Here is a 288,358-nt window from a genome sequence, read left to right as displayed (position 1 = left end):
TGCCAGGCATGCGGGGGAGAGAGAGAAATGTCTTCAAAGAGTCTGTGGTTGTATGGGGGAGGGAGCTGTGGAAATCTGTCATTTAGAAACAGCATGGAAGTGCTAGGGAAAAATTGTTTTGTTCATTTATCCCTCACTCATCCGTTCACCCATAGCCACTACGAAGGGTTTCACGCGGAGGAACTGGATGCCCTGAACTTGACATTCTGGTGGGGGAAACAACAGTGTAAAGCACCAGCAGTGGTAAGTCACCAGTAGTGATTTCAAGCCAGAAGGAACCACTCACCAATGGAGAGAGGCACAGGGTGAGCAGTGACTTGCAGAAAGGAGGGGTTATTCATTCCAACTGCTGAGTTCAAGTTCATCTGGGTGGTTGTGTGGTTCGTGCTTACTGCATCTGTTTTTGGAACGTGGCTCCACCCTCCAAGAAGGGTGAGGATGATCACCCTTCTTTCCTCCTGCTGTGCCCCGGGGTCACCCAGCGAGTGTCTGCAGGGATGATCTGCTCTGTACTGGCTTTTCGGTCCCACTCCCGGGAGAAGAGAGACGAAGCTGTGTCTCCACCGCAGCTTGGCCTGATTCAGTCACTGGGTGAAAAGGTGGGAAGAAGGTCAAGTTCATGAGAACTGATACACTGCAGAGTCATTTAGTCCTGAAGTACCAGTTCTGGTTGCTGGTGAGTTGCTAAATCCAGGGACCTGAATGTAATTCCTCCAGAGCCACTGAGACATCACTTCCAGGCCCATGGCGGGCTGTAGGGGTGCTGACTTTTCTCAGTGCCAAGGAGCAGCCATCTTCCACTGAGAGAGGACTCTGTGTCAGCAGGAGCAGAACCACACCAGGCACCGAAGGAGGTTCTGCATCCCAGCATCTCCCAACACAGTGATAGATCCACGGGCAGAAGATGCCACAGGGCATTCACAATACAACAGAAGCTTATCCCCAATAAATATGGAAAGATGTTCAACTTCACTACCTAACAAAGAAACGCAAGTTATAAATCTATTTCTTCTTTGCTCATCTAATTGGTAGAAAGTTTTAAGAATGCACAAAATTTGCTGCTAAGGATGTAAGGAAAAGGCCGTTTTCGTCTGTTGCTGCTGATGGGGATGGAAATTGGTGCGAACCTTCTGGAGGGTAATTTGGCAATTTGTGTATCAACAGCCTTAAAATGTTCATACACTTTGAGCCAGTAGTTTTGCTTTTAGCATCTTATCCTAAGGTGAAAGTCAAATTTATGTACAAGACTTATGTTCAAGAATATTCATCTCAGCCAGTAGTGTAATAGAAAAAATATTAGAAGCTACCTAAAAATCCCACAATAGGGGGTTGCTTAAATAACGGATGGCCCAACTTAAGAATGGAAAATAAAGACGCAGACGTAGAAAATGGACTTGAGGACACGGGGATGGGGAAGGGGAAGCTGGGACGAAGTGAGAGAGTGGCATGGACTTACACATACTACCAAATGTAAAATAGCAAGCTAGTGGGAAGCAGCCGCGTAGCACAGGGAGATCAGCTCGGTGCTTTGTGACCACCTAGAGGGGTGGGATAGGGAGGGTGGGAGGGAGACGCAAGAGGGAGGAGATATGGGGATATTTGTGTATGTAGAGCTGATTCACTTTGTTATAAAGCAGAAACTAACACACCATTGTAAAGCAATTATACTCCAATAAAGATGGTTTTTTTTTTAAAAAAGGATGGAAAACAGTTCATTCATTAAAAATGATTTTCTCCAAGAATATTTAATGGTGGGAAGATGTAGTGTAAAAGCAGGGTACAAAATACTAGATGGAGTATTTCATTTTGTTAAAATGTTATAATACAAGTGCAGAAAAAGTGATTAAAATAACAGTACTGATTTGACTACGGGACATTTTTTTCTTTAAATTTTTCTGTATTTGGTGTTATAAAGCATCATATATCCTCTCTGAGTCTCAGTTTATGTTCTGTGAAGTGGGACGCATCACATCTACACTGCAGTGCGCTCGGGCAGAGCAGCACAATATTTGAAAGTGCCCTTGACAATGACCAGCCCATTGTAATACTCCAGGAATGGTTATAATATCATTGCCAATGACACACCCATAGTCCGGATATTATCCGTAACGATTACTAAGGTTGTTTTTCTCCCTCCACTTTTACTAAGACAAAAAAAGGATTAATTGAAGACTCTTAAGTCATTTTTACTGAGGTTCTTTGTTTCTTTGTTTTTTTCAAAATACTAATTGTAGGGCTTCCCTGGTGGCACAGTGGTTGAGAATCTGCCTGCTAATGCACGGGACACGGGTTCGAGCCCTGCTCTGGGAAGATCCCACATGCCGTGGAGCAACTGGGCCCGTGAGCCACAACTACTGAGCCTGCGCGTCTGGAGCCTGTGCTCCGCAACAAGAGAGGCCGCGATGGTGAGCAGCCTGCGCACCGCAATGAAGAGTGGCCCCCGCTCCCCACAACTAGAGAAACGCCTCACACAGAAACGAAGACCCAACACAGCTAAAAATAAATAAATAAATAAATAAATAAATAAATAAATTTATATATATAAAAAGAAACTAATTGTAAGTCTGCAGTGGGTATATACGTGTTCAAGTTTTTTCCAGATTTTACGTTTTTGGTTTTGTTTTTAAATTTTTTATTTATGATTGATTTATTATTTTTACTTTTGGCTGTGTTGGGTCTTCGTTTCTGCGCGAGGGCTTTCTCCAGTTGCGGCAAGTGGGGGCCACTCTTCATCGCTGCGTGCGTGCCTCTCACTATCGCGGCCTTTCTTGTTGCGGAGCAGAGGCTCCAGACGCTCAGGCTCAGTAGTTGTGGCTCACGGGTCCAGTTGCTCCGCGGCATGTGGGATCTTCCCAGACCAGGGCTCAAACCCGTGTCCCCTGCATTGGCAGGCGGATTCTCAACCACTGCACCACCAGGGAAGCCCCCCCACCCCGATAGTTTTAAAACCAGCCTCAGTCATGCTTGCCTCAAGACTTATCCTGGCATCATGGACAACTGGATACTTTGGCTAGGTGTTAAACTCTCTTGTCCTTTGCCCGAGTCCCATCGTGGTGACTTAGTTGCCATCTAGGGCACTCTTGGCATGAGTCCTAGACATGAATCCAGCTCAATGGCTTGGGCCCTTCTCCCTGCTGGCTGACTGTCCTAAGGCCCAGTGCCTCCTTTCTGCTTGGACTTCTGAGGGCCGCATCCCCAGGACCCTCACTCTGTGTTTCCAGCTCTATTCAATGCCAACTGTATGTCTTTTGCTTGCTGTATGTCCCCTGCCCCAGTACCTCCTACTGGCTTTGACCTTCCTGTTTCAGGTCCTCTTATTGCGAACCTTTGTGGATAAGCCAGATCTGTTTGCCCTTCCTTCAAGGGGAGCTATTTCCCTGGTGTTTCCCTAGATGCTTATGATGAGACCCCTGCCAGAACTACACCAATCAGACCCTCCATGTACACACTTGGGTCTGAACCCTTTCAGCGAGAGCAGGTTGGAAACCCATATATACATAAATCTACAATGTGTACAAATCAAGTATTTTAAAGATTGTAAAGAATTCTTGTGAACGTATTAGGTTAGGGAAGTCAAGCAGGATCATCATATGATGGCATAATCATGCACATGTATATACAATTTTCTATCTTTATATGATGCCATTTTAATAGATGTGCCCATCTTTTCAAAGTTCTAATCTGTGGCAGTGGGCAGTAGGGGGACGGGGTGGGTCACAGCAGGAAGAGGCATTCGCTGCCTTAGGCAGTTAAACCATTGCCCTCTCTTGAGAATGGCTCACCCAGCAGGATTCTGTGGGGTCTACCTCCTGGCACCGTGCTCCAATCGCCGGATTTTGGGTCTGGGGCAACCCAGAACTTTGTGCGACTTTTCCGGAGAGTGCTTTCTCTTGGGAGCACGTCTGGGGACTGGCTTCTCTGCTTCCACCTTTGCTGGAGTGGCCAAAGGAACTGCTGCTGCAGAGAAAATCAGAACTGATCAGTCACTTCTGCTGTACACAGCCTCCTGCCAGAATTTCCCCCTCTCATGTCTCTCCCAGTTTCTGGCTGAAGACCTTTAATCTACTTGACATCCAGAACACAGCCTTGGCCCATCACCTCTATGAGTCCCTAGAGAAGGGACACTGGCTGCAAAAGCAATTCCTAGAGCCTACGGCTGTAGCACATGAGGAAGTCTCTTCACCGTTTCCAGGGAAAACAGTAGAACCCGGAAGTCATTGCAATCATGAGCCTCTCCATCTCTCCCTTCCACAACTGAGAAAACATTTCTTACAGTCTGTCACTTCTGAGGCTTTAATGGACATGTCTTTCAAGTTTTGGAAAAAACTAATCTAATATAAATTGGTTAAGGACCCCTCCCACCTTGGCAACCCCTCTTGGGCCCCATTTATACTGCCTGTTTCAACCACACTGAACTCTAACTCTCTGATACTTTCATCTAGATTAGAACAAGGCCAAATACTGAGGCAGAGTGATCAGGAGACTGAGAACAGCGTTCTGGGTACCAAGTCTAGGCTCACATCAACCCAGCCTCCTGGGACACCATCTCCTCAGCCCTCCAGTCTCATGAGTACTTCAACACCCCTCTTGGTTCTTCTGGTCTTCCCATCAGTATGGCACCACCCTCTCCCCTACAAGTAAAAATCATTATAATCCTCTCTCTCTCCACCATGAAAGGATGAGATAAAGGCTCAGCAGCAGCCCCCGTGAAACACACGGTCAACACTGTGAAGAGGTGTTACTAAGACGATTTGGTCCGACTCAGAGAAGGAAAGAGACAACTCTGCCCTTCGCCTGATCAGGCCCACAGGAAGGAAGCACACTGGGGGCAGCCTTTGAGAGTGTGGCAATGCGAGAGAACCTTCTTTAGGAGGGGACTCCCTGTTGCCGACCTTGAAAAAGCAAGGATGGGACATTCGTTTACTGGGGCTGTTACAGAGGGGATGTGCCCAGAGGTTGGGCCACCCTGCTTGAGAATCAAAGCACCTTCTAGTCCGAAATGGCTTGAATGCTCCAATCGCCGGATTTTGGGTCTGGGGCAACCCAGATCTTTGTGCGACTTTTCCGGAGAGTGCTTTCTCTTGGGAGCACGTCTGGGGACTGGCTTCTCTGCTTCCACCTTTGCTGGCGTGGCCAAAGGAACTGCTGCTGCAGAGAAAATCAGAACTGATCAGTCACTTCTGCTGTACACAGCCTCCTGCCAGAATTTCCCCCTCTCATGTCTCTCCCAGTTTCTGGCTGAAGACCTTTAATCTACTTGACATCCAGAACACAGCCTTGGCCCATCACCTCTATGAGTCCCTAGAGAAGGGACACTGGCTGCAAAAGCAATTCCTAGAGCCTACGGCTGTAGCACATGAGGAAGTCTCTTCACCGTTTCCAGGGAAAACAGTAGAACCCGGAAGTCATTGCAATCATGAGCCTCTCCATCTCTCCCTTCCACAACAGAGAAAACATTTCTTGCAGTCTGTCACTTCTGAGGCTTTAATGGAAATGTCTTTCAAGTTTTGGAAAAAACTAATCTAATATAAATTGGTTAAGGACCCCTCCCACCTTGGCAACCCCTCTTGGGCCCCATTTATACTGCCTGTTTCAACCACACTGAACTCTAACTCTCTGATACTTTTATCTAGATTAGAACAAGGCCAAATACTGAGGCAGAGTGATCAGGAGACTGAGAACCGCGTTCTGGGTACCAAGTCTAGGCTCACATCAACCCAGCCTCCTGGGACACCATCTCCTCAGCCCTCCAGTCTCATGAGCACTTCAACAGCCCTCTTGGTTCTTCCGGTCTTCCCATCAATATGGCACCACCCTCTCCCCTAGTACTCAGCCGCTCAGGATGGGATGTGTCTGAGGGCACCGATGTAGATGTCTACATGACAGCATAGAGGTGCCTGGGTTTGAAGGTGTGTTTCAAGAGTGGCCCTCTTCCTCAAACTGCTCCATTTACCATTTGCCAACAAAAATGCTCTTGTCTTCTGCTAAGAGGCCAATCAGGAAAGGGTCTGAATGGAAGCATCCTGTAGCCCAAAGGGGAAGCTACATTTATAAAGATCAGGACCATCCTGCACACTTGTCCAGGGATGACCTTTCACTTGTCCTCAGCAGTGAGCACTGTGGGTCCCTGAAGGTGTCCCAGGTCACTGGTATTACTTACAGCTGGGAACGCGCCCAGGTATACGTAGTGGGCAAACCGCACAGGAACATGAGGCAGCCAGGTGAGGTTGTGCGTACACCATGCCTCCTGTAGAGATGCCCGGTCTCGGTGGACCTGCCGCACTGCCCACCCACGGAACAGAGCACAGGTTCGAGTAAAGATAGAGGATCCGGTCACACATTCTCCCTCAGACAACCAAAGAGGTTGGAGAACTTCTGGTGGAGAACTGTCAGGGAAGTTTCTCTGAGGGCAGCACGTTGGCAGTTACGCTGCCATGGAAACTGTGAGAAGGCCGGTGAGGTCATCACTACCCAGTGTGGTCATAATACGGAACCTGTGACTTGGGGGTCAGGCTTCAGGAGGAGGGGCAGTTTTGTGGAGGAGAGCAGGGGGAGGGCAGAGGTACTCTGCCTGGCCCCTCACACCTGGGCCTCCCCACCCATGCCCTAGTCTAGCAGACATCCCACGTGGGGCGTGCCGGTGGGCTGGCACAGCCCCAGGGGCCCCAGGAGGGCAAGAGAGACCCACATTCTGAGATTGGCTTGAGAGGCAAGATTAACGTAAGAGAGAGCTAGGTTGTATGGCACTGACCCTAAGAGGCAGAGATTTGTGTGGACTGGGGAATCAGGGAAGGCTCCTGGGCAGTGGGCCTGAAGGACAAGTGAGATTTGGTCCCAAGGGGGAGAGAGGGAAGACATTCCAGTTTGGAAGAATAAAAGCAAAGACACACTCTCCTCGCCCTTGTCCTGCCCCAAATATAAATTCATAGAACCCTCACATTTTCACAACTGAGGACTGAAGAAAAGCAAGAGGTGAAGGGGCCTAGCCAGTGTTACACAGGTAGTGGAGGGGTGTTCTGCTCAATGGTTAGGTTCATGTTGGGGCTCCGGATTTACAGCTGATAGGAATGTGAGGACAAGCTCATGCCATTTCAAACATTTCCAAGTGATACTGAGAGAGATGTTAAAGGTGCAAAATGAGGGTGCTGAATGACCTCACAAAGTGGGAATGGTGGGCCCATTTTCATATGAAATTCAAAACAAGTTCATGACCAAAGGACATAATACAAAATGACAACATAATCATTACACTCCCCGCTCCCCTAGAAGTAAAAATCATTATAATCCTCCCTCTCTCCACCATAAAAGGATGAGATAAAGGCTCAGCAGCAGCCCCCGTGAAACACACGGTCAACACTGTGAAGAGGTGTTACTAAGGCGATTTGGTCCGACTCAGAGAAGGAAAGAGACAACTCTGCCCTTCGCCTGATCAGGCCCACAGGAAGGAAGCACACTGCGGGCAGCCTTTGAGAGTGTGGCAATGCGAGAGAACCTTCTTTAGGAGGGGACTCCCTGTTGCCGACCTTGAAAAAGCAAGGATGGGACATTCGTTTACTGGGGCTGTTGCAGAGGGGATGTGCCCAGGAGGTAGAGACTGCTTGGACTACTATTTTAGAGGTTGGGCCCCCCTGGTTGAGAACCACAGCACCTTGTATTCCTAAACTGCTTGAATGAGCGGGTGCACGTTAGGACAGACGAAGTCAGGCCCCATTGGAGCAGACTGCCTTTGGGAGTGGTAGAAGGTAAAATGGGAAGGGGAATGCTCTGGAGGAGGTTTGTCATGGCAGGTGGGCCAGCACGAGACCACCCAGATTCTCCAAGGCTCCAGAGGTGACTTGGCTGGGAGCATCCCTCTGATGTGGTGCGGGGACTCCTACCTTAACAGGACCTGGCTGGGCATCTGCGGGAGGCAGAATAAATGGTTTATTAACTTAAGAGAGCGAGAGACTCACCTGGGGGGTTCCACAAAACCTCTTCTAAAGACTTGTACCTGGATTCTTGAGCCAACCCTCAGAAAACTTATCTAGATCTGGAGTAGGGCTCTGGAAGCTGCACTTTTAATAAGCTTCCTGGGCCATCCCACCACAGTGGTCCATGGAGAGAGTGACCAAATTATTGTGTATTCTCGGTTGCTTTGGGGAGTCAAAGTGGGCAATGTGAAAAACTGCAGCAGGCATACGTATAAACAGGGAATATTCAAGGCAAACAGAGGGGTAGAGTTATTCTATGCATGAATCAGATTTGAGGAAAGCTAGCCTGGTGGTTAAGGAACACAACCCTTCGGAGAGACAGACAGACCAGATTCTGTCCTACTTACCTGTGTGATTTTGACCAAGTTCTTTTATCCTTCTGACTGTTTCTTCATATGGAAAAGAGCTATGGCTGTACATTTAGCACAATATTCTCTTTTGGCAAAGGTTGCTCTGGGTCCATTTGTGTTCTCTGCCACTTAATCCTTTCCGGTGTGCAAGCATTTTTAAGTTGTTTGGTGAAGTATTACATTTGACTTTCAACTGTTCATTACTTTGGGCAAAGCTTATATAATGCTGCAGAGACTAGAACCTATGCAGAGATAGTGAGAGGATGTGATAAGCTTATTCTGCCGGTTTATCAAAAAGTTTAACCTTTTCTCCTCTTCCTCCGCCTGCCACCAAGAGATGAGAAAGAAGGCCGAGCCTGGAAATGCACACCAAGCAATACTTCTGTGTCAGTTTGCCTTTTATTCCTCTGCCAGTACTTCCCAGAGAGATTTCACCATAAGTGCCTAAGCTTGCCATGGCCATTGTTGTGAAGAACATTTCTCTCTATTGCTAGTCACATCCCCTTTTCCTTCTCCTGGGCGCTTAATGGAGGTTTGGGGGCAGGAAATAAAATTTAAACTAAAACATCAAAAAAAAAAAAACAACAAAGATGAGCTCAAGTAGGCGTTATTGTGGTCCAGATAAGGTTTGGTTCATTCATTCCCTCGATTAGCATTTATCCCCCTTTGTGCCAGGCATGCGGGGGAGAGAGAGAAATGTCTTCAAAGAGTCTGTGGTTGTATGGGGGAGGGAGCTGTGGAAATCTGTCATTTAGAAACAGCATGGAAGTGCTAGGGAAAAATTGTTTTGTTCATTTATCCCTCACTCATCCGTTCACCCATAGCCACTACGAAGGGTTTCACGCGGAGGAACTGGATGCCCTGAACTTGACATTCTGGTGGGGGAAACAACAGTGTAAAGCACCAGCAGTGGTAAGTCACCAGTAGTGATTTCAAGCCAGAAGGAACCACTCACCAATGGAGAGAGGCACAGGGTGAGCAGTGACTTGCAGAAAGGAGGGGTTATTCATTCCAACTGCTGAGTTCAAGTTCATCTGGGTGGTTGTGTGGTTCGTGCTTACTGCATCTGTTTTTGGAACGTGGCTCCACCCTCCAAGAAGGGTGAGGATGATCACCCTTCTTTCCTCCTGCTGTGCCCCGGGGTCACCCAGCGAGTGTCTGCAGGGATGATCTGCTCTGTACTGGCTTTTCGGTCCCACTCCCGGGAGAAGAGAGACGAAGCTGTGTCTCCACCGCAGCTTGGCCTGATTCAGTCACTGGGTGAAAAGGTGGGAAGAAGGTCAAGTTCATGAGAACTGATACACTGCAGAGTCATTTAGTCCTGAAGTACCAGTTCTGGTTGCTGGTGAGTTGCTAAATCCAGGGACCTGAATGTAATTCCTCCAGAGCCACTGAGACATCACTTCCAGGCCCATGGCGGGCTGTAGGGGTGCTGACTTTTCTCAGTGCCAAGGAGCAGCCATCTTCCACTGAGAGAGGACTCTGTGTCAGCAGGAGCAGAACCACACCAGGCACCGAAGGAGGTTCTGCATCCCAGCATCTCCCAACACAGTGATAGATCCACGGGCAGAAGATGCCACAGGGCATTCACAATACAACAGAAGCTTATCCCCAATAAATATGGAAAGATGTTCAACTTCACTACCTAACAAAGAAACGCAAGTTATAAATCTATTTCTTCTTTGCTCATCTAATTGGTAGAAAGTTTTAAGAATGCACAAAATTTGCTGCTAAGGATGTAAGGAAAAGGCCGTTTTCGTCTGTTGCTGCTGATGGGGATGGAAATTGGTGCGAACCTTCTGGAGGGTAATTTGGCAATTTGTGTATCAACAGCCTTAAAATGTTCATACACTTTGAGCCAGTAGTTTTGCTTTTAGCATCTTATCCTAAGGTGAAAGTCAAATTTATGTACAAGACTTATGTTCAAGAATATTCATCTCAGCCAGTAGTGTAATAGAAAAAATATTAGAAGCTACCTAAAAATCCCACAATAGGGGGTTGCTTAAATAACGGATGGCCCAACTTAAGAATGGAAAATAAAGACGCAGACGTAGAAAATGGACTTGAGGACACGGGGATGGGGAAGGGGAAGCTGGGACGAAGTGAGAGAGTGGCATGGACTTACACATACTACCAAATGTAAAATAGCAAGCTAGTGGGAAGCAGCCGCGTAGCACAGGGAGATCAGCTCGGTGCTTTGTGACCACCTAGAGGGGTGGGATAGGGAGGGTGGGAGGGAGACGCAAGAGGGAGGAGATATGGGGATATTTGTGTATGTAGAGCTGATTCACTTTGTTATAAAGCAGAAACTAACACACCATTGTAAAGCAATTATACTCCAATAAAGATGGTTTTTTTTTTTAAAAAAGGATGGAAAACAGTTCATTCATTAAAAATGATTTTCTCCAAGAATATTTAATGGTGGGAAGATGTAGTGTAAAAGCAGGGTACAAAATACTAGATGGAGTATTTCATTTTGTTAAAATGTTATAATACAAGTGCAGAAAAAGTGATTAAAATAACAGTACTGATTTGACTACGGGACATTTTTTTCTTTAAATTTTTCTGTATTTGGTGTTATAAAGCATCATATATCCTCTCTGAGTCTCAGTTTATGTTCTGTGAAGTGGGACGCATCACATCTACACTGCAGTGCGCTCGGGCAGAGCAGCACAATATTTGAAAGTGCCCTTGACAATGACCAGCCCATTGTAATACTCCAGGAATGGTTATAATATCATTGCCAATGACACACCCATAGTCCGGATATTATCCGTAACGATTACTAAGGTTGTTTTTCTCCCTCCACTTTTACTAAGACAAAAAAAGGATTAATTGAAGACTCTTAAGTCATTTTTACTGAGGTTCTTTGTTTCTTTGTTTTTTTCAAAATACTAATTGTAGGGCTTCCCTGGTGGCACAGTGGTTGAGAATCTGCCTGCTAATGCACGGGACACGGGTTCGAGCCCTGCTCTGGGAAGATCCCACATGCCGTGGAGCAACTGGGCCCGTGAGCCACAACTACTGAGCCTGCGCGTCTGGAGCCTGTGCTCCGCAACAAGAGAGGCCGCGAAGGTGAGCAGCCTGCGCACCGCAATGAAGAGTGGCCCCCGCTCCCCACAACTAGAGAAACGCCTCACACAGAAACGAAGACCCAACACAGCTAAAAATAAATAAATAAATAAATAAATAAATAAATAAATAAATTTATATATATAAAAAGAAACTAATTGTAAGTCTGCAGTGGGTATATACGTGTTCAAGTTTTTTCCAGATTTTACGTTTTTGGTTTTGTTTTTAAATTTTTTATTTATGATTGATTTATTATTTTTACTTTTGGCTGTGTTGGGTCTTCGTTTCTGCGCGAGGGCTTTCTCCAGTTGCGGCAAGTGGGGGCCACTCTTCATCGCTGCGTGCGTGCCTCTCACTATCGCGGCCTTTCTTGTTGCGGAGCAGAGGCTCCAGACGCTCAGGCTCAGTAGTTGTGGCTCACGGGTCCAGTTGCTCCGCGGCATGTGGGATCTTCCCAGACCAGGGCTCAAACCCGTGTCCCCTGCATTGGCAGGCGGATTCTCAACCACTGCACCACCAGGGAAGCCCCCCCACCCCGATAGTTTTAAAACCAGCCTCAGTCATGCTTGCCTCAAGACTTATCCTGGCATCATGGACAACTGGATACTTTGGCTAGGTGTTAAACTCTCTTGTCCTTTGCCCGAGTCCCATCGTGGTGACTTAGTTGCCATCTAGGGCACTCTTGGCATGAGTCCTAGACATGAATCCAGCTCAATGGCTTGGGCCCTTCTCCCTGCTGGCTGACTGTCCTAAGGCCCAGTGCCTCCTTTCTGCTTGGACTTCTGAGGGCCGCATCCCCAGGACCCTCACTCTGTGTTTCCAGCTCTATTCAATGCCAACTGTATGTCTTTTGCTTGCTGTATGTCCCCTGCCCCAGTACCTCCTACTGGCTTTGACCTTCCTGTTTCAGGTCCTCTTATTGCGAACCTTTGTGGATAAGCCAGATCTGTTTGCCCTTCCTTCAAGGGGAGCTATTTCCCTGGTGTTTCCCTAGATGCTTATGATGAGACCCCTGCCAGAACTACACCAATCAGACCCTCCATGTACACACTTGGGTCTGAACCCTTTCAGCGAGAGCAGGTTGGAAACCCATATATACATAAATCTACAATGTGTACAAATCAAGTATTTTAAAGATTGTAAAGAATTCTTGTGAACGTATTAGGTTAGGGAAGTCAAGCAGGATCATCATATGATGGCATAATCATGCACATGTATATACAATTTTCTATCTTTATATGATGCCATTTTAATAGATGTGCCCATCTTTTCAAAGTTCTAATCTGTGGCAGGGGGCAGTAGGGGGACGGGGTGGGTCACAGCAGGAAGAGGCATTCGCTGCCTTAGGCAGTTAAACCATTGCCCTCTCTTGAGAATGGCTCAGCCAGCAGGATTCTGTGGGGTCTACCTCCTGGCACCGTGCTCCAATCGCCGGATTTTGGGTCTGGGGCAACCCAGATCTTTGTGCGACTTTTCCGGAGAGTGCTTTCTCTTGGGAGCACGTCTGGGGACTGGCTTCTCTGCTTCCACCTTTGCTGGCGTCGCCAAAGGAACTGCTGCTGCAGAGAAAATCAGAACTGATCAGTCACTTCTGCTGTACACAGCCTCCTGCCAGAATTTCCCTCTCTCACGTCTCTCCCAGTTTCTGGCTGAAGACCTTTAATCTACTTGACATCCAAAACACAGCCTTGGCCCATCACCTCTATGAGTCCCTAGAGAAGGGACACTGGCTGCAAAAGCAATTCCTAGAGCCTACGGCTGCAGCACATGAGGAAATCTCTTCACCGTTTCCAGGGAAAAGAGTAGAACCCGAAAGTCATTGCAATCATGAGCCTCTCCATCTCTCCCTTCCACAACAGAGAAAACATTTCTTGCAGTCTGTCACTTCGGAGGCTTTAATGGAAATGTCTTTCAGGTTTTGGAAAAAACTAATCTAATATAAATTGGTTAAGGACCCCTCCCACCTTGGCAACCCCTCTTGGGCCCCATTTATACTGCCTGTTTCGACCACACTGAACTCTAGCCCTCTGGTACCTTTATCTAGATTAGAACAAGGCCAAATACTGAGGCAGAGTGATCAGGAGACTGAGAACCGCGTTCAGGGTACTAAGTCTAGGCTAACATCAACCCAGCCTCCTGGGACACCATCTCCTCAGCCCTCCAGTCTCATGAGCACTTCAACACCCCTCTTCGTTCTTCCGGTCTTCCCATCAATATGGCACCACCCTCTCCCCTAGAAGTAAAAATCATTATAATCCTCTCTCTCTCCACCATGAAAGGATGAGATAAAGGTTCAGCAGCAGCCCCCGTGAAACACATGGTCAACACTGTGAAGAGGTGTTACTAAGACGATTTGGTCCGACTCAGAGAAGGAAAGAGACAACTCTGCCCTTCGCCTGATCAGCCCCACCGGAAGGAAGCACACTGGGGGCAGCCTTTGAGAATGTGGCAATGCGAGAGAGCCTTCTTTAGGAGGGGACTCCTTGTTGCCGACCTTGAAAAAGCAAGGATGGGACATTGGTTTACTGGGGCTGTTACAGAGGGGATGTGCCCAGAGGTTGGGCCACCCTGCTTGAGAATCAAAGCACCTTCTAGTCCGAAATGGCTTGAATGCTCCAATCGCCGGATTTTGGGTCTGGGGCAACCCAGATCTTTGTGCGACTTTTCCGGAGAGTGCTTTCTCTTGGGAGCACGTCTGGGGACTGGCTTCTCTGCTTCCACCTTTGCTGGAGTGGCCAAAGGAACTGCTGCTGCAGAGAAAATCAGAACTGATCAGTCACTTCTGCTGTACACAGCCTCCTGCCAGAATTTCCCCCTCTCATGTCTCTCCCAGTTTCTGGCTGAAGACCTTTAATCTACTTGACATCCAGAACACAGCCTTGGCCCATCACCTCTATGAGTCCCTAGAGAAGGGACACTGGCTGCAAAAGCAATTCCTAGAGCCTACGGCTGTAGCACATGAGGAAGTCTCTTCACCGTTTCCAGGGAAAACAGTAGAACCCGGAAGTCATTGAAATCATGAGCCTCTCCATCTCTCCCTTCCACAACTGAGAAAACATTTCTTACAGTCTGTCACTTCTGAGGCTTTAATGGACATGTCTTTCAAGTTTTGGAAAAAACTAATCTAATATAAATTGGTTAAGGACCCCTCCCACCTTGGCAACCCCTCTTGGGCCCCATACTGCCTGTTTCAACCACACTGAACTCTAACTCTCTGATACTTTCATCTAGATTAGAACAAGGCCAAATACTGAGGCAGAGTGATCAGGAGACTGAGAACAGCGTTCTGGGTACCAAGTCTAGGCTCACATCAACCCAGCCTCCTGGGACACCATCTCCTCAGCCCTCCAGTCTCATGAGTACTTCAACACCCCTCTTGGTTCTTCTGGTCTTCCCATCAGTATGGCACCACCCTCTCCCCTAGAAGTAAAAATCATTATAATCCTCTCTCTCTCCACCATGAAAGGATGAGATAAAGGCTCAGCAGCAGCCCCCGTGAAACACACGGTCAACACTGTGAAGAGGTGTTACTAAGGCGATTTGGTCCGACTCAGAGAAGGAAAGAGAGAACTCTGCCCTTCGCCTGATCAGGCCCACAGGAAGGAAGCACACTGAGGGCAGCCTTTGAGAGTGTGGCAATGCGAGAGAACCTTCTTTAGGAGGGGACTCCCTGTTGCCGACCTTGAAAAAGCAAGGATGGGACATTCGTTTACTGGGGCTGTTACAGACGGGATGTGCCCAGAGGTTGGGCCACCCTGCTTGAGAATCAAAGCACCTTCTAGTCCGAAATGGCTTGAATGCTCCAATCGCCGGATTTTGGGTCTGGGGCAACCCAGATCTTTGTGCGACTTTTCCGGAGAGTGCTTTCTCTTGGGAGCACGTCTGGGGACTGGCTTCTCTGCTTCCACCTTTGCTGGCGTGGCCAAAGGAACTGCTGCTGCAGAGAAAATCAGAACTGATCAGTCACTTCTGCTGTACACAGCCTCCTGCCAGAAATTCCCCCTCTCATGTCTCTCCCAGTTTCTGGCTGAAGACCTTTAATCTACTTGACATCCAGAACACAGCCTTGGCCCATCACCTCTATGAGTCCCTAGAGAAGGGACACTGGCTGCAAAAGCAATTCCTAGAGCCTACGGCTGTAGCACATGAGGAAGTCTCTTCACCGTTTCCAGGGAAAACAGTAGAACCCGGAAGTCATTGCAATCATGAGCCTCTCCATCTCTCCCTTCCACAACAGAGAAAACATTTCTTGAAGTCTGTCACTTCTGAGGCTTTAATGGAAATGTCTTTCAAGTTTTGGAAAAAACTAATCTAATATAAATTGGTTAAGGACCCCTCCCACCTTGGCAACCCCTCTTGGGCCCCATTTATACTGCCTGTTTCAACCACACTGAACTCTAACTCTCTGATACTTTTATCTAGATTAGAACAAGGCCAAATACTGAGGCAGAGTGATCAGGAGACTGAGAACCGCGTTCTGGGTACCAAGTCTAGGCTCACATCAACCCAGCCTCCTGGGACACCATCTCCTCAGCCCTCCAGTCTCATGAGCACTTCAACAGCCCTCTTGGTTCTTCCGGTCTTCCCATCAATATGGCACCACCCTCTCCCCTAGTACTCAGCCGCTCAGGATGGGATGTGTCTGAGGGCACCGATGTAGATGTCTACATGACACCATAGAGGTGCCTGGGTTTGAAGGTGTGTTTCAAGAGTGGCCCTCTTCCTCAAACTGCTCCATTTACCATTTGCCAACAAAAATGCTCTTGTCTTCTGCTAAGAGGCCAATCAGGAAAGGGTCTGAATGGAAGCATCCTGTAGCCCAAAGGGGAAGCTACATTTATAAAGATCAGGACCATCCTGCACACTTGTCCAGGGATGACCTTTCACTTGTCCTCAGCAGTGAGCACTGTGGGTCCCTGAAGGTGTCCCAGGTCACTGGTATTACTTACAGCTGGGAACGCGCCCAGGTATACGTAGTGGGCAAACCGCACAGGAACATGAGGCAGCCAGGTGAGGTTGTGCGTACACCATGCCTCCTGTAGAGATGCCCGGTCTCGGTGGACCTGCCGCACTGCCCACCCACGGAACAGAGCACAGGTTCGAGTAAAGATAGAGGATCCGGTCACACATTCTCCCTCAGACAACCAAAGAGGTTGGAGAACTTCTGGTGGAGAACTGTCAGGGAAGTTTCTCTGAGGGCAGCACGTTGGCAGTTACGCTGCCATGGAAACTGTGAGAAGGCCGGTGAGGTCATCACTACCCAGTGTGGTCATAATACGGAACCTGTGACTTGGGGGTCAGGCTTCAGGAGGAGGGGCAGTTTTGTGGAGGAGAGCAGGGGGAGGGCAGAGGTACTCTGCCTGGCCCCTCACACCTGGGCCTCCCCACCCATGCCCTAGTCTAGCAGACATCCCACGTGGGGCGTGCCGGTGGGCTGGCACAGCCCCAGGGGCCCCAGGAGGGCAAGAGAGACCCACATTCTGAGATTGGCTTGAGAGGCAAGATTAACGTAAGAGAGAGCTAGGTTGTATGGCACTGACCCTAAGAGGCAGAGATTTGTGTGGACTGGGGAATCAGGGAAGGCTCCTGGGCAGTGGGCCTGAAGGACAAGTGAGATTTGGTCCCAAGGGGGAGAGAGGGAAGACATTCCAGTTTGGAAGAATAAAAGCAAAGACACACTCTCCTCGCCCTTGTCCTGCCCCAAATATAAATTCATAGAACCCTCACATTTTCACAACTGAGGACTGAAGAAAAGCAAGAGGTGAAGGGGCCTAGCCAGTGTTACACAGGTAGTGGAGGGGTGTTCTGCTCAATGGTTAGGTTCATGTTGGGGCTCCGGATTTACAGCTGATAGGAATGTGAGGACAAGCTCATGCCATTTCAAACATTTCCAAGTGATACTGAGAGAGATGTTAAAGGTGCAAAATGAGGGTGCTGAATGACCTCACAAAGTGGGAATGGTGGGCCCATTTTCATATGAAATTCAAAACAAGTTCATGACCAAAGGACATAATACAAAATGACAACATAATCATTACACTCCCCGCTCCCCTAGAAGTAAAAATCATTATAATCCTCCCTCTCTCCACCATAAAAGGATGAGATAAAGGCTCAGCAGCAGCCCCCGTGAAACACACGGTCAACACTGTGAAGAGGTGTTACTAAGGCGATTTGGTCCGACTCAGAGAAGGAAAGAGACAACTCTGCCCTTCGCCTGATCAGGCCCACAGGAAGGAAGCACACTGCGGGCAGCCTTTGAGAGTGTGGCAATGCGAGAGAACCTTCTTTAGGAGGGGACTCCCTGTTGCCGACCTTGAAAAAGCAAGGATGGGACATTCGTTTACTGGGGCTGTTGCAGAGGGGATGTGCCCAGGAGGTAGAGACTGCTTGGACTACTATTTTAGAGGTTGGGCCCCCCTGGTTGAGAACCACAGCACCTTGTATTCCTAAACTGCTTGAATGAGCGGGTGCACGTTAGGACAGACGAAGTCAGGCCCCATTGGAGCAGACTGCCTTTGGGAGTGGTAGAAGGTAAAATGGGAAGGGGAATGCTCTGGAGGAGGTTTGTCATGGCAGGTGGGCCAGCACGAGACCACCCAGATTCTCCAAGGCTCCAGAGGTGACTTGGCTGGGAGCATCCCTCTGATGTGGTGCGGGGACTCCTACCTTAACAGGACCTGGCTGGGCATCTGCGGGAGGCAGAATAAATGGTTTATTAACTTAAGAGAGCGAGAGACTCACCTGGGGGGTTCCACAAAACCTCTTCTAAAGACTTGTACCTGGATTCTTGAGCCAACCCTCAGAAAACTTATCTAGATCTGGAGTAGGGCTCTGGAAGCTGCACTTTTAATAAGCTTCCTGGGCCGTCCCACCACAGTGGTCCATGGAGAGAGTGACCAAATTATTGTGTATTCTCGGTTGCTTTGGGGAGTCAAAGTGGGCAATGTGAAAAACTGCAGCAGGCATACGTATAAACAGGGAATATTCAAGGCAAACAGAGGGGTAGAGTTATTCTATGCATGAATCAGATTTGAGGAAAGCTAGCCTGGTGGTTAAGGAACACAACCCTTCGGAGAGACAGACAGACCAGATTCTGTCCTACTTACCTGTGTGATTTTGACCAAGTTCTTTTATCCTTCTGACTGTTTCTTCATATGGAAAAGAGCTATGGCTGTACATTTAGCACAATATTCTCTTTTGGCAAAGGTTGCTCTGGGTCCATTTGTGTTCTCTGCCACTTAATCCTTTCCGGTGTGCAAGCATTTTTAAGTTGTTTGGTGAAGTATTACATTTGACTTTCAACTGTTCATTACTTTGGGCAAAGCTTATATAATGCTGCAGAGACTAGAACCTATGCAGAGATAGTGAGAGGATGTGATAAGCTTATTCTGCCGGTTTATCAAAAAGTTTAACCTTTTCTCCTCTTCCTCCGCCTGCCACCAAGAGATGAGAAAGAAGGCCGAGCCTGGAAATGCACACCAAGCAATACTTCTGTGTCAGTTTGCCTTTTATTCCTCTGCCAGTACTTCCCAGAGAGATTTCACCAAAAGTGCCTAAGCTTGCCATGGCCATTGTTGTGAAGAACATTTCTCTCTATTGCTAGTCACATCCCCTTTTCCTTCTCCTGGGCGCTTAATGGAGGTTTGGGGGCAGGAAATAAAATTTAAACTAAAACATCAAAAAAAAAAAACACAACAAAGATGAGCTCAAGTAGGCGTTATTGTGGTCCAGATAAGGTTTGGTTCATTCATTCCCTCGATTAGCATTTATCCCCCTTTGTGCCAGGCATGCGGGGGAGAGAGAGAAATGTCTTCAAAGAGTCTGTGGTTGTATGGGGGAGGGAGCTGTGGAAATCTGTCATTTAGAAACAGCATGGAAGTGCTAGGGAAAAATTGTTTTGTTCATTTATCCCTCACTCATCCGTTCACCCATAGCCACTACGAAGGGTTTCACGCGGAGGAACTGGATGCCCTGAACTTGACATTCTGGTGGGGGAAACAACAGTGTAAAGCACCAGCAGTGGTAAGTCACCAGTAGTGATTTCAAGCCAGAAGGAACCACTCACCAATGGAGAGAGGCACAGGGTGAGCAGTGACTTGCAGAAAGGAGGGGTTATTCATTCCAACTGCTGAGTTCAAGTTCATCTGGGTGGTTGTGTGGTTCGTGCTTACTGCATCTGTTTTTGGAACGTGGCTCCACCCTCCAAGAAGGGTGAGGATGATCACCCTTCTTTCCTCCTGCTGTGCCCCGGGGTCACCCAGCGAGTGTCTGCAGGGATGATCTGCTCTGTACTGGCTTTTCGGTCCCACTCCCGGGAGAAGAGAGACGAAGCTGTGTCTCCACCGCAGCTTGGCCTGATTCAGTCACTGGGTGAAAAGGTGGGAAGAAGGTCAAGTTCATGAGAACTGATACACTGCAGAGTCATTTAGTCCTGAAGTACCAGTTCTGGTTGCTGGTGAGTTGCTAAATCCAGGGACCTGAATGTAATTCCTCCAGAGCCACTGAGACATCACTTCCAGGCCCATGGCGGGCTGTAGGGGTGCTGACTTTTCTCAGTGCCAAGGAGCAGCCATCTTCCACTGAGAGAGGACTCTGTGTCAGCAGGAGCAGAACCACACCAGGCACCGAAGGAGGTTCTGCATCCCAGCATCTCCCAACACAGTGATAGATCCACGGGCAGAAGATGCCACAGGGCATTCACAATACAACAGAAGCTTATCCCCAATAAATATGGAAAGATGTTCAACTTCACTACCTAACAAAGAAACGCAAGTTATAAATCTATTTCTTCTTTGCTCATCTAATTGGTAGAAAGTTTTAAGAATGCACAAAATTTGCTGCTAAGGATGTAAGGAAAAGGCCGTTTTCGTCTGTTGCTGCTGATGGGGATGGAAATTGGTGCGAACCTTCTGGAGGGTAATTTGGCAATTTGTGTATCAACAGCCTTAAAATGTTCATACACTTTGAGCCAGTAGTTTTGCTTTTAGCATCTTATCCTAAGGTGAAAGTCAAATTTATGTACAAGACTTACGTTCAAGAATATTCATCTCAGCCAGTAGTGTAATAGAAAAAATATTAGAAGCTACCTAAAAATCCCACAATAGGGGGTTGCTTAAATAACGGATGGCCCAACTTAAGAATGGAAAATAAAGACGCAGACGTAGAAAATGGACTTGAGGACACGGGGAAGGGGAAGGGGAAGCTGGGACGAAGTGAGAGAGTGGCATGGACTTATATATACTACCAAATGTAAAATAGCTAGCTAGTGGGAAGCAGCCGCGTAGCACAGGGAGATCAGCTCGGTGCTTTGTGACCACCTAGAGGGGTGGGATAGGGAGGGTGGGAGGGAGACGCAAGAGGGAGGAGATATGGGGATATATGTGTATGTAGAGCTGATTCACTTTGTTATAAAGCAGAAACTAACACACCATTGTAAAGCAATTATACTCCAATAAAGATGTTTTCTTTTAAAAAATGATGGAAAACAGTTCATTCATTAAAAATGATTTTCTCCAAGAATATTTAATGGTGGGAAGATGTAGTGTAAAAGCAGGGTACAAAATACTAGATGGAGTATTTCATTTTGTTAAAATGTAATAATACAAGGGCAGAAAAAGTGATTAAAATAACAGTACTGATTTGACTACGGGACATTTTTTTCTTTAAATTTTTCTGTATTTGGTGTTATAAGGCATCATATATCCTCTCTGAGTCTCAGTTTATGTTCTGTGAAGTGGGACTCATCACATCTACACTGCAGTGCGCTCGGGCAGAGCAGCACAATATTTGAAAGTGCCCTTGACAATGACCAGCCCATTGTAATACTCCAGGAATGGTTATAATATCATTGCCAGTGACACACCCATAGTCCGGATATTATCCGTAACGATTACTAAGGTTGTTCATCTCCCTCCACTTTTACTAAGACAAAAAAAGGATTAATTGAAGACTCTTAAGTCATTTTTACTGAGGTTCTTTGTTTTTTTTTTTTTTTTCAAAATACTAATTGTAGGGCTTCCCTGGTGGCGCAGTGGTTGAGAATCTGCCTGCCAATGCAGGGGATGCGGGTTCGAGCCCTGGTCTGGGAAGATCCCACATGCCGCGGAACAACTGGGCCCGTGAGCCACAACTACTGAGCCTGCGCGTCTGGAGCCTGTGCTCCGCAACAAGAGAGGCCGCGACAGTGAGAGGCCCGCGTGCCGCGATGAAGAGTGGCCCCCGCTCGCCGCAACTAGAGAAAGCCCTCACACAGAAATGAAGACCCAACAGAGCCAAAAATAAATAAATTAATTAATTAATTAAAAAAAAAAAAGACTAATCCCTGGATTAAGGTGATCTGTCTGCCTTAATCCACTGGTAATTTTACAAGTATAGCCTGTGGCCATAACACACAGCAAAGTTACAGAGACTCTTACCTGTGACCTTGGTCCTTTTAAAAATGGTCTCTAACTAGCTACATTAGAACACTGTAGTTTCCAAAGAGTAATATCTTTACGCTGGGATGGATTTTTTTGGTTGTGTCATAATTCTTCCTTGCAAGCACCTACTACTATTATGTATTAATGTGAATTTGTTTACTTAATAGCCATGGTGACTACCATTTATGTTTAACCTGACATACACTCCTTCTTTGTATTAAGACTTTCTGTTCAGTATGTCAATAAAATAGCAGTGAAAATAAAAGTAACGTTATTTCTCCGGTTCATAGACAATCTTAGTTTCAGGCAAACTAGCCGAGAGCAGCAGTGTATCCGCTGGTGGGCGTTGTCACACCCCTCCGGGCAGGCAGAATAGCGGCGGTAGGGCAGAGCAGCCTGGCCTGCTGCAGGATTAGACGTGCCCCCGAACACTCAGGGGTGATCTCCGCCAGGCCAGAAGAGTGCAGTATCCACAGGGAGGTCAGAAGGAAGAGTACACATCATGAAGATTGACTCAGGCGATCTTCCAAACAGCCCTGTGTGGAAAGCACTATCAACATCCATGTTTACAGATGCAGGTCCTCTCCACCTGCAGAACTCTATCCTCAGGGGAAAACACAGTGGGGAAGGAGCCTTACTGTTTCTCCAGGAGGATGGGTGCTTCTGCACCAAGGACCCAGTGAGGGTGCAATGTGTGGGGTGTGTGGTGGGTGGGATACGTGTGGCGTGGGTGGGGGGCTTGGTGTGTGTGGTGTGTGTGTAATGTGTGTGGTGTATGGTGTGTGTGGTGTGTGTGTAATATGTGTGGTGTGTGGTGTGTGCAGAGGGTGTGGAGTGCGTGCTGGGTGTGGTGTGTGGTTGCCCTCAACCAGCGCACAGAGTGCGGGTCTTCACAGGCCTGTGCTCCAAACTGACCACCCGTGAGAGGCTCAGACGTTCCTTTGCGAGGTATGGGTATCTTGTTTGGGACAATTCTACACTGACCTGCCCCTCACACTGCAGGAGGCTTACATCCCTAGCCCCAGACCCTAAGTGACAAAGCACCCCAGTCATTCATTGTGACAACCCAAAATACCCTTTTAGACGTTTCCAAACACCAGCTGGAAATTGTGTGTTTGTGTGTGTGTGTGTGTGTGTGTGTGTGTGTGTGTGTGTAAGGGGTACAATAGCAGCTCTGGCTGAAAACTGCTGCTGCTGCTAAAGAGTTCAGATGATAGTTCCCAAGTCAAAAGTGGGGATGGGCGAGGGGAGACGCCCCTGTTCTCATCCCGCTGTCCCCTCACTACACCCAAGAGGCACACCCTAGGCCTCGGGGGAAGTTGGGGCCAGTGGGACAGCCCGTGTAGAACTCTCTAGGCCCTCAGATGGAGCTCCGTGGTCCCGGGGTCCACCTCCTCCCCCCCCACCCCGACCCCAGCACTTCCCTGCCCCTGACTCTGCCCCTCCTGCCTGACGTTGCCAGACAGAAGGGATCAAGCCCTGGTTTGTTTAGCCAAAAGCTGCCAATTCACAGCCCTGCAGGCAGGTTTTTTTGTTTAGCTGACACCGAGACTTTATTTTTGCTTCTTAATTTAGTTGCCACGTTTTAAAACTAGGAGATTCTGTATAAAAAGCTGGATTTTCAGTGTATCTTGAAAAATCAGAAGATGAAGCACCCAGGCCCACATTCAGCATGATGGCAAGGGCCCGGGGCCCAGTGGGGGGCAAATCAGCCTCTCTGCAGAAAGCAGACCCTGCATGATGGGCCCCTCTTTGGTCAGTCTCTTTACGCTTCAGCATCTGCTAACGTCCAGCTTTTCTCCTCTGCCCCCGCTCTGCTGCCTCGGCCAAGGGAAGCAGGAACAGATGGGGCAGTGAGGGAGAAAAATGCTTCCACTCTGACCTGGGACTTATATTCCCAAGAATGTCTGCAGTTCAACTCAGCAATGACTGATCTCGTTCTGAAGACTCACATATAGCCCACAAAAGTTATTTGTATCCCCTGCCCCCGCTAAAATAAACTTTGACACTAATAGTCCTGACTTTCCTAAACTAAGACAACATTTGCTGCTTCATCTCTCTAACCTGGTTTACATTTAGAAGCTTTTTTCCTTCTGATTACTGACAGTGAAAGGTGTTTTTCCTGGCCTTTGGGAGGACATGGGGATGGGAAGGGAGGAGATGGGCAAATCAGTTGATTTTCTGTCTTTTTCGATTCCCATCTCATGAGAGAGACTAAATTATCCAGGGGCAGGGAAATGGTTTAAGAGTCAGGAGATGTGGGTTTCAGAGTTGAATTTGTTAGCTACGTGATCACGGGCAAGCCACTCTGCCTCTTGAGATTAAAAAAAGAGTTGCGCTATATAATCTATGAGTTCCGTTCCATCTCTCAAAGTCACTGATTCTACAGACCTGATACACAAAGACATCTCCACGCTGTGATGCCCCTTTTATTCAAATGCTTATTTCTTTAAAATGTATGTTGCTAGTTTGTCACTGTCCCTGAGGATCACCAAGCAACTTCTGGAAAGCTGGGCTGGGAGGGCTGATGTCCGTTCATGCACAGAAGAATATGCTAAGAAGTCAGGATCCTGGCTTCCCGCCCCTGGCTGGGAGCACTTTCCTCTCATCTTCCTGTTTTGCAGTTCTTAAAAGTCTTCTTTTTATATCTGATAAGGGGTTAATATCCAGTATATATAGAACGCCTACAACGCAACAACAAGAAAACAAATAACCCAATCTTAAAAAGGGCAAAGGACTTGAATACACATTTCTCCAAAGAAGATATACAAGTGGCCAATAAGTATATGAAAAGATGCTCACGCTCACTCATCGTTAGGGAAAAGCAAATCAAAACCACAAGATATTACCTTACACCCATTAGGATGGCCACCATCAAAAAGCTAACACGTGTTCATGAGGGTGTGGAGAAGATGAAACCCTGCTCGCTGTCATGAGGATGTAAAATGGTGCAGCTGCGGTGGGGAACAGTGTGACAGTCCCTCAAAAAAATTAAAAAGTTATTGCTTAATGGGTTCAGAGTTTCAGTTTTGCAAGATGAAAAGAGTTCAGGGGATGGATGGTGCTGATGATTGTACAATAATGCGAATGTACTTAATACCACTGAACCGTACACTTAAAAAGGGTTACGATGGTACATTTTGTTATGTTTATTTACCACCATGAAAACTTTTAAACAGTGACTTGAAATAGTGATTTGGCTTAATAGAAAAAAAAAAGTATCAAGAAACAAGCAACCCTCTGTAAAGACAGATAAAATAGAGGTGCTACAATCACATGACATGAAGAGAGTAAAAATACTTTAAAACAGAGTGACTTGTGCCTGGGGTACTACAACCGGCCTTAAGCTCCAGGATGAGGTAGACAAGGAAGAATTAGCACATGGTAATGAGACAGGTTGGGATCTGGGACCTGGGACCCTTTGCTGCAGGGCTTGCACCTGGACAAACGTCTCCTTGAGCAAAAAAATACAAAGAAACTATAAGGGACTAAAAATAACTGTGTATATGTGCAGTTGGGGCAAATTATGGACAACAAGATACAAAAAGACCAAAAAAAACCCAACTGCCACTTCCGATGAGTTGGGAGCAAAAGCAGGGTACTCTGCACGCCCCCTGCACTCAACCCCACCTAAGGGGTGGGCAGACCACCTAAGCCCCGCCTCCGGCCCGACCCCTGGACACACCCCTACCCTCACCCCATGTAAGGAACTCGCCCCCCTTGGTGAGTGAGCAAGGGAAGCTGTTACTTGTTTTCTTTCCTTTCGCTCCTGGCACCTCAGGAGCCCCAATAAAGCCTTGCCTGAGTTTCTTGTCTGGCCTCTTGTCAATTTCTATTGATTAAGGGAAGGTCAAGAACCTTGGTCAGTATCAGTAATAGAAGTTGTAGGGTATCAACACAATGGAGGTTATGCCACCACAAAAATTATACTTCAAGACTGCGTAACATCACGGAGAAATGCTGCTGACATGATATAGAGAAAATAGCAAAATACAAAACCGAAAGGTAAAACTGAGGTGTCAAATTATGTGTGCATTTAGACAAGGACTAGAACGGAAAAGGCAAAATGAAATTAGTTCCTGTGTTAGAGTAGATTTTTTTTTCTACTTTAAGATGCATCTTTAAAACTGCTATAATAAGTGTATACAAAAAATAAGAAGATAATAAACGAGGGTAGAATAAAACAGAATACCCAAGGTTCTCCCTCTCAGAAAGGGAATTGCTCTAAAAGGTACACGATCACCATTTCCTACAGAAGAAACACTTTTCTTTTCAGTCTTAGTTACAAAGAGCAAATGGAAACTGCTGATGAGAAGAGACACCTTTTGGACCCACGGCAAAGGTTGCTTCAGGTCTCTCCGGCCAGACCACGTCATGCTTTATTTTCGTTGCTCTGGTTACATTCCCCACGTGATACCTGGTCCTGGAGATCTCTGTGTTTATGACTTTTCCTACAAAGCTCCAAGTGCATAGACAGAACCTATTTCCGGGACTGTGGCAATGTCACCACTCAAGCCTCTTGCCAGATGAATGATAATTAAATATGGGGGGCGGGGGAGGGAAGGACCGGGAGTTTGGGGTTAGTAGATGCAAACTAGTATATATAGGATGGATAAACAACAAGGTCCTACTGTGTGGCACAGGGAACTATATTCAGTATCCTGCGATAAACCAAAATGGAAAGAATATGAAGAAGAATGCATATATATGTATAACTGAGTCACTTGGCTGTACAGCAGAAATTAACACAACATTGTAAATCAACTACACTTCAATAAGATTTTTTAAAAGGGGAGTAAATACAGCCTGTTGGTTAGACTGACTACCTGCTGATACTTTTTTACCAAATAATGTATCAAACAATGCTGCAGTGTGTGCTCTACATCACAGAGCTGTGCAGGAGAAAGCAAGCACACACAAGTTCACAGGTGCTGCAGAGGTCAGCAAGTCCAAGGTCCAGAGTTTCACGTCTGGCAAGTGTCATTATACTGAGAAGCCCATAAACTGGAGAAGCAAAAGAACCTCTTAGTGTGGCTTGACTTTGATCCCACGGTTTGCTGTTCTGTGGGTCGGTCACGTCCCCAGAAGCCAAACGTGTACAGACAAGAGAAGCCTGCAGGCGCTGCCAGCTCTGGGCTCCAGTGTCAGATCCCAGACACTGGGATCATAAAGTGCTCCTCTGTGCCCCAAGGGAGGGCATCCAGGCTCCTGATTGGCAATAAAGTCCTCTTTTTCCATCTAGATGGGGACTTGGCGCGAAGCTTTCTATACCTTTCCTTGTGGTGGGGGAAACATGGAACAAACACAGTGTCTTGTAAGTTTCTGAAGCTAAAGGGAAAATCCATCTTACGAATGTCCTGTGTTCCGCAGGAGTGGCTGGAGAAACAGCCCCGCAGTTCCAAACACGCAGACGATCATAAACACCCACAGGAACAGCCTGTCCACCACCATGGCCACGTATTTCCAGTCGTCCTGCACCTGAAAGACAAAAGTCAAGCAGCTGTAAAAACAAATCAAAACCATGGGAGATAAGCTTTGTCTCATAAATAAGCTGCTTCCTTTTCACAGAAGATTTCCTGGCGATTTTAAAGCAAATATCCCTGTGATTCTGGTTAACCCGTGTCTCCTCTGTAGCACACAGAGAACTTCCGTTTGTCTGCAGAGGGTGGGTGCGTGCGCCCCATCAGTCCTGGGACAGAGGGCTGCAGGGTGAGCAGGCTTATGTGGGCGCACAGGACCTCCCCTGACTGCAGGCAGCACCCCAGAAGGAGCTGCTCGGAGAGCTCCACTTTTGCGTTGACTGAAAACAAAATGCACAACCTAACAGTTGAGAATTATGTTTTATTGAGTGGATTTTCTGAGGAATTCAAGCCCGGGAGGCAGCCTCTCAGGTCGCTCTGAGGGACTGCGCTGAAGAGGTAAGGGAAAAGTCAGGGCATAGAGGGGGTTTTGCAGCAAAGACCAGGTAGCCGGAACATCGAAAGATTACTGTTGCAGAGCATTTTGTTGCATTTGACGGCAACAGTAATCCTTTGATGTTCCGACCACCTGGTTTTTGTTGCAAAACCTCCTACATATCGTGGTTCCTCCCTATCCAATCTCCTGAGATAAACCATAATGGAAAAGAATACCAAAAAAAAAATGTATATTTGTGTATAACTGAGTCACTTTGCTAGGCAGCAGAAATTAGTACAACACTGTAAATCAACTATACTTCAATTTAAAAAACGTTTAAAAAAATTACTGTTAATTAAAGAAAACTAGACATCTCAAGTTAAGGAATTTAGTGCTTTTCTATGTATGGGAAGATGCAAGAGTCTGGGTTCATGGAAATCATTCCTTTGATATGCAACTTAGCTATCTAAGGCCAGCATCCTTCTTTTCTCCACCCTGAATCCGCTCAGGGTGCACAGTTGGGGGTCACTGCAGTGGTTGATGGCTTGATGGGCGCAACATCCTTCGTTTACTGATAGGGCAGGTGACACTTCTCATCCACCCTTGTCATGGGCACCACGGGACATTCTGACTTCTTGGCAAGTCTGGGAAATGGGTTTGAGGCGGGGGGTGTAGGACGTGCGATGTGATGGGCCCCCCATCAGGCATAGGTGGCCCTCTAGAACTCGGGATCACGCTGGTCAGGGAGAGTTCATTACATCTCTCACGTCCTTCCTGTTCCCGACCTCCAAGAGCCCTACCTGGTGGTGATCAAGTCAGCAGCAACTGTCCCCTAGTTTGACGAAGGTGTCACCACAGAGGGGAGTCCTAGGCTCACCTGCCCCTGATGCACCCCCTCCCCGACCTGTGTGACATGCAGACCATGTCCGCCTCAGCACCAATGGGTGGACTTCAGGTCTGCCATGTCCCTTCATTAGGAGATAAGGATGATGGCTACTGCCATCAGATCAGACCCAGACCCCTGGCGGCAGGAGTTTTCAGAGGCCCCCAGCTAGTCATCCTGGTGGTATGGAAAATTGGCATAAAGTTCTTGAGCTCTCTCTCTCTGGAGGATGGGGAGGTCCGAGCTGCTATAGTTAGGCTCTGGGCCGCAGAAGCAGACTGTGTTGATGCTAAAAATATCCCTGAGGTTCATTCAATCAGCACCTGGATCCCCGTCAAGCGGAGTAAGTGGGATTGGAGCTGCCGGAGGCTCACGCCACCTTCCTCCCAGGCTACCAGACTGTGAGCGGCCCTGCAGGCTTTCCTCCTGCCGCTCAGCCGGCTTCTCCCTCTCCCACCCTTCCTTATGCAGGGGCTCTCAGTTTAATAAACCAAGGTTGCCCTGAGTGTTTATTTTAACCAGATTTTACTTGAGTTGACATTTCTGGAGGCAGAGATTTGCTCTGAGGCTACACCTTACCCCACCCCTCCCCAGGGTAGTTCACCCATAACTGCATCATCACAGGGCTGGATCTTAGGGCACCACCCCCTGACCCTCTTGCAAACAGAACTCACACTGATGATCTGACATGTCTATGCAGGGCCCCCAGGCCTGCTGCGGGTGAACAGGCTAGAAGAGCCATACATTTACCTCCTTTGTTTCATTTTGGTTCCTCATGTTTTCTGCTATGAATTGAACACTATCAATTACATCTTCGACTTCAGGTGAGGGCTCCAAATTTTCAGTCATCCATTGTAAAGGCTGATGACTTAATCGTCTCTTGCTGGTGGCGATCTCACCGGACTTACGACAGTGGCAGCATTCTTTAAGAAGTTTGGGCTCTCTGCGATGATCGAACTTGACTTTGGCAGGCCTACCAGAGAAGCCTTTGGGGTTTTTGTCGTATCTTGTCCCCTTCCTCTTGTCCAGAGGCCTCCTCATCATCAGGATCTGGGGTAACAGCCGGAGGAAGACTGCCTTCACCCACGTGGGCATGGTGTGTGTGGTCGGGGTGCGATAGTGGGTGTTCAACACAAACACCGTCACCACGATGGACAAGGTGACGAAGATCATGGTGAACAGCAGGTACTTGCCCACCAAGGGGATCACGAGAGACGTGGATGGGATGGTTTCTGTGATAACCAGCAAAAACACTGTCAGGGAAAGCAGAACTGAAATGCAGAGTGTCACTTTTTCACCACAGTCAGAAGGAAGGTAGAAAACCAACACAGTTAGAAATGAAATAAAGAGACAGGGGATGATCAGATTAATGGTGTAAAACATCGGCAATCTTCTAATGTAAAAAGAATAGGTTATGTCTGTGTATATCTCTTCACAACAGTTGTATTTTATGTCATGCTTGTAGCCAGAAACATCGACAATTTCCCATTCACTGTTTTCCCAAAAATCATTCATGTCCACTTTAGAGCCAATGATTAGAAGATCAATTTCAGCTTTGTCATAGGTCCAGGAACCAAATTTCAGGGAACAATTTTGATGATCGAAAGGGAAAAAAGTGATATCCATAGGACAGGAACTCTTAAAAATAGCTGGTGGAGTCCAGGTTATCATGCCATCGTATTTAAGAAGAGCTTTTGTCTTGCCTTTGACTTGGAAGTCACCAACAGCACTGCAAAGTAAATCAGACACCATTAGTGACACCCGCTGTGCTTTGGGTCAGCCTGTACCAAAGGCAACTTCGGAAAGAGACTGGCTGTAGATGCCCATACTTGTTGTAGAGAACAATGTCAGGCTTCCAGATCTTCTCCGCAGGAACACGAAGAGTCTCAATGCCATCATATTCCACTGGGTCCCAGCGCAATTTATAATCATTCCAGATCTAAAGGGAATAGAAGTCAGTTTTAAAAAATTCTTGACTTTCTTCCAATGTTAATTCTATGTTGGTTCAACCACTTTTTGAAAAATTTCTTATTTAAAGAGTTGGTTTCCTACCAAAAGTTGGAAGATTAAATCCATGGGGAACAAGGTAGCTGAGCTGATTTTGGGCAAATATAGATATTAGATAAGTATCTGTTGATTATTAATTAGCTAGCCAAGTTTATAGGCTCAGCTTCCATATTCCGTGGACTGTGCTCGATCTCGAGTAGCAACCCATTGCTAATATTAAAAAGAGAATTCAAGTGTATGATGATGGGTTTGTTACAAAATCTGCATAGAAGATTGAGACAGGAAGGAAGAACAAGATGGTCTGACTGATAAAACCAGACGGTGGGATCTAACCCAGAGCAGGATCAAAGAGTGGGCAAGCATCTGGCTCTGGAGCTCGAGACTCAGACAAAAATAGGAGGCTTGAGAGCAGAAACCACCGAAGGACAGTCAGAGAGAACTCTGTCACTCAGTTCTGCACCGTGAAGCTTGCACCCAGCCAGCCGTTATCAGATTGAACTTTGGGCTTTGGAGCTAGTTAATATTTTATGCTCTATCATAAGCTGGAGATGCAAAGAGGGAATGCTAGTGGATTTTATCCATTGGACGTTGTTAAACTGACACACGAGTGTGACACAATTCCAAGAGAAGAACGTGTGATGTAGACACGTACGTGATGTAGCCACAGATTGGTTTCCATGATCTGGTTTACTTCATCCTGGGAAGAAGAAACAATATTTTTTAGCCTCAAATGTACTTGCTAATAGAAGTGAATCTTAGAGCAAAAATTACAACTAAAAATAGCCGATCTGAGTTATTCATGCTAACGGAGGGAAAAAAAGAAGACTGAAAAGGCAACTTATAAAAAGCCAAAAATACAATATTTCCACACTGGTCCCAACCCTGTTGACTTTGAAATGTGGCTTTATGACTGTCTTTCAAATCTGATTGAGGTCCCACTTCTGTGAAGCCTTTCTGACCACTGCAGCCTATAAAGATTTCTGATCCCATAAAAGGAAAGAAGGGAGAGAAGGAGAGTGGGAGGGAGGGAGGGGAAGTCCTGCAGGTGGTGATGGATATCATTGTTTTTGCCATCTTCTTCCTCAGCTGTGCCCCAGCACCCTCTAGGTTCTGAGTCCTGAGCTCCACTGCCCCTCAAGGTGTCAGCCTCAGCTCACCATGGAGTTTGCCAGCTGGAACCTGCCACTCCCCAGAGCACTGCTCCCACCCAAACCACTGCCGATTGCTTCAGTCATTCATTAACAAGTATTTATTGAGTACCTACTGTGCGCTCTATAAATGCTGGGGCTACAGAAGTAATCAGGATGGAAAATATCCCTACCTACACGTGCCTAAGCTATTAGCTGGGGAGACAGAAAATCAACAATAGATACATGGTATAATGTAAGATAGTGATAAGTCCTATGAAAGAAAATAAAGAGGGATTGAGTGGTGTGTGTGTGTGTCTGCACACACACGCACACACGTCTCTTTTAGACAGGATGATCCAGGAAGGCTTGTCTGAGGAGGTGGTTTAAGCAGGTACCTAAATGACCTGCAAAGAGTCATGGGTCTCTTGAATAAAAGCGTTCCAGGATGACATCCCAAATACAATGTGTTCCTAATCAGCTACTACCTCTCAGTGGAGCAGCTACTGAAGACACATCCAGAACCTTCAGCAGTCTCACAGCACAACACTTGGAGGCTATTGATGGTCACCCAGTGGCCGGCAGTGGGTTCCCAGAACTTACCAACCTTGTTTCCCCAGACACATGAGCACCTTCGAGAGTAAACACCTCACACTGGCTGAGGAAGCGGTGGCCAGGGCTGGACACCAGCCCACTCTGGTTTGCTGCTCTGCAGTTCTCCATGCCCCCCAGAAAACGCTACCTGGAGACCTCACCAGCTTCCTCCTTCAAAGGGATTTGTGTCAAGTCATGATAAGCCCCAGGGTTTTAAAAGGTCAACAAAAGGAGTTACATTCATGGTTTTCTGTTGGTCAGGGCCAGCAAAGAAATGGACTATTACTTACTCATGACTTTACAATTACCCAAGTCTAAGGACAGTGTCTTCTGCTCATACCTTGTGCCCAGCAGATTCAAGCAGGGGCCATGTCAGTAAATCCATTGGCTGTCAGTCAGGAATGGACTAGCTCTAGCAGTCCAGCAATGTCTCGGAGGGAACAGTCATAAGCGTCTTCCAGCGACTGCTTCCTCTCTGTCCACTAATACGCTGGTTAGAGAACTAGTGCACACTGTGAACTAGAACGTTGTATTCTGAGAATTAAAATCAGTTGGCAATATCATCCCGACAGTATTCCTGTCTCCCCGTCTATACTTCCGCAGGCTGGTGAAGCTCCATGTGGTGTGGACCTGCTTCATGGTGGATGGACACCCTCAGAGGTGTCAGCCAAGTTTATGGGTCAGGACCGGGTCTGGAAAGTCCCATTCTCCATCCAATGCCAGACCGCACCTATGGCCTTGGGAACTGCTATCAGACAGCCCAGCTGAAGGAGGCCAGAGACCCACAGTACAACCCCACATTCCTGGGACCATCACCCTGCGTCTCCCTCTTGGGAAAATAAATTAGTTGACACGTGGTTCAATGAAAGGATTGGAGTTACAATTTCAAATGGACTAGAGCAGCAGCAACAGACTCAGAGACTGAGACCAGAAAGGCCAGGCGGGCTACATTTTGAGAGCCTTCAGGTTTGTCATGTCAGATATGCCAGGCCATCAAAAACGCTGGGCGGGGGCTTTGTCCTGGCCCCATGAGGGGGACAGTGGAGATACACTTACTCTGAAGATCATCCACTCATTAAACTTTGTGGCCAAGTTCATTCTATGCAGCAGCAAACGCCCTTCCATGTAGAGCTCTCTGGTGCTCTAAGGCCAAGCCTGAGGCTCAAACAGCAGCAGACGGCCTATAGTCTTCTAGAAGGGCGTTGGTAATTGTACATCTGGGCTGTACTGCATCACAGTCACTCCCAGGCCTCACCATGGCTCAGTGACAACAATGAATATGGCCCACAGGGACTTCTGGTGCCCCACATGAGGACAAGTAGACTCTAATACACCAATAAGAATTGCTATATTAATACTGGACAAAGTAGTTGCAGAGGAAAAAAATTACTAAAGACAAAGAGGGACATTACATAATGAAAGAAGGATCAATCCACCAGGAAGACACAATGATCCTGACCATATATGCACCAAACAGCAGAGTCTCAAATTATATGGAACAAAAACTGATAGAACTGAAAGAAGAAACAGACAAATCCCCAATTACAGTTAGAGACTTCAATATCCCTCTCTCAGAAACCAATAGAACTCAGTAAACTCAACAGAAATCAGCAAAAATAGGGAAAATCTGAACAACATAATCAACCAACAGGATTTAATTGACATATATAGATACTCCACTCAAAAACACCAGAATACACATTTTTTCAAGCATGCATATAATATTAACCAACACAGAGCATATCCTTATCATAGGCCATAAAACAAACCTCAACAAATTTAAAAGAATTGGAATCATAGTGTGTTTCTGACCATAATGGAATCAAACTAGAAATCAATAACCAAAAGACAACAGGAAAATCTCTAAACCCATGGAAACTAAACTTCTAAATAATCCATGGGTCAAAGAGAATGTCTCAAGGAAATTCTTTAAAACACATAGAGCTGAATGGGAACAAAAACACAATATATCAAAATATGAGGGACATAGCTAAAAAAAAGTGCTGATAAGAAAATTTATAGCTAAATGCTTATATTAGAAATGAGAAAAAGTCTCAAGTCAATAACACAAGTTTCTACCTCAAGAAATTAGAAAAACAAGCACAAAATAAACCCAAAGCAAGTACAAGGAAGGAAAAATAAAGATAAAACAGAAATCAATAAAGTTGAAAAGGAAAACAATAAAGAATATCAATGAAACAAAAAACTGATTCTTTGGGGGAAAAACAACAAAACTGATAAAACTTTAGCAAGACTGACAAAAATAAAAAGAGAGAAGACACAAATCACCAATATCAGGAATGAAACAGGAGCTATCGCTACAGAACCTATAGCCATTAAAAAGTTAGATAATACCATGAGCAACTTCAATTTTATCATAAATTTGGCAACTTAAAAGAAATGAGCCCATTCCTCAAAAACCACAAACTAACAAGGACCTACTGTATAGCACAGGGAAATATACTTAATATTTTGTAATAAGCAACAAGGGAAAAGAATCTGAAAAGTGATATAAATAGACAGTCTGACTACCCTATAGTCATTTAAGAATTGAGTTTATACTTTAAAAGCTCCTGGAAAAGAAATCTCCAGGCCCAGTAGGTTTCCCTGAAGAATTCTACCAAATATGTAAAGAAAAATCAATACCAACTTTCCACAATCTCTTCCAGAAAATAGAAGAGGAGGAAACAACTCCAAATCCTTTTTGTGAAGCTAATATTATCCTGACACAAACCCAAACAAAGACATTATGAAAAAAGAAAATTACAGATCAATATCTCTCATGAACTTAGATGCAAAAATCATTAACAAAATATTAGCAAACTGAATCCAACAATGTATGAAAAGTTATACACATGACTAAGCGGGATGCAAGGCTGGTTCAACATTCAAAAATTAATCAATGTAATTTACCATATCAACAAACTAAAGAAGAAAAACCATGTGATCATATCAATTGATGGAGAAAAAGCTTTTTTTTTTTTTTTAAATATTTATTTATTTATTTATTCATTCATTCACTTATTTTTGGCTGTGTTGGGTCTTCGTTTCTGTGCGAGGGCTTTCTCTAGTTGCGGCAAGCGGGGGCCACTCTTCATCGCGGTGCGCGGGCCTCTCACTGTCGTGGCCTCTCTTGTTGCGGAGCACAGGCTCCAGACGCACAGGCTCAGCAGTTGTGGCTCACGGGCCCAGCTGCTCCGCGGCATGTGGGATCCTCCCAGACCAGGGCTCGAACCCATGTCCCCTGCATTGGCAGGCAGACTCTCAACCACTGCGCCACCAGGGAAGCCCAGAAAAAGCTTTTGACAAAACTCAACATCAATTCATTATTAAAAACTCTGTGAAACTAGGAATAAAGGGAAATTTCCTCAATTTGATAAGAACATCTACAAAACATCTACACCTAACTTTATACCAAATGGTGAAAGACTGAATGCTTTTTCCTTAAGATTGGGAACAGGTCAAGGATGTCTGTTGTCACCACTCTTATTCAGCATAGTACTGGAAGTTCTAGCCACTGCAATGAAGCAAGAAAAAGGGGGAAAAGGCATAGACTGGAAAGGAAGAAACAAAACTATCTCTATTTGCAGATTATAAGGTTGCCTACGAAGAAAATCCCATGGAATCTATAAAAATGCTGAAACTAAGTGAGTTCAGCAAGATCTCAGGATACAAGATCAATACACAAAAGTCTTAGAATTCTATATACTAACAATGAGCATGGAGAAACTAAAATTAAAAGCATAGTACTATTTTCAGTCACCCTCAGATAAAACAAAATACTTACATATACACATAACAATACAAATGGGATCTGTATACTGAAAATCACAAAATCCTGAAGGAAGAAAAGCTAAATAAATGGAGAAACGCCCCGCATTCATGGGCTGGAAGACTCAACAGAGTAAAGACGTCACTTCTCCCCAAACTGATCTCCAGGTTTAATGCAGTTCCTATCAAAATCAGGGCAAGGCTTTTTGTGGACATAGGCAGCTTATTCTAGGCATAGGCCTCAGATAGCTAAGACGATCTTGACAAAGAAGAACGAAGAGGCAGGAATCACTGTAGCCAATATTAAGTCTTACTCTACAGCTACAGTCATCAAGATAGTGCAGTGTTGGTGGAGGGATAGTCACACTGATCAATGAAACAGCATAGAGGACCTAGAAATAGACCCACACAAATATGTTCAACTGATTTTTCACAAAGGTGCAAAACCAATTCAGTGGGAAAAGGATTGCCTTTTCAACAAATAGTGCTGGAGCAATTGGACACCCACAGGTCTAAAAAACAAAAATCTAGGTCTCATATCTTATATAAAAATTAACTCAAAATGGATCATAGTCTTAAACATAAGACATAAATAAAACTTTTAGAAAAACGTAGGAGAAAACCTCTAGGATCTGGGATAAGGCAAAGAATTACTAGGCTTGATGCCAAAAGCACGACATATAAAAGGAAAAATTGATAAATTGGACCGCATCAAAATTAAAAACTTCATGTGAAAGCCCATGTGAAGAGGAAGAAAAGATAAGCTACAAACTGGGATAAAATACATGCAAACCACAAAACTGGCAAAGCACTTGTATCTAGAATATAGCCAGAACTCTCAACACTAAATAGTAAAAACAAACAATCCAATTAGAAAATGGGCTTAAGGACGTGAGCAAACATTTCACCTTAGAGGATATGCAGATTGCAAATAAGCACATGAAAAGAGGTTTTATATCAATAATCATTAGGGAAATGCAAATTAAAACCACAATGAGATATCGTTTCATACCTAATATAACTCAAATAAAAAACAATGACAATACCAAATACTGGCAAAGCTGTAGATAAACTGGATCACTCACATACTGCTGGTAGGAATGTAAAAGGGTACAGCCATTCTGGAAAGCATTTTGGCAGTTTCTTTTAAAACTAACACACAACTACCACATGACCCAGGAATTGCACCCCTGGGCATTTATCCCAGAGAAATAACGATTAATGTTCACCCAAAAACCTGTACACAAATGTTCATAGCAGCTTTATTTGTAGAAGACTAAAACTGGAATCAGCCCAAATGTTCTTCAACCAGTGGAAGGTCAATCAAAGTGTGCTCCGTCAATACCATGGCATACTACTCACAATAAGAAGAAATGACTCACCAAACTTATTGCGGCAACCACTGCATGATGTATGTAAGTCAAATCACTGTTCTGCACACCTTACTTATACCGTGTTGTATGTCAAATATATCTCAATAAAACTGGAAGAAAAAAAAACAAGAAATGAACTACTGATATGCTGAGTGGAAAAGCCAGTCTACAAGGTTACATACTGTGTGATTCCATTTATGTATAGCTTTCTTGAAACGACAAAATTTTAGAAATGAAAGACACAGTAGTTGTTGCCATTGGTCAAAAAAGTATACAAGGGCTCTATTATTTCTTACTGCAAGTGAATCTATGATTATTTCAATAAATAAAACTTCAATTAAAAAACTACATTTCTCAAGATTCTCTTGCAGCTAGGGGTGGTCAATGAGCTAGGAAGCAGAAGCTGTCAGTAGGACTTCTAATAAAACTCCTTAAGGAAGTCACAGATGTCTGGTATGTGCCCCTTTCTCTCTTCCTCCTGCTTCTTGCCAAGAATGTGAATGTGATGAGTGAAAATCAGCAGTTATCCTGGACCACAAGGCAACACTGAGGGAAGAAATCACATGCTAAGGATGGTGACATAGAAAGATAGAAGGAACCTTGGTCTCTGTCACAGTTTATGCTTTTAGCATCATAGCTCATGTGATTAACATCCTCAGGAGTTGTGCAGTGCACAACCTGGGCAACCAAACACCGTGATGCAACCACTACCACAAAGCCACCTGGTATTAACCTGGGCTGTTAACCTTTAGGTTTCTATTACATAAAAAAGAAATAAACTTGTTTTATATAAGCTGAGAGAGCATGTGTGTGTTTTTCAATCTCTGATAGCAGCCAAATGCAAATACCAAAATCTGTATTCAGCAATCCTCCACCCACCATCTTCAGAACAATGTCCTGAAAGGGTGTATAGATCATGGATTTGAAGTGATGCTGCATCACAAACTTTAGGGGAAACTCAGTCCAGTTCTCCATTCATAACAGCCCAATTCATACCAAGTGTGGCTTCCAGCCTGGTAGGAGACCAGTAACCAGTACCAAGCTATTTGAGGGGAGAGGGGAGGCAGAATTAGAATAGGTACTAAATAAATGTTTATTAAAGGAAGGAGTGGGCCCATCTAAGTGAGATAAAACATCTGGCTTACTTTTTTTAAAAATCAGTATTTATCAGCATATACACACTTCCAGCTTGGGCCAGAAGCTAGAGGACCAGGTCAGGGTCAGCCCAGTCCGCTGGGAATCACGGACCGGAGAAACACGGTGAGCCCGGACTTCATATCCATAACTGAGGTCTTCCCCCAGGTGCACCTGGAGCCACCACTGTTTCTCCAGGCAAAGCTGAGAGGAAGGAGGCTCCACCTGCCCCCGTCCAGGGCCTGGGCTGCTCCCTCTGTCTGTGCACCATTGTCTCAGAGATGCTCCTGACGTCCCTTACCCCTTACGTCCTGAGCCTGCCTATTCCTGGAATTTGGTCCGGGTCCAGTGCCTCAGGCCAGCCTGCGCCCTGCCATGCCTTGGAGCCTGGAACCCTGACCTCTGTTAGGGTATCAGGTCCCACACCTCCTCTCCCAGCATCTAGGGTGTGAAGATTATTCAAAAGAAAGAACTCTAGTCCTCCTTGCCCCTTAAACAGGGTAGCAATAAGTTAAACTAAGACCTCCAAATTCCCATCAGTTTTTCAGGGCTGGATGGAACCCTGTGTGAAACAAGGTGAATTTTCTCTTTCTTCTATAACAAAGGAGACTTAAAGCAATTCTTCTTATATGGAGTCAGAAGAGCATGAGCTTTGGGGTTGAACAGTGCTGATTGAACCCCAGTGCCACCATCTGTAATTGTCTGACGTTGGGAAAGTTTCTTACCTGAGATTTCCTCTCCCCAGCTGTAAAATGCAGATGACAGCCACTAAGTGCAGACACTGGTGCATAATAGGTGCACAATGAAGTTAGCTCCCTTTGTATTCCCCCTTCAAATGCCCCTTCGCCTCTTTGTTTCATAAACTGGTTCTGAGAGCATTTCCAGAAAAACATCGCCTTAAGGGGAATAATGACAGCAACCCTGGGGACAGTGGATCCCTCCCAACGGGCCGGCTTTGAAGGGCAGCACTCTGTAGACTTGTGTCTGTTTGTGTTCAAAAATCCCTTTATTTACCCAGTGCAGTGAGTGGGAATTGCTTGGACCCCTCAGAGTTGGGGCCTCCGAGGCCTCGTGGTGCCCCCCCTGCGCTTACCACGTCGGCCAGCTGCGTGATGGCCACTTCAAAATGCACAGTGACCGGGTCGGAAACGTTTTCCACGGGCCTGATGAACTGGTTATAACAAGCAGTTTGTGAAAGAGCCTCTCCTCGGACTCACAGCCTGCACATCCTGCGGCACCATACAGAGAGAGGGGTTAGAGAAGCAGAAAGGATGCCGGCTGGTGGGGAGGTTCCAGGGGCTTCCATCCCGGGAAGGCGGGTGCGGGACACCAGCTTCCCCCAGCACCACTGCACCTGCCCCTCCTGGCCAGGCTGCTCACCTTCACCACGGAGATGAAAAGAGTAATACCAGCATCTCAGGACTAGTGTGATAGCAAACAAAATGATGTTGGTAAGAGCACTTCTAAAGTCTATGGCACCACAGTGTAAAGTTATGTCGCTGAACAGAACTCACCATCTTACTGATCCGGTAATTAAAGAAAAGTCCCGCCCTTTCTTGTCAAAATACTGATCTGACTGGTCTCTTGTTTCTACAACCAGCAGGGTGTGTAGCTGGGGAACCTTCTTCAATCAAACTTAAATAACTAGTAATTTCATTAAGGTCTTAAGCCCTCCTCCTTTTTAAAATCAACTTTGAATTTCAATTCTTGGAGACGTGTGAGAGTGCAAAGTTTCTAAGGAAAATTTACTTAAAATATTTTTTTATAGAATCCCCAAAGTTCTTAAACAATAGCACTTTCAGTCATTAAATTTTAGACAATAATGTAATGCATGTCTCTTTGTATATTCCCAAGAATGCATTAAATTAGGTTACTTGCCTTCATTTGACATAATTCATCTCATTAAGGCCCCCTCTATATTTTTCCTTATAGAATTCAAATTTGATACCTGAAATACTATTCTATAAATTTCCCAAAGGGATTTATACCCTGAAAGAAAAAAAATTTAAGGGGCTGAACAACTCATTAGGCAAAAACAAAGGAAAGGATAGCTGTTATATTACTAAATAAAAAGTGTTGTTTGACAGATGCATTTGGGAACACTGAGATTTCAGCAGGAAAGAACAATTTTAGATGTAAAACATCATTGTCTGCCATCATAATTAATAAAGATAGAAATATTTCTACATAAAACAGATAATTAAAAATCCTCCTGTTACCCATTTTCCTCCTTTGAGGTTTCTCTTTTCCTTTGAGACATTTCAGATAAACCCTCCTTGAGTCCCTGAAAAGGTGACAGCACGTGGAAATGTGGCTTTGTGGACATGGACAGAGCAGCAGCTGTCTGTTTCTAAGCCTTAACTTTGAAAATGAATGATCTTACTCTTAGGACATATTTCCCAAAATGAAAATGATTACCTACAAAATGGAAGCGTTCATAGACTGAGGAATAGTATCAGCTAATAAACCACAGTTTTGAAAAAATATTAAATACAGATAAAGAAGTTGAATACATCCATAGAGGAGATGGATAGAAAACTGTGCCATTGTTATTTTTGCCTATTTTTCATTGGGAAAATAAAATAAAACATGGTTTACAATGTTTCCTTGTCCTCCCCACCCCATCCCCCCGAAATCTCATTTTACATGTTAAGCCGACCAACTAAAAATGAATAGATTAATTAGCAGCTATAAGAGGAGTAATTCCTGTGCCGACACTCTACATATTTATCCATAGCATATCTCATCTCTGCTCAGCCAAGCACAACTAGAAAAGGAGGAAAATAAAACTAGGAAATACATGTAGCTAAAAAGGGAATATGAGAACAAGCAGAAATAAAACCTACCTCTGAAGCAAAGTGTGAATACATACCACCAGAGACAGAGCCCAAAGCGAAGGAATCCCTGACCCTCGCGGGGCAGCATGTTTAAAACACACTCTGATTTCTTTTTCTAGTCAAAGGATTGTGGGAAACAAAGAGCTATCAGGCAGCCACTCACACCGGACCCTTAATCACCAGAGTCCACTGCAGTCCAAGTGTCCTCTGTGAAATGAAAACCTTCACAAACATAACATGGTAGTTCCCAATATCAGAGACTGAGGCCAACCAAAAGGGCAAATAAAAAGGACTCAATCTGATGTCAGATGAGTCAGCCCATTTCCTGACACCCTACATCTCTTCTCGTGCAGGAACGGGAGGAGAAGCAGGACGGGGGTGTTGGGCAGACGGCACCGAGAGGGGACAGAAAACTGTGATGTGCTTAGTGCATCTTTGTGGTGCATCTTCTCCCAGCCCTGGTCCTGAGGGGAGCAAACACACGTCTCCTGAGCTCCAGCTGTAGGCAAAGCGCCTGCCAGGTCCCGATCAGTGTATTCTGATTCACCGAGATCTCTAGCTCGTCAGGGCTTAACCTTGTTACCAGAAAACATTCTAGAACAGGAGTCCTGGTAAAGTGTGCCTCACAGAGAACAGGATTAATTTGGTTTTGTCTGACTTCTAGTGCCTCGTCCTTCTGAGTTTAGGAATCACCCTCCAGGACTAGAGATTAGCTGTCTGAGAATGAGAAGAACGAATACTGAACACAGGGTGCTGTCTAGACGGTTCTATGTTTATTTATACATCCTTGTCACCAACTGGTTTTCTTATCATTTGCTTCTTTCCTCTATAAGTTTAGTGTCAGTAACATTCTGATGAGTTAGGCCTTCTGGTCAGATTTTGGTGTTGGTTAAAGGGGATTAGCAACAAAATGAAAAGGCAACCTACAGAATGGGGGGAAATATTTGCAAACCATGTATCTGGAAAGGGGTTTATATCCAAAATATGTAAGAAACTCATAAAACTCAATAGCAAATAAATAAATACATCCCAATTGAAAAATAGGACCTGCACAGACATTTTTCCAAAGACACAGATGGCCAATGGGTACATGCAAAGGAGCTCAACACCACTAATCATCAGGGAAATGCAAATCAAACCACAATGAGCTATCGCCTGACACCTGTTAAGATGGTATTATAAGAAGACAAGAGGTAATAAGTGCTGGTGAGGATGTGGAGAAAAGGGAACCCTTGTGCACTGTTTGGAATGTAAATTGGTGCAGCCACTATGGAGAACAGTATAAAGGTTCCTCAAAAAATTAAAAAATAGAACGACCATATGATCTAACAATCCCACTTCTGGGAATATATCCAAAGGAAATGAAATCAATTTCTCAGAGAGATATCTGAATTCCTACGTTCATTGCAGCATTATTCACAAGATATGGAAACAACCAGGTGTCCATCGATGGATGAATGAATAAAGAAGTTGTGATATACATATACATATATGTAATGGGATATTATTCAGCCGTGAGAAAGAAGGAAATCCTGCCGTCTGCGACAACATGGATGAACCTGGAAGACATTATGCTGAGTGAAATAAGCCAGAGAAAGACAAATACTGTATGATCTCATTTTTGTGTGGAATCTAAAAAAGTCAAACTCATAGAAGCAGAGCGCAGAACGGTAGTTGCTAGGAGCTGGGGTGCGGGTAACAGGAAGATGTCGGTTGAAGGGTACAAACTTGCAGTCACCAGATGAACAAGTTCTGGTGATCTAATGTACAGTATGGTGGTGACTACAGTTATCGTATTCTTGACATTTGCTACGAAAAGAGACCTCAAGTGTTCTTACCGCCTCTGCACCACACACACACACTCACACACACGGTAACCGAGTGATGATGTGTTGGGCTGATTGTGGTGATCATTTCGCAATGTAACATATGTTAAATCATCACATTGTACACCTTAAATATACACACTTTTTATTCATCAAGTATACTTCAATAAAGCTGGGGGAAAGGAGTCAGAGCCGAAGACGGTCTCTCAGGACCTCCTATCAAAACATTCCGTGACATCATCACAGAAACTGTACGCTTGGCAGTCGTGCAGACTTCAGACTAACGGTTTCCCTCAAAATTCTATTGGCCTCACATCTCTTGCAGGAACGAAAAAGGAACGATCATTTATTTAGCACCAAACTTAGACCAGGCACTGGGCTGGGTGCCTCAGATATGTCACTTTAAGATGTTACTCAAATTGTCCTCTTAGCAGATGGGCTTTTTGTCCTTTGCTGAAGTGTCCTGTGGAGTTGGCAGACAGAAGGCGTCAGGACAACACTTTATCATGATGGATAAAAAGCCACCTCACACCCCCAAATGGGGCAGTGCCTCCCTAGTTTTTAGGGTAAAACCCAAATCAGGTTGGCTGTTTTCAAAGCGCCAACACTTTCGACCGTTTCTATTGCCCAGACTTTGATCAATTTGTTCTTCACACTTTCTAATGGATACAGCCTTTCAGGAAAACTGTTGTCTCAGGTCTTTTGTTTTATCCAAGCATCCTTCTCTATGGCCATCACCTGTCAGCATAAAGAGCCCCTGTAGAGGAGGGGTTCTCTGGGACGGTCCCCCTTTCCTCCAGGAACCTGCAGGCATCTGTCCTTGTTGCCAAGGTGCAGAGTGGGGAAGGGGGGTCACAGAGGAACCTCACCAGAGGGGAAGAAGGCAGAGGAAAGAATGTGGACTTTGGAGTCAGACCCGGATTTGGATCCTGGCCCTGATCCTCACTTGGCGGTTGCTGAGCAAGTTACTGAAGCTCCCTCAGCCCTTCCTCATCAGAAAAATGTGATTAAACTCGGTAACATAAACCGTTTAATCTCTCCCTACCCAATTTTTCATGGAATTTTCACTCCCTCTCTTACCAGTACAAATAGGTAACACAACTAAGTCACTTTCAGGCCTGAATATACTTTAAATATATATTTTAAAATATTTTAAAAATATATTTTAAATATATTCAGGAAGAATATGTTTTAACAGCTTGTAAAGAAAATACATTCTCCCATTCAAAGAAAACATTTAAACTATCCCCTCATCATCAGAAAAATGCTTACCTCACATACATCCCTCATTTCGTAAGTGTCCAGTGCTTCCAATTCCTGGCCTTTCTGGGACCCTGCAGAGTCCACTGACTAAGGGCTTTCTCCGCTGCAGGCTTAGGTTTCATTAATTCAGTTATCATCCATCTATCTCTCTTCTAGCTTCCAAAGTGTTGTCCTTTTCTCCCATCACCTTCGCCCTTATGAACTTATCCTCTTTTTAATCCCTTTTAGCATTTTCATGGAGTTTCAGTTGGATGAGAGGCATTTTTCCAGCCCACCATATCTGACCAGAAGTCTGTCTCCTGTGACTCTCTAAGGAAAGACCCCCGCCGCCAGCAGACTTCCCCTTCATCTCAACGGTCAGAACAAAGTCACCCACCCAATCCTAAATTAATCACAGGCAAGGAGCATGGAACTGACTAGTGACTTAAAGCCTGACCATCGGGATGGAGTTGGTGTTTGAGATCAACCACAGCATTCACCCTCAGGAACCTTAATTAAGGCATGGAAACGCCAACTCCAAACCACTTACCCGAACCAGAAGACAACCTCTTAAAGGCTATGGTCATGTTTGATAGCTCCATCTTTAGCAGTGAGCGTGGGTGTTTATTTGACTGAGGGAATGATCTAGTACATAAATACAGTGTATGGAGATTATATTTATGCATAAACCAGTGAGATAGTAAAGGCAAGATGATTATAAAGGTGATCCACCCAGACAAGACCTGGAATCACAGAGGGAGGAAAGCTTTAGAGCCTGTGGTTACACTGCCTGAATCCTGCTGGGCTAGCCAGTGACCCTTTCCTTCTGTGTAAAGAGGCATTTTAAATGTCAAGGAGCTACAGGACAGGCTTATGATAGCTCTCAAGCTGAATACTAAATCAAATTACTTCAAGGACTCCAATCCTAAGGTCATATATATATAACAGTGGCCAAAATAGACTAGATCGAAAAGTTTGAGCTATTTTGTTTACCATGGCATTCATACATTCATATATATGTATGGCACTCATTTGAAAACCCCTTGTTCTATTCTTCAAGACATTTAGAGAACCTCTAACAAATTTAATCAAGTGAATTTTTTGTCTGAAATTAAAATTTGTCCTAAACATAAGCTTTTTTAATATGAAATTTTAAGAGAAAGCCAATTTATTAAACAGAGAATAGAAGGCATGGTCATATTGCCTTATAAAATAAACAAGCAAAAAACATGGAAGGGCAGAGTTTCTGAATTGCCTGCTACAAAAACCTTGTAGTTTAGGAAAGAATATAAGAGAATAAAGAGGCTCCTTTTTTTTCATAAGAAAAGTGCACAATGGGTTACATTTAAATTGTACACAAATAAGTAGTGCAAACACTTTAGTACTTTTTTTCACACATGTCCTTTATCTTGATGCTAAGATGTACTTTCTTGCAACATCACAGTTTTTATGTGCAATGCACTTGTGAAAAAAATAATAAATTTCTAAATATGATGCCCATCTCCAGCAAACTCATGAGTTTATGACCTCCTCATGAGGGAATTGACTCAAAGTTTCACAGAAGAAAAGGATGTTGGAAATCTTCTAGGCTTTTGAAGCTAATGGGTGATCTGAGAAAAGAAGAAAACTATATTACTCGTCTCTCTGATTTTAAAAAATATAATAAAGATCTTTTTAAATAAATAAATTTATTTATTTATTTATTTATTTATTTTTGGCTGTGTTGGGTCTTCATTGCTGTGCATGGTCTTTGTCTACCTGTGGTGAGCGGGGCTACTCTTCGTTGCGGTGCGCAGGCTTCTCAATGTGGTGGCTTCTCATGTTGCAGAGCAGGGACTTTAGGTGCGAGGGCTTCAGTAGTTGTGGCACGTGGGCTCAGTAGTTGTGGCGCACGAGCTTAGTTGCTCGCAGCATGTGGGATCTTCCCGGACCAGGGCTCGAACCCGTGTCCCCTGCATTGGCAGGCAGATTCTTAACCACTGTGCCACCAGGGAAGTCCCAAGTCCTTTTTTTTTAAGGCAACAAAACTGGAGACGATTGAAAACCCTGGTCTGATATTCTTCAGCTGTTCCTACTGTTGCTAATAGAGAGGGAGACAGGGCAGCGTGTACAGAACCCAGCTTCCCACCACCTGCCACATCCCACAGGGTTCATGAGGGAAACGTAGGGCAGTGGGGAGAAAATATTTTAAAAAGCAAGCAAATATTTACTATTTTATTTTATTATTTTTTAATTTAATTTTTATTTTATATTGGAGTAGAGTTGATTTACAATGTTGTGTTAGTTTCAGGTGTACAGCAAAGTGGTTCAGTTATACATATACATATATCCATTCTTTTTCAGATTCTTTTCCCATACAGGTTATTACAGAATATTGAGTATAGTTCCCTGTGCTATACAGTAGGTCCTTGTTGATTATCTATTTTATATATAGTAGTGTGTATATGTTAATCCCAAACTCCTAATTTATCACTCCTCACCCCTCTTCCCCTTTGGTTACCATAAATTTGTTTTCTATGTCTGCGAGTCTGTTTCTGTTCTGTAAATAATTTCATTTGTATCATTTTTTTTAGATTCCACATATAAGTGATATCATGTGATATTTGCCTTTCTCTGTCTGACTTACTTCACTTAGCAGGACCATCTCTAGGTCCATCCATGTGCTGCAAATGGCATTATTTCATTCTTGTTACGGCTGATTTAAAATATTTACTATTTTAAAATATTCACTATTTTTTAGGGCTTCCCTGGTGCCGCAGTGGTTGAGAGTCTGCCTGCCAATGCAGGGGACACGGGTTCGAGCCCTAGTCTGGGAGGATCCCACATGCCACGGAGCAACTAGGCCCGTGAGCCACAACTACTGAGCCTGCGCGTCTGGAGCCTGTGCTCCGCAACAAGAGAGGCCACGACAGTGAGAGGCCTGCGCACTGCGATGAAGAGTGGCCCCCACTCGCCACAACTAGAGAAAGCCCATGCACAGAAACGAAGACCTAACGCAGCCAAAAATAAATAAATAAATAATTTTTTAAAAAATTATAAAATATTCACTATTTTTAAAAGCAAGTAAAAATATTCACTTTTTTTTAAGCCTGTGGCTCTAGGCAAGGACTGCCACTCAAACACCTTTAGAGCCAAATAAGTAACAGCCAAGAGCAAAAGGGCGGGGGGACTTGACCTGTACTTGCCCCTCCAGGCTGCCCGATGCCCTGCTCAGCCCCTGCCCCTTGGGCCACATGGAATGATGTCGCCAGAATTTCTGATTTTTTAAGAGAAATGCAAATTTTCAATTCTACGTGATCACTCTCGATTTTTAATTTGGACAAAGCTATTTTGCTGGTGGCCTCACAAAATATACCTGCTGGCCAGAATCAGACCATAACCCTCAATTTTCTAACCATGCTCTGGGGGAAAACTGTCTGCTAAGGAGAGGATTGCTGTGTCACTCAGGAAAACGCAGCTGGATCTTGTTGCTGAGCCAGGCTACACTGCCTAGTTGCTCTACGTAACAAATAAGATAAATGTTTGATTTGTGTGGAATTTCAGGGCCAAAAAAATTTTAAAAGACAGAAGAAAACTCTTGGGAGTGAGTAGGAAAGCAGATTTCAGCAATATGGCTGGTGGTCTGCACCTAAGGAGAGGAAGATGGTGAGAAACTCACAGTGATTTATTCTGTGTGAGTATGTCTGGTGTGTGTATGTGGTGTGTGTATGTGGTGTGTGTCGTGTGTGTGTGTGTGTGGTGTGCAAGTGCTGCAATAACCCTCTGTTATCATGAACTTTCTGTGCAAGTCCATTTCAGCAAAGCATTGCAGTAGTTACACTAGGGAAGTAAAAGCCAGAGTTGCCTCCTCAGAAAGTTAAATAAGTTTTGAAAGAAAGTGTTATTATTAGGGACGATGAATACCAGAATGCAAATGTATACAAAAAGGGAAAATAAAGGTTTCAGTTAATTCACTTTAATGTGGAGAGTGACATGTGATCACAGGCACTTAAAGGAGGCATTATTCTTCTTTCAGACGCTGCAAATGCCAAGCTTTCCCTGCCACCTACTGGCTGTTGGATGCAATTTTTTTAAAAATTTGGGAACTTCCCTAGTGGTCCAGTGGGTAAGACTCCGCACTCCCAATGCAGGGGGCCGGGGTTCGATCCCTGGTCAGGGAACTAGACCCCGCGTGCATGCCACAACTAAGAAGTCTTCATGCCACAACTAAAAAAAGATCCCACATGCTGCAACTAAAGATTCCGCATGCTGCAATGAAAATCCCGAGTGCCGCAACTAAGACCTGGCGCAGCCTAAATAAACAAATAAATACATTTTTTAAAAAATCTGAATAAGGTAAAGTATAAAGAACACCACCACAAACATTAATATGCCAGCTTTAGCAGCAAAGTATTATCAATAAAGCTTGAAATCTCCTGTCTCCCCTTCCCTGACTGCATCTCCCTCCTCTTCAGAAATACCCATGATCTTGAATTATATTTGTATCATCCCAACACACTTCTTTATAATTTTCCTACATATATATGTATCTCTAAGTAATGCTGGTGTTTTGCATATTTTTGAGGTGCACATAAATATCATTCTGTATGGTATCTTGTATGAAATCCTCTGCAGTTTGCTTTTTAAAACTGCGTTACGTTTATGAGATTCTTCCTCGTCAACCAGTGAAGTCATTTTCACAGCTGTGCAGACTTCTATTTAATGGACATGTCATAATTTATTTGCCCATACTCCTTTTGGTGGGTCTTTAGATAGCTTCCAATTTTTTACTACGGCAAACGTTGCTTCTCTGACCATTCTAGGATATGTCGCCGTGTGTAAATGCTGAGTTCTTAGATAAAGGTATTGTCATTGTCTTGCCGTAATCCTTACACATCTTGTCTTTCTTGTCATTGCCAAATTGTTCCTCAAAACGATTCTATCCATGTATGCTCTGACCAGCAGTGTATAATGGTTCCCACTGTTCCCCATCCTCATCCACACTTGATATTGTCAGATTTCTGAATGTTTGCAGTTATGATGGGTGTGCAGTGATACATCTAGAGGGCTTCATTTCATTCCCTTGACGGACTTTTGCACTGAATATATGAATCATCTTGGGGAGAACCCTTGCTATTGAATTTTTCTATTGGCAAATACGTTTTGTTTAGGTCATCTTGAATAGGGGTTTATAATCTTCTCCAGAAAGATCTTGCATTTCTTTTATTAGACTCAAGATATTTCATATTTTTAGAACACTATAAATGTATAGTTTTGAAATGAGACTCCCTAACTCACCTTTTTTGGTATTAGGATGGGTATATTAATGTAACTCATTTTTTATATTGATTTTATGTCCAGAAATTATTTCGTTAACAGCAAAGACTTTATTTGTAGATTCTTTTGAATTTTCTATAAAGGCAATCGTATTTTCTAAGAATTTCGATTATTTTTTTTTTCTCCTCTCAAATTCTTATTCCTCTTAACAATTTTTCTGCTCCTATTACACTGTCCTGGGATGTAGCACAGCATTGAATGGGAATGGTGAAAACCACCACCTTTGTTACAGCCCTTGATCTTACCGGGAAGTACTCTTCAGTCCTCGTTTTCTGAGAGTCTGCTTTTTTTAAAAAAATCATGTATGTTAAAATTTATCTTTTTGGGACTTCCCTGGTGGCACAGTGGTTAAGAATCCGCCTGCCAATGCAGGGGACACGGGTTCGAGCCCTGGTCCAGGAAGATCCCACATGCCGCGGAGCAACTAAGCCCGTGTGCCACAACTACTGAGCCTGTGCTCTAGAGCCTGCAGCCACAACCACTGAAGCCCATGCGCTTAGAGCCCGTGCTCCGCAACAGGAGAAGCCACCGCCATGAGAAGCCCGCGCACCGCAACAAAGAGTAGCCCCCGCTCGCCACAACTAGAGAAAGCCCACGCGCAGCAACGAAGGCCCAACACAGCCAAAAATAAATAAATAAAATAAAATAAATAAATTTATTAAAAAATTTATCTTTTTGGCCCTGCACATATTGATAATTCTATTTGGTTTGTCTCTTGTATTCTGTTAATCTAGTGAATTACATTAATAGATTTTTTTTCCCCAGACTTCAACCATTCTTGCATTTGCGGGATAAACATAACTTGAATTTATTTCAGAGTGAGCTCAGCCTGTAATTTTCCTTCTTACACTCTTTTGTCTGCTTCTGTTATAGTGGTCACATAAAATGAATTGGGGCATATTCTCACTATCGGTTCTCTGCCACAAAAATTAAAGACTTAGTAGAAATATTTGTTCCTGAATTCTGAGGGGCAGTGAGAACATTTAGGTAATACTTCATTTCACTTTACAAATGTATAGTATGTGAAATTATATATTAGAGGAGCCTATGAAAGAAGAGAAAGGTCTTCCTTGTATGCCCATGAGAAAATAGAACATTGGGGAACCAGTCTGATTTGTCCAAGGATTAACACTGATTACACGAACCTGGTTTCTTATAGAAAATTGCTTCTGAGCTAGCAGTTTCTGTGAGAAGGATTTTTCTTAAAAAGCTATTAGGTTTAACATATTAGAAGTTCTGTTTCTTTACTTTCTGGGAATTCTGGAAGCACTAGATTTATGAAAGTGCTTAATTAGTCTCTATAAACCAACCAGAATGGAGCTCCTGTTTTGACACTGTCATCTAATTTCTGAATGCCTTCCAGGGATAAGAAAATATTTCATACACACGAAGAAAAGCAAAACCTTTTCTCAATTACAGCCACACAAACACCCAGAGAACTTACAGCTTCAATTTTACAGCATCAGTCACTCATCACAAGTAAACAAACAAAAAAAAACCCTCACCAGTTCAAATAAGAAGATATCCTCCTAATTAATTTGGACTCACAAATAGATTAAAAAAATAAACAAAAGCAGATTATCTCTTATCTCTCACCCAACAGAGACTAGACCCCCACCATCTCAACAGAGATCACCAAATATGTGGACCGTAAAATCAGGTTCCCAAGCACTGCCAAACACAGTTCCCAAAATTACTGCCACCAATGGGGAGCAATTTGTTGGCCACAAACACACCATAGTCCCATGTATTGGGTTGGCCAAAAAGTTCGTTCAGGTTTTCCATGAGACCGAACCCGAATGAACTTTTTGGCCAACCCAACACATAGGGTGTTCTCTCGCCACTCATCGACGCTGACTTAGCAGTCCATTACATGCCAGTCCTTGGACCCAGTAACGGAAAAAGACAGAGCCCGAGCCAGGAAAGAACTAACAGACGACCAAGAACCAGAAACAAAATCAAAAACATGGAATCAGAAGAAAAAGAAAGAGAAAGAATCAGAAAGTCAATGAAAGGAAAGTTCTGTTTCCACTTGGGATTCATTCTGGTAGCCAAGAAAAGATGTGTCTGGGGTTAAACAGCCCATGAGGCCTATTTCTTGGGCAACACAGTTTAGGCTCAGACAGGTGAGTCCACGTGGACATCCTGGTGGGGCCTCCAAATTGTCAAAGTATAATTTTTTTTAAATTAAAAGCATGACTTATCATACAAATAGAAAGTGAGCATATGTCAAAGATTTATTTAACTCCACGAGGGAGCCAGCAGAGCCTGTGAAAGACTGGTGTATAGGTACTGACTACAGATGCTGGAATACGGAGGCTGGATTGGATGCAAAACAGGCTCACGTTTGTACAGGCAATAAAACTGCAACCTTCGAGGTGACCTCTTCTACCAGACAGAAATCTCATCAGCCCTACAGGTAAGAGTCTTAGTCCTAATTGTTGCCGAGAGTGGGCTCCAGCTGCTCGCTGCACTAAAGCCAACACTCGAGAGGCAAGGTTGGTGGAAAGGAAAGTTTGCTTTTTTCAGGAGGCGGGCAACCAGGGGAGAGGGCGAACTCATGCCCAAAGGCCAACTCCCCTCCTGCCGATCAGAGGGCAAGAGCTTTGAAAGGGGAGTTTCAGGGGTGTACAGGAGGAGGGAAGGGGCTACGTGTAGAAACAGCACAGTCAACTCTGACAGTCGTCTTGAAATTGGTCCTGCACTGGTTTGATCAGCGTCATCTTGATTAAGTACAATTAATCTTCAGTTCCAGGGTCAGTTTATTCCCACTTCTTTGAGACCAGTTCTCGGAATTTTGCAAGATGGAGTAGCTTATGTCATGGCTACAGCCTGGTCATCGTGCCGTTAACTTGTTCCACCTGCTGGGGGTTTCAGTATCTACAGAACAGCTCACAGGATACAGCTCAGAATATTGTGTATAGCTCTTGAAGAGGAACTAAAGGTCCTTAAATTTACTTAATGACTAAACTACTGTTATTTTGTCATGTTTGACCACTTTCCTTTGCTTCTGCATTTTCTCACTTCTCTGATTAAACATATTCCTTTTTTTTTTTGGCCGTGTGGCATGTGGGATCCTAGTTCCCAGATCAGAGACAGAACACTGGCCCCCTGCATTAGAAGCACAGAGTCTTAACAACTGGACCACCAGGGAAGTCCCTAAACTTACTCTTTGACTAAAGTTTTTCTATAGACAAAAGACAGGCGGAGGACATAGGAGGGAAGGACCACAGGGTCCTGCTCCGTTTCACAATCAGTAGTAAATAGTAAATCAAACAAAGTTACAGTTCCTTAGAGAATTATATAGTCTTTGGTGGGCCTATTAGATCACGCTCTGTTAGGACACTGGAGGGACTTGCAGTCACTCTTTGCCTTATTTCCTTGTTTTGGATATTCTTTTTTTTCTTCTAAAATTTTTTTTTCCTTCCAGTTTTATTGACATAATTGACATACTGCACTACGTAAGTTTAAGATGTACAGCACAATGGTTTGACTTACATACGTCGTTAAATGATGACCACAATAAGTTTAGTGAACACCCATCATCTTATATAGATACAAAATAAAAGAAAAAGAAAAAAATATTTCTACCTTGTGGTGAGAACACAACTGAATGCCTATGGTGTGCTGAATACCTACCAGTGGACTGAGGGGAGGGAGTGGACCCTTGCTCTCAAGGACCGTGCAGTCCAGCAGAGAGAGACAGTCATGGTAACAACTAAGTTCACTACTGTATTATAGGTACTATGATAAAAGGTCTCCTGAGTACCAAGGAGGGTGTAGTCAGGTCTACTGGAACCAGAGGCATTTATTTCCCAGGTGCTGGGGAGGAGAGACCATTCCAGGGAGGAGGAGAGTCATCAAAGGCAAGAAGTTGTTAAAAGCCTGTCATTTGACTTGTCATAACCACTGATTATGGCCTTTAATTACATACCGTCCTGAACTGTCACTTAGCTGCTTTGCGCAATAGTGACATTTCGTGCAATAGCCACATTTCATGCAATAGCGACATTTCATGCTTGGAGCGGGTGAATGCCGGGCAGAGAAAGTATAAGACAAAAAAAAAAAAAAAGTAAGAGGCAGTGTGGGCAGTGATGGGATTTATGAAAATCAGGAAAATTGACATTTGGGACCTGGTTTCCAATCCCAGGGCAACCACCTGTTGCTGGGAGACCTTGGGTAAGTTAATAACCCCCCTCTGTGATTCCTTTGTGCAAAAGGGTCCAGAGTCCAGGTGCCCATCACCAGCACCTGGAGGTTGCAGTGTTTCTTTGGAAGCTCACAGGCAGGAAGGCAGCAGAGTCCAAAGTTCCTGCATTTTTGTCATCCTGCAGGTCGGTGGCCGGTTGGGCTGAGACAGCTGGCAGCACTGTGGAAGCACCAACAGGCCTCCAGTCCCATAATTACTCTCCAGCTATGTGTGTGGGAGAAGGGGGTGGGGTCAAAGGGGACACTGAGGTGAAGCCCTAACTGTGGGAACTTCCTAGAGGAGGGAATGGCCTTTTAGAATGAGGGACCTCCAGAGGCCAGCCTGTCAGACCTGTGTTCTAAAATTACCCCTGCGGGATTTTAATTTATGAAGGTGATCAAGTGCCAGGACAGAGGGTCAAAACCACTGAAAGAAGGATTTATTACATTTCCCAAGAGAACGGGACACCATGACATGCAGGGCAACAGGGGGAAACCCGGGTCTGATCAGGTGGCAGCAGACAAGAGGAGGGTTAGGGTTAGGGTCAGGGTTAAGCAGAGGCCACAGCCTTTACTGGGGTGTCCTTGAGAAAGGCAAGACAGGGCAGAGTATTCACTTAGGACTGGCTAGCTTGAATTATTCCAGTGGCGTGGGCTACAGGGGTGGTCTCCAGTCATCCCGTGCCTGGCCCTGGGGTGATTCAGGGCAGGGGAAATGTTCTCAGTGTGTATGAGAGCAGAGAAGGGGATGGGTAGGGTGGGCCTTGGATCTGCCAGTCTGTGCAGGAAAGACGTGCTCCAGGCCAGCTGTCCCCACCCCCAGGAATTAGCGGGCCCTGGTGCTGGGGGGAGGGTGTTCCTGGGCTGTGCTTAGTCCCCTACGATACTGTAGCGTTAATATGAACCCATCTCACAAGGATATGGTGAGACTTAGGTGGAATAGCAGACACTTCATAAAATGACAGCTGTGTGACCTGTTTCACCAGCCTGGGCTTCAATAATCCACATCACTTTCTATGTGATTGTAGTAAAATACACATAACATAAAATGTACCAACTTAACCATTTTTAAGTGTGCGGATCAGTGGTACTAAGTACATTCCCATCCCCATCCATCACCAGAACTCTTTTTATCTTGTAAATCTGAAACTTTATGCCTATTAAACAACCCCCCATGCTCCTGTCCACACCAGCCCCTGCCAACCACCATTCTACTTTCTGTCTCTATGAATCTGACTACTCTAGTGAAATTATACTGTATTTGTCTTTTTGTGACTGGTTTATTTCACTTACATAATGCTGTCAAGATTCATCCATGTTGTAGCATGTGTCAGAATTTCCTTCCTTTTTAAGGCTGAATAATATTCCATGGTATGTAGACACCACATCTTGTTTATCCATTCATCTATTGATGGACACTTGGGTTGCTTCCACCTCTTGGCTATTGTGAACAATGCTGCTATAAACACGGGTGTACAAATATCTCTTCAGGACTCTGTTGTGAATTCTTTTGGTTGTATACCCAGAAGTGGAGTTGCTGGATCTATTGGTAGTTGTATTTGTAATTGTTTGAGGAACCATCATACTGTTTTCCATAGCAGCTGCACCATTTGGCATTCCCAACAGTGCACAAGGGTTGCAATTTCTCCACATCCTTGCCAACACTTGTTGTTTTCTGTTTTTTGATAATAGCCATCCTAATGGGTATCTCGCATTTCCCTAACAATTAGTGATGGTGCCCACCTTCTCATGTGCTTATTGGATCCTTGTATATCATCTTTGGAGAAAGGTCTATACAAGTCCTTTGACCATTTTTAAATCAGGTGGTTTCAGACTAAGACATTTTTTAAAAATATTTATTTATTTATTTGGCTGCACCGAGTCTTAGTTGCTGCCCATGGGGTCATCGTTGTGGCATGCGGGATCTTTAGTTGCGGCATGTGGGATCTAGTTCCCTGTCCAGGGATGGAACCCAGGCCCCCTGCATTGGGAGCGCAGAGTCTTAACCACTGGACCACCAGCGAAGTCCCTTTTTTAAAAAAAAATTATATGGTCACTCCTTGGTATATTTTTTAAAGATTTTTTTTTTTGATGTGGACAATTTTTAAAGTCTTTTATTGAATTTGTTACAATATTGCTTCTGTTTTCACATTCTTTGGCTGCGAGGCATGTGAGATCTTAGCTCCCCGACTAGAGATTGAACCCACACCCCCTGCACTGGAAGGTGAAGTCTTAACCACTGGACCACCAGGGACGTCCCTGAGATATTTTAATTAATAAGCTGAAACATGAAATCTGGTAGGTAAAATTTTGTACTTGTATGTGTGAATGGAAGGAAGATTTTTTTTTTTAATGTTACCTAAGAAGAACAGAGCATGATGGAAGACACAGGCTCAGAAAGTAGAATTGCTAAATATAGGACACATTTCACATAAGACTTCAGAGACTGACACTAGAATCCAGTTTCCTGAGTCTTGATCTAGCACAATGGCCGCTAAACTCGTTCTCAAACCAGTGTTTTCTCATGACGATGCTCTTTCTTTCAGTCATGGTCTGACACACACACAGACTAGTCCATGCTTATGTAAAATTTCCGCATTTTCTAAGAATTTACTTTCATTTATTTTATTTTGGCTGCCCCGCATGGCATGTGAGATCTTATTTCCCCGACCAGGGATTGAACCCGAGCCCCCTGCAGTGGAAGCATGGAGTCTTAACCACTGGACTGTCAGGGAAGTCCTCATTTATTTTATTTTTAAGCAACCACAAACCACTTTTCTTTGGGAATAATGATTATAGAGAAGGAGTTGTGGTACAAAAATGTCTTTTTCTCTGCAAATGAATGAAATTCTTATGGGATATGCAAGAAATTATTTACAGTGATCTCGGGGAGTGTAGAGAGTATGTCAAAAGGTATCATTTGAATTTTGTACCACCTGCACATACTATTTATTCAAAAGATTTTAAATTTTCTTTTCAATTAAGATAAAAAAACAGAGACCAATATTTAAGCAACTTACAACTTAAAACAAAATTTTAAGGTAGTGTAGATGTTAAAATCTGACTTTGTCATCCATATACCTTGTGTTTTAGCCTCTAACGCATATTTATTGGTGAATGAAGATCATTGACATTTTCTAGAAATAATCTAAAAACGTTGACTAAATCTGGGGACATGGAAGATAGGGAAGGGCTATTCTTTGTCCCAGGTTTTGTGAGTGTTCATTTGATTAGGAATGAGGCAAACTCACTCTTCTTTCATAGCTGTCAACCTGTTCTCCAGAGACATTACAAGCAAGTTCAACGGCCTACAACTTGCAGTGCAGACCTTGGGAGACCTCCCTGAGGAAACAGTATAGAAGAAAAAGTCCAGTTCTGTGTCCTCAGATGCATGATTCATTTGCTAGCAGTTTTTAGCTGAAAGGGCCTCGACAGAAGCTTTGGTAGAAAATTACACCAAGAAATAATGAGTGTTTGGAGATGGGGTTCAGAGATGTTACTTAATTTTGCTCAAATACTCATAAGCTTCCCACAGGTCCTGAAATTTGTGCAAATAAGTATGTGAGGTCATCTCCAATGTGCTTCTAATATTTAAAATACTTCCTCATGGGAGGCTGGAATTCAGCATGTTCAAAATGTGTAACCATTTCGTTTTCTTAAGAATCTGGAACCCTAGTCAGGCCCTGATTTTTCAAATTGTTCACTTTTGTAAAGAATATAGTAACTTGTTTAGTAGGCCTTGTTTTCTTCACCATGTTCTTCTATTATCTAGAGTTAGGACTAATTTTTTACTTCTTAGGGAGGCAGTGTAACATGATGATTGAGCGTGCAGGTTTTGGGGTCAGGCTGCCAGAGTTCAAATCCTACGTCAGTGGTCCCAGCTACAACAGGAGGATAATAATAGTACCTCTCTGACTCATTGAGGTGTCCTGAGGATCAAATGGCATGAACTGTTTGGCAAGGTTTTAATGTACATTAACCACTAGTAAATCAGCTATTTGTTGTTATTTTTCTCCTTTTGTTTTTGGAACCTCGGGTGTACAACATTAATCAGAATGCTTGGTTCACAACCCACTATCTTTATTGGCCTGTGTATGGTACTGTTTTCTTCATTTTATTTAATTTGTGTTAATTTTTGTATATTAACTTGATTTAATACGGTAGCAGACACACACTAACCCACTCAGTCTTAGAACTAGAATATAGCTAATAACTTGCATCTAGTTAAAGGCTCTTATCTTGTCCTATTCTTTAGCCTTCTCCCCTCCCAGAGATAACCACAATCTTGAAGCAATATTGTAACAAATTCAATAAAGACTTTTAAAAAAATACATTAAAAAAATACGATTTGCACATTATTTTGCTACAATGATTTATCCATGTTATTTCATGAGCTCTAAATCATTTATTTTCAATGCTGTATAATGGTCTATCATGTGACTAAACCACAATTTATCTATTCTATCAATGGGAATTGGGACTGTTTCCCTTTTTCTTTTTTTCTTTGACACTGTTTCTATGTACATGTCTCTGGTGCATTTGTGCAAGAATTTCTCTTGTGCATATAAATATAATGGATGTGCTAATTTATATACACCTGAATATCAAACTTTACAAGATAATACCAAAGTGTTTCCCAAAATGGGTGTACCAATTTACATTCTCACTAGCAATATATAAAATATCACATTGGTCTATATTGTCTCCAACACTTGGTATTGCCAGACTTCTTCATTTTTAATCATCAAATGGGTATGAAATTATATCATGGTTTCTGTTTCCATTTCTCTAATTATTGATGGCATTGAACATTTCCTTATATGTTTGTTAGCTAAATGTGTTTCCACTTCTGTGAAATTCCTGTTCATAACTTTAGCAGGCAGCCAAACTGGCCTTTAATTGTTGTTGATCAGTCTTCTAAAGTTTGTCCATTGTGTTGATTTTTTCATAGAACCAACTTTTGGCTTCTTTGATTTTCTTTATTGTTTTTCTATTCTCTCATTAATTTCCTCTTTAATGTTTATTATTTTCTTCTTTCTGCATGCTTTAGGTTCATTTTGCTCTTTTGTTTTCCCAGTGTCTTAAAGTTAGGTTACTGATTTGAGCTCTTTCTTCTTTTTTAAAGTACAGACTATATTTCCCTCTAAGCACTGTTTTAACTGCATCCCATAAGTTTTGGTATTTTGTGTGTTCATTTTTATCTATCTCAAAGTATTCTCTAATTTCTCTGGTGATTTCTCCTTTGATCCATTGGTTGTTTAAGAGTGTCTCATACTTTTCACATTCTTGTGAGTTTATCAAATTTATTTCCATTATTGATTTCTGATTTAATTCCACTGTGACCAGAGAATACACACTGTACAATTTCAATACTTTAAAACTTCTTTAGACTTTTTAAAGGCCCAGCATATGATCTATCCTGGAAATGGTCTATGTGATTTTAAAAGAATATGTATTCTACTGTAGTTGGGTACAGTGTTTTATAGATGTCTTCTAGGTCTAGTTAGTTTATATTGTTGTTAAAGTCTTCCATACTCTTGTTGATCTTTCTACTTAGTTCTATTAATTATTGAAGGTAGGATATTAAAGTCTTCAATTATTAGCATTGAATTGATATTTCTCCTTAATTTCTATTACTTTTAACTTCATGTATTTTGGGGCTCTGTTGTTAGATGCATATATGTTTATAATGGTTATATCTTCCTGATGGATTGACCCTTTTATCATTACGAAGTATTCCTCTATATTCAGTAATTTTTTTTTTTCTTTTGAAGTCTATTTTGTCTGATGTCAGCAATGCCACTTCAGCTGTTTTGGTTACTCTTTGCCTGGTATGTCATTTCTATCCTTTTATTTTCAACCTTTTTTATATTTAATGTAAAGTGTGTCTCCTATAGACAACATATAGCTGGAGCTTATTTTTCTTATCCACTCTGACAGTCTCTGCCTTTTGATTGGATCGTTTAATCCATTCACATTAAATGCTATTATTGATATAGTTGGATTTGTGTCTAGCATTTTGCTTTTTTTTCTACATGTCTCATGTCTTATTTCTCTCTTGTCTCCTTCTGGGGCTCCCACCATGCATATGCTGTTCTATTAATTGTTGTTTCAAAGGTCTCTTAGGCCCTGTTCACTTTTCTTTAATCATTTTTCTTTCTCTTCTTCAGATTTGATCATTTCAATTGTCCTAGCTTCATGTTTGCTGAATCTTTCTTTTGCCTGCTTAAATCTGCCTTTGAACCCCTCTAGTGAATTTTTCATTTCTCTTATTGTACTTTTCAGCTACAGAGTTTATTTCTGGTTTCTTTAAAGGTTTTCTACCTATTGATATTTCCATTTTGCTCATACATAGTTTTCTTGACTTTCTCCATATCTTCCTTTCTAGTTCTTGAGGATCTTTAAGACAGTTGTAAAGTCTTTGTCTAGTAGGTTTTCTTTCTTGTCTTTCTCAGGGACAGTTCCGTAGGTTTACTTTTTCCTTTGATTGGGTCATACTTGCCTATTTTTTGGAATGCTTTATGATTTTTTTGTTGAAAACTGGACGTTTGGATCTAATGATGTGGTAACCAGATTCTACCTCTTCCTCAGGGTTTACTGGTTTTTTCTGGGTTTGGGGTTTTTCTGGTTTTGTTTTTTGGTTTGTTTGTTTGTTATATTTTTATTGTTTTAGGCTGTCTCCTAAGGATCTGCCAAGGATCAACATGAAGTGTAAACTTAAGATCATCTCAGGCCTTTCCTGAGCCTGAGCCTTTCCCTGGGTATGCATGGTGACTTTCTGCTTTCCTTGTATGTGCAGTTGCTTTTGAGTGCCCTAGTCTTTAATGGCTGGTTCCGAAAATGGGAGGAAAAAATGAAGTGGGAAGGAGAAGGCGCCAGTTCTTTAAATCCTTTGAAGTCACTCTAGCCAGAGGCGGAGCAGCTTGCAGTAGTGAGGGGCATGCGCCGATGGCTGCCCACCTCTGTGTCTGTACCTTTGTGATCAGAAGGAGCAATCAGCAAACAGAACACAGACTTCTGATATTGGAGGAAAGGACCTGATTGCCCACCATGGCTCTCCCAAGCTGTGTGCAAGGTCTCCTGCAACTCCTCCACTGCCTGCACGGGCTGGAGGTGTGAGATGGGTAGTTGTCACTACGCTAAGAGCTGAAATTGACCAAAATTAACCACTGTTTACCATCCAAGCCTTCGCCTGGAAGTTACAAGCCTTTCATAGATTCCAGAGTTCCAACTACTTATATCAGATAGACTCTGCCAGTACTATTGTTGCTTTGGTTGGGAGAAAGATTCTTGGTGCTTCCTACTCTACCATCTTCCCAGAAACCTCTTTCTTCACTTTCATTTTTGAAAGATAGTTTTGTAACGTTACGTAGTTACATAATTACATTCTTGGTTAACAGGTTTTTTCTTCAGCACTTTGTCATCCCACTGCCTCCTGGCCTTTATTTTTTCTAATGAGAATTTAGCTGTTAAATGTATTGGTGTTCCTTTGTATATAAAGTCACTTTTCTCTTCCTGCTTTCTAATTTTTCTCTTTATCTTTGCTTTTGATCCTTTTTACTATGATGTGTGTGGGTGTGGATCTCTGTGTTTATCCTATTTGGTATTTGTTGAGCTTCCTGTGTGTAGATTAGTGTTTTTCCTCAAATTTGGGAAGTTTTCAGCCATTATTTCTTCAAATATTTTTTTCTGTTCCTCTCTCTGTCTCTTTCTCTCCCTCCCTTCCCCACTCCTTCCCTCCCTCCTCAGCTTCTCTCTCTCCTCTTCTTCTTCTTCTGGGACTCCCATTATGCATATATTGGTGTGTCTAATGGTATACTATGTTTCTCCAATGCTTTATTCATTTTTCTTCATTCTTTTTTCTCATTATTCAGCTTGCATGATCTCTACTTACCTTCAAGTTCACTGAGTTTCTTCTGCCAGTTCAAACCACTATCAAGTTTCTCTAGTGAATTTTTCATTTTAGTTATTGTACTTTACAATTCCAGAATATCCATTTGGTTCCTTTTTATTTGTATCTCCTTATCGATATTTTCTTTTCGATGAGATATTGTCATTATATCTTCCGTTACTTCTTTAAGCATGGCTTCTATTGGTTCCTTGAACAGATTTGCAATGGCTGTTTTGAAGTGTTTGTTAATTCTGACGTCTGGGCTCTCTCACAGACAGTTTCTATTGCCTACTCTGCCTCCTGTGTATGAGTTATGTTTCCCGGTTTCTTTGCATGTCTCATAACATTTTGTTAAAAACTGGGCATTTTATATATTGTGGGATTTGTGAACACTGATTCCAGTTACTCTCCACCCCCACCTCCGGCTTGCTGTGATTGTTTTCTTTTTTATTTAATTACTTGGCTGGACTAATTTAGTGAGGTTTATTTTCCCTTCAGTGTGATGTCTCTGGTTTCATTCCTTAGAAGGTGCAGCCTTGGGCATGCACACAGTCACTTGGGGTGACAGGTTTTAACAGATCTTTCTTTCTTTTCTTACCTGCCTCTTTCCCTGGTTCTCTCTGGTAAGTTAGCTTGTTCTCTCTTGTACCATTAACTTGTTGCTCTTGTGGAGCTACCAGCCTCCTCTTAATTGCTAACCACCGGGTTTTCCATTGTTCTTGAGAGCGCCTTAGGCGTGAACTTCCCCTACACACTTGCAAATAAAATAATTTCCTTTGGGGAGAGCTTCAGAGTTCTCTGTCCTTATAGCCTGCCGCACCCCCGAGAAAAAAACCTCAGACACCTTCTGGAGCTGGCAGTGGGGCCCACGGCCTGCTTCTCTAGCACTGATATGCCTGCATTATGAGCAGAGCTCAGTTTGTACTGTAGCCTCTGGTCCCCTTGACTTGCCTCTGCGGGCATGGAAACTTCACCCTTTGAGCATATTAGGGAGAAGGTGATCAGGGTCCCAGTATTCTTGGCCTGCTGCACCTGAGGTAGAGCCTCCATCCTATAGTGGGAGCTGAGTGGAGGAAGGGAGTCCTGACCTCTTGGCTGCACTTGCCTGGAGTTTAGCCTCTGCAACACAAAGGTGGGGGGCCTGAGAAATATTGGCAGCCTCCCCTCCCTGGGAGATACATACTATAGCCCATGATTGGGAACTGGGAGGAGAAGAAACATATATGCCACACAGTCTTAACTTTCTTATGAGATTTAGATGTTCCTGAATGTTCATCTGCTGTATGCCCTTAGGACAACATGAACAGATTTTAAATGTTTTTCTTTTTTTTTTCCCACCACTTACGGTAGTTACGGTGTGGAGGAGTTCAGAGCTTCTCATGCAGCCATTCCAGAAGTTGTTTACCTACTTATTGTTAATACTGTACAGTTTGTCTCACCAGTTTAAAACAATGAAAGTTTATTCATATCCCTTATGACGTTTAAAAAATGAAACTTTTATAATCTCTAAACCCAAACTATGAATTTAGAAATGAATAAAAATTCTGAAGATTTTGAGAGTTAAAAAAAATATGTATCATTCAGAAAAAAATCTCAGTAAAACCACATCCAAGGTAAAAAAAAAAATGTATCCAGACATGGAATTGTAAGAGAATATTACTTCAAGCAAACTATTGTTATTTTAAGGCCAAACATATAATTGCTTTTTTGCTTGCGTGTAAATCACTGTTTGCTTGGATATTTTTCTTTCACATCAAGGACTGTATTTTAATACACAACTATATAAAACCATAATGTCCAGCAACACCGGTTACCATCAGCCAAGAGCAATGTTCTTCACTCACTGCTTATCCAATTCACAGGGTCCCCAATATCAGGAAGAGTAATAACCAAACAAGCAAATCTGTTCTCTTTTTCCTTTAAATGCTATTCATAGTTGGCTATCTTTTTAAAATTCTGGAACACAGCTGGAGTTTTCTTTTATAGATCACATGGACTTTTAGATATATTATGTCACTTATGACTGATTTTATAAAAGCCATAGGTTGTGGGTATGTGTATGTGTGCATAATTTTTTAAATAACTAAAGATGATCAGAGAATATTACTTCAATCTAAAAAAAAAAAACCCATATCAAGTGAAACTTTCAACTGCCTTCACCATTATGGTTATACTTCTAAGAAAGGGATTACACAAATTACAGTTAAAAGAAAAAATCTCCTCATGTATTTGAATTTCCAAGCAAAAATTTCTGCTAATAACTTTAGACACCAATGTTTCTTTACTGTAATGACAGAATTATTTTTAGTACACATAACAGGTACACAACTAATAAACATTTAGATTATTTTACAAAATTTTGAAACTTCTTTAATTTGGAATTTGATAGTTCAAACTATGCAGTAGTTTAAAGCAAAGTTTATAGTTGCATTATAAACAAGTATTTTAAAAAGTGGCAACAAATTCTACTGTATTCCAGAAACCCATTTTAAAGAATCTGAACAGAATTGCTTAAATGTAAATGGCATACAGAGGACAGATGTCCAGTTGTCAGGAGTATTTCACAAAGGGATTCTGCAGGGTTTGGAGGTTAGGCAAGTGTTCAGTGATTTCTAGGTCCATTCTAATTCTAAAATTCTACAGTTTTCCTAGCAGTTCTATTAAGAAACATTTATTTCTTCTGATATTGCCAAATTATATCATTCATAGATGGAAACTTTAGGATGTCACTATCGGTGCTTAAAATAAATGTCATCTTTCATACTATGGTGAAACTCACAAGGGTCTCCTCCCCACTTGTTCCAGACTGAGACCTTGTCCCTGATGTTTCAGACTAAGTTTCACTATGATTGAAGAGGACCTATTTTAGCCTAAATGTTCTCCTTCTCTTGGCAATGTCGTAAATGATACAATAGACAAAGTGAATTTTAACAAAATGAATTTTTAAAACATTTCAACAAATGTTCCTTTCAAATTCAGAAATAAGCGCCTGTACCTCAAACTCCCTATGTTAAACATAATAAATGACTTAAATGCAAACAGTTGGTATACATGCTGCTTGCTCAGTTCTCTCCAAATAGGGATTTATGTCTCATGAAAAAAAAGTAGCTTCAGGTTAAATCATAATGCTAAGACACTAAGTAATTATGATGATCACTTTTACAATTCAGTGTTGGATTCTTGGTTCTGAGGACATGGACACACACACACACACAGATTTTTTTTACGTAGATGACAATTTAGATTTAAGATATATACTTTGCAAAATATTTACCCACATATTCTCCAGGAATCGCTAGAGATGAAATGTAACAACAAACTACTTACAGATTTTGTGGCTTCTAAAATCAGTGATGAGACTCATGAATAACTAGAAAAAAATCCTGATTCCTTAGAGTTAGTTCTAAGTGTTATCAGATGATATAATTTCAAGTAATCATAATTTTCTATTTTTGAAATACTGGTTCATAAAAAGTCGAATCTCCATGAATCAAAGTACTGGCATGGCAGTGAATTACACTGAAAATCAGGTCTTCAAAAGACACTCTTGGACATCACCGCTGTGTATCTTTAATACAGCCTTCAAAGGTCTGTGCAGCACTTTGAAATATGAAATAATTACAGTTGGAGGAGTTACTCTAAATCTCAGTAGGTAATTCCTACAGCAGTACTTGTTTACTCAGAATGGTTTTCATTTCAAATATATGTAAACTTTCTCACAAAGTCAGAACACAACTCACAGTTTGAACAGAAACCTCAGTATTTGAGTCTCGGCATTAAGTAAAATAAACATTACCTATTAGGATGCTTTTGAATGCAAATCACTCCTTAAGGTAAATGGGATGTAATTTCTAACTTGTGGTAAAAGTGAAGAAATCGTTTTTTATGTGAAGCCTTGACCAAAATCAATTAGTCAAGTGCAAGATTTCCACCTTATGGAACAAGTCAAACTCTACCCACACAACACATCTGGCAGAGATCTGGATGCAGGTATACCTACAGTTGGGGACTGGATGTCCCTTAGCTCGGGGCAGTGATAGAAATAGGCAAGCCATGGATCAGCCCCCATTGGTCACTGGTCATTACCTCACTGATAACAATGCCTACTTTGCTTACTGGAGAGTGTATCTTCCAGTGGAGACACACTTCTAATTCTATAATGCAAGACAGCGGGGGGAAAAGAAGGGTCCACTTTTTAAAAATCCATTCTTTAAAGTCTTTTAACCATTTTGATTAGGTATGGAATGACTCATTTTCTGCTCTAAAGACAACCAACCTTTTTAAAGTATTGACTTGCCAATTTATCTTTGATAAGTGATTAAGAAAGATAAATGAATCTGCTGACTTTACAAATAAGAATATGTGAATAAGAATATATATATATATATATATATATATATATATTCTGAGAAGTTATTGCCCCATGCTTCTGATTTAAAATGTGACTAAGTTCTCTCAATAAACTGTTCATTTAAAATTTTAAACTTTAAACTTAAATCATCCTTACTGCACTGTTATCATTCTCTTTACTTTTTATTTTCATATCATTTCTATAAATACTCAAATTAAGAAACAAAAATCCCCAATCTTGAAACCAACTTACAATGAAGCTAGTTTATAACTTTTAAAATATTTTGTTAAAATGTAAAAACCCTGAAATTACAAACAAAACATTTACAATTTTACAGTATATATCTAATTTATTCTTTTAAAAAAATATTCTGAATTGTTTTTATACAAGTGACCAAGTGTAATTTTTTTCAAATGAAACTCCTCTACAGGCTAGAAGAGGGTAGGTGGTATTGCCCCATTGAACACCAACACAGATTTCACTCTTCATGCCGGAACTTCAACTATTTCAAAATAGTCATTTGGTAGAATCACATAACCCCGCTCGGAGACGTCGTCTTTCTCCTTCTGGAAGTGCACGACCTCCTTCAGCTTCTCCAGCTGCCGCTCCTGTCTTCTGCACCGCTGCTGTGCGGTCTTGAGCTTCTTTCTGAGCTTCTCTACTTGCTGTTCAAGCTGGTGAATCCTCTTCCTCTGGTGCATGGTGTCCTCCACAGTGTAGTTGTGGTCACAGAACACGGAGAGGTTATCAGGGGTCTGAAGAGGAGGCATGAGTAACCCGATAGCAGCATCGACCTGGGAAACGGGGGGTGTTGAAGGAGGTCGGGGAAGCTGTTCTTGGGGCTCCGGAAGATCTTCCTTCTAAAACAAAGATGCAGAGCACATTTCAGTTTCATGACGAAACAGTTCACAAGAACTCGTCTGTGGAATTTAAGAATACTAGACTCATTTCTGTCTCCTCGGTATAGAAACATTCTAAAATGAGAAAACAGTTCAAGTTTTAATTGTACTTTTCTTTCTGAAGTAGAAATGGGGTGCAAGAAACACAGAATGATTATTAAGATTTAATTAAATACTAAGCACTTAAAACTGAGGGGAAAAATACTTTGAACTATCACTGACAAAGAAAAATCAAAACTTATCAACATGTAAGTAGGACTACAGAGTGATCTCAAAGTAAGTTATGAAGCTAGATTGAGTTTCTTAGCGTGAGGATATTTAACTTTAATAAACTGCACTTTGTATTTTTAAAAAGTATTTCACTGTGAACAGTGGTTATTTACAAGTGATGGGTTCCAGGCAACATTTATTTTCTTAACACTACTCTGGATTTTCTACAGTGAACACATTAATTTTATAAACAGAAAACCACCCAATATTTTAAAACACTTATTACCTTGTCATGTGGTTCAGTACAAAGGAATATTGTGGGGACAGCGTCCTCTTTCAGTAACTTGTTGTTGCACTCTCTCTTAAAGCAGTCCGGAGTAAAGTGTTCTGAGCAAATGCTGCTGTACTTGGTGGGCTTAAAGTTTTTCCTTCTGACAGCTGCCTCCCATTTTTTACAAAGACTGGGTCGAGTAAGAGGAAACCTAAGAAGATGACATAATTCAGTTTTCCAACCTTACTCAAAAAAAAGGCACACCCAGATTTTCCCGCTTAGAAAAGAATTAGCTTACATCGGTGTTAACACACCAAGGAGGAATTTGATTGAAACACCAGCCCTGGGCTTCCCTGGTGGCGCAGTGGTTGAGAATCTGCCTGCCAATGCAGGGGACACGGGTTCGAGCCCTGGTCCGGGAAGATCCCACATGCCACGGAGCAACTGGGCCCGTGAGCCACAATTACTGAGCCTGCGCGTCTGGAGCCTGTGCTCCGCAACAAGAGAGGCCGCGATGGTGAGAGGCCCGTGCACCGCGATGAAGAGTGGTCCCCACTTGCCGCAACTAGAGAAAGCCCTCGCACAGAAACGAAGACTCAACACAGTCATAAATAAATAAATAAATAAATAAAAGAACGTGAATTTCTTTAAAAAAAAAAAACAAAAAAAACACCAGCCCTGCGAATCTTTTTTTTTTTTTTTTTTGACAGTGTTTAGTTGTGTCCTTACTACCTTAGTTTGTTGAGAATGTACTTGTTTTGACATAGAAAACAGACTTGTGGTTGCCAAGGGTGGGAGACGGGGAGGTATGGAGTGGGAGTTTGGGATTAGCAGATACAAACTATTACATATAGAGAATGGATAAACAACAAGGTCCTACTGTATAGCACAGGGAACTATATTCAATATCCTGAGATAAATCATAATGGAAAAGAATACGAAAAAGAATGTATACATATGCATAACTGAATCACTTTGCTGTACAGCAGAAACTAACACAACATTGTAAATCAACTAGACTTGAATCAAGTAAATTTTTTTAAAATGTACTTCTTTTAAAATCCTATAACTAAAGTGACCACCACTAATGTGGAATATAAGTCACCCCTCCCAGCATGGTATCTTTGTTCTTCTTAAAAAGCAATATTTCTTACAGGAATCTGATTGATCACACAGCAGTTATAAGAATGTCAGATACAATGACATACACAATCTAAACAGGACAGGCTGATTAAGAATTTACATAATATAAAAATATTCTTATTAAAAGGTAGCCATGTGGATAGATGCACGCAGGTGGCAGAGTTAAGTGACAGGAGGCTGGGGTCGAGGCCCATGTGCAGCGATATTGTAAATAACCTTCACTAACAGATACAGGGATTCCACACACATCTAAATACACAAGGGTAAATCGTATAGGTCCACTATCTGTTTATCGCAGTTTTTAATGCTTAACTTTTTTTTTTTTTAATTTTTTATTTATTATTTTTTTTATTTTTGGCTGTGTTGGGTCCTCGTTTCTGCACGAGGGCTTTCTCCAGTTGCGGCGAGTAGGGGCTACTCTTCATCGCGGTGCGCGGGCCTCTCACTATCGCGGCCTCTCTTGTTGCGGAGCAGAGGCTCCAGACGCTCAGGCTCAGCAGTTGTGGCTCACGGGCCCAGTTGCTCCGCGGCATGTGGGATCCTCCCAGACCAGGGCTCGAACCCGTGTCCCCTGCATTGGCAGGCAGACTCCCAACCACTGCGCCACCAGGGAGGCCCCTGCTTAACTTTTATACTGAAGACACTAAAAGTTTCAGGTAAAAATACATGCTATAGAGTGAATTTGTATTAATTATTTTTTCACCAGTGATTTTCTGTGTATTGCAAAACAAAATTACACATTTATAACTATGTACTGAGAAAAAGAAGCTTTTGGTTCTCTTAGAATCAGTCTGACAAATATGAATTAATCAAATTAGTCAAATCATAGTGAGAAAGAAATAAAGAAAAGTATTCATTTCGAATTACCTCTTAATCAACTGAAATATGTCCATTAGGCCCAGATAAAGAGAGCTAGGAAGGGCTTAAACTTATTGTGATTTTATTCTTCCAGGTCAAGGATTTAATGAGCTGGGGGGATTGGAAAGAAGCCAAAAAAGGGTGTTTTGAATCTGTGTTCCACAGTTCCTCTTCCAAGTGAGGTACGCCTGAGCCTGACTCTGCTGTGGTCAGGAAGCTCTAACCCACCGTCGGGGCAGTCCCTTTTCTTTGCCCAGCATAGCTGTTCCCACTGCCATCAGGGAGAAAGCGAGAAAAGGACTCCTAGAAGGTTCCTGCTGGGAGTGCCTCTAGAAGTACAAACATGGTACAATCACTGGTAAAACTCAGCACTCAGGGCCTCCAGACTCAAGGACTACAATGCAGGTTCTTTCGGAGGTCAAGATCTTTCCCATTTACTTCCCAAAACTGTTCTTTTAGATAAGGGCTGAGAGGCAGGTTAGCCCTTCTTTCGATTAAATCGACTATTTAACAGCCAGCAGAAACTCAGTACTTCTGATGTGTGAATGTCATCCTTAACGAGTCTGCAGTGCCAATGAAGGGTCTTCCCTATGTTTAGATTCCCTCTGCCATATCATTAGAAATGGGGAGGTGGGAACTGAATGCCTTTGATCACATCACCATCTCCAGACCTACTCCTTCACTTTGGAAGTCCTGGAGGTCAATTCATCAGCTTTCAGAAATTCTAATAAATCAAGAGGTAATATTAGGACATACTGAACCGAATCCTGGAAGTGTTAAAGTGTTCTATCCCCTTCTCGGAAGGGGAAACATGAACACTCTCAAGATCTCTTTAAAGGGACTTGCCTGTTGGCGCAGTGGATAAGAAGAATCCGCCTGCCAATGAGGGGGACACGGGTTCGAGCCCTGGTCCAGGAAGATTCCACATGGCGCGGAGCAACAAAGCCCGTGAGCCACAGCTACTGAGCCCCTGCGCCAGGCTCCGCAACAAGAGAAGCCACCGCAATGAGAAGTCCACGCACGGCAACGAAGAGCAGCCCCCGCTCGCCGCAACTACAGAAAGCCCGTGCGCAGCAACAAAGACCCAACGCGGCCAAAAATAAAAAAAAAATTTTTTTTATTAAAATCTTAAAAAAAAAGATCTATGTTCTAGACACTCTTATTTCTGTTCCTCTCATATTCTATCAAACCTATAAACGCACCCACATTGGGCTTCCCTGGTGGTGCAGTGGTTGAGAATCTGCCTGCTAATGCAGGGGACACGGGTTCGAGCCCTGGTCTGGGAAGATCCCACATGCTGCGGAGCAACTAGGCCCGTGAGCCACAACTACTGAGCCTGCGCGTCTGGAGCCTGTGCTCCGCAACAAGAGAGGCCGCGATAGTGAGAGGCCCGTGCACCGCGATGAAGAGTGGCCCCCGCTTGCCACAACTAGAGAAAGCCCTCGCACAGAAACGAAGACCCAACACAGCCAAAAATTTAAAAAAAAAAAAGAAAAAAATGCACCCACATTCCCTGTTAAAGGTCCCCACCCCGAAACTGAATATTTGCTTTTGTTTTTGTAATTACTTAGCTATAAATAATTTGTATGATTTACCACTAACTCATTTCTTTAGCTATTATCTATCCACTTACAGTCGTAAGTTACGGCCACATTTTCTTAACGTAGTAAAACTTGTGAACACTGAATGTGGCTGAATGAAAATGGCACCGTGCAGACACCAGACGATCACTATCATTCCGTTCTGCGGTTTTCTTCTCAAGAGAAGACCGGCCCTCCTAGGACTCCGGCCGCGGCACCTCCCGGATGAAGCAGCCCCGAGGGCGGTGGGCCGCGTTCCCTCCGAGGCTGCTCTTCCCCACGCACGATACCCTGCTACTGCCCACGCTGCCGCTGTGCGCGAAACACAGCTTTTCATCTTGGCTGTACCTGAACCTTTCTGGGAAACTCACTGGTCCTTGAATGTGGGGTCCTAGAAACTGGGTCCAAAACATCCTCCCGGTCGCCTGGCCAAGTCAGTCCTAACGGCTGCGACGCTGGACCGCCCCACGCCCCCTCCAGCAGGGAGGGAAACGCGGGCCTTCTCCGTCTCTGCTGCTGCTTCAGCCTCCCCTCTAAAGACTCATTACCATCTGCCTACTCCGTGACCCGCCTGATGAAACCCAGCTGCCTCCGGGTCTGGAGACCTCACGACCCGCCGGGGCTCCAGGCATCGCCCATGGGCCCCGAACCTACCACCCCGAGCGGCGCGCGAACCTAAGCGCGAGGACAGGCCGCCGCGGCGACGCGCGCCGAGAACGCGCCACCCGGGGCGGGGCGCCGGCGGCTACTCCGGGGACGAGCCCACCGCTCCAGGCCCGGAGCACCCGACGGCGCCCCGCCCCTAGCTCCGCCCCTCGCCCCGCCCCTCTCACAAGTCTCGCGCGGACACTCGCCTGGCTCCGCCCCCGAGCGCGCGCCCCCGGCCCCACTAGGGGCCGGGCCCACGAGGCGCGCAGAGTACTTACTTGTGGAAAGAAACGGGCTTATCCTTGTCGTATCGGTTCTTGCAGCCGTAGGCGGAACAGGACTGCACCATCCTTCCGGTCCTCAGTTACTTAACTTCTGCCGCCCCAGCAGGCAGTTGAGGCTGCTATCAATGTCGCCGCGCTCGGCTTTGACACCCTCGCTGCTTCTGTAGCTTTGGTCAGCAGTTAGAGTGATGAGAGCCTCATTCGGAGTGACTCATGTGCTCGTTTTGTTGTTTGCATTAGCAGAAGGACCACAGCCATCGCCCGTCTCCCATCTCCAAAATGGCGGAGGCAGCTTCAACCTCACCTCTCGCGAGGAGTTCGTCCTACTGTTTCTGATTAGCCCTGAGGTCAGAGGTAACGTTCCCTGGTACGTAGGCCATTGGCTGAGGCCCGGCGTGTCGCGCGGCGGGCTCGGCGTTGCGCAAGTGGGCGGGCCTTCCGAGCTTCCGGAAGGAAGAAGGAACTGCCTGGGGGAAGGGGGGAGGGGAAGGGGGGAGGGGAGGGGGGAGGGGGGAGGGGAGGGCGTGGGGGCGGGAGCCCTGGGCTGGTTCCGCCCCCACGGTGCTTCCCTGGGTTACTTATCCCGGACGGTGTAGGGTGGAGAGCTAGACGGTCTGTTGGGTCCGCTGGGCTAAAGCAGGGCAGGTGTAAACCTGAGGCCGTTGGGCAGTTGCGCTCGTTTCTCTGAAAGCGCGGCCACAGATGGCGTGATTCCTAGAACTAGGTGGACTCCTCCTCTCCCAGCCCGCTGGCCTCCATCGCCTTACCTGCCTCTTCAGGTATCGCGAGGCTCTGAGGAGCCCAGGCCCCGGCGCCTAGCAGCGAAGGCGGACGCCCGCACGCAGCCGGCGGGCCGAGGCTGTTGGCTGCTGTAGCGATCTCAGTTATCCGTCCCCAGGTGCTGCGTCGGGAATCGCCAACAGCTGACGCGCCTTTCAGTCGGAGGGATGTTTTGCCTCTGCCGTGGGTGCCGGTAATGTCGTGGCTCGTGATGAAGTGAGCAAGACTAGTATAGCCCCCGTCTTCATAGCGCTTATGTTCTACTGAGGGGAAGGCGGACAATAAAAATTGGAAAGAGAATCGCACTGTGCGAAGATGCCCGAATACGTTAGAACGCTGGAAGGATGAATGAGGACGGAGGAGAGGTCACTGCCTACTGTCTTGAGAAGGGGGCCGTTGAATCTGAGAACCAGAGGAAGGAAAAAACGTAGCGGTGTAAAGAAGGAAGGTGGGCAGGCTGGGGAGAGCGTTCCTGGCCTAGGGAGTGTGTGCTACGACCCTGAGGCAGGAAGGAGTTGTGTCTTTTCTGGAAGCTGAATGGAGGCTGTGTGGTCGAGCCCATGAGCCAGGGAAGGAGGTCATGAAGTGAGGTTGAAGAGCAGCAAGTTGTTGGTCTGGATGTTAGCGCAGTGGGAAGCCGCTGAGCCATTTTAGGCAGGGGAGAGATGTGATCTAATACACATTTTGAAAAAGTCATTCTGGCTGTTAAAGGAAGAGTTTATCAGCGACGGGCAACAGCGAAAGTGAGCCGACCAACTAAGGGGCTGTTTCAGGCAAGCAAGAGGTTGGCAGCTTTGGCCTAAGGTGGTGGCAGCAGAGACACGTGTAAGGAGCAGAAGCACCAGGGCTTGCTGATGGATGGAAATGAGAGTGAGGAGGAAAAGGATCAAGATATCGGGGGTAATTTGAGCGTGAGTTTCGGGCTGGAGCAGTTAAGATAAATGGACGGTGGTGCCTTTTACTGAGATGCTGATGGCCTTAAAAAAAAAAAAAAAAGAACTATGTCCCCCAATAGGATAGAGGCCTTGGAGGGGTGGGAGTGATTCTGGAAGTTTTGGGGTTGTAGAACTGAGGAATGTCAGACGTGAAAGAAAGTATAAATAGTTCTGAGGTTGGGAATGCAGGCTACTAAAGAAGCATGGAAGCTCCCCAGCCAGTCCAGGGTGCCCTTTTGAGGCTTGTGATCCGGTCATTTCAGTCGTTTGGTTGGATTTCCCTCAGCCAAGTTCTGTTCTCCCCTCCCCTTCTGTCTTCTAGCTATCCATAACTTGGAAATGAAATAAACATTTTTATTATTTGTTGACTATTATCCTAATGTTTCCTTACTTCAAAATGGTAAATTTACTGGTAAGGTGAATTGCATGTAATTAAAATATATATATTACTGAACTGAACTGAAGGTTGCATTTTTCTTTGTAAAAAAGAGTCTCCCGAACTAAATTTTCACCGTGTGGTCTGCAAATCAATTTATTTGCTTAATAGAAAAATAATTTTCACTACCTCTAAACTAACCTGCACCCATCATTGGCTTCTCCTTTTCCTTTGCCCATTTCTTAACATTTCCTAAGGCTGGAATAACTGTTCCTTACTTGTCAAGGGGTGACTTCAAGGAAGCATTTTTACTTTTCAAAGATGATTGTCTGCTTTTTAAAAATGTTGATGGAAGCAACCCAAACATCCATTAATAGTTGAGTAAGTTGTGGTACAGTCATACAGTGGAATACTATACAGCAATCAAAATAAAGCAGTCCCACAACCTGGATGATTCGTAACAATGTTGAAGAAGTCAGACACAAAAGAAATACACTATATAATTCTGTTTTTTGTAGAGTAAAAAAACAAAAGTAGGTAAAACTAAAGTCAGAAGAGGCTACTTTTGGGGAGAGAGGCAATGAAGGGGGGCTTATGGGATGGTGGTAATGCATCTTTTGACCAAAGTGATGGTTAAACAGTGTGTTCACTTTATGATAATTCATCATCTGACCTTTATAAGATGTTTGGTATTTGTTCTACTTTAATAAAATAGCTTACTAAGCAAACAAGGGCCACACAAGATAGGCAAAACTGCCATTTGTTTTTAGAGAATGAGAGAGATGTTTATATGCTCTTATGATCTCTTCATCTGACCACTTCAGTAAATATCGAAAGTGAATATATGCGTAGCTTTATATGACCATTTAAGGGAAAGGGAATAAATAGGGATGAACTGAAGGATAGTTAGAAGTTTGATGTTCTTCAGAGTCTTAAGAGGCTGGGAGCTAATTCATTTACTAATAGAACACTTTTTGGGGAAAAAGGAAAATTCAACCCTTGACTTTAAAAGGGTAGGTTTTGTCTCAGTTTTTCTAGAAGGGTACACTTTGTCTTCTTGCTTGATAAACTGAAGAAAAATATGCCACTTGTTTTGATGTTGGAGAAGGCTAAGGCCTAAAGATGCCTTAAACTCACTGATCTCTAACAGTTTAGATTTTAGTTTCTATCCAACTATGCTGCTTTTTCTATAAACAGTTTTTATTTTAAAATACCCTCACATTCATTCTCTCTGGGCCTCATTATCTTCATCTGTAGGGTTAGGCTGTAGGACTGAGGAATTCCTAATTTGGAATCCATGAATGGTCAGCTCTTTGAATCCCCTGAAAATGAATCAAAACTGTACATATGTGTATATATGCATTTTTCTGGGGGAGCTATCCATAGGTTTTATCTGATTTTCACAGAGAAAACACAAAAACTAGTCAGTTTCTAAGGTCCCTTACAGCTGTAACATGCTAGGATTCGTGAAACAAAGATTAATTTCCATGTAGATGTTAACTATAGGTTTTCTCTAAGACCGATTAGCGGGGTGAGTGTTTTGATCTGAATTATTAGATATTTTTAAGTAGTTATTTTTAAATTTTGTGTTTTAAAATTAATTAAAATCTAAACTGTTAGATATAGTGAAGTTTAAAACATCTTTATTTAGCCCTTAGCCCTCTCCTATGTCACACACTACATTCCCCTTAAAAGGCCACTAGTCTGGAAGAAAAAGGACAGTGTTCAGACATGCTCAGTGTTGTCTACCGGGTGTGTACTCCCCTCATGCCCCGTTCTGGACATGGGACAAGTCAGAGGAGGCAGTGGGTGAAGGGGACAGCGACTGATAACACCTGAGATTTGCTTGCAGTCAGGAACTCGACGCTTCAAATACTGACGCCGTGAAGATGGTCTGGTTCTGACTGAACAGCAAAAGCTCAACGATTGTCTTTATCTCTGTGACAGGATCGCCTCCTGTCGGCAGCCCTTAAAGCCTACTAACCTGGTCTTGGGAGACTCTAAGTCTTAGAGCCTTAAAACCTTGAGTGCCCTTTCCTATCCCTCAGACTCAGAAAAGAACATTTCAGTTATCAACTATACAGTTTCAGTAAAATACACACTCAAAAGAAATAGGGGTGGGGAATCAGGGTGCAAGGGTACTGATTCCAATCTCACCCTTATTGTCCAGAATTAATATAGATTTCCCAGATTAAATAATTTTTCTCAAAAACATTTCTACGTTTTAAATTTTAAAATTAATTAGAAACGTGATGAGGTGAAAAAGAAAGCCATTGCAACCATTATATTGAATGCTATTTCAGGAGTTCCGAATTTTAAAGCAGACAGTGTCAAAGAAACCAGACAATAACAGCTACTTTTTAATTTTAGATATGTTGCTTTTATTCAAAAGAGTCACTGCTTGACAAACTCTGAAATCACAAGGTTTGAACCAAACTGTCCATCCTCTGAAACAACTCTGTGAGGTAGGTATCCGCACAGCCACAGGGACCAGCACGGTCCTTTCTTCCCGTGCTGCTTTCAGTGCTGAGAACTGTAGTAGCTGGAACCACTGTTCTAGTGGGCAGTTAGAACAACTGTTTCCTCCGTCTCCCTCCCCACAGAGCTGCCCAAGTTATCATCTTCTCCTGGGGCTGGACCATCTGTTTTTTGAAAGTTACAATATTGTTGTTTACGAAAATCCGAACTGTTGCTTTGATTTATATGCTCTAACTCTGAATCACGGAAGTATTACTATGATGTTTAAAAATTTAAAACACTGATTGACTCTACTTGCTTTAAATACTCTTGGATCCCTCCTACATTTATTATCACTGATCAATAAAGATGACATAATAAACAGGTCTAAAATTCTGAGCAGCCAGCATATTCCCTTTTCAACTTAGTAAGACTTCATACAGTGTTTTTGTATGTTACAAAAGTTGGTACAATACGCCTCTACCAGGAAAGTCTTAGAAGGAATTCCAAATATTACAATAAAAGTATTGTAACTGTAAGTGTGACACTTGAAGCAGAACACATGCACAGAAAATTAAATCCTTTCAAAAATGGCATTGCTATAGCCCCACACCAAATCTGTAATTGGTAGGCAATGCGTTTCGAGACTGGTAAATGGTGGTGTAACGAACTCCTACTCATTAGCTTCTCAAGTTAGTAACTGCAGCTGAAACGTTTTCCTATGAAGTGTGCCACCCTATGAGAAGTTTGATTTGGACATGGTGAATCAGGATTCGTGGAGTCTTGATATGTAATCTTTCTAGACCTTTGCTCTTAGGAGAACCCAAGCTGTCCTAATCCAGTATGCTCCAAAAGTCTTCCAAAGGATCCCAGTTTCTCCCCATGTAGGAGTCCTAGGAGTCTAATACCAGTTCGGTCACTTATCTGTGCATGGCTTCAGTCAAAAAAAAATACCTTTCATCTACGTCAGGGATTTCATCTATGAAAAGGAAGGTAATGCCCTGCCTCCTTCACCTAACTCTCTTGAGGATTAAATGAAAAGTATGCCAGAAATTGCTTTAATTACAATGTGCTATACTTAAGGATTTTGTTTTTCTCTGTGACAAGCAGCAGCTTTGTCTTAGGCCCAAATTACGAGACACTACTGATGTATCATTCAGCATCTCATCAGTTGATGGCCTCTGATTCACCTGGAAGACTGCGACAGTGAGGCTCGCTGACACATGAGTGGACAGGATGACTAGCGGTGGCTGCCAGGCGCAGAGCTGACACTGCCTGAGCCCTGGGGATCAGTGACTGCCCTGCTGTCCAGGTCACTCACGGGCAGTGCCAGCTGAGGGAGTTAAGATTTCGTAATACTTGCGGTTTTGATTCTTCTCAAACAGAAAACTGCGTAAGAGAGCGTTAAGTCCTTATGCTGTAGTCATCCAAAAACCAAGATAACGTGCCTGCTGAATCATCTCATTCTGCATAAGGCCTGATGAATCTGGGCTATATTCTGTCATCTAGGGACAGTATTACAAAAGTGTTCTGACAAGAGAAAACTAACCAAATCTGTACATTCTGTCGCTATAGCTCACCAGTAATTTCTCTTGTCAAATTTAAATAGTGTTCCTAGTACCCTCCTCAGTTCTTTGATGCTCACAGCTACGGAGAACCACCTTCCTCAGGAATGCACCAAACTGCTGTGTGTCTGCAGTATCACCCAGGTTCCTGAAACAAAAATTCCCTTTACAAGTAACTTTTATATACTGTTCCTATAAAAGGACCAAACTCTTACTGAAATGCCATAACTGAGAATATCAAGCGTGCTGACTGGAGTCCAATGTCTCACAACTTGTTAATTCTCCTATCACTTAAAGGAAGTGTTCTGTAAACCAGAATATGAAATCAAATTAACAAAGTTCAAGTTTCTTCTTTCCCCTTCAGCTGGTAGCAAAGAATTATATCAGAATGGAAAAGCAGAACTGCTCCAAATGCACAAAACCTAAATGCTCAAAGAAACACTGACTTTTCCCCAATATTGTACAATATTTTATTGTAACCAAAATACTTAGGTGAGTCTCACAGCAGTATATTATCATGTAGGTACTCACCGAGAAGGATGAATTGGATAAACTGTACATTTGACAATACCTTACTATACATCCAGTTAACCTGAATAGTTTGGTGGGGGAGAAAATATAGAAGGATCCCATTTTATATAATTCCATATTTTTTCCACAACTTTATAGACAACACAGAATGAAGATACAGTTGTTAATCATTATAATTCTAACCGTACTATTGGAACCTGGCAACACGTAAAAATTCCAGTCATATATTGCTAGGCATTTGCCAAATGACAATCAAATGTTTGTCATACAGTGGTTTTAAACTTGTAAGATAATATTCAAATGCTTTAAACTGCCATGGTCCTTTTGTTTGATTTTACACATTGGCTCAAATATTTTAGTGCACTCATTTTCTCATCTGTTGAGTCTCTGTGTTACTACTTCTCGGTACATAATAGAGATGTAGATGAGCAACAAAAAGACGACAAAGAAATCATCGAGAAAGCCTAGAATTCCAAACAGGGCTTCAGGCACAAAATCTAGAGGCGATATAAGATAGAAAAAAGCCCCCATTAAACAAAGTATTATCCTGATACGGAACATCCAGAAAAGGCCTCCGACTGAAAACACCTCCCTGAATGCATGCCTCAGTAAAGTGGGTAGGTCCATAATTCTTTCCATAATCTGGTAGGGGAAGAACAAACACTGTGATTTGGTATCTAGTGTGTTAGACTTAAAAATAATACAATTTTCTTACAACGTGCAGACAAACTCAGCATGAATGAAGGAGTTTCACGTATTCACTGAAACCATATTTTCTGGTTACACATTTTATTTAAAAATAGTTCTTTGATTACTAGGTTCTTATAAAATAGGTCTTATTGCAGATAATTGAAAAGTAAAATATCAACAAATTTGAAACATAGGATATAGTAATACAAAACTCAAGTTATTTCTAATTTGTAAATTTAGTAAAATAAACCAACAAAGAACCCAGTGTACAGAACTAGGCTGAGGCTTGAGCTCAAGTCTCAGCTTTAAAGTTGGACAGACCACTTACTAGCCAAGTGACCTTGGGGAAAGTTGTTTAACCTACTAGAGATAAGTCAACAACTAATTGAGTATGTGCCACAAGGACTATTAAGAACTAGAAGAGATATTGTTATAAAAGACCTTGATAAATTGCCAGACAATATATAAGTATATACGGACACATCAACTTTGATGGCTTTGACCATCTAAGAATAGCAATGAAACTGATTTCCTTCTTAGGATGTTTATTCTGCTTAGCTTGAGTTTAAGTGAATTATTAATTGCCACAAAGATTTTTGGAATGCCGGGCCCTACCCTTTCTGGAAATGATTATGGTTTCTGAATATATACAGACTAATAATTAGATTATATTTACTTTGTAAATATACTAAAACCCACTGAATTGTATACTTTACAGGGTAAATTGTATACAGGGGTACTATATGGCGTGTAAATTACATCTAAATAAAGTTGTTTTTTAAAAAAAAGACAGTACCAGTATCTATTTGTATGACCTTGAGCAAGTCAGGTTTATTCTCTGACTGGAAACTTCTCGCTTCCTCTGCATAGCTCTTAGCTGACTGCATGACCATGAGGCCGCGTGTAGTAATGAGGCACCATAACGACTCCTCAACCTAACTTCTTTGACGTCTTACTTCTCAGGGGTTGGGAGATGCAAGAGAAACTGGCCAGAGGAAGTAAATCACTTCCTGTGGTCATTCCAGTGCCCACAATTCAGCTGTTTTTAACAATCTGTATAAATACCACAAATCCAATGCTAAGTATGTATTTTGTCCAACAAATGCCGAATAAGTTGAGAGGGAGATGGAGACAAAAATGGGAAGAACTGAGCAAGCGATGAGAAAACGGTTTTAAAAACCCCACCAGACAAAGAAAATCTTGTAACTCCTTTTGGAAAACTGATCACAAAAGAACAAAAATGGTCTTTTTAGAATCACTCCTCATGCTGATTTTCTGTTCTCTGTGGAAGAAACTAATACTTAAAGCAAAACAGCTATACAGCTTTCACAAGGTCTAAGGTAAATTACTTAAAATATTCTAATGATCAGCCAGTATGTCTTTTGAATACTGTTCTGTCCTTTATCAGGGCTATTTTGTTCAGTTCTCATATGGTGTTGTTTACACAAAATCTGTAGTGATTAGACAAGAAATATGGAATGGGTTATTAAGAAATGTTTGTGTACTAATCACAATCTGACTCTAACTCTGGGGTAGAATATCAAAGAGCTAAATGTATTATATTGTAATTTCATCACATACCAAGCTTTCTTATTCATTAAGTATATATCTGACGCACACAAAATAACTGAGCAATGGTATGCTTCACACCTTAAAATACGAATGAAAATCTTAAAATGATTTTTTTAAGTTCAGTGGTAGTTCTTGAATTTGAAACACTGATTTTCAAAGAATCGTCCTAAGATGCCCCTGGAGGATACGTAAGAAAACTGCCGGATCAGAAACAGCAGAAGAGGCTCCCAAAGAACCATGGAGGGCAACAGGGACCAGGTCAAGCTTTTCTTGTCACTAAAAGATTTGCCTATCACCATCCACAGCAAGTGAAACTGTATGCCTTTAAATGTACCTGACATCCCAGAATGAGGAACAGAATGTACGAGGGAGCCCAAGTCTATGCAGTTGTGTAATACAGAAGCATTTTAACAGCTTATATTCTTGGCTGGGAGTAGTAGTATCATTTCTATCTTAAGGATAACCATAAATTCTACAAACATTAAGGCCTACTGTATTCCAGACACTGAGGCCACAGTAGTGACTAAATATACACGGTCCTCACCCTCGTGAAGCTTTCCTTCTCCTGAGGGAACGGTAATGAACAAGGTCGGAGGGCAATGACAGAGACTGCCCTGGTTGATCGGGGACAGCCTCTCCGAGGAAGACATACTAGGGCCGACCTGAAGGATGAGGAAGTCAGCCAGGAGGCGAGCAGCGGGACAAGCATTCCGAGCAGAGGAAATGGCACGAGTGAGGCACGAAGGTGGGAAGGCCTGGAGCGTGTTCTGAGAGCCGCATCCCGAGGGAGGGGAGGGGGGACCAGGCCATGCAGGGCCTTGAAAGCCACAGCCAGGAGTTGGGACATTATTCCAGAAATTCAGAAGTTTCAAAACACAAGAGCATCGTGGTCTTACTTATGTTTTCAAAATATTACTCGGGCTGCTGTGCAGAGGAAAAGGTCCAAGTGAAGAGGCCACTGCAGTTGTCCTAAGCAAGAGATGGTGGTGGCCTGGCCTAGTCTGATGGCTACAAACACAGGACTTGTTATGAGGCAGAAATGACAGCATCCCCAGAAAGAGACAGAAAAGACACGTTAGGACTTCTTTACAGATCAGAGAAGGGGAATGAGGGAGAAGAGGACATCAGCACTGAGTTGAGTAAGGCTGAGGTAAGGAGGGATCGGGTCAGTGTTGTGCATGTTACATCTCCTGTCTGAGACGCCAGGAACGTGCCAGTGGGATGTATGCTGAGCAAGTGGACGTCAGAGCCTAGAGCGTGGAGCAGAGTCTGGGCTTCCAGTACGAATTTGTACTGAGTGTGTTCTGGGTTTTCAAGTACATATTTAGTCATACACTACTAGAATTCTTTGTTAAATTTTGAGAAATTTTGAGAAAACTGGGATGAGTCAGTAAAGTGTGGGTTTTTAATCTATCAAATGCCTTTTTGGGGAGGAGGGGCAACTGTAGAATTAATGTGCTCTTTAAAAATAGAATGCTTTTGAATACCTGACATACCAAACCCCCAATACTTAGGGTTACTTAAGGGAACAAATTCAAATGGGGCCAGGGTAAAATAGAGTAAAACACAATTGTAAAACTCCCTCCAGAAGTTCTCAGTTGTAAGTTTCCCGTAAGACAAACCCTATTTTAGAATCACGTAGGAGTCAATAATTTTACCTTTCCCTCCAATTTTTTTCTATTGCTTTTTTTTGCTGGTATCACTTTCATAAAGAGTTTTATAATGCCATTTTTTAAAAGATAGAAAACTGTAGTCCTTGGGAAAGCTGTAACTCAGTGAATGACAGCAACAATGAAAAGTAAAGACTTAACGTAACACATACAGATTTTTCACAGAGACTATTTGTTGGTAAATCTCACTTTACAAAAGAGAAGTATCATCACACTCTAACTTTGCACCCGCTACAACATTACTTACAGATCTGGGCTGCCCTGAGAATCTCCGGTTATAATCATTAATATCTTGATGCAATGATACAGCATCCTGAGACTGGTCATTTTCACCAAATACTGTTAGCAGTAAAGTTACCTGTAGATTTACAGAAAAAAGCATTGTTACACCTTTCTGCAGCATTAATTTTTTTTCATTTTGTGTTATTATTCAATAGAATGAGAAAAGCTTCTGAATTTAGATTTCGCTCATTTCTTTTAACAAAGGCAACACAGGGGAGGAAAGTAAGCTATTATTTCCTTACAATAAAATCCATTCAAAATGTTATTTGAACTCCTGTAAAATAAAATGGGCACTGGTTTAAGTACTTTTCAATCCACACCAGGGATCAAGTTAGTAGTCCTCTGTTTGGGCTAACAGACATTTGAGGATATAAGAATGATGAGAAAATATTCAGGAGCAAAGTGACATATCACTTTGAGAGAGGAAAATTAGGGCTTTCTTTTTTGATTAAAATCACGATTCCTTATCCTCTTTGGTATCTGAATTATCTTTGAATGCTACCAGCATCACACAGAGATGAAGTTATTGCAGGAACCAGCTCTCAAGCACCCATCTCTACTACAATCAAAAAGGTAATTCTTGATCCTGTTATATGACATAATACATTTAACCCTGATTCCTCCATGGTAGAGGTAAGGAGGATACACAAATGTTCCTGGACTATACTCGGGTAATCTGAAGATGACAGTACCTCGAAAAACAAGTATATTTTAAAATATAACACCCCCTATAGAAATGGCCACCGTACAAAGAGAGAAATATGGGAAGGAGCCGTGATAGATTTGGGTTTAAATCATCTCGCTGTTGCTTTGACCCTCAGCTCAGCTGTAAAACCAGGACCCCACTGCTCAGGTGCTTCCCAAACAGCCAAACACAAGAGTGCCTAAGAGCAGCAGGTGGTAGGAACAGCAGGTACAGCCATCTCTTCACAAATTTGTTAATAAAGATGAATTCTTTCACTAAATATTAACTGACCACCTACATGGGCCAGGCACTGCGCTAAGTGCTAGACGTACAAAAAAAGGACAACGTGGCCTTGCGCCTTGGTGATCACAATCCCCAGGATAGAAGGGGAGGGAGACGTGTTCAACAGCCCGTCATAAGGCACTGGGGTAGGCGTTATAATGATGCTGGAGAGGAAGGACTTCCTCTGTCTGGGGTGTCCAGAAAACTTGACACTTGCATTCGCCCTAGGGACGCGGTAGGACCGCTGGCATGTCAGTGTGCGCGCCCAGGGGAGACGTGGTGACCATGTTCCAGCCACAGACAGCAGCCTGCACACTGTTCCCAGTGAAGCAGGTGGTGGGGCAGGTAGATGAACTGCAGTGGGAACGCACTGCAGTTAGGGAACCCACAAGTTTATCTCCACCTTTCTCACCTCTAGCCAATTTATGTGTGGTCCAAAGGATACCACCTGCAAATGCGCATATGCCCTATGAAAAGACACAGGTAGTGCCAGAAAGAGGGGCAGGTGGTGGAACTAATTCTTTAGGGCAAGACCTTCGGCCTGGTCTCCGTGTTGCTGGCAGAGAGCTAAAGATGAGAGGTGGCACTGGCAAATAAGCTTCAGGGCCAACTGCCTTGTGTCACACATCAAATCAGCCGGAGAGGTGGAACAAAAAAATGATCTTCCTCCTAACCATGTGGTAAAAAGTGTGAAATAGGCAGAATCTGGGGATGTATCGATAGAAGCAAGAAGGAAAGAAGAGAAAGCCTCGAACCTTCCTCTCTCCAACCAAAAAAGGCAGCAATGGGGGAAGTGGATAAGCCAGAACAATGGATGAAAGGTACACACACGTGTGTGCATTTCTGTGTATGTGTATATGTATTTAACAGTGCACACTATATGGTTTTATTTATATACAGTCCCCAAATTAGGCAAAACTGAACAGTAATCTTAGAGGAGCATGCTAAGGTAATAAAACTGTAAAGAAAATCAAGGAAATGCTTATCATAACAGTCAAATAGTAGCTACCTCTAGGAGAGGAAGGAGGGGGGGAGGTTTGGAAGGGGTCCTCAGGAGGCTTCTGGGGCTGTGGCCAGTTTCTGTTTCTTCATCTGAGTGGCGGCTACTCAGGTGTTGCTTTGTGACAAGTCAGCGAGCTGTACCTCTTTATTTTGTGTGCTTTTCTGTACGTCTGTTATATTTTACAAAGAATTTTTGAACAACTGTTGTGCCTTCTCTAATCTTATTTTACTTGGTGGTCCCTGTGGGTTTATGCCTTTCCTGTTTTGGTGGGGCTGCCAGAGGGAGCAAAAGTAAATGTGTGCACTCAATTTGGCATCCTGACTGGAAGACTTCCCAAGGAAAGGTGGTCTGTGAACCTGATCATGAGTCATTATCAGACAGGCATATATTTTAAATGAAAAGAATAATATAAATATAAAGGAAATTCTGAAAAGTGATAGAACGTCCCATTTGGCTATATTTATTAACTTAAAAACTACAAATATCAGTTTCTCAGATTTTTCAAACGAAACAAAATTTTGTTTCTCCAGTTTGTCGAAGAAATTGAGCCGTTTGGTAGCGTACTATAACACTTCAGTCTCCAACACGCATGCGTAAAACCTCACCGCGTCCCTCGGAGGCAGCATCTGTACTGATGTAACAGGCTAATCTGCTCTGGGTGATGCGACGTGGCCACGGCTCCACAAGAGACATTTTTCAAAGGCATTGTTCGTCATTTAAAGCTGTCTGGACCCTCACCACAGATGGGCAGGTTAAAAAGAAAGTACAACTGAAAAACTATTTTTTTCAAAAGAAGTCTATGCAGGGCATATTTGCTTAAGCCTGATTGCCAGTTCAGTTGTTCCCTTGCTGGTGTTACAACAAAGACTTATTAGGATTTGGGGGAGGGTTCATGTACCAGCTGTTTTTCACTATGACTGAAGGGATATCAAAGGGAATTCCCTTTTTTTTGAGGTGTCTTAAAGACATTAAAAAAAATAATGGAGAAACATCAGAGAAGCTTTGGATAAATGAAGTTCTGCTAAAAACATAAAAATAATTCAGGAGTTAGATACAGAAACTATAAAAATTTACAAACTGAGCTAGTATAAATGATGTTTTCTGGGCACAAACATTACCGTTTGTCTACAGATTGGACAACTGATTGCCCCAAGCCATGACCCGTATCGCCAGTATGCCACAATGCAGGTACCTAATGGGAAGAAAACATTAATATTGATGTTTTTAAGTCCATATATCCTGGGAAAGTTTCATATATTTGAAATATTTTAACAGCATCACCTATTTAAAAATGTTTTTTACTTTATCCAACCAACTCTTAAGGCAAATTCAAATCTAATAACAATTCCCAGCCACTGAAAAATATTTTAATTTAAACTACCAGTTAAGATACAAGCATTTTTACAATCAAAAGCAAGCATGCATTAACTGCTTCAATACTATGAGGCTTAATAGAAAATACTGCATTTCCTATGTGAATAAATAACAGTAATTGAACATTACTGTACATATGACAACCAATAAATCACACTATAAATATATATGTTACAGAAACACAACTTCCATTTTTTTAAAAGTTTAGAAAACCAAGTCACTTAAGTGTCAATAATAATAATTAGGTAGTATGTGCAAAGGAGCCAAAGGATACAAAGATTTCACGTTTCCTGCCCTAACAAAGTTCATAATCCAGTTAAGTAACTGAATCAACTTTTGTACTGGATGGATTTGATTTTTCTTCTTGAAGGCGTTGATGAGCAGTGAAACAGGTAAACACGGCCTAGAGAGAGGATTTACAGACCTTAAAAAGTGGTGGTAGGTGCACCAAGTGTATAGGCACTAAAGTTCAGACCAGTAACAAATGAAGAGGGAGTATTTTTAAATACTGGCTGATGTTTAAGGAGCCAATTCACTTTCTTCTCTGCAGGCCCCCATTTCTCGGATCATCCAGGTTCCACTGTGAATCTGAACTAACTGCTTCCTGGCTCCTTCAATCAAATTGAGGAGACCAAGGTAACATACTTAAATGACTCAGAAGGTAGTTACATCTTGAAGTGTGTAATATTAAATTTCAGTACAAAAGGTGTACAGCATTTGAACCCAACTTTGTAGGGGTGGTAAGATTCGATAGGCAGAAGACAGGAGGGAGGACACTCTGGGTTTTGCAATGGCAGGAACAAATCCCAGAGGCAGAAATAATGGTACACGAGGACACTGGTGAGCAGGCCACTGGCTGAAGCCAAGGCTGCCCGACCTGACCGTTAGTGACTGTGGGGAAAAACTGGTTCGATGATTTAAGACAAGTTTAAAAAGCTAAACCATCTGTATCTGATATCTTTTCCTGCTCTCAGGGTGCTGTGTTAATTAGATAATATTTACTAAATACTTTGAGCAGTCTAATTTCATACAGAAACCATATGAAAGCAAAACCGATCATAAATATGTTAGTATTATTACCATCTGTAATGATGCCTTAGATTTACCTACTACCTTTTCACCCAAAAGTCCAATGTGTTTTGATATATGTTAATTTATTTAATTCCATAACTCTTTTCCACAGATTGGAGTATAGGTGTCCTTCGTTTGCAATATTATGTAGCGGCCACTTGCCTGCACTGGAAAACTATGGTCCAGCAAATCAAACACTTCAGTTCATACACATCTGCTGTGATGTGCTTGATGCTTTCCTTTAACTAGGATGGCGGGAGAGATGACTCAATGACTTGAATCCGGGGCACAATCTCTCTAGATCTGTCTATTTGTAAAATGAGAATAAGACCTCATAAGGCTGCCGGGGAATTAAATAAAATAATGTGGGTTACAAATGCAAGTTAGGTGAAGTCTGTTGCTGCTGTTATTCTTGACTTGCTGTAAAGGAATAGAACTGTAGTTCCACACAGGGAGCTAAGCTGAAATGCTCTTCATATACATGGTATCAGTATCCTTGAACTACTGTTCAAAGAAACACATTTCTATTTATTGAGAAGCTGAGTAACTTTTTTTTTTTTTTTTTTAACCTTCGAAGCTACAGACAGTAAATAAAAGTGTCCCAACGAGAAGAGCAGGGTATCGGAAGGAATCTACCCTATTACCCCAGGCCCAGAGGTAAAACCAAGAGCACGGTACAGCCATCTCTCAACTGACCGGGTTATCCACGGAGTGCATCACCGAAGCCCGGGCTGTTGGCAAATAGACTTCGCCCAGCCTGCCAGACCTCACGGATTCCCAGCCCCTGCCTGGGGTGCTGTGCTGGGGGACGGCCGAGGCACAGCCAGACCCGGAGAGAGTCCGCAATCGATAAGGAACGTCAGCCAGGGGTTTGAGGGGGAGCATCTGCTTTCTCTGATGGCCATTTAATCCCCTACCCCAACACCTGATCTTTCGTTACTTGGCTGCTCACTAGCACTTCCAACAGATAATTAAGGATAGACACTGAAATAGTGTTTTGTAATTTGTTAGTGACTTAGACAAAAACCTGAGGGAAGAGGTTGAAATTAATGGATGAGGCAATGATGGGATTGGTCAGTACTGACTAAATGGGCACAAGGTATGGAAAACCCTGCATCGCGTGGAATGGATTCCAGATACTTTATTTCACCCCCAGCAGCATGAACAGTAACACTGTATACCTCGGAATTCTGACTCTTAGACAAAAGATACAAAGGGGAGAAAGCAAAGTACAAATCACTGTACGCTGCATGTTAAATCAGTACAGTTTGGGAGCAATTAGCACCCTATCTTGCATACAGCTGTTCCAACGGAAAGAAATACTACCAATAAAAAATAGGTCTAATGATGAGATAAATCTTAAGGAGAGAGTAGTTGTATAAACCACCGATCACATAGTATTGGGTTGGCCAAAAAGTTTGTTTGGGTTTTTGGTAACATCGTACGGGAAAACCCAAACGAACTTTTTGGCCAACCCAACAGAACTGCGCACAGGCTGTGAAGTCAGGCCTGGGTTTAAAACCTAGCTCTGTCCGTCTGCACCTGGCCTGCCCTTTGTAGAATTTCTTAGCATTGCTGAGCCTCGGGGTCCCTCAAATGTGAGCTGGGATGAGATGGAGTATGTTGGGTCCAGCACACAGCAGGCCCATAATAACCGACTCCTGCCAATCTCACGTGACCACAGCCAGCAATGGCTATGCGGTATGTCCCATCACTCTCTGTGACTCTTCCTGGAAGGTCAGGAGACGCCCAGGGGTGGACAGCACCCCTTCCTGACACTAAGTTAGTGCGACATCAACGTCCCTTCTCGTCCCTCTACGTGTTCTACGGTTCCCAAGCCTCTGGAAGTCCTGGAGGAAGAGAGGTAAGAACTTCTGCACCGACTCAGAGTTAAAAGAAAGGTGGCAGAGCAAAGGAAGGTCTTGCGCAAGGTCCTTGGGAGAAGAACCTTCCTGCCTTAGGAAGGAGGAGTAATAGATGAAACCACCAAAAAGCGATGAAAATGAGGAATTCAGTGACCCCCTCATGGTACAGATATCCTTGACTCACTATTCAAAGAAACACATTTCTGTTTATTGGGGGGTTGAATAGTCTTTTTAATCTTTGAACCTACGGACACTAAATAAAAGTGGCTGACAACAAGAGCAGGATCTCAGAAGCAATCTGCCCCACTCACAAAATACAAAACGTGACAGAGAGAAAATCAGGAATCCAGCTCGTGCACACACACGGGTCTTGGTCTAAATAGTCACTTTTACCAAGAACAGCATTGTTTGCTTACCACAAAAGAGATGTCCACAGTTTGTTTCAACAGGGAGGGAAGCTTGATGTAAACAGATCGGACAGTACATGTCAGTGTAGAACTGCTGTCGGGCAGCAGCAGGTGCATCCTGGTGAGAAAACACGTGCGTATTGAGACACGACACACACAGGCTTTTCAAAATTCATCTTCATGCTAAAGTATACTTAACAATACAGTCAGGACTGTGTAATCCTCAAATTTTAGATGTGCACTAGTTAAGGTCTTACAAGTTTGATAAACTTATGAGGCTCCGGCGTTGTTCTGCCTAAACTGCATGGTCTCTACCTTCCTTCCTGAACACAGTCTAAAGATAAAGATAAAAAGCCGATTAACTCAGGAGTTACTCTATTAGAAAGAGTAAGTTATTCCGGGTAACACAGGCTGAGCTAATGCATTCATTAGCTGAACAACAAGAAATGTCAAACTACTCCCCAGGTGTTAGCTTTCTTCTATTTTTAACATCTGTTTCATTCATACATTCCTGATAGTCGTTACATGTTTGAAGATTAAATGAGATAGTTGTATATGAAATCACTTTGTAAATTATAAAACACCAGGCCAGCATGAATTATTGATGACAAGAGCCCCGGAACAGAGTACCACTAATATGCTTAAACTATTTTTGCATCAGTGAATTTAAGTTCTATGAAGCAAGAATTCTTGTCTGTTTAGTTCACAAATGAATTCTCAATGCCCAGAACAATGTCTGGCATATGGTAGATGTTCAATAAATATTTGGTGAATGGATAAATCATAAAAACCCTCTTTGGAATTAATATTTGACTGGTGGGTAGACAGTCAATTTTTAATTTTTTTTTTGATATTAGGTATCTCAGCATGAAGGTATACAATATCCTACTTAATCCAGCTTTCATAAAATATATTACATTTCTGGTTCTTAGGGAATCCATATGGTTAAAAGCAAAGAAGAGGCAGAGGAGAAAAGTTTTCTTCTCTGCCCAACTAGTTTTAACAACTTTGATCACTGAAGAAAAAGAAAAGGAAAAAAAGCCATCCCTTATAGTCATTTCTTTGACGGTCTTAGGGGAATATATTTTAGTTATTTTTTTTTTTATTTATTTTATTTATTTATTGTTGGCTGCATTGGGTCTTCGTTGCTGTGTGTGGGCTTTCTCCAGTTGCGGCGAGCAGGGGCTACTCTTCGTTGCGGTGCGTGGGCTTATCATTGCGGTGGCTTCTCTTGTTGCGGAGCACGGGCTCTAGGCGCACGGGCTTCAGTAGTTGTGGCACACGGGCTTAGTTGCTCCGCGGCATGTGGGACCCTCCTGGACCGGGGCTCAAACCCATGTCCCCTGCATTGGCAGGCGGATTCCTAACCACTGCGCCACCAGGGAAGCCCGGGAATATATTTTAGAAAGAGTAGTTTTTCCACTACATTTCATTAAAGCCAATTAGACAGTAATTATTTCCTCACAAGTAAATAATAGGAAAACTGTTGTCTTTTAAAGCAAGTTAAAACTAAATTCATGAAAACATCTTAATTAGATTAAGACTAGTGATTTGCTTAATCTGAAAACGTACAATCAATAGAATAATAAAAGGTAACTCCAAGCAGGAAAGAAGCACATGCTTCCAGAAAGGAATTTATTGATGTATCATCACAATTTCTTATGCAAGGGGAGTGATAACATCTACTCCTCATACAAATGCACAGATTTATGTCACAACAGTACCTGTTCTGTTTGAAGTTGTTCCCGAAGCACCCGTACTAGCTCTTGGTTTTCTGGGTGAATGTTTTGATGTGCATTTCTGCTGAATAAAATATAATACGGTTTTAATAAAAAATATTGTTAGATGAATCCATTTTCCTTATGGGTCTAATTTTTGACCTAGACTACTGGCAACATAAGAAATGTAAATGATGGCCTACAACTGTACTCCAACTGTAGGACTGAACATTCCAGGCTATTCTGAGATCACTGATTATCGGCTCATTTCAGGTTTAACTGGCAAATGATGAAATCCAGAGGCCTAGTACCTTGGGGACTGAATGTAATTTCAGACTTACATATAATATAACACGTTTATTTCTTTTGTAAGATTTCTTGTATTATTATGTATTTGAACACTTTTCCATATCTAATTAGGTCTTTCTCCCAACTTTTCACCTATGAGGGGAGAGGGACAGAGAAAAACAAAACCTAAAATGTATAATGTAGAAAAGTCCAAACCTATGATACCACTAATATCTTAACATTAACAATTAAAATGAAGAATCAAAGGCAGGAAGTTAGAGGTCCATATAAAAGGATAGGATGAGTGAAGTGAGGACTGAAAACCAGAAGCAGTGGTTAGGTTGGTAGGGTCAGGGGTGAAGATTTACATCTGAATCAGTTTAGTTTCATTTGGCTATAGAAGTTTTTTCTAAACCTAAATCTCTTTAACAGCAATATTTTAAGTCTACTCAGTGTCGGTGTTAATCTATAGAAGAGCCTTTATTCTCTAGCTGAACCGATATAGCACAGCAATAAGAATTCTAAATCAATATTCTAATGGGATAAGGAAAATTAAAGAAATCCATCCCAGGGTTATTTAATTTTTAGTAAAAAATTTAAACTTTAGAAAAGAAAGCTGAAAAAATAAAACCATTAGTTTGGAGATGACACAAAAACAATTTAAAGTCAAATATCTAATCAGAAGCTCAACATAAATGTAATGAAACTACTTGAATTCTGTTTAAACACCTTAAATTTTGGTGGATTATTTATTTTAAAATGTTACGTTCTTATGATTGAATAAATGAATCAGTGAAAGAAAGCTACTCTATGGGAAAAACAATCTATCAAGGAACAGCCCAGGAACCAGCCCATTTACACACCAGCAAACACCCAGCTAACTGGAAATTCTCAGCTCTTTGACAATGAAAAACCATTCCCTTTTCATTGGAAAAAAACAGTCATGGTTTTCAGACGATCGATGTAAACCATGTGACTGAAAGGTCTTTCTTTTGGTCTCTTTCCATAAAAGAGAAGATATAAAATTCTTAATCTGATAGTAGAATATTAGAAAAGTCAAAATATAGCCAAAGAACAAGAACAAACAGCCCAAGATGCTAAACATGGCCTGTAGCTCAGGTAGCTAATTGTGACTGGCAACTTTGAGTACAGAACCAAAAATCTAGAAATCTAATCAAGATAGATTGAAAGCTAGATTAGAAGATCAGGAACATACTGTTATAGAGAAAAACCTCATGGCCTCAAATGGCATCACTTGTGCTAAAGCCTATGACACCAAACCTAGACTTCACACCTGGCCCAACTGCAGCTCCCACTTTCCCCAGTAACGGGATCTGAATTGGTCAATCTGGGGTTTCCTGGTCAGTACCAAGGAGGTAGTCTGCATGATAAGACCCCTGCCATTTCCTTCCCCCAGAAGAAGAAGTCTTGGCCTGAAATAATCCTAACTTTTCTTTTGCTAATAACTTCCTTGCCCCACCCTCCTTCTGCCTATAAAAACCTTCCATTTCATACAACTCCCGCAAGTATCTCTCTACTTGCTGGATGGGATGCTGCCTGATTCATGAATAGCTTAGTAAAGCCAATTAGATCTTCAGATTTACTTGGTTTACTTTTTGTTCTTTAACAATATGATCACCTTAGCTATGAGAAAATGATGGTATTTGACACTAAGCAGGTCTAAAGTGAGATGCCAAGGAAAACAGTGGCTCTGCTATGAAACAGAAGTACATGTGTTGTTAGTGTATTTATCAACGATTTATGGTCCTTCTAAGTTCTCTGAAAAGAGAAACCAAAACTGTCAAACCAGTTGAGTTATATGTAGCCCTGGAAAAGAGCCAGGAACCTCTGATATGAGGAAAGCAATGATACCCAAAGCGTGGGTCAAGAAAGGAAGTCTGAATCAAAGTTTACAAATATGCAAGCATGTGGTTCATAGGTTAACCTGCCTACCAGACCCTTTTGACTGGCTTCTGGTATGTCAACACATGGCAGCTATTATTAATGGCTTAAGAAGGAAGACCAAATCGAAAAGATTTAAAAAGAAATTAATTATAACTACAAAACATTGCTGAAAGATATTAAAGAAGACACAAATAAATGGAAAGACATCCCATGTTGATAGATTGGAAGACAACATTGTTAAGATGTCAATACTATCCAAAGTGATCTATCCTCAGATTCAGTGCAAACCCTATCAAAATCCCAACAGCATTCTTTGCAGAAATAGAAAAACCCATCCTAAAATGTATATGGTATCTCAAGGGACTCCAAATAGCCCAAATAATCTTGAAAGAGAAGAACAAAGTTGTAAGACACTTCCTGATTTCAAAACTTGCCACAAAGCTATAGTAAAAACAATGTGGTACTGGTAATAAGGACAAACGTATAAACCAATGGAATAGACCACAGAGACCAGAAATAAACTTTCACATATATGGTTAATTGGTTTTTGACAAGGATGCCAAGACCCTTCCGTGGAGTAAGGACAGTCTTTTCAACAAATGGTGTGGGAAAAACTGGATATCCCTATGCAAATATAATGAAGTTGGACCCTTACCTCATACCTTATACAAAAATTAAAATGGATCGAAGGCCTAAACTTAAGAGCTACAACTATAAAAATCTTAGAAAAAAACATAGGGGGAAATCTCTGTGACCTTGGATTTGGCAATGATTTCTTAACCATGACACAAAAACACAGGCAACAAATGAAAAAATGGATAAATTGGACTTCATCAAAATTAAAAAATTCTGTGCATCAAAGGACACTATCAAGAGTATAAAAAGACAACCAACAGAATGAAATATTTATAAATCATATATTTGATAGGTGATTAAGACAGAATATAGAAATAACTCATAACTCAAACACAAAAAAGCAAACAACCTAATTCGAATATGCACTGAGGACTTGAATAGACATTTCTCTAAAGAAGTCATACAGATGGCCAATAAGCACATGAAATGATGTTCAACATCATTAGTCATCAGTGAAATGCAAATCAAAACCACAGTGAGATACCCCTTCACACCCACTAGGATGACTATCAAAAAAACACAAAGTAGCAACTGTTGGCCAGGATGTAGAGAAATTAGAACCATTGTGCATTGCTGGTGGGAATGTAAAATGGGGCAGCTGCTGTGAAAAACAGACTGAAGGTTCCTCAAAAAGTTACACACAGAACTACCACATGATCATGCAATTCCAGTTGAAAGCAAGGACTCAAACAGATTCTTGTACCCCAACGTTCACAGAGCACCATTCAAAACAGCCAAAAGGTGGGAACAACCTAAATATCCATCAACAGATGAATAAACAAAATGTGGTATATACATGCAATGGAATATTATTCAGCCATAAAAAGGAATGAAATTCTGGTAGATGATACAGCATGGATGAACCTTGCATGCATTACGCTAAATGAAATAAGTCAGACACAAATGGACAAACACTAATTCCACCTTATGAGGTATCTAGAATAGCCTAATTTCTCGAGGCAGAAGGTGGCATAAAGGTTACCAGGAGCAGGGGGAGGAGAAATAGGGAGTTATTATTTAACTGGTAGAGTTTCTGTTTCGGATGATGAGAAAGTTCTGGAAATAAACAGTGGTGATGGTTACACAACATTGTGAATGTACTTAATGCCAATGAATTGTACACATAAAGTGATAACTTTTATGTTATGGATATGTTACCACAATACAAACAAAGGATGAATTATAATGACTACAAACATCAAAGAAGTTACAGAAAAGAGACAAAAGCTTCCTTTGTTTGAATCTTCTAGTATGCATGTTACCCCTCCCCTAACTCATTAATTGAATACTTCAGCTAAAGTAGCAGGATGAGAACTGCCAATTGAATTTGAATCTGAACAGCTGGACAGCAACTTAAACTGACCTCCCACCCAATCATACGACAGATTCAAGACAACATCCACGTAATGGGGAGCACCTTATATTATTTGAAAAGTTATATCTTAGGTTAAGCCAAAATCTCATCATTTATCTCCACCTATTGGCCCTGTATGAGATAATAGAAAATATATATTCATATATATTGGTCTCTGACCCCGGCTCCTGGCACAGAGCTCCAGAAACACTTGCAAATTCCTAAGTGATAAGAGCACTAGGAGTACCTTTTATTCTAATATTTGGTCTTTGACCTGGCCCCTCACACAGGGTTCCTGCAGCCCTTGTAAATTCCTGGGTGACAGGAGTGTCTTTTGCTCTAATGAGGCGACGCTGGGTGGGCTCCTGGATGAGGGCTGCTCACTGGAGGGACAAAGTCCTGATTAGAAGCTTGGAACGTTCAGCATCCTCCACCCCTGCCCCCATTCTCCAGAGAGAGGAGGGGCCAGAAACAGAGTTAACAAGTGATCACGCCTACGTGAGGGAGCCTCCACGAGATCCCAGTAGTGCGGTCCCGACAGCTTCAGGTGGGTGAACACGTCCACACCAGGAAGGTGACGCACCCCAACTCCACAGGGACAGAGGCTCCTGCGCTCAGGACCCCCCGGACCTCACCCTATGCATCTCTTCATCTGGCTGTGCATCTGTATCCTTTATCACACCCTTTAATAAACTGGTAAACCTAACTGCTTCCCTGAGTTCTGTGACCTGCTCTAGCAAATTAATCAAACCTGAGGAGGAGGTCACGAGAACCTCCGATTTGTTGTGGATAACCTGGGGACAGAAATCATACAGAAGCTGGGGGTGACTTGGGGACCTACTACTTGCCGTTGGCATATGAAGTGTGGTGGGGAGCAGGCTTGTGGGACCGAGCCCTTAAGCTGTGGAGCTGACACCATCCCCAGGCAGACAGTATCGGAATTGAGTTAAATTGTGGGACACCAAGCTGGTGTCATGGAGAATTGCCTGGAGGGGAAAAGCCCACACACACTTGGTGACCAGAAGTGAAGAGTTCTGTGTAAATATAAAGGAGACACAGGAGAGAAATGGTAGGGAAGAACTGGGTCCTTCACTACATAAGAAGGAAAAATCTGTAGGTTTTTTCCTTTACACCCTAGTTCTCTCCATGAAGCTACACAGAATTAACCTAATTCTTCTTCAACAAAACAAGCTCTCATCGTATTTAAAGCTTTTGCATCCTACAGTCTTTTCCCCTAAGCTAGATATCCCCAGTTCTTTCAGGCATTTTTTATATGATTTGTTTCTATGGCTTTACCCATTTTGATAACCTCCCCTGAATGTTTTCCAATTTAAAATTCTTGACCCAAACTGAATATAATCTATATGTGACCTTTGTCTGATTATTCTGATTAATACACCGTAATGCTGTTAAGTTTTTGGCATCTACAACATACAATTCCCTTATTAATAGAAACTTTTATTTTGGGCTTCACATCACTACAGTCTGTGAGGAAAAATATTTTATTTACAAGTAATAATTATCCATAGTAGAGAAATTAGAAAAACAAATAAAGGAAAAGAAAAATATTTTTAAATAAAATTAATTTTATAAAAATACTTTTTTTAAACAAAATGGGCTACTTGACCTATGGTTTTGTCATGTGCCTTTCACTTAATTCTCACTCAACAATTTATCATGGATACTTTCAAATGACAATAAATTCATATCTGCATCCCATTCTCAATAGGTAAAGAGCAGATTTATTTTTTGGTATTTGCCTAGTCATGACCCATTTTTAAAACAGCTTTATTGAGGTGTAATTAATCACCACCGTCAATTTTAGAACATTTTCGTCACCTCAAAAAGAACCCTGTACCCTTTAGTTATTGCCCCCATACCCCCAACTCCAACTCCAGTCCTACACAACCACTAATCTACTTTCTATCTCTATGGATTTTCCGACTGTGGACATAAGAGCAGACTCAAATATATGGCCTTTTGTGTCTGGCTTATTTCACTTAGCACAATGTTTTCAAGTTTCCTCCACAAGGTAGCACGTGTGCATCAGTATATCATTCCTTTTTAAAGCTGAATAATATTCCATTGCATGGATATACCACCTTTTGTTTACCCATTCATCTATTGATGGATCCATTCATCTGTTTCCACCTTTTGGCTATTATGAATAATCCTGCTGTAAACATTCCTGTACAAGTTCTTATGTGGAGATATGCTTTCATTTCTCATGGGTATATATACTTAGGAATAAAATTGCTAGGATATATGGTAACACTATGTTTACTCATTTGAGGAACCGATAGTTTTCCAAAGTGGCTGCACCATTTTAACTCCCCTATCAGTAGTGTATGAGGGTTCCAATTTCTCCATATCCTCAACAATTGTTATTATTTGACTTTTTGGACCTAGCCATCCCAGTGGGTATGAAGCTGTATCTCACTGTGGTTTTGATTTGCATTTCCCTGAATGACTAAGAATGTCAGGCGTCTATTCACATACTTACGGGCCATTTGTATATCTCTGGAGGAATGTCTATTCTGGTCCTGTGCCCATTTATTAATTGGGTTACTCATCTTTTTATTACTGAGTTTTGAGTTCTCTACATATTCAGATATAAGGGCCTGATCAGATATATGACTTGAAATGTTTTCTCCCATTCAGTGAAATGACTGTTCACTGTCTTGATGAAGTTCTTTGAAGCAAAAAAAGTTGTTACTTTTGATGAATTCCAATTTATCTATTCTTTCTTTTGTTGATCATGCTTTTGGCATCATATCTAAGAATCTTCATGATTTACTCCTATGTTTTCTTATAAGAGTTTTATAATTTTGCTCTTACATTTAAATCTTTGATCCATTTTGAGTTAATTTTTGCATATGATGTGGTATGGGTCCAACTTTATTCTTTTGCATGTGGCTATCCAGTTGTCCCAACATCACTTGTTGAAATCTTTCCCCACTGTAAGGTCTTGGCACCATTGTCAAAAACCAGCTGACCATAGATGTATGGGATGACCCTTTTTTTTTTTTTTTTTTGATTGTCCCACAACTTTTATTTATTTATTTATTTATTGGGATGACCCATTTTTAAATCTTGATTCTGTGGTACCAGCACATTAGCTATCCATCCCAACTGACAATTTAATAAACATGCTTCTTTTGTCTTCTTCATCCCAGTTGCTAACAGAAATGAGAAGAACAGGCTCAGAAGCAGAGCCCTGCAACAATTCAGTGTCCTTCTTTTTTGGCTTACACTAAAACATTAGTCAGCACTCCTGGGAATGATCTGTCAACCAGTTATAAACTCACTTAAACCTGCTATCATCTGCTCATCATTTCCCCACTATGTCCACAAGGGCATCACCAGGTACCGTGTAAAATACTCTACTGAAATCAAGATAATGTCACCCTAATAAGAAACTAACCATGCAAAGGTAAAAGAGAATGCTCATATTCTATTTAATAATCCTTTCTATAATTTTTATAAGAAACTAATAGATCTGTAGTTTTTGGAATTACTGTAATCTCTTTTCTACTTTATACTTTTTTCATTTCTGTTTTCAACGATATATACAAAATTTTATTTATCTCCATGTGTTAATACTTAAATTTCTAGTTTATTACCCTGTCTGTTTATTGGTACATAGACATCTAAGACCTTTAAATAGTATTCCTGATACTATAACAGTAATTTTTTAAAAATATTTTAACTCATTTAATCCTCTCAACAACGCTATGTTCTAAGTGTTTCACATTTATTAATTCACTTAATCCTATATAACAGCAATTTTAATTCTAATCTTAATCCCTCCATACTGTCCAAGATTTTTTTGTCCCAGTTTTTTTCACTTAAACACCGAAAATATATTTGCACCTCTTATATCACCTACAAGTTGATGAATTCAATAATGAAAATTACATTTTAAAACTGTGATACTCCAACAGAAAATATTAACATTTTATTCAAAATATGGATGATAAATCTAAATTTTTTTCTGACTAGACAGTTGATGACGAGAAAAATACACAGTAGCATTTAGAGCCTAGTGGAAAATAAAATACCTTAGTAAATATATACAATCACTGAACTCTATTACTTGCTTTTTTTTTTTTTTTTTGGTTAGTTTCTGCTTTATAACAAAGTGAATCAGCTTTATTATTTGCTTTTAATATTAAGTATTAAACATTACTAGAAGCAGTCAGAAAGTCAGTGGCCCTTGGAAATACGTATTATTTAAATTCTTTTGTCCTTTAGTCTCACCTGAAAAGTGCATACACCAGGGTAGCAATCAAAGCGAAACTGACCACAACTGCCACAAGTACTTGGTCACTTACTCCTTCTATGACTGAATCATCATCCAGTTTCAAACTGTGAACTTCACCTTGATATTTGGCCATTCCAGGTCTAAAAGAAAAAGAGATAAGATGAAAATTATAAACGACACAGTGAAAATGAAATATATTAATAAAAATGATATAAATGTAGCTGACTTCTGATATATGTACTTTTTTGTAGCACCCACTTGAGGTAGGTTGCATTAAGTACATCTCCAGTGGGGAATGCCCCATTAATGAGTTCTTTAAAATCATTAAAGAAAAAAAGACATTTCTCATGCCCAATTGCTCTTTTCTTATTCCTGAATACCAAATAAATTCTCCACATAGATCACATCCCTCTTCTCCCTCATGGCACTGAATGTGCGTCATGGAATGTACCATGTACGGATACGGAAGGAAATATATTGTCTTCTTCTGTAAATATTCCTGTATTACCTGGCACAGTGCCCTGTACACAGAAGGACCTAATAAATATATGTTTAAATAGGAGTGACTTACTTTACTTATGGTGTTAGTAATTTGAAAAGTAATAGACATGGAGGCTATAGAACATTTATAGCTATACTGAGACTACTTGAATTAATGAAAATTCTGTTGCTTGGAAAACGATTAGCCTCACTTGGGACTAAGCTCAGCTTATGGTTCAGAATTCTGGGAACTGCCTGGAATATGGAATCACTCTGAGGCTGCATTTCCTTATGAAGAGAAAAGGGAGGATATGAAACTGTCCCTCCCATACACTAAACTAGAGGAAAACGGTTAATACCCAATTTCTATAGGTATGAGGGGAGATGGCCCAACCACATCAGAGTCCAAATATCACAGGTTATTCCTACTTTTTTCAGATGGCAAACACTAAAGTTACTTAAAATCTTACAAGACACCTAAAGGGAAATAAAGGCAATAAAATTCAATTAAATATACATGACTAATCATAATTAACCTGTATTTATGTAATGTCCTGCACCGAAAACAGTTTTATTCAATATCATCATTAATCAGGTGAGTTTCTGTTAAAAGGAAACTTTGAGTGTGAAAGTCTAACACCTTTGAAAAGAACCTGAACTGGCTGCTAGTAAGAAAATTACCTCTCATGGAAGGAACTTAAGCAAACAAACAGATCAAAGGTGGCTTTCATCAGCTTTACACATGGTAATGGCCTGATGTATCAGGAACTTTCTAATGACAGGTTTCAAGTATCCTTCGTGAAAGCACACACCAGGAACTCAGAGGAGCTCTAACCTCAGTATTTTATTCAAAAGAAGAGTCAAATGAACTGCCAAATGAAACTGAAGAAAAAAGCCTCAAGTAATCTTGGGGTGGGCCATGTAGTCAATCTAGATTTTTATGTTGTCAGGTTTCCTCTTTTTAAATTGAAGATGCGGTGGCTGTCAGAAGTCGTGTCAGTGAGAACCACTTGCATCTGCTCAGAGATAAGCAAAATGTTACCCCGTGTGGAGAGTCCCAGCCTCCAATTACTGAATCAAGTTGGGAGGATTTTCTCCTATGCTGTACATTTAGGGAGTTCGCTACTTTGTACTATTTCTTTTTTTAATGGGTTACATTTGTTTCCATGTCCTTTTAGGGAGTTCACTACTTTGTACTATTTCTTTTTATAATGGGTTACATTTGTTTCTATGTCCTTGCAAGTGTAATCAGTGATCAAGTGACTAGATTCTACTCTATACATTTTATATATATATATATATATATATATATTCTTATATCACTGAATCACTTTGCTGTACACCTGAAACACAATATTGTAAATCAACTATAGTTCAATAAAAAAATAAAATAATCAAAATTATATATATATATATATATATTCTACTGTATAAAGACATACTTCTACCAATTACACCCTTCAGATGCTGCTTCATTCACATTTCCAAGAGCTCAGAGATCCAGGATACTTTAAGTATTGCAGGACCATGTAATGTTATTTGCATCATTTTATAGCAAAAGTTCCCAATGTTGTTGAAATGAAGAGTTACTTTTTATTGCCACAGATTCTAGTGTCACTGAAGGAGGTGCTTGGGCTGAGAGAGGGTAGGAAGGGAGGAGACTGCTGGTAAGTCTCAGAGAGGAACAGAAAGGTCAGCTGCACTTCCCTACCACGTGGAAGTCCCAGCCCTCACATGGATAAATACTAATGGTGTCTGACCAACCTGTCGGGGCTTCAGTAGTTAACTTCCGCCAGTAGTTTTTCTTATCACAGGAGGCCAAAAAGGAACTGCAGGCGCTGCTGGCTCAAAAATGAGGTATTATACCACCACCTCAGTTTGGAAAGAAGCCAATCTAAGATTACAGGGGATAAACCATAAAAAGAAATAAAGTTTTCTACTTGAGGAGTTGACCTTATACCCCAATCTTGAAAATGAATTCCAATGTCAACCTGAACTTCAGTCCTCCAACCTCTGCTCACCTGGAACAACTCAGTGCTGCTGATTTGGACCAAGGGCACAGGCTCTCAGCGTGAGCCCAAGCCCCGCTGCATGGCATGCAGGCCCCGGAGTTTAGCTCCAATTCTGCTACCACAACTGGGACCCCGCTTAATCTCTTAGGACCCCTCATTTTCTGCAAAATGTGAAAGCTGGATTTGAAGATTTCTTAAGTTCCTTCCACCACTACATTTCTCTGATTCAGAGCTTTCTGGAATTGAAAAAAAATAAAGGCAGGAAAGCTAAATAACCAAAGGTTAAAATGGTTACAAGTGGGGAGCAGGCCTGGGAGAGCCGGATCCTCACCTTTCCCAGGATACAGTTCTATAGTCTGAATTCTTTTCAAGAACGTATTACTTTAGCAATAAAAACAGAAGCCAGTGCCTGCTTCCTCCCTTCAGAGATGAAAATTAGGCTTCAGTGCTCAAAGATTTAAGCCGTCTCTCCCCAGTCCCATTCTCACGGAGCACCCTAGACCCTCCCAGTTTCCGGAGGGTGCCCTCTGAAGACCTCAGCGACCGGCAGTGGGAGGCGCCCGCGCTGGCTACCTCTCACCCCGCGGGGCAGCGCGCAGGGGATTTTACACGTTGCAGGGGCCTTGCGCTAAATGCTGCTCGCTTGAAACCCCAAAGCCAGGTTATTTAATTTATAAAACATGGCATCTGGGCTTCCCTGGTGGTGCAGTGGTTGAGAATCTGCCTGCCAATGCAGGGGACACGGGTTCGAGCCCTGGTCTGGGAAGATCCCACATGCCACGGAGCAACTAGGCCCGTGAGCCACAACTACTGAGCCTGCGCCCCGCAACAAGAGAGGCCGCGACAGTGAGAAGCCCGCGCACCGCGATGAAGAGTGGCCCCTGCTCGCCACAACTAGAGAAAGCCCTCGCGCAGAAACGAAGACCCAACACAGCCAAAAATAAATAATAAATAAATAATAAATAAACTTAAAAAACCCAAAAACATGGCATCTAATCTATTTCATAGGGTCCTATCAAATGAAAACAAGTTACTAGTACTCTGTTGTTAACTATTTGAGATTTACAGAAACAAAACACCATAGATCTTGGAAACGGTGTTGATAATTGATAGAAAAATTGATAATTGAGAGAAGCGGGAGTGATTTCCAGCACTGGCTTTGTTATTGCTTAGCTGGCTAAGTCTTACCGAGTAGCTTAATATATTGAAGAAGCATAAGCTTTGCAGTCAGACAACTGTGCACTTGTGCAAAATCTGGGTCTCAGCTTCCTCATGTGTAAAATACATAAAATTAACTTGAACTATATCGAGCAACCACTTTTTTGGCAAAAAAAAAAAACAAAACCACCCTAGTTTTGTGGAGTTCATGAGATAACAAAGGTAGAGCACTTACATATTGCTTGGTACATCATACAGGCTCTCAATTAACGGAAGCTATAATATTTTGATTACTATTATTAACAACCCTCAAGGAATCTGCAGAACCATGATAAGACGTGGCCATGCCTTCCTTACAGCTACAGTAAGTAGCATCTCAAGCTCGCGTTGACCTAAGCTCTAAGTATGTATTCCCTGGGAAACGGGATAAATTTGGCACACTGCGGCGATGGACACTCCCCTGTTTACTTGAATCTGATAAACAGCTGTAGATGAGAATTATGCTCCAACTAACTGGAGTAAGGAGACAGCTAAGACAAGTGCCACTCATCTCTCTTTGGTCTTTTCCAAAGCTTTCAGGAAAAACGAAACAAAACAACACAGACAAATAAGGGAAATATAGGAAATTCCGTAACTTCAAAGGAGAAACTCCATGTCTTTTTACCCAAACTCATGTAAAAACATGATGGCCACATGGCTTCTGCAGACAATTACTCACATTCAAGAAGTTTTTAATATAATTTCCTTCATGGAGGGTAACTGGAGCTACAGAATGAAATCTCATTGCACATCATGCACAAATGCATTGTGGGTGAGCCATCAAACCTGAGAAGGGAGGCTGAGGTCAACTGTGTCAAAGCCCTAAAAACCAGAGCAGCTGGCGCGAAGGTGCTCACCCATCACAGGCCTTCCAACAAGGCTCCACATCCAAAGACAGGTTACAAGGGCGGCAGACTGACTTGATGACTTTACATGCCTAACAAGGGTAATGGTCACTTAAAGTGCCAGGGATCCTTACAGTGATAACCTAGCTTGGAATGTAGAAACTCTGGCTTGACAAAGGTCCAGAGGCACCGACAGAGAAAACAAAGGCAGGTGAGGTACATTTTATCACTTCTAAAGGTTTCTCTGCCCTTGGTGTAGGGAAGAATGTTTAAAAGACCACTGAGAAGACTTCTGGTAAGATCGTCTACATTCACACAGTGAAAAATCTGTTAACTGGGACTCTGAAAAGCATCATGAAAAACTCAATGCTGTCTTGGCAGCTCTGAAAGCTCAATGACACAACCTAGTCTTTTTTTTTTTAAATTATTTTATTTATTTATTTATTTATGGCTGTGTTGGGTCTTCGTTTCTGTGCGAGGGCTTTCTCTAGTGCAGCAAGTGGGGACCACTCTTCATCGCGGTGCGCGGGCCTCTCACTATCGCGGCCTCTCTTGTTGCGGAGCACAGGCTCCAGACGCGCAGGCTCAGTAATTGTGGCTCACGGGCCCAGTTGCTCCGTGGCATGTGGGATCTTCCCAGACCAGGGCTCGAACCCGTGTCCCCTGCATTGGCAGGCAGATTCTCAACCACTGTGCCACCAGGGAAGCCCCACAACCTAGTCTTAATGGGGAAAGGGGGCTCCAGGAACTGCAAACCACAGAAAGGTGTGTCCTGGTAAGTTAACTTTGTTGCACCCCACATAAAAGTTTGGCATCATCTGGTAAAGTGATGCACAACCTATAACTCAACAATCCCAGGACTCCAAGGCATATAGCTAAAGAAACTTACACGTTGGCACTAGTCTCTAGGGATATGAATCTTATAGCATTGTTCTTAGTTAGCCCCAAACTGGAACAGCAAAATACCCATCAACAGTAGCATGGATATACTGTTATATTCATACAGTGGAATACTAGACAGCACTGAAAATTACCTATGGATCTACACAAACTTACTGTGAATGCAAAGCTATAAAATAACACAATGATTCCACTGATAGAAGCTCAACAACAGGCAACGAAAAACTGTTGTTTAGGCATGCATACGTAGGTGATAAAGAGATAAGGAAAAGCAAGAAAGTGAACATCATAAAAGTCTGTCTAGGGAGGGAACGATGCTCAGAAAGGAACACGAGGTGCTGGAGGAACTCCTGAGGTATGGGCAGTTCTCCTTGTTTTTACCTGCGTGTTTTATTACTAATTACTCTCTAGGCATGTCCGTTGTGTGCACTTTTCTGCACATGCTGTATCGCCTAACGATTAATCGGTAACCCTGCAGAGGTTCACCCTCGGAACGGGGGCAGCTCGAGGCCGGTCCCCCTGGCCACTGCGGAAAGAGGGACAGGCCCCAGGAACCGTCGCGGTCCCCCGGGCTGGCCGGCGCCGCACACCCTCCCCCGCCTCCCGGGGCGGCGAGGTCCGCGCGGCCCGAGCAGGAGCGGCGGGCTGCCCTCGGCGCTCCAAGCCCGCCACGTCGGCCTCACGGCGCGGGCGCCTGGGGCCGCCCGGCTCCCCGCGGAAGGCGCCCCGCCGTCCCGCCCAGGCCGGGGCCCCGCCGGCGCTCGGCCGCGCGTACCTCTGCACCGCGGAGGACACCTCGCCAGCTCCAGGTGACCGAGGGCACAGATTGTTTCCGGGGCTGCCCGCCACCCTCGCGGGCGACCACTGGCTGCCTCCTCCGGGCCGGGCGCGCGGGCACGGCGCACGCGCACTGCCGCGCTTCCGTGAGGGCGCGGCGGGGACCCGCCGGCGGGGAGCGCGCGGGGGCGACACGCAGCGGGCGGCGGGCGCGGCCGTGCGCAGTGCTGGGCGCCTGCGGCTCGGGTCGGGCCGGGTTCTCGGCGGGTGCGGGGCGGCGGGGCTGCGGGGCTGCGGGTCCGCGGGCGGGGCGGACGGGCGCGCGCGGTGGCGCGCGGTCCCGACGGGCCGGAGGAGGAGGGGCGCCGGTGACGCTGCGGGAGCCGCTGCCAGCGCCGGACGGAGTCGGCGGCCGGGCGGAGGACGGGCAGGCCGACCCTCGGACGCAGCCCCGGGCCGAGCCGCGGGCTTCCTGGCGAGGCCGGGCGGCCGCGAGCCCCGGCGGGAAGATGTTCAACGTGGAGTCCCTGGAGCGGGTGGAGCTGTGCGAGAGCCTCCTCACTTGGGTAGGTGGCGACGCGGTCCGAAGGCCCCCTCCCCCAGGCCGCCGTCCTGGGATCTCCCCGCGCCCCGGGCGGGCGCCGAGGGCGCCGGTGCCGTCACATCCGGGGCCCGGGGCGGGGGCCGGGACGCCGGTGCGGGCGGCGTCCACGGCGGGAGGCCCGGCCGGGTCCGAGGGAAACTCGCGGGGCCCGCGGGGCCGGGCGGAGGCCGAGGACTGGTGCGGGCGGCGCTGTCACCAGGCGGCTCCCCGCCCCGCCGTGGGTGGGGGGGGCACTCGAGACCCCGGCCCGACGCTGCCGCCTTTGTTGTCCCGCTCGCCGGGACGGCGCAGCCCTGGAGGGCGAGCGGCGCGGGGCGCGGGGGGAGAGGGCTTCCCGGGAGGGCGGAGGGTAGAAGGACCCGCAGCCCGGCCTCCGCGATAGGAGAGGAGAAAGTGAGCGGCGTGGAGGTGCCTAGGGAAGGTGTTCGAGGTGAAAATAAGTCCGGAAGGTGTTTGGGCATCAGAAGTGGGACTCGACATTTGGGGGGCAACGTTATGCCATTCTAATTTTAAATTATCAAATGCTTGCTAAGATTCTCACATGTGCATGTAAAAATACGTGTTCCGTTCTAATGCCAACAATCGTGCCTTTAGCAGCCTCTTGTACAGTTGGACGTAAAACCCAAGCTTGTGTGTTTTCATAAGTGCGGTGTCAGTTCCTGGGTTGTGCCTGTGTGTGTATCTACGGGATAAATCTGGTGCTTCTTTGGGGAGCTTTCGTTTTACTCATTGCTAAAACGTTAAATACCACTTTTAGAATGCAGCACTAATCTATTTAGGGAGGTGACTACAGCATTTGTATTAATGTGCAAGGTAAGACACAGATGCCAAACAGATTCAGTTTAGCGGTGCCTTGTGCGATAAGCTTAGATCCCTGGAGTACAGACATCACTGCCCTGTGTGGGGACATTTGGGTGGAACGCTTAGAGGGCCAGTGTCCTAGGCTGGTTGTAACAAACGTAATGAAAATAGTCTGAGATTTTCATAATTTGGCTTATGTCAAATCAAATCAAATTATGTTTTCTGAAACAGAATATGTACAAGGGTAGATAGAGCTTGATCTATTTCAGTAACTTTTGTATTAGGGCATTCTTGGCATTTCAAATCGTTTGCAGTAATATGTAGTTAACATTACAGCTTACAACTATAATGGGTTCTGACTTAAGTGGGGAAATAGGTTCCCCTGCTGCATTTTAGAGAAGAGAAAAAACAGATAAGCTGCATAATGTGGCCAAAGTTTGACTAGGCAGGGGAGAGATAAAGGAAAGAATTACCACATTCTTTGATACTGTGGAAGGAATGGATTTGGCAGAGGTTGTAAACAGAAGATTGAGGATCTGAAGATGTGCATTTTTGAGTCTGTACTTCCTTCAGTGCTAGAAAAAAAAGGCAAGAGGGCAAAGATGAGGAAACTTACTGAATCTGAAGTAGGGTTACGTTGTTTAAAGTCTAGAAAGACGAGTCACGGAAACAAAGAGGTGTGTTTGAAGGGCATCTGCCAGAAGGTGGTGGTCAGTGCAGTTATTTGGGTGAGAAATGCTAATAAAAATACAGAGGAAGAATCACAGAGAGAAGTTTGAAGGGGTACTAACAGAAGCACACCATGGCCACATCTATTTAAAATCTGGTAAAGTGTTAAGAAAATAGCGATAATCCAGGTTATCAGCTATAGAGAGAGGTCAAGTAATCTGGTTTTGTAGAAAAAAAGGCTTTTTGAAATTTCACTGGAAGGCTCATCAAGGAAAATTTCTGGGGAAGAGATTATCAATGACAAAACTGGAGGGCAGAGTCCAAACAAAGATATACAATTCTAAAATTTGGAAACATTTTAAAACGTTGTACATTGAAATGTTTCAAAATAAAGTTGAGGTTAAACGCTGGGTTTGTTCTCTTTTAGTTGTTATTATAAAAAGCAGAATAAATGTTCATGTGGAAAGTGTCTGCGGTAGCTGAAAATGTGCATTCACTCTAGTAGCTCCCCTCATAGCTGAAGGCCAGATGAATGCCGAACACAATTCCAAAACCAAAAGTTAAGGGGGGAAAATGTATCCTATACATTCCGAAGAAAGGACCCCTGTTTAGAATAATTTGCTCTGTTTTGCAAAAAGTTCTAGCTAACTTGATTGTGCAGTTTCTTTGCACACAGCAGGTGAGAAGGTAGCTGCCACATTCAGCAAAATGCAGGCAGCTGTCAGTGACAGAGAAGACCCGAGAGGTGAAGGTTCAGCCTGGGCAGTCTTTGAGCTGACAGCCTTGTATACATCAAAAGCCTCCACATTCAATTACCGAAGATCATAATTATGATCCTGAATATCAAATAAAAGTTTATTTTCACTATACAGCATTTAGTTTGAGATCAGAGGTATATAGTACATATTAGAAGTTCTTCCACCAGAAATGGTTAAAATAACAACTCAGGCACTTAGAGGGATGCCTATTGGCCACCTATGCAGAGTTCATTTCTGTGGAACATCTCAGTGCCCCAAATGCTGGATAAATTGCTATTGTATCAGAAAGGTTACTAGCCCAAGAACCAAACGTTCCACATTTTTGTTGAAAGAGGAATGCTTGTTAAGAGACAAAGTATCATCCTACCAAGGGAAAATGGTTTAAGCTTAAATTCCTAATCAAAGTTTATGCAGCAAAAAAGTTCAGCAGGATGTGCTGGAAAGTTTCCACTCTTAAACTCTCTCCCCACCCTCTGAGTCAAAATGCACTCTTACCTGTTAGAAAAAATCTGCCCTACCTATTACACCTGTCAAGCCTAATTTCTTGAATGGTACATGGAAAGATTGCTCTTTCCTAGGTTTTAAAGACTGAAAAACCAGAAAGAATCTGGAATGCCGCCAACTAATGGCAAGAAGCTAAGTGGAACAAGAATCATCACCACACAGGTTCAGTACATTTCTTCTGGGAAACCCAGCAACATTAACATATCCTTGTAATTTTCATATTTAGCAGCCTGTAAAATGGCATGTTGGTGTTTACAATTAGGGAGGGTATAATTTTTGTGGTGGTATCTCCCCCATTCCATTCTCTCTGTCCTTCCTAACTCTTAGGTCCTCTAATGGAGGAATAAAGGAATCAGATGTACAAAAGCATGTATATTTTTTAAAGCTTTAATTTTTTTTTTTTTTTATTTAACTGAGGGCCAATATGACATGTTAGTTAAGAGTATAGGTTCTGAAATTTGACCACCTGGGTTCAAATCCTGACTTTGCTTCCTACTAACTGTGGGTAGCTTTGGACAAGAAACTTCACCTATGTTTTTTTTGTTTTTTTTTTAAATTAATTAATTTATTTATTTTTGGCTGTGTTGGGTCTTCGTTTCTGTGAGGGCTTTCTCTAGTTGTGGCAAGCGGGGGCCACTCTTCATCGCGGTGCGCGGGCCTCTCACTATCGTGGCCTCTCTTGTTGCGGAGCACAGGCTCCAGACATGCAGGCTTAGTAGTTGTGGCTCACGGGCCCAGTTGCTCCGCGGCATGTGGGACCTTCCCAAACCAGGGCTCGAACCCGTGTCCCTTGCATTAGCAGGCAGATTCTCAACCACTGCACCACCAGGGAAGCCCTTCACCTATGTTTTGATTGCATTCAATTTAACACTAAGAAATGTTTCCTATGCATTAGTATTGATCAGCATAATTGGAGGGCTTGTTAAAATGCTGATTGCTAGTTCCCGGTTCCAGAGTCTGTAATTCAGTAGGGCTGAGCTAGGGCCTGATAGTCTTCATTTCCAACAGGTTTCCAGGTGGCGCTATTAGTGGCCTGAGGCCCACACTTTGAGAACCACTGCTCCAGAGCAAGGTTTGTTAACCTTAGCATTACTGACATTCTGGGCTGGATCATTTTTGTTCCGGGCACTGCTCTGTCATCCTGGTCTCTACCTACTAGATGCCAATAGCACCCACTTAGTTGTTACAACTAAAAATGTCTCATAGGGAGCAAAATTGCCCCTGGTTGAGAATCACTACTCTAGAGATAGTAATTCCAGGTGATCTCATGCTTTACCCTTCTCATGCTTTTGTGGGGGAAGGTGAGGTGGAAGTTGGATGGTGTTAATAGAGCTCCTTGGAATTAAAAGAGAGGTTATGACTCTTCCAGCAGCGTGTCACGCCCTAATGTGGTTAGGTGCAATTACCTTTAAATTTTACTCTACTTATTGGGCTTCCCTGGTGGCGCAGTGGTTGAGAATCTGCCTGCCAATGTAGGGGACACGGGTTTGAGCCCTGGTCCAGGAAGCTCCCACATGCCGTGGAGCAGCTAAGCCCACGCACCACAACTCCTGAGCCTGTGCTCTAGAGCCTGCGAGCCACAACTACTGAGCCTGTGCTGTAGAGCCCACGAGCCACAACTACTGAGCCTGCACTCTGGAGCCAGCATGCTACAACTGCTGAAGCCCGCGTGCCTAGAGCCCGTGCTCCGCAACAAGAGAAGCCACCGCAATGAGAAGCCCACGCACCGCAACAGAGTAGCCCCTGCGTGCAGCAATGAAGACCCAAACGCAGCCAAAAATAAATAAATAAAATAAGTACATTAAAAAAAAATTTTTTTACTGCTGTCCTGAAACACCCTGTAGATTTTAACTCAGAATTTATGAGAACTGGTAGGTGATAGATTTTTTTTAAAATTAAAATACACAGGGGCTTCCCTGGTGGCGCGGTGGTTGAGAGTCTGCCTGCCGGTGCGGGGGACGCGGGTTCGGGCCCTGGTCTGGGAGGATCCCGCATGCCGTGGAGCAACTGGGCCCGTGAGCCACAGTTGCTGGGCCTGCGCATCTGGAGCCTGTGCTCCACAACGGGAGGGGCCGCGATGGTGAGGGGCCCGCGCACCGTGATGAAGAGTGGCCCCCGCTTGCCACAACTGGAGAAAGCCCTCGCACAGAAACGAAGACCCAACACAGCCATAAAATAAAAAATAAATTAATTAATTAATTTTAAAAAAAAAAAAATTTTTTTACTGCTGTCCTGAAACACCCTGTAGATTTTAACTCAGAATTTATGAGAACTGGTAGATGATAGATTTTTTTAAAAATTAAAATACACAGGGGCTTCCCTGGTGCCGCAGCGGTTGAGAGTCTGCCTGCCAATGCAGGGGACGCGGGTTCGAGCCCTGGTCTGGGAGGATCCCACATGCCGCGGAGCGGCTGGGCCCGTGAGCCACAACTGCTGAGCCTGTGCATCTGGAGCCTGTGCTCCGCAACAGGAGAGGCCGCGACGGTGAGAGGCCCGCGCACCGCGATGAAGAGTGGCCCCCGCTTGCCGCAACTAGAGAAAGCCCTCGCACAGAAACGAAGACCCAACACAGCCAAAAATTAAAAAAAAATAAATAAATTAAAGAGTGTTTGCTCTGTAAAAAAATAAAATAAAATAAAATACACATACCATAAAGTTCTTATAAAAGTGCACAATGTGCTTTGTAGTATGATCGCAGGTTGTGCAACCATCACCACTATCTAATTCCAAGAACATTTTTATCGCCTCAAAAGGAAACTCCATAGAGAGAGTTTCTCTGGGATCTGCTTTACTTTTATCTCAAAGCAGAGGTGGACATCCTGTAGCCTTCATGAACGACTGTTTACCTCAAGGGCCAATTCAGAGAAAATAATTGTTTGGAAGCCACATTTAAAAAATCAAAACGAAAATAGTTTTAAGTCCCAAGAGAGAAACAGATATAGTCTTACAAGTAAATTACTTGCATTATTGAATTACCTGCTTTATTGAGTTTTTCCTTATGCTTGGCCAGAGGCAGTTTTCTAATCTTTCATCCTTTACATTTGGTAGAGGGTTTGGATCAGAACCCTTTGGATCAGAGGGTTCCAAATGCCAAATCAGTGCCCTGCCACATAGCATTATTTGATGAACTTGTTAAAAATAGACTCCCAGCCTTCTCCAGCTTCCCAGATGATTCGGGTGTACACCCAGGTCTGGGAACTACTGCTTAAGACTTTTACAAATACGTAATGTCCATTTGTTTTCTCTTTCATTCTTTAAGCAACACACCCCTCCATAAGGTATTTTTCCCAATTTCTAGATTGAAAAACTGACATGAAATGAGGTAAAGTGGCATATCCAAGGTCACACAGCCAGCAGATTAGGAGCAAAGCTGGGGATGGAGTTAGTTTACTTGCAGAGCGTGTTCAGTGAGGGCTGTTCTGGGCAAGGTTGGTGATCAAGAGATGAGTGAGGTGTGGCCCTCACGTCTGCTCTTTTTCATTCTAAGCCTACAAGAAAGAGATGAATTCAGCAACTGTAAAACCAAAGTGGGTGCTTATTTCTTTTCAGACAGCATTGTTATTACCACAGTACCATTGACGAGGGGACTGGAGAGAGTGTGGAGTGAAATTCAGTATCATTTCCTACAGATGATGTTTATTTGGTCCATTTATTCATTTACTAACGATTTATTGAACCTCTGCATGTATAAGGTTAGTGTCAGGGGGTAGCCCGCAAGGGCCCTCTTTTCATCACCTCTCCCAAGTAGACACCTAAGTAGAAACCACCTGCCTTGTGATCTTTAAGGCCATTTCCTTAGTTCCCGCCGCCATAACCATCTCTACCCACAAGACTGTCAAAAATATGAAGAAGCTGCTGACTGCACTTGTTAATAGTTCTTTTTTTAAAGGTTTGATAGATGACACGGCACAGAGAAGTGGACACTCACCAACTGTTAGTAAATTGCTACAGCACTTGTTCAGGGCAGTTTGGCAGTATTTATCAAAAACCTTAAAACTTTCATACACTTTGATCCAGCAAAGTTACTTCTAGGAATATAATCCTGTAAGTAAAAATGTATTGAAGGCAGATGGTCCCCTGACCATTATTTGCAGGGTTTCCATTGTCATTACCTAGTTTGACCTCATGTGTTAACATACAAACCTATGAACATAGGTCTCCCTGCCTATTCCCTGCAAGCCTTTCTCCATACTGCAGCTGCTGTGATCCTTATACGATGCAGACCTCATGGCCTCACCCTCCTGCTCAGAATCCTTTGCTTTCTCTCCTTGCTCTTGAGGATGAAGTCCTAATGTGCCTTGAGAGGTTTTGCACAACGATGCTTCCTTCTTTAACCCTGTCTTTCCCCATTCTACTCTCTTCCCTGTTTTATCTCTTCCTCTGATTCCCATACTCCTCCATTTTACAACCTATAAACTTCAGAGCATGGCTTGCGTCTATCTATTCTCAGTGATTTATTGCCTTCTGAGTCCTGGTTGCGCTACTGAGTAGAATCATTGCTGGCTCAGCTGTATTATTATCTTGCTCAGAAATAATTTCTACTAATTCTCAGCCATGTTATGTTAGTTCTGATTCATAATACATTTAAAATCAAAATGAACTGAATATCTAACCTGACTGTGTGATTTCTACATCTGTATAAAGATATTCTGGTTCTGAGTAAAAGAAATCTCAGCTTGGCCAGGCACAAAGAAGAAATGTATCTCACATAATAGGAGGCTTCAAGATTTTTAGTTTAGTGGCTCAATTTTGGCCTCAAGGACCCCTTTCTTTCTGTTCCTCTTCTCTGCCATCCACTGCATTGGCCGCATCCTAACGGTCAACAAGATGACTGCTTGTGGCAATTGAAGCAACCAGCATGTTTATTCACACCAAGGGGAGGTTGGCTTTTCTTTCCCGGAAGCCCAAGTAAGCCTCTGTTTGCATCTGTTTGGTCCAAATTGTCTTTGCCTGTGCACCCATGAGCCAGTCACTGGCAGAGGGGATGACGGTACCGTGACTTTCTTAGATGATTATCTGTGAGGAGGATGAATGCAGGGAAGCCACCCAGTGTCCACCACCATTTCTCTTTTACCAAAAGGAAAAAATTGCAATAGCAAGCTGCAAGAAACTTCCCATAAGGGAAAACATTTCACAGTGTTCTGCTTTTTAAGACTTATTCAACTCCCAAGATGAGGTAGAAGAAGTCTAAGAATTCTTCTATATGGTTAACCATGGAATCTTTTTTTCCCTTTTTTTAATTTCCTTTTTCCAGATCCAGACATTTAATGTGGATGCACCATGCCAGACCGTGGAAGATTTAACGAATGGGGTTGTGATGGCCCAGGTTCTCCAAAAGATGTAAGAATAAATTGCTTTATCTTTTTGTATGTTATTATACCTGGATATTTATTAGATTGAAAACACGGACAAAAAAATAAAGTGCTCTCATGAAACACGTGTTGTGCAGAGACCAAGAACTGAGCAGCACAGGTGCTTCTGGCAGCCTGCGCTTGTTTAGGTACAGGTGGACCGGCTGCAAGGGTAGTTATGGCTGCAATTGTTGCAGTACTCCAACGGTTTCAGCAGAATTCTTTCTTCCTGTGGTTTTCAGTGTAAGCTTGGCAGACATTTTCCTGTTAGCGTCCGGATTTTGCCATCATAGAAGGATCTGAGAGGCTTTCTCTCTCTATAGGGCTTTGCTCAGACGTTGTCTTACCAGTGAGGCCCTCCCTGCCCACCCCTAGAAAATAAGCGATAGCCATGCCCTGTGCTCCGTTTCCCTTTTAACCTTCCGTATGCTTCTCAGAAGTAGGTAACACTGTATCATATACCATGTATTTTGCTTGCTTATTTGTTACCTGCTGCTTCCCCCCACACCCGTCTGCAGACAGACAGACAGACAGACACACACACACACACACACACACACACACACACACACACACACAGAGTGTAAGCTCCGCCTAGAGGCAGGGTGAAAACATAATAATTGTAAAATTGATATTGTATGGCTGTCTTCAACTTTTGACCTAGGAATTTTTCAAATAAAGGGTTACCTGTGAATTTAAGATGTCAGTAAGTTTGATGTGATTTGGGAGATACTTTTGTCTTTTGAAGCCCCAGCCCTTGTCAGCCTGAGACACTAAAGAATTTACATGGGACTTGCTGAGATTTCCTGCAGCTCTGTTGAGAATCAGTATCATCGCTAAAGGATTCTTGCCGTTGCTCCCCTTGCGGTGAGCTGTGTAGAGCTGCCCGTCTGGAAGCTTCTCAAATGCCTGCATTTCAGAGAATCTACCTGCCTTTCACACTGGCGGTTCATGCTTGAAAACTGTAGGTTGCTGTACCTTTCTTCTGCACCTTACATCTCTCCAGACATACAAGCATGCAGACTTTCTGGCAGAGCTCAAGAAGGCTCGCTTGAAACTGACCAGCCCTGGTTCTAGCACTCAGAAGAGCGGTCTTGTGATTTTCGTGGACACTTTTGAGTGGTGCCCTATAACGTTTAGCTTTTGAATGGTCCAGAGCAGCGGTCCCCAGCCTTTTTGGCACCAGGGACCAGTTTCGTGAAAGACAATTTTTCCATGGACGGTGGGGGAGTGGTGATTCAGGCGGTGATGCGAGCGATGGGGTGGGGATGGTTCAGGCGATAATGCGAGCGATGGGGCGATGGTTCAGGCGGTGATGCGAGCGATGGGGAGCGATGGGGAGCGGCAGATGCAGCTTCGCTCACTCGCCCGCCGCTCACCTCCTGCTGTGCATTCCGGTTCCTAACAGGCCGCAGACCGGTAGCGGTCCACGGCCTGGGGTTGGGGACCCCTGGTCTAGAGAGTTTCAGTGCAGTTCTTAATAAAAATTATTTGTGGGCAAGTGGGCCTAGCTACGTGAGCTTTCCAGGTATGTGTCATTAAATGAATTTTTTGCTTGTTAGTTTGGGTAGGATTTCTATTGTAGAAACCAGAAGAAAGACTGTATGAGTATATTATTTTACCAAATCAAGATCATAACGTGCATTATGTTCTGCAGAGTGGTTATTCTCATTTACCAAAGTCTTGTGGGCATATTTCTCATCAATATTTAGTTTTTTACATTTTTTTTCCAAAATGCATTCTTTTTTTCCTTTTGTTGTGGTATAATGTAGACCGAAAAGCATACTAAAAGAAGTAATTAATTTGTGTGTAGTATGTATATATTGTATGTATATGCACACGTGTATACACACATCCATATAACCACCACCCAGACTGAACTATATAACATTTTGAGCCCCCAAATGGTCCCCCTCATGCCCCTCCCTAATCAATACCCTTTGCCTCAAAGATAGCCATGGTTCTGATTTCTACACCATCATTTTTATAAGTGGAATCATACAGTGTATACTGTTTTTTGTTTGACTTCTTTCACTCAACATAATGTCTGTGTGATTCATTCATGTTGTTTTATATTGTCTACTTAAATAATTGTATAATAACAGCTTCACAGAAGCTTCCTCCTTTGTCAGTTTGATGTTTATTGAACGGCTGCTCTGCATCCAGCACTGGTGATGCAAGGATGAGCCACAGTCCACAGGGTAACTGTGTTCAGAGAGTTTATAACCTGGGGAAAAACGGATGTTAAATGACCAAGGAAACAAAACTGCTAGTATAACAAGCGCTACAGAGAAATCGTGAAAATTTCTAAGTTAGCAGTTGTCTCCGCAGGGCTAACATTCAGAAGAGTCCAAACCAGAGATATCAATTTGGGTGTTTCTTAATTGAAGCCATGAGTGTGGATTAAATCACTCAGGGAAGAGTATAGGGTAAGAAGAAAACAGTGTGTAGCCTGAGCCTTGAAGAACTCTGACATTTAGTTGTTGGTTAGAACATCTACCAGCAGAGGGACCAGAGAGGCACGGGGAAAGCCAGTGGAGTGTGGATGCTGAGAGAAATGGCAGATCTCTTCATTTTGTCTGAGCTAAGTGAGAAACTTGTATGTTTTTGTAGTTTTAGTAGAAATTTTATCAAATGTGAATAGATCTCAGTAGGCTTATTGTTAGTATAATTTGTTTCTCTCTCTCGTCTTTTAAGTCATTTTCTGCTCATCTGCTTTCCTGCTTCCAACATCTTATTGCTGACTTCTGTCTTTCGTTCATCCATGTAGGTTCATGTCCCCCTGGTTTTTGTGTGTTTGTTTGTTTTTAATTAGTAGACTTTGTTTTCTTAGAGCAGTTTCAGTTTCACAGCGAAATTGAATGGAAAAAAGTTTCAGTACGAGATGAAAAAAAGTTCTGGAGGTGGGTAGTGATGATGGTTGCACAACCATTAAGTAAGTGAATGTACTTAATGTACTTAACGCCACTGTACACTTAACAGTGGCTTAGATGGTAAATTTTACGTGTATTTTACTACAATAAAAAAAGTTTTTAAAAACTGAAGGAAAAGTATGGTGAGTTCCCACTTGCTCCCTGCCCCACACAGAACTTCCCCCACTGTCAGCATCCCCCCACCAGATGGTCCATTTGTTACAGTTGATGAACCTACGTTGATGCATCAGCATTACCCGAAGTCCACAGTGTACGGTAGCCGTCACTCCGTGCTGTACATTCTATGGGTTTGGGCAAATGTGTCCTTCCTTACAGCATCGTACAGAATAGTTTCTGCCCTGAAGACCCCCTGTGCTCCCCCTAGTCATCCCCCTCCCCTTCAGTCACTGATCTTTTTACTGTCTCCACAGTTGTGCTTTTTCCAGGTTGTTGGGTAGCTGGAATCACACAGCGTGTAGCCCTTTCCGATGGCTTCTTTCACTTAGTGATGCGCATTTAAGGTTCCTCCGTGTCTTTTCGTGGCTCGACAGCTCATGTCTTTTGAGCACTTACCCCCTCCTTTTTTTAACAGCTTTATTGAAATGAAACTGACATACAGTAAATTGCACATTTTTAGATGTAGAATTTGATAAATTTTTTTTACCTGTGGAGATGCCCAGGAAACTATCAAGATAATGAACATACCAATCACTTCAAAAAGTTTCCTCAGTCCTTCCTTCCAGCCACCCCTTTCCCATCCCCAGGGCAACCATGGATTTGCTTTCTGTCGCCGTAGATTAATTTGCATTTTACACAAATTTTATGTAAATGGGCTTACAGTATGTTTTATTTTTTGAGGGAGAGGGTGTGGCTTCTTTCATGCAACATAAAATTTTGAGATTTATTCATGCTGTTGCCTGTCTTAATATAGTCCATGCATATTCCATTGTATGGATATACCCCAATCCATCCATCCGTCCGGCTGCTGAGGAGCTCCTGGGTTATTGTAGTTTGGGCTGTTACAAGCAGAGCTGCTGTGAACAGCGGTGTCCACATCTTTGTATGGACATACGCTGCCATTTCTCTGGGGTGAAGGTCCACCCAGGGGCGAAATGGCTGCAACATGTGGCAGGTGTAAGTGTACTATTGAAGAAACTGCCAAACTGCTTCCAAAGCGGACGTACCATTTATGTTTTTACAAGCAGCGTGTCAGTGTTCCAGTTGCACCGTGGCCTCACCAGCACTTGCTGGGGTTGCTCTTTTTAATTATAGCCATTCTAGTGGCCGTCTAGTGGTGCTCACTGTGGGTTTTATTTGTATTTCTATAATGACTAGTGATGTCGGGAATCTTTTCTTGTATTTATATACATTTACTGTATATATATATATATATATATATATATATATATATATATATATATATATGCATACATATATATATCTTCTTTGGCAAATTGTTTGATGTAATCTTTTTTTGTTTTTAATTTCTGGGTGTGCAAGCCCAGTGCCCCACCGTGACTCTGGGATCTGGGACATCCCTGGGACTATGGGGCCCTTTGAGGGGTGGCTGGCCAGACCGTGTCCACACACTGGTGGCCACACGTTCACGTCCACACACTTCCCCACCCACGGGCACTGGGTCAAGGCAATGAGGCGCAGGTGGGGTTAGGAGTTTGTGGCCACACCTGCCTTTGAATCTTGGCTGTCCCTTAATAGGTACTTGACCTTGGGCCCATAACCTTCCTGTACCTCAGTTCTCTTATCTGTAAATTGGGGAAACTACCTATGTTTTTAGAGTACCTGGAACGTAGTGAGCTTACAAGAAATTTTAGCTGTTGGTATTATTTCAGTTAGCTAAAGGCATCATTATACACTGTAAACAGTGTATTCCTTCACTCATCAATATAGGAATTTTAAAAAATTTTATGTTTACTTATTTTTTATTGAAGTATACTTGATTTACAATGTGTTAATTTCTGCTATACAGCAAAGTGATTCAGTTGTACATATATATTCTTTTTCATATTCTTTTCCATTATGGTTTATCACAGGATATTGAATATCATTCCTTGTGCTATACAGTAGGACCTTGTTGTTTATATACATAGTAGTTTGTCTCTGCTAATATCAATCTCCTAATTTATCCCTCCCTCACCTCCTTTCCCCTTTGGTAACCATAAATTTGTTTTCTACGTCTATGAGTCTGTTTCTTTTTTGTAAATAAGTTCATTTGTATCATATTTTAGATTCCACTTATAAGTGACATCATATGGTATTTGTCTTTCTCTGTCTGACTTAATTCACTTAGTATTACAATCTCTAGGTCCATCCGTGTTACTGCAAATGACATTATTTCATTCTTACGGCTGAATAATATCCCATTGTATGTATGTACCACATCATCTTTATCCAGTCATCTGTTGATGGACATTTAGGTTGCTTCCATGTCTTGGCTATTGTGAATAGTGCTGCTGTGAGCATTGGGGTGCATGTACCTTTTCCAATTAGAGTTTTCTACAGATACATGCCCAGGAGTAGGATTGCTGGATCATACGGTAGTTCTATTGATATTTTTAGAATACTGTTCTCCATGGTGGCTGCACCAGCTTATACCAACAGTGTAGGAGAGTTCCCTTTCTCCACAGCCTCTCCTGTTTGCTGTAGTCTTTTGCCTATTTATTTATTTATTTATTTATTTTTATTAGAGTATAGTTGCTTTACAATATTTTGTTAGTTTATACTGTACAGCAAAGTAAATCAGCTATATGTATACATATATCCCCTCTTTTTTGGATTTCCTTCTCAGTTAGGTCACCACAGAGCATTGAATAGAGTTCCCTGTGCTATACAGTAGGTTCTCATTACTTATCTGTTTTATACATAGTATCAATAGTGTATGTATGTCAATCCCAATCTCCCAATTCATCCCACCGCCCCCTTTTCCCCCTTGGTATCCAAACATACGTCTGTGTCTCTATTTCTGCTTTGTAAATAAGATCCTGTGTACCAGTTTTTTCAGATTCCACATATATGTGTTGATACACGATATTTGTTTTTCTCTTTCTGACTTACTTCACTCTGTATGACAGTCTCTAGGTCCATCCATGTCTCTACAAATGACCCAATTTTGTTCCTTTTTATGGCTGAGTAATATTCTATTATATATATGTATCACATCTTCTTTATCCATTCCTCTGTTTATGGACATTTAGGTTGTTTCCATGTCCTGGCTGTTGTAAACAGTGCTGCAGTGAACGTTGAGGTGCATGTGTCTTTTTGAATTACGGTTTTCTTTGGGTATATGCTCAGTAGTGGGATTGCTGGGTCACATGGTAGTTCTATTCTTAGTTTTTTAAGGAATCTCCATACTGTCCTCCATAGTGGCTATACCAATTTACATTCCCAGCAACAACGCATGAGGGTTCCCTTTTCTCCGCACCCTCTCCAGCGTTTATTGTTTGTAGATTTTTTGATGATGGCCATTCTGAGGTGTGAGGTGATACCTCATTGTAGTTCTGAATTTGCATTTCTCTAATAATTAGTGATGTTGAGCAACTTCTCATGTGTTTGTTGGCCATCTGTATGTCTTCTTTGGAGAAATGTCTATTTAGGCCTTCTGCCCATTTTTTGATTGGGTTGTTTGTTGTTTTGCTATTTAGCTGCATGAGCTGTATGTATATTTTGGAGATTAATCCTTTGTCAGTTGCTTCAGGTGCAAATATTTTCTCCCATTCTGGGTGTTGTCTTTTCGTCTTGTTTTTGGTTTCCTTTGCTGTGCAAAACATTTTAAGTTTAATTAGGTTCCATTTGTTTATTTCTGTTTTTATTCTCATTACTCTAGGAGGTGGGTCAAAAAAGATCTCGCTGTGATATATGTCAAAGAGTGTTCTGCTTATGTTTTCCTCTAAGAGTTTTATAGTGTCTGGCCTTACATTTAGGTCTTTAACCCATTTTGAGTTTATTTTTGTGTATGGTGTTAGGGAGTATTCTAATTTCATTCTCTTACACGTAGTCCAGTTTTCGCAGCACCACTTATTGAAGAGGCTGTCTTTTCTCCATTGTATATTCCTGCCTCCTTTATCAAAAATAAGGTGACCATATGTGCATGGGTTTATCTCTGGGCTTTCTATCCTGTTCCATTGATCTATATTTCTGTTTTTGTGCCAGTACCATACTATCTTGATTACTCTAGCTTTGTAGTATAGTCTGAAGTCAGGGAGCCTGATTCTTCCAGCTCCATTTTTGTTTCTCAGGATTGCTTTTGCTATTCGGGGTCTTTTGTGTTTCCATACGAATTGTAAAATTTTTTGTTCTAGTTCTGTGAAAAATGCCATTGGTAATTTGATAGGGATTACATTGAATCTGTAGATTGCTTTGGGTAGTATAGTCATTTTCACTATATTGATTCTTCCAATCTAAGAGCATGGTATATCTCTCCATCCGTTTGTGTCGTCTTTGATTTCTTTCATCAATATCTTATAGTTTTCTGCGTACAGGTCTTTTGCCTCGTTAGATAGGTTTATTCCTAGGTATTTTATTCTTTTTGTTGCAGTGGTAAATGGGATTGTTTCCTTAATTTCTTTTTCTCATTTTTCATTGTTAGTGTATAGGAATACAAGAGATTTCCATGTATTAATTTTGTATCCTGCAACTTTACTAAATTCATTGAATAGCTCTAGTAGTTTTCTGGTGGCATCTTTAGAATTTTCTATGTATAGTATCATGTGATCTGCAAACAGTGACAGTTTTACTTCTGTGCCAATTTGGATTCCTTTTATTTCTTTTTCTTCTCTGGTTGCCGTGGCTAGGACTTCCAAAGCTATGTTAAATAATAGTGGCAAGCGTGGGCACCCTCGTCTTGTTCCCTGTTTTAGAGGAAATGCTTTCAGATGTTTACCGTTGAGAATGTTTGCTATGGGTTTGTAATATATGGCCTTTATTATGTTGAGGTAGGTTCCCTCTATGTCCACTTTCTGGAGAGTTTTTAATCATAAATGGGTGTTGAATTTTGTCGAAAGCTTTTTCTGCATGATCATATGGTTTTTATTCTTCAACTTGTTAATATGGTGTATCACATTGATTGATTTGCGTATATTGAAGAATCCTTGCATCCCTGGGGTAAATCCCACTTGATCATGGTGTATGATCTTTTTAATGTGTTGTTGGATTCTCTTTGCTAGTATTTTGTTGAGGATTTTTGTGTCTATGTTCATCAGTGATATTGGCCTGTAATTTTCTTTTTTTGTGATATCTTTTTCTGGTTTTGGTATCAGGGTGATGGTGGCCTCATAGAATGAGTTTGGGAATGTTCCTCCCTTTGTAATTTTTTGGAAGAGTTTGAGAAGGATCTGTGTTAGCTCTTCTCTAAATATTTGATAGAATTCACCTGTGAAGCCGTCTGGTCCTGGACTTTTGCTTGTTGGAAAATTTTTAATCACAGTTTCAATTTCATTAGTTGTGGTTGGTCTGTTCATATTTTCTAATTCTTCTTGGTTCAGTCTTGGAAGGTTGTACTTTTCTAAGAATTTGTCCATTTCTTCCAGGTTGTCCATTTTATTGGCATATAGTTGCTTGTAGTAGTCTCATGATCCTTTGTATTTCTGTGGTGTCTGTTATAACTTCTCCTTTTTCATTTCTAATTTTATTGATTTGAGTCCTCTCCTTTTTTTTCTTGATGAGTCTGGCTAAAGGTTTCTCAATTTCGTTTATCTTCTCAGAGAACCAGCTTTTAGTTTTATTGATCTTTGGTAGTGTTTTTTTCGTTTCTCTTTCATTTATTTCTGCTCTGATCTTTATGATTTCTTTCCTTCTACTGACTTTGGGTTTTCTTTGTTCTTCTTTCTCTGGTTCCTTTAGGTGTAAGGTTAGATTGTTTATTTGAGATTTTTCTTGTTTCTTGAGGTGAGATTGAATTACTATATACTTCCCTCTTAGAACTGCTTTTGCTGCATCCCATAGGTTTTGGGTCATCGTGTTTTTGTTGTCATTTGTTTCTAGGTAGTTTTTTATTTCTTCTTTGATTTCTTCAGTGATCTCTTGGTTATTTAGTAGCATATTGTTTAGCCTCCACGTGTTTGTGTTTTTTACAGTTTTTTTCCTGTAATTGATTTCTTATCTCATAACGTTGTGGTCGGAAAAGATGCTTGATACGATTTCAGTTTTCTTAAATTTACCGTGGCTTGGTTTGTGACCCAAGATGTGATCTATCCTGGAGAATGTCCTGTGTGCACTTGAGAAGAAAGTGTATTCTGCTGCTTTCGGATGGAATGTCCTATAGATATTAATTAAGTCTATTGGTCTAATGTGTCGTTTAAGGCTTGTGTTTCCTTATTAATTTTCTGTCTGGATGATCTGTCCGTTGGTGTAAGTGGGGTGTTAAAGTCCCCCACTATTACTGTGTTACTGTCGATTTCCCCTTTTATGGCTGTTAGCATTTGCCTTATGTATTGAGGTGCTTCTCTGTTAGGTGTATAAATGTTTACAATTGTTATATCTTCTTCTTGGATTGATCCCTTGATCATTATGTAGTGTCCTTCCTTGTGTTTTGTGGTTTTTGCCTATTTTTTAATTGAATTGTTTTCATCTTCTTAAATTTAGAGTTCTGTATATATTCTAAATGCAAGTTCTTTCTCAGATGTATGTTTTAAAATATTTTCTCCCAGCCTGTGGCTTCCCTTTTTATTTTCTTAATAGTGTCTTTGCAGAGCAAATATATTTAAAGCTTTAATTATTAAATACTTATTATTTAATATATTTTTTTTAGTTCACATGTTTTTTTTTTTAATTGAGAAACCTTTACCAAACCCAGGGCCTCTAAGACTTTCTCCTGTGTTTTCCTCCAGAAGTATTATAGTTTTAATGCTTATATTTAGGTCTGTGACGCATTCTGAGTTATTACTTTTTGTGTATGATATAAGGGTCTCTTTTTTTTTTTTACACTATTTATTGCGAAGATTTCTTTCCCATATTTTCAGGATTTTGATTATGTTGAACTGTCTAATGACTGGACAGACAGCATCCATGGATGATTAGATTCTTGTTCATTGAAGTAATTTTTAATAATAGATCAGGCACTGAAAACACTTAAGATGTAGTTTATCTTTTTACATCTATATATCAACAAATACAAAATGAAAACCTTTTCTTGAGGGGGGCCTTAAGTTTTTAGGGAGCTATGACTTAATATTATCAAAACTCAAATTTATAGAATTTTCTTTCTTATTTTCTACTTCTTGGTTTGAAGAAAATTAACATTAGCCTTTGTAAAGATTTTTACAAAGCAGCACCCACTTTGGAGAGCACAGCATGTTCTGTGTGAGACAACAAGAACTTGAATTGACTGTTTATGCTGTAAAACCTGTGATTCTTGGTGAACCTATGGTACACCTGCCAGAGAACAATCGCTGCTTTGCCCTGATCAACTTCGGGCCTGAAAGAATCTTCTTCTCCCGTAACAGCACTGCCTCTGCAGGCTTCTAAGTAAGGCTGTTTCTTCTTCATGTACCACTTGGCTCAGCATGGTGCCTCCTCAATGCTGCTTCCAGACCATTCCCCTCACATCTTCCCTAAGACCCCCCAGTTTTGAGCCTTATGACATCATCCCTCTCGTTTCTCAGCAGCTTTGGATCCAGGCATCCTGCTGCTCTTTCCAGTACCACCCTTGCTGAAATTCCTGGGGACTTGGATATGGTCCTTCAGACCCTTGCCTGTCAACTCCTTGACTCATCTCCTTTGGTCTCATCCTCTACCCAGTTTCAGCCACTCATTCTCGAGGTCATACCCCATGGCTTATCATCACCAGTAATCTGCGACCCTCCGTGGTCTCGGTTTGCTCTCTCCCGCCGTCCGACCAGTGCCTCCTGTCTTTCCATCTCACTCTCTCTGGCCGCACATCTCCAGCCATCCTTCAGTTCTCGAGGGCCGGTGGGGTCTCAACACTGTCCTTCACCTTCACCTCTTTCTTTCCTCTTATTCAGCCGAAATTCCGTGGTCAGTCATAATCACTCCCTGTGTACATTTTTAGCTCCTCTGCCCCTTTTTTATTTCTTGTACTTTTTTGGCTAAACCACAACTTGGTTAAATCGAATATCCCACCATTTCTGCGTCTCACCTATGCGGCTGAACCGAGCTGGAAAAGACACAGACTTGCTGGTGTGTCTCATTTTACATTTCCCAGTGTGAACCCCTGGTCATCTGGTACTTCCCCAGCCCTCTCACTACCCCTCTTCCGGGTGACCGTCTCCCACTGTCCTTTCTGGAGACCTTCAGCACCACTTCCCCACTCTCTCCTCTGATTACCTTCCAAGGTAAGGGACCGCCTACTTCTGAGAAAGTTGAAACACATACAGGAGAATCTCTATTGACTCCCCGACTACGTTTGCCCCCGCCGGCATCAGTGTGGCCTCCTCGCTGCCCGTTACCGCCTTCGAGCTGTGCCGGGGGCAGTCCTGTCGTCAAGTCAGCGGCTGCACGTTGTCTGTTGGGTCCCTTTGCCTCTCACCTACTCAAGATCTTTGCTTTACCAGTTCTCCCCTCTTTGCTACACCCACGGCTTCCCCTGCTCGGCAGGGTCATATCCGCTAGCAGGGAAGCAGGCTTATTTATCTTTAAACAGACTTCTCAGGATCCCACTCCTGTCAGTCACTGCTCCGGTTCTCCTGCCTGTGCAGCGTCTGTCTCAGAGTTCTCCCCGCCGCCCCCTTAAATCCACTTCCGTCAGGGTTTCCCCACCATCATGTTAGAACTGCACTTGTTGCTGATGCTGATGCCCGTCCTCAGTCCTCGTCGGGACTGGCAGCAGCGTTCAAAGGACAGATGCTCATCTGCTTGTTGCTTCCTTGTGACACTTATTAAGGTTTGGCCTCCAGGATACCGTGACCTTCCAGGTTTCTCTCCTGTCTCACTGGATGATCTGCATTTCCTGTGCTGGTTTCCCTCTCCTGTGCTCCCTCCTAAGGACGCAGAGCTTAAGGACTCAGGCCTGGCCCCTCTTCTCTTTTGTTTGCGTTCACCCCCTCGATGATTTCGCCTAGTCTCATAGCCTTAAATGGCATCCATATCCTAATGATGCTCAGATTTTTATCTCCAGCGTGAACCTCTCCTCTGACATCCAGACTTGTCTGATTGTCTACTTAGCATCTCCAGTTGGGTCTAAAAGACATCTCAGAGTCATCGTATCTAGAACTAAACCCTGTCTTCTGCTCAGACCCACTCAAAGTCTTCTCATTTCAGTTGTTGGCGTTTCTGGCCTTGAGCTGCTCAGACCTTGAAACCTCTCTTTCTTTTTCTCCACATCCTGCATCCAACCCGTCAGGAAATACTGAAGGCTACACTTTTAAAATATAGCTAGATCCAGCCTTTAGATCTAACTTCCAGATTACAGAGAAATACAGAGGACAGAGGAATAGGTTAAAATGAGTCACAAGGAAAGGATCAGGAAAATCCAGAAAGTGGGATATTTCACAGGACAGTTGACCTGGTCTCTTCAACAAGTGAATGTCAAGAGAAGAAAAGAATGGGTTGGACTATTCTAGATCCAGGAGTCCAGAGAGAAAGACACTGACCAAACGCATCACGTGGTTCTTCTGGAAGACCTGCCGTGTGCAGAGCGTGGATGCCCCGGAGGACGTCATGCTACGCGAGAAAGCCAGTCCCAGGGGGCAGACTGCGCCACTCCACTTCTGGGAGGTGTCTGAAGTGGTCAGACTCATGGAAGCAGAGTGAAGTGGTGGCTGCCAGGGGCTGGGATTTGGGGGAAACGGGGAGTTGCTGTTCAACAGGTATAAAGTTTCAGTTGCATGAGATGCATAAGCCCTTACGGCCTGCTGTGCAGCACTATGCTTGTGGTTAATAGCACTGTACTCTGATCTTGAGTGTCTCTTGAGAGGGCAGAGCTCATGTTAAGTGTTCTTACCACAGTTTCAAAATCAAAAACAAATGCAATGCATGAAGCTTGGATCTTGTTTGAACAAAGACATTTCAAGGATGTAATGGAGGAAATTTGAATATAGATTATTAGGTGGTATTCTGGGAGTGTTTCTTTATTATATTAGGTGTAGTATCAGAACCATGGTTAGTAAGGCACAGGAAAGTGCCTTACTTATTACAGATGTATAGTGGAATTTTTAGGAGTAAAAAAGTTTTTTTTTTTTTTTTTTTTTAGAAATTCACGTTCTTTTATTTATTTATTTATTTATTTATGACTGTGTTGAGTCTTCGTTTCTGTGCGAGGGCTCTCTCCAGTTGCGGCAAGCGGGGGCCACTCTTCATCGCGGTGCGCGGGCCTCTCACCATTGCGGCCTCTCTTGTTGCAGAGCACAGGCTCCAGACGCGCAGGCTCAGTAATTGTGGCTCACGGGCCCAGTTGCTCCGCGGCATGTGGGATCTTCCCAGACCAGGGCTCGAACCCGTGTCCCCTGCATTGGCAGGCAGACTCTCAACCACTGCGCCACCAGGGAAGCCCAAGAGTAAAAAAGTTTTATGATAAGAATTATTACCTTTACTGCTGCCATATTGGTCTGGCTGCCGTCATCTCTTGCCCATATCATGTTGGTAACTTCCTGACTAGTGTCGGTGTTTCTGTAGTTGCCTGCCCCAGAGTCTCATGTGAACCCAGCAGCCAGAGTGAGGTTTTCTGCTTAGAGCCCTGCACTGGTGCCCCCTTTCACTCAGGGTAGAAGCCAAAGGACTCACAGTGATGTATCAGAGCCCAAGTGACCTGAGCCCTTGGTACCACTCTGACTTCATTTCTTTTTTTTTTTTTTTTTAACATCTTTACTGGAGTATAATTGCTTTACAGTGGTGTGTTAGTTTCTGCTTTATAACAAAGTGAATCAGTTATACACGTACGTATGTTCCCATATCTCCTCCCTCTTGAACTCTGACCTCATTTACTGGCATTCTTTCCCACAGCGGCGCCCCGCTCATCCTCACACGTCTCCTGCTGGGGGCATTGTGCGGGGCCCGTCCGTCTGCCTCGGGTGTTTATCAGGCAGACACCCACGTGCTGCTCTTCCTTGCCGGCTGCCGGTGCCCACTGAGAGCTAGCCCACCCTGACCACCGGTGCAGTATCGCTGCCGCCCTTACCTTCCAGAGCCCCTTGTCCCGCTCTAGAGTAGGTGTGCTGTAAATGTTAGCTAAATGAATGAATATGGAATTACGAACTTTGAAATGAAAAGAAAGCAACTTTATCTTCTTTTATCCTTTATCTCCAAGAAGAGTTCACCACTCTGTCATTTTCCATCAACAGTTTCCCTGATACCAACTCGATGTTCTGACACGAGCTTCCCGAGGTGGCTCAGACCCCACAAGTTAAGGTCACAGTCCTTTGATTCTGACACTCGGGGCAGACTCGGCAGTTAAGGCCCCAGTCCCACAAGACTGCCCCCACTGCAGACGCCAGGTGGATATGGGTGGGGTCCTTGGGGCACCCACACTTCTGCGCAGCCAACTGCAAATGCAGGAGTTCCCATGAACCCCCTCAGGTTTGATATTTGCGAGAATGACACAAAATTCAGGGAAGCTCTATACTTATGATTACATTTTTATTGTACAGGATGCAACTCAGGAACAGCCAAATGAAGGAGATGCACAGGGACGTGAGGGGTAGAGGCAGCGCAGAGCTCTGTGACCCCACAAGCCCACTGCCTTCCCAGCACAGTGATGTGCTCACCCGCCCCGAAGTTCCTGAACCCTGTTGTTTAGGGTTTTATTGGGGGGTTTCACTAAAGAGGCATGAGTAAAGTCATTAGCCATGTGTTTGAACTCCACCGCCAGTCCCTTCCTGGAGGTCAGGGGATGGGGCTGAAAGTTCCTCTGGGGCCAGCCCTCGTCCTGAAGCTGTCTATGGGTCCCACAGTGAATCACCCTGTTAGCATAAGCTCCGGTGTGGCTGGAAAGGGCCCATGATGAATTATAAAAGACACCCCATCACTCAGGAAATTCTCAGGGTTTTAGGAGCTCAGCACCAGGATCCAGGGACAGAGGGCAAATATATTTTTTATTCTGCCACAACTGCATATTGATTGAAAGAGCAACATCAGAAGTAGTAAGTTGTGCCTCTAAGTGCCATTAGGTTTTATTTTCAGAGTTCAAGAAAGAGGGAAGGGCTTCCCTGGTGGCGCAGTGGTTGAGAACCTGCCTGCCAATGCAGGGGACACGGGTTCGAGCCCTGGTCTGGGAAGATCCCACATGCCGCGGAGCAACTGGGCCCGTGAGCCACAACTGCTGAGCCTGCGCGTCTGGAGCCTGTGCTCCGCAACAAGAGAGGCCGCGATAGTGAGAGGCCCGCGCACCGCGATGAAGAGTGGCCCCCGCTTGCCACAACTAGAGAAAGCCCTCGCACAGAAACAAAGACCCAACACAGCCAAAAATAAATAATAAATAAATAATAAATAAATTTTAAAAAAAAAAAAAAAAAAAAGAAAGAGGGAAAAAGAAAGTAGATGAGACCAAAAGAGATAAAATGAAGGTCAAGCTGTGGACAGTGGTGGAATGCCTCTTTTTATTTATGGGACCTGATTGCCTGCCCTTGGTTTAGAGCCTGTGCCTCTGCGCCTCTGTTGCTCTTTCTAACACAGCAGAGGCTAAAGCATAATTTGCTTTATTTTTGTTGTCATCAAGGATGCGAAATATAAATGTCATAGCCAACTCTTCAATATCCGTTTAGTGGCAGGGGACCAAAATGATTGTTTTAGGTAATGAAAAGATCATTAGAAAATAGACCTAAGAGGGACTTCCCTGGCGGTCCGGTGGTTAAGACTCCGAGCTTCCATTGCAGGGGGCATGGGTTTGATCCTTGGTCAGGGAACTAAGATCCCACATGCTGCACAGCGTGGCCAAAAGAAAAAGGAAAATAGACCTAAGAATTAACATATCTATTTTAAAAAATAGTAACATTTGCTAATAAAAATGTCATATTAAGAAATTGAGTCAAAATACAGTGTTTGTTTTGGACCCCATCTTAATTTGGGGGAGTTCAATAAGAATATTATGGTACTTAAATAATTTAAGCAGTAGAAATAAAATTTAATTTTTTGGTTTCTGTGGAAGCAGTTGACTGCAGGATGACAGTGTATTCCTGGAATTCTGTTACGGATTAAAATTAATAAGCTTTTCCTTTAGCTTAAGCTATGACTGGTGCATAAGTTACAGCCAAATAGATGTGTTACTGCGAAAGTCGAGGAAATGGCTTCGTATGTTTTGTGGCTGGTTTGTGTCGTTTTCTTAACAGGAGTCAGGACATAGTAAGACGCTAAAGATGGTTTCTGGCTCATGAAGAACACTCCCAGTAAGATTATCCCTTGTCATCTATGTATCTGTGCAGAACTATAACCTGTTAATATTTTGGAGAAAATCACCTTTATGCTGTTTGATCCTAGCCTGAGAACGTTTATTAAGGGGTACTTAGAAAACATTGCTGAAATTGTAAACTACTTAGCGAAACAGAGTTATGGCTAGATGCCTGCATATTGAGTCAAGTTCATGACTAGGAAAAGTCGTATTGAATGGAAGAAGGCTGTGGACTACTATTCTTTTTTTTTTTTTTTTAATTGAAGTATAGTTGATTTACAGTGTTGTGTTAATTACTGCTGTACAGCAAAGTGATCCAGTTATACATATATATACATTCTTTTTAAAAAATATTATTTTCCATTATGGTTCATTAGGCGATATTGAATATAGTTCGCTGTGCTATACAGTAGGACCTTGTTGTTTATCCACTCTCTGTATAGAAGCTTACATCTGCTAACCCCAATCTCCCACTCCATCCCTCCCCCAACCCCCTCCCCCTTGGCAACCACAAGTCTGTTCTCTATGTCTGTGATTCTGTTCTGTTTCATAGATAAGTTAACTTGTGTCATAGTTTAGATTTGTGGACTACTATTCTTGCTGTGTTCCGCCCAAGTAGCAGATTGGAAGCTTATTAAATAAAAGTGCTATCACCTTCCAAATGTATTTCAGTGCACAGGTATCAATGAGAACTGCTGTGTGTCAGACACGAAGTGCTGGGCAGACAGTGGTGAATGAGACAGACACCTGCCCCTGTTGACCGTAGAACATCTTGAACGATGTGGGTCTTTGCTCTCTGTGACTAGATGGCTGAGCAGGAAGGAGAGAATTAGCCACAGGACCCTGGTGTTGTTTGCTAGGACCAGTTTCGTGTTGAACTCTGCTGATCTTTTGTAACAAAAGTGACAGTACCATCAACTCTGCCACTTAACGGCGTGATTGAACTTGGGGAAATTACTTAACTTCTGAGTCTGATATTGCTCAGCGTAACATGGGGACAGTGATACCTTCCTGGCAGTGTCACTGTGAACGCAGAGTGCCTGGCTCCATGGTTGGCAGGTTACTGGTGCTGAGTACATGGTGGTAACAGCTGTCTTTTGTTGTCTTCCCGTCCAGCTCAGGCACATTCTGAGGCTTTGATGTGGTCATCTTTTAAGCAAAAAGCAAACTGTATCATAGTGATTGGTTTGAAATACTTTATTCAGATTTTTCTGAGTTCTTTGATTCATAAGAAGTGTTGCTGTAAGTTGTAAATGAAGTATCCCATAATCTTGGAGTTCTCAGAGTATATAATTTCTTAGACATTTTAATTTTTTTTTTTAATAAATTTATTTATTTATTTTTGGCTGCATTGGGTCTTCGTTGCTGCGCGCAGGCTTTCTCTAGTTGCGGCAAGCGGGGAGCTACTCCTCATTGCGGTGCACGGGCTTCTCATTGCGGTGGCTTCTCTTACTGCAGAGCACAGGCTGTAGGCGTGCAGGCTTCAGTAGTTGTGGCACGTGGGCTCAGTAGTTGTAGCTCGCGGATTGTAGAGCACAGGCTCAGTAGTTGTGACGCACAGGGTTGCTTAGTTGCTCCGCGGCATGTGGAATCTTCCCGGACCAGGGCTTGAACCTATGTCCCCTGCATTGGCAGGCAGATTCTTAACCACTGCGCCAGCAGGGAAGCCCTCTTAGACATTTTAAAGCATTCTTTTTTATAAGTTAAGGGGTTTCCTGTTGAAATATAAGTATCTTTTAGCTGTGTGGCCCTGAATTGCCACTTAGCTAGTAAGTTCAGTGCCTTTGGCTTTGGGTAATCATCACCCATTTAGCACCAGACTCACAGATTGCCCTACTTATGATTGTCCTTTTTGATTAGAAAGACTATTACTTGATTGGCAATGATTATGATTTTTAGATTACAGCTTTTTTGATTATTAAAAATATGGAATATTTTCTACTTTCTGAATTATTTTTATAACACTTCTTTAATATTTCAGTAGGATTCACTTAAGTTGTTTTTCTTTGCATTATCTATTTTCACAAGACGTTTTAAGCAAAGAGGACACTTTTGGGGGGTTCTCTGCCCAGTTTACAGGAGTCCCTTTCTCTGAAACCTGAAGTTGTGGGTGTCCTGCTTGTGGCCGTCCATCCTTTTGGTCACATACAGTCGGACTAGGGATGAAAAACAGACTCTAGCTGTATTATTTGGAGTTTCCTGGGAATTTAGAATTGGGATTGAGTGATGGCTGGTCTTCAAAACTATCTTCTTGAACTGGCATGGTGAAGACTTGGAGCGTGTGTGCAGCTCTCTTCAACGTTGTGTGGAGAAACAGAAAAAGCTGGTCTTCAGAGAGAAAACGAATAGATGGGCAGAAGCAAAGGTGAAAGTCAGAAGGAGAGTACTGTCTGGATTCTTAACAGCTTTCCGGATCCTTATTTCAGTACTCAAGGAGGCCCAGCTATCTTTCTGTACCATAACATACCTCAGTGGTCTTCCAGTAAGTTCCCTTTTTTTTTCACAATTTTGCTCAAATTAGTTTTTCTTACTTAACAACAAAAGAACCTTGACTAAAGAAGCTAGATTAAGCTTAAAACAAAAATAGATGGGTATGAATATCTACATGCAGAAGAAGGAAGTTAGACCCTTTACGTACACTATGCACATGGATCATAACTTCAATTTAAAACTAAAGCTGTGAGAATCGTAGAAGAAAACATAGAAGTAAATCTTCCTGACCTTGGATTAGGCAAAACCTTCTTAGATATAATACCAACAGCAAAAGATAGATAAATTGAATGTTACCAAAAATTAAAAACCATTGTGCTGCAAATTATGCCATCAAGAAAGTGAAAAGATAACTCACAGAATGTGAGAAATTATTTACACATCTTATATCTGATAAGGGGCTTTTACCCTGAATACTAAAAACAAACAAAAAAACAAACCAAAAAAAAAAAAAAAACTCTCACAACTCAATAATAAAAAGACAAATCAGTTGTTTAACAGGAAAGACTCTGAATAGACTTGTCCATAGAGGATATACAGGTGGCCAATAAGCACATGAAAAGATGCTCAACATTGTTAGTCATTAAGGAAATGCAAATCAAAACCACACTGAGAGGGACTTCCCTGGTGGCGCAGTGGTTAAGAATCCACCTGCCAACGCAGGGGACATGGGTTCGAGCCCTGGTCTGGGAAGATCCCACATGCCACGGAGCAACTAAGCCTGTGCGCCACAACTGCTGAGCCCATGTGCCACAACTACTGAAGCCCGCACTCCTAGAGCCCATGCTCCGCAACAAGAGAAGCCACCACAATGAGAAGCCTGCTCGCCGCAGCTAGAGAAAGCCCGCGCGCAGCAACAAAGACCCAACACAGCCATAAATAAAAAATAAATAAATAAATAATAAAAATAAATGAATTATAAAAAAATTTTTTTAAAAACCCACAGTGAGATATAATATATTACTTCACACTCGCTAAGATGGGCATAACTTTTTAGCGAGATAATAACAAATGTTGACAGGCTGTGGAAAAACTGGAACTGACGTGTGTTGCTAGCAGGAATGTAAAATGGTACAGCTGCTTTGGAAAACAGTTTGGTCACACTTCAGATGTTAAACAGAGTTATTATGGGACGGAGCAATTCCACTCCTAGGCACATACCCACATGAAGCATGTATATCAGCTGATGAATAGATAAACAAAATGTAGTGTATCCATAAATGGAATGTTTTTGAGCCATAAAAAGGAATGAAGTGGTGACACGTCCTACAACATGGATGAACCTTAAAAGCATGCTGAGTGAAAGAAGCCAGACACAAAAGACCCCACACAGTGTATAATTTCATTTATATGAAATGTACAAAATAGGCAAGCCCATGAAAACAGAAAGTAGATTAGTAATTTCTAGGGGCTGGAGAGAGGGAAATGGGGAGTGACAGCCAGTGGATACAGGATTTCTTTGGGGAAGATGGAAAGGTTCTAAAATTAGATTGTGGTGATGTGAATGTACTAAAATCCATTGCATTGTGTATTTCAAATGGGTGAGTTGTATGGTATGTGAATTATATCTCAATTTTTAAAAATTTAAGAGTAGAGAAATAGACAATAAAGTTAACATGTTAACTTTGATACAGGCTTCAAAAATAATCCTAATAGATTTCTACAGAGAAAACTTAGCTGTAACTTTTTTCATAAATACTTATGCCTTGGGACTTCCCTGGTGGCAGAGTGGTTAAGAATCCACCTGCCAATGCAGGGGACACGGGTTCAGTCCCTGGCCCGGGAAGATCCTACATGCCATGGAGCAACTAAGCCTGTGCGCCATAAGCACTGAGCCTGTGCTCTAGAGCCCGCGAGCCACAACTGCTGAGCCCGTGAGCCACAACTACTGAAGCCCACACACCTAGAGGCCATGCTCCGCAACAAGACACCGCAACGAGAAGCCCGCGCACTGCAACGAAGAGTAGCCCCCGCTCGCTGCAACTAGAGAAAGCCCGCGCGCAGCAGCGAGGACCCAACACAGCCATTAATTAATTAATTAATCAATTTACAAAATTCTACCAAAAAATTCTTATGCCTAAATATGTATATTTTTCTTAATAATAAATTTTTAAAATTCTGCATAGCAGGTTACTTTATTTAAAGATAATTTGACCAAAATTTAGTAGCGGTTGTATTTATCAGTCTGAGTGACAGTGTAAGTTGAAATGTAGATTTTTTTCCCCTAACATATCTCTCTCGTTGCCATTATGTTTTTTGAGTGAGCGGAGATGGTTGTGTTATGAAAAGATCTTTGGATTTGGCACTTGCTGGAGCAGGACAGAGGTGTTCAGTCTGTGGTCTTGAACAAATAATTTAATTTTTTAGAGCATCGATTTCAAGAACTTTAAAGCGACTATCATGCCAGGATAAAAGCTTTTTTTTTTTTCTTTCTAGTGTTTATAGAAGTTTTGGAGGTTTTCCTAAGAAAAATAAGCATAAGTATATTCAGTGTCTATCCTTGTTTCAGTTTGTTTGTCCACACCAGTGTTATCTTAGATTTAGGGCTTCTGCAAACATAAACGGGATCCAACTTTGTCTAATGTCTAGTATTGAATAAGCAGGTTCTCTGTTTATATTATTTAAAGAAATTGAAATTTTAATAACATTATTGGTGACCTTTGTAGGTAGTAGGTGATGAAAGTCATTGAAATATTAACTGAAAAGCTTATTTTAACCTTCTTCCTAATATACGTCTTTTGCCTTTATAAAACAATTGTCATTGATTTTGACTGTTTTTAGATATTAGCATGGTATCTACTAATTATGTTAATTCCAGATTAGTGTATAATTTGAAAAACATGTATTAATTGTATGTTATCACTTTTCACCTTTTAGCTTGCTTTTGATAAAATTATGTTTTTAATGAGTGATAACAGTTGATTTTAGAGATTTCTACTGTAATTGCATTCAACCTCATGTACATGTATTATTTTGTGGCTCATATGTGTCAAATACCTTTTTTTGTTGCAGTTAAGCGATAATACAGGATGGGTTTCAATTATGTGTGTGTGTGTGTGTTTGGTTTTGTTTTAGCTTGAAAGCTACATGATATTAACATGCTAGCTTTTTCTTATTTGCAGAGATCCTGCATATTTTGATGAAAATTGGCTAAACAGAATCAAAACTGAAGTAGGAGATAATTGGAGGCTAAAGGTATTTTCTTTTTATTTTCCTATCTGTTAATTAATCTTTTACTTGGGTGTATATAATACTTGTTGACTTTTGCTCTGATGTGTCTAGTGAGCTTTAGAAACTTAGATAACCTTCGGTGAAATAATCTAGAATTGAAGATTGGGGTAACCTGGAATTGCTCACCAAGATACAGTCTGAGTCGGTAAAGCATAGTGACTGAGGGCTCAGGCTTCAGAGCTAGACTGCCTGTGTCCACATCCCAGCCCAGCCGCTCACAGCTGCTGGGAAAGTCTTTAACCTTTCAGTGCCTGAGTTTTCCCGTTTGTAAAATGGGGATTGTGATAGGATCTACCTCACAGAGATAAATGAGTTAACACATATAATGTACTTAGGACAGTAATGTTAGTTGCTAGTGTTGTTATTAATAATGGGGAAATACTGATCATTATTAACTGTGTCCAGAACACTCAGAGAATGGATTATTTTTATTTCCTTCCTAGTAGCCTTATTTTTCGGTATTCCTCAAGCATCTTTGATGGAAACCCACAGTGAGAAACACAGTTTACACTGCAGCCTCCCACCCGCCTAACTGCGTGTTCCTGAATAGTTGAATAAGTTTTTAACCTTACTTAATGCAGTAATGTTTTTAGTTTAGTTTTTGAAATATAAATTGCAACCCATCTGTAAATTATTTTTTTAACTTTATATTTTGAAACGATGATAGATTCACAGGGATTGGGAAAAGAAATGTACAGAGAAGTTCCACACACCTTTCCCCGAGTTTCTCCAGGGCTAACATCTTGCGTGACTGTCATGCAGTAGCAAACCTAGGGAACCGACGTGGATACGATGCACAGCGTGTTCACACTTCAGTCGTTCTGCACACACTCTTCTGTGTGTGCGCGCCGCTCCACGTTGGCCCTGTCAGCGTGTAGACTCACATAACGGCCCTGCAGTGGTGATGCAGGCTGCCCCATCCCTGCCAGGTGTGCGGTGGTGCCTCCACCCCATCATACACACACACCACCCTCACCCGAACCCCTGGCCGCCGCTGACTTGTTCTCCACCTCTACAGTTTCCTTACACCACCTTGATCTGTGGTCATGACTGGCAGCTTGGAAAACTCTGGAGCCATTTATTTTTAATACAGATTGGTAGGGACTCCGAAATGCAAGTGAGTGAGCCTGTGAAACCCCTGGACTTAAGATGAGCTAAGCTTGGTTTGTCTTTATATTTCCCCATAAAACACATGTTTGAGGAAAATATTTATTCACTGACTAGATATTGGGTCTGCCAAAATCTAATTCCTCCTTTTCACTAAGCTAGAGTGAATGGATGCTGTTTAATTTCTAAATAACCTTTCGAGAATAGGCAATTAAAGTGATGGCTTTTTAACGTTATAACCTGTTTAAAGTCTTGCTGCTAAATCAGCTTATGTTTGCTGCTGCTTCACAAGAGGGAGTTGCGTATCCCACGCCCATGCACACAGTGTGCGCATAAATCCACACGGTCTTCAGTGTCACCAGGGTGGCAAAGGCAGTAACAGAGAGAAAGCAAAATGTTTATTGTACTCTCAGTATTCTGAACTGAAAGTAACCATTCCGATTTGCATTCCTATTGTCTGTATTTTATCCTATATTATGTTTCTTCAATTATATTTCTTCAATTTTAAGATTGATTTTAAGATACCATTGATTAATGATAAGATTTGTAGCTTTTTTCAGTGGAGAATAAACTACCATTTTAAGTGAACACATTGATTTTTAAGACTTTCTAATTTAAAATGTTATAATACGAAAAATTGAACACCCTAGAACCAGAGAAAATATATTATATATTTTCCGTGTCTCCAAATTTTTAGGCACACAAAACATGTTAGTTTTATTTATGAGATTCTTTTTTTTTTTAATATGAAGTTTTCAGTTTATTTTCTCCCTTAAAAATAAGTATGTCTTTGATTAACCACTGGATCCCCCTGCTGTGGAATCTTTTATTTGATAGCTACCACTCCTGCAGTCTTCTGTCCTAGGACGTCTTCAACTATGAGCATCTACCTGGGGACAGCCAGGTGGATGATCAACAGCATCATATCGTGTGTGCATATGACGTAACACAAATTCAGCCGGATGAGTTGGGTCAAAAAAAAAGAGGGAAGAAAATAAGTTTACAGTAAATAGTGCAGGTGATTCTGCCCGTGATTTCACCCAGGTAACATGACCAGGAGCCTGCGCTCTGGAGTTGAGTGAGTGTTGGTCCCTTATCCTGTCTTGTTACTGGGATGCTTTTTATAGCACAAGTATCTTGCAATGCTGAGCGTTATACTAACATTTAAAGATATAGTAGTATTTTTTTAACCTTATGGCTCCTAAATATTTACTTGGTCTCAGCTGAAGAAAAACACTTTTCTGACCATGGAGGAATTTGGAGACATTCCTTCATAGGTGACTACCTGATTTGTAGGTTGTGTTAGGAGATATCCAAGGGTAATTTTGACTGTAATTTTTGTTTAATGCTCTAAATTTAGAACTTACCCTCTATGTAAGATGCAACTCTACTTTTCTGGGTAAAACAGCACTGAGCTCAAGTCTTCACTAAGGATGACACATTTTTTCTTTCCATGCAGAAGATCTACATAATTTAATCTTACTGTTAGGTCTTGTTCAGTTACCTTCGAATTTAACATAATTGGATACTTAACTTGCTTTATAAATCTCTTAGATCAAATAAATTAAACCATTGATAGTCTTTTCTATGATAGTAATTCAAATGTACTGTTGAATTTTATTTTTTATGTTTACTTTATGATTAACAAGAATGATTAGTTGGTTCAGAAATTTTTTAGGTAAAACTATATTTTCATCTGTGCTTGCCTTTTACCCAGTTGTTTTCTCTCTCTTTAAACAGATAAGCAATTTAAAGAAAATTTTGAAAGGAATCCTGGATTACAATCATGAGGTAAGGAGTTTTTTTCATTCTGCTTGGAAGTATTACTATAGGATAGTTTAATCTTACAATATTTTACAGTAGTTTCAAGTAAAGGAAATATTACCTTAATATTAATAATCAGCTTTATCTTCCATTGTATGGTCTCTAAGATGTTGGTTCCAAAAGCTGGTTCACCAGCTATTAGGTGATTACTAGATAAATAATCTTTTTCACTATAATATGGATAGTTTGTGAGTGGTTACTCATTTATGTTAAACTTTCCTTTCTGCTGTCCATTAACTCTCTCCTTTCTTCCCTTACTCGTGAAGGTGGTTTAGAGTCCATGCATAGTTACTAACAAGTCCTGTGCCTACTTCCATTTTATTCCTCGGCAAACCCCTATCCCTAGATTAACTCAGTTTGTCCTCTGAGTCTGCATCAGAACGGTCAGGATATTGCTGGGGAAAAAAATCAGGCAGTGGAAATAGTTTTACTTTAAATTTCATGATCACAGATACCAAGTGGACACAACATAGCCTAGAAACACCTGTGTTATTTCCTTACTGTTTTTTCCCGACAAGCTTACGTGCATTTAAACCTACATCTATACTTATGTTATCTGTCTTCACCTCAGTATGTGGCTCTGCCGTCCACCCTACTATTCAAGTCCAAAGCCTACAGATCATCCTACAGTCCTTCCTTCATTCGATATCATCAGCAAGACCTATAGTTAAATCTCCAAAATACAGTTTTCTCTGTTTCTGCTGCCACCACCCTCTACCGAGCCATCACCAGCTTTTGCTTAGATTACTCGCGGAGTGTGCCCTGATTTCACTTCTGCCTCGCTACAGTCTATTCTCCACTCTCAAGCCAGGATGATTTTTTTAAAATGAGAATTTATGTCACTCTCACCCTCCAAGTCATCTTCCATGGTTTCCCGTCGCATCGAGAATCAGATCCATACTTCTTACCAGGGGCCACCGGATACCGTGTGACCCCTCTCACCTCCTCTTTCCTTACCCATCACACTACAGCCACATTCATCCTGCTTTTGTGCTTTTAGGATCTTCGTTTTTCACTGTAGGGTTATCAGACAGAAACCTACCCATTTGTCTAAATGTGTCATTTCATTTGGGGCCAGTTTTCCCATGAAGGAAGCCTCCATTCTCTTTCCTGATATAGGTGTCTTGTTACCAGTATTTTGGAGTCAAATGGAGTGAAGGTGGCCAGGGGAGTCTTCCTGTTGTGGGCATGAACCTATATCTAACTTCTGCTTTCTGGTGCCCCCTGGTTCAGAACCTCTCAGGCTCTACTTCTCTGGAGAGTGCACAGCCAGTCTTTCTGGGGGAGGTGGAGGGGTCGGTAGTACTCAGTTTCTTTGCTCAGTGTCCATACCACATACCAGATGAGGGACTAAGTTGTTGTGACTCAGGATAGTTATAATTTATGTATGGGAGGTATAAATAGAAATTGAGAGTGAGATTGGCTTAACTGCTCTGCTCTTAGCAGTGAGTTTCTGGTGCTGACGAACTAATCTCTATCACGTATTTTATTTGGTCATATAGATGTAAATGCAATTCTCATGTTTTTATCTCTGTCCAGATTTTAGGGCAGCAAATTAATGACTTTACCCTCCCTGATGTGAACCTTGTTGGGGAGCATTCTGATGCCGCAGAGCTGGGAAGGATGCTCCAACTCATTTTAGGCTGTGCTGTGAACTGTGAACAGAAGCAAGGTAATTTATTTGACGTTAGTGTGTGCATGTAAAGTAATTAAGGAAAGTAATACACATTGTATACTTTATATATAAATCACATGTACAAACGATAACGTCTTTAGGCCACCCACAAAGTATGCCATTTTCTATGATTTTGCTGGTAATCCATTTTCAAGCTTAAAAGAGTTCTACAGGTTAGAATAAATTTGATTATGATGATGTTCTTCCCCTTTCTGCAAGACTACATAATGCTTTGAGTAGATTATTTTTAACTACACTGAATGTAATGAAATTTACTGTTAATTGGACAAGGTCCAGCCAAATTAATTAATAATTAATTAATTAATAATAGTCAATTCAGCTATAGGAGTGTAAAATTAGATATTTTAGATTGCAAGTGCAAAGGGTTTACTTCATAAACATTTACTGAATTCATGCATCCTGCTGGGGCTTGGAACACAGTGTCAGACAAAACCAATATAATACCTGCCCTCATGGAACTTGCAGTTGAGTGGGTTGGGCATTTCTAAGTAGAACCCTTGACTTTAAAAGGCAGATGAAAAATTATTTAATGTAGTTCATTGAATTCAGATAAGAATTTCTTACGTACTTATTCTGTTAGGAGATTCATCAGCTCTTGGAGATGTATAGCTGTTAAGAGTTGGCTAATTATTTATTACAGGGTGTGAATAGGAGAAGACAAGGATGTTACCTATATCCGTCGTCCTATGGGAAGGCAATCAAAATATTTGTTGAGCTTCTCACACAGGCCAAGTGTTCTGTGTAACACCTAGCTTGAGGGTTTCCCTAAAAATTACATAAATGATGAAAAATTTGAACAGGATTTTAACCTCTCACTGTCCAGAGGGCATGCTCTGGTCTCAGGAACACAGCAGAGAGCTTGGATCAAATGCACTTCTGAGTTGCCAGAGTGTTACCTGTCACTGCCCAGGGGGCCCGGCCTGTTTCCTCGTCTGCAGAGGGAGGGCACGACAGCTGGTCGTCATGAGGAGTCGGTGAAACCGTGTGTGTGTTTGCTTCGTAACCCATAGCGCACCGCAGACACAAGGGCTCTGTGTTTAGAGGCTGTTTCTCAGTTCCTAGAAGTGAGGCGTTGGCTCAGCATGCATTTCTCTTGGCTATCTGACTTGTCAAATTGGGGCACATAAGTGGTGGTGTATTTGAAAAAGCAGAGATTAGCAGTAAAAACGCACTAAAAATAATATTTACCGAGTTCTCCCTCCTGCCTGGTTAACAGAACAAACAGCACTTTTTACAAATTGGGAAACTGAGACTCATGAGTGTTGTTTGACTTGCCCAAGAGCTCTTGCTTGTGAGAGGCTAGCGAGGACAAAAACGCGTGTCTCCCACATTAGGACTAAATGCTCTCTGTACTGAGCTGAGCTGTAGGCTTTGGGCCTAGACGCTCACTTTGCAGGACAGACTCCCTGGCGTAGCCCAGCTCATTCTCCGCTGCCTCCCGGATCTGCCAGTGATCATACGTACTTGGATTTTGGACATTTAAGATTTAACTTTTTTTTTTTTTTTTTTTTAACTTTTCAAAACTAGTACATTAACGTGGTTCTCATCATCATTTAATCATCCAGCATTTTACGGTGTTCGCGGGGAAGGGCCTTGACGTGGCAACACCGCTTCTTAACTAACGCTTCCCCTCTCACACCTGACTAACCTCCGCCCCCTGTCCCCCGTCACCCCCTTCACACCCACGGGGCTGTCGTCCGTCTTCCTCCCGTGACTGGGCCACTGCCTCTCCCCACCATGTTCACAGTCTTGCATTCCGATCCCGGCTGTGCCAGCTGCTCTGTGGCCTGGGGATTCTGTGCTTGGTGCCTCGTACCCAGCGCTCGTAGGACGCTCCTCACTAACAAACCAAACAAACAAAAAGTTCAGCTCAGACTAAAGGGATTCTTTTTTTTTTTTTAAACCGGAAAGTGGTTAAGTTATGATGCACAGTATTCCTACTCTGGGCTTAAGAACGACGCCTGTGGTTTAAGTGTGTTGTGTATACTTGCGTATGCATCACCACACATTGATTGGGTACAAGCATCCTTACGACAGTACGTCCTTAAAAACATGCTTTGTTTAACTAAAAGCTTTGGCATTAACAACCAGAATGTCGTAATTTAATAGTGCTGTCAAAATTCTTTTTTTTTTTTTTTAAACAAGTTACCTGTCAAGCAAAGGACTACAGTTTGGCATTCCAAATCCATGAGTTTCTTGCCAGTAGGTCACTGTAACAATTGCACAGTAAGACTCTTTCATATAATATTAGAGTGCTGAGACAATTTTTTTTGGTGTTTTTTTGGGTATAGAGTGGAGAGAGGCAGGTTGAGACTATAATTTCCTAATGACTTTATGATTTAAAATGTTTCTTATTGGGTGGGGATGGGGGTGTGATGAACTGGGAGATTGGGATTGACATGTATACACTGATGTGTATAAAATGGATGACTAATAAGAACCTGCTGTATAAAAAATAAAATAAAATAAAATTCAAAAATTCAAAAAAAATGTTTCTTATTAAAATATATTTACCGTATTTGTTGAAATCCAGCTGGCCTATTGATTTTTTCTGCCTAATACCTGTTTTTTCATCTATTATTGGATTTGAAAATAATGAAAACTACTTCCAGGGCTTTTTTTAGAAGGCAAGAAATTATTTTTTTTTCAACTTTGTCACTATGAACGGCTAAGGGAGCCTTCTCTTTTTCGGCATTGGTGAGGGTAAGGTTGATGAAATTGATGCTTTAGCTTATTAGAGATTTGGGTCATTATTTTAAAGCCCAGGGTTACACAGTGTTTAACTATAGCGTCAGTCCCTATCTTAAATTCACCTTAATTCTTTGTCCTGAGCAGGTCTCAGTTTCCCTAAGTTTTTTGTTTTTTTTTTAATTGTAGAAAATATTAAGGTAGAAATTATACACAATTCAATACTTTGATGTCACATAAGAATAAAACACAGACATCAAAGTTTTATAACATGTAGCAAAGAATAGTGTGAAAGATTTTTAGATTTTAGCAATAGTAATACAGAGTCCTTTCCATTCTGGCCTTAGGCTGTACCGTTTCATTGTTTTACATTCCCGAGATCCTCCATTCCCGTGACCTTTAGCTGTAGCCTCAACTTTATTGGGGGGGCAGTTATTTTTAAGGAAAGATAAATTCTATGATTTTCAGCCTTTACTTTACCTATGACACATGTATTTAACCATATACGAGGAATTGCGAGGAAGAATCAAAACACAGGAAACTTCTTTTCAGAATTCATGAAGTGTTAGCCTTTACTCCCTTGATTGTCTGTAACTTGAACACTGACATTCCAGGTTGTTCTTACTTTCAGAGTACATCCAAGCCATCATGATGATGGAGGAATCTGTCCAACACGTTGTCATGACAGCCATCCAGGAGGTATGTTGGACCTTTGTGCTTACAGTTTGTGAGAAGTTAAAGGAGCAAACATGAGTTTAAGTAATTGAAGTAGAAATTTTAAGAAGAGATTCTCCTACTCATTTTTTGAGAATTTTTTTCTTCGCACTTATGCTATAGCTTGTCTCATTTTTATTTAAACGTTAAATGTTTATCTTGGAATTATAGATATTCGGTAACTATTCCTAATTTTTTTAAATGCTCTAATGAATTAGGAATAGTAGACTAATTCCTAAAGCCATTATGAATAACATCTATCTTAAACCAGCAGTCTGCCTCACACTTAAGTATTGGTTTCTTATTTGGAAGGAAATGGGTCTTCAACTCCAGCCAGACTCAAGGCAATTTCTAGATGAATATTTATTTGAAACTGTAGGAGGGGAAAAATGTTTTTTTCCTCTACCCTTTCAAGCTTTTAGCTGGAGCCTCTGTTAAAAACAAACAAACAAACAACAGATTAACAACAGAAGAGCATACAAATGTATTTAAGTTTTACACAACACAGGAGGCTTCATAAAGAAATGAAGATCACAGAAGTGTTTCTTTTTTTTTTTAATTATTTTATTTATTTTTGGCTGTGTTGGGTCTTTGTTGCTGCGCGTGGGCTTTCTCTAGTTGCGGCGAGTTGGGGCTACTCTTCCTTGTAGTGTGCGGGCTTCTTATTGCGGTGGCTTCTCTTGTTGAGGAGCATGGGCTCTAGGTGTGTGGGCTTCAGTAGTTGCGGCACGTGGGCTCAGTAGTTGTGGCTCGCGGGCTCTAGAGTGCAGGCTCAGTAGTTGTAGCACACGGGCTTCGTTGCTCCGCGACACGTGGGATCTTCCTGGACCAGGGATTGAACCCGTGTCCCATGCATTGGCAGGCGGATTCTTAACCACTGCACCACCAGGGAAGCCCAAAGAAGTGTTTCAGCCTGAGTGTTTTGATGCTAGATTTGGTGAAGAGTGGAAAGTCTCGTGGAAAAATGTGATAGGGCGAAAAACGGCGAGTCCTGTTTGTTCAGATTCCTTCCGCATCCCTCTGACTTTGGAGAGATGGATACTCCTTTCCTCTGAGCATAGGGAGGGCGCCTCTCACGTGAGGGACTTAAGACCTGCTCCAGAGGAAGGTCAGAAAATCTTTCCTGTCCCTGCTGTTTCTCAGATTCCTTCAACTTGAAACATTCAACATGCCAAGCTGCCATATTTGGGGGTAGCATGTCCTGAACTCCATCAGGTGTCAGACATAGAACTATAAAAGTGAAAATGATCTTAAGATGGGAGAATTTTTTAATCATAGAAGTAATGGAAGAAACCTTTAAGGGAACTAAAATAGTATAGAATGTAAGTAACTAACAGAAAAAAATGCAACAAACAGGAAAAATGCTAAATGCAAATTAAGATAAAGTGTTTCCTTTTTTATTTTACTTTTTATTTTTTATTTAAACAAATTTTTTTAACATCTTTATTGGAGTATAATTGCTTTACATTGCTGTGTTAGTTTCTGCTGTATAACAAAGTGAATCAGCTATATGTATACATGTATCCCCATATCCCCTCCCTCTTGTGTCTCCCTCCCACCCTCCCTATCCCCCCTGCAGGTGGTCACAAAGCACCGAGCTGATCTCCCTGTGCTATGAAGCATTTCCTTTTAAGTCCGACCAACTGACTATGAATCCAGCAGTTCCCAGTACCTCCTCAGATTTGATTATTTGCTGGAATGACTCATAGAACTCAGTAACAATGATGGTTTTATTACAGCAAAAGGATACAAATCAGAACCAGTCCCCTACCCCCTGAAATGGAGGTCTGGGAGGGTCCCAAACTCAGTCTCCGTTGTCCCCTCCCTGTGGAATCAAGACATGTCACCCTCCCAGCACATTACTGTGTGATGACAACACACAGAGAGCTGCCAACCAGGGAAGCTCACCCAAGCTTTCATGTCCAGCGTTTTGTTGGGGTTTCATTTTATAGGTGTGATTGGTTGGCTCATTGGCCACAAGGTTGAACTAAATTTCCAGCCCATGTCTCCTCCCCAGAGGCCAAGCTGATATCAAGTGGCTCAAAGCCCCAACCCTCTCATATGCGGTTGGGTTTCCTGGGGTCACCAGCCCCCAACCAGAGTCATCTCCTAGCTTAAACTATCTAGAGACCCACCATGACTAACAAAGACACTCAGCAGAGAAATCCCAGAGATTTAGAGGCTACCTCCCAGTCACTGGGGACAAAGGATCAGCCAAATTCACTATTATACAGGACATTTCAACAAAGCAAAGCTTTTAAGAGAGGATCAGTTTGTCAGTCAGCACTGATGGTAGGAGGGTAAACTAACAAAATGATGGTCACCCAAGCAAGATATGAGTTTAATTTGCTCTTAAGTGGTCATGGGTTGGCTCCGTAAGCATCAGGGACCCAGCTTTCTTGCATCTTGTTGTCTGCCATCCCTAATATGGGATTCCCACCCCGTGGTCAGCCGTGGCTGTTTGGCTTCCAGCCCTCACATTCACATTCCAGCCAGCAGGCAGGGCTGAAGGAAGGTTCTCCACTTCCTCTTAGTAAACTTCCAGGAACTCTCACTCCTGTTATCCAGCTGTTACTCACATTGCCACGCAGGGAAGCTGGGGAATGTGGTCTTTTTTCCAGGTGGTCATGGACCCAGCCAAAATTTGAGGATTCTGTTACTAAGCAAAGACAGGAAAAATAATAAGGGGGCCACTAACTGTTCTGCCTTACTGTAATTGATCCTGTAATTTCACTTTTAGGAATTTATCCTGAGGAAATCTGAAATAGAGAGATGGATAGTGACAACCGTACTGGCAAGCGTTTACGCCTGCTGTGTGCTGACGATGCCGCTACTCACTAACGCGTTACATTTACCTGCGTATGCATTGTGTTTATTTAGTAAATACTTAACCAAGCACCTAGAATGCAGTAGGAGCTATAGGGGGCCTTCAGGATACAACTATGGGAAAGATAGACATGGCCTCTTGTCTCACAAAGTGTGATCTAAAGGGAAGAATGGCCAAACAAGCAATTCGAATACAGCCAAAGCATTCAGAATGAAAAGTGCCGTGATGGGGAAAAGATAGTAGGACCTCAAAGGAGTGTGTCCCTCAGCGTGGGGATGTTGGGGAAGGGCTCTCAGAGAGCGCGGCGTCTCGTCTGAGCGCTGGAGGAGGAGAAGAGGTCAGGAAGGGCACACGCTCGCGGTCCAGGAGGCAGCCGCGTGGCGCAGGGAGGTGTTGGAAGAAGCCTCAGCAGGCGCGGGGGGTGTGGGTGCTTTAGGCGAGGCGAGAGCCGTAAGGCCAGTAGGATGCTGAGCAGCTTTGTGGAAAGAGCTGGAAATTTGGAAACCAGTGAATTGCTTTTTAAGGAGAAAATACACTGAAGTCTGTATTTGAGAAAATCCAGGCAATGAGAAGAATGGATCGGAGGAAAACAAGGCTAGAAAAAGGGAGAGCAGTTGAGACCTTTGTAATTATCCAGTGAGGAACGATGGAAGCCTGAACTAGGTTACGGCGGCTGGGTGGAGAGAGGTGGACAGATTTGAACATTGTCAGAGCTTTACTTAATAGGCTTGGTGACTGATTGGGCCGTGGAGGAGGACGGGGTGGCTGGATAGAACTATGAAATTGAAGAAGGGCTTTTGTAAGATGATTGTCTGTATGTCTTTATTCAGGTGCAGCTGACTTTGATTTTTTTTTTTTCTGTTGTGGTAAAATACACATAACATAAAATTTGCCATTTTCAAGATTATTTTGTAGCATGTATCAATACTTAGTTCCTTTTCGTGGCTGAATGGTATTCCATGGTGTGGGTGTGCCACATTTTGTTTATCCATTCATCAGTTGATGGACATTTGAGTTGTTTCCACCTTTTGGGTACTGCAAGTAGTGCTGCTGTGAACCTGAGTGTACGGGGTTGTTTTGAACACCTGTTTTTATTTTATTTTTTTAATAAACTTATTTATTTATTTATTTATTTATATAATTTTGGCTGTGTTGGGTCTTCATTGCTGTGTGCGGGATTTCTCTAGTTGCGGTGAGCGGGGGTTACTCTTCGTTGCGGTGCGCAGGCTTCTCACTGCGGTGGCTTCTCTTGTTGCGGAGCACGGGCTCTAGGTGCGCGGGCTTCAGTAGTTGTGGCACGTGGGCTCAGTAGTTGTGGCTCGAGGGCTCTAGAGCGCAGGCTCAGTAGTTGTGGCACACGGGCTTAGTTGCTCCGCGGCCTGTGGGATATTCCCGGACCAGGGCTTGAACCCGTGTCCCCTGCATTGGCAGGTGGATTCTTAACCACTGCGCCATCGGGGAAGTCCGAACACCTGTTTTTAATTCTTTTGGATGTATACCCAGAAATTGAATTTCTGGGCCGCATGGTAATTCTGTGTTTAACTTTTTGAGGCAGTGCCAGCACAGGTGTGTTTTCCACAGGTGCTGCACCATTTTACATTCCCACCAGCAACGTGCTAAGAATTCTAATTTCTCTCCCTCATTGTCAACCCTTGTTATTGTCCATCTTCTTGATATTAGCCATCCTAGTGGATGTGAAGTGTTTTCTAATTGTGGCTTATTTGTATTTCCCTAAAGACTAATGATGTTGAGCATCTTTTCATATGTTTGTTGGGCATTTGTATGTTATCTTCTTTGGAGAAATGTGATTGGTAATCAAGTAAGTGATAGTCTTTTAATTCTTTAAATGCTAATAGGAAGAAGCCACAGGAAAGAGCAAGATAGAGGTTGAGATAACAAGAGAGAGGATGATAAATAGTAGAGGGTCTCTGAGAAGCTGGGGAGAGACAGGGTTGAGAGCGTATTACAACAAGATTGAAGAAGGAAAGGATGCATATGAATGCTGCCAATTTTGTAGGTTAAGGTACAGGAAATTGGGGAATTTCTTATCTGCAGGCAAGGTTTTCTGATGAAGGGTAGTGGGGAGTTGGTGAGGTTTGAGAAGTAGGAAAGGTTTGGAATAATCTCTAAAGGGAATAAAGAGACTGCTGATTGGGGAAGCATAGCTGCACTTTGGGGGCAACTTTGAAGGCCCAGCTGAGATTGGAAACTATGTATTATATTTTATGGTTTAAAAAATATTTACTCTCTCAGTACTTAGCAGTCAGGATATATGGCCAGAAGAGATAGGCAGCTGGATTGGTCTTGGATTGAGATTTTGCCCCGGAGAAGGTATTATGGTAAGAGAATCGATTATATTGACAAAGTCATCACAATAATAGACCATGAAGTCTAGGCCAGAAAGAGAAGGTAACTGATTAAACAGATGATCAACTGTGTAACCTAAAGTACGGAGTGGGGAGATTTCCAAAAATAAGATGACGATGTTGGCAGAAGAAAGAGGAGTAGGCTTTAGGCAGGCAGAACAGTAATGTTCACCGTGGAGTCTAAGCAAAGTGAGGAAGAACGAACGTAAGATGATGGGCTGTCAGTGAAAACCAGGGAGGAAGTCGGGAGGTATAGGACCTGGAAGCCTTGTCAAGGTGGACATCCTAGCTGGGATTGACTGGGAGGAGGCTGTGTTCAGGGGGTTTTATTCACAGGTGCTGCTGTGTTATGATAAGAACTAACATGTAACAATGGGGACTGGAAGAAAATACTTCCACTCCCTTCTACCCCCCGGCCCTCCCCCAAATTAGATCCTTCCTCTCTGAGTGTCTGTCACAGCCCTCATCACATGATACTGTATTTGTCTTTCTTGCTTGAGCTGTGTGAAACCCATGGCACAGGTAGCTTCTTGAATAGTTCAAAATTATAGACGTGGTTATTTCTGGATGGTAGAATAATGGGTGTTTTCTCTTTGTATTTTTTCTGAATTTTATCTTCTCTACATTGGGTGTTATTTTTTTAATTGGAAGAAAAATCTTTTGAACATCTTTTTATTAATATTCTTACAATAAAAGCATAAAAAATTGAAGCCAGTATTCTTTTACTCTTTCTGAGATTTTTTTCCCTCCTAATTATGCTAAGGGACCTTCACTCTTCTCATGACATTAATGTAGAGCAGTGGTTCTCAAACTTCAGTGTGTGGTGCTGGGCCCTAACCCTAGAGTCTCTGATTCAGTAAATCTGGGCAGGGACCCAAGAATTTGCATTTCTGACAAGTTCCTAGGCAATGCTGGTGTTGTTAGTTTGGGGACTTCTCAATCAGTGTTGAGAACCACTGATGCAGAGAAAAAGGTACAGCTGAGCATAACATTTCAGTTCTTTAGAGAGTGGGATGAAGGCTGAAATTACAAGATCTCTCAATAGTCTGTCCCCACTTTTCTAATTGTCCCTCTCTTTTGTCCTTCAGACAGAGCATAAGAAGGAAACAGGAGAAAATTGGGACATTTGAGTCTGCCCCTGACATTTGTCACAGTCAGAATTCTATCCCTTCTCCCCAAACCCTCACACACCCTCTGGATCTTCTCTGTGTGCAACACAAGGGTGAGAGAGGCTGAGACCTAGATTCGTGTGTATGTGCGTGTCATCACTGAACATTAGCGGTTAATTTGGGCTGATATTGATGTGACCCACGTTTATTCTTCAGAAATAGTTACTTAGTGTTGCTATTTTTTTACTGAAAAGTCAATATTTTAAATATTTAGCCACATTTTAACTTAAAGACTTGTCTTTTTAGTGGTAAGAACAAGTAATACTTGAGTCTCGTGACTGACCCTGCTGTGAAAATGCATACCAGAATTACACGTGTGATTTTAAGTGAAGGCTAATCCTGCAGCAAAACAAAGCTCCAGGCTGAAGAGCTTCAATGTATAGGAAAATATTCCTTTTACATTTGTGATTTCGTTGTAATTTTTATAATTCTATGGCAGCTGGGTGTTCATGTTTGTTGTTGTAAGTGTATTATACAGAATGTCACTTTTTTCTCTTGGTTGTAATCATTTAAATCTTAATTTCAGCTGATGAGTAAAGAGTCTCCTGTCTCTGCTGGGAATGATGCCTATGTTGACCTTGATCGCCAGGTACCTGATCTTGCATTGTTTTTTTCCATGCAGAGATTAAAGGGTGAACTTTAGATATTAATGAAAAGGATGTTTCAGTTGAAATTGCTTATGAAATATATTGGTATAATTCTTTATTTTTTACCTAAAATTCAAGAACTTAAGCCACTTTACTAATGGATATTACACACTTGTAATTAAATTTGTAATTTGTAATTAACATATTGTTGCACAACCCACTTTAAAATAAATTAACCTCTTTAACTTACTATAATTCATGTTTTCTAGTCATGGTTTTTCTTTTTCCATTAGTGATATCTTTCTGTATGCCACGTTTAACACAATAGATGCAGTCCTGGAAAATGGCATGCATTTAATCCTGTGATTTATTTATAATACAAAAGATATTTTACCTTTTATTTCATGTTATTCTTTTTTTTTTTTTTTTTAATTTATTTATGGCTGTGTTGGGTCTTCATTTCTGTGCGAGGGCTTTCTCTAGTTGTGGCAAGTGGGGGCCACTCTTCATCGCGGTGCGCGGGCCTTTCACTGTTGTGGCCTCTCTTGTTGCGGAGCACAGGCTCCAGACGCGCAGGCTCAGTAGTTGTGGCTCACGGGCCTAGTTGCTCCGCGGCATGTGGGATCTTCCCAGACCAGGGCTCGAACCCATGTCCCCTGTGTTGGCAGGCAGATTCTCAACCACTGCGCCACCAGGGAAGCCCCATGTTATTCTTCAATTGAAGAAGTCTCCTCTACCCTTCATCTCTGTGAAGAAGTGAACTGTCTGGTTTTCACTGACAGCCCATCATCTTACGTTCGTTCTTCCTCACTTTGCTTAGACTCCACGGTGAACATTACTGTTCTGCCTGCCTAAAGCCTACTCCTCTTTCTTCTGCCAACATCGTCATCTTATTTTTGGAAATCTCCCCACTTCATACTTTAGCTTACGCAGTTCATCATCTGTTTAATCAGTTACCTTCTCTTTCTGGCCTAGACTTCACGGTCTATTATTGTGATGATTTTGTCAATATAATCGATTCTCTTACCATAATACCTTCTCCGGGGCAAAATCTCAATCCAAGACCAATCCAGCTGCCTATCTCTTCTGGCCATATATCCTGACTGCTAAGTACTGAGAGAATAAATATTTTTTAAACCATATAACAATTGTGTTGAAATACACTAGCTATTTATTTTAACAATTGAACCCCTGTTCCTCTAGCACATATATATTTTACCAAGGTGAGATTTCTCAGTTATTACAGAACCAACATTACCAAGAACCAAGTAGCCCTAGGAGATGTATAAGAAAACTTGATATGAGGAAAGAACCAATTTCCAAGTACAGAAAAGACAAGACTCAGGACTAAAAGATGTCTGCAGTTAGAAGTGCCTTCTTTTGACTTGTGCAGGAGGGTTCTTGATTTCTCCCTGCCCCACAGAAAGAACAGGGGGAAGCGTTTTCGTTCTGTATTGTACATGTGCAATTATTAGTTGTTGCCACGTCATATTGCAGTGTTCACTGTAGCTCTTTGCTTCTACCCAGCTGAAGAAAACTTCAGAGGAACTGAATGAAGCTTTGTCGGCCAAGGAAGAAATTGCTCAAAGGTGCCATGAGTTGGATCTGCAGGTAAGAGATGTGGTTTTGCACCGCCTGTTTGCAGCGCGGCTCTGTATCCCACCACGTGCCCTGGGTCCCACGTGCGGTACAATTTGGCTGTAACACAGCCCTAGTTCGAGAAGAAAAAGGAAAACAGCGCCTGGAAAAAGAGTGCAGACTGAGCAAAGGTCAGAGTTTTCCTTCCTTCTCACAGGCGCATCAAATTCATAATAAATGAATTTAAAATGGGATAAGCCCACAAGAAAAGAAGAGAAAGCGGAGAGAGATCCGCTCTCAGGGGGGCTGGGGGAGATTTTTAAAAGCCCTGATTTGTAGCGTTTTCCAATTTCCACGGTATAAACGCTGTCACAGCGACCAATTCCGGGCTGTTCATGGTTTAACAGTCGGCTCACCAGACTCCCGAGTATTTAGCGAGCAGCTTGGTTACAGCCAGCAGCAGCGCACCACTGCTCATCACCAGCCCCAGAAGGCCAAAAGGCAGCTGGATAAAGCGCCAAACGGCCTAAAAGGAGTAAAGAGTGCAGTGGCCAAGAACACCTATAGAGGGGGAGGGAGCTGCTGTAGCTGAACCCCAGAGAGCCCCCATGCTTGGTGGAAGGCTGCAGCGAGGTGTAACAGGGTCTTCTACAGGAGAGCTCAGCCCCATTGCCCGTCACCCACTGCACATACCCTGACCTGTAGCTGGTTTCCCAGTTGGAGGGTTCTCTTCTAAAGAAGTTAAGCAAACAGAAGTACAGGAGGTTAGACCGAGTATTAGTATTGCAGGGTAAGGCCCTTTTCATTTTGACCTTTCTGGATTCTCTAATTTACAGAAAACTGATTCTTACATGTGAGGAAAATCTGCGTAACAAAAAAGAGAAGGGTCAAGATAAACAGGAAACTAGCCCTAGAGGAAGTGGAGAAATTGGGGTAGTAGAAGAGATTTTTCTTTTTAATTTTTTAATACCCTCGTGAAATTGGTGAAGATATTGCATCTATAAAATAAGGACCAGATGCTATTTTAAAAAGAAAAAATCAGAGATCAAGAAACACTAAAAATAGAATTGTCAAAATTAAAAAATTCAATAGAATAGTTAAAAATAAAGTTGAAGAAATCTCTCCTAGATTAAAAGACAGAAAATAAGAAATAAAACTGTTTGTCTGGGATTTACCTCAAAATCAGGGAGGAGGGGGGAGCGGATGGAAGTCCAGATGGGTGCATAATTGGCCATGTTTTGATACGTGTTAAAGCTGGGTAGTAGGCACACAGGGTTCGTGATATTTTATACTAGAAGCATTTTACCTTGAAAGGCATGAGTTGGTCATTGCTTTGGATGCAGATAGGAAAAAGAGTGATCAGAGTACACGTTCTGGGTTATATAGTAAGTAATATTTACCTAGTCATAATGTAAGTGCTGTTAATTGCTTTTCAGATTCTAAAATTCAGCTATACACAAATGCAGTATTTTACAATAATGATAAATAAGAGTTGGTTGTTTTTATGAGCAGGATATAAACATTCTCTTTGATGGTGTAACGTTCAAGTCGTACACTGGGATTGGCAGACTGCAGCCGGCCCTCTGTCTCGCGAGTAAAGTGGTAGCGCAGGCGGGCTTGTTCCTTGATGTGCTGTCTCTGGTGTTTTCGCGCTGCAGAGACAGGGTTGAGGACTCGCCACGAGACCTGTGGCTCCGAAAGCCTCAGCTGTTCACTGCCCTATTCCTTACAGAAGAGTTTACCAGTCCCTGGTGTGAACAGATCGCAAAGCGAATGGCGGGGCTGCAGAGAGGTTATGAGGAGATTGGTGGCAGCGCCGTGACACACTCAGCTCTGGAGAAAGCAGTCGTAACACAGGCGTGCTGATGTGACCTCTGAGGTAGCGATGTGAACATCATTGGTCTTCAGCATTTAGCCCCGTCCTGTGGAGAAGCAGTGTTATGAAGGCAAAGGTGTGGGTGATGGAGGCAGAGCAGGAGAAGCAGAATGAGGCAGAGCGGTGAGGGCCCGGCGGGGCCCCCCATGTTCTCGTCTCACCACGAGGGAGCCGCAGGCAATACGTGGCCGGCCCCTTCTCGCCATCCAGTCTCAGCTCCAGATCACGTGGTTTATCTGTCATGAAATATTTACTGGCCACTTAGGTGTGCCCAGTACTAACCTCAGCCTCCCTGGGAAGCTCCTCGGTCACCAGCCTACAGTCGTCCTCCGGCCTCTCCTCTTAGTCTTGCTTTAACCCTCTGCAGAGCACTTACACTCTAGGTCTTGCATGTATTTATTAGTTTACTTTCTTGCTTAATATGATTTGTTCTTGTTTATATATTTACTATGATGATTTGTTTAGAATATGTAACACATAAGAATAAGAACTGTCTCTGCTTTTTCCATCGTAGTATCCCTTGCACCTAGAAAATTGCAACAGTGTCTAGCACGTGGTAGACCCACAATAAGTATCTGAGTGAGTGAATGAGTGGGCATGTGATGGAGTGAAACAAGTCAATGAGTAGTTGTTCAAAATTGCAGAGGTGGCCAGTGAACGGAGCAGGAATAGTGCTATATAACTATTTGTGGAAAGGGGATGGCGCAAGTGGCTCTAATTTCACATGTCAGAGGAGACAAGTCACTAGATAATGTGTAAGGTTGATAAATCAAGAAATAGTGGGTATAACATGCTATTGAGAGATGTCAGGTCACAGCCAAAAACAGTAAAGTTAGGAACATTAAAACTAGTTGTCTCTTGGAAGTAGAAAAACTCAATGGGAAACTGTAGCTTTCCATTATAAGCCCCTTTGCTTTATTTGCTTTTTGTTTCTTAAATTGTGTTTATGTATTATTTTTAATTAGTCTCCTTGTTGACTAAAAAAAAGGCACAACGTGAGAGTTGTGAGTTAAGTTTTATTTGGGGCAAAATGAGGACAATAGCCCAAGAGACAGCATCTCAGCTCTGAGGAACTGCTCCGAAGAGGTGGGGTGGAGCTCAGTATGTATGTGATTTAGGTGAAGGGGTGCGTGCAGTGAAGCACACGTTCTGGCAGAAGGTGGCTGCCAGTCACGAGGAGCAGTTGTCACCGTTGATGATTTTAGTGCTTTTCTAGGTACGAGGAGATGCAAGAATTGGGCTCATAAAATCTTCTCCTGAAAATCTAACTATCTGAAGGCCTGTTCTGCCAGTTTTCCCAGAGCACGGAGGGCCTCGTTCCTGATCTCTTCCTAACTCCTTTCAGGGGGTGTTACAGGTCAGCAGCTGCAGCAGCTCATGATTTAATCCTTGTCGAGGTAGATGGCACGTGCCAATTTGTAGTTGACACCTTTTTCTGTGTGTGTGAAAAGGATTTCTGCCAAATATATTGAATTAAAATATTTTAGCAACATTTGCTAGTCTGATAAGTCTGGTATTAAGATGTTGCGTTATGCACTCAGCCTTCATATAAATTGACCGAATACCAGGCTATAAAGCAATTCCCAATAAAATTCAAAGAATCTGTGTCTTTAGATCATGCTTTCTGAACAAAGTGCAATTTAAGATAGAAATGATTAACAAAGAAATGAGCTTTTAAATTTTAAAGCCTTAGATATTTATTTTAAAAAGAATGAAAGAGCAGAAATGAATGAAATAGACCAGTGGCACAGAATTGAGCTACTGCTCTACTCTGAGAAAAGACTCGTGCATTTATGGAAATCTGACGAGTTAGAGAGCTGGCATTTCAGACTCATTCATTTATTCAGCAAACATTGCGCACCCACTCCAGACCATCCACTGTTCTAGCTGCTGTCTATACAGTGAAGATAGGGGAAAACACAGAAATGGATAAAACATCCCTGCCCCCAAGGTGCTTGCATGCGATAAAGAAGACAGACAGTGAACAGGATAAGAATACGGTCTGTCGTGTGCTGCTGATAAGTATTCTAGAGAAAGGGGGACGTGGGGGAGGGGGGCGGGGGGACGGGGTGGGAGGAACTAGTTCTGAGTGGGTTGTCAGCAAAGGCTGCCGGGGAGGCAGCGAGTTAGTAAATCCTAGAGGGTGGGTGAGCGGCCTCCAGGCTCAGCGCACAGGCCTGGCGCGGGGCGACTGGTGTCTCCGGGAGCACGAAGATGAGGGCAGCAGGAGCGAAGCCTGGGGAGAGGAGTCCGTCTGCAGAGGACTGACAGGCTGAGTAAATAGATGGGAAGCCGCGGGAGGCTTGTGAGCAAAGACGTCCTGTGATCCGGATTTTATTTTAATGGATTATGGTGGCTGCCGGGTGGAGGTGAGGGCCAACTCAGAGGCCTTCGCAATCATCAGGCCAAAAATTAGGGTGGCTTAAATCAGAACTGAGGGGTGGTAAGAAGTGGTTGAAATCCGTTTGAAGGTAGAGCCGCTGATGTTTGCTGAAAGAGTGGGCGTGGGTGTGAGGACGAGATGGGACGGATCCTTCCTGAGCAAGTGGAAGGACAGAGTTAGCATTGCTGAGATGGGGAAGACAGTGGGAGGGCGGGGCGGGGGGGATTGAGAGTCCCACCTGGACAGGTTAAATTCAGACGCCTAGTGGACATCCAGGTGGACGTGATACCCAGTGCAGGGTTCCAGGCTGGAAATAGAAACATGCGAGCTGTCAGTGACTCAACAATGTTGACAGCCCAGAAGCTGGAAGCCATCAGTGTATTTAGAAAGGAAAAGCCATGCGTGTGCCAAAGGCAGGGAGATGAAGAGGGCTTGACTGGAGTAAAGAGGAGGCACACAGACCAGGAGAGGAAGGTGTCCTGGGAGCCACAGAAGCCAAGGTCGGCTGATCCTGAGGATGGTGGGGCAATAGCCCAACTGGAACAAGTTCCAGAGAAAATGGGGGTGGAGAGGGAGAATCAGAAATGGCAGGCGACTTCTGTTTTTACAGTTCTTTGAGATGGAGTTGACATACAGTAAACTGTTCATCTTTAAAGTGTACAGTTCTGATGCATGTTGACATGTATAAACGTGTGAAACCATCACCACAATCAGGATAGTGAGTTCTCATGACTCTCTGTAATCCTCTTCCGGTCCCCGCTCTGCTTTCTGTCACTGTAGATTTGCTTCTATCTTCTAGAATTGCATATGAAAGGAGTCATACACAGTGTACTCTTTTTCTGCCTGGCTTCTTTCATTATTTTGAGATTCATTCATGTTATCGGTACTAATAGTTAATTCTTTTGTATTGTCAAATTGTATTCTGTTGTATGGATGTGCTGCAATTTATCCATTCACCTACTGGTAAACATTTGTTTTTCTGTATTACAAATGAAGCTGTTATAAACATTCTACGTCTCTGTGTGGACATAAGCTTTTAGTTCTCTTTGGTAAATAAATACCCAAGTGTAAAATGTCTGGGTTATGTGGTAGTTGCGTGTTTAATTTTTTAGGAAAATGCGAACCGGTTTTTCACAGCCTGTGGAACACTTCACGTGCTGAACAGGTGTGTGAAGCCCCCATATGTTTTCATCTTTACCAACACTTGGTACAGCCAGTCTCTCTGGTTTTCGGCATTCTAGTGGGAGTGAGTGTATGGATATAACATTGTGGTTTCAATTTGCATTTCCTTAATGACTAATCATGAGTATCTTTTTGTGTGCTTAGTTGCCATTACATATCTTCTTTGGTGAATTACCTTTTCAAATGTAAAATAAAGAATGAATTCTTGCTTACTCTTACGTACCGCTCTGCCTGTGCAGTATTCCAAAATAATGTCAGTGTTTTAAGTGGAGGTTGCTTGTACTTCTTTAAAAACAGGCTTTAATTCGTAATGGTAATTCACAAGTGATTATGCGGATTCCAGTGTAATTGGAGAAAATAACCACTGTCTTCCTATATTCTCACAGGTTGCAGCGTTGCAAGAGGAGAAAAGTAGTCTGTTGGCAGAGAATCAGGTATTAATGGAAAGGCTGAATCAGTCTGATTCTATAGAAGATCCTAACAGTCCAGCAGGAAGAAGGCATCTGCAGCTCCAGACTCAGTTAGAACAGCTCCAAGAAGAAACATTCAGGTAATGGACTACTCACTCAGATCTCATTTTTTAAAATTCGGTAATGTCTTTTTTTTTATATAAATTTATTTTATTTTATTTATTTTTGGCTGGGTTGGGTCTTCGTTGCTGTGTGCAGGCTTTCTCTAGTTGCAGCGAGCGGGGGCTACTCTCTGTTGCGGTGCACAGGGTAATGTCTTTTAAAGTTAAGAATATAGTGTTAGGACTTTCGGGTAACTGCAGACCAAGGAGGCTGTGCAATTAGCCACTTCCCAAAAGTCTTCCCACATAACATGAAACAACTGCACATTTAGGAAAATCTGTCAGTGCTCACCCTCAATGTGACTTGCAGACAGAATGCCCCAACTGAACAATAACTGAGTGAAAGGAAGGAAGCAAACACCAGCCCACCCCCATCCTGCCAGGCACTCTGAGGCAAGTAAAGGCGGACAGAGAAAAAAATCAGAGACAGAGGAAGAACTAGCGAAGGAGCCTGAGGGTGAGTTGGAGCAGTCGCTGGAAAGATTAAGTTCACTCAAAATCGGAAATTACTTTAAAACAAAAAAGGAAATTAGATCACAAACGGCAGGGATAGGATTTCAAAGTAAGTGTATCTTCTTAAAGGGCCAGGTGCCAAAAAAATACATAGGCACGGAATTTAGAGATTGGTGCCCTTTCCAGAGCACAGTTTAAAGAAACACAAAATAAAGGCCAGGTGCGTGGGTTATAGAGACAGGCCTATTTAAAGGGCGAGCTGATGTGAAGGGGCAGTCTTCCAGACACATCTTCTGGGAGAGGAAAAGACCAAAAAGGAGGAAGAGGGCCCACTGGCGATTGGATGGTGAAAGGGAAAAGAAGAAAAGGAAAAATTTGGTGTCCTGCAAGACAAAATAGAACCCCAAAGTTGAAGGACTTGGCAGTATGATAAAATATCGTGTTGTGATTTACTAGAAAACATATCCTGGCCTGTTTCTTACCCAGCCATAGATTTTCATTGTCAAAACTGGGAGAAATTAAATATCAATTAGGTTTTTTTACTTGTCCAGTGACTCAGTCCTTTGTTTCCCCATGAAATCTTTCTGCATTTTTTTTTTTTTTTTTGGCCTTGACAGGAAAAAATAAAAAAATTTTCTTAGTCTTCTCAGAAACCTTACAAAAACGATCCATCCCCTATGGTCTACATCTGTGGTTCAGAGTGTGATCCGAGGACCCTCTCAGAGAGTCTTCAGGGCCCTCTCTTTTCCAACCGCATTTCTGTGCTTGGCTGGGTCTCCTTCATATACCTCAGCCAAAAATCCATCACAGCAGACCAGTGTAGAAACAGCTATGGGAACCCAGCTATCTTCTACTAAACCAGATGATTTGAGTCACAGAACATAAAAAATATTGCCACTCTTAGCATTTTTTGGTTTTAGAAAATGGAGTTATTTTTCATAAACAGTATGTTGTCTTTATTAACATAATGGGTTTATTACTATTATTTTCAAATGACTGACATCTCATTTATGAGTATTCTTTAAATAATTCCTGAATAGAATAGTAGCAAATTCAATCCAGTATTAAAGTAAGCTTTATCCCAGGATTGTTAACCTGTTGAGTATTATTAAATCTATTACAGTAACTGTTAAATGTATTATAACTCCTCCAATCCATAAGTTAAAGGAGAAAGAAAAATATAAAATAAGCTTGGTACATGAAATTCTCAGTAAAGTTAAGAATGAAATGAGGATGAGTATTAATCTATTATTTGACGTTTTTCTAGACATTCTAAAAATCCTGGCTTTGCCACTTACTAGCTGTGTAACCTTGGGCATGCCTCCATTTTCTCTACTATAAGATGGTCTAATAGTATTATCTACCTTCTAGAATTTTCGTGAGCATTAAATGAGTTAATATATATAAAGTATTTTTAGAATATTGCCTGGCACATAGATGCTATATAAGATTTTGCTGTTAATACTTTTCTAGAAAATGAAATAAGAAAAAGAAATGAGATTAAAATATTGGGAAGACAAAAAGTATCAATAAATGATGATTATTTGTAGATAATATGTGTGTCCACCCAGAAAATATAAGAGAATTAACTCAAAATTTCTTAGAACCAATAAACATTTAACAGGGAGAGGGGTAACGTAAGACTGCTGCGTAGGTCATAAGTTTTTTTACCAATAACTAGTTAGTATCATCAGGAAAAACTTCCATTTATAAGTATTTAAGTGAAGAATAAAAAAAATATTTAAGTAATATGAAGGAGTTAGATGACAAAAACTTCTAAGTTATACATAAAACATAACACTGTATGGAGAGAGAGAACATACTTTTAGGTGTTTTTAATGGAACATTATAAGAATGCCATTTTTTCCTTAACATATAATTTGAACTTGATTCCAATTCAAATTTTATGTTCATCTAGAAGTATCAATGAACAAGAGATTCCCAAAATGTTTTGAGAACAAAGTATAATGAGGGAGTACTTGCCACACCCAAGTACTAATATACTAATGAAAATAGCTTGGTACCAATGCAGCAAAATAGACACCAGTGACACAAATGAAGATCCAGAAACCAGTCCAAGTATATATAAAAATACGTAATGTGATAAAGATGGAGTTTTCTAATCAATAGGGAAAGGTTAAATTATTTGTTAAACAGTTTTGGAATGGTTGGTAGGTATTTTGGCAGGAAAAGTTAGATTCCTGTATTACATCATATACCCAAATGAATTCCAGGGAAATTGAAAACGTTAATGTTAAAAATGAAACTGTATAAATACTAACAGAAAACAAAGAACTAGAAGGACAAAAAAGTTATAATTGCACATTAGAAGTAGAAACTATACTTATATGGGGAATCTAAAAAGAAATGATACAAATGAACTCATTTACAAACCAGAAACAGACTCATAGACTTAGAGAACTTACGGTTACCAGGGGGAAAGGGTGGGGGGAAGGGATAGTTAGGGAGTTCGGGATCAACATGTACACACACTGTCGTATTTAAAATGGATAACCAACAAGGACCTACTTTACAGCACAGGGAACTCTGCTCAGCGTTGTGTGGCAGCCTGGATGGGAGGGCAGTTTGGGGGAGAATGAATACCTGTATATGTATGGCTGAGTCACTTTTCTGGGCACCTGGAACCATCACAACATTGATAACTGGCCATACCCCAACGTAAAATAAAAAGTTAAAAAAAAATTTAAAAACAGAAGTAGAAACTATAAAGTGTAAGATTCATCAATTGAATTACATAAAAATTAAGAATTTCTGTACATTACTTACATAAATAAAATTAAAAGTAAATAATCAATGATAAATATCTGTGACATGAGAAAGAATCTTTTAAATCCAAAGGAAGGATGTATGTTAAACAAAACAAATTAATATAAATTAGGAACAATATTATCCATATTTTGGGGGGAAAAGATCTATGAATAGAAATCAGACTGGAGGTTATACTCCAAAAATGTTAACAGTAGGTATCTGTCTAGAGCAATGCATAATTTTTATCTTCTTTGCTTTTCTGCATCTTGTGAATTTTCAAAAGGAATATGTGTTAATTTCATCATTGAAAATAAAACTTTAAATAAATTATAGCTGCTATATTTTGGTGTCTAACTTTCTGAGTAGAGGAATGGCGATCCGTTGTTACCTTTCTGCAAGTCTTGGAGCAGTAGAATCCGTTTCCAGGATAGTTAAAACTTGGAAGTACGGTGTATGGTCACAAAAGTAGGAGACAAATCCAAGAAGAATTTATTTTCATGTTTTTTACTTACTTTTCCTGTTCTAAGGAGAATTGTTAGACAGTAAATAGTGCTTTCTTGGTCTATTTTGTTTCGGTTACAGACTTGAAGCAGCCAAAGATGACTATCGAATACGCTGTGAAGAGTTACAGAAGGAGATGTCTGAACTTCGGCAGCAGAACGATGAACTGACCACTTTGGCAGATGATGCTCAGTCTCTAAAAGATGAAATAGACGTTCTTAGGTAAACAACCTCCCCATCTCTGTAGAGTCTCACACCTGTGACCCCCCAGAACAGTTCTGCCACCGACGTTACAGACTCTAGGGTCTTTGAGCACAGGAAGATGGGTTCAGATCCCAGTGCTGCCGTTTAGTCAACCTCTGTGGAACCATTTTCTCATCCGTAAAATGGAAATAACACACATACCTACCTCAGACTGACATGTGGAATTCAGTGAGGGGGTATTTGTCAGCACTTGGAACAGTATCTGGCAAATAAATGCTGTATATAAATGTTTGTTAAATAGAAATTAACCTCTGGCCACCACTTCATACTTGCGTAGCTCTGAGCTTTTCTCATTACTACTCCTGTTCTTTATAATTTTGCGTCCTCCAGTCACTTGTGCTCTTTCTCTTTCTTGGATACCGTCACACCCACACACATGGCTCATTTCCTTGCTGGACTCAACTGTTCTCTCACTGGGCACCTCACTCCCTGCCACCTCGTTTCTGCACCATTCTGCTTGTGTAATCTATCCTCTGTTGGATCATTCCAACCGTCTATGTTTTATGCGTCTGCTCTTTGAATGCTGAGAACAAACAGGGAAGATCACATAGTGAGGTAGTTTTGTCCTACTGCAGACTAGTGATCTTACTCTCCACTGGGCCCCTCCCACTGGTCCACCACTCTACTGCCCATCCGTGTGGGCCCCTCCCACTGGTCCACCACTCTACTGCGCATCTGTATGGGCTCCTCCCACTGGTCCACCACTCTACTGCCCATCCGTGTGGGCCCCTCCCACTGGTCCACCACTCTACTGCGCATCTGTATGGGCTCCTCCCACTGGTCCACCACTCTACTGCGCATCTGTATGGGCTCCTCCCACTGGTCCACCGCTCTACTGCCCATCCGTGTGGGCCCCTCCCACTGGTCCACTGTTCTACTGCTCATCCGTAGATTGCTCTGTCCACCGTTTCTCTCATAGCTGCTACGTATTTTCATAACTCTTCTCAGCTGACTGCCCCCCACCACACCTCTCCTGTGCTTCAGTCTCAGTAGACGGCATTGTCTCCTGCATTGAGGAACGAGGCCATGACCTATGGACCCTCCATGTGCTGTGTCTCCTGCATTCGCGCCCATCTTTTCTCTTTTGCTTCTAGCGTGCAGACCTGTTACTCGTCCTCCTGTCCAGTGCTAACTCCTTCAGTGCTCTGGGTCTCAACCCGTCTTGCTTCTGCAGGGACTGTGCTACATCAGTTATCATTTCCCTTCACATTTGAATCTGCCTCCTTAGCATACATTTGTATGTTTCTGTCCCTCTTATCTTAGAAAAAGTGAGAGACCTATTATTATTCTCTCCTTTCCTCCAGAACAAATTTAGATTACACAAGGTAAAGTTTACATTCTTTCCTTAACCCACTAAAATTCACCACCACCTGCCCCACGGCTCCACCAAAACAGCTGTTCCTCTGGTCACTAATAACAACCTAATTGCCAAATTATTTGGACAGTGTACAATTTATTTTGCTTCTGTGCTACATGTGACTCTGTCGGCTACCCCTTCTTACTTGCATTCCTTAAATTTTATAATGTTGTCTATTATAAATTTTGCTGTAATTTTGGTCATACTTTTGAACCTGCACAAAAAACTAAGCTGGACTCACCTTTGGTCTTATAATTTCATTAGAACGTGTTACTTCCTGGCAATCCGCTTGGTTTAGCACTGTCTACAGCAGCTTTACCATTGCGGATGTGTTTGTGATTTCTGGTTTCCCATCTCATTCTAGACATTCTTCTGATAAAGTGTCTAAACTAGAAGGCCAAGTGGAATCATATAAAAAGAAGCTAGAAGATCTTGGTGATTTGAGGCGGCAGGTTAAACTCTTAGAAGAGAAGAATACTATGTATATGCAGAACACAGTTAGCCTAGAGGAGGAGCTGAGAAAAGCCAACGCGGCTCGAAGTCAACTCGAGACGTATAAGAGACAGGTAAGGAGAGCAGCACAATTTCTTAACGCTGTTTTCAGCTGAGCTCTCCAGTGTAACGCTGGCTTATCAGAGTCCCCTGACTTGTTTTCATGGTATTCGGTTTCTCACCTATGAAACTTAGTTCTTATCCAGGGCTTATTGATTGGTCTGTATAGCACATCCTTTTATTATTTATTATTTTTAATTTATTGTGTAATACTTGAGAAATACACAAAAGTAAAAAAAAATACAATAAATATCCATGCTTAATAAACAAAACACTCTCCCCTTCCTCATTGCAGTAACCACTAGCCTATTTTGTGGTTTTTGTTCCTAAGCATCTCTCTATTCTTTTGCTGCACATACACACACACATACATATGTGTGTGTGTGTATCCCTAAAAACTTAATAACACTTTTGACATTTCAAAACTTTATATAATGATATAGTGAAAGTTCTCTTCTGCGATTTGCTTTTGCTCAGTGGTGTTTGTGAGATTTGTTTTGTTGATAGTTGTAGCTTTATCCCATTCACTTGAACCAATCTGTAGTATCCTGTTGAGTGACGATACCACATTTATCCATTTTTCTGGAGAAGGACATATGGGATGTTTTGTCTTTTTCTTTAATATTGCAAGAAAGGCCACTGTGAATAGTACTGAACATATCCTCTTCGATACATGTGTGGAAGTTTTACAACTATGTGGAATATCTTCCTTAGAGAGTCCTCATTTAATTAGATATTGCCAAATTATCCTCCACTGTGATTTTATCACCAGCAGGCAGTTTGTATGGATTCTTGTTGCTCCACATCATCACCAACACATAGTATTATCAGACTTGAAATTTTGCCATTTGAAGGATGGATTTGAAATGATGTCTCCTCATGATTATACTTTGCGTTACCCTAATTGCAAATATATTTACTGATCACATTTCTTTTGTGAATTGCCTATTTTTATCTTTTATTCATTTTTAAAGTTGGATTATTTCTTTTATTGATTCTGAAAGTTCTTTATTTGTTCCTGGTATTAATCTTTTGTCACATGTTGCATTTATTTCCTAGCAGTCTGTGACCTGTCCTTTTACTTTTTTTGAGATTGATAATTTTAACATGATGAACTTTAAATACCTTTTTCTTTATGATTTGTGCTTTTTAAAAAAATTTTATTGGAGTGTAGTTGATTTACAATGTTTTGTTACTTTCAGGTGTATGATTTGTGCTTTTTATGTCTCAGTTAAGAAGTCATTTCCTACATAAAGATGTAACACTAATCTCTGTTTTCTTTACAGAGGTTTAAAGTTTGTTTTGTACATTTAGGTCTTTAATCCACAAGAAACTGATTTTCATATAGGGTGTGAGGTAGGGACCCATTTGATATTTTTCGTCTTTGTGGACAACCAGTCAACCTAGCAGCTTTTATTTAATAATCAGTCTCTTCTGCAGTGCCCTGCAATTCTATCTTATCATATATCTAAAGTTACCATGTTATATGTGGGTTTGTTTATGGCAATCTCTTCTGTTTCATTGGTCTGTTTGTCTAACACCAGAACACTGTCTTATCATCTATAGATCTTTAGTAATTTTGATATTTGGGTAGTACAGATACCCACACCCTGTTCTTTTTCAAAATTGTTTGTCTATTCTTAGACCTTTCCGTTCCCTTTAAACCCAAAATCTTTGGAAATTGGAATTACAGTGAATCTGTTGATCAGTTTAGGGAGAATTGCCATCTTTATGACAGTAAATGTTCCTATCAATGAATATAGCATCTTTCCATTTATTTAGATCTTCAGTGTCTTTCAATTAAGTTTTATAATTTTCTTATAAATATCATGCACATATTTTGTTATAGTTACTCTTAGGTACTTTATGTATTTGGTTGCTTTTGTAAGTGCAGTTAGAAAAAGAAAAGATACCATTTTCAGTGTGTTGCTGATTTATGTGATTAAATTGGTTTTTATATGTTGATTTTACAATCTTGCCAAATTCCCATATTATTTCTAATAATGTCTGTTAGTTCTTTTGGCAGAAGTCATATTTTGTACAAATAAAAGCCATTTTGTTTCTTTCTATGGCATACCCTTTTTTTCTTCTTAATCAACATGGCTGACCTTTAGTACAGCCTTGAATAGAAGCAATAATAATAGGCAACCATTTCTTGTTGATTTTATACACAATGCTTTAAATGTTTTACCAGTATATTATAAGGATTGCTATAGGCTTTGTAGCCACCTTTCATTAGGATAACAAAATTTCATTGTATTCCTAATTTGCACAGGTGTTTATCTTAAATGGATGTTGAATTTAATCAGCTACACCTATTCAGAGACTCCTGTGCTGCTTCTCCTTTCTATTAATCTGATGAATTATATTAATGGATTTCTATGTTTAAACCATCCTTGCATTCCTGAGATAAACTTAGTTTAGTCATAGCGGATTTATTTGTGGTTTCACATTGTTAGATTTGCTTTGTTCATTTTACTTGGAATATTTTGCCTCTATGATTTGTTTACTTAAAGTTTTCTGTCTCGTGCTTTCCTTGTCTTCTGATTTTGGCATCAAAATTGTACTAGCTTAATATAATAAATTAGAGAAGTTTTAGTAGAGCAACCCTGTACACCATGAATGTCTGGCAGGTTTTTTTTGGTGAATACATTTTTTCCCAACATTTCATTATGAAAATTTTCAACATATAACAAAGTTGAACTGAGAAATTACCAAAAATAAATGTAGCCCAAAGAAACTGTAAATGTGATTAAAGGGTATAAAATTAAAATAAGAAATGATTTAATTAGAGTTCCAGAGGAAAGAACAGAAAGAATTGTAGGACATTATTTAAAGGAAAGAATGGCTGAACATTTTTCAGAATTGATGAAGGACATCAGATTTAGTATTAACAGTGAATTACAAACAGAATAAATAAAAAAGAAATCTACACCTACAATTATTGTAGTGAAATTGCGTAATACACTAATTCTCTATCTGTTTCTGATCTGGAGCTTAATATATTTTATTTTTCAGTATAATATTTTTCTTTCTGCAGTTTCTCTTTGGGTGCTCTTTCAAACCTGCTTGATCATATTTGGTGGTCTTTTATTCCTTTTATAATTTAGATTTCTTTATTTAATTTCTTTAGGTATTAAACCTAGTATTTTATGTCTGATAAAACTCCAATTTGAAATCTTTAGAGGTCTCATTCTACTATTTTATTGTTGTTAGTGCTGTTAATGTTTTCCTGCTGACTGTTGTTCGTAGTGTATTATTTCTTTAAGACTTCTGTAATTTTAGATTTTGCTCTGTCATTTGGCTCATCTTTACCTTTGGGAATACTGGGGACCTGGTTGAGGTTGTGTTCCTCCAGACAATGTATGTTTTTCTTATGCCAGATTTTCCACAGCATTACCAATCAGGAGGACTTTAAATTAATTGCTTGGCTTAGGATTTGCCAGACAAGGCATGTGGTAAAAATTCAAGCACAAATCCATGCATTTGCAGGCTGTGGTTACACATTTTCAAGTTACACTTTTTAAAACCCAGAACACTCACGTTAAGATGGGCAAGTTTCCTTATTGATTTTGCCAGCTGATGGATTTTTTTTCCCTAACCTACCTGTTTACTGACTCACCACCTTTTAGAGTCCAAGGTAGTTTAACAGCAACCTGTCTCCCGATAATTTTAAAGGCCTGGGTTCCTGGTATTGCCAGGTGGCATCTCACACTGCCCATAGCGTCCTCACAAACTTCCTGCTCCACTTTTAACCCCTGAGGATTTCCCTTACTTTGTTATAAGCCTAGCGATGCAGTTGTATTCTTTTCCCCTAGCATTTCTTTTGCTTCATGCTAAAAGGGTTTCCAGACTGAAGTTTCCTGTGTTACAGGAAGTGGAAGTCCTGTAGGTTTTCATAGTTTTGAACGTTTGTTCCTCTGGATGATCTGGTTTTAGAACCCATAGTATCTGGGCAGATTTTTGTACCTCATTCTCTCCATTGGGTTAGGCTCCTGTATCATGTGTATTTTTTTGAGTATTTTTGGGGGAGAGAATTTTCATAGATCTGTAGAAGAAAATAATAATAATTTCTAATGTTTCAAATTATAAAAATTAATGGTACCTTTCTATACAGGTAGTAGAACTGCAAAATAGATTATCTGAAGAATCGAAGAAAGCAGATAAATTAGATTTTGAATATAAGCGGCTAAAAGAAAAAGTTGACAGTCTTCAAAAAGAAAAGGATGTGAGTATATATATTAGGCATTTTGGTTTTGAGCAGTGCTGAGATTAAGAAAATGATATTTAATTCATGTTTTGCCTACATTAATTTCTTCTTCTATTTATAAATTTGAAAATTTGAGATCTTTTTTTTTTTAATTATAGAAGATTTACGTTTGTGTTTCAGAAATAGATCTAAAATAAAAGATTGCTATTCTAATTTCTTTTTTATATATTTAACTTTTCTACCACTGTTGCTTCTTTTCCTTCGTCTTGCTTGTGACTTTCTAGAAATTTATGTAGCTTTTCTGTTTTCTGTAGGAAGACACAGTTCTTTTTGTTGTTGTTCAGGATATTTTGAAGCTTTTTAAAATATTTTTACTTTGTCATGATTTATGAATATACATGATTTATGAATATTTCAGCATATTTTGAAGCTTTTTAAAATACTTTTACTTTGTCGTGATTTATGTTGTTTGATCTGTTTCATGAAAAGAAAGTTATTTACATAATAAGGTACTCATTGTTAAAGATGGAGTAGGTGGTTTTGTTTCTTATGACTAACTGGATAGGATCCTACCTTGCACATAGTAGATACTTAGTATTGTTAAACGGGAAAAACATCGTGTAATCGTTTCCTCCTGTGATCTTTCTGTAGAAGGTCAAAAGGTGTAACATGTCCATGTTCACCACTGTTTATCATTCTGTTAGGTAAGGCAAAGACCACTGATGAGTAAACTCATAAAGCTTGAAGCTAACTTTCCTCATTCTTAATGTCCCTCCAGAGGTTAAGAACAGAAAGGGATTCGCTGAAGGAAACCATCGAAGAGCTTCGTTGTGTTCAGGCTCAAGAAGGGCAGCTCACAACTCAAGGTAACATTTCAGTAGCCCAAGCAAGGTTACTTATTTCTGATAGTATCAGGAAAAATATTAGATTCATTTTAAGATGATTGTGCCAAAGACGAGAACTTGAAGTTGGTAAAGAGGCCATGAGATTGATACAGATTTTGAACTGTTACCCAGATTTTCTGACTGTAGTTACGGGACTGGATTTACTTGCCTACTTTTTAATTTTAATTACATTTAAATGTTTGGGTTTTATTAAATCAAAAGCATAAACATTTGTTAAATCATCTCTGTTAGTAATAAACCTGAAAAGTTTTTAGTGACCTCTTTAAAAGTATATCAGACTTTCTAAATCAGTGATTTTTCTCGGCTGAGATGTGAGGTGGGTGTCAATTCACTAAGGGACTAAACATCCAAAGTAGAAACCTTCTCCTTCTCACAGGAAAGGAGCAGCACTTAGCTGAGGTTTACCTTCTACCACTCAAGGGATGCAGGACCTGGTTGCTGACTTATACAGCTTCACCCTCTGTTCACTCCCACTCCGACTACCAGCCCTTGGCTTTTCAGTTACCTGAGACTAGAATTTTTCTTTTCCTCTGACTACAGCCTCCTTTTCCTCTCCTCACTCCTTCTACCAAACCTGATCATTTGCTCCATCCACCTTCAGCCCCCTCTGTAGTCTCTGCTGATCGTCTCCTGACCACCGCCTTTTCCAGCTCACCCAGCCTGCATACCAGCCATTTCAACTGTGTTCTCATCACCACTGTCTTTCCTTATCCTCTTGACTTATTTCAAGCCCTAATTAGTTTTATTCTGTACTCCAGATTACCCAGGCCAGCTAAAGAAAATTATGTATCTTTCTGGTTTTTTCCTTTTCTTTTTTGTTTACTGAGGTATAATTGACATATAATATTATACTCTTAGTTTCACATGTACAATATGATTCGATATTTGTATGTATTGCAAAATGGTCACTAGAGTAAGTCTAGTTAGCTAACATCTGTCCCCATACATAGTTGAAAAACATTTTTTTCTTGTGATAACTTTTAAGATCTACTCTCTTAGTGACTTTCAAATATACAATACTGTATTATTATGTACACCATGCTGTACATTACATCCACGTGACTTATTTATTTTATACCTGGAAGTTCGGACCTTTAGACCCCCTTCACCCATTTAGCCCACCCCCACGCCCCAGCTCTCTTCTCCATAGCGGCTGTACCGATTTACGTTCTCATCAACTGGGCGCAAGGGCTCCCTTTTCTCCACATCCTCACCAACACTTGTTATTTCTGGTCTCTTTAATAATAGCTGTTCTAACAAGTGTGAAGTAATAGCTCATTGTGGTTTTGATTTGTATTTCCCTGGTGATTAGTGATATTGAGCCTCTTTTCATGTACCTGTTGGCTATTTGTATGTCTTCTTTGGGAAAATGTCTATTCAGATCCTTTGCCCATTTTTTAATTGGATTGTTTGGGGTTTTTTGCTATTGAGTTATATGAGTTCTTTATATATTTTGGATATTAACCCCTGATCAGATAACTGATTTGCAAATATTTTCTTCCATTTGGTAAGTTGCCTTTTCATTTTTTTCATGGTTTCCTGTGCTGTGCAGAAGCTTTTTAGTTTGATGTAGTTCCACTTGCTTATTTTTGCTTTTGAGAAAATTATACATCTTTCTTGACTGTCCTCACCAAACAACAAATTATTTCTGATCATAATTGGATCCTTGTTGCTGCTTGGTAGTCCTTTCATGTATCTCTAGTCAATCCTACATGAGTTTTCCCAAAATTTTGAGAATCTAGCCTTGAACCTTAATGCTTTAATTCTTAGCTCCTGTATCATCAAGAAAATGGAGGCCATCTTATGTAAGCTTTCACATGTTTCTTTATTACCTTTAAACCTTATTCGTGTATATATCCTTTTTTTCTTTTAATATTTATTTATTTGGTTGCACCAGGTCTTAGTGGCGGCAGGCAGGCTCCTTAGTTGTGGCATGCGCACTCCTTAGTTGTGGCATGCAAACTCTTAGTTGCGGCATGCATGTGGGGTCTAGTTCCTTGGCCAGGGATCAAACCCGGGCCCCCTGCATTGGGAGCACAGAGTCTTAACCACTGCGCCACCAGGGAAAGTCCCTCATGTATATATCCTTGAGCTAGCATTTTTGCTCTAAAAATTTACCCTATGAACTAAAACATCATTTGTAATAGTGAAATTTAGAACCAGCAGTACAGGAATGGCATTCTCATTCAACTGTATACTTCAGAGCCATTAAAAAGAAAGAAGTATATCTTATATATGCCTGACGTGGAGGGCTGGGTATGTTATATCATTAAGTTAAAAAAGTAGGTGGCACCATTCATGATAAACACTCTTTTTTCAAAAATTTTTTTTAATTGAAGTATGGTTAATTTACAATGTTGTGTTAGTTTCTGGTGGACAGCAAAGTGATTCATTTATACATTTATGTACATTCTCTTTCGTATTCTTTTCCATTATGGTTTATTACAAGATATTGAATGTACTTCCCTGTGCTATACAGCAGGACCTTGTTGTTTATCTGTTTTATACACAGTAGCTTGCATCTGCCAATCCCAAACTCCTAATTTATCACCCCCCCCCCACTCTCCCCTTTGGTACCCATAAGTTCGTTCTCTAAGTCTGTGAGTCTGTTTCTGTTTTGTAAACGTCATGATAAAGACTCTTAGCAATCTAGGAATAGAAGGAAACTTCTGCAGCCTAGTAAAGGACGTCTGTGAAAATCCTACAGCTGACCTCATACTTAATGATGAAAGACTAAATGCTTTTCCCTAAGATCAGGAACAAGGCAAGGCTGTTCAGTCTTGCCACTTCTATTCAACATGGAGGATCTAGCCAGTGCAATCAGGCAAGAAAAAGAAATAAAGGGCATCCAGAAAGGAAAAGAGGATGTTAAAAAATCGTAGATCTGATAAATGAGTTCAGCAAGGTCTCAGTATACAAGATCAGTATACAAATACCAATTATATTTCTATGTACTAGTAGTATACAATCTGAAAATGAAGTTATAATAGTATGATAAAGAATAAACTGCTTAGAGATAGGTTTAACAAAGAAATGCAAGACTTCTACACTGAAAACTATGAATCATTACTAAGATAAATTAAAGATCTAAATAAATGTAAAGACATTCCACATTCAGGTGTTGGAAAAAGCACTATAGTTAAGACTACAGTTGTCTTCATATTGGTCTAAAGATTCAATGCAATCCCAATCAAATTCTCAGCAGACTTTTTTGTAGAAATTGACAAGCTGATTCTACAATTTATATAAAAATACAAAGGAGCCACTATATAACCAAAAAAAAAAAATCTTAAAAAATAAAAAGTTGGACAACTTACACATCCTGATTTCAAAAGTTACTATAAAACTACTGTAATTGAACAGCATGAAACTCACATATGGAAAGACATAGAGATCAGTGTAGTATATACCACATTAATAGAATGAAGGGAAAAAACCACATGTTCGTATCAACTGATGCAGAAAAGGCAACTGACAAAATCCAACACCCTTTCATCATAAAAAACTCAATAAACTAGGAGGAGAACTAGAAAGGAAACTTCTACAACATGATAAAGGCCATATGAAAAACCCACAACTAACTTCATACTCAGTGGTGAAAGACCGAAAGCTTTTCCTCTAAGATCAGGAATAAGACAATGATGCCTGCTACCAGCACTTCTACACTTCTGTTCAATGTAGTATAGGATCTTCTAGCCAGAACAATTAGACAAAGAAAAAAAAATCTAAATTGGAAAGGAAGTACTAAAATCACCTTTGTTTGCACATGACGTGATCTTATATGTTGAAACCCTTTAAAAATTACACCACGCACACACACACAAAAAGCTGTGAGAACTAATAAAATGAATTCAGCAAATTTACAGGATATAAAATCAACCCACAAAAATGAGTTACGTTTCTATACACTAACAATGAACAATATGAAAAGTAAATTAAGAAAACAATTCCATTTACAATAGGATTAAAAAGAATAAAATACTTGGGAATAAATCTAACCAGGGAGACACTTGTACCTTGAAAACTACAAAACACTGCTGAAAGAAATTAAAGAAAACCTAAATGGGAAGATATCCCATGTTCATTTAAGACTTAATATTGTTAAGATGACAGTACTACCAAAAACAATCCACAGGCGGCTTCCCTGGTGGCTCAGTGGTTAAGGATCCGCCCGCCAATACAGGGGACACAGGTTCGAGTCCTGGTCCGGGAAGATCCCATGTTCCGCAGAGCAAGTAAGCCCGTGAGCGACAACTGCTGAGCCTGCGCTCTAGAGCCCGTGAGCCACAACTACTGAAGCCTGTGCGTCTAGAGCCCATGCTCTGCAACGAGAGAAGCCACCACAATGAGAAGCCCGCCCACCGCAACCAAGAGTAGCCCCCGCTCACCGCAACTAGAGAAAGCCCGCGCGCAACAATGAAGACCCAACACAGCCAAAAATAAATAAATAAAATAAATAAATTTATATTAAAAAAAAACCCTACAGATTCAGTGCAGTCCTTATCAAAATACCAACAGCATTTTTTGCAGAAATAGAAAAACTCAGACTAAAATTTATATGGAATATCAAGGGATCCTGAATAGCCAAAACAATCTTGAAAAAGAAAAAAAAAAAATAGCTTGAGCACTCATACTTCCTGATTTCAAAACTTAGTATAAAGTTAGAGTAATCAAAACAGTATGTATAGGTATAAGGACAGATATATAGACCAATGGAGTAGAATAGAGAGCCTAGAAATAAACCCTCACATATGCAATAAATTGATTTTCAACAAGAGTGTCAAGACCACTTAATGGGGGAAAGGAAAGTCTTTCAAACAGATTGTGCTGGGAAAACTGTATGTCCACATCCAAAAGCATGAAGTTGGACCCTTACACCATATACAAAAAAGGAACTCAAAATTGATCAGAGACCTAAATGTAAGAGCTAGAGCTACAAAATTTTTAAAAGAAAACAGAGGAAAATCGTCATGATGTTGGATTTGGCAGTGATTCCTTGGAATTGATACTAAAAGCACAGGCAACAAAAATTATGGGTAAATTGGACTTCATCAAAATTAAAAACTTTTGTGTATCAAAGAACACTATCAGCAGAGTGAAAAGGCAACCCACAAGATGGGAGAAAATATTTGCAAATCATTTGTCTGATAGATGATTGATGTCCAGAGTGTATAAAGAACTTCTACAATTCAACAACAACAACAAAAACCTGCAAAAGTCCTTTGCAGTTCACAAGCAAGCAAAGGACTTGAATAGACATTTCTCCAAAGAAGATATACAAATGGCCAGTAAGCACATGAAACAGTGCTCAACATCATTAGTCATTAGAGAAATGCAAAGCAAAACCGCAGTGAGATACCACTTCACACCCATTAGGATGGCTACTATCAAAAAAGAAAAAAAAAAGGAAAGTAACAAGTGTTGGTGAGGGTGTGGAGAAGTCGGAGCCCTCTTGCCTTGCTGGTGGGAACGTAAAATGGGTCAGCCACTGCGGAAGAGTTTGGTGGTTCTTTAAAAAGTTACCATATGATCCAGAAATTCCATTCCTAAGTGTATATACAAAAGAATCAAAGCAAGGACTCAACCACATCCTGGTATACCAATGTTCATAGCAGCATTATTCACAATAGCCAAAAGGTGGGAACAACCCATGTGTCCATAGACAGATACATGGATAAAGAAAATGTGATATGTATGTATAATGGGTTATTATTTGGCCATATAAAGAGATGAAGTCGTGATAAATGGTGCAACATAGATGAATATTGAAAACATTATGTTAGGTGAAGTGAGCCAGGCACAAAAGGACAAATGTTGGTGTGAGGTGTCTAGAATGGGCAAATTCATTTAGACAGACAGAAATTGGAACTAAAGTTACAAGGAGCTGAGGGAGAAAGTAATGGGGAGTTACTGCTTAATGGTTCCAGAATTTACGTTTTGAGTGATGAAAGAGTTTGGGAATAGATAGTAGTGATGGTTCCACAACATAGTGCCTTAGCGCCAACATGGGACTTAGTGCCACTCAACTGTACACTTAAAAAGTGTTAAAATGATATAATAATAATGTTGTAAGGCAATCATGTAAGGCAACTGTGACATGGTTTTTTACTTGAATTAAAGATTTTAGCTGTTAAAATGAATGCTCAAAGTAGGGGTTCATATAGGAACTAAAGGAGGTAGCTGTGCCCTCTCTTAACCTTGCACCCATGCTTGTTTGTTTACAGGGTTAATGCCTCTGGGAAGTCAGGAATCTTCAGATAGTCTGGCAGCAGAGATCGTCACACCTGAAATCAGGTAAGGAGATGGTGAAGGTCACAGCCACACTGCACAATATTCTTGGAGAAAATGTACTTCTCTGTAATACAGAGGACCAGTTCCTTTTCTTTATCGCTAACACTTTCAACACGAACTCCAGGTTAGATGTCCATGATTTCAGCCTGTTAGGGGCTTTCTTCAGCTGTCCCCACAGAGACTTGATTTCTCTCTTTGGGAGGACAGTGTCTCACACATACTCAGTAAACTAATCTATCTGTGCTTGGGCATCCTCAGCAGGCATTTAGCAGGGAAACCACGTGGCCCAAAGACAAAGGTTATGCTTAGCCATCAGCCTGCAAAATAATTAGTCACTAAGATTTATTACTCAAGTACAGGGAATGGCCTGGGAAAGACAGAATGCACAGACAGGAGGAAGCATCTCCTCATCTCTACTACTCTTCCCTCAGTAGTACCTTACATTTGTATTTAGTCATAGCATTTTAAATATTCCAATTATTTCAGTATATGCCTGGCTTTACGTTTAAGAATGAAAAATTGATAGGGAGGCACCAGCCGTCCATCAGAAGGTGAATGAGTAATCCTGAATATTCCTTTTACCTTGTTTGGGCTAATTTGTCCCCTTTTTAAATTGACACTAGCCTTGATTCTTCATAACATCCTTGGAGGTATTAACTAAAATAATGGTTGTGTAAAAGTTTTATAAACTGTGAAAATTGCGATAGGCATTGAAATACTTATTGAATAAATGAAGACAATGTTTTTTGTTGTTGACATTTGTTTAAGAAGGACAGACAAAAGGTGCATAATGGAACACCAATTCTGGAAGCATCTTGTATACCTTTTACTTTTCTGCTGTCTGACATGGTACTTTATTATTGGACCAATAAAGTTTGTTGAATGAACAAACACACTTATTTTTATGAATATTTATAAATAAATGGTTATGTCCAAAAAACAAATTTTAAGGAAGCTTGTAGGTAATGCAGTTAGATTTTTAAGTTCTGAGACAAAAGAACAATGATAAAAATTCAACAAATAAAATGGGTTTTATTGAGAATTACTCAATACAAATTAAAATATTCTCTGTGTCTAGAATATGTCTAGAAGAGCTATTAAGAAAATGAAATAGTACAAAGGATGAAATTTCTCAATGTATATCATAGACAATGGGTCAGTATTCTTGATGCATAATGAAATTTGCTTTTCCAGTTTGCAAAAATCCGTTAAAAGTGGTGATTTTCACTGATTTTAAGGGTGTGGAGAAATTGGAAACCTCATAAACTAGGAGTAAAAGATTAAAGTGATACAATCTTTTTCAAATGAGATATAATTGACATATAACTGTGTAACAGCTTTAGGTATACAACATAATGATTTGCTATGTATGTATGTTGTGAAATGATTACCGTATTAAGTCTAGTTAATATCCATCACCACACATAATTACCAAAAAATTTTTTTTCTTGTGGTTGTACAACTTTTCTTTTGAGCAGTTTGGCAGAATGTGTATGTTGTCTAAAAAATGTGCCTATCTTTTGACAGAAAAATTACTTTCCTGAGAATTAATTCTGAGGAAATACCCAAGGATATACACAAAAGGATATTTATAAAGCGAATCATTAATAACATGTTAAGGTTCAAAATTGGTAATAATCTAAGTGCCCAATAACTGGGCATGAATTAAATAATGATCGTCTATATATTTTAACATGTCATTTAAAATATTAAAGTATAAAATTTAATGATATGAAAAGATTGTGAGAAGTTAAGTGTAAATAGCAGATACCAATGTGATAGGTACTGTGAGATTCATTTTTACAAGTGTTTGCATGTTTGTACGTATGCATAAAGTTAGAAGGCTGTATTTCAGCAGTAATTATTTTGCACTGCAGGGTTATGGAGGGTTTGTATTTTCTTCTCATTTATCTTTTTTTCACCCTACAATGAGCTTGTTTTACTTTGTAATTGACAAATATGATGAAGTCATTTTTTTTCAATTTACAAAATATATCAAGTTCTGTGTAACTGCTTGAGTTGGGCTACAGATTTGACTCTCATCTTTTCAATAGCAAAAGTTAAAGTACTTTATAAGGTTTACAGTGTTTACAAAATAAGAGCAGAATGTTTGTGTGTGTTTGATATTTCGCTTTTGTTTTTTCTTTTTCCATGAGAAGCACAGTTTTCCATAGCGTCTGGTATGGATAGTAATATCTTCTTCATGCGGCCCTCTAGAGATGACCCTCTCTAACATAAAGGATGAATTCTATCTTTAAGACGTACATCTTCAGTGATATCGTCATGTGAATTAATGTTCAATTATATCATCCCTGCAGTATTCGTAGTGGCCAGTTTTGTGTGGCTGTTGCTTTTAGCATCCCTCAGTGTAAGCTTTTGGCATCACACAAAGAGCCCCAAACAATGCAGTCCAGTAACCTGGCTCTGATAATCTGTCCTGTTACAAGACTACAGTTCTACCGTATCTACAGGAATGGATGGACTGCATGTCCTGAAGGCATTCTTCGTTGAATGTTACATCTTGCCACCAAATTATTGGTAATGTAAGAGCATAGCATTAGAGATGATGTTTTGCTGATGAGAACCAAAGAACAAATACATAGGTGCATTCACAGCTTAAATGCTTAAATCATTCACAGCTTAAATGCTTAAATCAGAAAGGAAATAGGATTTTGAAACCTCATTCATTACAAGTCATGCTATTTGGAGATTCTGTTATCTTAAGATTGTCCATTCTAAAAAGAAAGTGCTTAAGACCTGAAATGTAATGTCTCAGCCAGTTACAACAGGAGCTAAATTCTTTCCAGGTACTTTGTTTTTCATTTCTGTTCTATGTATTAAATCTATAACAGTGCGTAGCTGGATTTTGATAACTATGTTAATCCGTTTTTCTTCTGCTCTCAGGGAGAAACTTATTCGTCTTCAGCATGAGAATAAGATGTTAAAAATTAACCAGGAGGGTTCAGACAATGAAAAAATCGCCTTATTGCAGAGCCTTCTAGATGATGCCAGCCTACGCAAGAATGAACTGGAGACAGAGAACAGGTAGGAGGCGCGTGGCGGCAGCTTAGACCCAGGTTTTCTCTATTCACCTTGATTTTGATTCCCTTAAACAAAGGTTTGAGTTGTGGTTTGAAAAGTGAAAGTGTGTTATTCCATGTCATTTCAAGAGTACTATCTTCCACTTTTCCAATTACGGGCAAATTTGCCCAAAAGTATTGTCTCTATGTAATAGCATTCCCGTCTTCAGCTCTTCTGGCAAAATGATACCAAAGTCCTACCATTTTCCCTTTCTAATCACTAATTAAAACTAGAGGATTAAAAAAGTCATGATTTATTCACAGTCTTTTGAGACAATTTTACTTCATAGTCATGCTCATATTAGTAGAGTTTGCCCTGTTTTTACAAGCTAATGTTTCAAAGAATTGACTGGTATGAGGAAAACAGTAGGATCCATCATGATTCAGTTGATAGGGCTTTTTTTTTTTAATCTGTTATTTCTTGTGACTCTGATAGGAAGTCATCCATCATATGAACAATTCAATTATTTTGAGAATTTAGAATCTGCAAATTTAACAAGAACATCACTTTTCTGCTTGTAAGTTTTAAGAGTATTGCAGTAGGCAGTTTGTCCAAACTACTTTTAAACCAGTAGCTTACTCTGGCAAGGGCTACTTTTATATTTTATTGTGACAATCTTCCGATTCCTTTCCTTTTTGGAAATGTTTCTTAAATACCAGACATATGATGTCTTTTCTTTTTCTTAGAGCTGTGATATTCTGTCATTTGTGAGGGATTTGACAATTTTATAAATAGTTTCACAGTTTATGTGATATTACAGATTCTTTGCTTATTCTGCCTGATTGATTTGACATTTCCCAGGTGTGAGTCAGTCTTGAGAGTCAAAATTGTTATGATAGTTTTACATATCCTACCCTTCTTCCTGTAACTTTAATTTTTAAAGCTGCTGAGGGAGAATCAGCAAACAGTGTAAATACCAGGGTGATTATTAGAGCATAATTAAGCATAAACATAAGGAGACATTTTTATATCAATTCTTAGGAGCATAGATAATGAATACTTTTTAAAAATACTTAGAAAAAGTGGAAAAAGAGAAGGAGGAGGAATGGGAGTTGTAGAAAACAGCAGGCAATCATGCAGAGCCCATGGTGAGAGCACCTTGAGTTACCCCCTTCATCCTTAGCCTCCACTGTCTTTTAGCATCTTAGTGGGGAGAGCCTTCTCCCAACACTAATTTCTTATCAGTGAATCAACACCTACAACATTTTCTGTAACACTTTGCCTTGTTTTTCACAGATCTTACAGCTATTACTCTTTCTCCTTCAAAATAGAACAGCTAGTTGTCATTCGTAGAGGACTCGTGCATGTAGATGACTGGTTACCTCCTAAATCCCTGTTATTTACAGCTGTGTTTGTTTATTAAATTACAACACTGATGATAACTTACCTTTAGATTTTAGCCATCTGTGGGTATTATGATCTGTACCAGTAATACTAGTAATCAGAGCAGCTAACATTTATTAAACTGCTGTTCCAAACATGTTCCAGTGTTGTTCCAAACATTGTGCTAAGTGTTTTAAGCATGTGGTCTTACTTTATTAAAGTTTTACACATGTAGGAATTTGGGCTGAGACCCAGGCTACCAGACTCCAAAGCCTCTACTTAACCTCTTTCTTGCCAGTTTATCTTCTGCCACATTTATAAAACGTTTTTTTCCCTGTCTTCTCCTCACAGGATGCTTTTCTCTTAAGTGAATTATCATAAGTTTGTTCTTACTGAGTTTAATAAGTGTTTACCTTACCTGGTCTGTACCTTAACCTCTTACTCTTTGACAGCACTGGGTTAGCACCAAGAAAGCAGAGTTTCAGTTCTACTTAGTCTCATAACTGTATGACCTCAAATACAATTTGCTCACCACCATATGTCACCTTAGAAGGAGAGGTTTGTAGTAAACCTCCAAAGTCCTTTCCAGTTAGTTTTCCCAACAAGTTGGTGTTTGTTAAAATCTGTAATACCTGTTGACCCTCAAACAATGTAAGGAGAGGCATGAAGGGTCGAGAGTGGAGCCGTATCGGAACGGCTCGGGGAGCTCTCTGGAAGCACGTGTGATTTCCTTCCCTTCCCTCTCAGAGTAGGTTGTGATCTCAAGCTCACCCTCTCCCTACACCCCCTTGACAACTATATGTAATTAGACTTGGATTAAAATGTTGATTAACTAAACCCTTGAAGGGGGAGAAAGAAAGTCGAGGCATTTGCAGAGCACCTGCTATGTGCACGCACACCCTTTATATATTATCTCACTTAGTTTTCTAAACAACCCCATGAGGTCAGCATTATAATCCTCATTTATTTTGTAGTTGAAACTTTTTTGTATATATATTTTTATAGGTTCATACATGTGTGTGTATGTGTACGCTCCATGCTTTAATTGATATGTTAGACTATGTTTTATGACATTTACGATGGCCTCCACCTAGTAACAATGTTTTTTGACTGAATAATTTCAAAAATGTCTAAGATGGATAGTTGAAATGGTCTTACAGTTTGATATATTTTTCACATTGCTTCCTGAGAAGATTAAACAAAGTTACAGTTAGCAACGTACTTGTGTACCTCTGTTCCATACTGAACATGAGTTTTCAGATAATTCTTTCACTGAGTGAAAAAACAGATTCCTTTGTGTGAAAAACATCAGTTATTATTATAGACTTATTGCCTTTTTACTGTGATTCTCACTAAATTATAGAACCTAGAGGTTTACAGTAAGAATTTCTTGTAACTTGTTGAGTAAAAAAAATTTCTCACTGAACTTCTTGGCTATTTGGATTCTAAATATTCATTGCCCTGTTTTGTCCTTAATTGGGAGCAGTCTGGCTTTTACTCAAGTACTTACTAGCCAGCGCAGTGGGGGCATTTAGGACTTTGTCTCTCCTCGCCTCTTCGCTGTTTTCCTTGTGGGTCGTTTCCCCTTGCTCAGACTTGTTCTCAGTTCCAGGAACAGCCCTCGCTTGTGTCTCTCCCGGTCCTTGGATTACTGTCCAGGGCGAGGCTCCTCCTCCCGCCCTTTGCTTGGCGGTCTGCCGTGGCCCCTCTGAGCTGGTTCACGTCCTTTCTGGCCACTGTTACTCACGCTCGTGGCTTCAGTCATTGCCGAAGGGCTCTTGGGTCTGGAGGCTCGGCTCGGGCCTCCCGCTGGGCTTCAGGTGCAGGTGTCCCGCTGTTCGACAGGCATCTCTCATCACTTCATTTTCGACAAATACCAAATGAAGTCCTTTGTGCTTCTTTCTCAGCCTGCTCCTGCTGTATTCCCTTTCTCAGTAAATGGTCCTTGGTAGCTCAGACCGGACTCCTGAGTTACTTTTTGCTCCTTGTATTCCTTTGCATTTTCCGTGCACCCCGCCTCTGCCCCCTTCTGTTTCAGGGGGAGGCGTGATCACTGTGCCGGCCCCGGTGGGGCTTCCCAGACGGTCTCCTCCACTTTCACACCAGCGTGATCTTTCTGAAACACTGTCTGATCCTTCCACATCGTCCAAGACCTGCTGGTCCCCTGAATGTTTCATCCCAATGATCTAGAGAATTTATGGGGATTGAGCTCCAGAATCAGCATTTTTAAAGGCTGGCTGGGCTATTCCCGTCCCAACAAAATTTTAGGCCCGATGATAGGATAAATAAAAATACATTTGCATTTCTCAGAGGGGTGTCCCAGCCTCTCCTTTTCTCCTCTGGTTTCATCTCCAGCCTTCCTTCGCCTCATAACTTGGTCTTCAGCCATACAGTTCCTGAACTCTTCGTACCTGCTCCCTTCCTGTGTGCTTCGGACATGCTCAATTCTCCGTCTTGAATCCCCTTTCCACCCTTAACCACATAAGCGTTTTATTTACTGTCTGGTCTCCATTCACGTGAAGCCCAACTCCTCCACCCAGTTAGGTGCAGTCCTAGCTTCTTTGAGCAGCCGTCACTCCTCTGTGTACCTCTGTGTGCTGTGTTGAAGTATTTAGCTCGTATTTTATTTCTTTACATTTTCCCTCCCTACTAAATTCGAGTGCAAGGGTCTGTTAACACTGTGCTGAGCGTGGTGCCTGACACTCAGTTTGAATGAACCTATAGTAAAGTGAATTTCAGATAAATATACGTGCATAACTGTACCAGCTCAACAACGTGTGTCCACCAAAACACTGCATTGGATATCATCATAGAAATTGTAAGCAATACAAAAAACAACCAGAAAAGTGAGCTACTACGACTATAACATGAGGCTTTGTTTTTCTAATTATACTGTTTCTCTAACCAATGTGAAAACCTAAGGCAAAAGGCATAAGTTTAGTCAGAACTTGAAAAATTAATGTACCTTTGATTTCTAGGCTGGTGAATCAAAGACTTCTGGAAGTACAGTCACAAGTCGAAGAATTGCAAAAATCTTTACAGGATCAAGGCTCAAAGGCAGAAGATGTAAGTCTTAATATGTACCAGTGATGGTCCAACAGTTTCATAACGTTAAGAAAAGCTATAACTTTTATTTTTTATTTGATGGTCTGTATCAAAATAATTGTAATTTTAGTGGTTATAGAAAAGAAACAGTGTTTTCCTTTTACTAACATTCCTTATAAAAAGGACCAGACAGTACTTTATTGTCTCTTTCAGATTCACCCTGCTGGGAATTAGAAGTTCACTTGTAGTTATCAGCTAAAGAATTAATTGGGGTTTTATGTTTTACATGTGCTCACCTCAGTATTCAGAGTATAGGTTTTTCCCTCTGGTCAAAAAAAAAAAAAAAAAATGCTGTTAGAAACTTAGCATGTTCAAGTAGCAGCGTTTGTTGTAAAATTGATTTTAAGAAAATAATGCCATTTCTAAAATCCTACCATCTCTAGGTTTATGAATCCCTCTTTCTCCCCCTGCCCCCCCGCCACACACATACACACACACACTCACATACTCACATGCACATTCTCACACACACACACATACTCCCCTGCCCCCGCTTGCGCGCACGCTCTCTCTCTCTCTCTCTCTCTCAAATATAAGCGCACTGCCCTATTTTAATATCCCTTAGCACTCTGCCCTTCTGTCCTAGCCCCGCCTGCTTGGCAGGCGCTCACCTAGAAAAGAGTAAGTGCGCCGAGGCGGGAGCGGGGTGCTCGCCACCTCCCCTTGCTCACCGCCCCTCACAGGGAACTGAGGCAGCTCGTAGTAGTCAGCCCCTGATGCAGGCGTAAATCAGTCATGTTTTGCAGATCCCTTACATTTAATGAGCTGTATACAATAGAGATGCACCTGTAAAAGTGCTCAAAACTAGTGTGAAGAGGAGATGACAACTGAAGTTTAATCTTTGCTTCAGTCAGTTGGTAACTTTTTTCCTTTTGCCAGAGTAATTGGCTATAAACTCTGGTTTTTGAGTATAAACCTATTTGGTTGTTTTCATTGTTAGAGTCATTTGGGGCACTCAACATTCAAAACTGTAGACACATCTAGTTCCGTCCAGCCTTAGGAACGTAAGAGGGTGTAAAAACAAAACAGCATATTACTTAAAACCTGAGAGTGTGAGGTATAAAAAGCTCACTGGTGACCTAATTTTATGAGTTTCTTAAGCATCCATCTGCCTTATGCTGGCAGCGTGCTCTCTGAGATGACGGGCTGTAATTCATCCTCTGATGTGTTGGTAGTTCTTCTTAGATCCCCACATGGATTCCCAGTTCCTAAAATTCTCACCAACATTTAAACCACATCATCCCCTTATTAAAATGGAACTAGTTTGAAATACCATGGTTTACTTTCAAGCATACCTTTATCCAGAATGCTAAATCACAAGCAAAACCACCATTCGTGTATGAAAATACTAGTAAAACTAAGAGGGTCTTAGCAGTGAACCAAAGCGGGTAACATTTCTTAGTTCAGTGAAATCACTAGGTCCCTTAAACTGAGGTAAACGTAGATTTCGATTTGGTCTCGAAAACTTTGAGGAGACTTTCTGTTGATTTGTTATGGTAGAGAGGGGAAGGGTGTGCAGATCCTAGGAAGTAAAAATGGCAAACATCAGTATCCACTCAACCTTAGTGTTAGAGTATAAAAACCATTATACTTGCTGTTCTTACTTATATTTAAACATACAGAAAGGTATTTATTCTGTAAAAAATTTTTTACATAGCCTGATTAGGTATCACTGTGGCTATCAAATCTGATTAAATATGCTGTGTCATTGCTTTAAGAGGCCATATTTCAGAAATGAGTCGCCAGGCCTAAAAGTACTATTTGCATAAATTAGTCAATTTATTTGACTGCTCAGATGCTAATGAGATGTGTTGCTCTAAATTCTTGAAAATCCTCTCGGAGCTGTTTTCTCTGTAAAGATTCAGATAGAAACTTTCCTCATTCTGAAGGTGGGCTCAGCATAATGTGGAGAAAAGTGTGATCCACGACATGTGGTTCTTCCCACAGCAGGTGTTCAGTGTTGTTGTCTCCTCTCTTTTCACCCAACCTACAGTGTTGCTTCTCAGGAATGTGTAATGCACAGAGCAACCTGCCAAATGGAATTGATCCTCTCTAAAGAACAACGTAATTTCTGCCCATTTCTGTTATCAAAAGCACAGTCCTTTCATGTGACCTTAAGTCAGAGTAGCATGATTTGCACATTTTTATTATTATTTTTATGTCATTTATTTTTAGCATGGAAGCAGAAAAGCATTGTTATATCCAGGCATATGGATAATTTGAGCTAGCCACAGTGTATAAAACTCCAGAGAACAAGACAGGATGAGGAGACCATAGAAGAAAGAAAAATGTACATTTTTGAAAAAAAATGCGTGTCTTTTACTTCTGTTCATGAATTACTAAATCGTTCCTTCTATTGGCTGCTGTGTTTGCTTCATACTAATATGTCCTCTCTGTCTCTTGGCATGGTTTCTGCTCAAGGCTATTGTAAGTATGGCTTCCTATTCATTTCTATATATTGAAGAGTTTTTTGATTTATACATTATCTGCCATCATAGTTGACGTGGTTGAAATTTTAAATTAACAGGAGTTTTATGCAAAAGGAATATACCAATATTACTTACAGGTTTATGCCCTTTACAATTAAGATACTTAAAGGATATCAAAAACCTAACAGGTCAGGCTAAAAGGAACTCTGCTCCTTTTATTTCCCATCCCACTCCTACCCCCATTGTTATAACTAGTTTGTTTTTATAAAGTATTTTGAAGCTAGCTTGCTGTCACAGTCTGGCCTCCTGCTGCCACATTTCATGAGAGTAACAGTCTTCCACTGGAGAGGCTTCACTGGAGGTGAGGACTGTGCCTGGACTCCGGGGTCTGGCAGGCCTGGGTTGTAATTTGCGATCTGCCTCTGGAAAGCTCCTGGGTGTCTCCCCAGCCTCACCTCCCTCAGCCATGAGATGGGGCTGGTGTCACTCACGGCTGTGAGGTTGACATGAGACAGTGCACATGACAGACTTCAGTGAGTGCCTGGCATATTAACTGCTCATTACATAATCATTTTATTATATATTATCTCAGATTTAAAAATTAATCTTGCTTAGAGCCTAATCAAGACAGAAATGCACAATTAAAGCTGAGGTGTTTTTTAAAGTATTTTCATTTTACCCTCTGTACTGGAGAAGGAACGAGCAGTAATCAAAAGTCAACAGGGTTGTGACTTCCCTGGTGACGCAGTGGTTGAGAGTCCACCTGCCAATGCAGGGGACACGGGTTTGAGTCCTGGTCCAGGAAGATCCCACAGGCCGCGGAGCAACTAAGCCCGTGCACCACAACTACTGAGCCTGTGCTCTTAGCCCTCGGGCCACAGCTATTGAGCCTGCGTGCCACAACTACTGAAGCCCGCACACCTAGAACCCATGCTCCGCAACAAGAGAAGCCACCGCAATGAGAAGCCCGCGTGCAGCAACGAAGACCCAATGCAGCCAAAAATAAATAAATAAAATAAATAAATTTATTTAAAAAAAAAAGTCAGCAGGGTTATCATCTTTCTCTATGTTTGGGGGAAGCAGTGGTAGAGGACATCGTGGTCCACTAACCTAGCTGTAGTTGACATACTCAGCGAAAAAGTGCATTTGAATATTCCAGAGCTGTGTCAGAATGGGCTCGAAGAAGCGATGACAGTAGTCACTGTCAAGTCAGGGGACTGAAAATGGAAGAGCCCGGTGTGACGGGTATGTTCCCCTCCGTGCTGCTCTTGACTGGTTGGACAGTTTGTTTCCTAAGTCCGTGTTATTTGGGTTTGGCTGAATTAATTATGTAACTATTTATCTCAACGTGAACTGTTTCACAGAATTCATTAGTAATGTGTACCCTACAAGCGTTGAGTTTAATTATGAAACCTGGCGGTCCTGTATGGAATGCCGTTATTCTTTGTTTATTTTAGGTCAGTTCTGATCTCCTGCTTCTCAGGAGACTCTTTTTTTAAATACCCAGTCAAAGCTGCATTCTCCAGCATATTAAATGCTGTGCATATCCCATCTTTCACGTTCCTATCCTGTCACATAAACTATTTGCAACCTGTGCATATCAGAAACTTCTGATTAATTCAGTAAGTGTTTACAGAAGTTGATCCCATGATGCAAGGAAAATATAGCAGATAAAAAGTGTCTTAGGGACAGTCTATTATTATTAGAGTTCTACCTGCTTATTGCATCCAGGAATATTAGGTCTGTACGTAAGTGGCTTTTTTATTCATTTCCCTGACTCAGACATACAGTTTATGGGTATTTTATGCTGATTGTTGTTATCACTTAATAGGCTGCTGTCTCCCTTATCAAAGAGAAATAAACTTGGGTACATTGTGTATTTTCAGCTCTTTGACCAGAGAACTTACTGAGGGCTCACTCAAGAGTTATTTACTACTGTATTCTTAATTTTTTTTAATTAGTTAATTTATTAGTTAAAATGTTAAGTAATAAACTTTTTTATTTTCCATTTTCAGTCAGTTCTTCTAAAAAAGAAGCTTGAAGAACATCTGTAAGTATAAAAGCTATTGAGGCTCATTGTTACATTGTCCAGTGAAACATCAGTGTTTTGTGTTGGTGATTACAGAGTATCTAGGCAGCGGCATGGGTGGCCCTGAAGGTATAGAAGATTATAAGAGACATTAATAGTATCTAAAGGGTCATCTTCACCCCAGGTCCTCAAATCAAAACAATGACTGGGTTAGAACTGTTTTCTCAAGTGAGATTCCAGGGTTTTATATCTTCACGATAGTATTTGCGATCCCAGGTAGGAGTGTGGGACCCTCTGGATCAGCAGTCAGAAGTGTTTTCTGTAAGGAACGGAGAGTGGTTGCTTTAGGCTTGGCAAACGGTGGTCTGCATCACAACCACTTAGCTCTGAGGTTCGAGAGCGGCCACAGACAGTATGTAAACCAGAGCTGTGACTGTCCCAACCAAGCTTTCTATGCAGGAACGGGCCACAGGCTGAATTTTCCAGCTCTAGAGTCTGGCCAGCTGAAGCTTCCTTTTTATGTAAATGTTTTAAAGTATTATTCAGCTTATCAGTAGCAGATTTTCAAACATTTCCTTGAATTGCAAACATACCTGAACATGACTTTTTGATCTAAAAGATTAAATTTTTAAATATTACAGTTGTTTTCTCATGAAGAAGAAATCTTCTTCCATATGTGAGGTTGACAATGTTAGGAGTGTTCTGAAATTTTTCTTGCACCCAGTAACTGCTGTAATCCTTCCTATCACTTTCTGGCAAAACTCTGTCCTCGCAGACATTGAGTGTGGGTGCCCATGGGTTGCCAGCCTGGTGGAGTGTTACAGGGTTAGACTCTGGTAAACAGACATCCTGGGTACCATAGTGATCATTGGGAAGAATTCTGTAGTCTGGCAGTTTGCTGCATGCTATCCAATTTATTTCTTTCTTTCCCTTCCTTCCTTCCTTCCTTCCTTCCTTCCTTCCTTCCTTCCTTCCTTCCTTCCTTCCTTCCTTCCTCCCTCTCTCCCTCCCTCCCTCCCTTCCTCCCTCCCTCCCTCCCTTCCTTTCTTTCTTTCTTTCTTTCTTTCCTTTCTTATATGGGAAAGTGAGACTCTCCTAGGGCAAGTCTAACACTGGGCAGGTTCTTAAAATACTAGAACAGCACCTGCCACCTTCCAGCCACTGTGAGGTTACCTGCAGTGAGAATTTAGTGTTGAATTCTGTCCTTTTTTCATTTCCCATCCCTTAATTGCAGAAAATAGAATACCTGTTGTTTCATAAAACTACTGTCTGACCATTGTTCTGTGTTCATTTACATTGTAAAAGTCTTCATCAAAAAGAATTTATTAGTGAAGATGAGGCCTGTATTAGTTTCCTGTGGCTGCCATAACAAATTACCACAAACTGCAAGGCTAAAAACAACAGAAATTTATTCTCTAACAGTTCTTGAGGCTAGAAGTCTGAAATCAGGGTATCAGCAGGATTGGTTCTTTCTAGAAGTTCTAATGGAGAATCTGTTCCATACCCCTCTACTAGCTTCTGGTGGCTGCCAGCAGCCCTTGGTGTTCCTTGGTGTATAGATGCAATCTCTCTCTCCATCTTCACGTGGCCTTCTTATAAGGACACCAGTAACTGGATTAGGGCCCACCCTGATCCAGTATGACCTCATCTTAACTAAGTACATCTGCAAAGACCCTATTTCCAGATAGTGTCACATTCACAGGTTCTGGGGTTTAGGACCTCACCATATCTTTTTCAGAGACACAAGTCAACCTACCAGAGAGCCCACAGACATCTCAAAAGATGAATGACCATGCAGATTTAACACTACAACGAGACTATTTTACACACAACAAATTGGTAAAATTTAAGAATCAGACATACTAAGTATTGCCAGAGATGTTGAGTGCTGGTAACTCTCATCCACTACTGGTAGGGATATACATCAGTTTATTTAGTAAACTGCAACATACATATATTGTGACCCATTGATTCTACGTTTCTGTGTATACCCTAGATTCCTAGAGATGCTGTGGTCCATGTTTACCAGGAGACATTTAGAAGAAAGGGTGAAAGAACATTGGGGTTTTGGGGTTTTTTTTGTCAGTTTCAAACATTTATTTTTAAAAAGTGACTATAAGGTGGTTTATTTAGTTATTATTCATTTCCCTCTGATGATTTGTTGTTGTTGTAGGCGGTGGTTGTGTGCATTGTAGGATATTCAGCAGTGTCTCTTTCCTCTCCTCACTAGAAGCCAGTAACACCCTCCTAAGTTGTGACAATCAACATTATCTCTAGACAGCCCCAAGAGGGCAAAATTGTCCCCAGTTGAAAAGCTCTGTACTTCGAGGTCCCTACCAAACGTCTCAGTTTCAGTGAGAACACAACTCTGACTAGTTGGAACTCAAATGTGTGAACTTTCGGGATTTTCCCCTCTCAGCACCCCAATAATTTTTCATTCTTCTGTAGTTGTCCCTTGACAAACCTTGTGGTGTCCATTCCTAGAAACATGCAATTTAGTATTAATCCAAACACTTAAGCGCACCCATATGCCAACTTGTGGTGATCTTTTCTTACCTAGCTCTTTCATCTCTTACTCTGTGCTCCAAAATTTCTAGCCGCATCTGCCTCCGCACGTTCTAATCTCTTCATCCTCAGCTTAGTGGGACAGGCACACCCTTCCTGTGATCTCCTCCTGACTGCAGACAGAAAGCCAGAGAGCTCACAGGGGCTCCCACTCTTGTTTTCTTTCTCTGAGGATCAGAATCTTGTACTTCCTATTGTCCACTTTCTGAAACAGTTGTTTTACATAGTTTGCCCAGCTTCCTACCTGTTATTAGCAAGAGAGCAGGTCCAGTAACAGTTGTCCATCCCTTCATGGCCAGAAGTAGAAACAACATAGGAGCTCAAGAACACTGGGTAATGTCTGGACACACTTCTATCCTCACAAGTTTTGTCTTTAACAAGAAAGAACATTGTTTTTAATCACAGAAAAGCAGAAACAATACAAATATCACCAACTATAAAATGATAAATAGATTGAGATATATTCAAACAATAGAACACTGTACAGCAGTAAAAAGGTATAAACCTGGGCTAACACATGAACATAAATGAATCTCAAGAACAGAGTGTTAAGTAGAAGATGGAGGTCACAGAACCGTAACACACAGTATAATAAATGTGTAAAGTAAAAATAGGGCAAAATTAAGCAATGTAGTGTTCAGGAATATACACAGAGGCCCATCACAAAAATCATGAGAATGGTTAAAATTCTTGATTTTGGTTACCACTGGGAAAGAGATAGGAACACATGGGATTTTTAAGGTTCTGGGATAATTTCTATTTCTTAACCTTTTTCTTCACTGGGCTTAGTTTTTCTTATTTAAACTGTATATATTTATTTTGTGTAACATATATCTGCGTGTGTGTGTGTGTGTGTGTGTGTGTGTGTGTGTATACCCTCAACAAAGATTTATTAAAGTATTATGGATAGAAAAGACCAGAAATAGACATAACAAAGTACTCTATTGTTTTCTTGGTGTTTTTCTGTATTTTCCAATTTTTGCAGCCTTTTTTCCCTCTCATATTAGAGTGCCACACTAAATAGTATAGAGAATTACACATATTATGTAAATACTAGGAAAAAACTTACTTCTGTTCATTCATTCTTTTATATTGGAATATAACTTACAATAAAGTATACAAATCCTGAGTTCCTAGGTCTACAGCTTGATGAGTGTTTTCCTACATAGGCAGGTAGCCCAGATCAATATATAGCATGTTTCCAGCAACACCCCAGGATTCTTTGTTCTCTCTTTTAATTAATTGATTACATCCCCAGACTAGCCACTGCTGATCTCTTATTACCCTTTGTTAGTTTTGCCACTCTCTGAACTTCATATAAGAGAAATCATATAGTAGTATCCTTTTGTGTCTGACTTTATTCAACATTAGTCTATGATATCTCTCCACGTGGGTGCATGTACCATTAATTCTTTTTTATTGGCGTGTACTGTTCTTTCTATTCTTATTTTAGGAGTTTCATTTTTTTTGCAACAAGAGTTTTGCATTATAAAACCTCAGCAAAGTTTTAAATTTAATTTTTACAATATCCTTATTCCTAGAAACAATAAAGGTCATTAAGTTATTTCTAACCTCTTGTACAGGTTTATATAAAAGAATGACTACTATTCAAACTGAGATTTTTGTCTCTATTTTTAGTCATTTAGAAAATATGTTTATGTTGGATTAGTGTTTTCATCTTTGTTTCATAGCAGTTGTGTGCTATGCTAGTGTATCCCCAAAGGAAAGAATTTATATCTTTCATTTCAAGTGAAAAAATGCAAAACAGTAGTAGGTAAGAGTGTTATATATTTTGTTACAGAGAGAAGCTGCATGAGGCCAATAATGAGCTGCAGAAGAAGAGAGCCATCATCGAGGACCTTGAGCCGAGATTTAACAACAGCTGTGAGTTTTCCCAATTAGCATAGTTTTCAGTTGGTTAGAGCTAGTGATGAGTTTATATAAAATTTGGTTTTTTAAGAAATAGGCCCTATTATATTTTCTAGCAGTTAAGGAATTTGCCCTGTTCACAGAAAGAGTATACACACACACACACACACACACACACACACATAATCATCTTGACAGTATTTCTTAAATTTCTAATTTAGTTGTGAGTTTTTCCTTAACTATGGATGCTAATGCATATTTTATGAAATTTTTTTCACAGTGTCATTGCAGTGTAAGTCAGCCAGACTTTTCCTTTGGTTGATATTTACACCCGTATGTAGCTTGACTTTATTAATTCTTCTCTGTGGATGTGGGAGCAGGACACAGACTTTTACTTTTTTAGTATTGTGGTGAAATATACATAACATAAAAATGACCATTTTAACCATTTTTGAGTATTGGGTTGGCCAAAAAGTCCGTTCGGGTTTTTCGTGCGCTGCGATGCCAATCCTGAACGAACTTTTTGGCCAGCGCAATGTATAGTTCAGTGACACGTTAAGTACATTCACACTGTTGCGAATTCACACTGTCCATCTCCCGAACGTTTTCATCTTCCCAAACTGAAACTCTCTACCTGTTAACCACTCCCCTCCTCCCCTCTTCCCAGCCCCTGGTAGCCTCTGTTCTGCTTTCTGTCCCTATGCACTTGACTCTTCTAGGTAGTTCATATAAGTGGAATCATACAATATTTGTCCTTTTGTGTCCGGCTTATTTCACTTCACATAATGGCTTTCATTTTCACTTAGTATAATGTCTCCATGTTGTAGTGTGTATCAGAATGGAGGCTGAATAATCAACTATTTGTGTAAATAGACCACATTTTGTTTATCCCTTCAGCCATCCATGAATACTTTTTAATTTGTGCACTTCCATAGTGTAGTTTTTGTTTATTTCTAAGAAAAGCTTTTTGTTTAAAAAAATTGTGAATTTTAAAAAATAAATTTATATATAAGTATAGACAAAACTGTCTCTCAAAGCTGTTTACTATTTTGTCAATTGAAATATTTTAAAGTTGTTACGGTCTAAAAAATTTTTAATTTTTTACTGTCTCATCGGTAGCCTTAAAAATTGAAGAATTACAAGAAGCTTTACGGAAGAAAGAAGAGGAAATGAAGCAAATGGAAGAAAGATATAAAAAATACTTAGAGAAAGCCAAAAGTGTAAGTGTGAGTCTGCGGGCCTCTCACTGCACTTTCTCATTGTGTTTCACTGATGTTTCAAAATACAGTGCCTGAACGGTGACCTCTCACACTGAAGGACACGAGGAGTCTTTCGACAAAAAGAGCAAGAGGCCGTGATCAAAACAGGTCACCCTTGCCCCAGGTTACTTACTCGTTACCAAGAGGGAATCACCTTTCTATGTAGGAAATGAGTGGCAGCCCCACCTTGCCTAATTACCAAAATCCGCTGCGCCCTGCGGGAGGGCCCGCCTCTGTCTCCAGATGAGCCTTGCTGTAGGCAGTGCTCAGGGCTTCTGGCCTAGCTCCAGTTCCCAGGGAAAAGGAGGTTACTGGAATAAGTTAAGTAACGCCTTCAGGAAGGCATCAGATAAATCCAGACTTTGGGATGAGAATCCACATCATGAAAGCAGAAATAGGCACTGGAGCATCAGGGAACACCAGAAGCTGTTCTCCTGTAAAGGAGCCCAAAGGGACCTCCCTACCAAATGCAGCAGTCCTGGATTGGGGACACCTGTGGAAATGTGGATTTGGGCTGAATCGTGATGACTTATAGAGAGGTTCACTTTCTTACAGATGATGTGGGAGGATATCCTTAGTCTAAGGAGATGCGTGTTGAAGTGCTTGAGGGTCACGTGTCATGAGACGAAGGTGGCAGTGCTGCAGTTGGTCAATCTGGGTTAAAGGAAATGGGTTTTTATTGTTCTGCTCTTCCAAGTTTTCTATGGAGTTGATCATTTTTGATGGTAAAACTGCTGAGCCAAAAAGCAAAGACCCTTCCCAGAAGCCCTCTGGTGGGCCAGCTAGAATTGTGTCACCAGCCTGTGTGTAAACCCAGCGTCTGGCAAAGGAGGAGAAGGACCACAGAGACAGGCTTGTGGACCACTGGGACCCACTCCCTCCTAGCACATCTGGTCAGAGGCAGAGGCCCCTGAACCAAGGCAGAGGAACGGAAAAGGGAAGATTGCTGTCAGTAGTGTCTGCTGTAGTGTGATTAATTTTAAGCCAGAATTACTTCTTAGCACTGACTCTTTCACATAATTTTTAAATTTTATATAATTAAAAATTGTAACAACTGAATATCATTTTATACATTCAGATTTTAAAGTGTCCACGTAAGATAACTTTTGAGTCTCATAAGGTTTATCTTTTTTTTTTTTTAAATGACTGCTTCCTTAGATATTACACTCCTTGGGTTTGAGACTTTTAAAGTTTTTCTTTTATTACTTTTTGCAGGTTATCCGTACTTTAGATCCTAAACAAAATCAAGGAGCAGCACCAGAAATACAAGCTCTTAAAAATCAGCTCCACGAACGGGATCGGCAGTTCCATTCATTGGAGGTAGTTTACTGTAATATGATAAGGCGTTTGATTTTTTTATTTTCGATTCTAGAAGCCTTGCTATGCACAGTGGTCCCTCAACATCCACGAGGCACAGTTACCAAAATCCATGGATGCACAAGTCCCTCATAGAAAGTAGTGAATGTGGTTATTTGCATAAAATCAAAGCCCATCGTCCATGTGCTTTAAACCATCTCTAGATTACTTATAATACCTAATGCAATGTAAATGCTATGTAAATAGTTGCCTATGGGGACTTCCCTGGTGGCGCAGTGGTTAAGAATCCGCCTGCCAATGCAGGGGACACGGGTTCAAGCCCTGGTCTGGGAAGATTCCCACATGCTGCAGAGCAACTAAGCCCGTGCACCACAACTACCGAGCCTGCACTCTACAGCCCGCAAGCCACAACTACTGAAGCCCGCACGCCTAGAGCCCGTGCTCCACAACAAGAGAAGCCACCGCAATGAGAAGCCCACACTCCGCAATGAAGAGTAGCCCCCGCTCGCCACAACTAGAGAAAGCCCGCGCACAGCAACGAAGACCCAACGCAGCCAAAAATAATTAATTAATTAAAAAAAAAAAGATATCCATACTTTAAAAAAAAATAGTTGCCTATGCGTGGCAAATTCAAGTTTTGGTTTTTGGAACTTTCAGAATTTTTGTTTTTTTTTTTTTACTATTTTCAATCTGGGGTTGGTTGAACCCGTGGATGTGGAACCCATGGATATAGAGAGCTGACCGTACAATTGTGCCCATGAACTTAGATAGTTTATTGTGAATATTGTATTTATGTTGAATCATTTTCCATCTTAACATGCTTACATGTGCTTGCTTTTTAGAAAGAATATGAGAAAACAAAGAGTCAAAGAGAGATGGAGGAGAAATATATTGTTAGTGCCTGGTACAATATGGTAAGAAAATAACACGTCAAAACATATTGCAAAATTCAGTGAATATGTATCATTTATTGTACTCCCTTTACTGTAGAAGTAATTCTACCAAATGAATCTGAAAGTAATTACTGTCCTAACACACACTAACAAAACCCTAATGCTGATCTTAGGGCCAAACAACAGGTACAGGAACCACCGTAAACGGGGCTAGAATACGTCATTATCCCTGTCCTAGAGGATAGAAAGATTTCTGTCTCTCAGGACCATTTTATTCTCGGGGGGTAGGGACTTTAATAACATCTAAACACAGATACAGTAGCTTTTGTTTTGTGGGACTATTTCAGTGCTTTTGCAGGAGCAGTACTTGTAATGAAAATAGTTTTAACTGTCTCTCAGGTTTTGGTAAATGTTCACGGTCTTAGACCCTGAACAGCTGAAGGTTTTGAAATTGAATTTTCCAACAAAAAATCTTAAACGTATTACAGGGGAAAATAAATGCTTATCAGCATTTTGGGCTTCAGTAAGACTTTTCTGGATATGAAGAGCTATGGATTTTGAAGAATGCTGTACTTTTTTCAGTATTTTTTTTTCTTACACCTTTTCTTCTTTTTCTGCTTTGTTCTTCTTCCCAATAAGACCACTCTGCCTTTTCAAAGCGTTAGCTGCCTGAGATAGGAAGTTGGACCAGATTCCTTTCATCATACCCCTCTGACCCTGTAGTTGTGTTATTGGCACAGTACCGTTTTACAATTACAATTATAAATTATACCATTTTACAGTTATAATTGATACTGTGTCTGAAAGGTTCATGTCCCAGGTCTCCTAATAATGTGATTTGAACTTTGTCAAAATTTCATACAATTTTATGACATGTCCACATTTATATTTGCCTTGGTTAAAACTACATATTTAAGATTTTTATCACAATTTTAAAAAACAAAAAAGGAAATCATACTGGGTTTACAGTACCATTACTGTTAACAAATATAGATTAATTGAAAATTAAAATGTAAAAAATAAGAAAAACCTGTATTTAAGGAAGGTCTCTGGGAACTAGTCCTGACTTCACCCACATTGTTTCCTGTTCGTCCTCCTTCAAGGTTAATGTTAGCAATCTGGGAGCTCTGCCCCTCAGTCCTTATTAGTGATTTCATATACCTGATTGATTTTTATGACTTCACATATTGTGTTTCTTATGGAACAAAGCTGATTTATTCTGTGACGTGGTATTAAAGAAGAATCCTAGTTTTCAGCTCTGCAGAGAGTGAAGGAATAACTCCCAGTAGGATCACACAAGTTATGTTCAGATAGGGTAGCCGGTAACAGCTTCATACATACATTCAGAAAGTTCTGCATCCCAGACAACCGAACTGGAAGTGAGGATGGTGAGTGCTGGGAAAAGGTATTAAGTATCTCAGGGAATGGCCTCATGATGGATACTGAGATCTTGAAGGTGAGTCTAGAATTTGAATAAGTTGTTTAGAATGTGAAAGTTAAAAAGGTATATTTTGAATAAAATATAATTGTTAATTTATGTAGCCAAATTAACAAATATTACCAATAGATATTTGTCCATTGTATTCAGATCCTTAAATGCTTTAATTCCAAACTGAGTAAGAAGCACATCCTGGGTTTTCTCATGGGGAAAGTTGGAGAATGTTGTGCATTGGGGTCTGTTTGAAACGCAGAGCCATGACCCCAGGTTCCCTGGAGGTGACTGGAGGTGGGAGATTTGTCTTGCCTTCTGCCTTCCGTGCGGGCTTGCCCAGCGCCTCTGGCGCCTGCCCCGCCTCTCCCCTGGCTCTGTTTCTCCTCCTTCCCTGCTGCCGGCGTCCACTTGCTCCCGTCATCTCGCTTCCAATCACCGGTGAGATGAAGCGCCGCTCCCAGTTCTTCCTGCTTCTCTGGCCTGGGTTCTTCGCTAGCTTATTAAATGAGAACCGAAACCCCTTTTTCCGGGTCTACTCAGGGTCCTCGCTGTTTACTTCTCCGCGTTTAGAGAGCGCCGCAGGTTCTCCCTCCTGTTCAGGTGCCCTGGACCCGGCAGGTGGGCTCATCCCCCTTCTAAGCGGGTAGGCCTCCTTCTCCAGTCCTCGGGAAGGACCCCTGAGCTCCTTGGGCCCGCTGTGTGGGCCAGCCGTCAGGAACTTCCCTTAACAAGTCTGCCTGTGAAGAAAAGCAGCGTGGTGGTATGTATTATACCTGGTGTGACTTTCCATCCTAAGAAAGAACAAGTGCTTTTGTGGCTTTCTATTCTAACTAAACCCTCTGATTTCCATATCCCCATGTGAATCAACTGCTACCAATCAATTGCTCTTTTTTTCTTGGAAAATCATTTGATGCATTTGATTCAAAAGGGAAGTATGTATGACTGAGTGTGGATAATGTATTCCAAAGATCCATCTCTGTTATAATCTATTGTTTGGGTTATTGTAAATTCAGAAAATTAAGCCTTAATTTTTCCAAAAGAAGATTTGTACCTAATTGTTGGAACTTAAATGTCTCTAAGATTTTAATCTATCATGAGCAGAGTTAATGTTCCTAATTGTGCCTTATGTCGCCAGGTAACAAATTCTGTGCGATGAAATTTTCTTTTGTGAGAGTGTGTTCCATTATTTTTTCACTGATTACTTTTTTCCCGTGTTACGTAGGGAATGACTCTGCATAAAAAGGCGGCAGAAGACAGACTTGCTAGTACAGGTTCGGGGCAGTCATTCCTGGCGAGGCAGAGACAAGCCACCAGCACGAGAAGGTCTTACCCGGGCCACGTCCAGCCAGCCACAGCAAGGTAGACAAGTCCTGCCATTAGAATAAAAAACACATCGCATTCAAAGCATACTTCTGTTACATATAACATTTCAGGAAATTCAGCCAGCTTATATTTTGTCTGTATTTCATGTTACTATTTAGTTGTTTCTCATTTGAGGACTTTCTCTCTTCTGTATCTATAATGTTTTAGTTTCTTGGTCCTTTATTTTGTAGTCCTTTTGGTTCCTTTTAATGTGCCAAAATATTTTTAAATGCCCAGTTAAAAGTGTTGTATATTAGTGTAGTACTTTTCTTTGTATGAAAATGTCCTTTCCCCAATGGTGTAGGCTTTGTAATGAATTAGATTTTCTGCCAATAATTGATATACAATTTATATTCTTTACTGTGCCTCTGTGTTACCATGCTTTCTAAGAATGTCTTTGTTTAAAGGGAATTAATCTTTTTATGATGTATTAATCTGTGTTTTCAATTGTTTTCCAAATGCACTTCAAATAACTTGCATACTTACTATGTAAAATGGTTGGCAAGTGCACTTTTTGCAAAGACATAAATACATTGGCAGAGGTGCTAATCAGATCTTACCTAAGGCACCTGATAGAACTATTTAGAGGGAAAAACTGAGTTTTCACATTGTTTTATAGGAAATTAAATTTGTCCAAAGATTTGGAAACTATTTTTAAAACATAAATAGAATTTCATTATTTCCTACTATCTTATTTGCTGGCAGAAGTGAATGCACTGGTTAGGTTATTTGGGGAGAAGTTACAGAAGAAAAAAAATCAGGCAGTGTGTTCATTTTTTTTCTTTTTTTGGAATATCACAGTAACTGAGGATCAAATTCTAGCAATGGGCTGACATTTCGTTGCAACTGCCCTCCACATATAAAAGTATATAAAAGATGTATTTTTTATATACTTATGAGTCATAGGTGGCCTTACCTTTGGGGTAATTTCCTTGTTGACTTGCACCTCATTTGTCTTACTTATTCCTTAACATAAAACCTTCTATTTCTCAATAATTCCTAATACTTAACATCTTAGTATCAGTCGTTAGGATCAATAAGTGACTTCTTGTGTCTGATGTTATGACAGGTGGCTGTCATATTTTTTCTTAATTCTATGTACTAGTCTAAGAGTTTGCTACTGAGTAGATTCTCTTGGGTATTTGGTTGCCCCAAAGTGCTTACATTTGTTGACAGATTATAAACTATGTTTATTTACATTGATGAATGGCTGTCAAGTAATAATGATTGTAAAGCACTTTGACTATATAAGGTGCTATATAAATGCAAGATATCATTCATTTGAACATGAAATGTCTCTGCCTAACTTTCCATATTGGCCCCAAATTATATTTAAGTTCCCCTCCAGCCTTTTTCTTGCACCATAGCCCATAGCCCAGTAAAGCAAAAATTTACTGAAATTAGGTCAATTATTTGTTTGTTTTTGGTTTTGGATAGGTCACCTATTAAGAAGATTTTATTTCATATACTTGCTATTTAGAAGTTCAGGTTTCGTTTAGTTTTGTGTATTAAATACAAATGAGTAACTTTAAATCAAGCTAAACATAATCAAGAATTTTCAGAAACTCTATTCCAGTGTTTGATTTTAAATCCTTATTTCCTTTTTTATAAGAAGTTGACCTAAAGACTATTTTAGGTGTTTTCATTTGTCCTCAGAAACCGTACTTGAAGAAAGGTATTAGAATATACACAGAAATGACTCCATGCATTGTGCTAATTTTTTACATTAAGTACAGAAGTCTGAGCTCAGTGTGAGTGCTTCTGCCTGGTAAGAAGAAAAGCAGGAAGACTTAGTAGTAATGGAGAGAACCAGCGAGTGGAATGCATCGTGGGGTTTCAGGAGGGCAAGCAGACCTAATCAACATAGAAAGTTTTGACAATGAAAGATTAAAAATGATTTAAGATGGGTAACCCTCCCCCACCTCCACCCCTCCCCATCCCTTTATTTCACAAATCAGAGTAAGGATCCAGCAGTTTTAAAACAGGGCATGAACACTAACCTTGGTAAAATTAAAATTATTGGGAAATATACCTGCAAAATAAGATAGATGAAAATCAGAGTCCATGAGCTGTTTATTAAATGGATTATATCCCATGAGAGAAGAGGTTTTAATTTTAGCTCTCTATTTACTGTCCCAGCCCTGGTCTCCTACCCACCCCCCTGCTCAGATATGTTTCTCTAAATGGGAGAGGAACGTGCCAAGCTTTTAGAAGGAAGTTTTCCATCTTATTTTTCTTCAGCATGCCGTTATTTTGGTGTTTACGTTCATAAGTTTCACTCACCTTTACAGTATCTTTAAATTTTAGTATATTGCTTTTGTTCCATAGCAGAAACTTTATTTCTAAACATTCTGTGATTTTTTTAAAAAATCAGGAATAGAACTTTGCTGTCCCAGTGAGGCCCCCGTTTCCTTTGCTCAGCTTTGGACAGGATTTTTAAATTTCTCTTTGTCTGGTGATGACGCTGGGCACACTGTGGAGTCAGCACAGAGTTACTGCGCTAAGGTTGGCGTTGAGCCGTCACCCCCTGTCTGAGTTCTTGTGAACAGAAAGCTTATTTTCTGTTTTCCCTCTAACCAGGGTGAGAAAATACAGAGTTAATAACTAAAGACTACAAAAGCATGAAATTTATATTCTGTAGTGTGTATTTAAGAAGTTTGTAATGGGGAAAAAAAATCCAGCAAATATTATAGTTTACCGCATCTTAAAAAGAGGGTAAATAATACAGCTGTACGTTTCTTAAAAGAACTTGCAAAAACCCGATCATACCTTTTTTAGTATTTGTCTGATTATTTAATAATAACTAAGAAAAAGAAGTCCCAAAACAAAGGCTCCATTTTCTAAAATTGATCAGCATTGAATTATTTCTGTTTGATGGCCCAGCCTGGTAAAATTGGCTAACAAGATGATTCATTATAATAAGGATAATACTGTCCGCTGTTATTTTGTTAACGGTCTTACTGCTTTGTCTGTATGATAAAAGCTCAGTTGTACAAACTTGAGCTAAATGTTTCCAGTCAGAAACATCAGCCCATATATATCAGCAGTCTTCAGCAAGGCGTGAAAACCCGTGCTGTGCAAACAAACCAGCAGTAAGTGATTGTGAGGGGAAGGGGGATTTAGGTTGAAGAAAAGGTGCATTTTATTTTTGAGCTATTTTACTCACACTTCCTTTTCAACTGCAGTTTTATTTATTCATATCTAATGATATGAAATATTTTGTAGTGTCTCTTGCTCTCCGACAAGCATTCATCTTTTAAAGATAACACCGTGTTGAAAACTTGAAAATCTTTATTCTGATATAAGAATTTTCTTGAAATGAAATTCTAAATTTTTGAATTTATCCTAACTCCCTGCATTTAATCTCCAGTGGTCCAGATCTCAGACTCCAGGAGTGTTACACTTTTCCCCAGTTGGAACACATGAGGTTTATCTGAAAAAGCGTCCACAACCCACAGATAGTGTAAACCTAGTTAGTTTACAGCTACCAGGATAAGAACCTGTGATCCTAAAGGGAGGGGAAGGTGCTTGGCATCTTGCTTTTTGCTAGGGGCAAAATAACAACATGCTTCTTGTTATCTGTTCATTAAACTATGGGAGCATGTTTTGACTTTTTATCCTTATATTACAAAGTGACTCTTTCCCTAGAAATGGCTGTTGAACTGATGTAGGATTGTACTCCTTAACAGTGAGTAGGAGTCCTACCCTTACAGGTAGGAAGGACTGTACAGAACAAAATAAGATGGGATCTCAGAATCTTTGAAAATTATTTTAGCATGTTTTTAAATTTTTCCCCTTTTATATGTTAAAAAGGTTTTTCCGTTCAATAATGATAATCTCTTTTCCTATAGTCCCAACTGTCAAAATGGCAGCTTATTTTAGTAGATGTGCAACCAACCCAGTTTCCCTACATTTAGAAAGCAGTTTCAGAGCTTATTCTTTGTAACTATAATGATTCGAATATTTTGTATCATGAAGTTTTTATATGAGGGAGGCCATTCTCAATGTATCTGTCATCCAGTTTTTTACTTTGTATAAAGCATATTTAAATAATAATTGGTGTATGTTTATTTTATGGAAAAATTTGAAAATATTTTAGTGTCCAATTTAAGCAAGATAATTTTATTGTTCTAAAGTTGTGCAATAAATACTGTTTCTTTCTCAGAAGCCTAAAAAACATAAAATAATTTGCTACTGACACAGCTAATTTCTGCCCCTCCCCATCCCCCTAAATCACGGAAGTATCAACATTTATCTCCCTTTTTATAAAATGAAGAACGGCACAAATATGATGACATCCATCTCTTTTAAATCACTGATTATGTTCTTGGAAAATACGTACTGATAATTTTGTTTTTAAACAGCCTTTTATCAATCCAATTCCCATGTATTTATAAATATAAAAACTTCAAAACTTATATTTAATGCTATCTTGAAGTATGCTTGAATTCTTCACACTGCACTTAAAATGACAGAGAAAGGGACATTAGTTTATTTGAGAAATAAGAGACCCGAACCTAATTATGGCAAGTATATGAGTTTTAGCAGTTGCGGTCTATGGATGTTTCCTAACAATTCTATTTCAGCAATTACATCTCTCTTCAGTATTTTTCTGCTTTCTAACATTTTCCCATAATACTCTGTGAGATAGGTTTGTATGCTGTATATAAGTGAACATAGAAATCGGAAAGTAACCGAAGGCTGTCAAGGCAGATCCATTCCTAGTGAGTAGAATCGATTATCGGAAAAAGAAGAGGCCTAATTTTGAACAAATATCCAGGCAGATAGAAGTGCTAACACTATTAAACCTATACTTGTCTTAACAAATGTTCCTAAAGTAATAGTTTGCATAAAATCTCCTGATTTTATTACATGATCATTCAATAAGAAAGAGTAGACAAAAAATAACTTATATTCTAATTGTCCTTCCCTTCAGTGGAGATTAACTGGACACCCAGTATTAACTGTACATGGTTATGAGTGGAGGGGAAAGCATCTATTTTCATTTTGAAGCTGTTAACCCATTACTAAATCTAAGATAGTGATTTAAAGCCATGAGGACAGGATGATCTGATGAGATGGGAAGAAATCTGTGGTGGCTGAAACTCACTGCCAACTTCCTAGCAGTTACCTAGGTCCGCTGCTGTGTCTAGTTTGCAAACCATGTCTCCCTTAATTATACGTAGTAGCCCCACAGAAAATTTTGTTTAAAATGAAGACAAGAGTAGACTTTATATATGTGTGTGTGTGTGTGTGTGTGTGTGTTTATATATTCAAGGAGAGCCTTTATATACCTAATACATTACTGCCAGGCTCTGAATTAGATGTTTAGGGTCTGCAGATGAAATCATCAGAGAAGGTGTCCGTAGCCTCAGAATTTAAGGACAATGGGGCTATCAAATATCCTAAATTATATTGACTCAGAGCTTAAAAGAATAATTAAATATCACGAGAAGAACAATCTCAAAGTGAGAAAAGGAAAATTACCAAAGCATGCTGAGGCTTTAATGTGTGTGGGAGACTTCTGCGCAGGCACCGTTGCCTTAGAGATCTCTAAATTGACAAAGGAAAATAATTTGATTAGCATTGATACTGTAAAAGTTATAAAAGGGACTCATGTTTATTCTCGGTGTATTTGTCAACCTATGGACAGTGATTACTGTATATACATTCTATAGTGTGCTTATTTCATAGATGTCACTGTTAGAGATGAATGTCCTAATATTATTTACTACTTCTACTCACTTATGTATTATTTATACTTTACTGCAAGATTCACAGCACTTTACTAATATTAGATAATTATTTTCCTTCTACCTTTCTGTGGTATTTTCTATTTACATCTTTTCCACTGGGGTTCTTTTCCTTATTTTGGAACACTCACTAAGAAAAATGTAAAAGATTGCCCAAATAAATAGGCTATGTACTGTTCCTGAAATGTTTAAAGTCAGATCTGAAGTTCTAAGTTTCAAACTCTATTTGAAGCTGGGTTGGGGCTACTAGGCATGAATTACATTTTATATTTCACATTAATAAGACTCATAAGTTAGTACTCGTGAAACCAAGTTCTCTCAAATGCAGACACACTTAAAACTTTTTATTGAAAACAAAAGTTGCATTAATACAAAGTAAACAGTCTTCTGGTTAATCAGAAGATGCTCTTACCTTCCATTTACCTGTCTCCTAAAATACAAACCTGCAAACTGTCCTTCACTTTCATAGTTTCTTCAACATTGCATGTACTCAAACACAGGAGAAACAAAGCCAGGTTCCAGGAGCTGTGAAGTCCAAGAATCTGGAAAGTGGTGGGGGTGAGGTGATGGGAAAAGGCAGACACTAACAAGGGCAGGATGCTACAAAAATAGTCTGAGTTCTACTATAACGTATGCTTTATGAACTTGGCCGTTTTCTTAAGTTCAGATATAGCAGAGGTTTCAGCTGATTCTTTTGAGAGATGCTTTGAGGAGTCAGGACTCTCCCGCTTGTACTTGAGTGTATCTGCGTTCCAACCCTAGTCAAAAGAGAGTGAGATATTTGTTGTTACGTAAACACCGACACAAATGATTGCTGCCAAATAGGGAGATTTGCTCGTAAGAACTTTCTCTTAAAGTTTTCTATTTTGCGTTTCTGGATGAGAGAAATGCTTTTATGGTGTGAAGAGTTTCTGTAGTGCTTTCTTCTGCGTTACCCCACCCCCCACCCCGCCCTCTCTGCTGGTGTGCTTGGCGTGGGCAGGTCACCTAGAAGAGAGAAGCACAAACAGAGAAGGCTAGACTCTGACCTTTGAGGGAAGAGCCACTTTTATCCTCCCCGAGTAAAAAAATAAAAATGAAACACACCTGTACACACACACACACACACACAGTCACACTCACACACAAGGACGAAATGGTAAGTGGGTAAGTCACCTTCTAAATGTCTTTAGCATCCGTTGGCTTCTTGTTAATCTAGTTAAGAGTAGATTCTAGACCTGCATTGTCCAATTCACTAGCCAGTTCACAGCCACATGTGCTAATTTAAATTAAGTAAAGTGAAGAATTCAGTTCCCCAATCCCCCAGCCACATTTCAAGTGCTCAGAAGCCACCCGTGGAAAGTGTGTTACCATTCTGGACAGCACAGATATAGAACATTTCCATCGTTGCAGAAAATGCTTTTGACAGTGCTGTGGTGCCCAAAGAGAGAATAAGGACAAAGCAAAGATATTCGGTTGACTTATGATACTCTTGGATTTTACCGGCATCATTAAAGAAAGCTATTTTTCTTATAAAAATTAATACCAGCCCTTTTTAAAGACGCTGGAAAAATCAAAACCCCATTCTTTGAAACTAGTTTTCAATGTATTTTTTAAACAGATTCTTAGCACTTTACTTTTTAAGTGATATTATTAAATAACTTCATAAATCATAACTTAGTATCTTCAGGTTTTTTCCTTTTTTAAGTAGTCTTTTAAAATTGACGATACATAGTTTCTAACATTTATCCAGCAGAAACTGATGAATGCTTAACTTACTTACAAGTAAAAGTTGATAAACATCATATCCCTCTGCTTTGTTACCTTTAAATCTTTCTATTCTGTTACTTTTAAATCTGTAGAGATCTAAGGAGAGTTGCCAACAGTTTTTTTGTTTCTGCCCCTAAAATCGCACTTGATCATCTTCTACCTTAAAGCTATATCAAGATCCAAATAGTTTCTTTGATTTTCTTCATAGTTTCTTACTCTTAATTACTTAGATTATAAAGCAAATTAAGTTTCATGTATGAAGCAAAGATTTTATTCCAGCAACTTAATGAAACATTTTTTTAAGATTTATTAATTGACTTGGCCTATTACTAAAGTGCTTAACGTAACTAAAAGGATCTACACAGATGCATCTTTGAATTTTTTAGTGAATGTAAGAGACTAATCGTAACTCTTTGGAGTCAGCTTGGTACTTAGTGAAAACTATCCCGTTAGGCAGTCAGATGCTTTCCTCTTTGTTTTTAAATTTTTTAATCAAGCTGCAGACTTGATCCAGTAGTGTCAAATTCCAGGCAACTATAATGAAATTCTTATTGTTATTCAAGTACAGATGAGTAAATGGTGTGATTTGAGTTTGTTTTATTATTTTCATGGTGGTCTAATTTAATGTGTGTTCTGCAGAGACTCATATTACTAGTTAAGGGAAATTTTCAATATGCTTGAAATAAGAAAGAACATGCTAGTATAAATACAGGAAATGACTGTACACAAATGCCAATCAATCATTTGGGGGCTTTTAATTTTTTTAATAGTAGTCTTTTGGTTTTTTAATAGCCTCAGTTATTTAAAATTCAGATGCACTGAAATGCCATTGCTGTCACTAGCTGTTTACAGATTATGTGTAATTCATAAAGTTTTGCACTCAGAAGAATAATTTCCAGGTTTACTCTTGTTTTGCAGTTTTCATGTTTTGACAATTGCCCCACCGTTTATAACACCCAATTTCTGGTTGTGTAATGAATGGTAAAATTCAAACATATCTAATTTAATAATTTGCCTTATTTTGATTAACAAATTCTATCAAAGATTTGGGGATAGAAAGAGGCTTTTTTTCCTGTAGTATTTTTTGAGCTTTTCAGATGCGCTGGAAACACCTTAGTCCATTGGAGGTGGGGCTGTGCTGGTTACACTCCCAGCTCCAAAGCCTTACACTCGTGTCTCAAGTATTACTGATTGTTCTGTGAAGTGTTAGTTTGATATTTGACATTGTAGTTATCCACCTTGCAGTTTAGCCTTTGCAAAAAGGATATTGCCAGGTATGGTCTTATTTCTGGTTGACTATTGAATTCGTAATTTCATGATTTCATTCTTAGTCATAATCCAAAAAGGAAATCCACGTGGGACTCTAAATTTCTCTCTCACCTCACAAATGGAATCAATACAGTTTTAACAACATTGTACATAAATGGCATCCAAGCAGTTTTCCATCTGTTTACCAAGTTTACCAATCATTTACTCTGTGTTAGACTTGTGGGTTTTCTCACTATTTTTCTGAGGTAAATGACTTGTGAGAGAGCCTCAGTAAGAAATTTTCACCAAAATCTAAAAAATGTAAAGTCCAAGAAATCACCAGAAGACAGATTTTTAATTTTTTGAAATCTTATATTGTATTTCCTTTTGATATCACTTATTCATTTTAATTTTATGACTGCCAACTTGTTATGGTATTAATTATATGTATATGTTTATATGTATGCATATAGTATATGTATATGAAGAATAAAGTTAAGATTTGGTCAAACTATATTTTCCCATTCAAGTACAAAAATGTTTTCAAGGCTGCAGAAAGTGTACAGTTGTCATACAAGTTGTAAATAAAGACTTGTATAAAAATTCAGCTTAGATTTTTTCTGCTCGTAGGCCGTACAAACACATGTTTAATAATTGTCTAATAGTATCCATCCGCTTGCCATACTGTCCTGTCAATTTAGATATTATGCCTCTGACTGGCTGTAAATCAGGAATAGTCTTTGAGTTTTTTCCCAGTACCTAGGATAAGTTTTGTTTTGATTTAGGCTGGTTCACAATGTGTGTAAGCTGACTGTCCAAAGTTCTGAGGGATAAAAGGTAAACGTGGCTTCTCCCCTCTTACCACAGACAGTCCAGCAAGAACCAATGGTAGGTACTTACATTCTTTCACAATATAAGGCATTATTGTTGAAGCATCCTATTTAGGCCATAGATGCCCCTTTTCCTGCCTGTAGACCCTTAAAATTCACCCTTTTCCCCCACCTCCACCCTAGACATGATTGAAATATGGCATCTTCAGTGTCACGTAAAGTGGCAGCAGCAGTGGAGAAATCGATTATACTTACATTAAAATAATTCCAAAGTGAAGTTAGCACCAAGATTTAAAAACAAACAAACCTAGTATGCATGTAGCCAAAATAGTGCCCACTTTAATGTGCATTTAATCTGACATTTTAATGTCAGAAAGAGAAATATAAGTGTTCTCCACTCATTAGCGTGGAGATAACCATATTAAGTTTAGCCTTTATTGAGTGTCTGCCCTGGGTATTGAATGTTGAAGCAAAGGAGGAGGGCATGAGAAGGTAGGTAAATCACAAAAATTAAAGCAGCTGCCTTGAAATAGCTGTGTGATCAAATGGGGCACAACACAGGAATGTTCCCACCTAGAGTGTGTCCCAGCCGGAAGCCCCTGGTCGGCCTTGAGCGCCATTCTGGTCATTCCTGCAGCGCACTACTGCACAGTGTCGTGGGTTTAACGATGATGTGCTCTCCTGGGGCTCTCCTGGGGCTGGGTACAGCCCCAGCTGCTCTGTGTCAGGCCCCTCATTCGCTCCCAGCTAGGTGATGGCCGAGGCTAGAGTCATCCGAAGACTCTTCTCACATGTGGTACCCAGACTGGTGTGGACAGAGCGCCCAAGGGTGGTCAGGCCGCTCCCCACACAACCTCCCGACGTGGCCAGCTGGACACACATAGTGGAGTCGCGGGGGAGAGGGACTTCCTAGATGCAGCTGGCTTCCCCCAAGCAGGAGTAGTGAGAAACCCTGCGGAAAGCTCCAAGTCTCGTCAGCACCCAGCCTTGGAAACTGCACAGCATCAGTTCTCTTTTATTAGTCAGGGTTGTCACAGATAAGACCAGGTTCAAGGGGCTGACCCTCCACCTCCCAGTGGAGGAATGACCCACTTACCACAGCTGCATTGTCTTGATTCAGAGAGAAGTAACACTTCTGCCGTGAAGATCATACTCCTGAAATCAGGATATCTCCCCGTCTTCTAATCCCTGTGCCAAGCACACCCACAGGGGTGCAAAACCACCAGGTACATAACTACACTGTGAACAAAAGCTGAAAAGTTTGAAGCCACAAAAACATGCACTTCTTTTAACAGGTGTCCAATTGTATTGTAACATGAGCTATAAAATGTTTCTACTCCCTACTTTGGCAGTTAATTTCTGAGACTGTATTTTAAGGGAATTGTCCAAAATATGAGTGTCTCTGTGTAGTGAGATGAACTCTCCGTGTTCCTAGCCAAAGTCCCCCATTTGTACGATGGCTTCTCCTAAAGGACTTGTTTCCAGAGATTTCCCCCACTTCTCGGTCTGGTATTTTCAGGTTTTTCTGCTCTACTGAATCATTCCTATTAACATACAAACATGCTGTTATTTCTCATATCTTCGACCTGTCTTTATTAATGAATTATTGTTAATTTTTAAACTGCATATCCTTTTTAAATTTATTTATTTTATTTATTTTTGGCTGCATTGGGTCTTTGTTGCTGCACATGGACTTTCTCTAGTTGTGGCGAGCGGGGGCTACTCTTCATTGCGGTACACGGGCTTCTCATTGCGGTGGCTTCTCTTGGTGCGGAGGACAGGCTCTAAGCACACGGGCTTCAGTAGTTGTGGCACGCGGGCTCAGTAGTTGTGGCGCATGGGCTTAGTTGCTCCGCGGCATGTGGGATCTTCCCAGACCAGGGCTCGAACACATGTCCCCTGCATTGGCAGGTGGATTCTTAACCACTGCGCCACCAGGGAAGGCCTAAACTGCATATTTTTAAGCGTGCAGTTTAATAATTTTTGAGATGTATATACTCATGATGAACCCATCACAACGATCAAAATAATGTGCATATCCATCACCCCAGAAAGTTCTCTCAGGCCCCCTGGTAATTGCTCCAAGCCCTCCCAGTTCCCCTACGCCCACCTGTATCCCTGGAAAACCACATCTGCTTTCTGACACTGTAGACTACTTTGTGTAGTTAGTGTACAATTCTGTGTAAATGGAATTCTGCAGTATGTACTCATTTTTGTCTGGCTACTTTTACTCAGCATTATTTAAGGTTTGTCCACATTATGTGTATCCATAGTTCATTCCTTTTTATTGCTGAGTGGTATTTCACTGTATGGATATGCCACAGTTTGTTTATTCATTCGCCTGCTCGTTAGCATTTGAGTGCTTCCAGTTTGGGGCTGTCACAAATGAAGCTTTGTATGGGCGTGTGCTTGGGTGAACACCTGGAGTGGAATGGCTGGGTCCCATGGTAGGTTTAGATACTATTCAATACATTTATGCTTATTACCAATTTTGGCTTAATTTTTGTATATGGTGCAAGTGCAAGGTATGGATTGTAGGGGTTTTTTGTTTATTGGGGTAGGCATGTAGAATGATCCAGCACCATTTGTTGAAATTATCTTTTCTCCACTGAAATGCATTTTACAACTTCGTTGAAAATCAGTTGTCTTTATGAGTCTTATTTCTGGATGTCAGCTGTTACACTGATCTGTATCTTGACACCAGTAATACCCCATCTTCATTATTGCAGCTTTAAAGAAGTGTTGAAGCCACGTAATGTAAACCCTCCATCTTTTTTCTATTTCAAAGTTGTTTTAACTGTTTAGGTCCTTTGCATTACCTACCATATGAGTTTTAGAATCAGCTCATCAATTTCTACAAAACAAAACCTGCTGGGATTTTGACTGGGATTGCATTAAATCTATAGATCAACTTGGGAGAATTAATAACTTAATATTGAGTTTTCCATCCATTTATTTAGGTCTTCTTTAATTTCTCTCATCAGTGTTTTATAGTTTTCAGTGTACATGTTTTTTATATCTATTGTCAGATTTATCCTAAGTATTTCTTTTTTTTTTATGCTGTTGTAAATGGTATTGTTTTTTAATTTTAATTTCCAGTTTCATGCTAGCACATAGAGATACATTTGAACTATCTTTTGGTTTACTTAATTTTCTCTGTTTTTTTTTTGTTTTGATTTCTATTTCACTGATATCCATTCTGATCTTTATTATTTCCTTTCTTCAACTTACTTTAGTTTTCATTTGCTCTTTTCCTAGTTTCTCAAGGTAAAAACTGAGGTTATTAGTTTAAAACCTTTCTTACTTTCTACTATAGGCCTTTAGTGCTAAAAATTTCCTTCTCACTACTACCTTAGCTGCATCGTACAGATTTTTATATGCTATGTTTCTCTTCTCATCCAGTTCAGAATATTTTCTGATTTTCATTTTCATTTCAGCTTTGACTCATGGGTTATTTAAAAGTGTGTTATTTACTTTTTAAGATTTGAGAATTTTCCAAGAACTTTTCTGTTAGTGATTTCTAATTTAATTCCATCATAGTTAGAGAACATGTTTTGTATGGCAGGAATCCTTTTGAATTTATTGAGATTTGTTTTATGGCCTAGGATAATGTCTATCTTGGTAAATATTTTGTGTGCACTTGAAAAGAATTTTCAAGAATTCCGCCGATGTTAGCTGTAGTGTTCTATAAATGTTGATTAGATGAAGTTAGTTGAGAGTGCGCTTTAAGTCTTCTAGAGCATTACTGATTTTTCTATCTACTTTTCCTATCAGTTATTGAGAGAGAGATGTTGAAATCTGACTATAATTATGGACTTGTCTATTTCTGCTTGTAGTTTTTGCTTTATCCATTTTGAAACTATTATTAGGTGCATAAATTTTTATACTCAATATGTCTTTTTGATGAATTGATTCACCCTTTGTTATGAAATGATCCTCTTTATCTCTGCCAATTTTCTCTAATCTAAAATCTACTTTGTTATTGTTATAGACACTTCACCTTTCTCCTAATTAATGTTAATATGTCTTTTTACATCTTTGTACTTTTTCTTTCATCTTCTTATTTTTAACTTACTTGTGTCTTTATATTTAAAGTGGATTTCTTGTAGGGAGCACATATTGGGTCTTCCTTTTTAGCCAACCTGACAATCTCTGCCTTTTAATTCTGTCTTTAAGCCATATACATTTAGTATGATTATTGATCTGATTAGGTTTAAAATTTACCTTCTTGCTATTTGTTTTCTATTTGTCCTCTCTATTCTTCATTCCTTTTTTTTCTGCCTTCTTTTGGAACAATTGGGTATTTTTTATGATTCCATTTTATCTCCTTTGTTGACTTATTTGTTATAACTCATTTGTGTTATGTTAGTGGTTGCTTTAGGATTTATAGTATACTTCTTTAATTTATCACATTTAATTTCAAGTGATATTATACTCCTTCAGGTATAATAGCATAAGAACCTTCAGTAGTATACTTCCATTTCATCCTTCTAGATTTTATGCTAGTACACTTTAATTCTACATTTGCTATAAGCCCACAATACATTGTTGTTTTTACTTTAAGCAGTGAATTATCTTTTAAAGAGAATTGTATAATAAGAAAAAAATGGCCTTTTGTATTTTCCATTACAGTTACCATTTATGGTGCCTTTTTTCTTTTGTGTACATCCAGAATTCTATTTTGTATAATTTCCTTCTGTTTTGATGGATGCCCTTCAATATTTCTTGTACTGAAAATCTACTGATGATGAATTCTTTCAACTTTTATATATCTGAAAAAGTCTACTTTGCCACCATTTTTGAAAGAAATTTTCACTGGGTGTTTTCTTTCAGTTGTTTAAAAGGTTGTTCCACTTTCCTTTACCTTGTATTTTTTCTATATTAGTTGTCTATAGCTACATAACAATTAACCCAAAGTTGGCTGCATAGAAAAACAGTTTCTTTTGTTTAAGAATGCAGGTGCAGCCTAGCTGGTGCTTCTGGCTAAGGTCTCTCACAAGGCTGCAGTCCAGGTGCCTGCCAGGGCTGTAGTTATCTTGAAGCTGCACTGGGGGAGGATATACTTCCAAGTGTACTCATATAGCTGTTAGAAGGCTTCAGGTCCTTAGTGGTGGCCAGAGACATCAGTCCCTTGCCATGTGGACCTCTCTATAGCACAGCTCACAACATGGCAGTTTGCTTCCCTCAGAGTGGGGACTCTGAGAGACATAAAGATGGGGGGAGGGGGGAAACATGTTGGAAGTCACAGCCTTGTAACCTGACATGACATCCCATCCTTTTGCTGCTTCTCATGATACATTCTGGGTTCACTCTGGCTTATGGCATCAGAAGACATGTACTAGGAGGCTGAGAGCACAGACTTCAGAGCCAGACCACCTGGTTCAGATTCTAACTGCACCACTTTACTGACTCTGTAACCTTGGACAAGTTATTTAACCTCTCATTATCTCTGTCTCCTCCTGTGTAAAATGAGGATGATAGTAGTAACTACTTTATAGGGTGAGAGAGTTATACACGTGAAATAAGAGAACAGTGGCTGACTCATAGCAAGCACTGTGTGTGATAGCTATCACAATTCACAGCATGTTTTTGAAGAACAAAATATTGGAAACCAGCTATACATTCATGTTTTGGAGGATAGATAAATGTATCATTGTCATACAATTGTATGCTGTATAACCAATAAGAGGATCTAGATCTGTTATAATAGAGACAGATCACAGAAATAATGTTGAGTGAAATAAAAGGCACATAAGTTTTAGACACTTTGACTATGACAGTATGTTAAATTTGTAATTTTTAATTAACAGACTTTTAATATCAAAAAAATCTAATGAATATAAAATTCTATTTATATAATCCCAAATTTATTTATAATCCTGTCAAATTATATAGCCCTATATACATGTCCTTCCATGCCTGTGTATACACATCTATGTCATTCTTGTTTCACTTTTCCATACAGTGGGCTTGGCATAATTTTCATGTCAATGCTATTTTTTTGCAGAACAGATTTCTGTAAGTGGGACTAGGATACTCAGTTTTAGGACTAACCATTATCTGAGCCTTCAGCGACTCATAACCTTTTTGCTGGTAGAGGGTCTTGCCTGGATGTTGATGGCTGCTGACTGATCTGGGTGGTGGTTACTGAACTTGGGGTGTCGGTGGCAATTTCTTAAAATAAAACAACAGTGAAGTTTGCCACATCCCTTGACTCTTCCTTTTGTGAACAATTTGTAGCATGCGGTGCTGCTTGATAGCATTTTACCCACAGTAGAATGTCTGTCAAAATTGGAGTCATTCCTCTCAAACCCTGCTGCTGCTTTATCAACTCAGTTGATGTCATATTCTGAATTCTTTGTTGTCTTTTCAACAATCATCACAGCATCTTCACCAGGAGTAGATTCCATCTCAGGAAACCAGGATCTGTGGTTGGCTGCACCCACAGATGCAGAACCAGGGATGCTGAGAGTCGACTCTAAGATTATATGCGGGTTTTCTACTGGACGGGAGTCGGCACCCCAACCCTTGGGTTGTTCAAGGGTGAAATGTAATTATTTTTTCCTTTGGGCTTCTGGTTTTAGTCTCGTGTTTTTCACCATTTTACTCCAATTCTGTTTTCCTCCTTAAAGTATTTTTTATTGTAAAATATAATACAAAAACAGGAAAGTACATAGTATGAACATGTAGTCTTACAAGTTGTCATATAGTGAACAACAATGTAACCGCATCCCGGCAGGATTAAACATTGCAAGTGCCTGAGAATCTCCACACGTTTCCCTTCTCAAGCTCCTCCTTCCCCAGAGGTAACCACTAGTCTGACTGCTATGGTAATGATTCCCTTTTTTGTTTAGGGTTTTACCATTAAGTAAAAACAACATGGTATGATGTTGCCTGTTCCTAAACTTTGTGTAAATAGAATTATACAGTCTGGCTTCCTTTGCTCAGCATTTTGTTTATACAGTCATCCTTGTTATCATATGAGCTCCAGTTAATTTATTTCATTTTTGCATAGAATTCCATTATATGACAATATACATTGTACCCTTGATGAGTATTTTGGTTGTTTCCAGTTTGTGGCTATTCCAGACAATGTTGCCAACATTGTTCATATATTCTGATGCATCAGAGTATGCGTTTCTTTGGGGACGTACCTAAGAATAGACTTACTGGGTCATTAGGATAGGTATCTTCAACTTTCCTACATAATGCCAAACTTTTCCCAAAGCAGAGTAGTCATTTGGAACCGTCAAGCTTTTTCATTTTTGCCAATGTAATGGGTGGGTAGTGGTATATAAAAATGTCTTTAATTTGCATTTTCCTGATTACTGAGATTGGTCACTTTGTCATGTATTTATTTGCCATTTGGGTTTCTTCCTTTGTGCAGAATATGTTCCAACCAATTTGCTATTTTAGGTTATCTGTATTTTTATTTGTAGGAATCTAGTACATATTTTGGATTTAAGCCTTCTGTGGTTTGCCTTCAACTGTCTTCTTGGTGTATTCTGACAAATAGAAAGTTCTTAATTTTAACATACCAGGTTTATCATTTTTTCTTGTATTATTTATTTTCTGTCTTGTTTAAGAAATTTTTTCTAACTCTAAAGGCTGGAGATTTCCTCCTATATTATCATCTAAGATATTTATCTTTTGCATCTCATATTTCAGTATATAGTATGAGGTAAGGATGCAATTTTGTTCTTTCTTTTTTTTTTTTCTGGTATTGATGCCTAATTGTCCCAGCACCATTATTCAGAACACTAGATTTTTCTCACTTCTCTGCAGTGAAGGTTTTGTCAAGTCTCAAGCATCCATATATATTCATAGATATGTTTGTGAGTTCTCCACTGTGTTCCGTTACTTGCTTTGTTTATTTCTGTGGCAATATCACACTCTCTTAAATCACTTCAGCTAAAGTATTAGAATTAATAGAAGTTAGGACTTACCAGGTGGCGCAGTGGTTAAGGATCCACCTGCTAGTGCAGGGGACACGGGATCGATCCCTGGTCTGGGAAGATCCCACATGCTGAGGAGCACCTAAGCCCGTGCGCCACAGTTACTGAAGCCTGTGCGCCCTAGAGCCCACGCACTGCAACTACTGAGCCCGTGTGCTGCAACTACTGAAGCCCGCGCGCCTAGAGCCTGTGCTCTGCAACAAGAGAAGCTGCCGCAATTGAGAAGCCCATGCACCACAATGAAGAGTAGCCCCCGCTTGCCGCAACTAGAGAAAGCCCGCGCGCAGCAACGAAGACCCAACAGAGCCAAGAAAAATTAATAGAAGTTAGGAAAGTGGCTAGATATTAAAATCAATTTTACTTATGTATACCAGAAACAGAAGAGACAACTCTAACAGCATACCTAGAAGCTGTAAAACCTCATGAGAGACAATAAAAAACTAAATAAAAAGAGATATGCTATGTTCATGGATTGGAAGATTTAATATACGAGAGTCGTCAGTTATCCCAACATTGATCTACAGCTTTATTAAAATTCCAATCAATCTCAATGAGATGGTGGTTTGTTGGTTTGTTGTTTTGAATTTTATTTTATTTATTTTTTAAACAGCAGGTTCTTATTAGTTATCCATTTTATACTTATTAATGTATACATGTCAATCCCAATCTCCCAATTCATCCCACCACCCACCGCTGCTTTCCCCCCTTGGTGTCCATACATTTGTTCTCTACATCTGTGTCTCTATTTCTGCCTTGCAAGCCGGTTCATCTGTACCATTATTCTAGGTTCCACATATATGCATTAATACACGATATTTGTTTTACTCTTTCTGACTTACCTCACTCTGTATGACAGGCTCTAGATCCATCCACGTCTCTACAAATGACCCAATTTCATTCCTTTTTATGGCTGAGTAATATTCCATTGTATACGTGTACCATATCTTCTTTATCCATTCGTCTGTCAGTGGGCATTTAGGTTGCTTCCATGACCTGGCTATTGTAAATAGTGCTGCAGTGAACACTGGGGTGCATGTGTCTTTTTGAATTATGGTTTTCTCTGGGTATATGCCCAGTAGTGGGATTGCTCAGTCATATGGTAATTCTATTTTTAGATTTTTAAGGAACCTCCATACTGTTCTCCATAGTGGCTGTATCAGTTGACGTTGCCATCACCAGTGCAAGAGGGTTCCCTTTTCTCCACACCCTCTCCAGCATTTGTTGTTGGTAGATTTTCTGATGATGCCCATTCTAACTGGTGTGAGGTGATACCTCACTGTAGTTTTGATTTGCATTTCTCTAATAATTGGTGATGTTGAGCAGCTTTTCATGTGCCTCTTGGCCATCTGTATGTCTTTTTGGAGAAATGTTTATTTAGGTCTTCTGCCTAAATTTTTGAATTGGGTTGTTTGTTTTTTTAATATTGAGCTGCATGAGCTGATTATATATTTTGGAGATTAATCCTTTGTCCGTTGATTCATTTGCAAATATTTTCTACCATTCTGAGGGTTGTCTTTTCGTCTTGTTTGTAGTTTCCTTTGCTTTGCAAAAGCTTTTAAGTTTCATTAGGTCCCATTTGTTTATTTTTGTTTTTATTTCCATTACTCTAGGAGGTGGATCAAAAAAATCTTGCTGTAATTTATGTCAAAGAGTGTTCTTCCTATGTTTTCCTCTAAGAGTTTTAGAGTGATGTTACATTTAGATCTCTAATCCATTTTTAGTTTATTTTTGTGTATGGTGTTAGGGAGTGTTCTAACTTCATTCTTTTACATGTACCTGTCCAGTTTTCCCAGCACCACTTATTGAAGAGACTGTCTTTTCTCCATTGTATATCCTTGCCTCCTTTGTCATAGATTAGTTGACCATAGGTGTGTGGGTTTATCTCTGGGCTTTCTATTCTGTTCCATTGATCTATATTTCTGTTTTTGTGCCAGTACCATACTGTCTTGATTACTGTAGCTTTGTAGTATAGTCTGAAGTCAGGGAGTCTGATTCCTCCAGCTCCGTTTTTTTCCCTCAAGACTGCTTTGGCTATTTGGGGTCTTCTGTGTCTCCATACAAATTTTAAGATGTTTTGTTCTAGTTCTTTAAAAAATGTCACTGGTAATTTGATAGGGATTGCATTGAATCTGTGATTGCTTTGGGTAGTATAGTCATTTTCACAATGTTGATTCTTCCAATCCAAGAACATGGTATATCTCTCCAACTGTTTGTGTCATCTTTGATATCTTTCATCAGTGTCTTATAGTTTTCTGAGTACAGGTCTTTTAGCTCCTAAGGTAAGTTTATTCCTAGGTATTTTATTCTTTTTGTTGCAATGGTGAATGGGATTGTTTCCTTAATTTCTCTTTCTGATCTTTCGTTGTTAGTGTATAGGAATGCAGGAGATTTCTGTGCATTAATTTTGTAGCCTGCAGCTTTACCAAATTCATTGATTAGCTCTAGTTGTTTTCTGGTAGCATCTTTAGGATTCTCTATGTATAGTATCATGTCATCTGCAAACAGTGAGAGTTTTACTTCTTCTTTTCCAATTTGGATTCCTTTTATTTCTTTTTCTTCTCTGATTGCCGTGGCTAGGACTTGCAAAACTGTGTTGAATACTAGTGGCGAGAGTGGACATCCTTGTCTCGTTCCTGATCTTAGAGGAAATGCTTTCAGTGTTTCACCATTGAGAATGATGTTTGCTGTGGGTTTGTCATATATAATCTTTATCATGTTAAAGTAGGTTCCCTCTATTCCCCCTTTTGGAGAGTTTTTATCATAAATGGTGTTGAATTTTGTCAGAAGCGTTTTCTGTATCTATTGAGATGATCATATGGTTTTCCTTCTTCAATTTGTTAATATGGTGTATCCCATTGATTGACTTGCGTATATTGAAGAATCCGTGCATCCCTGGGATAAATCCCATTTGATCCTTTTAATGTGTTGTTGGATTCTGTTTGCTAGTATTTTGTTGAGGATTTTTGCATCTATATTCATCAGTGATATTGGTCTGTGATTCTCTTTTTTTGTAGTATCTTTGTCTGGTTTTGGTATCAGGGTGATGGTGGCCTCATAGAATGAGTTTGGGAGTGTTCCTTCCTCTGCAATTTTTTGGAAGAGTTTGAGAAGGATGGGTGTTAGCTCTTCTCTAAATGTTTGATAGAATTCACCTGTGAAGCCATCTGGTCCTGGACTTTTGTTTGTTGGAAGATTTTTAATCACAGTTTTAATTTCATTATTTGTGATTGGTCTTCATATTTTCTGTTTCTTCCTGGTTCACTCTTGGAAGGTTATACCCTTCTAAGAATCTGTCCATTTCTTCCAGGTTGTCTGTTTTATTGGCATGGAGTTGCTTGTATTAGTCTCTTAGGATGCTCTGTATTTCTGTGGTGTCTGTTGTAACTTCTCCTTTTTCATTTCTAATTTTATTGATTTGAGTCCTCTCCCTCTTTTTCTTGATGAGTCTGGCTAAAGGTTTATCAATTTTATTTATTTTCTCAAAGAAGCAGCTTTTAGTTTTACTGATCTTTGCTATTGTTTACTTTGTTTCTATTTCATTTATTAATGCTCTGATCTTTATGATTTCCTTCCTTCTACTGACTTCGGGTTTTGTTTGTTCTTCTTTCTCTGGTTCCTTTAGGTGTAAGGTTAGATTATTTGAGACGTTTCTTGTTTCTTGAGGTAGGCTTGTTATTGCTATAAACTTCCCTCTTAGAACTGCTTTTGCTGCATCCAGTAGGTTTTGGATCATTGTGTTTCCTTTGTAATTTGTCTCTAGGTATTTTTTGATTTCCTCTTTGATTTCTTCAGTGATCACTTGGTTATTTAGTAACGTACTGTTTAGCCTCCATGTGTTTGTGTTTTTTACGTTTTTTTCCAATAGCGTTGTGGTCGGAAAAGAGGCTTGATACGATTTCAATTTTCTTAAATTTACCAAGCTTGGTTTGTGAGCCAAGATGTGATCTATCCTGGAGAAAGTTCCATGTGCACTTGAGAAGAAAGTGTAATCTGCTGTTTTTGGATGGAATGCCGTATAAATATCAATTAAATCTATGTGGTCTTTGTGTCATTTAAAGCTTGTGTTTCCTTATTAATTTTCTTTTGGATGATCTGTCTGTTGGTATGAGGTGCCAATATCCCACACTATTATTGTGTTACTGTCAATTTCCTCTTTTATAGCTGTTAGCAGTTGCCGTATGTATTGAGGTGCTCCTGTGTTGGGTGCATATATATTTATAATTGTTCTATCTTCTTCTTGGATTGATCCCTTGATCATTATGTAGTGTCCTTCCTTGTCTCTTGTAACATTCTTTATTTTAAAGTCTATTTTATCTGATATGAGTATTGCTACTCCAGCTTTCTTTTGATTTCCATTTGCATGGAATATCTTTTTCCATCCCCTCACTTTCAGTCTGTATGTGTCCCTAGGTCTGAAGTGGGTCTCTTGTAGACAGCATATATATGGGTCTTGTTTTTTTAACCATTCAGCGAGCCTGTGTCTTTCGGTTGGAGCATTTAATCCATTCACATTTAAGGTAATTATCGATATGTATGTTCCTATTACCATTTCCTTTAGCATTTGTTGTAGAGCTGGTTTGGTGGTGCTAAATTCTCTTAGCTTTTGCTTGTCTGTAAAGCTTTTGATTTCTCCATTGAATCTAAATGAGATCCTTGCCGGGTAATCTTGGTTTTAGGTTCTTCCCTTTCATCACTTTACATATATATCATGCCACTCCCTTCTGGCTTGTAGAGTTTCTGCTGAGAAATCAGCTGTTAACCTTATGGGAGTTCCCTTGGATGTTATTTGTCATTTTCCCTTATTGCTTTCAATAATTTTTCTTTGTGTTTAATTTTTGTCAGTTTGATTACTATGTGTCTCGGTGTGTTTCTCCTTGTGTTTATCCTGCCTGGGACTCTCTGTGCTTCCTGGACTTGGGTGGCTATTTCCTTTCCCATGTTAGGGAAGTTTTCAACTATAATCTCTTCAAATATTTTCTTGGGTCCTTTCTCTCTCTCTTCTCCTTCTGGGACCCCTATAATGCGAATGTTGTTGCATTTAATGTTGTCCCAGAGGTCTCTTAGGCTGTCTTCATTTCTTTTCATTCTTTTTTCTTTATTCTGTTCCACGGCAGTGAATTCTGCCATTCTGTCTTCCAGGTCACTTATCTGTTCTTCTGCCTCAGTTATTCTGCTAGTGAATCCTTCTAGTGTATTTTTCATTTCAGTTATTGTATTGTTCATGTCTGTTTGTTTGTTCTTTTAATTCTTCTAGGTGTTTGTTCTTTAATTCTTCTAGGTCTTTGTTAAACATTTCTTGCATCTTCTCAATCTTTGCCGCCATTCTTTTTCCGAGGTCCTGGATCATCTTCACTATCATTATTCTGAATTCTTTTTCTGGAAGGTTGCCTATCTCCACTTCATTTAGTTGTTTTTCTGGGGTTTTATCTTGTTCCTTCATCTGGTACATAGCCCTCTGCCTTTTCATCTTGTCGATCTTTCTGTGAATGTGGTTTTTTTCCCCACAGGCTGCAGGATTGTAGTTCTTCTTGCTTCTGCTGTCTGCCCTCTGGTGGATGTGGCTATCTAAGAGGCTTGTGCAAGTTTCCTGATGGGAGGGACTGGTGGTGGGTAGAGCTGGGTGTTGCTCTGGTGGGCAGAGCTCAGTAAAACTTTAATCCGCTTGTCTGCTCATGGCTGGGGCTGGGTTCCCTCCCTGTTGGTTGTTTGGCCTGAGGCGACCCAACACTGGAGGCTACCCAGCTCTTTGGTGGGGCTCATGTTGGACTCTGTGAGGGCTCACGCCAAGGAGTACTTCCCAGAATTTCTCCTGCCAGTGTCCTTGTCCTCACAGTGAGCCACAGCCTCCCCCCGCCTCTGCAGGAGACCCTCCAACACTAGCAGGTAGGTCTGGTTCAGTCTCCTATGGGGTCACTGCTCCTTCCCCTGGGTCCCGACGCGCACACTACTTTGTGTGTGCCCTCCAAGAGTGGAGTCTCTATTTCCCCCAGTCCTGTCGAAGTCCTGCCGTGAAATCCCGCTAGCCTTCAAAGTCTGACTCTGGGAATTCCTCTTCCCGTTGCCAGATCCCCAGGTTGGGAAGCCTGATGTGGGGCTGAGAACCTTCACTCCAATGGGTGGACTTCTGTGGTATAAGTGTTCTCCAGTCTGTGAGTCTCCCACCCAGCAGTTATGGGATTTGATTTTATTGTGATTGCGCCCCTCCTCCCCTCTCACTGCGGCTTCTTTGTCTTTGTATGTGGGGTATCTTTTTTGGTGAGTTCCAGTGTCTTCCTGTCGATGATTGTTCACCAGTTAGTTGTGATTCTGGTGCTCTCGCAGGAGGGAGTCAGCGCACATCTTTCTACTCCGCCATCTTGAACCAATCACTCCACTGCCTTGTGCCTCTGTCTTACTTATGACTGGGCTCCACTCAGCCACTGCTTTACTGTCTGTTATGACTGTCCTGACCCAGCTGGGCATAGCCTCAGGTGCTTCGTGGTGGTGGAGCCAAAAGACAAACACAGGCTCCTGGTTCTGGTTCTCGATTAACCAATCTTCATGTGCTCTCACCCTTCCTGCCCTCCCCTTCTGTTTTCTCCCTCTCTGTCTAGCTCACAGGTTTCTAGTACTAGCTCCTGGAGTGCAACCAGGGCCCTGAAAGTACCAACCTCCCTGATTGTAGCCAAGAGAGAAAATGTTGAAGCTAAAGAGCATTGGGGGAAGTTGAAAGCTCAGGCGTTTAACACAATCCCCAGGCACCTAATAATTATCAAACTTATGGGTAAATCTCTGGAAGAGTGCAGTCAAACTTAGAGCATCATGTAGCCAGTGACAGCCATACCAATGAAAAGCTCATATCAATAATTCCTAAAAAGTCAAAAATAGATGATGAATCATACACATGAACGAGGTAAATTTTGTGATAGATAAAATATACCTCAAAAAACTGATGAACAATTTGCACTACAACTTATATCACTTGTTAAGTAGTTTTATTTACACACACATTGTGATTTAGTTTATTTGTACAATAAATGGTAATTTTAAAAAAATTGTTCATTGATTGGTTGATTTCTGTATTTAGCACAACATACTGATTGCTGATCAACCCTGCCTATACTCTCCCACTAGCGTTGTGGCATCTTAACATCCCCAGGAACCCTGATGACAAAGCAGCAGTCTGTACCGTGGACTCATTGAGCCGTCATTTTCAACCTGGGCTGCACCTTAGAATTATGGGGGGAGCTTTTAAAGTATGCTGATGCCAAGCCCTCAGCCAATGAAATTAGAATCCCTGAGGCTGGGGCTTAGTCACTGGAGTTTCATTAAAACTGTCCACGTGATTCTAAGATGCAGCCAGGGTTAAGAAATACTGGACAGAGGAAGGCACCCTTTGAAACTGGGGAGGCAGGCATGGGTTTCATGAGTGTCCATCTCCTTACTGTCACCCTTCTCCATGTTCTGTAACAAGTGTGTCAGGCCTGGCTCAGGTTCTCACTTGTAAAGTGGAGAATCAACAATTGCCCTGCTTCTCCATAGGGTTTTTCTGTCTCAAATGAGACAGCATTTGTGTGTCCTTACGGATATTCGTCCAGGTCCCATGTGTCCCTCCTCTGGGGTGATGACTTTCTTCTACCCTGTCTTACAATTTCCCTTCTCTGACTTTCATTTTTCTGATTGTATTTTCACCAAGCATCTGTAGACTGCTTCTTATATCCTCAGGGATTGGTAAGAAGGCAGGAGTGTTGGTGCACAATTCGAAGCACATCGCAAGGATCTAGAAGACAATGACAGGTTTAGAACATCCATGTGCTGACAGGTATCCAGCTGTCATGAAGGAGGATCAGCCAGTCTTTTTTACTCAGATTGTATTCTTATTTGCACTGGTTTGATGGGAGAGCTAATGGAGTGTGGGGTACCTATCTTGAAATAGTGGCAGCAGTCATTGATCTTCCTTTCCTATAACTGACAACTTTAAAGAATATGTTCTGGGACTTCCCTGGTGGCGCAGTGGTTAAGAATCTGCCCGCCAATGCAGGGGACATGGGTTCGAGCCCTGGTCCAGGAGGTCCCACATGCCACAGAGAAACCAAGCCTGTGTGCCACAACTTCTGAGCCTGCGCGCTAGAGCCCGCAAGCCACAACTACTGAGCCCATGTGCCACAATTACTGAAGCCCGTGTGCCTAGAGCCAGTGTTCCATAACAAGAGAAGCCACCGCAATGAGAAGCCCGCGCACTGCAACAAAGAGTAGCCCCCGCTCGCCGCAGCTAGAGAAAGCCCGTGCACAGCAACGAAGACCCAACACAGCCAGAAATAAAAAATAAATAAGTAAATTTATTTTTAAAAAAATATGTTCTGTGATTTAGAGTTTGGAGAAGTTATTAACGTTATTGCGGTTTGGAGAGATACATATCAAAGGATCAGCAAGGACAGAGAAGCTGTATTGAAGCCCAGAAAAATCTACATCCATTCAATACTAAAATTTGCCAAATAAGTATGACTCTTTTTTTTTTTTTCTTTTAAAGCCACCAGAAATACATGCATGGATGTAAATCCATAGGGAAAGAACGCAGTGAACAACTGAACTAAATCAGGATTGGATGGTCAAAGGGAGTTTTGTCTACTCTGATCAAAAGGGACTCTCACCTTGGAGTCATTCTTAACTATTTTTGGGTCTTGCATCCTCCATCCAGTTAAGCTGTCAGCAAACCCTCTCAGATTAACCTTCAAAGAACATCCAGGATCCATACACTGCTCATCACCTCCAACCGAACTGATACAGTCCATTGTTTTCCAAAATTGCTGACCACGACCCACGGTAAGAAATACATTTTACAACATGACCCATTACACCTGAACATATACAAGTTTGAAAAAAACTTCACCAAAAATCACTTTCTTCTTCTAAACAGTGCACTTCTAAATAGTGCACTGTGCACTATTTTCTATTCCACTGTATTTCATTTTTTGAAATACTCATCAAACACACCAAAAAATGCTGGTCATGGAATCAGATACTAAGATGGAACTTGGGAAGCAAGATTAGGGACAAACACCCGTGTGGTCAAACTGCAAGGCCTGTGAGGTCTCAGCCTCCCAGGTGGAAGCCATGTGGCGCCTGTCAGTGGTCCCCGTCAGGCTGCGATGGCTGGGCCCTCATACCTCTGCCTCTTGGCAGTCCATTGTGGGCTGTCCTCAGGCCACGCAGGAGGCTGGCTGCTGACTCCACTCCCCAAAGCTGGGCAGCAGGTTCCTCCTTGGAGGAGGTCTGGCGGGTCACCTTGTCCACCACAGGACCCACTAAAATGACTTTATGATCGATCAGTGAATTGTGAAGCATAATTTAAACACTTTGACCTTTTGCCCGGACTGCTACAATAGCTTTACACTCATCTGTTTCCATTCTTGCCTTTCTACTGTGTGTATTTCACACATGGTAGCCAAAGTAATCCTTTAAAAATGTAAATCACATGTCCCTCCTTTACTCAAAACCTTCCACTAATTTCCACTTAAAATAAAATCCCACAAATGTTAATTAGCACATTAAAAGATGCTCAACATCACTAATCATTAGGGAAATGCAAAGTGAAGATACCAGTTCACATTCATTCAAATGGTTATCAAAACAAAACCAGGAAACAAGCATCGGTGAGTATGGGAAGAAACTGGAACCCTTGCACAGATGCTGTGGAAAACAGTTCCCAAAAACCTAAACATAGAATTACCGTATGTCAAGCAATCCCACACTGGGTAAATATCCAAAAGTGAAAGCGGGGTCTCTAACAGGTATTTCATTATTCTCAACAGCCAAAAGGTGAAAACAACCCAAATGTTCATTAATAAATGATTGGATAAACAAAATGTGGCCTATACATAGAATGGAATATTATTCAGCCTTAAAAAAGAAGGAAATTCTGACACATGCTACAACGTGGACGAACCTGGAGGACATTATGCAAACTGAAATAAGCCATACACCAAAGGACAAATACTGTATGATTCTACTTCCATGAGGACCTAGAATAGTCATACTCACGGAGACAGAATGTAGAATAGTGGTTACAAGGGGCTGGGGTGGGGCTGGGGGGGGAATGGGGAGTGTTTGATGGGGACGGAGTTTCAGTTGGGAAGATGATAAAGTTCTGGAGATGGATGGTGGCCATGGCTGCACATCAATGTGAATGTACTTAAGATCACCAAACTATACACTTAAAAATGATTAAAAAGATAAGTTTCATGTTATGACTATTTTACCACAATAAAAATAATAATAAAAATCCAAATCCTTACCATGATCCCTGGCTGCTGCTTCAGTCTTATCACCCACCAGTTCTTTCCCCTCACTCACAGGCCTTCAGCCCTGCTGGCATCCTTGCCGAACCAAGACCGCACCAAGCATGCACTTCCTGTTCTCTGACTGGTATGCTTTTCCCTCTCACAGGTCTCTGCTCAAACAGCCCCTGAAAAAAGCCTTCCTGAAAATCTGCTGAAGGTGAAAGATAATTTTCCTTCCACCCTTCTGAGTTCTTGGTTGAAACCCCAGTAATAAGAGACAGATTAACAAGAGAAAAACAAAAAGAGGTTTATTAACATGTATCCCTCGTGTATGCCTAGAGAAAATAGAAAAATACCTAGAGATACCCAGAGAAAAATTAGCAACTCCCTGAGGTGGCTTCGAACTCAGGCTTAAATACCACCTTAATAAGGAAAGGGGATGGGAGATGAAGGCCTCTTGGGGGAGATTAAAAGGTTTTTAGGAAAGATGAACGGGCCCTTAGAAGAATAGGTTGGAGATGTGACAATTTGACAAAACTTGTCAGGGTGCGGCGTCCACTTCCACTCTTGAAACTCCCAGGGAGGGGACTTACGGCAATTGCGTTCCTTTTGGAGGGTCTGTCTTTAGAAATGTAAGGGAGTTCGGAGAAAGCTGCTCCCCACATTTACTGTTTTTCAAGTGCCAACAGCTCAAAATAACCAAAACACCAAAGCAGCATCTGTGGAGTGGCATGTCCTGTACTCCTTCCTACATACATATTTTGGGGCGTATTCTGCTATCCTCCCCTAGAATGCAAAGCCCATGACTGCAGAGTCTTATTTTTGTGCCATGAGCAAGCCCGGCATATACTAGGTAGTCAGTGTTAAACGTTTACCTTTCCTATAATGTATACCCATATTCCTTGTATAAGTAGAACTTTAATTTCAAAAGACTAAAATCCTGGATTACTGAAATTCTGCGGTATAAACCCAGCATCCAAAAGAAAGAAAAAAAAATGTGTGCAAGGAACGTAAATGCCCTTGGATGGCTAACGCGGAGCACGGGCGCCAGCTGCTTATCCAGGACTCCCAAGCTTCTCCCGCCGACACTAACAACTAACAACACTAGCACGTTCCGAAGCACCAGCTACAAGCGTTCGGACAGGCCTGCGGACAAGACGAGTGGGAAACCTGGGCCCCCAGGTGGCGTGATGCAGCCCGAAGCGCGGAACCGCGCCCAACAGCGACGGCCAGGCCAGGCTGCCGGCGCAGGCGCTGGGCACTCCAGCCCGCGTCTCTATGGTAGGAGCGGAAAAACCGGAAGTAGCCGCGAGAGGGGCGGGGCCAGGGGTGGGGCCTCCGCCACCTCCTCCGCTGGGAGCCGAGGAGAGATGGCGGCCGCCGACGGCGTTGGGGAGGCTGCGCAGGGCGGGGAGCCGGGTCAGCCGGAGCCGCCGCCGCCCCAGCCGCATCCCCTGCCGCCCCAGCCGCCGCCAGAAGAGGCGGCGGCGTCCCCTATGGACGACGGGTTCCTGAGCCTGGACTCGCCCACCTATGTCCTGTACAGGTAACGCCCACGGCATGGTCGCGGCGCGGGAGACCCTCCCCCGCGCGCGGCGCTGCACGGGGCGCGGCTGCGGCAGAAGCTCGCGCGTCCTCGCGGTCCGGCGGCCGGGAGCGGCGGGGTAGGGCCCGTGCTGTCACCGAGCTGGGCGGTGGAGGTTCCGGGCCCCACAGCGCTGGCCTGCTGTAGTCCGAATGCCAAAGGGCTTGGGTGCAGTCGGACCGCAAAGAAGGTCCAGATTGGCTCGCTTTAGAAACGGGGCTTCCCGTGGTTTGTTCTGCGGAAACGGAGAGAGCTAGAGTAAGATCTTTAGGGACCGGGACGTTTTCATTCAGCGTTTTCTTTCAGTGTTTTTAGCGCCCAGCATCAGCCAGGCACCGAGTTAGGCTGTAAGGATGAGACTATGAGGATTCAACTCCGTTACGCGTCCCCACGTCGCCTCGTGCTTAGTGCAAGCGATGTGCAGTGTCGGGTACTGCTGTAACTTTCTCGCCTTTCCTCCCCATCTTTGCCACCACCCAGTCCCGTCCCCGTTAGTTCTTTGCTTTCTATTGGTCATGCTGGTTCCCCAGCTGCATTTTGAACCTGCAGAGACGACTGAGAAGTCCTTACTTTTCTCATGTCTTATTTTTTCTTCTGTAGTTCTAGGTAAACCCATTAGATGGCTGATTTGCGTAGGTTGTTTATGAATTGAGTGAAAGCCACTATGCAGATTTCGTTCTTGGAGTTTACTGTGTTAGTGATTTCAGTTGGTTGAGGTGGCCCCATAGCCCTCAGACCTCTTCTCTGAACTGTGAAATACTCGGGTTCTTCCCTTGACTGTCCGGTTTCCCTGTGCCTAAAGGACAGCGGTACCATTCTCATGCCACTCCCCATCTAGGTCTCACACCTCGGGTAATTGTTTCCCCTGGATTTCTCCTTGTATAATGGGCACAATTTTAGGATTTGTCTAGATACCACAGAATTTTTGCTGTCAATAGCTGATGAGTACAGAGAACTGAAAAATGGATAATAGGAAAAGAATGTAAGTAAAAGAGTGGTTAACGAAAATTTGGTCACACTGAGCAGTTTACACAGCAGTGTCTATAGGCACCCAGTGTTGCCACTGTAATTTATTTTAGCATTGATAATGAGAAGTAGTATTCATTGAATACTTACTATATGCATTTATTATATGCTACATTTATAACATATAGCATATATATTTAAGCATACCGTAATACTATATAGTACATTTAGTGTATTTCCTGTATAATATTGTATATGCTAACTGTGTGTTAGGGTATATATAGTATAATAGTATATATATAGTATAATACTATGTATTATATGCTTACTATTATGCATATTTTAAGAGCTTAACATATTATCTCACTTAAACCTCCAAGTAACCTTCTAAGGTTGGTTGGTAATAGTATCATCTCCATTTTATAAATGAAGAAATTGAGGCCCAGAGAGGTTAAGTAACTTTCTCAGGGTCACACAGCTAGTTAAGTGGTAGAGCCAGTGTTCCACAGATTCCAGACTCTACTGACCACCTGGACCACCTCTCAGTGTACAGTCAAATGATAGTGATTACTTTTACTTTTAAATATCACTTTGTAGTTATTCAGAGTATTCAAATAAAAAATTGTTATTCAAATTTTTTTAAACTGTTGACTGACTCCAAAGAGCCTTATTAGACCAATGAATTAGATTGATTTCTAATTTAAAACTATTGTGTACTTGCTACAAAAACCTGCTTTTGCATTTATGTAAAAACTTTAAATTTGAAAACTATTGATTTATTAACTTTAATTGGAAAATTATTCATTTTATTTTTATTTTACTTAAAAGTTTAATATGTAAAACAAACGGGCAACACTTGGTCGTGAAGAATCCAACCATGGTTACATTATTTGTAAGTTAAAGTGTAATTGTTGCCTTTTTAAAAAAACATCAGATATCTTTTTTTCCTTACACGCTTGAATATAATCGCTGAAAAATATATGTATTTTCAGGGACAGAGCAGAATGGGCTGATATAGATCCAGTGCCGCAGAATGATGGCCCCAATCCAGTGGTCCAGATCATTTATAGTGAAAAATGTAAGTTTATTTTTTATTAGGGAAAGGTCTATAAGTCAAACTTAGTAGCAAAGTTGAAATTCACAACTATGTGACTAGATAGATGACAGAATTTTGTCTAATAAAGATCTAAATGACTTAAGCTAATCTTGTGGGGTTTTGTAATTTATTTTCATGATTAAAAGTTTCATTTTGTCCAAAGGATGTACATATTTTAAGTTTAAATAATGAATGTTACATTATAATACATAGTAGCCACTGTGTGATTGTGCTTTTCATTTAGTGTTTAATCTGCACATGAGATACAATGTAAATGATTTACTGTTTTATTTAGAATAAATTTTGGTTGTTGAAACATGAGCATTTTGAAATATATTTTAGCTGTGAAATGTTAGGCTCAGCTGGAATATATTACTGATAGTGAGTGGATTATTTTCTTTGACAAAGTATTCTTTCATAACGAATGTGAAATGCTTTGTAAATTGAAGGCCATACAAATGTTAATTGTTAGTTGTTCTTCTAGGAAAGGGTAAACAAATAAAATGGAATGCTAGTTTTGTAGTTTTATGTATTTATATATATTTCTTTCAGTTAAGGCTCTGTTATCCAAGATCATTCCTCTTTTACAAAAAGTGATTATTATTTTTCCTGATTATGAGATAATGTCAAGAATGTAAAGAAAGAATAATGGTGTGAGGGTTTGCCTTATCAAATATGAAAGTGTACTACTAAACTTAATAACATGTGGAACTGGTGCAGAAATAAATAGATTAATAAAGAAACTAAAAATAGGTCTCATTATCTCATAATATTTGATAAAAAGGACATTTCATATCTGTATGAAAAAGATGGATTAATCAAGTAATGGTTTTGTAACCATCTGTGGATTTGGATATAAACAGAATTGTATCCCTATCTCATATCTTACATGAAAATAAATTACAGATGAATTAAAGTCCTAAAGCAAAACTGTAAACATACTAGAGCAGGTAGAATAATCTTTCATTCTTAGGGTAAAGAAGGAATTGTTAGGCAAGATGTAAAACTCCGAATTGATTGAGGAAAAGATCAGAAGGTATAACTGCATGAAACCGCAAAACTTCCAAACTGTGAGAGATATTATATGTGAAGAGATAATTCACTAGAAGAAATAGAAATATCTATGAAGAGATGTTAACCTCACTAGTGATCTGAGAAATGAAAACCACAACTTTTCCAGATTCATAAAGTACCTTTTGAAAACTGACACAGTCATTCATTTCTCTTTCAGTTAAAAATAATGAAACCTTTTTTTCAGGGTAAAAAAAAAAAAAAAAAAAAAAAAATCAACATTTTTAATTCTTAAATATATCATTATTACAAATCACAAAGGAAAAGAGAGAAATATGACCCATTGATCAAAAATTGATAAATGAGTATATCAGAATTTTAAATTTGTGCAACAGAAGACACCATGAATAAGTTAAAAAGCAAACAGCAGTGTGGGAGAAGATGTATAAACAGAGGATCGATATTCAGAACCTTATAAGGAATTCCTACGAAAGGTTAAAGAAACAGGGAAAGTAATCAAAAAATAGACAAAGGGTATGAACTTGTAGTTCATAGAAGAAAAGATTTCGTTAGCCATTAAATAGGGGGAAAATCCATTATCATTAGGAATGAAAGATAATTTTAAACTGTTTTATGATATCAGATATTGAGACGTATGAACAGATCCATGCTTTTCAGATGGTAGTTTTCATATGTTTAGCCATTTTAGAAAGCAGTATCGCGTGTATATTTAGTAAAACTAGAAAATGCTCATACCTTACAACCTTGAAGTGCTGTTTCTCATAATACATTCTGGGTTCACTCTGGCTTATGGCATCAGAAGACATGTACTAGGAGGCTGAGAGCACAGACTTCAGAGCCAGACCACCTAGTTCAGATTCTGACTGCACCACTTTACTGACTCTGTAACCTTGGACAAATTATTTAACCTCATTATCTCTGTCTCCTTCTGTGTAAAATGAGGACGATAGTAGTAACTACTTTATAGAGTGAGTGAGTTATACATGTGAAGTAAGAGAACAGTGGCTGACTCATAGTAAGCACTGTGTGTGATAGCTATTACAGTTCACAGCATTTTTTGGAAGAACAAAATATTGGAAACCAGCTATATATTTGTGTTTTGGAGAATAGATAAAGGTATCGTTGTCATACAGTTGTGTGCTATATAACCAATAAGAGGATCTAGATCTGTTATAATAGGGACAGATCGCAGAAACAGTGTTGAGTGAAAAAAAGGCACATAAGTTTTAGACACTTTGAGTATGACAGTATATTAAATTCGTAATTTTTAATTAAAAGACTTTTAATATCAAAAAAAATCTAATGAATATAAAATTATATTTATATAATCCCAAATTTATTTATGACCCTAAATTATATAGGGTCATATAGCCCTAAGACTGAGTATCCTAGTCCCACTTATAGAAATCTGTTCTGCAAAAAAATAGCATTGACATGTAAATTATGCCAGGCCCACTGTATGGAAAAGTGAAACAAGAATAATGTAGATGTGTATACACAGGCATGGAAGGACATATCACTGAGGGGGAAATGCCAAAATGAAAAGCAGAACGAAAATGCTATGCCAACTTCATTAAAAAACAAGAGCAAGATTACATTTATTTGCTTAGAAAAATGTCTGGAGAGACATATCAACTGGTAACAGCCATTACCACTGATACAGGTCCAGTGCACTGGGGAGTAGCACTGGAGTATGGGAAACTTCCTCTACTTTTATATTGTTTGCAGTGTTTACAAAGAACATGTATTTCTTTCTTTTTTTTTTGAATACCCCAAATAGTTTTATTTTAAACATTTACCAAATTTAAGTTGTGCTAACTTCTGATACATAGACATATGTATCTACATAACTGTATATACATGCGTATATAAATACATACATAATTCACATCTATGGTAATATTTTGAGCTTTACCTATGAAATTAATTTCAATTTGGGTCAAATATTTCATCTTTTGCAAGAAACCTAACTTGTTCATGAAAATCTTGAATCCATCCGAGGTAAGGAATAGAATCCCGGGTAGGACTGGGATGTGGGAGGGGTGTGGTCAGACATGCCACTAGCCCATACAGGGTGCATTGGTGAAAATTTGAAAAAGGAGCCACATCGTCTGGGCAGACACGGCCATGCACCAATAAACTCGGCTTGGTGAGTGGGGCAGGATTTCAGCTCCCATTCCCTGCCTCAGCTAGATGCCTTGCACTGGGTGCAACCTGCATGTAGGTGGCAGTCCTAGAGGGATGGCTCACTGGCGGTGCAAGCAGAAGATGGTGATCCGGCCACCCTGTACAGCTCCATTCCTTGCTAGACTGATTTAATTTGTCTGGAGGAGTTTGGTCAGGTAGGGATCTTTTCTTCTCACCACTTCTGATGATTTAGTTAAAGAAGGAGATCTCCCCAATGGAAAAAGTCCATTTTTCAGGTTCAAGTGTGCAGATGGCCGTGCAGCCTCCAAGTGGGCTTTCATGGTTTAATCTTAGGAAATAGCCCAATGTTGATTCTTGAGTCCTAAAAAAAGTATGCTGTTGATCTGGTTGTAGATGAGCTTTGCAATTTCCCTTTTCTCTCGGCGCCTCAGCTTGGCCGCCTCACGCCAGGGGTCGTACGGAGGGGCTGCATGAGGAGAGAGGAGCGGGCGGGGAGCCACCGGGCTGTGCCCCAGTCCCAGGCGGGCTGGCTGGGGGACCAGGGTCGTGCACGCCCCCACCCAGATGGCACGGCCAAGCGGGCGTGTGGTGTTCCGCGCCCTCCAGGCTGGCTCCCAGAACATGTATTTCTTTTTAATTAAAAATATTTTGGGGGACTTCCCTAGTGGTGCAGTGGTTAAGAATCTGCCTGCCAATGCAGGGGACACGGGTTCGAGCCCTGGTCTGGGAAGATCCCACATGCCATGGAGCAACTAAGCCCGTACGCCACAACTACTGAGCCTGTGCTCTAGAGCCCACGAGCCACAACTACTGAGCCCGCGAGCCACAACTACTGAAGCCCGTGCGCCGTAGGGCCTGTGCTCCACAACAAGAGAAGCCACCACAGTGAGAAGTCTGCACACCACAACGAAGAGTAGCCCCTGCTCGCCGCAACTAGAGAAAGCCCACATGCCACAATGGAGACCCAGTGCAGCCAAAAAATATATATTTTTTAAAGTAACACATGCTCATTGAAGAAGAATCTGAAGATGTTAACATCAAAAGAAGAGTCTAATCATCCAGAACTAACCACTGTTAACATTTGGTGTATAGCCTTCCACTCCTCGGAAAATATGTTTCCACAGAGTTAGGTTTATACTATGTATGTGTACATGTGTGAATATAAAGTAATGTGTTTATACATTGTATATAGAGTTAACATGTTATAAGCATTTTGTTACACATTTTAAAATATTTGGGAGCTTGGTTCTTAATGACCACATAATATTCCATAGTTATTTACCATTTATATTGTTTCTAAATATTACTCCGGTATAAATTAAATTCAGCATTTTAAAGGTAGTATTTAGGAGTAGATGACCTTTGTATGTTCAGAAAGAGCTATAATTTTTCATGCTCTCCTCTGATAATTTCACTTTTGGGGTTGTAGTCTAACAAAACTATATACATACCCATGTGTGCTTGCATGCACACACATAAATATGTATGTGTGTATTGTGTATTTAATTTTTTAAATTTTTTAATGAAAAGTCATTGGACGCTTAAAGCAGTGATTTTTATAAAACAAAATTGAAAACAACCAGTAGTAGCGGAACGGTTAGGCAAATTAGGATATATTGACATTGTATTCATGCATATTGACCTACTAAAAGTTTGTGAACCCTGTCAGTAACTGGAAAATTGTATGCTATAGGAAAAATAGCAGGACTTTCCTGGTGGTCCAGTGGTTAAGAATCCGCCTTCCGATGCAGGGGATGCAGGTTCGATCCCTGGTCGGGGAACATACCCACGTGCCACGGGGCAACTAAGCCCATGCACCACAACTACTGAGCCCGTGCTCCGCAACTACTGAGCCCTTGCACTCTGGAGCCCACATGCCACAACTACTGAGCCCGCACGTTCTGGAGCCTACGCGCCACAAATGGAGAGCCTGCGCGCTGCAACTACTGAGTCCATGCGCTCTGGAGACCACACGCCACAATGAAGAGCCCGTGCACTGCAACAAAAGATCCCACATGCTGCAATGAAGATCCCACATGCTGCAACTAAGACCTGACGCAGCCAAATAAATAAAAATTTAAAAAAAAAGAAAAATAGCATAGCATGTCCACATAAATTTTTAATTGTGGAAAAAGAAGTATTGAGGAGTATTTAACACCTGGGTTTTTTAGTAGTCTGTTTAGGGCCTTAGTCTGTTCTCTACATTAATCTGTGCTGTGATGTGAAGGCATTTCAGCTGCAGTGAAATGAGCATTGTGATTAGCAGTGTGTGCTTTGGTGTCAGACTAGATTGGGGTTTAACTTCTGTCTCCAAAGTACACTGGGCCATGTGAACTTGTTAATCTCTCTTAAGCCTGTTTCTCTTGTGGAAATACTCTTTGATACTCTTGTCAGTGAGGATGTGGAAAAAAATCGGTGTATTCATACATTCTTGGAGGGACTATATATTGATCAGACCTGTTTTGAGAGGTTAATTTGGCACTGTCTGTCAGCATCAACAGTGCACATAACCTTGATCCAGTAATTCCACTTGTAGGAATTCATCCTACAGATGTACTGAATTTGCACGTGTGTGCAGAAACATACCATGATAGGACAGCAAAAGAATGAAAACAATTTAAACATTCATTTATAGGGGACGAGTTAGGTATAATTAGAGTGCCCATACAACGAAATGCTGTGCAACTGTTTGAAAACTTTGTAACGGGGAATGTGGTTGAAAATTATGTCATCTTCCCATCTTGTTCCTCAAACTCGTATGTTCATAAATAAGCATATATTTTTAACTAAACGAATAGCTGCTGCTCTGCACCTTACGTTTTTCACTCAACAACTTGTCTTAGCAGTTGTTCCATTTCAGTACATAGCAGAACAGCCTCGTTACTAATAGCTGCATAGGATTTTGTTGTATGGGTGTACCATGATGGACTTAACCCATTCTTTACTCATGGAAATTTCAGTTGTTTCCAGTCTTCATTTATTTATTTCTTATATAAATTTCCTTGGATGCTTTGGGCACATACAGGAGTATATTTGTAAGAAAACTTACTGGGGGAAGAGATATGGGAACATATTGTATGTGTATAACTGATTCACTTTGTTATAAAGCAGAAGCTAACACACCATTGTAAGGCAATTATACTTCAATAAAGATGTTTAAAAAAAAAAAAAGAAAACTTACTGGAACTGGAATTGTTAGGTCAATGAGTAGTCAGTTTTTATTTATTATTTATGTATTTATTTATTTTTTAGAGAAACACTTTATTTTTGGCTGCGTTGGGTCTTTGTTGCTGTGCGCGGGCTTTCTCTAGTTGCGGCAAGTGGGAGCTACTCTTCGTTGCGGTGCGTGGGGTTCTCATTGTGGTGGTTTCTCTTGTTGTGGAGCACAGGCTCTAGGCCTGGAGGCTTCAGTAAGTTGTGGCTCACGGGCTCAGTAGTTGTGGCTCGCGGGCTCTAGGCATGCAGGCTTCAGTAGTTGTGGCGTGCGGGCTCGGTAGTTGTGGCTCACGGACTCTAGAGCGCAGGCTCAGTAGTTGTGGCGCACGGACTTAGTTGCTCTGCGGCATGTGGGATCTTCCCAGACCAGGGCTTGAACCCGTGTCCCCTGCATTGGCAGGCGGATTCTTAACCACTGCACCACCAGAGAAGTCCCCAGTTTTAAATTTTTAATAGATATTACCAAGTGGTTTTCCATAGAGATATTTACTAGTTTATACGACCTTGAATAATGTATGAGTGAAGAAAGCAAGGCCCAGGACGTTAGAGTAGGATGTGATCTCATTTGTATTAAAAAAAAATGGGAGGATGGAATTAGAACATATACTTGTATGTGCATAGAATATATTTGGAAGGATACACTAGAATCACTCCACAATTGCTTCTGGGGAGAAGGACTGGGAATTTAGTGGAATGCAAACTTAGCGTGAGCCTTTTTGTATTGTTTGAGTTTTCTATCATTGTGTATATTACTTTTTCAGTTAAAAAAAAACTGATCAGGGGGGGCTTGGCCTCTGCCCGGCCTCGGAGCCGGAGCCGGAGGTGTTACCCCAGAAGGGTCGTGCCGAGCTATCCCGTCGGGCGGCGTACCCTGGGCAGGGCCCGGGCCAAGGGTCCAGGATGCTGAATGTCCCTTCCCAGTCTTTCCCGGGCTCCAGCAGCAGCAGTGCGTCTCCTCCAGGGGGCGTAGCAAGGTCCCTCTGAAAAAGGGCAGAAGTCTTATGGATTGGATTCGACTGACCAAAAGTGGAAAGGACCTAACAGGATTAAAAGGAAGATTAATTGAAGTAACTGAAGAAGAACTGAAAAAACACAACAAAAAAGATGATTGTTGGATATGCATAAGAGGCTTTGTTTATAACGTCAGCCCGTATATGGAGTGTCATCCTGGTGGAGAAGAGGAACTTATGAGAGCAGCAGGATCAGATGCTACTGACCTTTTTGATCAGGCCTGTTCTGCCAGTTTTTCCCAGAGTACAGAGTGCATCATTCCTGATCTCCACCCTGCACTCCTTTCAGGAGGTGTTGAAGGTCAGCAGCTGCAGTGGCTAGTGACTTAGTCCTGGAAGAGGCAAGATGGTTCATCGTTGGGTCAGCTATGAATCCATGCTGAAAGAATGCCTGGTTGGCAGGATGGCCGTTAAACCTGCTTTTCCTAAAGACTATCATGAGGAAAAGAAACTCTTAAACGGCATGCTTCCCAAGAGCCAAGTGACAGATCCACTTGCCAAAGAAGGGCCTAGTTCTCCAAGCTATGACTGGTTCCAAAGAGACGCTTTAGTCACCATTGTCATATATACTAAACAGAAGAATATCAATTTAGACTCAGTAATAGCTGATCACCGGGATGATTCCTTTAGAGCAGAAACAGTTATCAAGGATTATTCATATCTTATACATATTGCCCTAAGTCATGAGATTCAGGAAGATTTTTCTGTGTGAGTTGTTGAGAATGTGGGAAAAATAGAGATTGTCCTAAAGGAAAAAGAGAATACTTCTTGGAAATGCCTTGGTCATCCCCTGGAGAATCATAATTCACTTATTCCAAAGAAAGATACAGGTACTGAAATTGTGAAGCCATATACACCTGTATCTGATTCCTTATTCTCAGAGTTCAAGGAACCAGTTCTTCCCAACAATAAATACATCTACTTTTTGATCAAAATCTACCCTGCTGGACTCTTCACACCAGAGCTTGATCATCTTCAGATTGGAGATTATGTTTCTGTAAGCAATCCCGAGGGCAATTTTAAAATATCCCAGTTCCAAGAATTGGAAGATCTCTTTTTATTGGCAGCAGGAACAGGCTTCACACCAATGGTTAAAGTACTGAGTTATGCTTTGACTAATATACCCAGTCTCAGGAAAGTGAAGCTGATGTTCTTCAATAAAACAGAGGATCACATAATTTGGAGAAGCCAATTGGAGAAATTAGCATTTAAGGATAAAAGATTTGACCTTGAATTTGTTCTCTCAGCACCTACTTCTGAATGGAATGGCAAACGGGGATACGTTTCACCAGCTCTGCTTTCTGAATTTTTGAAAAGAAGTTTAGACACGTCCAAAGTCCTCATCTGCATTTGTGGACCAATGCCATTTACAGAACAAGGAATGAAGTTGCTGCATGATTTGAACTTTTCCAAAGATGAGATCCATAATTTTACAGCATAATGAAGAGGTGTCATTCAACTGTTTTAGCTAAATTTGTGATTACTTGGGTTTTTTAAAAGAACATTTTTGTATATAGGTTAACTGGAATCCAGGTTTTAGTTTCTTAAATGAAATCAAATGTTTCTTCACTATAGATACCTTGTTGACTTTATTTTGTACCATAACTTATTTTACTACTGATATTTGTCCTGGAAGGTCAATCATGGCAACAAGTATATACAGGATTCTTTGTTATGAATCACAAAGTTCCTTACCATTTAAACTGTATCACTGTTCTACAATAAGCTCTTGTGTTTTATGACATGATAAAGCAAATGATCATTTTGATCACATTTCTGTGCTGTAAGATGTCTGATTAGCAATACAGATTAAATTTTACATTGCACTGTAAACTCAGGAAATGATCATTTATGTCCTTGTTCTTACTATGAAAACATGGACTGTTATAACTTATTAAGTGATCCAAACATTTTGTGTGTCTATGGCCTTGATACAGAATAGAATAAAAAATATTCTTAATTAAAAAAAAAAAAAAACTGATCAGGGACTTCCCTGGTGGTCCAGAGGTTAAGAATCCGCCTTCCAATGCAGGGGACATGGGTTCAATCCCTGGTCGGGGAGCTAAGATCCCACATGCCGAGGGGCAACTAAGCCCATGCACTGCAACTACTGAGCCCTTGTGCCTCAGCTAGAGAGCCCACGTGCTGCAAACTACAGAGCCCATGCGCTCTGGAGCCTGTGCACCACAACGAAGGGCCTGCCTGCTGCAACTAAGACCTGATGCAGCCAAAAAAAAAAAAAAAAACTGATCAAAATAAAATGTGAGAAAAACAGCTAAGTGAATATATTTGGATATATGCACTCTTAATTTTTCTTTAATGCATAAGGTCTTTGGGGGATCTGGAGTCTGGCATCAACCCCTGTACGTGCATCCTGGCTGTGACACAAGTTATCAGAGTGGCAGTCATAGTCATTGGATTTTCTTTCTTTTGCATATTATAAATCGTATACATACAATAAAGTATCTTCCTCATAGAGTAAAACAACATTTTGTACTATAGTGGTCGTTTTAAACAAGAAAGACCATCCTAATGCAGTTGTGTGCTCTGTTTCTAGTTCAGGATGTTTATGATTATTTCCGGGCTGTCCTGCAGCGTGACGAGAGAAGTGAACGAGCTTTTAAGCTAACCAGAGATGCTATCGAGTTAAATGCAGCCAATTACACAGTGTGGTAAGTAAGACATATCATTAATATTCCCTGTGTGAATGTCTCAGGTTTTAGTTTGGATGACTTTTTTCTTAACATTAATTTTTATCAAAACAACAATTCACATATGAGTTTAAAAGTCAGAGACTGAATGAAAAATAGCAATCTCTCCTCTATTCCTTCTCACTACAGAGTCTCACTCCCCGGAGGCAACAACTCCTAGGTGTTTTTTCTTAAAATCACCTCTATATTCTTAATCATGTGCTTGATTATTTTTAATTTTTTCATTTTAGACATTACTCCTTCTACGGAAGATACAGAGTTCAGTCTCCTGTACTGTCTCCATCACAGTAATCAGTTCATGGTTCATGCGGACCCACATTTCATTGTATATTTACATTTCCTTTAACAGATTGGCTTTTTTATTTAGTTTGGTTCTCTTTTTACCAGCAAGTTATCTGTCTCCCAGACTCTTCTCATGTAGAATGTCTCGTTACTGTTGAGCACAGCAGGTAACCCTTCAGTTCCTTCCTTTCTTCTCCGAGGACTTGGGCACCGCGTGTCTGGTCCATAGCTCTTTCCTGTGTCGGGTCCCTGTTTCCTAGATCCCACATCTTTCTCTTTCCTGCTTTACTCTCATTTTATAGACCAGATCCTTGAATACAAGAAAACTCTTAGAAGGCTGTGATGGAAATTGTTACTGAGGTTTCATAAATTTAAAAGTGTCTTAAGTCTCTTCTAGCTTCAGTGATAGAATTCTGGATTGGAAATCATTCTTCTTTAGATTTTTAAAACTGTCTTTCTGTTTCTTTCAGCCTCTATTGAGAAGATTCCCATTCCTTCATTTTAACCTTTTCTTTAGCTTTGGGAAATTTTTTTTGTTTTATGTTCTTTTGATAATGTCTTCTCTCTTTCCTCTGTTGGCTGTCTCTGGAATGCCTTTTAGTTGCATGTTGTACTTCTGAGGTTGTCTTTTCTTACTTTTATCTCTTTTTATTTACTTTTGAGATTTCTTCAACTTTATCTTCTAACTGTTCTATCTGCACTCATGTTTAATTTACAAGAGCTCTTTTTATCTTCTCTGAATATTCTTTTTTAATAGCATCTTGTTTATTTCACGGATGGGATATGTTTTCACTTTTCTGTTTATTTGTTTTGATCTCTTTAATGTAAACATTTTTCTCAAACGAGTGGTAATTCTTGGCTCTCCTTTCATACTTACAGTGGAAGCAGGAAAAACCTGATTTGGCATCTCTTCGTGTTGCAGGACTTGTCACCTAGAGGGCTTTACCGTGAAGTTAGCATGGAGGCATGGCTGTTTTGTTTGACGTCTTCATATGTCAGTATTTCTGGGTCTTTTCTCTTGACTACTTTGTTTCTCTGAAGAAGAGCTGTCTGAGGAGTGTACATTTGGCTGCCACAGTTCTGGGGGTCAATTCTGGCAGGGGAAGACAGGGGTGGGGGGCATCTCAGCTGTTCAGTGTATCAGCATTTTAAATTTCCTTGTTTCCAGCCTTTACCTCACCCTGCCTTCTGCTGTGTCTGGTATTTCTTTCTGCTTTGGATTTTTCCAGAAAATAAAGCCACTTGTCTGCTGCCCAGGCTTTTTAGGAAAACCCTAGTCCTCCTTCTCCTGTGTGTTTTCTTTACTTTCACAAAACACACTTCACTTCTGGCGCTTCTAGTCACCGAATGTGTGTGGGATTTTTCCCCTACCAAGCAGTTCCCTGTGACACGACCTGGGTGTCCTACAGTTTAACTCAATTCTAACACTGTCTACCTGGAGGTAACGTCAGATCCCACAGGTTAAGGGCTCGGTCCCACAAGCCTGCCCCACCCCGATGCCAGTCGCACATCCTGTGCTTCTGACTGGTGGGCCATAAATCATAGGTTCCACGATCCCCTCCTTGGGTTCAACCGATTTGCTAGAGCAGCTCACAGAATTCAGTGAAACACTTACTTAGGTTTACCAGTTTATTAAATGGTATGATAAAACAGAGAGATGCACAGCCGGATGAAAAGGTGCATAGGGCGAGGTCTGGGAGGGTCCCGAGCACAGGAGCTTCTGTTCCTGTGGGGCTGAGGTGCATCACCCTCCTGGTACATGGATGTGTTCACCCACCTGGAAGATCTCCAAATCCCCTGCTGTTGGGATTTAATGGTGGCTTCCTCGCCTGGACACGATCTATTATTAACTCCATTTCCAGCCTTTCTCCCCTGTCTGGAAGATGGGAGGTGGGGCTGAACATTCCAAGTTTCTAATCAAGGCTTGGTCTTTCTGGTGACCAGGAGCCATCCAGGAGCCCAACCAGAATCACCTCAGTAGAAGAGATGCCCGAGTGCTCTTATCACTCAGGAATTTCAAGGGTTTTAGGAGCTGTGTGTGAGGAAAAAAAAAGACACACACACACACACACACACACACACACACACACAGGTTGGGAGATGTTGTCACCTCTCTGCTCAGGGTGGGGGGAGGGATGTTGGCTGCTGAGGACTCTGTCTACATTTTAAATTGTTTTCAGCCCCACCCTTGACTTCCAGGTTCGGAAATAACTGATACATCTGATTTCTGAACCTTTCTTCCTCAGTTGACAGGTTTTTGGCACTTTCTGGTTTTCAAAGTCAGTCAAAACTATCAGCTTACCATTTTCCATCGTTTTGTTGACCTCTTTCAATTGCTGTGGTATCCCCTAATCCTTGTGGATTTATACCCTTTTTATTTCTTTACTGTCATTTTAGTAGGATTATCTAGAGCTGTTAGTGTGATCTTCCATCACTTTATGTCTCTAATATGCACATTTTTAGCTTGTAAGAAATTCCTGACTGTACACAGCTCAGAGCAACTTAGAATGCATTTAAAATTTCCTAAGTTTATTTGCTGTTTTCTTAAAAACAGTATACCTGAAATTACCCATATGAACCAGGGTGCCTGTATGTGTATGTGCTCTGTGAAGCCTCATTTTCTTTAAACTAATTATAATAGAGAAATACTGTCATCTCCTCTATTTAGCATTTCATTTTAAGAGATAACTTTTAAAGTAGTTTTTTTGGGGGGTGGAGTCAAGATGGCGGTGTGGGAAGACACAGAGTTGGCATCTCCCCACAACTAGGGCGCTTGCCAGACACTGGTGGGGGACCTCGAAGCCCAAGGAGATGGGAGGAACCCCCAAGTGAACCGGTAGGATGTGGGGGGACTGAGCAGGGAGGAGAAGTGGAGGCCAGACAGGACCGGTGCCCTTGACGGGTGGCTGAGAGGGGAGGGGTTCCTATGCCTGGAGAGACCCTCGGGGGCTCAGATCGGGGGGGGAGAGTGCCCAGCATTTGCCCTACTCACTCGAGCCTGGGAAGCCTGCTGGGCTCCCAGGCTGGGTCCCCCGCCCTCCAAAGCCCCCTCCAGGATGCGTGGGTCCTGGAGGCATAGGAGGGAGGCCGGGGGAGAGGAGGAGAGGCAGCAGGAGGGGCCCTCCAGGACAGGAGGAGCAGGAGAGGAGCAGAGGGCATTTGCCCCGCCCACGTGGGCCCAGGAAGCCAGCTGGGCTCCCAGCCCGGGTCCCCCGTCCTCTGAGACCAGAGGCAGGCCTGGGCCCCTTCTGTTCCATTGAGCCTAAGCCCCACCCCCCACACACACCCCAGGGCCTTTTCCAGCCCTGTCAGTCCTAAGCATAGGCCCCGCCTACCACCCAAACCTCGCCCTTGCTTAGGTCCCACCCTCCACAGCCAAGGCCTTTTCTACCTTTTTTTTTTTTTCCTTCTGCTCTTTTTTTTTTCCCTTCTGCTCTTGTTTACTATTGTGGTTCTGTTTTACCTTATGGTTGTTTCATCTATATTTTTATTTTCATATTCTTTCTAACATATCTGTTAGTTTCCTAGTCTAATTTTATTTTTTACTCTTTCTTATTATTCTTTTTTTTTTTTTTTTTTTTGCTGCTCTGCGCAGCTTACAAAATCTTGGTTCATGAGCCAGAGGTAGGACTGAAGCTCCTGCGGTAGGAGCTCCGAGTCTGAACCACTGGACTAACAGAGAACCTCAGACCCCAGGGAATATTCATCACAGTGAGGTCTCCCGGAGGTCCTCATCTCAGCACCAAGACCCAGCCCTACCCAACAGCCAACAAATTCCAGTGTTGGACGCCTCAGGCCAAACAACAAGTAAGACAGGAACACAATCCCACCCATCAAAAAAAAAAAATGAGACTGCAAAATATATGTCACAGATGAAGGAGCAAGGTAAAAACCTATAAGACCAAATAAATGAAGAGGAAATAGGCACTCTACCTGAAAAAGAATTCACAGTAATGATAGTAAAGATGATTCAGAATCTCGGAAATAAAATGGAGGCACTGATTGAGAAAATACAAGAAATGTTTAACAAAGATCTAGAAGAACTAAAGAACAAACAAACAGAGATGAACAACACAACTGAAATGAAAAATACACTAGAAGGAATCAATAACAGAATAACTGAGGCACAAGAACGAATAAGTGAGCTGGAAGATAAAATGGTGGAAATAACTGCCGAGGAACAGAATAAAGAAAAAAGAACGAAAACAATTGAAGACAATCACAGATAGCTCTGGGACAACACTAAACGCACCAACATTCAAATTATAGCGGTCCCCGAAGAAGAAGAGAAAAAGAAGGGGTCTGAGAAAATATTTGAAGAGATTATAGTGGAAAACTTCCCTAACGTGGGAAAGGAAATAGTCACCTAAGTCCAGGAAGCACAGAGAGTCCCGTACAGGATAAACCCAAGGATAAACACACCAAGACACATACTAAAACTAACAAAAATTAAATACAAAGAAAAAATATTAAAAGCAGCAAGGGAAAAACAAAAAATAACATACAATGGAATCCCCATAAGGTTAACAGCTGATTTTTCAGCACAAACTCTGCAGGCCAGAAGGGAGTGGCAAGGTATACTTGAAGTGATGAAAGACAAAAGCCTGCAACCAAGACTACTCTGCCCAGCAATGATCTTATTCAGATTTGATGGAGAAATTAAAAGCTTTTCAGACAAGCAAAAGCTAAGAGAATTCAGCACCACCAAACCAGCTTTACAACAAATGCTAAAGAAACTTCTCTAGGCGGGAAACATAAGAGAAGAATAAGACCTACAAAAACAAACCCAAAACAGTTAAGAAAATGGTAATAGGAATATACATATCAATAATAACCTTGAATGTAAATGGATTAAATGCCCCAACCAAAAGACACAGACTGGCTGAATAGATGCAAAAACAAGATCCATATATATGCAGTCTACAAGAGACGCACTTCAGACATAGGGACACATACAGGCGGAAAGTGAGGGGATGGAAAAACATATTGCATGCAAATGAAAATCAAAAGAAAGCTGCAGTAGCAATACTCATATCAGATAAAATAGACTTTAAAATAAAGACTGTTACAGGAGATAAGGAAGGACACTACATGATGATCAAGGGATCAATCCAAGAAGAAGATATAACAATTATAAATGCTTATGCACCCAACATAGGAGCACCTCAGTACATAAGGCAAATGGTAACAACCAGGAAAGGAGAAATCGACAGTAACACAATAATAGTAGGGGACTTTAACAACCCACTTACCCAATGGACAGATCATCCAAACAGAAAATAAATAAAGAAACACAAGCTTTAAATGACACAATAGACCAGATAGATTTAATTGATATTTATAGAACATTCCACCCAAAAGTGGCAGAATACACTTTTTTCTCAGTTGCACACAGAACATGCTCCAGGATAGATCACATCATGGGTCACAAATCAAGCCTCGGAAAATTTAAGAAAATTGAAATCATATCAAGCATCTTTTCTGACCACAATGCTATGAGATTGGAAATCAGTTATAGGAAGAAGACTGTAAAAAACACAAATACATGGAGGCTAAACAGTGCACTACTAAATAACCAAGAGATCACTGAAGAAATCAAAGAAGAAATTAAAAAAATACATAGAAACAAATGACAACAGAAACACAACTGAAAACCTATAGGATGCAGCAAAAGCAGTTCTAAGAGGGAAGTTTATAGCAATTCAATCTCACCTCAAGAAACAAGAAAAGTCTCAAACAATGTAACCCTACACCTAAAGAAAGTAGAGAAAGAAGAACAAAGAAAACCCAAAGTCAGTAGAAGGAAAGAAATCATAAATATCAGAGCAGAAATAAATGAAATAGGAATGAAGGAAACAATAGCAAAGATCAATAAAACTAAAAGCTGGTTCTTTGAGAAGATAAACAAAATTGATAAACCCTTAGCCAGACTCACCAAGAAAAAAAGGGAGGAGATGCAAATCAATAAAATTAGAAATGATAAAGAAGAAATCACAACTGACACCACAGAAATACAAAGGATTATAAGAGACTACTACAAACAACTATATGCCAGAAAAATGGACAACCATGAAGAAATGGACAAATTCTTGGAAAGGTACAATTTTCCAAGACAGAACTAGGAAGAATTAGAAAATATAAACAGACCTGTTGCAAGTAATGAAATTGTAATTAAAAATCTTCCAACAAACAAAAATCCAGGGCCAGATGGCTTCACAGGTGAATTCTATCAAACATTTAGAGAAGAGCTAACACCCTTCCTTCTCAAACTCTGCCAAAAAAATTACAGAGGGAGGAACACTCACAAATTCATTCTACGAAGCCACCATCACCCTGATACCAAAACCAGAAAAAGATATCACAAAAAAAGAAAATTATAGACCAATATCACTGATGAACATAGCCACAAAAATTCTCAACAAAATACTAACAAACAGGACCCAACAACATATTAAAAGGATCATACACCATGATCTAGTGGGATTTATCCCAGGGATGCAAGGATTCTTCAGTATACGCAAATCAATCAATGTGATACACCATATTAACAAATTAAAGAATAAAAAGCATAGGATCATCTCAATCGATGCAGAAAAAGCTTTTGACAAAATTCAACACCCATTTGTAAAAACTCTCCAGAAAATGGACAAACCCATTTTCTGGAAATAATCCCATTTACCATTGCAACAAAAAGAATAAAATACCTAGGAATAAACCTACCTAAGGGGGCAAAATACTTCTACTCAGAATACTATAAAGCACTGATGAAAGAAATCAAAGATGATGTAAACAGATAGAGAAATATACCATGTTCTTGGATTGGAAGAATCAATATTGTGAAAATGACTATACTACCCAAAGCAATCTACAGATTCAGTGCAATCCCTATCAAACTATCAATGGCATTCTTCACAGAATTAGCACAAAAAATTTTACAATTTGTATGGAAACACAAAAGACCCCGAATAGCCGAAGCAATCTTGAGAAAGAAAAACAGAGCTGTAAGAATCAGGCTCCCCGACTTCAAACTATACTACAAAGCTAGAGTAATCAAGACAGTATGGTACTGGCACAAAAACAGAAATATAGATCAATGGAACAGGATAGAAAGCCCAGAGATAAACCCATGCACATATAGTCACCTAATCTATGACAAAGGAGACAAGAACATACAATGGAGAAAAGACAGCCTCTTCAATAAGTGGTGCTGTGAAAACTGGACAGCTACATGTAAAAGAATGAATTCAGAACACTCCCTAACACCATACACAAAAATAAACTCAAAATGGATTAAAGACCTAAATGTAAGACCAGACACTATAAAACTCTTAGAGGAAAACATAGGAAAAACACTCTTTGACATAAAATACAGCAAGATCTTTTTTATCCCACCTCCTAGAGTAATGAAGATAAAAACAAAAATAAACAAATGGAACCTCATTAAAGTTAAAAGCTTTTGCACAGCAAAGGAAACCATAATCAAGACAAAAAGACAACCCTCAGAATGGGAGAAAATATTTGCAAATGAAACAATGGACAAAGGATTAATCTCTAAAATATACAAACAGCTCATGGAGCTCAATATTGAAAAACAAACAACCCAATTAAAAAATGCGTGGAAGACTTAAGTAGACATTTTACCAAAGAAGACATACAGATGGCCAAGAGGCACATGAAAAGATGCTCAACATCACTAATTATTAGCGAAGTGCAAATCAAAACTACAATGAGGTATCACCTCACACCAGTCAGAATGGCCATTATCAAAAAATCTAGAAACAGTAAATGCTGGAAAGGGTGTGGTGAAAGGGAACCCTCCTGCACTGTTGGTGGGAAGGTAAATTGATACAACCGCTATGGAGAACAGTATGGAGGTTCCTTAAAAAACTAAAAATAGAACTACCATATGATCCAGCAATCCCACTATTGGGCGTATACCCTGAGAAAACCATAATTTAAAAAGAGACATGTACCACAATGTTAATTGCAGCACTATTTACAATAGCCAGGACATGGAAGCAACCTAAATGTTCATCGACAGATGAATGGATAAAGAAGATGTGGCACATATATACAATGGAATATTACTCAGCCATAAAAAGAAATGAAATTGAGTTATTTGTAGTGAGGTGGATGGACCTAGAGTCTGTCATACAAAGTGAAGTAAGTCAGAAAGAGAAAAACAAATACCATATGCTAACACATATATAGGGAATCAAAAAAAATGGTACTGCTGAACCTAGTGGCAGGGCAGGAATAAAATCGTAAACATAGAAATGGACTTGAGGACACGGGGCAGGCGGGAAACTGGGGCAAAGTGAGAGTAGCATCGACATATGTACACTACCAAATGTAAAATAGATAGCTAGTGGGAAGCAGCAGCATAGCACAGGGAGATCATCTTGGTGCTTTGCGATGACCTAGAGGGGTGGGATGGGGAGGGTGGGAGGGAGGCTCACGAAGGAGGGGATATGAGGATATGTGTATACATATGGCTGATTCGCTTTGTCATACAGCAGAAACGAACACAGTATTGTGAAGCAATTATGGTCCAATAAAGATGTATTAAAAAAAAAAATTAAAAAAATAAAGTAGTTTTTTGTCTCATTATATATTGAGTTGGAATATTTTGAAATTTTGAAGTAAAAATAGACTAGAACTAATCATGTCTTTAGGGAAAAGGTGTTTTTAATGGTTTGACTTCACCTGTGAAGAAATTAAAGAGAAACTTGTTTCATTTATAAGTAGCATTTTTATGGTGGTTCTAAAAGTAAAATATATGATAACGTTTGTAATGAAATTAATTTATTATATGAGTAATGCAACTAAACGAACAGGTTATACCATATGGGGAAAGAGATGTTTTTGATTCTTGTGTAATAGAACACTAGTAACCAGAGTATTACCTGGAAATAATCATTTTTTGGTTGTCTTCTGTCTCACATTTGCTGCCTTTCACTATTTTGCTTCAAAATGCTTGATTCTTCCGTTCTTCAGATAGTTCTATGAGTTTGGACAACCACAAGCGGTTAAATTGCTAAATTATTGGTTATATAGAATACCTACCAAAAAATGTGTCTATGTTGTTGTCTTGTGACTTCATTTGATACTGTGGCTGGGCAATTTATGTGGAGTAATGAGACTTTGGATGCTTGATGTTTGCTGTAGGCATTTTCGGAGAGTTCTCTTAAAGTCACTTCAAAAGGATCTACATGAGGAAATGAACTACATCACGGCAATAATTGAGGAACAGCCCAAAAACTATCAAGTTTGGTAAGATGAAAATAGGAAGGAAATAAGTCACTATGCTAATAGTACCTGCCAATGGGTGACGAAACCATAGGGAATTGTTTGTGTCTTTATAATTACAGTGCTTGCATTGGAGCTAATGTCACCAGTCTTACAGTGTTGTTGGGAGTAACTGAGATAACTTTATGTTTAGTGCTTGAAGTGGTGCTTGACCCATAGTTAACACTCAAATGTTTGCTGCCGTAATTATTTCAAACTTCGACATTAGCACATAATAGTACTAGAGTCAGGAAAAAATTTGAGTGAAAAATCTGAAAAAATGTTTCTATTCAGTGTGTTATAAAATGACTCTCTGGTATTTCATCTTTTATTCATTTATTAAAAAATTTTTTATTGATGTTGGGGGTACAAAGATGAATGAGACACAGTCTAAAAGGGAAAGCAAATAATAAAACCAGTTATTTTACAGAACAGTGTGAAAAATATAATGGTAGGGTTTTTTACAGTGTATATTTGTCCTAAAAGTTAAGCCCCTAACTTAGACAAGAGGATGGGGGAGCAGGACACAGTGGGGGAAAAGAGAAGTTATGGGACAGGAGGACAGAGAACAAATAGGAAAGAAAGAAAGAGTCCGGACAGTACCCAGCATTTAGTGAGCCCCCCATGAATGGTAGCGACTGTGGTGATGGAGGTGACGGTCGAGGAAGAGCAGGAGGAGGAGAGAAGGAGGTGGCGTTGCCGTGGTCATGGTGAAGGAGATGCAGCAGCGTGGTGTCCGTCAAGAGCTGTCTCCACTTCTGTGCCACTGACTGCCTGCTCTTCATGCAGGGCTTGCCTCCATTTGATGTTTTTCCAATGTAATGACTGGGACACACACCACCCTGTCTTTATGCCTGAGATTTAAGGATGATTTCTGAGAAGAAAGACTGCTGAGGCAAAGAGAATATTCTGGGGAGAAGAGGCATGAAAGAGCTTGGTGCACTCCGGGAACTGCATGTAATTCCATGTGATTAGAGTACGTTTGGGGGCCCTAGGGCGAGATCATAAAGGGCCTTATGAACATTGGTAAGGGTTTGGGGTTTGATCTTAGCTGCAGTGGAGAGCTCCTGACAAATTTTAATTAAGGAAGTAGTATGATGTAGATTTGTGTCTTGGGAGCTTTACCCTGACAGCAGGGTGGAGGATAGCGGAAGAGGCTCACAGTTCTGGCGGGCCATGGCAGTGTAGGGGCCAGGGGAGAGTGTGGTAGGGTATGGGAGAGAGAAGGGTACATGTGAGAGAGGTTTTGGAGGCAGAAGCAACAGGCTTTGAAGTTAAACTTATCAGGGGAGTGACAGAGAAGAATGATGTCTATATTTTTGGCTTGACCATTGGGTGAATGATGGTGCTGACCAGTTGGGGAATTTTGGGAAACAAAGCAGCACATTTTTGGGAAAGAAGGGTGGATTCAGTACTAGACAAGTAGAATTTGATGTGCTTATGGAAAACCTGTGTAAAGTTGTCTGGTTGTCCAGTAAGTGATTGAAAAATGCTCCTCTGGAGTGGCAGTCCCCGCTCTGGATGAGGATGCTCAGGGAGAATTAGAGAAGGTTTGGGACAGAGCACTGGTGAGCATCTGCGTCTGAGAGGCAGAGAGGTGGTCCAGGACGACTGAGGAAGGAAACCAGAAGTCAGTGTCCTCACCAAGAGAAGGGAGAGTTTCAAGAAGAAAGTGATGGATGGCAGTATCAGCTACTGCTGAGAGGTCGCGGAGAGCAAGGGCTAGAGATGACCCGTGGGATTGTTAAGTAGGCCGTTGCCAGTGACTGGTCTTGGCACCAGCAGTCCTCCCACCAGGGGCAGGGCAGGGCAGGGCAGGGCAGGGCTGGGAAGAGGAAATGAGCCACGGAGCAGTGCTTGAATCGCTAACGGGAGATGCAGTTGGCTGTTGAGAAAGAAGACGGAGCAAGCAGCTAGTCAGGACTGTGTCTTTGGGTCTTGTTTTTCCAAAGTGGCAAAGACTTCATGGTGTGGAGAGAGTTACTAGAAAGAGAGAAGGTGAGAATTCTGGAGAAAAGGGGGATAGAGTAAGGGCTTGCTTGGAGTTGGGAAGAGATCCAACACATAGGTTAGCCTTAGGAGAAGGAACAGCTCCCCAGCTGTGGACACATGTGGAGAGTGAACTGCTCTCTGGCCCAGTTGGCTAATAATAATCTGCATGATCAAATACGGTCATTAAGGAGTACGAACCATAAGTAGATACTTAATTTTCAAAGAATTAGAACATAATAGATCTGACGGTGAGTAACTGAACATTTGGCAAAGCATGGAAGTGCTAGCTGTTGTGGATTTCCATTTGTAGAATTTTAAACAACTTTACCTCTGTAGGTTCTTTCTTTGTAAGTGCATGACGGTTGCATTCCTGAGAAATTGCCTTATAAAAGAGTTGTTTTAGTGACAAAAGTGATTAGCTAGAGAGTTTCGGTCCCTCATTTAAAAGGCATTGACCCTTCGGAATTAAGGTGCTTTTATGTAAATATTTGGAGGTTATAGCTCCAGAAGGGAGTTCCCTTGGTGGTCTAGTGGTTAGGATTCGGCGCTTCCACTGCTGTGGCCCAGGTTCAGTACCTGGCCGGGGAACTGAGATCCCACAAGCTGTGTGTTGTGGCCAAAAAAAAAAAAAAAATCCAGAAAAGTACTTGAAGAGATATATAAACTATGTACCATTTTATCCTAAAAGAAAAAATAATCCAGACATCACAAGCATTCTCAGCATTTGATTACATCTAGTTTTTGCTGAAGAGAAGTAGCTTCCTTTTCTGGACACTGCAGATTCTGTCATTAACACGTTGGCACCTATCGTTATGAAAAACAAAATATAAAAACACCCAGAGCGGGCTTCCTTGGTGGCTCAGTGGATAAGAATCCACCTGCCAATGCAGGAGACACGGGTTCGAGCCCTGGTCCGGGAAGATCCCACATGCCGCGGAGCAGCTAAGCCCATGCGCCACAACTACTGAGCCTGCGTTCTAGAGCCCACGAGCCACAACTACTGATCCCACGTGCTGCAACTACTGAAGCCCACATGCCTAGAGCCCGTGCTCCGCAACAAGAGAAGCCACCACAATGAGAAGCCCGTGCACTGCAATGAAGAGTAGCCCCCGCTCGCCGCAACTAGAGAAAGCCCGTGTGCAGCAACGAAGACCCAACACAGCCAAAAATAAATAAAATTTTAAAAATTTAAAAAGAAAAAAAAGAAACCCAGAGCAGCTGCTGTTGGAAACCTAGCAGGTTTTAATTACGGTACATTTTAAATTGCCCACTCCGCTAGTTGCTATCATATCTAGTATAGTACAAGTAATGCAAATCCTGTATGCCAGGCCACTTTTTATTAAATTCACTATGAAAACTTATGCTGTAAGATCAAACCCCTGTATTTAATTAATACTCTTTAAATCATAGAACATCAGAGAGAGCTTCTTAGTATTTTGTTCTGAGCAGTCATTTTGACACACTGGAGGACCTAATTCTTAAGTTTTTCCTGAATTATAGAATTTACCAGTAACCTGGAAAAATAAATTATTAATGTACTCACTGACTTGGAAGACTTCTTAAATTATTTGGAAACCGTTCCCTCTAGGATCTTCCTCTTGGTAGTATCTTGCCTTCTTAATATTCTCTAAGATGAATTTTTAAATTTTCCATGCATGTAGAATAGGTCACCCATTAAGCATTAAATCTTTCCCCTTTCCCCCATTATCCCTGTTCACTTTTAGTATAATGAATACTAATGTTTTTTTTAAAAAAAACAGCTTCACTGAGATATAATTCACGTATCATACTATTTACCCATTTAAGGGGTATATATGTGCAGCCATCACCACAGTGAATTTTAGAACATTGTCACTAATAGATTTTTATAAATATTTCAGCTAAAGAAAACTATAAAAATAGAACCCAATAAAGAACTCTTAGAAGTATTTTCCTGGTACAGAAACTCCTCTTTTGACAAACTTGCAACTTGTCATAGCTACTTGCCAGAGAAGAAGTGAATTCCATTCTGCCCACAAACTGGTAGAATAAGAAGTTGCTTGAATAGTGGCACTTAGGACTTAAGGAAAACTGACAGCATGTTGATAACCAGAGGGGCTTCCATACTTGATAACATAGTATCACATTTCCCATAATCTCATTGTGACATCTGGGCATGTTGAAAAATTCTTTCACGGTACTGTGGTTGTCAAGAGATTACTGTACTTTCAGATTTAGCTTGAGATAAACCTTCTTTAAGCTCTTATTATCTGGTTTCATTTTATGTGCAAATCACTGTTTTATGTTTCTCAGCTGTTACTTAGTGTTCTGAAATTTTTTCTCTTAGCGTTTATTCTGTAGTACCTTTTCTTTCTAGTACAGTCTTGAGAATTAGAGATAAATTGCTGTTTCTTGAGTGTCCCTCCACATCACCTAACACATGCAGCTGATACTTTCGTTTTGGGGTAAATTAACACGAAACTTCTTCTCTCGACTTTAGGCATCATAGGCGAGTGCTAGTGGAATGGCTGAGAGACCCATCTCAGGAGCTTGAGTTTATTGCTGATATTCTTAATCAGGATGCAAAGAATTATCACGCCTGGCAACATCGACAATGGGTTATTCAGGTATTGCCTTTCTTGTGTTTTGCAGATTTTTATTTTTTTAACTGAATTAAATAATTTAATTACTATTAAATTGTAGTGTACTTAAACTGAAACACACATGTAGATCATTACAAACTATATAATGATTAAGAATTATTCAGATACTTAATTAAACCTGACATCCTTCATGTTGGTTAACCTTTATAATCTCTTTGGATATGTTGGTGAGTAACTTCACATTAAAGAAGAATAATAGTGACTTTTTAAATACTTTTTGGATTGAATTTGTGTCACGTATTTGCTAGCAAATTGAATAGAAAAAGTAGTTGTAAATTTTTAATACAGCTGTGTTATTTTAATTAACAAGGACGTATTACATATTACGGTTTTGCATGCATAAACTTTGAAATACGATTTTACAGTAACTGTTGTATATTTTATTTCTGCCCACTTGTTAAAATTTTATGCTAAATCCTGAATAGAAGAAAACAGTTATGGGACTTCCCTGGCGGTCCACTGGTTAAGATTTCGCCTTACAATGCAGGGGGTGCAAGTTCGATCCCTGTTCGGGGAGCTAAGATTCCCCCATACCTTGGGGCCAAAACACAAACCATAAAACAGAAGCAATATTGTAACAAATTCAATGAAGACTTTTAAAAATTGGTCCACATCAAAAAAATCTTTAAAAAAAAAAAGAAAAGAAAATAGTTATAACTCTCACTCTGGGCATTTTTATTTATTCCAGCCAACAATTGTAGTGTTGTGTCCGGTGAATTTTTTCCAGGGATTGCTACTTTCTGCACTGTTCATTATACCAAGAGTATTTCACCAAAAAATTTATTGCTTAAAAATTTAAACTTTTCCAAATTTGATTAAAGGAATACATTTTCTAAAGACATTTAGTATTTTTATTTTTTTATGAAATTCTAGTTTTTTTGCTAGTATCAAATAAGCAGTATATCTCCATTAGCTTTTTCATAGTTAACGTCCCCAACTTTTGTGGCATTTGTACGTTTTGACCTTTTACTCCTTTTTCAAATTGTCTTTGTTGGTTCTCTTCTCTCCATAATTTTTTAAATTAAAACAGCTTTGTAATGTAAAAATTTATATCTAAATCCAATTGTATATTTATCTACATGTATTTTATCATTTTTGAATACTTCCCTTTTACTTGATATATGTAATAATGTCAAATCACATCAAATTAATATACAGTAGTACAGTTCATCATTGTCTTATTACTGAGTTTGGTTTTTTTCTTCCACATTTTTACCATAAACAATGCATAAGCATTTAGTTAGGTATACTTTTTTTTTTTTTCTTTTGATTTAATTCTTTAGAGTAGTTCTTGGGTCAAAGTTAAAACATGCTGCTTGGTATCTAAATTGTTTTCCACAAGATGCTACTGAATGACAGCCACTCTGGCTGCTCACTCTCACTTCCTAATTTTTCCTTCCTCATCGCCATTCCTCTGTCTTTGATGACTTTTCTTTCCCCGCCATTTCCTTGACCTTCAGCATCCCTCTCCTCCAAATATGTGATGAGTCCATGTCTTCAGTTCTACCTGCTTAGCTTTGCTGAAGTTTTATTTATTTATTTTTATTGTTAATAAATGATAGGACATTTCTAATTGGATGTTTTATTTTGTATTTTCTTTTAGGAATTTAAACTTTGGGATAATGAGCTGCAGTATGTAGACCAACTTCTCAAAGAGGATGTGAGAAATAACTCTGTCTGGAACCAAAGATACTTCGTAATTTCTAACACCACGGGCTACAATGATCGTGCTGTTTTGGAGAGAGAAGTCCAGTTAGTAATCACTTGTTCACTCATTAAGAGAATATTTGTTTGCCTACCATGTCTAATGTTACTACTGAGGTACAGGGCATAAAGGCGTTGGGATACAGCAAAGATCAAGATTGCCCCAATCCTACCCTCATAGAAGTAATAGGACAGAATACTTACGTGAAACCTATAATGATAAATTTACGAATAATATAGTGTATAGCAGCGGTCCCCAAGCTTTTTGGCACCAGGGACTGGTTTCGTGGAAGACAGTTCTTTCACGGACCGGGGGTGGGGTGGGGCTGGTGGTGGGATTGGTTCAGGTGGTAATGTGAGCGATGGGGAGTGTCCACAGCCTGGGGGTTGGCGGCCCCTGGTGTATAGTAAACCTTTACTTTGTAGTGCCTTAAGTTTCTTGAAATATTGTTGCTACTGTAGATTGAGAAGAACTCAGATTTCATAGTGTCTAGGAAGCTTTATTTTAAAACTATCTCATTAAATTTTAGATAACAGTCCCCAGATGCCATGTTACTCTAGTGCAGGGTTTGGGCCAATGAGTCTTTGTTGTCCTGTGCATTATAGGATGTGTGGCTGCATTCTCAGCCTTTATGCCCTATATCTCAGTAGTAAACCCCACCCCAGCCCAAATCACCCCCAGTTGAAAACTGCTGTAGCATACAAAATGCTGTTATAAGATCTAGAAATTTCTGAATTGGCATGAATTTCTATATTCTATCCATAAACCTCTTTTCTGACTTTGTCTAATTTGTCTCAGTGTCTTGATTGAAATTTGAATATGTTTATTGTCCTTATAGCCTGATGAGATCATAGTCATATTTTAATTATAAAAGTTGTTTCAACAGCTCCTAGGAAGAGCTGATTTTGTGGTACATCTACCTCTCATCTCCCTTGCCCTTACTTCTGCTTGGATCAGGGCAGTTGGCTCTAATTTTATCTGTTCTATATATAGGGTTCTGGTGATTTAAATTTTAAAAAAGCACACACACACAGTCTCCAATCTAGTGTCCTATATTAACTCTCTTCTCCAGGCTTCTTTCTTTATAATATTCATAATTTTCGTAATGCTGAATGAGTTTATTATTACTTTCTGTGAAAAAAAATGCTGTTAAAACAGCACTGCAACGAAACTAAGATTACTAAACTTTAGTCAGTGACTAACTCATTTGAGCAAGTATATAGTGAAGCAAAGTTCTGTAACTCCCTTGGAATTTTTTGTAACTGGATCTAAATTACAATTAATAATCTGGTTAAGGGGAAGAGAAAGGTAGGGAGTGTCCATTTGGAATGGAATCACATCATAGTTTGCAGGTACTCTTGTTTTGGAATATAAGAAATATGCAGTTGTTGGTTTCTTATTTTTATTCTTTGTCTATATAATCTCCATGCTTGTCTATTTTTTATTATAGCTTCCAAGATTATTTAGTTCTCCTTTTTCAATGAGTAATGATTTTTCTGGCATAAGTATGTCTTAGACATTTTCCCCAAGATTGCTTCAGCGAAAAAAGGACAGTCTCCTTGTTGTAGCTGACATTTCCTTCAGAGGGAAAGCCTAAGTGAAAGGAAGTCTCCAACATTAACTTCTTTTCCATTTGTGAACTGAGCCTTCGTATTACTTTGTAAATAAGAATTGACCATTGCAGCCACGAGGGAGTCTCTAATTCAGATATAACCTAGGGAGGTACCAAGTCCACCAGCAGAGATAAGTGAAAGCTCATGTCCAAGCTGTGCCACCATCATAGGAAGACTGTTTCTCATTATTGCACTGCTCTTGCAGAGTTATACACATGTTTATTTGTGGTCTTTTTCTTACAGGTACACTCTGGAAATGATCAAACTAGTACCACATAATGAAAGTGCATGGAACTATTTGAAAGGGTAAGAGGTTGTTTTTGCTTTTTTTTTTTTTTTTAACCTGCTAACATGAGTCATTGTGGAATATGTTCCATAATAAGATTCCAAAAGGACACTAAAGAATTTTCCATTTTTCTGGATCTAAGAGCAGAAGTGTAACAGCGTTATGATAACACCCAAGAACAGTACCCTCTACCCTTTCCTTAACCTCCCAGGCACATACCAGCACAGTTTTTAGAATAGTCCATGAGTAGACAGTGACACAATTTTAACAGCATTTATGAATCCTGGGGTCTTCATGTCACAGAACGGAATACACACACCAGTTTCTGTTCAGCTCAGGATCACGGGAAGACAAGACAAATCACTTACAAACAGATTGCACAGACGCCTAGCCACCCTTTGTGTTGTCATTTCCGGAGATCTCCTGTTACAAGTCTCACTCCTTAAATCAGCAAGGTTTGTCTTGCCACTGACATCACCTGGCTCCTTGTCAAACTTAAGGGTCTCCAAGGAAACAGGCCCAAAGAGCACAAAGCATGGAGCTCAGTCACATTTGGAGATCTGTCAGAGCTTGGGGCCTATAGTATCTGGAGAGCTAAAGGGATGAATAACCATCTCAAGACACAGAAATGTCTCTCCTGTTTTTTTCCTTCCCTTTTAATTTTAAGAAAATGGAATTTTTTTCCTTTAATTTTGTATGTTGCAGTTTGACTTACAAATGATTATTTTTAAACGTCATTATTCTTTTTAGCTAATTTTACCCAGCTCTTAATTATGCATGATAAAGCTCACGTTTAATTTAAAAATTTCATTTCATTTCAACCTCATTCAAAATGTTTCCTTTTCTTGCTTATATTACAGGGGTCATTTTCTCTTGATCTTTCTACTGTTTTTGTTCTTCCTTCTCAAAATTGGGAATAATTTTTTTTTTTTTTTTAGGATTTTGCAGGATCGTGGCCTTTCCAAGTATCCCAACCTGTTAAATCAATTACTTGATTTACAACCAAGTCACAGTTCCCCCTACCTAATTGCCTTTCTCGTGGACATTTATGAAGACATGCTAGAAAACCAATGTGACAACAAGGAGGACATTCTTAATAAAGCATTAGAGGTAAGCTGGCAGGACTCAGCGATTTCTTCTTGGAGCCTCAAAGCTGGGTCTGCCCAGCGACACCAGTATTCACGCCCCTTTCAACACAGCCACTCAGAATTCCGTGCAGGGCTATTCTGCTGTTTAGGGCGACACCCACATCACTAGTGCACATAGTATGTGATTCTAGTGGTGTATCTCATTTGATCACGACCTGAATGAAACTGTACTAGTCCAAACGCATTTGCCCTAGGGATTAAATTACACGTTTCCTTTAATGAATTTTTGTTGTTCATTTTCAGTTATGTGAAATCCTAGCTAAAGAAAAGGACACTATAAGAAAGGAATATTGGAGATATATTGGAAGATCTCTTCAAAGCAAACACAGCACAGAAAGTGACCCACCTACAAATGTACAGCAATAACACCATCTAGAAGAACTTGATGGGATGCTTTTATTTTTCTAAGAGACTCAGGAGTTAAAAACCAGAGCGATCATCCCCTTTGCCTGTGGTGTGAAACGTACATTACACGGGCACTGCTTTTTAACATGAACCCAGTGTGATGCTCCCGGGGCGCTGCTGCTGTTCAGACTGGTTCTGAGTGATTTGATTCTTGTTAAGCAGAGTGATTCAGGGGAGGGAGGAGAAACAGGAAGTCCCCAGAGGAACTTGGTAGCCTTTCAGCATTCACTGTAACCCCTTAGCAGCAACTCCCCTAAACGGTGTATGTGTCAGGATTTGCAGCGTTAATGTTTGCAGGCAACGCGTATGTAAAGGACATGAGTCACTTACATTTCAGTTCAGAAAGCAGGGAGTGCAGTTGTTACCTTAGAGCTGCTCTGCCACACTCACAGTATCTTGCTATCACTGTAACCAACTAATGCCAAAAGAATGGTTTTGTAATAAAATTACAGCTGTATCCTAAAACAATGCCATAGTGGTTTGACTTTTTAAATAGCATTTAACTATATACAGGGGACATTGTCTCGGCTTAGAAAAGCAATTGAGGAAGGATATATTGCTATAAAACTGAAGAAACCAGAAACATGACTATGTTAAAGGAAATGTAATTAAAATGTGAAGTGGTCAGTTCTTGACTACAAGCAACAAAATTCACTCAAGGTGGTTTAAAACTCACAGGGTTTATTGAGGTATATAGGTAGCTCACAGAATAATTACCTGATCTTCCAGAAATATGTCCCAAAACCCCACTGCAGAACTGGAGCATCACATTGCCGTTGCCTGTGCTGGGATCAGGAACTGCTGAGTGAGGCCGCCAGCTCCATGTCCACCTCCACCACATTCCACGCAGGCTCACCTGCTTCCCTTCCCACAGGACGTGGCTCCAAAGTAAAGGCTCACTTTAGTGCATCTGATCGGAAAGAACCTAAAGGACATCGAACACCCTTAACTGCAAAAAGGAATCTGGGAAATGTAGTTTATAGCTTTCCAGCCTCCACGCTTCAGGAAGACATGCTAGAAAGGAGTTGAAGGTTGAACAAGAGAGTTTCTGTGTACCTGCACGTAATTAAATCTCACCTTATCAATAAAGAATTTTTGTTCAGTGTTCAAAGCACCAAACTATAACTCAAGAAATTATATAGAGTAGAACAGGGAATTCCCTGTCAGTCCAGTGGTTAGGACTCAGCCCGTTCACTCAGGGGCCTGGCTTCGATCCCTGATCAGGGAACTAAGATCCTGTAAGCTGCGTGGTGCAGCAAAAAAACAAACCAAAAAAAAAAAAAAGAACAGTTATCTCAAGAATTCAGAAAATAACGATATATTTTTTAAATTATTTATTTATTTATTTGGCTGCACCATGTCTTAATTGCAGCATGTGGGACCTTTAGTTGCGGCGTGTGGGATCCTCAGTTGCAGCATGCGTACTCTTAGTCGTGGCATATGGGATCTAGTTTCCTGACCAGGGATCGAACATGGGCCTTCTGAATTAGGAGCACAGAGTCTTAGCCACTGAACCACCAGGGAATTCCCACAATATTTTTTTTAAACTCTTTTTTTTCTGGCCATGCTGCGCAGCTTGTGGGAACTCCCAATAACAGTATTTTAATAATTCCTGGAGAAACTACCATATGACCCAGCAATCCCACTCCTAGGCATATATCCAGAGAAAACCATAACTCAAAAAGACACATGCACCTCAATGTTCACTGCAGCACTATTTACAATAGCCAAGACATGGAAGCAACCTAAATGTTCACCAACAGAGGAATTGATAAAGAAGATGTGGCACATATACAGTGGAATATTACTCAGCCATAAAAAGGAACGAAATAGTGCCATTTGCAGAGACGTGGATGGACCTAGAGACTGTCATACAGAGTGAAGTAAGTCAGAAAGAGAAAAATATCGTGTAATATCACTTATATGTGGAATCTAGAAAAATGGTACAGATGAACTTATTTGCAAAGCAGAAGTAGACACACAGATGTAGAAAACAAACTTATGGATACCAGGGGGGAATGGGTGGGGTGGGATGAATTGGGAGTTGGGATTGACATATATACACTACTATGTATAAAATAGGTAACTAATGAGAACCTGCTGTATAGCACAGGGAACTACTCAGTGCTCTGTGGTGACCTAAATGGGAAGGAAATCTAAAAAAGAGGGGATATATGTATAACTGATTCACTTTGCTGTACAGCAGAAACTAATAACAACATTGTAAAGCAAATGTACTCCAATAAAAATAAATTTTTAAAAAAAACACTAATTAAAAGGAAGACCAGTCTGATTAAAAACAAACAAACAAAAACAAATAAAATAACTAGGATAATGGTGAAAAAAAATTCCTGGAGAAAATATACTTTGTGGGTATTTAACATTTTACATGTCAGTTTTTGTTTTTAGACTCCAAAAATCTCTGAATTTATATTTGAAATTTTCATAAAGTGTCATCCCTATGTAGACAATTTCAAAGGTGTCATGAAAAAAAATTGTACAGAAAAGTTTTCATAAGATGGCATTTACTCTCAGAAACTACCTCGTCAGTGTCCCTAAACTGATTAGATTCAGGGCTGCTGACTCAACAAAGCTCGTAAGAGACTGTTTAATAAAAAGCATAATGGCAGTTTACTAATTTACACTGAGAAATGTAACAGGCGGACCAAGCAATTGCATCACCCTAGCCACTTAGCATTTTCTGCCTGAAGTTTAGGTGGCAATTCATTTATCAAAAGGTTGCTTAGTGAGTATGGAATCAGGTGAGGAGGCCCCATGATTCAAGTGTATCTTATTTTGATGATCCTAATGAGGGCCATCTCCTGATGGGCAGCTGAATACAGAGACCTGGCAGTGCACTTTTTTCATTGGACTAACAATTAAAATGTGGTCTGTGTGGGCTTCCCTGGTGGCACAGTGGTTGAGAATCTGCCTGCCAATGCAGGGGACGCGGGTTCGAGCCCTGGTCTGGGAAGATCCCGCATGCCGCGGAGCAACTGGCCCCGTGAGCCACAATTACTGAGCCTGCGCGTCTGGAGCCTGTGCTCGGCAACGAGAGGCCGCGATAGTGAGAGGCCCGCGCACCGCGATGAAGAGTGGCCCCTGCATCGCGATGAAGAGTGGCCCCCGCTTGCCACAACTAGAGAAAGCCCTCACACAGAAACAAAGACCCAACACAGCCATACATACATACATACATACATAAAAAGAATGTAAGCAGACAAGAATAGCATTAAAAAAATAAAAAAAAAAATTAGAAAAAAAAAATGTGGTCTGTGGAGGGGCTGTTAGCTCAAAATTATTTATCCAATAATACTTTCACTGTGTTGCTATCTGCACTGCTGGCGCATAAACAGTGGGTAAAACTGCTGGTGCCTTAGCACAAATCAAGGCAGTGGTACTGAGTAGTCATTGTATTCTTCACTGCCATGCATTCACTGAACAATGTACTTGATGAATCAGTAATTATATATTTTATTCACAGCACTCACTGTCTTGTCAGTATTTTGTGTGACTGAATGGAAGTATGCCTAAACTTTTTGGTTGTCTTGAAGAAAAGCATTTGTGCAATTGTGTAAGTTGTGGCCCAAACAGGCCACTCTTCTTGGAATGCCATTTGTACTTGAACAACTGAGTGTTTGTTGCCAGGCATAAAATTTGAGCTTTTGAAGGAAAATTTTAATCTACCACAGTCAGCTTGACAGCTTCCCGCTACCTTCTGATGAAATCAAAGTGATGATATTAATGAATTATTAATGAATTATTAATTATTGAATCAATAATGAATAGTTAAATGTATCCACAATTGGTGGATCCGTATAGCTCAATGGACCAATATTTTCCAAATGACCCATCTATGATATTATCATGAATGCATAAACAATCCATTCACATTACCAGATGTAACAGAACACAAAAAGTACATTGATAGGGTTGCAGATTCCACACTGCAGCTAACCTTTGAGAAACCACCACTTGTCGAATTTTGGTGTAGTATTGAAGAATATCCACAGCTTCTTAAGACTCCTAAAATACTCCCTTTCTGACTATGTATCTGTGTGTATGAGTGGATTTTCTTCATGTACTTCAACCAAAAACACCATATTCCAACAGATTGAATATAGAAGCAGATAGAAGAATCTGGAAATCTTCTATTAAGTCGGATGAAAGAGATTTGCAAAAATGTAAAACTGCCATTTTCCTGGTTGGTTTTCTGGAAAATATAAGTTTCATAAAATGTTATTTTTGTTAACATGTAATGGGTTTATTGCTTTATTAATGAATTAAAATTTTAAAATCTCAAATATAGCAATTAGCACTAGCTTGGACCCACATTAAGGAAATCTGGAGCTAGAGAAGAGAGTAAGACACTACTATCTCTGCCCTCAGGGATCCCAATTTTGAGAGAGACCAACAGTATGCTACTCCCCTCAGTACCCTGAAAATGTTTATTAGCTTGTTGAAGAAGTACCATTTCAGAACACAGAAGCAGGAGGGATTATCTTCCTGATGGAGTCAGGAAGGGTTCACAAAGGAGGACAAATTTCGTTACTTACATCCTTTAGTGAGGCCTTCAACTCAATTCTGTAATTGGTTATATCCCAGATATTAACTTATAAATTAGTAAGAGAGTCCAGAAGGTTTCTCTCTGGAAATTGTTATAAAAAGCAACGTTTTTCAAATTGGGTTGTAACCCATTAATGGGCAAGTCAGTGTGTATTGACAAGCTTTAAAAACAAAAAAGTATATATAATAGAACTTTCAACTTCATTGAATTCTCTCACATTTCCTTTCTTTCCTTCTACTTGATTTGGTCCACTCTAGCTTTTTTGCCCAGCAGTTATTGCGATATAATTGACAAGTAATACTGTGTAAGCTTAAGACATACAATATGATGATTTGATATATATTGTGAAATGACTACCACGTTAAGATTAGTGAACAGATCCTTCACCTCACACTTGTGTGTGTGTGTGTGATCTCTCTTAGCAAATTTCTAGTATATAGTACATGCTCTAATATTTTAAGGTGGAAGCTTATATTGATCCAAGCTTAGATGATGATTTTTTCCCCAATATAAGCATTTAATGCTATACATTCTATTTTTATTCAGCTCAAAATATTTTCTAATTTCCCTTCTTGAGACATCCTCTTTGAGTCAGGGATTATTTAGAAGTGTATCATTTAATTGCCAAGTGATTGGAGACTTTCCTGTTATTCTCTATTATTATTTTTTAGTGGTTACTCTAGGAATTATATAACACGTATTCAACTTTTTACAGCCTATTTATATCAATATTTTATCACTTCAACTGGCATGTAGAAACCTTACCACGGTATAGGTCTCCTGACCCCCACCATTTATGCTATAGCTGTCTTATATATTACCTATACTTACACTGAAAACCCCATCAGACAATTTTATACTTTTTGCATTCAACCACCAAACATATTTTAAAGAACTCAAGAAGAGTGGCCTATTACAGTTACCGAGAGATTTACTATTTTTGTTAACTTTTCTTTCATTCCTGATGTTCCAAGTTTCCTTCTGGTATAATTTCCCTTTTGCCTGAAGAAATTTCTTTCAGCAGTTCTTTTAGATTAGTTCTGCTGGTTGCAAATTATGTTTAGTTTTCCTCAGCTGAGAATGTCTTTATTTCATCTTCATTCCTGAAAGATGTTTTCGCTGGATACAGAATTATGAGTTTACAATTCTTTCAGCACTTGGGAAATGTCACTTCCTGTCATTAGAATGGTCGTTCACCTACATGTCATCTCTCTCTGGCTGCCTGCAAAATTTTTGTCTAGTAATTGGATTTTGATGTTGTCTGGGCCTGGATGTCTTTGGATTTACCCTATTTGCTCAGCTGCTTGAATCTGTAGGTGTCACCAAACTCGGGAAATCTTCAGCCATTACTTCTTCAAACATTTTTTCAGCCCTTTCTCTTCTGTGGGATTCTCAATGCAAGAATGTTAGACCTTTTGTTCTTGTCCCGCAGGTGCCTTTTGTTCTTTTTTTTCCCCTTTCTTTTTCCTTTTTTTTCTCTGTTGGTCAGATTAGATCATTTCTATTAATCTGTCTTCAAATTCACTGACTTTTTTTCTCTGTCATCTCCATTCTACTATTGAACCAATCCAGTGAGTTTTTTGTTTTGGTTATTATATTTCTCAGTTCTAGACATGGGCATTGGAAGGGCTGCAGCCTGTGAATTATTGTGAAGCGATGGGAGTTCCCCGAAACCCACTGGAAAGTTGAAACACCAGATGTGGATGGCTGTGGCTCACGACAGGAACTGAAGACACTGAGAGATGCTGAGGTGTGCGCGTGTGTTTTGTGCGTTCCTACGCAGCGCGGCTCAGCTGGGTGCATTTTTCCGCATTCACCTAGTGTTCTTCCAGGATGAAGTCACGCATAAACAAACGTGGACGTCTAGCACGGGCACCCCCGGGGGCCTGTAAAAGCACAGAGCGCTGGCCCCAGCCCCGGGTCTGGGATGGAGCCCAGAATTCGCACTTCTGACAAGTTCCCTGGAGCCGTGAAGCGTCGGCACCTGGTCTGAGGACCGCCCTTTGGAAGCACCGCCTTGCGCTGAGCGGGAGCTTTCTGCAGCGTCTAGATGGTACAGGTCCTCTCCGCACCCGCACCCGCGCCCGGCTGCGCGTCCGGACTAAACACATCACCGCCCTCACGCGCCGGCAGAGAAGCAGCCGCCACAGGAGCCAGCCCGGTGCGCCGGGGCTGCGTCCGGGTGCGCTCCGACTCTGGCTTTGCGTTCCGGCGACCGACCGCCGGTTGCGCGACGGCGGGACGACGACACCAGGGCGCACCCTCGCGCTGGTCCTGCTGGGCGCGCTTCCGGCCGCGCAGGCGCAGGAGGCCGCGTGCCAGACCGGGGGCGGGGACCGCAGGTAGGGGCGGCGGGCCGGGGGAGGGGGCGGTAGGTAGGGGCGGCGGGCGGGCGCGGGGATAGCTGGGCTGCGTCCTGCCCGGCGACCGAGCTGGACGTGAGCCGACGGACACGCCGCCGGGACAGGCTTTAGCTCCTGCCTCTGTTGGTGCCGCGCTGCGACCGCCTCCAGGTCGGGAATCCTCTGCTGCCCCTTTTTCAAAAGCAGGGTTTAGCCGTGTTCTTTGGTGGTCTTGTCTTCTCCACCCTTGCTTGACCTTTACTATAGAACCTTAAGGCTAAGCAGGCATCCGGAATATTTAAAATAATTAATGTACCTGTGCTTTGTTGGCAAAATGGGATTCTAACCAAAATTGTATGGGCGGGGGGGGGGCACTAATTCATTTCTTCTCTGGTTGTGTAAAATATTCTGTAGCTGGTAAAAACCAATTTTGTTCCATCGCTTTTCTTTCTTTTTAAATTAAGCTGTGAGTGTATAGCAGTGGGAACCACTTTTTTCCTGTTGCCAATTTTTTCTTATCATTGTCAGAAATCCTTTGTGTCTAAACAGTGCCTGAATTTCTCCTACCCACCTGGACCTTCAATCGTTATTTCTTAATTTGCAGAAGCTTTCAGTGTCGTTTTGCTTATTCCTGGACGAGAACATTTCCTCAGCCATACAACCTGTTCCCTAGCTCTGGGCAACCTACTCCAGAAATATGCCTTTAAAAGAAAAAAGAGGGGACTTCCCTGGTGGTCCAGTGGTAGAGAATCCGCCTTACAATGCAGGGGGCGCGGGTTCGATCCCTGGTCAGGGAACTAAGATCCCACGTGCCGTGGGGCAACTAAGCCCGCACGCCACAACTGGAGAGCGTTCGTGCGGCAAAGTGCAAAGCCCACGCCCTGGAGCCTGGGCGCCACAACTAGAAAGACGCCCGTGGCCGCAACGAAAGATCCTGCATGCCGCAACTAAGACCCACTGCAGCCAAGAACAAATTAAGTAAATAATAAATCTTTTAAAAAAGGACCCTCGGGTGATGGAGTGGGTGAATGACTTCTTTAAGAAGTGGGTGGGACTTCCCTGGTGGCACAGTGGTTACGAATCTGCCTGCCAATGCAGGGGACACGGGTTCGAGCCCTGGTCCGGGAAGATCCCACATGCCGCGGAGTAACTAAGCCCACGTGCCACAATTACTGAGCCCCTGCTCCGCAACAATGGAAGCCACCACAGTGAGAAGCCCATGCACTGCAACGAAGAGTAGCCCCCACTCGCCGCAACTAGAGAAAGCCCGTGCGCAGCAATGAAAACCCAACGCAGCCAAAAATAAATAAAGTAAATAAAATGATTGAAAAAAAAAAAAGACCCCATTGAAACCTTCCACATGTACACAGGAAGTGTGTGCAAACCTGAATCACCAGCTGCGGTATAGTCAATCCAAAAGAGCGAAGTAGAGCGTCATGTATCTGCTTTGATAAACCTCAAAAACATAATGCTGGGCTTTTAAAAAAGCAAGTCATAAGAGGACTGTGTGTCCTACATCCCCGATATAGAGGGATTCTACGCCATTTTATATGAGGGACTTGAGCATCCGCAGATGTTGGTATTCGCAGGGGGTCCTGGAACCAATCCCCTGCGGTTACTGAGGGACAAACAGTACAACACTGCTTGTATTAATATAAAGTTTGAAAACATACGTGTATTATGTGTTGTTATTTATGGGCACATACTCATGTGAGAATAAAAAGCATGCGTGGAAATTATTAAACTTCAGCATGCACCCCCATGTCACGTGTGTTAACACAGATGTCTGGGCTCCACCTCAGAGTTTCTGATGCAGTAGGTGTGGGGCAAGGACTCAAGAACCTGCATTTCTCAGAAGTTCCAGCTGGTGCTGCGGCAGGTACAGGGACCACAGTTTGAGAACTACGGACATACCAACTTGAGGATGGGGACTACTTCTTGGGATGGAGCAGAATAGGACTGCGAGGGGTACCTGGCTTCAGCCATGTTTGTAATATGTTATTTCTTTTAAAAAGGGGATGCAGTATTACTTGACAGAGCTGGGTGGGCGCTCATGATCTTATGTTTTAACTTTCTTTATGCTTGAAACATTTCAGGAAAGAAAAAAGATCCTAGTCGGTGAGGAAAATGGATTGGAAAGGAGAAAGCAGTGGGAGAGTGCGTAGGAAAGCGTTGCAGAAGCCTGGGAAGGTGATGCTTAGACCAGGGCGGGGGAACGGGGGCGGGGGAACAGGGGCGGGGGGGTCGGGTGTGAGCAGATTTGGGAGCTTTGCGGGGACAAGTGACTGTCGGTGCCGACTGGTTGGTCTAGTGGTTACAAGGAGGGAGGAATGAAGTCACCTGGTCGTGTGCCCGTTACAGAGGGGAACCCTGTGGAGTGGGCATGCTGGCGACCGGAGAGACAGAATTCAGGTACGGATGTTGCAGACCTTGAGGGGCCAGCTGAGCGAAGTGTAGGAGAAAGAGCCAGGCCACGGAAGAGACTTGAAACGATCAGCGTGTACACAGCCGCCAGAGCCACATGCGGGGACAAGACTGTGTAGAAGGCGTGGAATGGAAGGGGGGCCCATGACATCCAGAGGGATGCCGTCACCTAAGGTGGGCTGGCTGGCTGCTCCCCGCCACCCATTCTTGTACGGCCTGTGAGCTGAGGATGCTTTTCACTTTTTTAAATGTTGGGGAAAAATCAAAAGAACGTGTGGCATGTGAAACGAATCTCAGCTTCCATGAGCACCGTTTTGTTGGGGCACAGTCACGCTTGCTCACTTGTGTAGCATGGCCTGGCCGCTGCTGATGACGAGATGAAATAACTCTGACAGTTACCTGGTCACCCGGCACCACTGCTCCTCACCCCGCAAGTCAGAGTGCCGTGGCCACTCGATTCCCGCTTCTGGCCCCTAAACCTGAACATTTACTGTCTGATCCTTTACAGAAAAAAAGTTCTCTGGTCCCTGACCTCAGGTCTAAGTTGACACACTCTTGGTCACTTTAAATGCTACAGAGGAGAGATGGCCGTGGTTTTGCCCATTTCTTTAAGGTCACCTTCTAAGAATCAGGCGTCGGTGGAAGAAGCTCAAGAGACCGTGAGGCCTGAGTGGTGACCATCGTCATCATGTCCACAGGAGTCCTGGAAGATGCCCGGAGGGAGAGGTGGAGAGAAAGATGTGGGCCCGGAATCTCGATGAGGAAGGTGAGCAGACAGCCCCCTGCAGCATTGCTGGGCATTGCTGGGCATTCCTGACCGGACTCAGCTGGTGGGTGAGCACGTGGCATCGTCTCGAGAAAGGAGCAGTTAAACGAGGCTGGAGCAGTCGAGTGGAGCCAGGGTCTCTCGAGCACCTCGTTACGACAGCAGGGATGAGCAAAGTGGCGTGTTCTCTTCTCCTTAGGAAGAGTGCACTGACCCGTAGAAGAGTCCATTCCTTCTACAATTCCCTGCTCAGCAGAAGAGTGTCACTCCTGACCTTCACCTGCAGCCTTGTCACTGGAAGAATACAGTTGTCACTCACTGAGATTGTGAACACTGAAAACAGCAGATTTGAGGGGAAGAGTTGAGTTTGGGAAGTATCTTTATATTTTAATGTTGAGATTTTATATATACATAAAAATACATACCACGTCTTCTTTATCCATTCCTCTGTCGATGGACACGTAGGTTGCTTCCATGTCTATTTATATGGTAAATAGAGCTGCAGTCAGCATTGGGGTGACTTTCTGAATTAGTGGTTTTTCTGGATATATACCCGCAAGTGGGATTGCTGGATCATATGGTAGTTCTAATTTTAGTTTTTTGAGGGACCTTCACACTGTTCTCCATAGTGGCTGCACCAATTTACATTCCCACCAACAGTGCAGGAGGGTTCCCTTTTCTCCACACCCTCTCCAGCATTTATTATCTCTTGTCTTTTTGATGATGGCCATTCTGACAGGTGTGAGGTGATATCTCATTATGGTTTTAATTTGCATTTCTCTGATGATTAGCAATGCTGAGCATCTTTTCGTATGTTGGCCGTTCATATTTTCTTTGGAAAAATGTCTATTCAGGTTTTCTGATCACTCAGCCATAAGAAAGAATGAAATTCTGCTATTTGTAACAACATGGATGGACCTAGAGAGTATTATGCTTAGTGAAATAAGTCAGAGAAAGACTAATACCATATGATGTCACTTATATGTGGAATCTAAAAATAAAACCAACAAATGTATATAGCAAAACAGAAACAGATATAGAGAACAAACCAGTGGTTACCAGTGGGGAGAGGGAAGGGAGGGGGCAAGATAGAGGTATGGGATTAAGAGTTACAAACTCCTATGTATAGAATAGGTAAGCAGCAAGGATAATTGTACGGCACAGGGAATACAGCCATTATTTTGTAATACAGTAAGTCCCCTACATATGAACCTTTAAGTTGCGAGCTTTCAAAGGTCCGAACCTGCATTCCATCAACGTCAGTCGTGAGTGAAATGGCAGCTTGCCCTCCGTCTCCTATTGCTGACAATCCTTCAGCTCTGCCATCTCCCACCTTCTCTCCCTCCTCCAGTCAGTAACTCTTCTTGTCTGTTCACTCGATGCCAGCCCCTGTGTGCCAGCTGTTGTACTGTACTACTGTACTTTTCAGGGTACTGTACTGTAAGAATGTTTTCTGTATTTTTTGTGTTTGTTTTTTATGTATTATTTGTGTGAAAAGTATTATAAACCTATTATAGTACAGTGCTATAGCCGATTGTGTTAGTTTGGTACCTAGGCTAACTTTGTTGGACTTACGAACGCTCTCTTGGAACGGAACTCGTTCGTAGGTAGTGGACTTGCTGTAGCTTTAGACGGAATATAATCTAGAAAAATACTGAATCACTATGTTGTACACCTGAAACTAATACAATATTGTAAATCAACTATAATTCAATTAAAAAATTAGGTTGAGATATAATTTACAGGCTATAGATTTGCTATTTTAAAGTGTACAGTTAGTGATTTTTAGTATATTCACAAGGTTGTGCAACCGTCACCACTAATTCCAGAACATTTTCATCCAAAAAGAAATCCTGTCACATCAACAGCCTCTCCCCATGTCCGCTTCCACCCAGGCCCTGGCAACCGCTGATCTACTTGCTGTCTCTGGACTTCCCTGTTCTGGAGTTTTATATAAATGGAATCATATGCTATTTCCCTTAGTTAATTTTCCTGAGAATAATGTTTTCAATGCATATTGCAGCACGTATTAGTGCTTTATTCCTTTTAATGGCTGAATACTGTGTCATTGTGTGGGCACATCACGTTCTGTTTATCCAGGCATCATCTGATGGACATTTAGGTTGCTTTCACTATTTGGCTGTTATGAATAATGCTGCTGTGAACATTCATGTACAAGTGTTTGCATGAATGTATGTTTTCAGTTCTCTTGGGTAGATACCGAGCAGTAGATTTGGTGGTAACTCTGTGTTTAACCTTTGAGGACTTCCAGACTGTTTTCCACAGTGGCTGCTCCATTTTACATTGTCACCAGCAATGTATGAGGGTTTCCTGTCCACACTTGTTAACCGCCTGGCTTTTTGATTATAACCATCCTAGCGGGTGTGAGGTGGGATCTCGTCGTTTTGGTGTGCATTTCCCTGATGACTGTTGAAGTTGAGCATCTTTTCATGTGCCTGTTGGCCATCTGTATATCTTCTTTGGAGAAATGTCTGTTCAAGTCCTTTGCCCATTTTTAAATTGAGTTATTTGTCTTTTTATTGTGGAGGAGAAATGTTATTTTTGAATTGTCCACCAGACTCCAGGTAGAGGTGTCAGGAAAGCAGGTGTGGAGTTCTGGGGAGGCTGGGATTGGGCTTCACACCTGGAGCTCAGCGGATGGGCATGGAGATCTCCCCACCCCAGGAACGAGGGCGGGGCCAGGTCCCAGCCCGCACGTGGTTTCCTGGGAGCCGAGTGCAGAGCATTTTCAGGAGGAGGGAGGGAGTGGTCGCCAGGCCAGGTGCTGCCGAGGGGGAGGGGCCAGGCCTGCACGTTGGCTGCTGAGCTTTGGCACAGGGTCTGTGCCGTCACTGGTGTCGCGCGTGCCCCAGTGCTGTGGTTAAGCCGGCGCACAGTGGTCCAGCCACATCGCTTGTCAGGGTAGTGACGCTCCCTGCGGGTGGCAGCCAGCGTCCGCCCCAGGCACCCAGAGTGCCAAGCTCCCGATGTCCAGGTCCCTCCCCACCCTCCACCGAGGCATCCAGGTGGTGACGCCTGCCTCCGCCCCGGGCCTCGCACCTGCTGCCGGGCGGGAGCCCATTGGATGGCGAGCGCCCCTGCCTCGTGGTGGTTGCTCACCTGCGCGGCCGCCCGCCTCACCCCTGTCGTGTCGCCCTGCATTCTCGTCGGCGCTTGTTCTGGGTTCCGGCTGGGGCCTCCCGCCCTGGGGCGCCTGTCACACCTTTGCTTCTTAAAAACATCAGGGGGCTTTTGAGTACCTTGCAAGGAGCATCCCAACCCCTCAGAGTCCCAGCCGCACCCGGACCCCAGCTTCTCTCCCGTCCACCTCCTGCCGCAGCCCCACTGGACTAACAGAGCCACAGTTTGCTTTCATCTTACTAACTGTTCCGTGCGTGTCTACTCAGCGCAGACACCTGCAGCGGAGGCAGAGACAAAGCCAGACCCAAGACTCCCCTCTGCTCGCAGCTGTGATAGGAAGCAACGATCCTGGGAGGAGCTGGCGTCGAGCGTTGGTACAAGGCTGCTCTCAAGCCCTCTTTCACCCTCACAGTGACCCTGAGGCCCAGGGGGCTGTGTCACCCTCCGTCCTTCCTGAAATAAGACGGACCGTGCCTACTCCCTGTTTCACTGTCTGTTTTAGGAGCTCGCAGAAGCCAGCGCCATGGAGACGAGGCCCCAGGAGGGCAGGAAGGGGCCCCCGCCCAGGGACGTGCCCCCGGTGGTGGGACTGCTGCTCTCCATGGCCCTCATGAACGCCCTCCTCTACCTCTGCCTCGACCGGATCTTCATCTCGCCCCGGCGCTCCACGGAGGACCCCACGCGCTGTCCCCACGGCCACTTCAGGATGGGGCCGATGAGCAACTGCTCCCCGTGGCTGTCCTGTGAGCAGCTGAGGACAGAAGTGAGGCAGATGAAGCGTGTCGGGGAAGGAGCCGTGAAGAGAGTGAGTCCCTGGCTCACCGCCCGGGGGAGCGGGTGGCCCGGCGGGAGGGGGGCTGGCACCGTGTGCCGCAAGCCACGAGCCCAGCCGCCAGTGCCTCCAGCTGGGACATCATCCTAGTAAAGGGAGGCGAAGGAAGGAAGCGATGCACCAAGGAGTACTCTGCTTCGTTGTGGATAGTAATAGAAAGCTAGAAGTAATAACTACAGGGCAATGGTTAAGTTATGGTCCAACCACTTGTAGAATATTCTACAGCCAGAAAGTGTAGTTAGGAACCCTGTGCGGCAACATGCAAAAGCTCTCATTATGATAAGGAGAAAATCAAAATAGAAAATTGTGCAATACGCTGTTTTCATCTGCAAGATTATATATGTAGAAAAATATAAAAATGATAGAAAGTGTGTTATGGTGAAGGAAGATTTGGGGCAGTTTTTTTCGTTCTTATTTTTCAAACTCTATGGTGGTATTATATTGATTAAAAATTTTTTATTTTAAAAAGAGAAAGCACAGGGGCGAATTCAGTTCTCACGTAGAAGCTTCCAGAGCCCCGTCTCATGGGCTGCATTTCTGCAGTGGTGGCACTGAGACAGGGTGACTCCAGAAGCCAGTGAAGGGTGTTGAACAGGACAGACCCTCTGTGAGGACGCAGCGAGTGACGGCAGGGCTGCAGCTGGAGAGACAGCTGCGTCCCTGAATGGGGAAAGGATTCACCTTGAAGGAGGGAGTCAGAGGGGAGAAGGGAGGGGAATTAATGTGAGGTGAAAGCATGAAGCCAGGTGACGGGAACGTAACGGGTTTCTTCAGATTCGCCCGCGCATTGTAGTGGGTGCTGGGGGCACAGCAGTGCACAGAACAAAGACCCTTGAAGCCAGCTGGGGAGTCAGTCAAGAAGACAAGAAACAGGCGCGTAGGAAGCTGTATTAGTGACGCGCTCTGAGCCAGTGGGGCGAGGAAAGAGCCGCGGGCTTGTTACTCCAGGTGGTCAGAATGGCGTGGGTGTTTGGGGACAATGATCCAGCAAGAAAGATGGGGACCAGCAGACGCCCCTGGGTGGAGCGTGCCTGCTTGTCCGGGGACCAGAGGCAGGATGCGAGGAAGACGTCAGAGGTGAGGGTCCCCCGGGGCTGCTGGCCTCGGGCTCCACTGCAGCGTGAGTGGAGGGGAGGACTGCCGGCCTGTGTGCAGAGCAGACCCGGCCGGGCTCGCGGGGAGCTTGGTGACAGGTGGCTGCAGCTCGACATGAGTGTCAGCACCAGACACGGCGAGAAATCAGTGGGTTCTGGTTGTCTCTTAAATGCGGGGGCGGCAGAACGTCCCAGTAGACTGGACGTGGGGTGTAAGGGAGGGGATGACGGAGGCGCCCAGCCGGGGCAGCAGGGAAGACAGGGTCTGCGTTACCTGCCCGGGGAGGTCCTGTGTGTGTGTGAGGTGGCCAGGCAGGGACACGGGCAGTTGGGTGTACGAGTCTGGCACTCGGGGGGCGGGGATGTAGATCTGGGGGGGGCGGGTGTTGACAGCATTGGGCTAAGAAGTCACCAGGGAGGGGAGTAGCAGAGGACTCACAGCCAGTTAATTTCTGCCTCCTTCAGAGAGGGACCCTGAGGGCTGCCCACTTGTTTCCATGCTGTTGCGCTTGCTCAGAACATTTTTGGAATTTTTTTGGAATTGCTATTTACCCTGAAGGATGTTTTTGAGTAGCTTCGATGTTGGTTATTGTTTGAGGACAGATTTGATTTTAAGGAACCTCGCAGATGACACCCAGCCCACTAGATTCAGCAATGTGGAATGTGGTTTGTTTGTTAAGGTGAAGGGCTGTTACACTGAGATTTTTGTTTCTTTGGCTGAAACTTGCCCTTCGGGCACAGGTGTTCTGAGCGCAGGATGTCAGCTCCACTGGGAGCCCCATCTGTCCTGCCCCATTGGGACCCCGGGGCCTGTGCATGGTCCGGCCCAGGGTAGTCCCCTGACCCTCCGTGTAGGCACCTACTCCAACAATCCTGCTGCGGCCACCCTGCCCACGTGGGCATCCCTCCTCTCTGGCACCCGTTCTGGGGGTATAGTTTCTCAATAGGAGTTTCTGTGACCAAAGTTCCTGACGTCCCTGTCTGACCTCCATCCCCGCCCCTCCTGGCGCCCTGGCTTCAGTAATTCCTCGGGGCCTCGGTGGGCTAATCCCACCACCTTCTCCCTCTCTGACCCTCCCGCCTGTCTGCATCCCGACTCACCCAGCAGCAGATTCTGCGGCTGTGTCCTCGTCACTCTGGCGCACACACTGGCGACATCTCCCTGCATCTCTGTCTCCATCCTGCCTGGCAGGAAAGCCCCACACCTGGTTGACGCCGGCTGTGTATCTGCACTTGGGCAGCTGCCCTGGAGGCAGAGAGGAACACCACAGCCCTGCCATTCCAGCACGACCGCAAACCTCAGCACAGCCCAGGGGTCAGGCTCTTTTCCCTTAGTAACTTCTCCCTCCCATTCTCTGAGACAGACGTTTCCTTAACAACCCCCTCGTTTCCTTAGATGTTTCCTTAGCTGGTGATCTTGCTACTAAGATGTTATGAAAACAGAAGCCACCCAGAGGGCCCGTCCTCATCTGCCCACTTGACCTACAAACCTTCCAGCTCCGGGGTCGTCCCTGACCGCTCACAAGTTCCCTTTAAATGATTCCCCCTCCCCTACGTCATCGCTCTTCCCCACTCTGAGGATGGTCCCTACTGGCTACGCACAAACGCTCGTGCTTTCAAAGAAAAAACCCTCTTCCCGTGATTCCCTGTTTCTTCCCCTCTGCTTCCTCCTCGCCCATGCACCCTTCCGTAGTCCTCCCGAGAGGCTCCCAAACACCGCCCTCCAGGGAGACGGCTCTCACCCAGCTTCCCGCTGACCCCCGGCCAGATGCTGCTCTGCCCGCCTCTCACTTGACCTTTCCCGCAGCCCTTGGCTCCTGGTCTCTCCCTGCAGCCCGGGCTCCACGACTTTCTGGTTTTCCTCCCCTGGGCAGCCCTTCCTAATTACTCCCCTTGGCTGCTCCTGTTCGCTCTTCTTGCCTCTAAAGCAGCGGTTCTTAGCCCAGAGGCGAGGCTACTCCTCAGGGGACGTTTAGCAATGAGTAGAGACCCCCGTGTGGCCGTCACAGCTGGCGTGGGGAGGTGACACGGGCGTCCAGTGGGCAGAGACCAGGGGCGCTGCGGACCACCCTGCCGGGCGGGGACGGCCCCATCCCCAGCAGGTGGCTGCGCGGCCTGAGGTGGCCCTGGTGCTGAGGCTAAGAAACCTTATTCCTCCCGGTGGCTACCGGGATCCCCTTCCTTTGTCTTCTTGGGATGCACTCTTAGGTGATTTAATCTATCCATTGCTATAAATGCATTTTATGGGCTGGCGACCCCCAGCTTGATACCTGCAGCCCGTCTCTCTCCCCTGAGCCGCAGGTCTGTGTATCCACCTGTACTTGACCTGTCTACTTGGGGGTCCCTTGAGCGTCTAGGTGTGACCAGGGTGGAACTCTTGGTAATTTCCCCTCTGAAGCCCCTTCTCCCCCAGCCCTCCTGTCCCAGTAAATGCCAGCACTCCCCCCAGCGGCCGGCCAGACCAGGGAGTCAGCTTGCGTCCTCTCACCCCTCCCCCTGACTAGGCCAAGAGCAAGTTCCATCAGGTATGTTTTCAAAACATTTCCCAACTTGTTGGGTAACCCCTCTGTCCCTGGCCTTGGAACCAGCCTCCCTGCCCACGTGTGCCCTTCCCCGAGCCCCAGGCAGGCGTCTTTCAGACACACTTGAGACCACACATGTCCCTTCCTTAAAACCCCCAGCGTCCTTAGGAAAAACCGAAAACCTGGGCCCTGCCTTCCTCCTAAACTCACCCAGGCCGGTCCGGGTCCTCACCCCACCCTGCAGTCACCCTGCCCTTTCTTTTGTTCCTTGATCAGACAAGCCCTTTCTCACCTCGGGGCCTTTCCCAGCCTGAAATCTCTTCCTCCCCATCTGCCTGACTCCTCATTTCCAGGTCTCAGCTCAGATGTCACTTCTCTGAGAGGCTTTCCCTGACATCCCTCTCTAACCCACCTCACCCCCTGCCGTGGACCCTCCCATCTGGCATCTGGTTTGTTGTCTCTTATAAATGCAAGCTTCCTGAGGGCACAGACACCAGTTACCTGTGTGTCCTCAGCACCTAGCCCGTGGCTGGTTCATAGAGCAAATTTTAGGGGCCTGAACACAAAGGCTCTTTGGCTGAATCCACATAAAATAAAATATTGGCTTAGCTTTGACAGTTTCCTCACTATACAAGCACACCACCACCCCCCCTTTCCCCAGACTCTGTTTCTGGTTTGTGTTTGGAATTGCTGGGGCCACAGATCCTCTCCTGCAGCTGGTTTGGGGGCAAGGCCGACTGACCCCCTGCTTTTCCTTTTCTGTTCTTTGATTATGAAAGCAGTGCATCCAGCTCAGATGTTCAGAAGGAGCTGGAGCACAGGGTGAAGGCCCTTCACCTGCCCCTCCTCACTGTCCCATCTTACTCCGGGGGATGACAGTGAGGTTCAGCCCTTTTGGATTTTTAAACCCAAGATGACACTGAATGGACAGGTACGTTTTCTGCCAGCCGCTCAAGGACAGCAGCGGCCACGTCTCGGGGCTGCCCGTTTTCTGAGCCACAGACTTGGGCAGCAGTGCGCGTGAGGAGGAAGGGCTGCAGTAGAAACGACGCTTCCGGGGGCGGACACTCCACTGTGCTTTGCGGACACCAGGCACCATCCCGGCCACTCGCGTCCACCTGGGGGAGCGGAGGCGGTGTGGCCCCGTGCAGCATCTGTGTGCTCAGCCGCACAACTCTCCAGCAGAGTTTTCTCAGTTACGTGGTTTGTCCTTTAAAATTAAGGTATGGTGCGTTAAAAAGCCATAACATTTGGGTTGGCTCCCATCAGAAGAATGGATTCAGCTCTTACTCTGTCGCCCTTTAGTTTTGTGTAACCCTTAGAAGGGTCGTGTGTGATCTGTTTTCAATGTGGAAGGCTGGCTGGAGCGCAGATGTTGCATGAAATAGCAGTGCCCACCCCTCGGTCTCCCCTGCAGGGTCCACCTCCTCATCCCTCTTAACCTTGGATTTTTCTTCTCCTCTGTGCTCACTGCCAGGGTGGCCTCGTCCAGTCCCGTATCTTTATCCCCTGAACGAGCTCTGGACCTTTCTGTCCCCTGCCTACCCCGCATCTTGGATGTTGAGTGTCTTCTCAGCCTGAGTGTGTCACAGACCGTCCCCTCAGCCTGCTCCTCCTTCACTGTCCCCATCACCCTGAGGACAACCCCACCAGTCCAGCTGCGTACACCACAACCCAGGAGGCCTCCTTTGTTTTTGTTTTTTAATTTAATTTTTATTTTACATTTGAGTCGAGTTGATATACAATGCTGTGTTAGCTTCCAGTGTACAGCACAGTGAGTCAGTTATACATATACATGTATCCACTCTTTTTCAGATTCTTTTCCCATACAGGTCATTACAGAGTATTGAGTAGAGTTCCCTGTGCGACACAGCAGGTCCTTGTTGATTATCTATCTTGTATATAGTAGTGTGTATATGTTAATCCCAAACTCCTAATTTATCCCTCCCCGCCCAGGGAGGCACCCTTGTCATCCCCCTTTCTCCACAGCCACGTTTGGTCCCTCAGCAAGTTGCAGTGTCTCCACACTCAGGAGAGACCTGGAATTTGGCCGCTCCTCGGCTTCTCCCCGGCCCCCTCCCCACCCAGGCCTCTGTGCCTGGGACCTGGTTATCTCGGCAGCCTCCAGAGTGGGCTCTCTGCCTCCACACTTGCCCCTTCAGATGCTCTCGCACGGCAGCCAGCTCCTCCGTGTAGGGCGCCCTGTCTCACGCTAGTCCTTGCAGCGACTGAAGGCCTCTCCCAGCCTCTGCTCCCCTCCCCCTGCTCAGACACCGCAGCCCGTGGACATATCCCACCCCAGGCCCTTTACCCTGCTGTCCTCCCCGCCTGGGACATGGTCCACCTCCTTCAGGTTCCTGTTCCAGCCTCACCCCAGTGAGAGCTTCCCCAAGCTAGTAAAGCTGTAAACCCTTCCCTGCTTAATTTTTCTCCAAAGCATATTTTACCTTCTAATATACTTTACACACTTCCTATTTATTTTCTCTCTTGTCCGCCTCCTGCACTAGAATGTAAATTTCATATGGGCAGGGATTTATTTCAGTTTTTTTAATTGATGTAAGTACTTGTTAAATGAATGAAGACAGATTTGACGTTGTACTACAAAAGACCACATAAGCTAATTATCTTCTAAAATTTGTCTTTACATTCGTAATAAAGCATCACATGAATAATATATAAAGAACTAGATATTAATAAGCACAAAGCAAACAACCCTAGAGAAAATAGTATGAAGGACAATGAACAGACTTTCCACAGAAGAAATACAGAAATGCCCAGAGGATGAAAAGTGCTCAGTCTCATTAGTAATCAGGGAAATACAAAATTGGAACAGGAAAATGTTTTTCATCCATTAGATTGGCACAGATTACCAAGATTGCTAACAGCTAGTGTGGTTAAGGCTCTAGAACACAAGATTTATACACGATTGGTGAAAGTACGTGTTGGTACTTTGAAGGGTCCTGATAGTACCTCGTCTTCACTCAGTGATCCATCTACTTCCCTAGCTTATAAAAACACTTGCAGAGGTGCACAGAGATGTAAATATAAGGCTATTCATTGTAGAATTGTTGTTACTAAGAAATAAATGGGAAATAGTTTAAATGTCCATCAAGTCTTTAAAAATAGATCACATTAGATCATATTAAATGTTTATGTAAAATGATAGAGCTGTGTAGAAAAAAGAACCTAATCCATTCTTTTTTTTTTTTTTTTCTTTTTTAAACTTTGGGTTTATTTACTTATTTATTTACCTATGGCTGTGCTGGGTCTTCGCTTCCGTGCGAGGGCTTTCTCCAGTCGCGGCAAGTGGGGGCCACTCTTCATCGCGGTGCGCGGGCCTCTCACCATCGCGGCCTCCCTCGTTGCGGAGCACAGGCTCCAGACGCGCAGGCTCAGCAGTCGTGCCTCAAGGGCCCAGCCGCTCCGCGGCATGTGGGATCTTCCCAGACCAGGGCTCGAACCCGTGTCCCCTGCATCGGCAGGCAGACTCTCAACCACTGCGCCACCAGGGAAGCCCCAGAACCTAATCCATTCTGACAGCATCTGTTCCAAATTTTATGAATTTTTATTATACCATACTTTAGTTTTTAAAAAAGAAATGATCATCTGTAAAACTGAAAATATACCAGTATAAGTAGTACACCCATACAATGAAATATTATGCAGCTTTAAAAAGAATGACTTAGATCTATATATACATTAGGGAAAGATTTCTGAGGCATCTGTTAAATGAAAAAAGCCAGTTGCAATATATTTGTTATATTCCCACTTTACATAATAAACTCAAATGCTATTTTGTAAATGGATATTAATACATGTAAACGCATAGAGAAACTTCTGGGAGGTTACCAGCCAAATAGTTAACGATAGTTTCCTTTGGGTTGGGAGTAGATGCAGAGGAAGGAGTTCTACTCCTTCTTTTTTTGAACTTTTACCAAGAAAAGTATTCATGATTATTTTTATAATTAAAAAAAAAGGTAAAGTTGGTTTCTGAGAAATGATTCTTAACCTTTAACTTGCAAATATTTAATATTGGAGGCTTCAGGTATTTGTGAGAGATCCCAAAGACTAATACTACTTAATAATAAGTAGTATTTAATTTTTCATTTATCTGAGGCACAAAAATGAATTTGTCCTAAGCGAGGGTTCAGGAGGAAGTCATGAGCCCTGTAGCCGAACCTCTCCCGCATTTCTTGTTGAATAAATGTGTAAACCGTGGCAGCTTCTCTAAAGTGATTACTGTTTTGTATGAAAAATGGGCCTGGACACCAAAGCTGTCTGCTAGTGCTGGTGCCGACCATGAGCAGGAGGGGAGCCCAAGGGAGTGATGGGTCTCAACAGAAACAGGATTTTTATACTGGAGTCAGAGATCAAATACAGTGCTGGTGCAGATCTATGGAGAGAATAAAATGTGTTCTGTATAAAAATAAATAAAATATATATTCATGAAACTTATAGACTGTAGCAGCCAGAGAAATGTGGCTTCTTAATACAAATTATCCATAGTGAAATTTTTCAAATTCGGGTTTCTGAGAAGGTCTTGAAAGATTTCTCTTTTGAATAAACGGTCAACAGCAGTTAGAGTGTTTTTCCATTAAGGAACCTCCCTTCTCAGGCCCAAAATAAATCTTCACAGTCCTCTAGCCCACCTCCATTTGATATAATAGTTTTTAGTTCTTTTAAAAAATGTTTTAAAATATAAAAGTAATATATGTTCATTCTGGAAAAGTTATACCAAAAGGTATGAAGGAAAAAAAAAGCAAATAAAGAGAACAGCAAAAATCCTTCGATTTCTATGTAATTTTGTCTTGTTTTATGCAGTTAGAACAATGGTATAAAAACACTTTGTATCCTTTTCATTTGTAACGTTACTTTTATCTGTGAAAACCCTATCAGCGGCTGCATTTTGCTGAGCCCTGTAACCTTCCTTGAGTGGTCCTGCATAACCGGACTGCTCCCCGATTTTTGATGGATGGATAGTTTCCAGTTATGCTTTTATAAATAATGCCAGATTTTTATTCCTAGAGCTTTTTAGGTATTTCAGATTGTTGCCTTAGATAGATTATAGATTTTAATGTTAAAGGCTCTTGATAAATATGCCCCAAGTTGCTTTTGTAAGCTTTATTTTAACAGTGAAGAAGAGGAAGCCAGAGGGACACAGCCTACGGGACCAGGAGCCACCTGGTGCAGTGGAGTCCTGACCTGGATCCTGTTTTCTCTTCTGCAACCTTCTGCCTTCCCTTTGGGGACTCGAGCAGAAGATCAGTGGTTCTTATTTCTTTTTTTTAAAATACCACTTTATTTATCTGTTTATTTATCTGTTTATCTATCTATGTATGTATGTATCTATCTAAGCCACACAGCTCACGGGATCTTAGTTCCCTGGCCAGGGATTGAACCCCGGGCCCATGACAGTGAAAGTGCAGAGTCCTAACCACTGGACTGCCAGGGAATTCCCCAGTGGTTCTTCTTTGCCAGCTGATAGAAATGGGAATCCAAGGCCGTGCGGTACAGCTGCTCCTCTGCCAGCTGTGTGCCAGGACAGCAGGTCCAGTGTGTGCCACTTCAGCTCCTGCTGTTACAGCTGAAGTCACAGAAAACCACGGACCGTGTGAAAATGTGTTCCTTATGCAGGGTCGTTCCTGTTTGTGGTTTGCTCTGACACCTTTTAAAGCGAATGGTGGCGCTGTGTGTGATGGGCTGGCTGGGCTCGGTCCCTGTGTGGGGTTTTCCAGCTCTCCACTCACCACTTTTCCAGCCCTCTCCCGCCCCGCCCCTGCTTCGTGCTGCCCTGCTTTGGTCTGTCTGCTTCTTCCTGCCTTTGTTCGTGCCGTCCCCTCTCCTGGGCGTGCCCCCCATTCTCCACAGCTGGCTGGCGAGCCCCTTCATCCCACAGACCAGCTTCCAGGACATTCCCGCAGGCTCTCCCGACAGCCCTCGGCACCCGGACCAGCTGCCCAGCCCCCTCTGCTTCGCCCTGACAGAGCGTTTGCCTCGCCCGGCGTCTGGTCTGGCTTATGAGCAAGTCTTTGGAACAGTCTGTGCCTCGCTAATGTCTGTGTCCTCTGCACCACGTCTGACCCTGAGAGGCATTTGCCGTGTGGCTTCCCGGCTCACCAGCTGGCAAGGGTTCCGGGTTGATGTTCCCTGTGGCTTTGTTCCAGGTGTTTCTGTCCGAGTGGAAGGAACGCAAGGTGGCTCTGTCGCGGCTCACCAGGCTGGAGGTAAGAGACGACTTCCTGCACGGACTGCGGATGCTGAAGTCGTTGCAGAGTGAGCACGTGGTCACGCTGCTGGGCTACTGTGAGGATGACAACAGCATCCTCACCGAGTACCACCCCTTAGGCTCCCTGAGCAGCCTGGAGGCGACGCTGAACCTCTCCAAGTACCGGAGCACGAACACGTGGCAGCACAGGCTGCAGCTGGCCCTGGGCTACGTGGCCATCATCGACTTCCTGCACCGCAGCCCCCTGGGCACGCTGGTCATGTGCGACTCCAGCGACCTGCCCAAGACGCTGTCCCAGTACCTGCTGACCGCCAACTTCAGCATCGTGCTCAACGACCTGGACGCCCTGCCCCTGGTGAACCGCAGCACCGGGGCCCTGGTGAAGTGCGGCCATCGGGAGCTCCGCGGGGACTTCGTGGCCCCAGAGCAGCTGTGGCCCTACGGAGAGGACGTGCCTTTTCACGACGACCTCATGCCCGCGTATGACGAGAAGATCGACATCTGGAAGATTCCAGACGTCTCCAGTTTCCTTCTGGGGCACGTAGAAGGGAGCGACATGGTCCGATTCCACTTGTTTGATATTCACAAGGCATGTAAGAGCCAGACGCCTGCGGAGAGACCCACCGCTCAGGACGTCCTGGACACTTACCAGAAGGTTTTGAATCTACTCAGAGACACCGCGACGTCTCAGACAAGAGAGATGCTGTAAAGACCAGTGCAGCCGGTGAGGTGCGGGAGTCAAGGATCGGATGGAAGAGTTACAGTGGTTCCGCTCTGACGGGGAGGTTTCTGCCGCTTTGCCCCGTGGTTCTTCCTCTCCATCCGCGTGCACAAATGAGCGGCTCCCTATCCTGGCCGCCTGGCAGGAGTTACTAAGCCAGAGCAAACCGGGCTTGATGGGAGCCTGGCTTCAGGCGAAGGTGCAGAGAAGCAGCGACTCTGGCCGGTATCTGAAGGAAGTAACAAAAATGGAGCTACAAAGAGGCTTCCCTAACACCTAAATGTGTAAGCTTGTAAGAAATGTGTGTAGAGAGGTTTTTAAATTGCAGTGTACGGAAGAAACAAGCTGTAGGACTCGCTTTTTTAGGTATTTGCGGTGTATTTCACTGGTACTGATGAGGCATCTCTAACATTTCAAATGATTGCTCTGTGAAGCTCCTGTGCCATTCCCTTCCCAGCGAGCTTGCATGCTCTTTGAAATTTTGAATGGATAAGGAACATTTAAAATATCAAGTATGATGCAGATTATATCTATGTTACTGCCTTGGATGGTGCTTGTGAAATTCCTGTTTACCTTCCAGCTGGATTTTCTGTGTCCAAAATTAATGATTGTGAACATTTTATATCAACAGTGTCTGTCACTCATTACCAGAAGGCGTCAAACCCTTGCACTTGACTCGCATGATTGAATCCTTCAAATAGCTCTTTCCTTGGTCACTGTCATCCTCGCTTGCAGGGGATGATGGATTTGGTGCATAGCCATCATCACCAGTAAGGGAGTTGAAGCTGGCCCTGAAGGGCAAAGACGCCGTGCAGCCGACTGCCTGCCCTTGGCTTGCACAGGCCTCACAGTCACTGGAGTCACAGGGAGCTGGGCCCCGACCCACAGGCTCTGACTCAATCTGTCTGGGTGGAGTCCGAGACTTCGTATTTCTCACTGGCTTCCAGGTGATGCTGGTGCTGCCAGTCTGGGGACCACATTTCGAGAACCACTGTCCTTAACTGTCAGGGAGGGCAGCCCAGGCAGTAGGATAGGGAGTATTGTCAGTATTATCCCTGTTCTACTGCCTGTGGTTGATCGGGCCCTGTGGGTCCTATGGTTGGTCAGAGAATACGCTTGCCCAGAGTATATTAACTGCTGCTTTTTGTTATAAAAATGCTGCCAGAACCCACTAGGACGGCTGTAATCAGAAGGATGGACAATTACAAGTGTTGGTGAGGATGTAGAGAACTGGAGCCATCGTACACTGCTGGTGGGAATGCCAAGTGTTCCAGCTGCCTTGGAAAACAGTCTGGCAGTTCCTCAAAAAGTTAAAAATAGAGTGACCATGACCCAGCCGTTCCACTCCCCAGTATTTACCTGAGAGAATTGAAAACATGGCCATAAAAGAACTTGTACATGAATGTTCATAGCAGCATTATTCATGATAGACAAAAGATGAAAATAACCCAAATGTCCATCCACTGGTGAATAGATAAAGAAAACAAAGAAAATGTGGTCCATCCATTCAATGAGGTGTCGTTCAGCCATGAAAAGGAAGGAAGTACTGATACATGCTCCGACATGGATGAATATGCTAAGTGAAGGAAGCTGTCATGAAAGACCACATTTGTATGATTCCACTTATATGAAATGTCCAGCATCGACAAACCCATAGACACAGAAAGTAAATTAGTAGTTTCTAGAGGCTGGCAGGTGCTTGGGGCTGAAGAATGGGGAGTGCTTGCTAATGGGTACAGGGTTTCTTTGGGAGTGATGAAAATGTCCAGAAATTATGCAGTGGTGATGGTTGCACAACTCTGAATATACTAAGTAACACTGAATTGTACAAAAAGGGAAAAGTCTATGGTATGTGAAATATATCTCAATAAAGCTGGAACCCCCCCCCCACCTCTGCCACAAGACCATGTACCTCTTATGACCCTTTTCACTTGGCGTAGTAGTTACTGTGTGGAGTTGCTGAGTTGAAATTACCCTATTCGTGTTGTAACTCTGGTTTGAGGGTTTTCTTGGTTTTGGGACTTTGCATTGGGAGCAAAACTTTGTTTCACGTGAATTTGTTTTTAACTATTGATGATAGAGCTCAAATGGACAGCATGGTGTAGGGGAGGGGACATGGGCAGGATCAGGAGACCTGAGGTACAGTCCCAGCTCTGCCTCTGACTCCTGTGTGGCCTCAGACAAACCCATTTCTGAATGAGAGAGTTGGTGAGAGGCATTTCCAACTTCTCCTCTGCCTCTGAGTTCTCCCTGATGCTTTATCATGCCAGTGCCAGACACCAAACTGGACCTGGCCCTTCACTTTCACTCTTCAGTACCAACAGAACTGCAAAATCATAAGAGGAACTTACATTCTCACTAAAACCTAGGTGAGTTCATTGCCCACATATTCAGCAAAAGTATAATCAGGAGAAAAGGCAGATGAGGTGAGCCATTCTCAAAGCACAGCCCAGGATTTAGTGGTCTCTCTGCTAACCTTATTCCAAGTATTTTTTTAAAAAAGTCACCATGGGGACATCACTGGAGGTCCAGTGGTTAAGACTCTGCACTTCCACTGCAGGGGGCAAGGGTTTGATCCCTGGTCAGGGAACTAAGATCCTGCATGCCGCGTGGCGCGGCCAAAAAAAGAAAAAAATATCATCACTACCATGTGGTTTATAGTGTGCTTTCTGTTTATCTCATGTGATGCTACAAACACTCCAAGCTTCTGAGAGCCTCCAGGGATTGTAAATTGTTCAGCAGAGACAGGACACATGAGTGTTCTTAAAACGAGGCACATGAGGTGGGAGTGGGGTGGAAAGCTTATCTCATGCAGGACGTGTTAAAAAGGTCCTCTATGTATCCACCCTCCTCCCCATTATTTTAAACATAAATGTCGCTCAGTTTCAGTAATCACTATTCTCATATGACTTTTAATCATTTAACACAGGGGTCCCCGACCCTGGGGCCACAGACCAGTACAAGTCCGTGGCCTGTTAGGAACCGGGCCGCACAGCAGCAGGCGAGCGGCAGGCAAGCGAAGCTCCATCTGTATTTACAGCCGCTCTCCATCGCTCGCATTACCGCCTGAGCTTCACCTCCTGTCAGATCAACAGTGGCATTAGAGTCTCATAGGAGTGCGAACCCTACTGTGAACTGCGCATGCGAGGGATCTAGGTTGCGTGCTCCTTATGAGAATCTGATGCCTGATGATCTGAGGTGGAGCTGAGGCGGTGATGCTAGCTAGCGCTGGGGAGCGGCTGCAAATACAGATTATCATTAGCAGAGAGGTTTGACTGCACAGAGACCATAATAGATCAATTGCTTGCAGACTCAGATCAAAACCCTATCAGTGAGTGGCAAGTGAAAACTACGCTGCTTTTGGTGGCAGGCTTTATAGTGGCAAGTGAGTTGATGGTACTTCAATCATACAGCTGCATCTGATGGTGGGCTTTAAGTCAGAATCCGACACTTATTTTAGTCCGCGTGTGGCCTGCCCATTATTTTATTTACCACTTCCATCCATGCCTCTTTCCTGCACTGCACACTTGTCTCAGTCACAGTTTTGGTAAGCCCACAAGCTAACCCTAGCCAAAATGAGTAAAAAACAAACATCGCTGG

The 288,358-nt window shown here is 41.7% G+C and overlaps 7 protein-coding genes across 17 annotated transcripts; 4 read left to right on the top strand and 3 right to left on the bottom strand.

Moving 5' to 3' along the window:
- Positions 1 to 27,156: 27,156 nt before the first annotated feature.
- Positions 27,157 to 41,519, bottom strand: LOC137755902 (neuronal acetylcholine receptor subunit alpha-6-like). The gene is given in 7 exon segments (XM_068532021.1): positions 27,157 to 27,288; positions 29,339 to 30,317; positions 30,418 to 30,527; positions 31,248 to 31,292; positions 39,688 to 39,776; positions 39,779 to 39,823; positions 41,441 to 41,519. Coding segments are annotated over 7 exon segments (1,479 nt in total).
- Positions 41,520 to 66,542: 25,023 nt separating this feature from the next.
- Positions 66,543 to 72,452, bottom strand: LOC137755990 (THAP domain-containing protein 1). 3 transcript variants are annotated; one of them, XM_068532167.1, is made up of 3 exons: positions 71,260 to 71,947; positions 67,641 to 67,836; positions 66,543 to 67,105 (listed from the first exon to the last, which is right to left on the bottom strand). In XM_068532167.1, exons 1-3 carry the CDS (start codon positions 71,541 to 71,543, stop codon positions 66,731 to 66,733), a joined length of 855 nt encoding a protein of 284 aa, XP_068388268.1. In that variant the 5' UTR covers positions 71,544 to 71,947; the 3' UTR covers positions 66,543 to 66,730. The 3 variants fall into 3 exon arrangements, with proteins under 3 accessions (XP_068388268.1, XP_068388270.1, XP_068388269.1); XM_068532169.1 differs by having other exon boundaries at positions 66,547 to 67,105; positions 71,555 to 71,944; XM_068532168.1 differs by lacking the exon at positions 71,260 to 71,947 and adding an exon at positions 72,133 to 72,452 and having other exon boundaries at positions 66,549 to 67,105.
- Positions 72,453 to 76,586: 4,134 nt separating this feature from the next.
- RNF170 (ring finger protein 170) lies at positions 76,587 to 106,328 on the bottom strand. 3 transcript variants are annotated; one of them, XM_068531960.1, is made up of 8 exons: positions 102,350 to 102,429; positions 102,093 to 102,222; positions 99,845 to 99,988; positions 91,408 to 91,486; positions 89,693 to 89,801; positions 86,085 to 86,158; positions 82,962 to 83,072; positions 76,587 to 79,424 (listed from the first exon to the last, which is right to left on the bottom strand). In XM_068531960.1, exons 3-8 carry the CDS (start codon positions 99,979 to 99,981, stop codon positions 79,155 to 79,157), a joined length of 780 nt encoding a protein of 259 aa, XP_068388061.1. In that variant the 5' UTR covers positions 99,982 to 99,988; positions 102,093 to 102,222; positions 102,350 to 102,429; the 3' UTR covers positions 76,587 to 79,154. The 3 variants fall into 3 exon arrangements, with proteins under 3 accessions (XP_068388061.1, XP_068388062.1, XP_068388063.1); XM_068531961.1 differs by lacking the exons at positions 102,093 to 102,222; positions 102,350 to 102,429 and adding an exon at positions 106,058 to 106,328; XM_068531962.1 differs by lacking the exons at positions 102,093 to 102,222; positions 102,350 to 102,429 and adding an exon at positions 106,058 to 106,253 and having other exon boundaries at positions 91,408 to 91,483.
- Positions 106,329 to 106,383: 55 nt separating this feature from the next.
- HOOK3 (hook microtubule tethering protein 3) lies at positions 106,384 to 203,673 on the top strand. Its single transcript, XM_068531958.1, has 22 exons — positions 106,384 to 106,625; positions 114,650 to 114,735; positions 136,562 to 136,634; positions 139,518 to 139,568; positions 141,141 to 141,273; positions 144,617 to 144,684; positions 151,588 to 151,650; positions 153,176 to 153,259; positions 159,054 to 159,217; positions 163,043 to 163,183; positions 164,947 to 165,148; positions 169,252 to 169,362; positions 170,123 to 170,210; positions 176,474 to 176,543; positions 179,445 to 179,585; positions 183,923 to 184,010; positions 188,494 to 188,528; positions 192,874 to 192,956; positions 194,061 to 194,161; positions 195,416 to 195,520; positions 196,360 to 196,431; positions 199,065 to 203,673. The coding sequence occupies exons 1-22, from the start codon at positions 106,569 to 106,571 to the stop codon at positions 199,203 to 199,205; spliced, it is 2,157 nt and encodes a 718-aa protein (XP_068388059.1). The 5' UTR covers positions 106,384 to 106,568; the 3' UTR covers positions 199,206 to 203,673.
- A 24,663-nt stretch (positions 203,674 to 228,336) lies between these two features.
- FNTA (farnesyltransferase, CAAX box, subunit alpha) lies at positions 228,337 to 260,591 on the top strand. Its single transcript, XM_068531959.1, has 9 exons — positions 228,337 to 228,544; positions 230,542 to 230,627; positions 240,609 to 240,723; positions 250,213 to 250,317; positions 254,804 to 254,930; positions 256,570 to 256,718; positions 258,528 to 258,590; positions 259,509 to 259,680; positions 259,962 to 260,591. Exons 1-9 carry the CDS (start codon positions 228,369 to 228,371, stop codon positions 260,082 to 260,084), a joined length of 1,116 nt encoding a protein of 371 aa, XP_068388060.1. The 5' UTR covers positions 228,337 to 228,368; the 3' UTR covers positions 260,085 to 260,591.
- Positions 237,942 to 239,556, top strand: LOC137755934 (cytochrome b5 reductase 4-like). The gene is given in 3 exon segments (XM_068532077.1): positions 237,942 to 237,978; positions 237,981 to 238,274; positions 238,393 to 239,556. Coding segments are annotated over 3 exon segments (1,431 nt in total). The 3' UTR covers positions 239,493 to 239,556.
- A 6,396-nt stretch (positions 260,592 to 266,987) lies between the features above and the next one.
- POMK (protein O-mannose kinase) lies at positions 266,988 to 286,639 on the top strand. 7 transcript variants are annotated; one of them, XM_068532138.1, is made up of 6 exons: positions 266,996 to 267,032; positions 269,129 to 269,222; positions 269,394 to 269,444; positions 270,070 to 270,222; positions 273,866 to 274,168; positions 283,976 to 286,639. In XM_068532138.1, exons 4-6 carry the CDS (start codon positions 270,145 to 270,147, stop codon positions 284,744 to 284,746), a joined length of 1,152 nt encoding a protein of 383 aa, XP_068388239.1. In that variant the 5' UTR covers positions 266,996 to 267,032; positions 269,129 to 269,222; positions 269,394 to 269,444; positions 270,070 to 270,144; the 3' UTR covers positions 284,747 to 286,639. The 7 variants fall into 7 exon arrangements, with proteins under 7 accessions (XP_068388241.1, XP_068388239.1, XP_068388237.1 ...); XM_068532136.1 differs by having other exon boundaries at positions 269,394 to 269,630; XM_068532139.1 differs by lacking the exon at positions 269,394 to 269,444 and having other exon boundaries at positions 270,155 to 270,222.
- The last annotated feature ends 1,719 nt before the right edge of the window (positions 286,640 to 288,358 follow it).

This window comes from Eschrichtius robustus, chromosome 21, assembly GCF_028021215.1.
Source record: "Eschrichtius robustus isolate mEscRob2 chromosome 21, mEscRob2.pri, whole genome shotgun sequence".
NCBI lineage: Eukaryota > Metazoa > Chordata > Mammalia > Artiodactyla > Eschrichtiidae > Eschrichtius > Eschrichtius robustus.
This window is presented reverse-complemented; position numbering and strand designations above follow the sequence as displayed.

Excerpts from the sequence above, each read along its gene's own strand:
- LOC137755990 (XM_068532167.1), bottom strand. The coding sequence starts at position 71,543 with ATGAAAAGCTGTGTTTCGCGCACAGCGGCAGCGTGGGCAGTAGCAGGG. Across the intron at positions 67,837-71,259 it reads TGTGGCCGTAACTTACGACT|GTTTCCTCTTACTCGACCCA; the intron begins GTAAGTGGATAG and ends TCATCTTCTTAG. Across the intron at positions 67,106-67,640 it reads GTACTGAACCACATGACAAG|AAGGAAGATCTTCCGGAGCC; the intron begins GTAATAAGTGTT and ends TCTTTGTTTTAG.
- RNF170 (XM_068531961.1), bottom strand. The coding sequence starts at position 99,981 with ATGGCCAAATATCAAGGTGAAGTTCACAGTTTGAAACTGGATGATGAT. Across the intron at positions 83,073-86,084 it reads GTCCAATCTGTAGACAAACG|GTAACTTTACTGCTAACAGT; the intron begins GTAATGTTTGTG and ends GTAAATCTACAG. Across the intron at positions 79,425-82,961 it reads TCTCAGGGCAGCCCAGATCT|ATTATGGAAAGAATTATGGA; the intron begins GTAAGTAATGTT and ends TTCCCCTACCAG.
- HOOK3 (XM_068531958.1), top strand. The coding sequence starts at position 106,569 with ATGTTCAACGTGGAGTCCCTGGAGCGGGTGGAGCTGTGCGAGAGCCTC. Across the intron at positions 106,626-114,649 it reads GCGAGAGCCTCCTCACTTGG|ATCCAGACATTTAATGTGGA; the intron begins GTAGGTGGCGAC and ends TCCTTTTTCCAG. Across the intron at positions 194,162-195,415 it reads ACTTAGAGAAAGCCAAAAGT|GTTATCCGTACTTTAGATCC; the intron begins GTAAGTGTGAGT and ends TACTTTTTGCAG.
- FNTA (XM_068531959.1), top strand. The coding sequence starts at position 228,369 with ATGGCGGCCGCCGACGGCGTTGGGGAGGCTGCGCAGGGCGGGGAGCCG. Across the intron at positions 250,318-254,803 it reads CCCAAAAACTATCAAGTTTG|GCATCATAGGCGAGTGCTAG; the intron begins GTAAGATGAAAA and ends TCTCGACTTTAG. Across the intron at positions 258,591-259,508 it reads GCATGGAACTATTTGAAAGG|GATTTTGCAGGATCGTGGCC; the intron begins GTAAGAGGTTGT and ends TTTTTTTTTTAG.
- POMK (XM_068532134.1), top strand. The coding sequence starts at position 270,145 with ATGTCCACAGGAGTCCTGGAAGATGCCCGGAGGGAGAGGTGGAGAGAA. Across the intron at positions 270,223-273,865 it reads CCGGAATCTCGATGAGGAAG|GAGCTCGCAGAAGCCAGCGC; the intron begins GTGAGCAGACAG and ends TGTCTGTTTTAG. Across the intron at positions 274,169-283,975 it reads GGGAAGGAGCCGTGAAGAGA|GTGTTTCTGTCCGAGTGGAA; the intron begins GTGAGTCCCTGG and ends GCTTTGTTCCAG.